General features: G+C 41.8%; 7 protein-coding genes, 2 long non-coding RNA genes, 1 other non-coding gene and 1 pseudogene across 23 annotated transcripts in view; 4 read left to right on the forward strand and 7 right to left on the reverse strand.

Annotated features, from left to right (window-relative positions):
- MYO3B (myosin IIIB) overlaps nt 1-14,598 on the reverse strand; it is a 324,047-nt gene extending 309,449 nt beyond the window's left edge. Inside the window, exons 1-2 of the mRNA XM_078394391.1 lie at nt 14,530-14,598; nt 14,280-14,322 (exon numbers count right to left, since the gene is read on the reverse strand). Coding sequence (XP_078250517.1) covers nt 14,280-14,322; nt 14,530-14,536 — 50 coding nt within the window. The 5' untranslated portion in view covers nt 14,537-14,598. The remainder of the gene's footprint in view (nt 1-14,279; nt 14,323-14,529) is intronic.
- Nucleotides 14,599-30,134: 15,536 nt separating this feature from the next.
- Nucleotides 30,135-159,450, reverse strand: UBR3 (ubiquitin protein ligase E3 component n-recognin 3). 4 transcript variants are annotated; one of them, XM_072981561.2, is made up of 40 exons: nt 158,600-159,450; nt 140,271-140,410; nt 137,832-137,990; nt 135,009-135,152; nt 133,836-133,885; nt 129,853-129,919; nt 121,104-121,234; nt 120,233-120,461; nt 118,464-118,643; nt 116,486-116,619; nt 114,636-114,722; nt 112,348-112,413; nt 112,163-112,252; nt 110,563-110,691; nt 110,415-110,467; nt 108,073-108,206; nt 105,547-105,634; nt 104,290-104,429; nt 102,404-102,500; nt 97,619-97,760; nt 96,402-96,506; nt 95,971-96,144; nt 95,800-95,832; nt 92,863-93,323; nt 88,530-88,618; nt 83,111-83,260; nt 82,469-82,602; nt 77,515-77,625; nt 75,032-75,232; nt 73,902-74,038; nt 68,159-68,244; nt 56,169-56,274; nt 48,784-48,884; nt 41,675-41,799; nt 37,378-37,485; nt 37,070-37,195; nt 36,578-36,754; nt 34,420-34,629; nt 33,838-33,977; nt 30,135-32,855 (listed from the first exon to the last, which is right to left on the reverse strand). In XM_072981561.2, the coding sequence occupies exons 1-40, from the start codon at nt 159,109-159,111 to the stop codon at nt 32,738-32,740; spliced, it is 5,664 nt and encodes a 1,887-aa protein (XP_072837662.2). In that variant the 5' UTR covers nt 159,112-159,450; the 3' UTR covers nt 30,135-32,737. The 4 variants fall into 4 exon arrangements, with proteins under 4 accessions (XP_072837662.2, XP_072837655.2, XP_072837672.2 ...); XM_072981554.2 differs by having other exon boundaries at nt 75,020-75,232; nt 158,600-159,449; XM_072981571.2 differs by lacking the exon at nt 95,800-95,832 and having other exon boundaries at nt 158,600-159,449.
- Nucleotides 63,964-64,127, reverse strand: LOC140703313 (U1 spliceosomal RNA). Its single transcript, XR_012082752.1, has one exon. It is a non-coding gene; the product is annotated as a U1 spliceosomal RNA (small nuclear RNA).
- LOC140703357 (U1 spliceosomal RNA) lies at nt 64,318-64,470 on the forward strand (annotated as a pseudogene).
- Nucleotides 159,451-161,416: 1,966 nt separating the features above from the next.
- Nucleotides 161,417-168,498, forward strand: METTL5 (methyltransferase 5, N6-adenosine). Of its 5 annotated transcripts, none has more exons than XM_020789411.3 (8): nt 161,417-161,535; nt 162,038-162,185; nt 162,882-162,996; nt 163,581-163,762; nt 165,826-165,908; nt 166,202-166,253; nt 167,001-167,050; nt 168,398-168,498. In XM_020789411.3, exons 2-8 carry the CDS (start codon nt 162,077-162,079, stop codon nt 168,461-168,463), a joined length of 657 nt encoding a protein of 218 aa, XP_020645070.3. In that variant the 5' UTR covers nt 161,417-161,535; nt 162,038-162,076; the 3' UTR covers nt 168,464-168,498. The 5 variants fall into 5 exon arrangements, with proteins under 5 accessions (XP_020645070.3, XP_078250580.1, XP_072837770.2 ...); XM_072981669.2 differs by having other exon boundaries at nt 161,435-161,604; XM_078394464.1 differs by having other exon boundaries at nt 161,454-161,917.
- Nucleotides 165,796-188,015, reverse strand: SSB (small RNA binding exonuclease protection factor La). Of its 2 annotated transcripts, none has more exons than XM_072981643.2 (12): nt 187,877-188,015; nt 179,069-179,144; nt 178,343-178,446; nt 177,550-177,724; nt 176,828-176,935; nt 176,636-176,736; nt 175,277-175,348; nt 175,152-175,194; nt 171,617-171,757; nt 170,014-170,200; nt 169,477-169,608; nt 165,796-168,614 (listed from the first exon to the last, which is right to left on the reverse strand). In XM_072981643.2, the coding sequence occupies exons 2-12, from the start codon at nt 179,132-179,134 to the stop codon at nt 168,514-168,516; spliced, it is 1,230 nt and encodes a 409-aa protein (XP_072837744.2). In that variant the 5' UTR covers nt 179,135-179,144; nt 187,877-188,015; the 3' UTR covers nt 165,796-168,513. The 2 variants fall into 2 exon arrangements, with proteins under 2 accessions (XP_072837744.2, XP_078250558.1); XM_078394432.1 differs by lacking the exon at nt 187,877-188,015 and adding an exon at nt 187,693-187,742.
- Nucleotides 188,016-188,071: 56 nt separating this feature from the next.
- Nucleotides 188,072-198,382, forward strand: LOC140702383 (uncharacterized). Of its 2 annotated transcripts, none has more exons than XR_012081517.2 (2): nt 188,072-188,228; nt 198,137-198,382. It is a non-coding gene; the product is annotated as an uncharacterized LOC140702383 (long non-coding RNA). The 2 variants fall into 2 exon arrangements; XR_012081516.2 differs by lacking the exon at nt 188,072-188,228 and adding an exon at nt 190,253-190,359.
- Nucleotides 191,244-204,978, reverse strand: KLHL23 (kelch like family member 23). Of its 2 annotated transcripts, none has more exons than XM_020789470.3 (4): nt 204,877-204,978; nt 197,503-198,717; nt 196,609-196,761; nt 191,244-194,762 (listed from the first exon to the last, which is right to left on the reverse strand). In XM_020789470.3, exons 2-4 carry the CDS (start codon nt 198,713-198,715, stop codon nt 194,452-194,454), a joined length of 1,677 nt encoding a protein of 558 aa, XP_020645129.3. In that variant the 5' UTR covers nt 198,716-198,717; nt 204,877-204,978; the 3' UTR covers nt 191,244-194,451. The 2 variants fall into 2 exon arrangements, with proteins under 2 accessions (XP_020645129.3, XP_020645128.3); XM_020789469.3 differs by lacking the exon at nt 204,877-204,978 and adding an exon at nt 201,868-202,338.
- An 825-nt stretch (nt 204,979-205,803) lies between these two features.
- Nucleotides 205,804-223,160, reverse strand: PHOSPHO2 (phosphatase, orphan 2). 4 transcript variants are annotated; one of them, XM_020789460.3, is made up of 3 exons: nt 223,037-223,160; nt 221,803-221,938; nt 205,804-208,494 (listed from the first exon to the last, which is right to left on the reverse strand). In XM_020789460.3, the coding sequence occupies exon 3, from the start codon at nt 208,471-208,473 to the stop codon at nt 207,757-207,759; it is 717 nt and encodes a 238-aa protein (XP_020645119.3). In that variant the 5' UTR covers nt 208,474-208,494; nt 221,803-221,938; nt 223,037-223,160; the 3' UTR covers nt 205,804-207,756. The 4 variants fall into 4 exon arrangements, with proteins under 4 accessions (XP_020645119.3, XP_020645116.3, XP_020645118.3 ...); XM_020789457.3 differs by lacking the exon at nt 223,037-223,160 and adding an exon at nt 222,711-223,030; XM_020789459.3 differs by lacking the exon at nt 223,037-223,160 and adding an exon at nt 222,595-223,030.
- CFAP210 (cilia and flagella associated protein 210) lies at nt 223,158-236,622 on the forward strand. The gene is made up of 9 exons (XM_072981628.2): nt 223,158-223,291; nt 225,442-225,656; nt 227,159-227,332; nt 227,424-227,617; nt 228,757-228,913; nt 231,808-231,947; nt 233,961-234,153; nt 235,284-235,448; nt 236,139-236,622. Exons 1-9 carry the CDS (start codon nt 223,207-223,209, stop codon nt 236,475-236,477), a joined length of 1,662 nt encoding a protein of 553 aa, XP_072837729.2. The 5' UTR covers nt 223,158-223,206; the 3' UTR covers nt 236,478-236,622.
- A 1,105-nt stretch (nt 236,623-237,727) lies between these two features.
- On the reverse strand, nt 237,728-241,793 carry LOC144589573 (uncharacterized). Its single transcript, XR_013545751.1, has 2 exons — nt 240,020-241,793; nt 237,728-239,980 (listed from the first exon to the last, which is right to left on the reverse strand). It is a non-coding gene; the product is annotated as an uncharacterized LOC144589573 (long non-coding RNA).
- Between the last annotated feature and the right edge of the window lie 6,305 nt (nt 241,794-248,098).

Genomic DNA, 248,098 nt, shown 5'->3' on the forward strand with positions numbered 1-248,098 from the left:
CCTAGGGTAAAGCCTTACTGTGGCCTATTATCCCATTCACGCACCATGTTCTTTTATCTACACAAGACTGAAAGAAGCTTAAAGAAGGGGATACGATGATGAAGTGAAAAAAGGACTGGAAAGCATAGGAAAGAACTGGTGTGTGTGGAGCAAGCCAGGAACTGAAAGGCTTCATTTCTGGGATGAAGTCACGGTCAGCTGAGCAGAAGACCTTCGCTAGGTTTGAAGGAAGGGAGCTGTGCGCCAGAAAGGGAATGAAAGATCTCATGTGCTGTTAATTACCACATCAGGATGGCCTGGAGGAAGCTTTAACCAAGGCGTGAGACCCCCTGAAGCTTTAATTCTTAACACAGGTGATCTCCACAATTGTCAAGGTCACAGATTCTTAGCCTAAAGGAAACTGGAAATGTCTAGATATCCTTTCCTTAACAGGAAAACTCATAGAATCGTAGAAAAGTGAAGTTGGAAGACCATCAAGTCCAACCCCCTGCTCAAAGCAGGGATACAATCAATGCACATCTGCCAGGTGATTATCTAAGTTTTTCTTGAATGCCTCCAGTGTTGGAGCACTCACTGACTCCTGAGGTAACTGTTTCCACTGTCATACTGCTCTAACAGTTAGGAAGTTTTTCCTGATATTCAACTGAAATTTAGCTTCCTTTAACTTGAACTTCTTACCTTAAGTTTCTCCCTTCAGGAAGCATAATCAGATGCTTGGGGGAAGGCAACATTACGTGCCCCCAAGTGACCTAGGGCCAGTCACTGCATGACAGAGGCCACAAGGCTAGCTGGTCACATCCCCTGTGATGACAAAGTCATACAATAAATGTGGCATGCCATCATGTCGCTTCTTACTTACGATGATGACTCTAAAAAGGTCTCTTAAGTTTGTGAGATGTTCAAGGAGTAATTTACTATTGCTGTCCTCAGTGAGTTTCCATAGCAGAGCCAGAATCTGAACCTGGGTCTCCCATTCTTAAATGCTGGCCACTACATTATGCTTGCAAACACTCAATAAAGAGCTTGATTTAAATTCTAAACTAGAGTTATGATTCCATCTCTAATTCTTTCTGTCACAAAATAAACCTTAGTTCCTCTTACAACCCCCCCTTTGACTGTACGTTATCATCTTCCCGGTATGACAATAAAGTCCCCAATACTGCAATATATACTGATATTGCAATAGTATGTCACCTTCTTACACCCCCACTCTCTCTCAATCACACACACACAGAGAGAGAGAGAGGACTTTTGTAGACTGGACTAAAATGGATAACAATTTTTAGTACTCTGCTTTACTAGTTTTATCCCTGATGTATCAAACACCGGCAAGGCAATTTTCTCCAATGAATTATTCATATTCTGTGCTATTGTGACATTTGATCTATTTTAAAATATTTAGAGAGCCATTTAATTCACTAATGATAACTGAATTGATTCTAAAAAGGATAAGCTCCCTCAGAGACCCAAATAAATAACTTGCACTCATGTCTTTGATGCATATATATCAATGTATATATATATCCAGCTGATACACACACACACACACACACACACACATACTGACAAAAGATAGGCAGGAGTTTTGCCTTGAACTGATTTTCATTAAGGAAGGAAAAAGAGCTGGAAGTATAGTATAGTACTGTATTGTTCTCCCTGAAACAGACTGAGGCCATGTGAGGTGATTTGGGATGTCATGAAAGGATACAAGTTGTTAGCTCTTTGCTTTGCTATTATTGTGTTTGTACCCCCGGGTCAGGGGAGAGGCATTTGTAAGACTTTCTACTCCTCTACAATCCCTCCGAGTTTGGGTTTCCCCAAAACAGCTGCTAAAGGGCACTGTCTTGGGGGGACCCACTTCGTGGGTGTATAACTTGGATGTCTGGAACTAATATTCACCAAACTTGGAGGAATTGTAGAGGAGGGTCAAGAGAAGCTTCTCTGTGAAGCTGTGATGCTTTGGTGTCTCTAGGTGCCTAGGAGGAACTTTCCTGGGGAGGCCCTCCTTGTGGTTGTATAACTCAGCTATCCGAAATCCAAACTTCACCAAACTTGCCGAACTTGTAGAGGAGAGTCAGGGGAAGCTTCCCTGTGAATTTGGTGTCTCTGGTTATTTGGAGGGCATTTTATAGGGTTTTAAAGTAAAAAAATGAACTGACAAATTGATTCATAGATTCATCAGCAAAAATCGTAAATCCGTAATTAATAATTAATCAAGCTTGAGGAATCATAAATCAAAACAAAATCACAATTTTCTGATGCAAGACTCTCTATACTTTCTACTCAGGCAGCAAAATACCTGGGCAGCCTTTAGGTACAATGTGGCTTAATAGGGGTTGTGGCAATTTGCTTTTCTGCCTTGAAGAGACATTGTCTTTGGCTGGCCCTGATAACTCTCCAGCAGTCAGAATGGTGTGGGGGTGTGCTTGACTCTGGGAGGGCCCAGACTTCTCAACAGTGATGTTATGATAAACTGTGATGTTCAGTTGTCATTCTACCCATCCCCATAGCCACACCTCTTAAGGGAGCTCAAAAATTTGGGCAATGGTGTTGATACATACAAAAACTCCAGTCCACCATGAGCAAATGTGTAGTTTCTGTAAAAAAATAATTCCCCTCTCCCACCCAAGCTATTTTGAGGATTGTAGCTATGGTAAGAGGGAACAGGGAAAAATTGTAAACTCTGTCTAAGATGGTATTTAACACCGTTAAAATTAAATAAGATTAATACCAATCATCCAATTGTCTGTTGGAAATGTGAGAAAGAAATTGGTACACACTTTCATATGTGGTGGGAATGTGAAAAAGTACAAAGATTTTGGAAACAAATTTTTAAAGAATTAAGCTATATATGTGGAAAAGATATAGAATTTAATGCCAAGATTGCTTTGTTATCAATATATGAGAATGTGGAATATGACAAAATGACTAAAGAATTGATAACCAATTTATTAACAGCAGCTAGACTGATTATTGCTAGGCAATGGAAATTAAAAGCTGAATTGCAGATTTAAGAATGGCACAAAGAAATATGGAATATAGCATTAAATTGTAAATTAATTTGTAATTTAAAGATTAAGAAAGGAGAGTTGAAAAAGAATAATTTTAATGAAATATGGGGTAGATTTTTGGAATATGTGTTAATAAGGAGGAAAGGGAAAGCTCCAAATCAAGAATCAATGCAGTTTTGGAGAAGAGGACAGAAGAAGAAGAAGAACAATAAGGAGGAAGAATAATATGGCAAGAGGTCCCGTACATGGTGGTGGTGAACACAGTTAAATTGTATTTGAGTTTATATATTATATGTTTTTGTTTATGTTATAGTTATAGCAAATAAAAAAAATATTTTAGAAAAAAGGGAACAGGGAGGCAGGAGGTGCGTGGCAGATGACCTACTAATGCTAAGGACCCTGGCTTCCCTACATCCTTAGTCTTTAATTTCTAATGCTAACAGACACTGCAACCTATTTTAATGCTGCCTGGTGATTAGCACGCCACAGTTTCAAATCTGGATGTGTGAAGGTTTTTAAGGAAATACCAAGGAGAGTTAAGGAAGGAAGGAAGGAAGGAAGGAAGGAAGGAAGGAAGGAAGGAAGGAAGGAAGGAAGGAAGGAAGGAAGGAAGGAAGGAAGGAAGGAAGGAAGGAAGGAAGGAAGGAAGGAAGGAAGGAAGATTGCCTTCTACAAAACAGTCCTCCTTCCCTTCTGGTTCTTCTTCTTTTTCTCAGCTGCTCCGTTGCATTCATACATAGCAACAGCCAGAAGTGCTCCTCAGCAACCCAGGTCTCCTCACGAGGATATGCAGTTAAGCTCCCTTCATCCTGCCCTCTATGTCATGCCATGATACACACCTCATGTTTTGCTCCCACGAACGTGCTGGGTCAAGGTGCCACTGATGTCAAAGCAAAGGCTCTGAACCTTAACAGCTGTGCATCGTGGGACCCATTTTCTGTAGAACAGCCAGTCTCCTGCTCACTCCAGCTCCGTGAAAAAATAGAACGGGGGCTTCGGGAGCAGGAGTTGGCTTGATTCTCAGTGGTTACGAGATCGCCAGGTGTGGGTACAACTGTGTCCTAGAATATTGTTGTTGATTTGTGCCGTCTAGTTGGAACTGACTCATAGCAACCCTAATGGGGTTTTCAAGGTAAGCAAAATACTTAAAGAGTGGTTTTACCAGTTCTACACCTTTGATGAGTTTCCATGGCTTAAGTAGGGATTTGAACCCAGGCCTTCTGAGTCCTAGTCTGTCACTCTATCCACCACACCATGCTCAGTATCTTTCCTTAGCATATATACCCATTTACTTTCTCCTCTATAAGCGAACAGTTGCAGTCCCTCCTTATGGAAATGTCATAACTGCTGATATCAAGAGTAAGCACAGTAATGTCGCAGTCATGGTGGAAAAAAAAATACATAGACCTGCTTATGCAGACACACCTCGACCTAGCCAATGTTCAGCTGGTGCTCCTATTGACAAATATTGAACGCAGCTGTTGTAAAAAAATGATTCAGCAAATCAGCAGTTTTAACCGTTTTGCATACTGATTGGCATCCTTTTAGACAAGTCCCGGCCACATGTCAGCTGCCTGAAAAGAAAATTCAAATTCAAATCCTTCAGAATTTGGCATTTAAAATGCAGCTGCCTACCGTTCAGTTGCGCTTGTCAATCTTGCCTCGAGTTAGATCCCCATGCAGCCATCGGGGAACGCCTCTCTGTTTTTATTTGGTCACGACTACACTCAGTCATATTAAGAAAGAACTAAGAACATTAGCAGAGAGGCAAGCTCGTGAGAGGTACATTGATGCCAGGCCCACAGGGTAACGTTATACAGGTCTGACTGATAAAATATTCATACCGATTTGTCATCAAGGGATAACGTGGCTTGCCAAAGGGTATTTGCTCGTGGCTTACAGTGAGCAGAAAGGGCCGCAGAAACTCTTTTGGTAGAATGGGAGATTCATCTGGGCCCAAACGAATGCAACATTTTGCATAGGTTCCCCCCAGGACCTCCGGGAAATACGGTTTTGTTGGGAGAGTTGAACGCTTTGCCTATAGAACTTATGGCCCTCTATATTTTCTAACGATAGATAAAGCTGTGGTTTTAATATGAATGTTTTTAAATGTTTGTTCAGCCACATTATACAACTATAGTTGTTATATGTTGACCTGTTATAGTTTATATCTCTGTTACATTACCTTTGATATCTATATTTATAGTTTTGGGAGTGAGCTGCACATTGAGACTTAGCAAGCCTTTTTATTTGTACATGGAAATCTTGATTGCGTCAAAGTGCTGCTCAGTGAACCTGTTCATCCTCTTCTCCTGAAAATGACAGGTTTTCAGAATAATAAATACAAATGGCACACATTCTTAATATCAATATTCTTAAAATACAAATTGAAAACAGTCTGTCAAAAATAGACTTGTTGAGAAAGAGCGCACCCACAAAAACTAGCAGGAGTCAGCGTAATGCAACACACTATCTGTAAAACCATCGACAGCATAGTTCTGTTGCAACCTGGGAACAGATTTTGGTGCCTCCTGAAAGCTTTTTCCCAAAGGCTCTAACTTTGTCTAGTAACTTGGACGCAGGCAGGGGTAAAGCAACAGGATCCCTTCCTTATATCTCAGTGCCACCATGAAAAAGACCCTCTCCCACATTGCCAATATCCAGCCAAACGTTAGACATGAACGAGGGGATATAAATGGGAATATCCTTGACCCGGGTCCATACCATTAAGGACTTTGGGCTGTAGGGCTCTCCCTGCTAAGCTGACAGTAAATCCCATTGGACTCCATGGGACGTGTACCGATGTTAACATGCATCAGATTATCTTGTCTAAAGATAAAAGTATTTTAAATTGGGGACAGGAGATATCTATCTATCTATCTATCTATCTATCTATCTATCTATCTATCTATCTATCTATCTATCTATCTATCTATCTATCTATCTATCTATCTATCTATCTATCTATCTATCTATCTATCTATCTATCTATCTATCTATCCACAATCCCTGTTACCTTTTTACTTTCTTCTGTTTGTCTATGAGTCTTCTTTCCTTTGTCTTCTCTTCCATGAAGGATGCTGGGAAAGTCCACTAATATATAATTATATCTAAAAAACAATTCCTTAAAAATACCGGTAATTATTAGAAAAAATACTAGGTGCCTCCCCCGTCAAACTCCTGTTTGCTCTCTCTATTCGCTTACTCCCCAGGGTCTGTCTCAGTTTTATCACTCTGCTTGGAGTCAGCAAACAGAAAGGACTACTCAGTGCTCCCAGGACTGCCCGGTGGCCTGCCTGGCATGGGTTTTCAGAATCCCAAGACTTTCAATTCCAGACATCACCTAGAATCCCCTAGTATACCATAGGGAGCATTGTCTCCTTATCCATTAAACTCTATAGGGAGACCTCTCCCTGAGCTCCCCTCCCCATAACGCAATAGGGCGATTCCCAGCAAGCTGTGGGACTGAAGGGGTCTTCCTTTCTTCTCCCAGGCCAATGCAAGTGAGATGAAGCAGATAATGGGAGTTGAAAGAAATCTATTTTGACTTCTTCTTTCTCCACTCTCAGTCCCAAAAGTCCACCTGGAGGATTTTAGGCAAATTCTGGAAGTCCCAGAATTCCCAGCAGGTACATGGCCAAAGATACTAATTTTATGGTATCTCAGATGTTCACTTTAAAATATAAAATAGTAAGTGTTTTATTTATCAGGAAGACCCACTTTGCACATATACTGTGTGTTAGTGATTCTCTGCTTTCAAAAGCAATAAAGTTTTATTGTTTTATTACTAAGATCCACTCTGTGTTCTGTTTTGCGACACCTAGCCAGTGAAGTTCGGCTGAAGGCTCTTTCTTCCCCAACGCTCTACACACACCTTGTAATTCCATTCCTTTGTAATGTGAAGTACCTTCCTTATCATATACAGATGATTAGAACACAGGGTTGACAGCAACAGAGAGGGATAGATGCAGAAAGAACTGAATTATGGAATACTGAGGACCACACGAGCCCAACATCACCAAAATATAACCACGGCCATCCTTCCTAGATTTGATTGCACATTCACAGTTCACTAAGAGGATAACACTGCTGAAGTCAAAATGTTTTAAGAGCAGGACGTATGATTTTCTCTGAATATCTGTTTCAAGCCTTAAACTAATCGAACAGCAACTAAACATGGCCGACCCTTCTCTCTTGTTATTTGTTTTTAAGCAAGTGTTGTATTATATGGTGTTATACGGCACTGACTGCTGGTTCATTTTTTCCAGCTACAGAAGTGGCTGGAAATCTCTCCTGCCAGTATCTTGCCTTTGGTAAATTTCATTTGTGATGCTCCTGCTGCGTTTTGCAGCATGCAGCTGATTGCTGACCTTTCTAATTTCCTAGAGATGCCCAGTTTCACCAGAGCTGAAACAATACAGACAGCTTCGGAATGGTCAGCAACTTCCATTCTCCCTCTAGCGCTGTTTCTCTCAGCCTCCCTTCTTGTGGGGTATTAAAATGCAGACTTTGGGATTCAGTAGCAATTTTGTCTCAACATCCATAAAATACACTTTTTTTAAAAAAAGTGAACTCAGCTGAGAACATTCTACCAAATTTGCTGGAATTATGTTCGTATTGCAAGGAATTATATTCCTTCACAAGCAGGCAAAGACCATTCTCTTCACGCAAGCTTTCCCCGAGCGACTGGCTGCCTGAGTGGGCTTTTGTGTTTATTGGATTGTTGTACCTTATGGCATTGATTGTGTTTTTGGTGTTGCTTATGTTTTTCAGTATGGTATTCATTTGATCCTGTTTAATATTTGTTGCTCCATTGTTGTTAGCTTGAATATTATCTTGTGGTGATGTAAGCCACCTTGGGTCCTTTTAAGGAGGAAGGTGGGGTAAACATGTTTTAAATAAAGAAATTATGCCACCAACTTAGGAAGCTGAGTGTCATATTCCCACCTGTCCCTTCATTGTTTCCCCAATCAGAGAGCACAGGCTATGTGTTGTGTCGCTGCCCCAAGTTGATTACATCAACATGGTTTATTATTAATCACAGAGCTCCAGGCAATGTGTCATTTTATAAAAAAATACAAATAGATGTTGTTTATTGTTAGAGGTGATGAAGGTACAATCAATGTCTTTAACTCTTAACAAAACATCCTTCTTCATACAGTGGGGTCTTGACTTAAGAACGGCTTGAGTTAAGAACATTTTGACTTAAGAACCACTCTCATAGGAAAATATTGACTTGACTTACATACTTAGATTTGAGTTAAGAACTGAAAAAAAACCACGTGGGAGGCAGGGAAAATGCAAAATTTGAACTTTCAGTTAACTGTTGGCCAGTGAAAAGGGTGCCTGTCTGCTTCCTCACTCCTCCCAGCGTTTAGAGAGTGGATTGGGAGTCTTCAGACTGCCTGGTACTGCCTGGACTGTATTTTCCCTGCCTTCCCTGAACCTTTCTTGACCTAAGAAAAAAAGAAACAAAATATCCCCCTGTAGTGGTCGAAGGCAGAATAGCAGCTTCCCATTAGTTTCTATGGACGGAAAAGAGCAGATACGGATCAAATGGTTTTCAATGCATTCCTATGGGAAATGCAGATTTGACCTGAGAACTTTTTGACTTGAGAACTGCCTTCCAATACGGATTAAGTTCTCAAGTCAAGACCCCACTGTACACTCTCAACTGCCAACCTTCTCTCTCTCTACTCCAAACTCTCAATTCACCCAAGCCTCCAATCTCTAAAACACCAGGCCTCTCTTCCCCTGCAGAGACTCTTATATCTCATGACTCTGCCTCTTCAGCACTCTCATTGGTCCATGCAGATAGAAAATGAATATTCATGACCTGGGTGGATGCCACACTGAGAAATAAAGAAACTAATAAAAAAATATTAGCCATATTTGGTGGCAATCTAAACATTTATTGTATGGCTCTTGTAAATGTCCATGTTCGTTGTGTGCCACTGATCTAATCCTACCTTGTGAACTTCCTATAAAACAGCTCCCCTAACAGTCTGAGCTCTAATAGTTAAGATTTCTTCAGCTGTATCACAAAGGCAATTTAAAAACTGAATTTTAGTAGGTAGGAGTTCCCAACGACCAGGGCTCAGTGATTTCCAACAGATTTTGAGAGTTCTCTTTAAATAAATGGGGACTCTCTTGTGAGATAAATCATGCAGACAACCATTGCAACAAATTTTGCAAATGTCATTCAAGTCATTTCACCTGTCATTGCAAAACTGCAGCTATTTTTCCACCCATAAGCAATAAAGATTATCTTTTAGAATATCAGTTTGAAGTGCTCAGAGTTGCACAAGTCTTTTAAAAAACATATGTTCTTTGTGATAAATATTCTTGTCTAACAAAAGAGCCTGCTTAAAAGAAACATAGATAACACAGGCGCTTTCTGGTGCTGTCTGTTTGTTTTTTAATAACTGAGCAAATTTGGTGAATATACTGTATCTTTTCAAACTCACCTTGTCTTCTTTCATAAAAGAAATAACAAAGGGGGCGGGGCGGGGGAAGCGGCACATGGATTGTTATTAAATCTCACACAGCAGGGCCATTGATACCATCCGTAGAGTGCCTTGATCTGTCATACACCAAGTGATGCTCAATGTTCACCTTTGTCTCTTTGAAGGGAAAATGAATCAGAGAAGATGTGTGTCTGACAGGGATTTACATCTACTTCCCTTGCTTGTGTAAAGGTGCAAGCGTCGCCCATGTCATGACTGTCAGAGAATCTGAGCCTAAGGCAACAACATGTGCCTTGATCAAGAATAAAAAGTGATCAATCGATGCCCATTCATTTGTCTCTTGAAACTGCTTTGAAGAGGAAAGTTTGTTCCAGTGGATGAACAAGCAAACCGTGCAACATAAACTGCTCTCTGGCACTATTTTGTCTTCCCAGCCACTATCCTGAATGGCATGACATGAAAAGACAGCAAGTCGTCATATTGTCTTGCTACATTAAAATGGTGAACTGCTTGGGGCCTCATCCATTAGTTACAGGTCATTAAAACACGAAATTAAGCACAAACTGCTGTCCACTCCTTACTGTCTTTCTTTCAAAAGGATACACACCCCGTAACTACCCATGTGAACTTCCAAAGGACTCAAAGTTTAAAAACAAAACTGTGCAATATATATTTCAGAATACAGTAAATCTAAAAGAATAAAACCACTGGATTGTCCCTCCTCATTATAGTAGAACCATCAAAATCAATGGAAGTTACATTAGTGTCAACAATATACAAATCCCATTCGTTTCAATCAGCTGGCATTTAAGTTTGAGGTTTAAATATTCGGCTACAACCCAAACCAGTTTGATTTGTATTCCTGCACTGAGCAGAGGGTTGGACTTGATGGCTTTACAGGCCCTCCAACTTTATTATTCTATGATTCTATGACATTGCAGGCACACGAAAAAAAAAAAGAATGGTCAGGTGCCTCCAGGCAACCCAAACATCTTCCTGAATAATGGAGCTACCAATTTTTCCATGGGTTTCAAGGGGAGGAATGACTTGCCCAAGTGAGCTTTCCTTGGAAATGAAACAAGACGTCTTGTTTCACCTTGAAGTCTAACTGGTTTCTATTTGTCATAAGCTTTTGTGTGTCTAAGCTCACTTCTTCAGGTGAAGAAGACTTCTTGCCATATTCAAAACAGCAAGCCACTCAGCCAAAGAAGTGTGCCTGGACACACAAAAGCTTACGAAGAACAAAAACTAGTCTTAAAGGCACTACAAGTCTTCTGGTTTCTCTTGCGCTACAACAGGACATCATGGCTACCTAGCTAGAGTACCTTGAGAAGCGAGCGTGCCACTCCAGAGAAAGCCTTGGAATTTACAGTCACGTCATATCAAACCCTTGCAAAACAGGAGGTCATGGGACTAAACTGAGTCATGTGGGGGAAACGCTGAATGGGAGATATTTAACAAAGATGACATAGGACATACCATCAGAACCAGGTAAAATCACAAACAGTGTTTTGAACTAGGACTGGTAATGAACATCCCTTTGAGAAAGTCCTTGTTTCAGCAAGCAGCAATCAACAGCAGTTCCTGGTGACTCTGTGAAGGCAACATTGCAAGCTACAGTAATGCAGTAAAGGTATTTCCCAGCAAAGGAAGGTGGTAGCAACACCAGGCAATAAAACTTAAAGCCTCCTTGGCAGACCTTGGAAATGTTAATATTTGTTTTGACTACAACTCCCAGAACCCCCTCCCCCACCCTGTATGGCCAGGGCTATACATACTGGAGCATGCTCGAAGTTGTGGTTCAGACATGTGACTCTGGAGCAGAAGAATGTCCCTCCCCCACCCTCAAATTCCACAACAATAGGATACAGAAGTAATGAATAAAGGTATGGAGAAAGATTATGGAGAAAGATTGTCTTAGTTGTTTTTGTTTAAAAGCTTTAAAATAACAATGTGCCCTTGTTGTTCAAAAAGGTAATAAGCAGCGCATAACTATTTTGCTTTTCACACATTACTCCCAACGTGTGTGCTAGGCACCGGGAAATCTGGCGTGTCTGGAATACAAGTTCCCGGCCTCGCCTTAATGAGCCTCCCCAGTAAGGAAGAAGGTAAAGGAAAGATACGGGACAAGAGCCATTCCTCTTGTTTACTTTACTACACAGCAATTTATCTTTACTGTATTGGAAACAAGAGGGATGGGCCTCTCATTAGTTAGAATGGTGCCACTGTCTCAAGTGGCACGTGGAATGGTCAGCAGTGTGGCCATTCCATCTGAGTGCCCCACCCCCACCCCCACCTCTATTCCCCTGTCCCCTCTACCCCCTGGCTTGTCCTTTGCTTTCTAAGCTAGCCTGCTGTTCCTCAAGTATGAGGAAGCTACAGTAAGACTCAAGCATCAGTAGGCTTGGCTTTTGTATGTGGAATAGAAGGGGGAAGTGTCTTATCCTTGCCTCAAGCAGCATTGTGTCTTGGTTCAGAACTGGAAAGTCATGCCAGGAGAGGCAAGGTTCCAGAAGTTTCCACAGCCACTTCCCAAAGGGTTTCCTTCTGCATACGCCGCCAGCGGCTGCCACACGCAGCGCATTTTCAGAAAGGAGGCTCCCATGCATGATGCAAACCACAGGGCAGTTGATATCGGCATTGATCTTGCAAAGAGGGCTTTGTCAAGGGCAGAGGCATCTGTTCCTGAGCAGATCTTTGACACAGATGAGCAACTTTGCCTAGCCCTGTAAAAACGCGCTAATCTAAAGTACAGTTTGCTTTGCAAGATCGAAGCTCACCTTAGCGCAACAGACCCAACTGTCATGTTTCCCTCTGCATTAATGCTGTGCCAGAGAAACTGAGCTTGTTTTGTTACTACATTTGCTAACGAATCTTCAGCCTCCCTCTGCTACCACTGCAGGCACACGGCTTTAAGAGCTTTGGAGGTCATTCTGGTGGAAACAGGAGGTGAGTCTTGGGTTCTTTTGAAGACCAGCACAGCCACCCCACAAAGCTGACTGCTTACTCCCAGGCTTATGTGTACTGAGTCTGATGCTGAAAGTAGAGAACACATGGCAGGGTTGGAAGGCACATGGGGAGCAGTGGCACCATTCCATGTCAACACAACACACACAAGAGTGAGCAATAGGGTATTGTTTTGTTTTTTGTTTTCCTTTTTGGAAGAGTTTAGACAGCTGAAAGGAACCCAGAACTGTAAAGTAAAGTGAAGCCAAAAAAAAGGGGGGGGGGTGTTTTTCACAAACATTTTGATGACCCATGAAAAGAACACACCCCTACTTTTGGTGATATTTCAAGGACAGCAGCGATGGCAAGATGCGAAAAGTGTTTGTGCATTCAGAGTGCGGTCAGGAAGTATCGCCTCCAGTCTGTGTTAACTGCATGACACTAGTGAATGAAGGGGGAAAACCTTTAATTCACACCAGCATGTAAGGCCATCAAGTAGCCAATTCAGAACAAACCAAGAAAGTATTTCCTTTACTCCGAGTTAGCTTGGTAAGAGCCTTGAGTATCTGACAAGATACCACAAATATGCTTCGTTTAGCAAGGGAGAAGCTTAAAAGGAAGCATGGATGTGAAACCAGTTCTGAAGCTAGCAGTTTCAGAAGAGGAATAAAATCCATTCCAGGAAAAGAAGATTTTGGGAACAGCAACTAAAATGAACTAGGAAAGACAACACATCGTGAACCTCCATTGTCTTTGCAATGTTTTCATGGTGAAGAATGGAATTGTAGGCTGGGATCCGGTTAGATGCCTTGACTCCTTTTGACAGTTACACCTGCAGCTCTGCCGTCCTGCCAAGGATCAGCGTATAGAAGACAAAGGAGGAGGAGGAGGGGCCACCGCCAGGTAATTTGGCTATTATCAGATTATATTGTATAGTTCTGTCTCAGCATTGCCAGGAGATCCTAACGGAAGACATCAAATATGTCGTGTGTTGTATATAAAAAAGCTGAGGAGCAGGACCATTATGGATAAGTATTATCTAAATTTGACCAAAAACTTGTTAAGATCTTTTCAAAATCTTAATTTTTTTTTTAAAAAAAGAAAAGAATCTTATTTCACAGTTAAGAGTATCTCACCAGTACTGTAGGGGCATCTTTCTGACATCTTTGTCAGTACGCAATAGGGAATTCTGGAATGTGGAAAAAAGAATGGAATTGTTCAAGGCCGGTCTTTAAGGAATGCGTGCTACCATTTTTTTCAGTCTTGGATTCTGTGAAGCACTTTCAGGTGAGTCGCCGAAGGGAACGAGAGAAGGAGAAAGGCATGAGAATGAAAACAAGGGATGTTGGATACCATCGTAGCAGATAAAATAGATGAGACAGAGAGCCCAAACCAAGAAATTATGATTTTTTTTTTCTGTACCACAGTAGGATATGAATTTTATCATCTGTTTGTTACTCTCTCGCCTCCAGCATGGCTTGCTTCTCTCAGCCAAACCCTGTGTGTGTGTTTATGCAGAAGCAGATCATATAGACTTTACTAAAGAATACTCCCATGTAAGTGTGTGCAGGATTAAAGCCTTTAGTTTGCTTCAGGGGACATTACAGAACTCATCAGCCTCCTAGCAACAGTAAGCCTCCATTGGCTCATTTGGATTCTCATTATGATTCATCAGTTGACCCAAACAAGGGATTTCTTTATCTCCCATTCTCTGTTTTCTGGAAGCACGGAGGCAAGAGTGCATGTAATACCTTTTACAGAATTCAACCATTGCTGAGCTTCTAACCTTTCCTTTCTAACCCTTTAAAAAATCATCATCATCATCATCATCATCATCATGATAAGTCCATCTTACCTGCTTTGACTTGCTTCTGGGCTCACAGCATTCTCAGATGGGGCTGCAACAAGAAAGAAAGGAAAACTCTGAAGAAAGCAAGAACACGACACCTTCAAGACATTTGAGACCCCTGGCGTTCCTCCAGCAGTACCTCCAGCTCAACAGCTGTTGAAGAATGCCCTTGCGTACCTTACACTTCTATTCTAATATACAGCCATGGTGGGAGGAAAGACGAATATTTTGGGGAAATAATGGCATCGTTTCCTACCTGCCATAGTTCACGTTGGCCATGTGCTGCACTAAGCAAGAAGTTTTGTCTCATCCAAGCCACAAACCTAGAACAGATAAAGATTTAATAATTAACAAGAACTTGAGGAGGAACTTGAGTGTGAGAGGCAGTTAAGAAATGGAGAAACCCAAAACTGGGGTGGGGGGAAATCCGGTTCTATTGTAGAGGCTATGGAAAAACTTCCTGAGATCATGAATACGTACATGGTTTGCAGATTGATCAAAGGCACATGTTGCAAGAACGGGTCACATTCTCAGATGAATGTCTGTTCCCTTTGCAGCTTTGACTTACCCTTCCGAAAGCTTTAGAAACCTGACGTTCTGTAGGATAAGTGAAGGAAATATATATGGGCCGACTTTTCATAACACTGTAGTGGTATCTACGCAGAGGCTTCTGCCTGTTGGCCAGTGACGAAACTTGACTGCGTTTCACTGCATAAATCATTTGGAAGGTTTCAATTTTTATATGCCCGTTCTCTTTCTGTTTTACAAGATTCTCTTTCACTAGTCACTCCTCTTTGCATTGATTAGCAAGTAATGTCCTTCCAGAATTACAGCTAGTGTTACTGAAGCCAAACCATTTTGTTTCCTGATTTATTGATACAGGTTTGTGAAGCTGCCCTTCTGCTAAATCAAAGTCATCTTTCCTACTGTTTGAAAGCTGCTTCTGTTGCACATTGGTTGTTGTGGTCACTTCTGTTTGTACGCAGAGGAATCCACCCACCCACAAAAGTTAAACTGGAGGAGCAGAAAGCAACTAAGAATTTCTGGAGAAACAGGAAATGATTACTTCATGTTCTTCCTGGTTTTGAAAATGGCCTCCCATTCTTAGTGATTTCTTTGAAGCATGTTGATAAAGATGATTTGCAGTGGTTGAAGGCTGTTTATTATGAAACCTTCTTTGTTCTTTACTCTCACAGTCCTCATCATGAGTTGCCCACCGTATACTTTGCCATAAACTTTCTAAGTTTGTTGATGAAGTCACTTTTTGAAGTAATGGCATCAGGGACATGCAGTAACTGAGGATGTGACTAGGTGATCAAATATTGCAGGATTTGCTATGGTGATAGCCCAGGTTGATTTGAAGTTGTTGTTGTTGTTTTCCTTTTCACATGGTGCAAAGTCTGATTCAAATCAGTCCAACCCTTTTGCTCCCAATGCAGATTTTTCTCCTTTGCAGCTGGAAGCTTTTATATTTTTTTCAAGTTGGAATGACTCAAGCACACTTTTCACCATGTGATCTGTTGACTTGTTCTTGTAAAGACTTGGGGGGGGATGCCTGTGGGTAGTATTTCAGTGATGTAGGCAGCTGTGGTGTGATTTCAGGACCGCGAGGACACCTGCTGCCATGCTCTTTCCAACAATCATCCTCATATACAGTATATACATACAGAGAGAGAGAGAAAGAATATGCGGTCATGAAGCGACTCAGACAAAATAAAAGGTGTTTCCACGACATGTCCTATTTTTTTAGATGTCAAAATATCAAGAAGGACTTTGGAATGTTGCTACATTTTCTGGAAAACTTTTTAGAAACCAAGTTGCTTGACAGCGAACTATGAAAGGATTTGCAGGCATGCGACCAGAGGAAGGAAGGAAAGAAGATTTGGACAATGTTACGTAAGATACCGTATTTTTCGCTCCATAAGACGCACCTTTCCATAAGACGCACCAAATTTTTAGGAGAAGAAAACAGGAAAAAAATTATCTGCTTTCTTCTCCTAAAACTTGGTGAGCCTTATGGAGAGGTCCATCTTATGGAACACACCCTAGGGTCCTAGGGTGTGTTCCAGGACCCTTTGGAGCCTCCCCCTGCCTCCCTCGGGGGCCAGAGGGGGTGAAATCGCCAGCTTCTGGGGCTCTTCTGAAGTTTCCCAAGCCTCAGAAGAGCCCCCAAAGGTGGCGGTTTCATCCCCTCTGGCCCCCAGGGGAGGCAGGGTCAGTCTCCAAAGAGTCCTAGGGTGTGTTCTAGGACCCTTTGGAGACTCACCCTGCCTCCCTCAGGGGCCAGAGGGGGCAAAATCGCCACCTTCTGGGGCTCTTCTGAGGCTTCCCAAGCCTCAAAAGAGCCCCAGAAGGTGGCGATTTTGCCCCTTCTGGCCCCCGGGGGAGGCAGGGTGAGTCTCCAAAGGGTCCTAGAACACACCCTAGGACCCTTTGGAGACTCACCCTGCCTCCCCCGGGCGACAGAGGGGGCAAAATAGGCAGCTTCCAGGACCTTTTCTGAGCCTTTCCAGGCTCAGAAAAGGTCCTGGAAGCTCCCGATTTTGCCCCCGCTGTCCTCGTGGGGGTGGGTGGGGGGGAGCCTGGCAAGGGTCCTGGGAGGTTCCCTTGGACCCTTGCCACGTTCCCCCACCCCCCCATGGGGCCAGGGGGGGTAAATTCGCCAGCTTCTGGGAGTGTTTTGAGGCTTGGGAAGCCTCCAAACACCCCCAGAACCTGGCGATTTTGCCAGTGCTGGCCCCGCGGGGGGTGGGGGGAGGGTGGCAAGGGTCCAAGGGAGGCTCCCTTGGACCCTTGCCACCCTCCCCCCACCCCCCACAGAGCGGGGGGGGGGGGTTAAAATCGCCAGCTTCTGAGAGTGTTTGGAGGCTTATCAAGCTTCCAAACACTCCCAGAACCTGGCGATTTTGCCAGGGCTGGCCCTGCGGGGGTGGGGGTGGGGGGAGGGTGGCAAGGGTCCTGGAAGGCTCCCTTGGACCCTTGCCACCCTCCACCCACCCCCCCATGGGACCAGGGGGGGTAAAATCGCCAGCTTCTGGGAGTGTTTTGAGGCTTGGGAAGCCTCCAAACACCCCCAGAACCTGGCGATTTTGCCAGTGCTGGCCCGTGCGTGGGTGGGAGGAGCGTCGCAAGGATCTGAGTGAGCTTCCAGGACCCTTGCGACGTTCCCCCCACCTGGAAGCTGGCGATTTCGCTGGTGCTGGCCCCGTGGGGGGGTGGGGGAGCCTCGCAAGGGTCCTGGAAGGCTCACCCGGACCCTTGCGACGCTCCCCCCCACGGGGCCAGCAGCGACGAAATTGCTGCATTCACACCATTAGACGCACTGACTTCCCCACCCACATTTTGGAGGGGGAAAGTGCGTCTTATGGTGCAAAAAATACGGTACTTATTTACCCTACCATGAAGTTTCCCCACCTCCATGTGTCCCAAATTAAGTTGCTTTTGTTGAGGTAAACATGAGCTTTATTTTCAAATCTGATTGCTCAGGCTCTGTAGCTTTGAAGGAATTAATCTCTGGAGGGACGCTTGAGTGTCATACAATGTGACCCTATGAAAGACTGAGCAATACAACAAATTACCCAGGTTGGTACTGTTAGGATTCCTGCCTTTTTTTCTACATCACTTCCTCTGATGACATGTGTTGTGGGAGGGCTCTCCTTACTGGACAAGCCACCTGTTGTGGATCCTCTCTACTTAACATTTAAACCAGACATTCTATCAGGGTCTCTTTCATGCTATGATTTTATAAATCAATGTTATGGCTATCACACTTCACTGTTCTGAGTATCAATGACTGAAATCCCGTTGCTTAGCATAGTGAGTCACAACTAGAGTAGGCCAACTGAATCAGTGCAGATTAGGTAACTTTCATTGATTCAAATGGGCCTACTCTAATTGCAACTTACTTTAGTATAGTAAGTCACAACAGCAGTAGGCCCGTTTGAATTAATGAAGCTTACAGAGGTGTTGACTCACCAAATCCCCACTGATTCAGTGAGTCTAAGCCAGTGTGCCTGACTACGCTGAACTGCAAGGTTTCAGCCAAACTGTCCAATCAAGCTAAGGAGCAGGGAATGAGCGGGCGTTGCTCGACTGAAATGCCCATCAGCCGTAGTCAGCATGGCTCATGGTGAAGGACCATGGGAACTACAAACCAATAATGATCACATTCCTCCTTCCTCATTGAGCCTTCTCCAAATCGTAAGGCATTTCTACACACAGCTTGAATGGATTTTTTCTGGCTTTTTGTTTGCCATGCAAGCAAACGTCCTGCGTGGGTGAGAAACATCCTTTGTATTCCAAAAGCATGGCCCATTTAGAACCTCTGAGCCCTAGAGACTGACTACACAGGCATTTTGCCTACTGTTTGGTCCACTGCGGGAACATTGGACAACATCCTTGTTGGAGTGAACCAGCCAACCCTCAGACTGGTCCTATCTGTATCTTTCTGAGGTCCCTATCAGGGGCTTCTACCTTGTTTTGATGTGGGTAGGATTGGGTTCAGTATGTGAGCACTGGAACCAATTGAAAGCAATCCTTCCCTTTTGAATTTGTTGATATTGTGAAGTGGCTTAATAAGCAAGCCACTTCAGGATATTGGAATATATATATAGTGTTGAGGGAGGATATATAAAAAAATAAAGAAACTTAGTGATTAGGCGGTAAAGAAACTGCACTGTATATATATAAAAAAAGAAGGCGTGGTCAATAAACTGCCAGCAGTGGAAGCCACCGCTGTGGATTTAACTGTGTGCAGTTTCTTTACTGCCCCTTTGAGAGAAGACAATATATTCTTTGTCTTCTCTTAAAGGGCCGATAAAGAAATTGACCCTAGTTAAATTCACAGCGGTGGCTTCTGCTGAGGGCAGTTTCTCAACCAAATCTTTAAGAGAAGGCAAAGAAAATATTTTTTATAATAATGGATGCAGAGCATCAGCAATAATCCATTACACAGTCTTCTTTTTTAAAAAAACACTCCTCCTGCCTCACTGCTGAGGAGCAGAGGAAGTGATTGATTTGTCAATACTGTATCCTGAAGTGGCTTGCTTATTAAGCCACCTCATTATATTGGTAGGAGCGATTTCCACGTAAACCCACCATCACAAAAAAGTGGCTTGTGGTTCCATTGCCTGTCACTTGTCTTAGGTCCTCCCCTCCTCTGTGGTCAGTTGTTCCCACTCTCCAAGAGGCTTTTCTCATCTTTTCCACCTCTTTTTATATTTATTTTATTTTTTGATACATGGAAAGATACTGTGCCGGGCTGACACATTGTTGTGTCAATTCGATGCTGTTATCACCTATCAGCTGTTATTAATGGAAGGAGCAAAGGGATAAAGGGGAGGGGAGAAAGGGTAAGGAACAGGGCAGTGTTGAGGGAGGTACTTCAGCTGGTAATCACAGCGATTTCAGGTAAAGCGTGAACTCTTGCAATGGTTCTGTCTGTGGATAATTCACAATTTCCTGTGTGAATGACAACAGTAGTTTCAGCAGCAGGAATTGTACAGGGTTTGGGAGAGATAATCCCAAATCAGCCAGCATCAACCTCCTTCTGTAGCTATACTTTAAGATGCTTGAAGGATGGCCACTTTGTCTAGCTAAACCAGAAGAGCAGGGGGAAAAGAAACCTGGGAATATTAATCTCAGTGTAAACCTAGAAAAAAAGAAGGGGAAATGCCTGCCGTGTGTGCACGCGCCCATTCTACACCTTCTCCTGCGAAATCCAGATTATTCCCTATATGTGCTGGCGCTCAGTTTCACACGTAGAAAACAGCTTGAGAGTCACTGGCGGATCTCTGAATGATTTTGCAATAGATTTCTGAGGTTCCATTAAATTGCCAGCATTAGAAAGCAAAGACTTGCAGCCTGGGAAAATGTCTTGAAGAGTGGCTTATAAAATACCTAAAATATAATACATACAGTCACATTGTACATCTTGTTTCATTTTTAAAATCTTTTATAACTATTCTCACTGTAATTGTCTATCTTTAAATCTCTGTGAAATTTTAATATTACTGTGTTGGCTTTGAAGAGCACTGTGAGCAGAGAGATATGTTGGAATTGTTCATCTTTAGCAAGCGGAGGTGTGGTGCTATATTCCAGTTTCCGCCAATACAGTTTATGGGGTGCAGTAGGTAGTTGACTCTACCCCTTGAGCCGCTGTTGTGTATGGTTCTACCACAACCACTCCATTATGCAGCTCCAGAGTTCTGTTCAGCGGCTGTTGATGTGCTGGGGGGGTGGGCGACAGAGGAGGTCCCACCAGCCTTAGGTGCAAACCAAACACTATAATTTGTCCACCATTAGGAGAAGGAAAGAAGTTCGCATTCCAGACACAAAACAATGTCTGAGGAGATGTAGCATTTAACTTGTGATGACCCACCTCAAAACCAAGGAAGTGAATTTGCAAACAATGGAAGATCAGAAAAGCTTTTGGGATGAGGGTCAGACAGCTCTGAGCACTTAAGGAATTGCCACTTCTTACAACAAAGTCACTGTAGCGTTTTTGTTTCTTTTGAATGAAGGACTACCCGCAGTTGCACCTTTAAGGCATTAAGATGGCTCAGGAAATTTCTCTGCTTACCTGCTTCTCCAGACAGGGAGACAAATCTCAAGGCAAGGCAGAAGAGAGGGCCTCTCTCTCTATGTGTGAGAGAAATGTGACTTTAAAAGTTGGGCACCCATCTTCACTCATTCCTGGCTAGCACAACAGCTTGCTGGATTATCCTGAAGATAATTGCAGATTGATGCTCCAAATGACATTATGAGATCAAGCACATTTGCCCACTGGCTCTTTTCTTACACTGGTCACTGGCTTTCTGGCACTGACATTGGGGCCTTCATCTGGTTTGGAACAAGACAGGGACTGGAGCACCAGCTGAACAACTCTTGAGTCTTCCTGTTCTGCAGGCCCTGGTGACAGTGGGTTACAGGCTGCAAAAGTCTCAGTCTGCTGGTTGTGCATGTACAGTGTCACAGACGTTTGTTCTGTCTGTGTGTGTGTGTGTGAGAGAGAGAGAGATCATCGTTGCAGAAAATTAATGCAAGAACTGGTCTAAGCATTGAAGCTGGAGTCTGAACATTAAACAACAGTGTATTCCTGTATTAACTGTTTTAATGAGTACAAGTATTGTGAATTTTCAGAAGTGTGACCTCTAAATATCTAATAGTCTATATCTGTTTCTATGGAAACAGACTTTGCTTCACCTTTAACTTCCTACACACCTCCAACAGAAACCTCCAACACACGCAGATCTGCATATTTCTATAAAGAAGATGGGGTGAGCCTGGCTGTATGGGATCTCCTCGCTGCTTATACTGGTGTGTTGGCAAAATATCCCCTTCAGATTCAAAGTTAGGCCCTGCAAATTCAGCTTTTCCTTGATTAATTAGATGGCAGAGGGAAGGAAGTTAGTTTTTCACCCTTCTCTGCTAGGACAGAAATATGCGGGGTGTGAATTGTGAGGTTGTTTGTGTGTGTTTTTTAAACCCAATGAGAATTCTAATAGATGCGATGGGTGGGTCTGAACTGGGTAAGATGAAGCGTTCCTACCACCACAGACAACAAACCACCAGTAACTATGGGGGCTTAAAATGTGCCACCTCCAAAGTAGTGTTTTTAATTTGCATAATTATGTTCACTCAGATCAAGAGAAGTGGAATGAAAGCGAAGTTTGTTTTTTTTAAAAAAAAACACATAGATTTCTTGTATCACAGAGTATTTCTGGTTGATGTCTGGAGGGTGGAAATGGTCAGAGCATGGACACCATCGCTCTTAAGGGTCTCCTTCCACAGAGAAAACCCCAGCTGCCTCCCCCCCCCCCGGTTTACTTGGGAGCTGATGGTGAAGAAGAAAATAGTTGCCTGGTTTAGGACTGTTGCGAGCACGCTGAAGCCTCTATTATCTCAGGCCTCCAGGAGGTGCTCACTCTTCTTCAGAAGTTGCTGCCACCAATATCAATTCAGTACTGATTATTTACTGAGACATGTGTTGCTTTGAAACTTAAACTTTTTTATTTGATCAGTAATTTATAATAGGTAAATCACAAGTTGCTAATCAATTTCTCTCAATCACTGAACTCACTGACACACAGAACCCTACTCTCACTCACTTTTCTTGCTCACTCTCTCACAGACTCACAGATCTCTCAAAACTCCCTCTCATACTCCATACACCCCCCTTTATATCCCAGCCCCGCCCCCTTTAGCACCACCTTCCGTTCACTCATTGGCTCCTTTTCCACTGCTCAGCTGTGACGGACAGGTGAGGGCAGGGCTGAACGCTACAAGGACTGAAGACTTTCCACAGACTACAGAAATGGAAAGAAATAAAAACTCAGCATGGGGGCAGGGCTTTGTAAAAAAAAAAATCAGAGGTGGGGAGGAACAACTGGCCAGTCTTGGACTGATTGACAGTCACCCTAGCTGAGAAAAGCCCCTCCCAGCCACACAGACCACAGACAGCATGTGAGCTTTTCAAATCTCCAACACAGATTGCATCCTTAGCCGTTGGTGAGGCATTTCGGTCTTGTAAAAATGAAAGGAATGGGAATCTGTAGAAAAGCTGGGAAACCTGCACCCATTTGGAAGAGATTTTCCTCTTTATTCCTGAACAGAAAGGACTGGGGAAATAAATTCCTTCTGTTTGCTCAAAGTGTGACAAGGATGTGAAGTGCTAGTTGGAAGCAAGATAGATTTTCAATATAAACAGGGCTTAAAGCAGCAAGAGGGGTCCAAGCTTTCTCTATAGCCGTGTGTCTTCCTCACTTTATGAGTCTGTTGGTTCTAATTATAGGGCATTTCCTTGGCTGCAGTTTTAAAGGAGAGGCTTTTATGGGACAGCCACTGACACTGAGCAGGAAGCTTGTTAACAAGTTATATATAGTTTCCCCACATCTGTAAGAAACATGAAATAAGCTTAATTGACTTCTGAAGTGGCCATTTGAATCTCTTCAGAGTTCCCCAAATCAGGAGCAGGCAGAGGGTGTAGTGAACAAAAGAGGAAAGCACTTAGAGGAAATATAGGAAGTGGGAACATTATATTTGAAAAGTCAATAGCTATTGCTACAGTTCCATGGCACAGCAAGTGACTAGTAATTGTTGTAATTTTAAATAAAAGTGTTACATCAAGGTTTTTTTTAGCCTGTGAGAACTTAAATATATAAAATCTCTGAAGTCTTTTATTAAGGTCTTCATGTTACATAGTTTGAATACCATGTCATAGATATACTATTTATCATTGTAAAAGAACATATTCCACACTCCATATTTTTTTCCAGAAAGAAACAACAATAGCTGGAGGGGGGGGGAACCTGCTTTTTATTGCCACTTTTCCTGGTTTCTTTCCAGGCCTTTCCATCTCTACTTGTGATATATTAAAAAAACAGCAACTCTTGCCTGCCATCCATCTGATTTTAATCTCAGCACTATAATAAGGAACATGTAACAAGAAGAGGCTCAGCATGAGCCAATGCTAGAGCCACGTGATGTTCCTCCTCCTTCCATTTTGCAAGGCAACTATTAAAAGAACTGGGCATTTACATTAATATATTCGCGAAGGCTTTCACTGCCGGGATCTAATGGTTGTTGTGGGTTTTTCGGGCTCTTTGGCCGTGTTCTGAAGGTTGTTCTTCCTGACGTTTTGCCAGTCTCTGTAGCCTGCATCTTCAGAGGACAGCACTCTGTGCTCTGAAGATGTGCTGTCCTCTGAAGATGCCGGCCACAGAGACTGGCGAAATGTTAGGAAGAACAACCTTCAGAACACGGCCAAAGAGCCCAAAAAACCCACAACAACCATTTACATTAATACCACAAAAGGAGTGATATCATCTATTCTTAAATTATTGCTGCAATGTAATGGAGTTGCACCAAATTGTTGGAAAATTAAATCAGTTACAAGGAACTAGATATTTGTAACAAATCACATCCTGACTCTGATGGACCATCAGCTATTTGTCTAGTTTAGAATTGAACTTCCACAGAACAATTGGCATTTAACTTTCTGTTCTTCAAACTGTTTCCTTTCAGGCTGGTTATTGTAAGGACTATATTGGTTTTAGAAATGATGCCAGAGAACACTTGTTTTCCTGTCCTAGCCTGTCTCTGCAGGCTAAAAAGGAGCCTAGATATTCCACAGTTAGTTTCAAATTTACATATAACCAGATGAAGTTTTATCTTCAGAGAAGATCATAAATTTCTGAAGAATTAAAATAATTTTAAAGGGGTTGTCTGTCTGCCTGTTAAATCTGAGCCTGTTTTACTAATCAACAGCCACTACCCTCCCAAACGTCCAAAGAGTTGTGTGCCATTTGTGTAACATAACGATGTGGGAGAAGCCGCTCATTTCTCATGTAAAAACAGTGTCGCATAAATGTTGGGAAGAACATCGATATGCAGCTTTATAGACTGACAAGGCTATGCAGTAAAGGTACATTGGGTGGTATCTCAATCGTGGAGACAGAAAGATCGAAGACAAAATTAACCAAGAGTCGATGAAAATTCTGATACTCGCCTGATTCCGAGTCCATGAAGCTGACACCAGTGCATCGTGTTTCTTACTTCTTTTCCCTTCTTGTTCTTTCATCTAATTTCTTTTCACCATTTTTGGATCTAATTATTTTCTTGCTTAAACTTCTACACTAAGACAGGGTGTAGATGTACTGATCAGTCAGGCTCTGTTGTCTCTCATCTTTAGCAGTCTCCCCTAGTGTGAGAACAGGTCTCCAGCGCAGAGGACATCCATCATCACAGTAGTTTTTAATGTGGACTGTCCAGATCTAGTGTTTCTACATTGTGTGTCACCCCTGGCAGCAGGAGACGATCTTTCTCCGCATGTGGTTTACATGTGATTGTCATCCACCCTCTCCTCTTTAATTCAGTTTTCTGTTCCCATTTGGCACTATGTCCAGGGTCCCTCGCTAGGAGCTAGCCTTCTGCCTGGTAGGAATGGTCTTCATTGTTTTTGTGTAATGAGTTTTTCTTCTACAATCTACCATCTTGGAAGACGCTCAAAACAAAAACAAAATGGACATAATTGGTTGCTGCTCTGTCTAGAACCCATTTGGCAACCATTTGTCTCCTGAAAACTGATTAACGTCATTAATGAGAACTTCAGCATCCTCACAGTCGATGGTTTTTGGCAGACAAATAAATAAATACGTGGAAAGTGTTGAACCAAACAAAATGTCTGCAGAAGGTAGGCAGACAGTAAACATTCATTATATCACTGTGGGCCAACTCCGTCTCTGCTGTGCTCTACTGCTTCTGCCATAATGGCGGGAATCCTGTTGCTTATGTAGTAAGTCATATTAGAGTAGACCCATTGGATCAGTGGGGACTTGGTGAGTCAGCTCCTCCATCAATTCCATTGATGGACTTAAAACTAGTTACAACTCACTACACTAAAAGAAGTAATGAAATCAGTGGGACATACAGGAGGAGTTGACTCTCCATAACCCATATTGATTGAATGGGTCTACTCTAATGCAACTTACTATGCTAATCAACAGGATTTCAGCTGATGTTTCAATAACTGACCATTACAGTCCTGTGTAGTCATTCTATAATTGGAAAGACATCTGTGTATACCCATCAATGGTTTCAACAACAAACATGCTCATTGCCTAGTAGGGCTGTTCAGGCCCCCAGTGATGGCTAATCTATAAAGGCAAATGATATCCTGACCCACCCACCCCCTGCTCTCTTGCCAGAGACAGAGGGACAGCTCTCTCCATCACCTCAGATCCCAGACTCTCTGGGTAAGTGTGGCAGACAGGCAGTAGAATATGATGGCAGCAGGAGTCAATCATCCTTGCCTCCCCCCCCTTCTGCTATACCAGCCCACATTTGGCATTACCCTCCACAGCTCTGAAGCGACTCATCAGGACCGCATCTCCCTGAGGCAAAGAGAAATCCCTCTGGAGCAGCTTTTAAGATCACAGCACAGGAAGGGACCAGAGCAGCCCACCGCTAACTGCTGAAAGAGAGTGGGTATTAACGACATGCTGGAGCCACCCATAGCTGCTCACTTATGCAATCGCTTCGGCATGCCATCACATTCTGTGTTTTTAGAAGTAACTTTCCAGTCCACGAGCCTGACCCGCTCTAGGGCTCTCCTGAGGTAGTGTGCTTTATCCCTAAAGCTTCACTGGCTGTTCTCTAGGCAGTATCCTCTTTTTAAATTAGAAACTTGTGGGTCTTAGCGTGCTGGCCTGTCTGCTTTCTCTTCTCATGTCACTCACACGGCTAGTCTGGGACCTTGCACTTGTGAGGGGACCGAAGACAACCAGTCCTCAGCCCTTCCAGAGGGCAACAGCCATTGTTACCACCCATGTGCTTCTGATACCTTGACAGCTTTTCAGGGATGATCTGTTGCAGCAATAAAGGGAACACATGAGCCTTCAACGATTGTCCGTAACACTCCTGCCGGCTGACCCCCATGAGTGGTTTAGCCAAGGACAAAGATGCCGTCAGCAGCCCCAGCTACAGTGATTGGAAATGACTTCCAGGGTTTGGGATAGAAGTCTTCTTCACACTTACCTGAACTTCCTTTCACAGGTAAACCTAGGGCTTTACCACCGAGGCACTGTCCATTGCCTTATGACCAAATATTTCCGTAATGGCTTTCTTCCCTAGAATCTGATTATTTCAGTAACTATTTAATTTTTCAGAAAAATTCCTCTGGAAAACAAATCCAGTACAGGAACTTAGGCTGCAGCAGCCGCAATGAAGGGAGACATGGCAATCTTTCTCAGCCAAACAGGAAACTTGTTTGAGGTGACTTTGTGAGAGCTTCGTTTCCTCCCCGCTTTCATCCGTCCCTTCCCCCCCCCCCGCTCCTCTTCTTGGGTTGTGGCCAATGTTTGCAGCTGAATCAACTTTTTCAGTAACCAATTTCTCCTTTTTGTTGTTGCAGCCTGCTGGTTAGTGATCAAGCACTTATCCTGCCTGTCACATCATTGAAGACTCAGTACTGAGTGGGCAGCATAAGCTAAGAGGTGCAGTATGACACATACAGCAGAAGAGAGATTGATCTATTTTTGTCATTCAAAAAAGAAGCACTTGTTTCATCCTCGTACTGTACAAAATAAAAAGGAGACAGATAGGTGATACCTTTTGTTGGGCTGTGAAAATAGGACAAGCTTTCCCATCCTTTCCAGTCCTTCATCATCTTGGCCTTTGCAGAACATTGGATGGGGTAAAGAGGGAGGAACATGCAAGCCCAGAGTCATGAGGGTGGGGATCATGACTAGATGTTAAAGCTAATTAAACTGAAGTTCCATGATGGAGAGCTGCAAACAGCTTGGGGTGTGGTGAGATTATGAGGGTTCAGCTCAGTGGATATAGTCAATTGGAATGACAATTCACCTTTTAAATAGATCACAATCCCCAACCATTTAACTCTTCAAATTACCCATATATGTATCTACATACATATACATTTATGAATGTTCATGTATGTACTGTATATACACACAAACAAAATCTGAATGAGTGGTGGTAAAAATATATATACTGTATTCTGGAGAACTTGTGGATCTCTGTTCTCTGTACTTCTACAGTGTAGCAAAATGAATGTTACAAGAAAGTCAAAACTCTACAACACAACTAAGTCTGATCAATAATGAAAGCACTGAAGCATGGATCCTTAGAACAACGGTGGACAGTAAGGGGAGAATGGTGGCGTCAGCCAAGAGGACCTTCCCACCGATTCCCCTTCTTCCACTGCTGGGCTGGGCTTGGGAGAGAACAGAGCTTCCACCATGGCCAAGGCTCCGTATTGGCATCTCCATCCTCTTGGGCTCACTGAGGATCGTAAGGTAGTATCTTGAATGCAAGGATGGTCCACAGCGACCATATCAGGTCTAAGGCTTTTTGTTGAGTAGTAGGTTCCGCTTCTCAAGCCACAATATTTGCCATCCTGAGATCATGATCAGCTCTGAATCATTTTCATTTTATATATATGGGGGATGTTTCCTTTCTACCCTAGCAGCAACACCTTTACCACACAACAGTCAGCATAAGAAATGCAGGGATAGCCAAGTACAGCAATGACATTTAACCCCTCTTCAGTCGGCTAGAAATCATCAAAAACAAAGTGGGCCGGGAGAGAAAAGGGACTAAGCCAGTAGCCAACTTTGTCATTGGAACACTCTTGAATCATGTTTTTAACTGGTCCCAGATATCAAGGAATCGTACATGGTGGCAGCAGTGGTGATGCTGGTGGTAGAGAGGACCCGCTTGCTTGCTTGATACAACCAATTCCAATGGCTTATTTCATGTTCGAGGCTAGCTATGTTGCCCAGAGGACTTACAAAGGTAAATCACCTAAATTGGGCCAGCCCTCTTCCATTTATTGTTGTCATGACAACCACTCTTTAGTATTCATGACTATAGCATGCTTGTTCCATTTTTGCATGCAGTAAAGAAATCATGTGTGCGCGCACACACTGGCTGCAGTAAACTGGATGATTCACCAATATGCGGAGCTAAAGGGTGACGAAGGAGCACTCAGCAAAAAGGGCATTTGCAATATATAATTAGTGCTCACATCCTCCCCCTCCAGCTACAAATAGGAATTTTCCAGCATTGATTTTAGTCACTGAATTCTGCATGTGTTTTGTCCTCTTTTCTGTGGCTTGTTCAAGAACACAAATTATTAAAAAATACTCCTTTGCATGGCTGATAGTCTTGATGGGAATAAGTGCTGTGCACACAATTATTATTATTAGTTTAAGCTAAGTATATTTTTTAGAATATTGATATTTCAACCGCATTTTGTAAGCTGCCCTAATTTTTTTCTCTTGTCACCAGAAGAGCTATAAATGCTGTAAATAAAGTAGAAGATATATTCTAATTTTAAAAAGACTTTTTGTCTAAAGTGAATGTGAAGAGACCAAAAAAACCTTCCAACCCAATGTTGTCTGGAGATTCATGCCACAATTAACCCTAAATTGAACCCACACCATTTGCTTTTAACACACTCCATGTGAATGTTCCTCAACATTACAAAAGCATGCTCCATGGTACAACTACCCTCACAACCATCACTACCATAGCCTGGAATAGTCATATTTCATCTCTTTCTCGTACAGCTGAGAAGGCCACTTTTGCATTGGCTGGGACCTATGTAAGGGTGTGTTTTCTAGGAGGTGAACATGAGTTGACATTTTGATCCCTTAAGTCTCAGATCCGTATTTATTTATTTATTTATTTATTTATTTATTTATTTATTTATTTATTTATTTATTTATTTTTGTCTAGCTTAAGTTTCTGATTAAAAAAGTGGTTTGTAGTTTTCTGGTTGAACAGAATTGTGGTGCTTCACAAACCCACAGAGACTTGGGATAGCCCAGTGATATCCCTTGAAAAAGAATTAACATTTTAAAATTTCTGTTCTAGTTGGAAATTCTGCCTGAAAGTTAACAACTGTAATAGAAACCAGTATACCAGTGATATTAAAGTATACCATCAACGTATTGGTGATTTACTAAAAAGGTTTGTTATATATATATATATATATATATATAAATATCCAGCAGAAGAAGGTGAGAATGAAGTGGTGAATCCTACATGTGGTGCTAGTTGAGGGCTGGGAAGCCCATCTGCTTCCAGCTACTGGGGGAAATATAATTTTCAAATGTATGTCCATGCAATATGATCTTATCAATTAGAAAAAAATAGCAAAAAAATAGTTCATCAAAAAGAAATATTCTTTGATCGTAGTGCTAGTTTGCAAAGCTTTTTTCTGAAACACAGTGGGGTTCTCAAGAATGGGGGTGGGCGGGAGATTTACAATTAAGTATTCAAGCTGTAATCGCTTTCTATCTAAATTTAATAAAACAAAAGCAGTCCGTAAGACACATATCACGACAGTAGACTTTTATTAACATATTTTACAATGTTGATAATTATGGGAGTTCTAATTTTGTATTTGATGTGCCAAAGACTGATTCTGTTTCTACAGTAATGTACTGTACTTAAGTAGCCATTCATAAAAGTTACCACACCAGTACATTTGGAGAAATAGCAGCAGCAGCAGCACACGTGTGCATGTACAGACACACATGTGCATGCACACACACGCATGCATGCACGCGCACACAGAGAGCCCATTCTAATTTGGACCTGTTATTTTTTCAAGGTAAGCCTATTAAAGCAAATTTCCAAAAACGTACGGGAATAATCAAATTTACAGTCCAGCAGCATGCAGGTATATTTCAAGTAGGATTTTCAAATGAGTACCTTTTATTTTTATATTTTAAATTGACCAGCGGATAATTCACTGGTACCAAAATGAACTTCATGAAATACAAAGTTAAGGCTGATAATTTTATGTCACACCCATATACAATATCCAAAAAGAATTCCATTTTAAATAACACATTTTATTCAGTTTTTATAGACATTATCTCTTTTGAAATTTTGAACCACACAGAGCAGTCAAACTGAAGAGCCCTGTCATAGTGCTATGTCAGGAGATGTCAGGAATATTTCTGCTTGTCCACTGTGCTTACAAAATGGCCTAGTACTCAAAAGTGAGCAATGCAAAAATATTATAGGTTTCACATATGATACATATTAAAAATGTAGCAATGTTCTGGAAAAAAGCATTTTTTTTATTTGTTTGAAGGAACTGCAGGATTATGGGAATAATCTAGAAGTGTATGAAGGTGTATTCACACACCATTTTATATAAAAACAGCAACCCATTTCCATTTTGCCTTCTCTTTTTGTAAAAACTTAGTAGGCTACGAGACTTATCACATAAATCTTCCCATTTCCATCATATTTTTTCCTATTCATTTTTCCACAGCCAATTTCCTATCAAGCCTCTGAACAGAGAGCAGTGTTTCGCCTAGTTTTAAGATTATAACTCTTCAAATTAATTTACAGATAAAAAGTTTGCTTTACAAGAAAAAGCTACAAGTTGAAGTACGTAAATATCAGAAGTGCCGGATAGCACTGTTTGAAATAACCAACAGACGTCGGGGCATTCTGTGAAAAGGAATGGGGGGAATCTTTGGCAGCCATGGGCTGGGTGTGACATTATCGTGTATTCTGCCTGGTTAAGTGTTTTTCCAGTGGCAACCTTTCAGCTGGATTTCAAAACCCTTATAAACCCTTGAAGCTGCTCAGGCCCACAACCACAGGGCCCCACACATTTTTTCCCCCTAAACTGCAGGGACCAAGCGGTGCAACTAGAAGTGGAACAGGCAGTTTGCCTTAATGATCCAGCAGTATCATTTGCGATTCTACATGTGGGAGGTCTGCTGTTTGAAAAAGGTGGAAAGGAGGTCTGGCCACGCCTCCCTTCTCCTTCTGACAAGCAAGCAGTCAGTAGAATTTCATCTATTAAAAACTGGCTCTGTGGGTCCAAGCCTTGGCTTCTCCATGTCAACTGGAGGAAGGCTATTCATGCGGGATTCTCCATATGAGATGCAAACTGGGAGAAGGGGATTATTCCCCTGCCCCTGGCACTTTGCAGTTTTGCTCCTCCCCAACAGCCCTATTCCCCTGATAAAGGATTCAAGCAAAAAGGGCAGTGATTTGTAAATATAATGGAAAGAAGCTGCTTCAACTCCCAGACATTCACTAACTAAGCCTCATCCACAGAGTATCTGGCAGTGATGTCCACCCCCATCGCTCTGGAATAAGACAGGGAGGTGGAAATGAGCCCATGGCATGCTTGGGGGGGGGAGAGTTATGATGTACCCCTTGGGACATTTTACAAATGTTGCATCTACACAGACAATAAAAATCGGCATGTTAGTAATTTACTTGTAAATAAAGCTAACTGAAATGTCCGACAGAATACTGCGTGTGTCTTGTATTACAGTAAGAGCAGCAAGCTATCTATTATACAGCTATCTCACTAATCTCTGGAGTATATCTATGAAATTCCTGAGAATGAATAAGGTATTCAGCAATGTCTGAAACTATTTCAATAGCTCTCTGGCAATAAGCGCAATATTCTCTAAAAAATCCTTTAGACCATTTTTCTATACAATCTCACAAATCAAAAGTGTTACAACTCTTGTATACTTACAGATACATGTCAAGCAAAATCTGAAATGGAACGCAAAGAAAGGCAACGGAAACAAGCAATGTGTTTATAGCGGGTGTACTACACATATACAGTGCTTCAGCATAAACAGCCCCCGGCAGGGAAAAATAAAAACACTCAGGAGCCACTTAGCGGCGGTTTTCCTTTTAAGTACAATTTGTGCTTGTTTATTAGTGGGTTAGAAAGCAACAACTATCAAGTGAATTTAGGTTTTGCACTCAAACGAAGACTAATTGCTTTGTTGTTTTTAACTGCTAAACCTCTATTAACACAGGGCTTCGTACGATGGCAGGGCTTCACGGTTTCCCCAGTGAAGAGAAAGTTTCCACTCACTTCAAGCCGAAGCCACTCAAGTTGCGTTCATGGTAAAGGCGATGTGATGGCGCAAAAGATGGCTATCGCTCTATAAACCATTATAATGTGGCCCCCATCTTTTGTTGATGTGATCAAAGGTATGCGACACCCACTGTTGTTCGAGCACTTTGTATCTTTCCTTACATATGTAGAGAGGTTTGCCACGCCTACAAGAAAGGAAAAGTCAACAGACATTCATAGTAAGACACAGGAGAGGCCTTCTCTGTGGCTGCTCCCAGACTCTGGAACTCCCTCCCACGGGAAGCTAGGCTGGGCTCCTCTTTGCTGTCCTTCCACAAGCAGGCAAAGACCTTTCTGTTCAGGCAAGCTTTCCTTCAGTGACTGCTAGCCTCAGAGGTTTGGGTTTTTTTAATGGATCGTTGTGCTATGTTGCTTTTAAATGTATTTTTAGTACTGATTTTATTGACTATTTAAAATACAACACTTGATTTATTTTTTTCGATATTTGAGCACTCACTGTTTTCTAGCTTTAAAATAATGTATTTTAATTGTTGTCAGCTGCCCTGGGTCCTTTTAAGGAGAAAGGTGGGGGTAAAAATATAATAAATGAATGAACGAACGAATGCCAGGGACAGCTGGCCCAAGAAAACTTTGCTATTGTAAGCATCTGGACTTAGGGACAACACTAAGCATTCCCTGCAGCACCAAAAGGATACCTTAAAAGGACCAGGAAGACCATATAGGGCCTTGTCACACTGTTACTCCAAAGGACTGCTTGGCTGACTCCTACCGTTTGCTTGACATGATGAATACTTTAAGTCAGAGGCTGGGAACTTATGATGCTCTGAACTCCCATCTGCCATTACACCACGGCCAACCGTTGAGTACGAAGGAAGTTACAGTTTAGCAACATACAGTGGGACATAGATTTTCCCAACCTTGACTTAGATTCTGTGTATATGCTCTCTTTGGGCAGAAGAATAATTTGTGAGTTTTGATCTCGGGAAGATGCTCTCAAACGTCCTTGAATCACTAGAGTTTCTCACAGCGAAGCAGCACTCTAGACAGCCAATGCTTTCCACCTATTTACCAGGACAGAACAACTGCACAGAAAGTTCTGGTGGAACATGGAGTTTGGCTACGTATAGGGACAAAGCAAATTAAACCGCGGTAAGGATGGCTGGTTACCTGAGATCTCGGTCTTCTTCACCATGTGCATCCAGGTAAACGGAGCCCCAAAGGCAAAAACGATGACCACGAATTATGATGATTACCGATGCGTTGATCAAAAGGAAGATGCCTGTTCCAGCACCACAGTTTTGGGAGTGCTATAGTTTTATTTCAAATGAGAGGAAAGAAAAAGAAAAGACGTCCTTGAGAAAGGTTCGGCAACAAATGAAAAAGCCATTGTGATCCAAGCTTCTGATTATATACTTTTAGAATTAAACAATTTTGTATTTGCCTTTTCTGTACTTCAAGCGATACAAATTATCATTTTCAGCCACAAAGGGGGCAACTGTTGTCCTCCAGACAGTAATTCTCAAAATCCCTCACCACTGCCTGTGCTGATCAGGCCTGATGGAAGCTAAAGTAGAACTTCATCTAGGGGGCCACAGTCACCCATTTCTACCTCAGCATCTATGACCCCAAAGTTATAAGCAATCTTACAGATCCAGCCTGTCATCAAACTAATCTTCACTGAACACATGCACCTCCCTTAGCCAGGCACCGCCGTTTGGCAGCTGGCGGTTGTCACTCATTCTCTCTTACCAGGACACATTCACAGTAGCTCTGTTGCTTGCAGCAAAGTCCTTTCAAACACACAAAAGTGCCACAAACGAGACAAACGGCAGGATCTTTAGGAACCTTGGAACAGACAGAGCAACTCTTTCTGTGGTAGTACTGGAAAATAGTGTTATAATTTTCAGGCAAATGGAGGAGACAGGGTAGGTCCCACTTAGGTTCCTGGATAAGTAAAATCTGAAGAAAAAGGAAAGAGAATGGGTAAAAGAGGAAGAGGAAGAGAGACCCAATGAAGGCATTTAAGACATAAGACATAAGAAATTTATTTGTCATTGCGCTCACAAGTGGGTGCAACGAAATGAGGTGCTCTTCCCCAAGGTAAAACTGGACAACACTACAAAAAAAAGTTAAAATATACACAACTTTCACCATCCAAATATAGATACCCCGTTTTCTCTCAGCAATTAAAATTCCACCAAAAACCTATGGCCCCGCATTTAAACTCAATACTGCACTTGGATAAAAACTGTTCTTGAATCTGCTTGTCCTTGCTTTCAATACCCTGAATCTCCTTCCTGATGGTAATAGTTTAAAGAGCTGATATCCCGGATGAGAGGAGTCTTTCAGTATGTTAAATATCTTCCTCTTACATCTGTTCTTATACAATTCTTCCAAAGAGGGGAGTGAACAGCCAATGATGTTTTGGGCCGTCTTGATCACCCTTTGAATTGCCTTTTTCTCTGCCACTGTGCAGCTCGTGAACCATACACAGAGACAGTAGGATAATATGCTCTCAATCGAACTCCGATAGAAGGTGATTAACAAACTCTCAGTCAATTGTTGCTTTCTAAGAATCCTTAGAAAATACAACCGTTGTTGTGCCTTTACAGGCCGCTTCATGTTCTGTTCAGTTGTTAAGTACACATTCTCACAGGTTCATATGCTTTGACTATGTCATGGGTCCAGGCAGTCTCATTATGAAGTTAAGCTTGCCTCCTTTAGCTATTCTTCCTCAGAAAAGTGAACAAAGGCCATGAAGAGAAGAGTGTAGCCTAGTCTATGCCCAAAAAAATGGACACTGTTCACAGCCTGCTATCGTTTTACTGGTAGTGTGGGATCAGACATGTCCACCCATCCCTTTGGATCAATCTGGCCTAACCTGGAGCCAGACGCATGCCTTGCTTCCTCCCAACTGTCAGGTGACGGGCCCTGCGGCGAGAGCAGGACAGGCGGCACCTGCTGGGTACATTCTCTCCTTACGTTTCCCTTTGAGTAGGTGACAGACAGTCCCAACAGGCCCTTCCTGGTACCTTCGGGGAATAAAGACCACGCCTTAAGGCCACACTCCAGAGTCCTGTGCAAAACATGAGGAATTCACAGCCCACATGCAGGGCTCCTTGGGTGACAAACATGTAGAACGGGCCTTCAGGAGGGAAGAAAGTCTAAACATCACTGTCATAAAGTCTACTGTTTAAGACAACTGGAGACACAGATGTTGGCAACAGGGCATCATAAGAAAGATCAGTGCCATTTAAATGTGCATGTTTCTGGATAAATGACTCCCCTTCTAGGACAGAACTGGCCCTGAGCCCCAGCACACAAATTTCAGCCCCAGTTTCGCAATTGGCTGATATGGTTGATTTCTTAGTTATGTAATTTGGAGGGATTAATCTGAGGCTGTAAGTAACAAAGGGATTAAAGATAATAGCCTTCTTGCTAGTCTTAGTTTTCCAGTGCTGCCCAGGCAGGATACAGCAGGCAAAGAAAAAGAGAAATTTTGAGAACTGCAACCAGAGAGATTATGGTTTCAGTGTTATCATTTTTACACACTATCAGCTCCTTGAAATCACTTCTTTTATTAGTCACAGATGCATTTATAGCACTTATTTTTCTTTCCTAAAAATCTTTATGGCTAGTCATTCTCTTTTGATTTAGTTACAGGATGTAATCCAGAGTTAAGCAACATTTTTTTTCAAACAAAAGTTTTTCCTTAAGAAAAATCTAGTATGATCATTGTCTGGAAATTAATAACTTGGCAACATAGTTAAAACAAAAAATAAGACTGTGCAATCAAGCATTTTTTAAAAAATGGAGTTAGACTAAAAGCACAAACAAAGGCCAATGGAGCTACATAACCCACTGATTCAAGTAACACTATTACGATGTATAAAAATGTTTTCCCTACCTTTACTTGTGAGGGATGCTTATCTGAAAAGGAAACCAATTCTGAGCACCACTGGGATACTATGTCAAAGACTGGCACAGGCCAATCCAGACAAGAGGCACTGGGGAACTGTGATGACTGAAAGGACGATGGTAACAAACCCAGGCAGTTGGCAAGAACAGTAAACTCTTCATCTTCCTGTTAAATACAAAAGGAAGAAAATTCAAAGTAAAAGGCAATGCTCCAGTATGATGCTTCTTCACAAGCACAATGCTGTTAGTGTGAATGTACAAATTCATGTTTGGTATTAATGTTTGTACAGGATATGCCACTGCGATATTTCACATTATGAAATCTAATCCTTGCATCTCAGTGAAATGTCTTTAAGATAGCTGCGGCAGGGTTGTGGGGTTTGTTGGTTTGTTTTTTGTTTTGTATATACATCTACTGGAGATAAGAAATGTGTACCTTACATTATTAGGACAGAGGTAGTGAATTGTATTTTTGTAATACCTGACAGCTAGGTAGCTCCCCTCCAAAGAGATGATGCTGAAGAAGGCTGGTAATCCTGAGGAAAGGCAGGCAGAACTGCTGCAAATAAATCTCTATGGAATCTGGACACCAAGGACTAGTGTTGTCCTACATTAAGGTGTTTAAAAAAAGGGGGGGGGAGGAGTCTTAATTAGTGCAACTTTACTTTTTCAGAACCAGTAATACCATCTAACAGTTGTACTGATAAATAATAATGCAAACCTTTTGGTGAGATATAATTAGCATTCAAATAACACAAAGCTGACAAACTGAAATAATTAAAACTGTACCATAGCTAGATCTTCCGTTTCCTCTGGCTCATAGATCTTCCCTTTGGAGAGTTCACTGATTACATGGCTCAATAATACTTCCCAGGTATTTTTTGCATCAGATATATTCTGTGATTAAAAAGAAATTCACCATCAAATCAGCAAAATAAGAAAATGATTGACACCAATCCAGCACCTTTTTTTTAATGCCCCTGCCCTAAAGGGAGACAGTGCTAAGCAGCCCTTTTGCACTGAGGCAAGTGTAATAATCTGGACATGGTTAGAAATCTCCTGCAGTCAGGGAAGCAATGCACACATGGACTTTTAGACCAAAATATTATGTAGAAAAGTCAAAGATAGCATACTGAAGTGAATGAAGCAAAAAGCAACTCCTTTGCAAGTTCAACTTTGTTTTAATTGGTGCTGCACTGAGTATGGAAACTGTTTAATGAATAGAGCAATATACTGGTTTTTGGATACCAGAGAGAACCTCTTTATAGAAAACTACCAAATACAGTGGTGCCTCACTTAACGAGTGATTCGTTTAACGACGAATCCGCATAGCGATTGAGTTTTTGCAATCGCAAAAGCGATCGCATAACAATGTTTTAAATAGGAAAACATGGCTTTGCGATGATCGGTAAGCTGTTTCGCTTACCGATTATCGCATAACGATGTTTTTCCAACAGCTGATTGGCGGTTCCAAAATGGCTGCCCGCTGTGTTTTCACGCCCTTTCCTCGCTTACCGGGCAGCGAAAATGGCGGCCGCATGGAGGATTTCTGCATTACGGTGAGGTTTTTGCCCATAGGAATGCATTAAACGTGTTTTAATGCGTTCCAATGGGCTTTTTTGCCCCGCATAGCGACGAATCCACATAGCAACGTTTTTTTCGGAATGGATTATCGTTGCTATGTGGGGCACCACTGTACTGCTGCAAATTTGAACTGGTCTGCTCCCAAATCTGCACTCCTCCCAAATCGCACAAGTTGGCCTGAGTGCTGTGTTATACGTGTTTACTGTGCTTTACAGCTTCTTAGAATAGCTGCCAAATGTGGCACCTTCAACTGATGTTCACAATGCTTCTGGTCATGTCCTGATGAGACAACCAAGACCACTGCATGGGAAAAAGATGGTTGCCACCAATTATAAATGGGGGCAGTGATCTTTCTTCCAGGCAACTCGACAGGAAGTCATGAGGGACGTTTCCCATGCATTTTCAGAAGCACTGGCACCCACTATTCCAAGCAGTTAGGAATCATTTCTCAAAAGAGTCTGTTATATTGGGGGGGGGGGGGAATAAAACACAGTCCATCATCTGCTTCAAAAGTACAGAATCAAAATCTTTTTTTAAAAAAAGTTTAATATTGGGCTAAATGGTGAGAGTTTAAAAGGACTCCAACCACAAAATCCATTGAGAGAGAACTTGCTGATAAACACATTTAAAACTGATACGAACTGGGTCACCGCATGCAACACAGTGTAACATTTTAAAGGGCATTCTCTCTCTCTCTTTTCAGAAAGGAGCTGTGACAATATAGCCTTTGACATATTATAGAAATGCAGCATAAATATAAGTAAAGTCACAGTGGCTGAAATCCTGCTGCTTAGCTTAGTACATCACAACTAGAGTAGGCCCACTAAATCAGTGGGGATTGGGTAGTTTTGTACCTTGCAATGATCCAATGGGCCTAGCTGCAACTTGCTATGCTGAGCAACAGGATTCTAGCCAGTGATTGCTTTGCTAGAAACACAGCATTATGTTGTCTGACCCAGCAGTTTCCAGGAATGCTAACTATGAATACAAAAAAAGTTACAACAGACAGCACTAAACTGCTGCTAAAGCTACCATGTTTCCCTGAAAATAAGACAGGATCTTATATTAATTTTTGCTCCAAAAACACATTAGGGCTTATTTTCAGGGGATGTTTTATTTTTTTCATGTACATCCATCTACATTAGTTCAAATAAAGTCATGTCATCTTCTGGTTGCTGCACAAGGGTGGAGGGCGGGGGTTTCACTTCACTGGGGCTTATTTTTGGAGTAGGGCTTACATTAGAAGCATCCCGAAAAATCATACTAGGGCTTATTTTCAGGTTAGGTCTTATTTTCAGGGAAACAGGGTACCCACCTCGCTAATCTAATTTAAAAAAAGTACCCTCTCCTAAAAAGCAGGAAAGTAGCAAGCCAGGAATCGGGTTGGGACATGATTCTGTCTTAAGTTTCCTCTTGCTGGTAAATTCTAGTTACTGAAGCTGTTCCAGTTGGGAAAGTACTTGGTCAGCATGTCTCCGAACGCTTGCTCATGAATGTGAAGCCACAGTTTTCCAGAAACCTGCAAAGATGGTTCGTACTTCATTGCAAGAGCTACTGAGAATATTATGGCCAGGATCCAAAGTATAGTGTAGCTAATGTGGTACATCATGGGGGGAAGAGGGTGTTTCAGATTAGGGTTTTTTTCCAAATCACCCATCAGCTGCCCACAGTTTTGCCCCAGAGGGGTCTCCCAGGCCTTCATTTCCATGACTGTGGAAACAGGAAAAGCTGTGCCTTGCCATCTTTTTATCCTGTTCTCACAAGACTACTTTATATTAAAGCGAAGCAATCAGCTCACAAGTGGGCCAAATGTTCTTGTCATAATACAATTTACTATAAAAAGCAGTTGGACTGCTTTTGACCTATTCTGCTTTTTAAAATCTCATCAAAGGTAGAAAACAGATTACATTTTTCAAACTGACTGTGAAAGAACAGGAAGTGACAGGACTGGCGTCTACTTCAACTTCGCTCTCTCCACACTATAACCACAGAATTGTCTATCGATTCCTATCCCACTTAGAAAAACAAACTGTGGAGGCAAAGCAGAAGTGATGGCCATGAAACTTAGATTCCATGACATTTTGACAGCATCTATAAGATAAATCCTGAAGTAATGATGTGGTAACAGCCATTGTGGCAGTAGAATGTTGAAAGCTATATATTCTGATCTTATGGCCCTTCAGAGCTATCCGGTTCCTCTCTGAGGGACAAAAGGGCAGATGCAACTCTCCTCTTTGGGTTGAACAACATTAGAGAGGCACAGTCTTTGCAGGTCCAGCTGCTATCCAACACTGGCTAACTGTTATCTGGCCCAATTGCTACCTATACAGGCAATCAAAGAAGGATCAAGTCGAGGGTACATCACGAATCCTTGTACGTACCACCAGGTTAAGAGAAATCTTATACAGAATTTAGAAGCATTCTGTTTGGGATCAGAAATCTCAGCACCCCTCATCAGACTGTTTGGCTACTTCCTACGAGGTGTCTCAGAGTCAGAACAGCTGGGGGAGGAATATGCTTATCCAAGCCTAGGCTGGGATCAAGAAGAGCAATTGAAAGGGCTAGGTGGAGTACAGCTCTTACTAAGCAAGAGTAGCTCAACACATATTGCAGCCTGACCATCATTAGGAAGATCACACCAGAAACCCCAGCACTATGCCATCTGTCTTCTCTACTCAAAGGACTGAAGATGGATACGCCAAAGCAGGAAAGAAATGAATAGGATGAAGATATAAATGCTTCCTATAAGCTGTAGTACAGTGGTTCTTAACGTGAGCGATAATGCCCCCCAGGGGGTGATTTCATTTTTCAGGGGGGCGATAGAACGAAAAGGGGCGGTGTGGGGGCGCTGGAGCAGAAGGGGGCGGTAGGGGGGCCCTGGAGCAAGCCAAACCTGTTAAGATGGCTGCAGCCTTTTTACAGTGTGCATGAATATATATTTTCCTCCAATCTTAATTTAGTTTCAGAGTTTTCATCTTGAAATTTTTAGTTCCTGCATTGTGGTTTGTTTTTATGCCCTTTTTATATTTTTTTTGCATCTTAAAATTCGATTGCAACTAAATCATTAAATGTTACTTTTTGGGGGGCATTTCATTTTCTTGGAATTTAATTTTGTTTTCAGGGGTCATTAGATTTAAGTGTCTTAAACAAACAAACAAACAAACAAATACATAAATAAGATATCATCACCGCGGGGAGGGGGGCGATAACATCCACAATGGCTCAAGGGTGCGTTTCTTTCAAAAAGGTTAAGAACCACTGCTGTAGTATATCTTGTTACGATATATACATCCCTATCTCCTTTCACGCCCCCCCCCCTTGAGAAATTGGTCGTACAGCCTGATTCTATCCTGTTACTTCCATAGAAGTATCACTTTATTCAATGGCACTTGCTCTCCAATGAACGCCCACAGTGTTATAACACCCTCCAGGCCCAAACAAAGTCACAGAGACCCAACTGCATCCTCGCAGTCTACTTGAGGTTTTTCATAAAACAACAAACCTTTTTCAGAGCACCTGAGTTCATCCATGTCACTCTGTCTTCAGCACTGCATTTAACAGAAAGTGCGACGAGAGCTTGCACATACAGTAATGTGAAGAGCACTTTTATGATACAGATAAAGTGTTCTATAAAAGGATAGAAACAGACAAGGCAATTCAGGCATTTTCAATTAGGTCTGAAATACATTTATATCAACCAACTGCACACTTTTTAAATTCACAAACATTTCCTTCTCCGGGTAGGTAACCCGAAACTGCCAATGTGCCAGCTTCTGCAAATGTGGCAAGTTAAATGTCATGTGCTAGAAGGCTAGAACTTCAGTAAAAGTCTATTAAGGAAGGAGGAAATGAAAAAGCAATGTCGACTGAAAGCAGTTAATCTGACAGTATTTTATTATATCTTTATTTACCAAAGGAAGAAAGGGAAAACATGACATCAGAATAGCTCAGAGAACTAGTATGTTTTAAAATTCTACGCTGGAAATCAAGCATTCAGGTATAACTCAACTGCTTTATGCTGTTCTGCCTGCCACTAAAACGTAATCCAGAGAAAACTGCCATTTTTATTTGGGAAGGCAGTTTTACTGTCCCATGTGGCTACTCATGAGAATAATTGACAAGGTATTTTGTTTGTTATAAACTTTGCTGCTGAAATTTCCAGGGGGCAGCCACATCAGTCTGCTGCAGAAAAACCAGCCAAGACAATTATGGCACCTTAAAGAGTGACAACTTCTGTTGTAGACTGTGAGCCATTTAAGAGAGACAGAACTTGCCTTCTAGATCATTTCTTGTCATCTTAGCTCTTCCATGAATCCTTTTAAACTTCGCAGCCTATTTCATGATCTGGGGCAATGGAATCTATATGAGGTCTGCCCTATGCTCTAGAGCAACTTTCTGCCTCTTTGAAGTTACATTCTGGTGGCATACGCTAAAATGGCATGAACTGTCCTTTCAGCAGTAAAACAGGGCAGATTAATAGTAGGGCCCTGCTGAGCATACAGAAGCTTGCCTTGTGAACACCAGTCTCTTTCACTGAAACATATTTCCTGTCATCACTTTCATTGTGATTCTGCAGGTCAGTGCACAATGAATATCCAAATGAAGAAAACCAGAATCCCTGCGCAGCTATAGAATGTGTGGTGAAAATTTCCCTTTTGCACATTAAACCTGTATTTATTCTGCCTATCTTAATGCTTTAAAAACATCGGCTCTCTTCAACACAGTGACCATCTCTTAGGCCACACAGGCAGTGTGTGCCACAGAGAGGTCATTTGTAACCTCTTGCCCTTTCAGGCCCCTATTTATAAACTGACTACAAGTGCACTGACCTCGAGAACGATGGTTTCCCTACAATCAGATTTAATTTGTGTTCTCCCTTTTGGGGTGGATTCAGATCAATTTTCCTCTCAGAAAGAAGAGAATGAACAATGTAGTAGCATTTACATTGCCTTAATCAATGTTGGGTTGAAAAGAGGTAACCAAGTCTACTCAACAGTTAATATAACAGTGAATACAATTCCCAGGGCCTTTACTGAAGGTCAGGAGATGCTATTAGGAACACTGCTTGTGAATTGTTAATTTTCTCAAGAAGTACTAAACAGGTATTCTTTAAAGCAAAAAGAATTTAATTCGAAATGACAGCCTGCCGGGCTGAGCATAAAAAAATGAAGCATAAAAATATTCTGGTAACAGCAACCTGACTCTCACAAGCCTAGAAGCAGAGCTGTCTTTTTATCTGGCCTCTTAAAAACTGCAGTGCTGAAAGGATGGTGGCAGGAATGTGCACAGGCATGCAAACACACCACACCACTATGACAGCCACACAAAAGTTCTCCTTTTCTTCACCTTTTCCCTCCACTGTTGAAACAGGGATCTAACCTCTTCAGACAAAGAGCTATCCTCGTTTATTTCATGGTACTCTATGAACTTCCACAGACAATGACTGTGAAAAAATGTTTGCTAAAAAAAGTCTCTGAAACAATGAAAGAAAATTTTGCAAAAATGCAGCAATAAAAGTTTTGCTTGCTATATGTGGTCAACTCAGCAGGCATTGTTCAAAACAGGCGTTTTACTGAATCCCTTAATTTTCCAATACTGCTGTGTCATGAAATAGTGATGTTCTATTCAACTGCCTCCTTTTGTTCACGCTTCATACTGTGCTATTCACAACACTTTATTATCCTGAGATAGTCCAGTTAAAAAGATCCAAGGAAATTTGTTTTTAAGTATTTATAACTGTTTTATAGCATCTGATATGTTTGATATTATTTTAAGATAATTTTACTGACTGTACCTTCCCTAGGCATATGTTGATTTAGGGTAGATTATAAGTACCTGAGTCTTGAAATTCAAGAATGACTGTGTGGCTGTCTCATTACAAAACATACCTTCCTCTCATCATATCTGGTCCAGAGGTTCTCCCGACATCCAACTCTTATGTGCGAGGAAGTAGACTTATATGCACAGAAGCTCACATTAAAATATAGCAGTTAGTCTTTAAGGTGCCATAAAGTTTTTATCTTCTTTGTTTTTTTGTTTTTGTTTTCCTGAGATGCAAGCACAGAGTAACATGGCCATCTCTTCTAAATTCCAACATTCTGTGTTTATTGTGGTAGCCATGATACAAAGAGGTTACTTACCTGTAACCATAGTTCTTTGAGTGGTCCTCTGTGAATTCACACATATGGGTATTGTCTGCGCCTGCGCCGACTCTCTTAGAAGATTCTAGAGCTAAAAGTAACAATTTTATGGTGTGATCCTCCACGAGGTATATGCTCCTCCCACCCACCATCTTCCCCAGTTCCTGAATTTTATCCACCGGGTATGAAGGAAAGAATTAATTAATTCGTTATATAATGAACCCGTGACGGATAGAGGGAAGGATGGGCGGGTTGTGTGAATTCACAGAGGACCACTCAAAGAACTATGGTTACAGGTAAGTAACCTCTTTTTCTTTTTCGTGGCCTCTGTGAATGCACACATATGGGTGACTAGCAAGCTGCACTTACCGGTTGGTGGGTCGTCACGGTAAGAAGGATGACAGGACAGCTTTGCCAAATGCAGCATCTTGCCATGCTCTGACGTCGAGGCGGTAGTGCTTGACAAACGTGGATGGTGTGAACCACATAGCGGCCCGACAGATGTCAGGAACCTCAGTGCCACATTGAAAGGCAGTAGAGGTGGACAGCGCCCTGGTGGAATGAGCTGTCAAATGTTCTGGAGGGGATTTCCCCGACAGGCTGTAAGCCAGGGAGATAGTCTGTACAATCCAACATGCTATGGATTGAGAGGAGGCTGGGACCCCTTTATTTGGGCCGTGAAAACAAAGAAAAAGTTTGTTGGATTTTCTAAAGGTTTTTGTCCTTTCGAGGTAGAAAGCCAGGGCACGTCTGACATCGAGATTATGGAGCATATGTTCTAGGGGCGATGAAGGAGACTTGAAGACGCAGGGTAGTATGATGAGTTGGTTGAGGTGGAAATTGGAGACCACCTTCGGGAGAAAGGAAACGTCAAAGTAAAGAGTCACTTTATCGGGGTGAAACTGGATAAAGGGGGGATCAGCTCGAAGAGCAGCGAGCTCACTAGCTCGTTTTGCTGACGTGATTGCAACTAGGAAGGCCGATTTAAGGGTCAGGAATTTGAGATCGATGGATGCCATGGGCTCGAACGGAGGCCGCATCAAAGCGTTAAGAACGAGCTGCAGTGACCACTGAGGGGTGATACGTTGTTGAGGAGGGTGAATATTGTTGAGCCCTTTAAGGAAATTCTTGACAGTTGGGTGAGAAAACAGCTTGGAGGAAAGAGAATCATCCAGCTGGTGAGCCATAATGGCTGAAAGGTAGACCTTCAACATAGACTGGGAAAAGCCGAAACCGAAGAGATGCAAGAGATAGGCCAGCAGAGGTCTTCATAGCCAGATGCTATGATGGATAAAACCCATTTGTCTGAGGTAATAGATTGCCAACAATGGAAAAATGGGGCCAGTCTGGTACAGTTCAATGGATAGAGAGGAATGTCAGACAAGGGAGGTATAGGTAGTTGTCAATATTGCTTACCCTTTCGTTGTCCTTTGCGAAAGGATTGACGCTGACGAGGCAAGGTTTGTGGCCGGTACGATGCCATCAGAGGCTGGGGAGCAGGTAAGGACCTGTCGGTTTGCTGGAGGCGATACTGTCTATGAGGTTGGAACCTTTGATTTTGATATTGTAAGAAGGCTTGCAAAGAGTAGATTCATTTCGCCATCGTGTCAACTTTTCTGCCGTCCTTATTGTCAAGGGTAGGTTTGAACTTAGTCTGGGTTCGAGCCTGACTAGACTCGACGATGATAGAGTTAGGCACTGGATGTTTATTGAGAAATTCGGCCTCGACACCATGGGTCCTATAGAGGCCATCGGTGTGGCGAGAGATCTGCATGATAGAAGGAGGTTTTCCCCAAGTATCCTTAATAAGTTGAAGGACAGACTTGTTAAAGGGGAGTTTCAGAGGAACGGGACGCTCCTGATTGATATCATCGAACACCGGGTCGGCATCAGTGGACCAGGGCTGTTCAGTGTCGAGATTTAAGGCTTGTGCCATTTGAAAAATGAGAGTCGAATAGGAGGAGAAGTCATCCGAGGAAGACGAAGCATGGCTGTCCCTCGTATCTGGGATTGGAGGGGGAAGGTCAGGCTCATGGGAGGACTCAGAGTGTTGTGCCTCTGAAGATGCAGGGGAGCCTGATGCCCCTGGGTTGGCAGGTCTTCAAAAGGGCCCTGGGATGTTACCGGGTCTTGCATCGAGGGTGCAGGACATAGTGGTAAGGCCTCCCGAACCTTGTCTCGCATTCGCTTGGATGGGACGAGGGGACGTGCGGATGGAGCCGAAACTGTCAGGGCCAAGCGGTCACACGGAGGCAATTTGAGTCCACAAAGGGAACGGCATGGGGGAGTTCCGGCGTTGTTTGGGGCCGTTTAGCCTGCTCAGGCTGGAACCTCTCGTACCAGGTTTGCCATATGAAGGGATCAAAATGGTATGGTACCATTGGAAAGGGGCATAAGTCGCCTTGTGATGGAACCAACCTCGGTGGGGAGAGGTGCTTTCATTTCTCCGATCTCTTCCTTGGAGGCGAGGGGGGAACCTGCAGATCAGATGCCGAGCTTTCAGCTGCCCGCCCTGAGTCAGGGTTGGAATGGGCTGAGGCCGGGCTGGACTGTGGCGCAGCCGCATTGAGGCCAATGCTTGGAGTTTGGGGTGGCATCATGGGGGGGGCAACATCATGGGCATCGTCTCCATCCAAGGCCAAGTCAGGGGCTTCTCTGGATGATTTCTCGAGGATAGGAGATGGCTGAGGGGGCTCCACTTGGGGAACTCTGTCCTTTCTGGGCCTCTTAGGGGCAAGTTTAGGTTTTTTCTTCGAGCTGGGGTCGTGTGCTCGAGACTTCTGAGAGGAGGGCAACTTGTGCTTACCAGACAATTTTGCTTTCTCAACAGTGTCCTTAACTGGTAGCACAGAGGTAGAGTCAGAGGTAGACTGGCCCGCTGGAAATCTATCGGCGGAAAGGGCAGGAATCTAGCCGCTTCTGAAGATGAGGTAGGAGGATTCATGGCTGTTTGCCAAAGGCAAGACCGAAGTCTTTGGAGCCTCTGTTTTAGTGCCGGCTTGGTTAAACCTTTACAAGCAGGACACGAATGGGTAGGATGTTCCTCACCCAAACAAAAAAGGCACTGGCTATGACCATCTGAAAGTGCGATTTTATTCGCACAGGTCATACACCTTTTAAAAGGAGACGGTGAGGCCATTAGCAAAGAACTGGGGGGAGGGGAAAAGGGAAGGGAATAAAAAGACCACGGGAAGCCGATTAGGCAAACAAAAGACACGGAGGATCACTAAGTAGGTAATTTAAAGTAAAGATAAACGAACAAAAGCTCAAAGGAGCCTAGAAAAATAGCCAAAGGCAGAATAGCAAAGCGCTCAATCTTTCCTAAGACCCGTTCAGCTCGGCGGAAAAAAGGAACTGGGGAAGATGGTGGGTGGGAGGAGCATATATCTCGTGGAGGATCACACCATAAAATTGTTACTTTTAGCTCTAGAATCTTCCGAGAGAGTCAGCGCAGGCGCAGACAATACCCATATGTGTGCATTCACAGAGGCCACGAAAAAGAACAGTAACTTTTGGATCATCTTCAGTTGGTTTAAATGTAAAAAAACATATGGGGCTCTGAACACCAGGCCTTTTTCATTCAAGAAGGGGGGGGAGTCATGAGCTGTTTTGACTGCCAGAGTAAGCACCTCCTTCCCTTGAACCGATTCCCAACCAACATCCAACTTTCATCTTTAAAAACTGTAATTTTCATGCATCCATAGGACAAAAGGTTACCTACATAGCTGATTATACCTTTTAATATAATACGCATTACGTCAAAATACATGATTCAAGGCAGCAGGAGATCAATTTAAGTCATAAAAGTGTTCCAAGAGGAATGTTATGCTATAAAGCCTACAGTAACCCTTTATCAAAATATATCCCTTATCACTGAAAGTGAGAAAAAAAAAAGAACTGGGTTAGCATTGCTTTAAAATCATAACGTTAAAAGCATTAAATCTGATACAGTAGGTAGCAATAAATCACTTCTGCTTCAAAAATCTCTCAGGATTCCAATAGCATGTTCAATTTTATATCATTACAGATACTGTATTATAGCAATTATCTTTGTCATCTGTGACACAATTGCCACAATTTTTGTGGTTAAATTAAAATAAATTATTCACTTTTACCCACAGGGATTTACACTTCAATGTGAAGTATTAAGCAGGCCCACTGGACCAAACAAATGAAGGTCAGATGGAGGGACTTCCCCTCTGCCTCACAACTCAAGGCGTTTAATACCTGCTCTCAGATCTTGTAGTTTTACTGTAATGTTGTCTAAAAAAGGTGAAAAGACAGGAACCATAGATAAGCCTGTCACACCGCCACAACAAAACTCTGTTCAATGCCAAGTTCTAGAGATAAAGCAAAGCCATTATCTAAGCAAACACAATGGACAAGGTTGATTTGCTGCATTTCTTAGAAGCTAATGTAGGAAAGGGCTCATTGCCCCTTGTTTATTGTTTACGCACTTGGTGCAACGTACCTTTGCGCAATGGCTGTGGCATGGTTAAAATCTGGATGAGCAAAAGAGATAATACATCTCTATAAAGTACGGGAACCTCCGGCTGCTCTTCAGTGCACCTCCTGAAAAAAATCATGTATGTCTTATGATAACCATCTTTTCCTTAAGATTTTTTTTAAAAAAACCCACATTTTGTGACTGTAAAATAATCAAAGCCCTTGATTTCATTTGAAATAGAAGTCTGTTTTGAAACCAAAGACCTGGTGTTTGGACCCTTCTCAGCCTTTATTGGGGTTTAAAAGCTTCCTCTCCTTTCTCTCTACCCTAGGTTTGTGTTTGACCCCTTTTTAGTGGCTGACCCTGTTCCTCTTTCCCTTCATGCTGTCCATAGCTCTGCACACTCTTTGTTGCCCTACACTCTCCTCCTTTCTGCACCTCTTAGGCAACGGCCTCCATCTTCTTGCCTTCTGTGCTTCTTTAGTTATCTTCACCCTTCCCTCTCTCCTGCCAATGAGGAAATCTCTCTTATCCCATCCACCTCTCCTGTGCCTCATGCCTCCTTCGTTCCTTCCCTTCTCTCTCGCATTGCCTGATGTACTTCTCTGCCCTCCATGGCTGCTCCAACTCAAGTGGCACCTCATGCAGAAGTAGGTGAGCACCAAAATATATGGGGAAACTTCTAATAAGTTGCAGTTGAATTCTTGAAGAGGCATAATATGACTCCCAAGCCACAGCCTGATGGCTACTGCTCTATATGTTCACTCAAAAGTTAAGTTCAGCTACATTTAGATGGGCAAATGTTCTCTAGTAAGTAAGCAGTTTGTATTTATACTTTCAGGGTTCATCTTCTATATACTGAATGTTAAATGGAATGGATGCTTTTGTCTGGAATGGGAAAGCGGTGAATAAGCCCTTTCTAATCCATCACTTGATTTGCACAATTAGTAAAAAATCCGCAATTTGTATTAAAAATGTGTTGTTCCAGATCACATTATTCATACTCCTGTTGCACTGAAATCTATATGGAAAGTTAACAATAATTTTCCTATTTTAACAAGACACAAGTGCAAATACAATCTGGATCAAGCCCAATGTTTTTGAGACATAAAACAGGTCCCCTCTGAAATGGTTTAAAAATTCAGTCTTTGATATAGGATTACATATCAATTACTGCTAACATGAAGCATCTAATTATCACAAGAAGTTAACAGTGAGAAGCAAGAAAGGAAAAATAACATTTAAGTGAGTCAGAAGAGCTGCTAGAAAAAGTATTTTATCAGGTTTTGTACACTTGCAGTGTTTCCAAACTTATTTTTCAGACAAATGTTTTCTCCCAAAGTGATTAAAATCAATTTAAAAAGCTGAATCCAAACATTAAGGTTTGAAACTTTTTAAAAGAAGGGCACACAAGAATGAAATAGAAAGGAGAGGAAGAGGATGAAGATGTGCTTTCTATGTTTGTTAACTATTTTTATTCTTCCATAATTTTCTGGAAATAAATAAATTAGTGGACTTGTATAGCCATATGCATTTGCACACCATATTTGCCGGCGTATAAGACGACTGTTTTGGCCCCAAAACATGCCTCCAAGTGGGGGGGGTTGTCTTATATGCCGGGTGTACTTCAGTTGGGCCAGGAAGGAGCTGGCCGGGGAGGAAGGCAGGCGGGCAGGCAAGCAGTCGATCCGGACGGAGGGAGGGAAGCAGAGCCGGCCATGCCTGAGTGGCCAGAGCCCGCCACCGGGCTGCCCGCCGCCCCGCGCCGCTGAGTCAGCTGCCCGCTTGCCTGCCCACTGCCCGAAAGCCGCTTCCCCCCCTCCTCCTCCGCTGCCGGCGCCCGCCCGGCCACTTCCCCTCTCCTCGCCCTCCTCATCGCCAGCCATAAACTTCCAAATATATTTTGAGTGGAAATGTTGGGGGGGTCGTCTTATACACCCAGTCGTCTTATACGCCGGCAAATACAGTATATCATTTGTTACATACAGTATATCACAGAAGTGAGTACACTCCCTCACATTTCATATTTTACTATATCTTTTCATGTGACAACACTGTAGAAATGACACTTTGCGACAATGTAAAGCAGTGAGGATACAGCTTGTAGGACAGTGTAAATGTGCTGTCCCCTTAAAATAACTGCTGGCAACAAAAGTGAGTACACCCCTAAGTGACAATGTCCAAATTGGGCCCAGGTAGCAGTTTTCCTTTCCTGCTGTCATGAGACTCCCATTAGTGTCACAAGTCTCAGGTGTCCAAATTGGGCTCAAAAGTGTCAATATATTGTGTGGCTACCATTATTTTCTTGCACTGCCTTAACCCTCTTGGGCACAGAGTTCACCAGAGCTTCACAGGTTGCCACTGGAGTCCTCTTCCACTCCTCCATGATGACATCACAGAGCGGGTGGATGTCAGAGACCTTGCGCACCTCCACCTTCCATTTCAGGATCCCCACAGATGCTCAATAGGGTTTAGGTCTGGAGACATGCTTAGCCAATCCATCAGCTTTACCCTCAGCTTCTTTAGCAAGGCAGTGGTCATTTGGGAGGTGTGTTTGGGATCATTATGATGTTGGAATACTCCCCTGCGGCCCAGTCTCCGAAGGGAAGGGATCATGCTCTGCTTCAGCATGTCACAGCACATGTTGGCAGTCATGGTTCCCTCAATGAACTGTAGCTCCCCAGTTCCGGCAGCACTCATGCAGCCCCAGTCCATGACACTCCCTCTAGCATGCTTGACTGTAGGCATGACACACTTGTCTTTGTACTCCCCATCTAGTTGCTGCCATACTTGCTTGACACAATCTGAACCAAATAAGTTTATCTTGGTCTCATCGGACCACAGGACTTGGTTCCAGAAATCCAAATCCTTAGTCTGCTTCTCTGCAGTAAACCGTATGCGGGCTTTCTTGTGCATCATCTTTAGAAGAGGCTTCCTTCTGGGACGACAGCCCTGGAGACCAAACCTGATGCAGTGTGCGTCATATGGTCTGAGCACTGACAGGCTGACACCCAACCCACCGCATCAACCTCTCTCTGCAGTAATACTGGCAGCACTCATATGTCTATTTCCCAAAGTCAACCTCTGGATATGATGCTGAGCACGGGCACTCAACTTCTTTGGTCGACCATGGCAAGGCCTGTTCTGAGTGGAACCTGTCCTGTTAAACTGCTGTGTGGTCTTGGCCACTGTGCTGCAGCTCAGTTTCAATCTTCTTATAACCTAGGCCAGTGATGGTGAACCTATGGCACGCGTGCCACAGGTGGCATGCGGAGACCTCTCCATGGGCATGCGAGCGGAGGGCTACCCCCCCACCCCACAGCCGAACCTCAAACTGTACGATTGTAAGCCACCTATCCCTGCTACCTTCCTTGGCTGTGGCACTTGTAAAGCAGTTCTTTTAGAGATCAGGGAGAAGGCTGCTTTATTGTTTACTGCTGTAGAACAGCCCGGGGCAGTCAATCCAGCTTGTGAATTACTATTTCTGCTGGAGGTGACTGCAAGCAGGAGGGAAAGCTCCAATTAAGGCGGGAAGGAAGGTGTGAGAGAGGGATGGGTAGATTCATTAGCTTGTTTAAATGTAATGAGAGGAAACAGGAACATACTGAACTGATGCAAATGATTGCTGAAAATTTAGGGAGGGAGGTTGTGTGTGAGAAACTGACTCTTTCATAAAAACATGAAAAAAGGAACCTTCCAAAGTGTTTGTGTGTGTGTATGCGTGTGAGAAAAAAAGAGAGACACAGAGAGACTTGACTCATAAAATCAGAATTAAAAAGGCATCAAAAGCGAATCACAATTGGTGGATTGCATTGCATTCAAAAGTATCCCGTAAAGGATTTCGGTAAGATTGTATTATGGTACACACTTGATTATCTTCTGGCCAGCCTTACAAATTGCTTTTTGTTTGACAGAGTGGGGGACGGAAGTAATTTTAAGGCATTTTCCGCATAGTTCTATTTTTAATCCAAAATATGGCCCTGCAATGTCTTTTTCTGGTAAGTAGGGAAATTAACAAAAGAAACCTAAACATGTTTGTCTTAAAACAGCCGTTGATGAAAAGGTTTTTCTGCCCTCTGTACCATTTGAAATATATCTAATATTTTATTATGTGATTATTTAATGGTTATATTTTATGATGTTTTTTATGTTGAATTTATTCTATATACTTCCAATTATGTTTTTTGTTTGATTGTGTTGTGAACCACCCAAAATAGCCTGGCTAGATAGGTAGCATATGGATGGAAGGAAGGAAGGAAGGAAGGAAGGAAGGAAGGAAGGAAGGAAGGAAGGAAGGAAGGAAGGAAGGAAGGAAGGAAGGAAGGAAGGAAGGAAGGAAGGAAGGAAGGAAGGAAGGAAGGAAGGAAGACAACATGGCAGCAATAGGTCAAGGTTTGAAAAATTATAGTACTTAAGAAACATATCAGAAATATATCATTAGAACTTCACCATATATTATGGAATGGAGCTCTGCAATCCTGTGATGTAACACTTAGAAAACGCAATGCTATTTTTATACAAGAGTAAGTCCCTTGCCTACCCTGCTTATTCCCAGGGTGTTTATACAGGAAGACAGGCTTGATAAATGATTATTCATTAATCTTTCTGGACTTTTAAAGGACGAAGTAACAGTATGAGTACTTAATCCATTCATTGGTTAAATATAACATTTAGAATGTATCTTTAATTGAATATAACATTTAGAATGTATCTTTAATTGAATTCAGTTGTGCCATTTATCAGGTTCCTTAGGTGATCTTTAAGATAGTAGTTAGATCCCAATCATCTGAGGCTTCAGCAAAGTCCCCAGACTCTGTTTTCGATTCCCAGGGTCCCCAAACTGGGAACATTGAGAATCGCTGCCATGATAGATGTCAGCAGTCACGGGATATTCTGCAAAACAAACTGGTGAAGTGCAAACAAAAGTTGCTTTTCTAAGAAAAGCATACAACAGAGATGGGGGTTGAGGTTTAGAAAACACTACTCTTTGTTTGTTTTCTGTGCATTTCCAATGCGTCTTGCATGCTTGATTGCTTCCCCCCCTCCTTTGGCCAGAAGGGATTAATCGCACTTCCAATGAGTCTTGCAGTGATTTTTTTTGTGATTTTTTTTGTGATTTTTTTTCTTTGGCCAGAAATGATTAGTTGCATTTCAATGCATTCCTATGGGAAATGGTGCTTTGACTTAAATGACCATTTTGAGTTACTTCCATCTTCTGAAACTGATTATGGTCATAAACTGAGGCACCACTGTATTATACGAGCTGTATACTCACTGCTTTACATTGTAGCCAAGTGTTATTTCTTCAGTGTTGTCACATGAAAAGATATACTAAAATATTTATGAAATGTGAGGGGGTGTACTGAAATCTGTGATATACTGTATATAGACACATTGATACTAAAGGTGTATGTAAACACAAAGACTCCCCATCCCCATCAGCGGAAAGAATTAGCTCAAGTTGATACTTAATAGTTATGTGCTTATTTACTTTTGGACTATTTATATCTACAGAAATTCTTTTTATACATTTTTATTAAAAAACAAAAGTTAACTTGAGCAATGAATTCTCAATTTTCAACTGGAGAAAGACGAGAAATGTTTAATATTTGTAGTTCAAAACTTTTCCCTCAGAGATAAAAATAACTCCATTTTAAAGGATCCAAGTGTGATGTTAATGTTTGCGTGATCCATTAAATGCCTCAGTTTACATGGCATGCTGGGATGCCTGGCAACAGTACAAAAATCTGGAAGACTTGAGGGAACAAGTTTGCCTACATCTGTTCCATTCTGTTAGAACAGATGAAGTAATAATATATAAAACGCCAAGGTTTAGATAAGCTTCCGTAGTTACGTCAAGTGCCGGAGCACACTGAGCAGTTTAAAAACTGCTCTGTCATTTATTAAAAGCCTGAATAATTTCTTCATGACATTGAAAACTACCTTTTGCAAAGCCTATTTAGAGTATTGAAATAGGCTGTTCTCCTAATCCCTTCAGTGCATATAAGAGAAGCTGATAAGTGTAGCTTCCCAAATACGGATGCAGAAACAGTTTGCAAATGTATGGAGTATCAGATTATGATTAAGCAAATATTGTAAAGTGAATCAAAATGCACCATGATGGCATATACACAGAGCAGTCTAATAACAAGAACTACCTCTTACTGTCAACTTGCCTTTTTTGCCATGGAAGCAGTCGGGGCAAAATCCATTTGGGGATATGAATACAAACAGTGGTGCCACAGGTGCCAAAGAGGCCCATTCCCTCCCCCCCAGAGCTGGCTGGTCCACTCACCGTTTGGTGTGTGGTGCTCGGCTGCACTGTCATCATCATCACACTGATCGCAGGAGCCCGCCTGGCTCTTCTCTGCCATCCCGCACAGATGACCACTCCGGCACGGAGGCAGGACAGGGAGTCTCTGCACTCAGCCGATAACTGGTCAGTTGCATGGGGAGGCAGGGAGGAATCGACTGGGCTCCTTCCAGGATTGATGTGATGATGGTTATGGCTGTGCTGAGCACCATGCACTAAACAGTGAGCAGACCAGCTGGTTTGGGAGGGAGGGAATGGACCTCCATGGCACCTGTGGTGCTACTTTTGTATTCATATCTCCAGAGATATGAACGGGAATAGCCCGTCTCTAGTTCTAAGCAGACCCACTGAATCAATGGGAATTACATAAATATTATCTTAAAACTTCAGTTGAGATTAACAATTGGATTTAATCCCCAAGTGTTCAGATACAATGCTATATGGCTAAACTATGTATGGATAGGTTGCAGAAAATTCAGGGCTAAATCCAATATTGATCCAAACAAAAATAAACACATTAACATGAATAGGACTTATCAATCATAAAAACATAGAATAGTGAAGTTGGAAGGGTCTTTTATATGGCCATCAAGTACAACCCCCTGGCTCAGTGCAAAAATACAAATTAAAGCATATCTGCCAGGTGATTATCTAAGTTTTTCTTGAATGCCTCCAGTGTTGGAGCACTCGCCAGCTCCCAAAGTAACTGGTTCCACTGTCGTACTGCTCTAACAGTTAGGAAGTTTTTCCTGATATTCAACGAAATCTGGCTTCCTTTAACTTGAGCCCATTGTTACGTTTCCTGCACTCTGGGATGATCGAAAACAGATCTTGCCCCTCCTGTGTATGACTACCTGTCAAGTATTTGAAAGGTGCTTATCATATCTCCCCTCAGTCTTCTTTTCTCAAGGCTAAACATACCCAGTTCTTTCAGATTTTCCTTATAGGGCTTGGTTTCCAAAGATAGTGTTGTATAGTAGTAAGCAACACTTTTTATACAAATCCACTGAACGAGGTATTCAAGTATATCTATCTGCTTTGTGTATCAGAAGTTTGCTTCACGGGGAAATCTCTCTAAACAATTGTATGTACTTACTGAAAATTCTCATCATTTATCAACTGTGTTAGTTTTTTCCAAGGATTATACGCAGAATCAATGCTGTAGAGACGCATGTGCATAGCCAACACATGGAACAACTGATCTGAATAAGTAAATAAAGAGAAAGAGCTGGTGAGTTCATGATTCAGTTACATGCAACTAAAATACCTCACATTTGTTTTTAACTGGTTGTTTTCTATATATTTAACATTATTCTACTTTCATCACTGGTTATCCAACACACAAAGAACCCAATCCTTTGATGCTGGCTTTGACACCACAAAGAGACAGTGCTCTGTAGTAAATAATACACTGAATTTATACAAGCAAGCACAGATTCAAATCTAGATCATCCAGGAAATGCACTGAAAAACTAGAACCAGACTCTCTCTCTCTCTCTCTCTTACCCCCACTAAAGCTACTGTGAGAATAATATGAGATAACCCTATGTACTGCATGTCAATCTGAGTGCCTTAAAGAAAGGAAGGATACAAATATATAAGTGCCTTTTTGGTGGCTGCCCCCAGCTTGTGGAACTCCCACTGGAGACCAGCCATGTGTCCTCTCTGCTGTCCTTAAGACCTTTCTTTTCAGATGGGCTTTTTAATAAGTAAATTGCCAGTATGGAAGAGGAGTTGCCTTTGTTATATTTTAAATGTGTTTTTAGATTGTTTTAATAATTCGCATGTCTAACTGTTTTTGTTTAATACTGTAATTCGTTGTATTTTTATTTGTTTTAATAGTTGTGCATTAACAATCTTTGCAAGCTACCTTGGATCTCTGTGCTGAGAGAATGGCGGAGAGGTATCGGATTAATTAATTCACAAATATACATTGTAGTTCAATAGCTCTACAGGAGGAAAGTATGGCAAAGATGGGGTGTTTGATCCCCCCGCTTTTGTAGGCTAGACGGGGATGCTTTGTAAGTGCCAAGTAACAATTTTTCTAGAATAGCATGATCATGGAGGCCACTCAGAAGATAATTCTATGTTTACAGCACCTGCAGAAGACAGAATTGAACTGAGCTGTAGATATTAAATTTATGACAGAGTCCTTACTTCCCTTAAGTGGAAGGAACTCCTGAGTTTACAATGCTAGCTTGGATTGCATATTTGGTGGCATAGGTCCGTGTCACTTCAAAGTCAGTCTCAAAGTAACATCTTTCTATACATTTTTTCTCCACAATGGAAATCCATTATTTACTACACTTTATTTTACTTATTATTCTCAGTCTCCATTCTTCTGAACCTAAAGTTGCTGCCATCTGAGCAGACTCCTGGATATGCCACATTTTAATATAAATCACAGAAATAATTAATTTATTTTCCACAAATAGACAATTATTCATAGGCACCCGGGAGGCCAAAACAGTCTGATGCTGAAGTCAGCTGATCCTAGCAGTGCTTGAGGGCTGTAATTAGCTCCTGGGGTTTGGGAAATAATTGAAGGCACAGATGACATTGGACGTGATTGTTGTCACCTGTTTTCTGAATCAGATGTGGTGAATGAGGACAAACCAAGGTCTCGTTTTTCCTGGCAAAAGATTCTAGCAAAGAATTGTGTGGTTTTACTGTGAGCTTTTTCCTACAAACACATTTATCCTCCATTTTCTAAGGAAAAATATGTGTTTTGGTCCATGTCAAAATACTTCTCATTCATTCTTTGGCTCTTATGCTTTTATGTTAGTGGTGGTACCATACAGACTTCAAAATGCAAACCAATGTAGTTACATGTATAACTATATGTAGTTTTATAAAATTGCATTCCTCCATTGTTGGATGGCTTTCAGGAAGCAGAAACTTCTATGAGTAGAAAGGATAAGAGGTAATTTCCTCCTGTTTTCCCTTTCCTCTACGCCACTTCCCATGCTCTTCCAAAGTGCTGCTCTACTCTCTGGAATAGACTGCAGGCAAGAGCACGGGGATGCATCATAAATAACCCTTTTGTCGAGACCTCTACTGGATCAGACACCATCCACCAGCAGGGAGGGTACAACTTGGCAGACCCCCGGTGCTTGTCAAGATACAATGCCAGATCATGATCTGTTAGACAGACAGAATGCCAAACCATGACGTAACATGCCAAGGGGCTGACTCAATTTTGTATGCTACAGCTTGTTTTAAATCTGGATTCTCATGAAACTTTATTTGCCTTGTCTTCCAAACCAGAAAAACCAGCATACTGTGGCTTGCCAGAAACCTGGATGCATATGCAGAAACTGCAGCATGTAAGAGGAGGGAGAAGGGCCGTGCATGCAGAGTGCAAACCTGCTCCTGCTTACAACATCACAACATACAACTTAGTGTTAAGACGGGACATAAGATATATTTTAAAACCTATTTCTGTTGCTACCACTGCTTTTCATAATAAACATATTTTTGGAGAGAAGTGAAAAAGTAAATATTTTCAGGACAATCTTTACAGCTACTCCATAAAGTTTATTTCCCTAAATAGGTGTTATAATACTACAGACTAGAGAAATCTACTTAAAATTATATGATATCTATAGAAACAAAGGCACTTAACTCCTTGCTTAGGTGTTTGCTATTGCAATAAGTACTGCAACTACCAGATAATCCAAAGAGGTTTCTCAAATTACGTAACAGATACTCTCCCCAGTTATGTGCACATTTAAACTGTGCCTGCAACCACCACGTTCCCACAGAACTTTGACTGGACCTACTTCTAAGTAAGGCAGGTATGTATAGAACGGCACTGTTACTCATTCAGATGCTAGCCAAAATAGTACTGGTGATTTACATGTGTGCTAAGTTAAATTACTAACTAACCAGGAGCTGGTTGTGTCACAAGGCCTGCACCCCAAAAAGCTAAAGGTACATGCTTAGTAATGCAGCTGGTGCCTTGTTAGTGGCAATTTGCCATAGTGAGTTCAACAACGAAATTCCACACAGCAAACATTACTCCCTTTATTCATACATTATACTAGGAAAGTGCAACTTTTTCATTTTTTAAAAAAAAATCAGGAAATAGTTAATTTGTAGATAAGCATGCTTTGGTATCTTGTGAGTTTAACAAAATCAAGAGACACTGCATTTACCAGACCTAAAGACAGTAATATACTAAGATTATTTAAATCTAGGACAAGTCTAAGATGGATCATCATTAGGCATATCAATATGCAAGGTAAAGTAGTTTGGATCAAGAGAATTCCTATCTTTTATAACTGTTTTAAAACAAAAATGAAGAATATAGTTCTGGTTTTGCCACTATACAAAAACAAACAAACAAAAAAATTGTTCCCTAATGAGTATGTAGCAGGAATTAAGAGCCGCAGCTGAGAGTATTTGAAATTTTAAGTAAACGTGTATACTCTTATCAAGTGGGAATAACTAGTAATTACAGTCTATAGGTCTCAATTCACACTCTGCAAACATTTTCACCTTATTTATTTGTAAAGGCATTCAGCATTCAATTCCACCAGCATTTATTTATACATGCACAGAGCAGAACAGAAAGCCATGGTCGACTAGAAATGTAGAAAGTATTCAGACCGTGTCCCAAGGGCAAATGGTACTTAGCAGGAAGCATAATTATAAGACACTCCACAGGCAGTCCTTGCTGCAGTGCCAAATGCTGCAGATTCTATTGTATAGTCAAATTATGTCAAAGTCAGCAATTTGGAAGGCACACAAAAAGTTGAAAGGCCTCCCAGTGCTGCTTCACAAGCTCTTGGGAAAGTTTTGGACAAGAAGATTGATTAAAATGCATCTTATAGTCTCCATTTTATTGTGTATACATATAGATGTATGGTTCATTTACAGGGCCAAACAATGTATTGTAAGCCTACAATGTCGTTAAGCCATCCTGAATCAGCCATATGATTTGTCCTGAAAATTCAAAAGAACATAAGAAGCCAGCCTACATTTGTGTGATAAACACGGCAATATACTTTACTGTACCTATTTCTGGGCTCCCAGCACAGAAGCCAGAGCAGCATTATATTAATTTTCTCCAGCTGAAGCAAAAATTCACAAATGCTTGTCAAAGCAGGGGAATTTGGAAACAGGACGTATGGGGCTGTGGAAAGCAAGATGTATGAACATGCATATTGACAATATAATCCTAAAACCATTTACAATGGACCCTCGACTTACAGACAGCTCGACTTTCAGACTTTTCGAGTTACAGACTTCTCTGGCCGCAAAATTTAGGTTCGACTTGCAGCCGGAGACTCGACCTACAGACCGGAAAAAACCCAAAATGGAACAAAAATGGAACAAATATGGCCGGTTATGGGATTAATCGGTTTTCAATGCATTGTAGGTCAATGGAGACTCGACCTGCAGACTTTTCGACCTGCAGCCACCGTTCCAATACAGATTAATTCCGTAAGTAGAGGGTCCACTGTACTGAGTGCAGTGGGGTTTCCTGCCTAATAGGTTTGCCTGGGAGCCAGGACGGTCCATTTTACATTTGCCTGTGTTTTTTTTCAAAATCATGTTCCAGTGATTTGTTCACACAAAGGTCCAGGTGTGTTGTAGAGCCTGTAAGTGCTGAGGTCCTGCCCACTCTCAGCATACCTGCAAACTATCCCGAAGTGAAACAAAGCCAGCGTAACATACTAATGCATCTACAAATATTTCTTCTCTGCTACCTTTTATCTCATTCTACTCGTACCCCTCTTCTCTGTCTTACATTTTTCTGCAGTGTTTTAATTTAGATCGCAAGACCGTCAGGGCAGATGCCTTTTGCTTTTCTGTCCCTGACAAGCATCACATGCAGCACTGGCACTATCCAACATTAAAATCATGTCAAACTTTCCCTGCTAACATTTTGTAACAACAATATACAATGTTTATTCACACTTCTTATGTATGAGGGGAAAAAACAACCAGATTAAATAGATGCTAGACTTTGTGGACATAAGGTCATTTCCCCCCATTGATATAACTGCTTTTAGGATATTATACAAGTGTTCTATAATGCTTCCTCCTGTTGAGCACGGCTGGGCAAACATCTCCTTCAGCTTCAGACAAGACGCTGGCATTGCCCCTGCAGGTCACTGCTACCACTCTCACCACATCCCTTGCGCCACTGTGCATCCAGCTACTCCACCCCTCTGCTGCCCTGGAGATGGAAGCAGGAAGCACCGTTGATATCCTGCCTTCTCCAACACTGCATATGGAGGCAGAGACAGAGAAGAAGAGTAGCCGTAAATTCCCCACTCCCTGTGCTCCACTGCTCAAGACAACAGCCTCCTTGAGTCTAATGGAACTTTGCCAAACTCTGTTTCAAGGGATTAAATACGGCCCTCTGCACAGACGGGCAGACAATCCCTACTTCTGGCATCCAGGGCCACAGTGTGCACAGAAGCCGAGACTTTAGGGCTAATCCCAGATATTATCTAAGGAAAATTACAACACAAATTGCTTTCAGGTAGCAAATGTTGCATTACCTCCATGGCACACACAGAGCCAGGTAACCCCTTAGCAGTACTTTCCGAACTGCCTAACGTTGACAAGTTATAGTTTCTCTCACTTTTAGCAAATGTTATTCTGAAAAAAAAATGGAAGTATATTGTGAACTGGAGAAAAAAATGCATGGAGAAGCATTTTTCTTACTGCACAAGTGGTATTTACAAGCTGGTCCTAGTTGTCTTCTCTGCAGTCTGCCTTGCAGAGTTCAATAGTGCTTTCTGTTTTCTTTAATTACAACTGTAGGGCATCCACTTAGAACAGTTTTGAAAAGTATGGAACTTCATTTGATATTGACATAACTTTCCATGGAAGGCACATATCTTCTGTCCCACCATTGCCTCTAGCAATATAAGTGAGACTAGACTCACCACAGAGGGGTCTCACTGTTCAGAACATGATGGGTAAGAACTAGTACTCTGTATCATGCTTGAAAACATATGGGTCAGCTGTGGAACTGCTGCAAGGCCACATTACAATAGCCATGTAATATGATAAACATATAACTGACAACTGCCCAGTTGCAGCATACTTTCTGGACCTTGCTCAAATCAGCATAGCATACGCAGGAAGTGAATAAGGCTGGTGGCATTGTTGACATATCCATTTTCTTTTTTAAGAATTCTTAACATGTTCTTAAATTCTTAGGTGTCAAATGTGTCTAAAATATAGCTGACATTTTAAGCCTCCAAAAGCAGCTTTTAAATGGCTAGATATAGTTCACTGGTCTGCCCTCATAATCTCAGCCATCAGCATGAGCAGCTACATTAATCCTAATTTTATATTCCAACACACAGCTACCCACTCAGTACAATCTTCCAGAACAGTCCTTGACCTATTTGCTCCCACATCTTTCTTGACACTTGTTGAGTGAACAAATAACTTGGATCTGTTTTAAAATGTCAGATATGTTTTAGACACATTGAACATCTAAGAGCATAATCAACAAACTTTCAATTTCTAACGCGACTAATTAAAAATGTTGTATTTCAACACAAGGGATAGAAAGGAAGGAATTAAAGATCTATGGGAGAAAAGACAAAATCTTACAGGTTTTTTGATCTATACTTGAACTGGACTATGTCATAGACAGAAATTGCAGCAAACAAAATAACTTGACACCAGTAAATAAGACAGTCTTTGATTTCGATTAAAGCATCTAGCCCCCAGTCAAAGTAGTTTAAAGATATAAAAAAAAAATCATAAAAATGAAGAGCAGAAGTCTGTAAGTTGCCAATCAATAGTTAGCACCTGGATAAAAGACTCATCAAGCACACATGTCAAAGGTGACTTTTTTGGAAATGTAAAGACTTCAATTATTCTAGATGGTGGAAAAGGCTCAAGAATATTTTTGCATTTCCCCTGTATTTTCAAATATTATTGAATATTTATACTGAAGCCTGTATGACTGGCAAGCAATAGAGTGAGTTGTATTTTCTTAGCTGCTTGTTTAACGGGTGCAACCAGACACTTAGAAAGGCACCCACGTGATCACACTGGAAAGTGTCACTTTACTGGGATCCACCTGTCCCTTAAAGTGACCCTTCCATCTGTCTGTCGAGGAATCACTCCCTAAGAGGAGCAGCCCAACAGCTGGACCCTAAAGGTCCATCTTGGGCATGGATTGGGGTCAGGCTGAAACTCATTTCCCCATATGTTGGGGAAATCGCTGGGAAACAGAACAAAATGAACCGCTCTATAAGTGGTCTGAACTGCAATCTATTTCCCCATGTGATCACAGCCTAAATCTCTGATAATAATGCTTTTATAGATGCATGATCCCTGACAAAGTTAAAAAGATATGCTTTTCAGGCAGGATAAATATATTTTTATTAATAGTTAACACTATAAATATCTGTTTAGAATTCTTCCTTAATAAGCAACATTTGGCAACAGAAGGTACAGTGGTGCCTTGCAAGATGATTGCCTCGTGGGACGACTAATCCACAAGACGATGTTTTTTGTGATCGCTGTGGTGCTTCGCAAGACGATTTTTCCTATGGACTATTTTGGCAAGACGATGTTTTGGTCTATGCTTCGCAAGAAGTTTGGGGGGTTTTTTTAGACCAATGCTTCGCAAGATGGTTCCCCCCCCCCATTGGAACACATTAATTACCATATTTTTGCTCCATAGTGTCTTATGGAGTGAATACTGTAAAAATGGTTCAAAACCTCTTCAGCCACCCCCACCCAGAAGCCTCCCACAGTTCCACCACTGTGCCAGAAGGCCTTCAAACCAGCACCAGAGGCTGCTCACTGTGGCAGCTGCATAGGACCTTGCTGCCAATGGCTGCAAATTTAAATGGCAGAGGATGGTGGAAACACCAAGGACCAAAGGTAAAGAGATTCTAAAAAGACCAGGGAAAGCACAAATGCAATCCCCCACTATCACAAATTATGCAGTTGAGTTTCCCACATTTGGGGAAATCATAGGGATCAGCATACCTGAAGTGCAATGGATGAGCCTCCCCCTGGAAAAACCACTTTTATGACCATGGTTTTTCCCCTGCAAGGTATGAGTTGGAGGAATACCTGTGCACTACAGGATTGTGGGAGGAACACCCAGGCCCTGATGGGGTCCCGCGGGGCACCTCAAAACACTGAGGAGCTCTTGTGGCCTCTGGCAGGACTGGGGCTGTGCAGCCAGGGGGTCACCATGCCTTGGGGGGGTCAGGGGACAGAAGGGGGTAGGAGGTGCAAGGGCCACTCCAACTCATACCTTGCAGGGGAAATACCATGGTCATGAAAGTGGTTTTCCCAGGGTGAGGCTCATCCATTGCACTTCAGGTGTGTTCATCCCTGTGATTTCCCAGGAGACAACTGCATAATTTGTGGCAGTGGGGATTGCATTTGTGTTTTCCCTGGTCTTTTTAGAATCCTTTTGATCTCTTTTTCACTCATCAGGACCTATTGCAAAAGTAGCAAGTCTGGGTGATGTCTTATATTACATTCTCCCTCTTTTTCTCCCCAGTGGCAAAGGATCAGGGCAAAAGGAGTCACCATGATCAGAAGCTGCTGGAAAGAGAAAGAGGGGGACGGCCATCTTAGACCCACTGAATTTCCAAAGGCAGTGCAGGTGACAGGATTGCTTCTCCCCAATACGGCAGATTTCAATACATTCCTATGGAGAACCGCGTTTCGCAAGATGATGTTTTCTATGGACAATTTTCACAAGACAGCGATTTTTTTCTCCATTGGAACGCATTAAATAGATTTCAATGCATTCCTATGGGGAACTGTGTTTTGCAAGATGATGTTTTCGCAAGACAACGATTTCCGCGGAACGAAATAAAATCGTCTTGCGAGGCACCACGGTAAAGGTAAAGGTTCCCCTTGGCAATTTTTGTCTAGTCGTGTTCGACTCTAGGGGGCGGTGCTCATCCCCGTTTCCAAGCCACAGAGCCAGCGTTTATCCAAAGACAATCTTCCGTGGTCACATGGCCAATGCGACTTAGACACGGAACGCCGTTACCTTCCCACCGAGGTAGTCCCTATTTATCTACTCGCATTTGCATGCTTTCGAACTGCTAAGTTGGCGGGAGCTGGGACAAGCGACAGGCGCTCAATCTGTTGCATGGATTTGATCTTACAGCTGAAGATCTACAGACCTTACAGCACAGAGGCTTCTGTGGTTTAACCCGCAGCGCCACCACGTCCCTTTCTGGCAACAGAAAGACATATCTAAAGATGCTTATTAACAAAAAGAACCAGAATTGCAAATATATAAAGCACAGAAGAAAAAGATATACATGTAGTGCATTTAAGGAGGAACAAGGGAAGAAAGACAACATTATGGGTCTACATTAAGAACTTTTATCCTGGCTTAAGGCAAGAACACTGCATTTTAGCATTATTTTTTAATATATTGGAACCTATTATTTGAAACATTTACGAGGCATGTTTTTAGATTTTTAGATGTGGTTTCTTGGCTCTTAAAGAATAATTATACACTCATTATGTGATTGCAATGCCTGTTACTGGAATTTGCAGTAGAATAATTTTTATACTCTTGGAATGCTTTCTCTCTTATATGTAATGTACAGGTGTGTAAGTAAATGAATCTAAGATCAGTTTCGTATCAGTTTAGCTGATTCAATTTTCTACTCAGAAATGGGAAAATAAAAAGACAAAACATCTGAAGAGAAAGTTATTTCATCATAACTTCTGCTCTAGCAGATGGCTGAAGGATTTATAGAAGAATATCCATATGACTTTTCCATTTTAAAGCGCCAGGAGATATCTGAGTTCCAGGCACATAATACAATTCTCCCACATGAAGAGGAATGTCTCATATGGGGCTTTTCCCCCGATCCCTCTGTGTCTCTATGTCAGGAGGCTGCATGCTGGTGCTAGAGGTGAGATAAAGTGGCAGACCTTGACTTGACACACCATTCACATGGTGACATGGGGAAATTCCTGTCAAAAATCTGCACACTTTGTATTGCAGATGCAGTACAAAATTTCTAGAAAACAGTAAACCTCCAGAAATAACATTCTTACATCAATGAATGGGATGGAAGGTCTACTATATTTCTTTTTAAAACTTATATTTAAGCACCCTTTACAAATTTGAAATTACTGTTTGAGAGTTGGAAGTACTCTCCCCCCCCCAATGAACATTTCATTTGCCTGAAGTCCTCAGAGAGGGGCAAAAACAGCCCCAGGGCCCCCTGAAGCTGCCAATCCCTGTTCAAATCAGTCTATATTTTCTGCACTATCAGTTGCTTCTGTTTCTTCTGATCATTCCCTTTCAACAACTGTAAGGGTTATCATCTTCACATTTCAAATTATTTATTTATTTGGTGCATTACAAGTCAACTTTTTTCACAGAAGAAACTGTGGCCAGTAAAAAGCAAGGAGAGGCTGTTATCATGCAAAGGATTTGGCACCATGGGAGAGGAGGAGGATGTCTCACAGCGCTTTCTGTAAACTGCCCAGAGTAGCACATGTTACTGAGGTAGCATAGGAGTACAAATGTTGGAAACAAAGAAACAAACCCCAGATGGTGTTCCTAGAGCAAAAAAACTCAGGATATCCTGCATTCTGCAAAATGCGAAAGTTCCTTCCAACATAGGACTTACATATGATATCACACTAATGCCTGAGCACGAACACAATGGAACTCCCCGTCCCTCCTCACCACCATAATACATGTCACCCAAAACCCCATTTCAGATGGTCTCCTATCCCTCAAAAGAAGACTGAGGGCACATGGGCACTATAATGAGACTAAAATTTGCTACCTTCCTGTTCTGCTAACAGAAGTAATTGTGCTTTTGGAACAAGCCTACTGGATCCTATTCCAGGTGCTAAACATACTTCTACATTATTTTTGTGAGTAAAGCTGGATAGCAACATACATACTGTACGATCATGTCATTCTAAAAAAATTCACTATCATTCAATAACAAAACATTTCACAAACCAAAATTCTTCACCCCTCGTGTGTGTGTGTGTGTGTGTGTGTGTGTGTGTGTGTGTGTGTGCGTGCGTGTGTGTGTGTGTGTGTGTGAGAGAGAGAGTTTGAGAAAAATAAGACCCATATTTTACCATGAGTCTCTGCATCTCTAGTTCTTAAAAAAAAAACTACAATGGCATGCACTTCTTTAAACCATCGAGTTAAGTATATTAAGCATACATGTAGCTTCCTTTCTGTGTATATACAGTAGCTGTTACAATGATGTTACCACCATCCCCACATGGCAGGACAGGGCAACCAGGAGGCCAGAAGACATGGCAGATCACAATTATCACTCTTCCCTTTCTAAAAATGTAGCTCAACAGGAAGCTGCCTTGCACTTAATCAAACCATTGACCTATTTTGTCCAATTTTGACTCCTCTGGCTGGCAGTGGGTCTCCAGGGTTTCAGACAGCATTCTTTTCTAGCCCTACTGAGCAATCCAGGAACTAAACCTGGGACCCTCTACATGCTGTACAAGTATTCCACCAATCAACTACAGCCCCACCCCCTCAGTACAGTACCCAATATTTCCAAATGGCCTCCCATTCAAATACTGTAGTAACCCAGTGATTCCCAACCTGTAGTCCCCACATGTTCTGGACTGCAACTCCCAGGAGTCCTGGCCAGTATAGCTTAATGATGAAGGCATTTTTAGTCTAAGAACATCTGGAGACCCAAAATTAGGAACCACTGCACTCACCCATCCCAATCAAGCTTAGCTTTTCAGGTCATATAAAACTGATTGTACTCAGAGCGATTCAGAGGAAAGGAATAGAAATAAAGAATTATTCCACATTTCCAACTGTTCAAGCTATTTCAAAATGGTTCCAACTGGAGAACCAGAAACCGTATGCAAGTGAAAAGGGCTCCATCTGTCTAATTCACATCTGTGTCAAAGAGTGTGTCTAAATAGCTGAATGCATGCTCTGGTAGCTTCTTGCGTTTAGGAAAACACCTTCCACCCAGTACATAGACTCTAAGTACGTTTTAGCAGTTAAATAACTGGTAAACAAATCATAAGGTAGGTCTGACCTTGTAAGTAACCCTTATTTAATTTTTGCAGGGTAACACAGAGTCATAATATACATACTCAAACATGATCTCTTCCCAGCTGTGCTGGCACCTCCCTGACACAGATTCCCTCCCCGATGAACCAGCTCAAGTTCCAAGTTTGTCCTGAATAAAAAAAAGGAAAAGTCTGCATGTTAATTACCTACACACTGTAGAGATATAAAACAATTCCTACATATTTACCATTGCCTCAGGTACATAGTTTTCAAATTACTGTAGATCATTTACTGTGGTTTACAAAGAGGGCTGCAGCTGGTATATTCATATAACAAGGTCCCCATTGGCATCATGGGCTGAAATCCAACAGTAAGTCACAATTAGAGTAGGCCCACTGAATGGGTATGGATCTGGTGAGTCAGCTACTCTGTCAGTTCTATTGCTTCAGTGGACCTACTCTAGTGGTGACTTATGACTCAATATAAGGCATGGTGACGGTATAAACTAGCAACCTCCAAAAAGTCCTCTCATTAACAGCCTCTCTCACTAAATCAAGGTTGCAGCTTCCCTTATTGAATCATTTGCATACAATTGTCCCCATGACGAGGAAGTCATATGGTGGTACAATGCTCAACAGTATTTCCAAATATGTGTGATTCACAGAGACCATGGAGAAAAAGCAATTGTGTATTAAAATGGCAGTAAACATTGTACAGCCCAGCTGATTTGTTGTTTTTTTCAGTCGGAATGGGAGCACATAACACACCTAAAAGATATATTAAAGTGATGGAATAAGTCATTAGATTATGGCATGAGATAAAATATAGCTAGTCAGAATACAATGACTTCATTCAAAATAAAATGTCTTGCAAAAATTCCAGCGGCTTCAATAAAAAGACGGCTCAGTTTGCATGGAATGTTTGTTAAAATATATTCACACATTACTAAAATAGTAAAATTTCAAAATATTAATATCCCCAAGTTTACAGCTTATGTCATCCATTTTTGAAGCAATGCTTTAATCCTCTCTTCTTTAGGAAAAAAAGCAATTTAACATTGATAATGTTCAGGCCCTGAGCTCCATCTGGTTGCTGCTGATAAGGCTAGTCATGTGACAAGGGAATTTTCCACTCTTCGGGCGATTTGCTGTACTCACTGAACTTCTAAAAATCTACCAGCAAAGAAACTGGGACATAGATTTTGCATTACTGGGCAGAATAAGAAATGCAAACCACATGTTCATTCACCACTGGAATATTAATAAGTCAAATGTTTATTTCCACAAACCTTTAGATTTTTTTTTCATTTAACACATTCATATTTGCTAGAAAGACTCTAAGAGTAGCTTACAAATCAATAAATCAAGGCAACACAAAAGAATCAATAAATAAATCAAGGCAACACAAAAGAAAAGAGAGATAAGGAGGAAAGAAACATGAAACACAGGCAGAAATTCTTAAGATTATAAAGTTCTAAAAAGGTCAAATGCAACACAGTCAGGTCTCATTGGTCTTCTTATTGCAAGCAGCTGGAAAGGAAACACCTCCAAAAGAAGAGAAACAAAGAATAGCTGAGCCAATGGAACAGCAGAACAGGCTTGACTCCAATCAGTGATGTCACAGGCATTATCCAATGAACACAACCACTGTTACAACAAGGAATTATACATGATAGCCTCACTTCTTCTGTTACTAATAGCTGTTCCTGCTAGCACTTGGGTTATAGAACACTGTAACTCTAAATGAACATTCTAGAAGATAGCAAGATTCTGGGAAAGCCTCCAGTATATCACACCTGCAGCTATAGTCCCATTGGAGGAGAAAAAACAAATATAAATTCCTATAACAATAACGTTCTTCCACAAATGATTTAGTTTATTGGTCATTACCGTATTTTTCCGTGTATAAGATGGTACATTTGTCTAAAATCTTTAGACTAAAAATTGAGGGTCATCTTATACAGAGAAGTAAGCTGAGGATAGAACCGCATGATTCCAAAACGGCCCATACCTTGGCTCTGCAAACAGGCTCCCTCCAATCACGAGGCTTAGCTTCCTACAGTCAGGAGACTTAGCTTCCTCCAATAATGAGCCTAAAGAGACTGACGCCAGCTGATGCTGAACAAACCAAACGCAACACACCTCATCAGAGGTGGAGCCTGTAGGCAGTGCTCAGACACAATGGGGTAGTACTGATATGTAAATGTTACCTAATTACTAAATAAAAATATATTCTGCTTTATGTTTAAAATATATATTTCTTAATTTTGGATTAGAAAAGTGGGGGGTTCTTATACATGGGGTGTCTTATACATGGAAAAATATAGTATTTTCAAGATAGTTTTGTGTACTAACCTAAGGATTTGCAATAAACTGGATTAGAATAAGAACTCTGTGCTGATTGTGTATTTCTACTAAAACTATAAATGAGGGCTATATGACTGTCTAGAAACTACGGTAGATAAGTGGTCCCCAACCTTGGATAACCCAGATGGACTGCAATTCCCAGAAAACCTGGCCAGCAGAGCTGGTAGTGAAGTCTTCTGGGAATTGCAGTCCAAGAATATCTGGGTTAATCAAGGTTGGGAATCACTGGTTGGGACCATTAGTGTTCTGTTCTGTCATGTTGCACACAACATACAGTGAGCTAAATAGGGTTTTCAAGGTATGTGGGATAGTTAAGGAGTGGTTTTACTACTGCCACCACCCCAGTGATTTTCATATGACCAAGCAAGGATTCAAAAGTGCCTTGCCTGAGTCCTATTCTGTCACCCTATTGACCACATCATCAAAGTAGCATCAAAACATATGCTACAGACGTTTTTATTTTTTGACAATCCTGATCCAAATGTTCACATGAACCTATATTCAAACATTGAATAACTCTGTTTCAACCATCCCCTCTTAGTGTTTTCACATTAATTTCATCTGACCTCTCAAATGCTTTCAGTAAGTCAGTCCTTCACATATACTGTACAAGCTAAATATTGCTCCCAAACACACTGTTTTGTTCTGCAGCAGTTTGCTCACATGATGAAAATACAGGGGAGGAGGATTGTCTGTGCAAGCAGGCCTATTTTTAAAAATCATATATATACATATATATATATATATATATATATATAAATTAACTTAAAGGATACATTGGAACACAACCAGGAACAGAGGGTAGATGTGAAAGTTATCCAGATAGATGTCTTACTATACAACAAATTTATGACATCACTGGATGACACAATAGAAAAGTAAGTCAATTTTTCTTATGGCAGTTTATTTTAAATGTGCCAGCTAAAAGCTAAGAGTATCAGTTATTTTTGGACTAGACTATTTCTTCCACATTTCTATGAAATCATCTAGCTGGTCAAAAAGTGTCATGAGTAGACAAGTAATGTACTTTGCTATATATATAATTCAGAGATCAGAAGAAATTAAGACATTTACCCGCAATATAAATTTTTTTTAGGCACAACTGAATTAAATTCAAAAGTCAATGCCACAAGTTGTACTGACATTAGCTGTTTTGATATAATGAGCAATGCATTCACATTATTTTTAAAAGTTATTGTAAAAGGCAGTTTAAGACATTCTGGAGACCTTTTGACAAAGGTTTTTCATATTTTATGCCCATCTTCCTTAACCAATCCATGATGAAATCCTCGTCCTTAGCGTAGTAAGTTGTGCTAGAATAAGCCTAAGTGAATCAGTGGCAATCTGATGAGTCAACTCCTCCATAGTTTCACTAATTCAAATGGGCCTACTCTAACTGTAACTTACTACAAGGAACAGCAGCAGCCACCCTTGCAAAGTGTAAAGTAGCCCAAAATACACTGCAGTTCTTTTGCTTAATACCTGCAGAAAGGTGAATCTAACCCTGTATTAGTGGGAGATTCAAAAGCAGTTTTATACAACTGTTTCAGTGAAAAACAAGAAGTGAAAAATTTCACTAGGCTAGTGCAAACCTCTGATACAAGCCATATAGCTATTTAGACCAATATGCTTTTAGTTATACCTTTAAGGTGCACACTAAAAACTGATGTCAAAGTCACTTTAGCAAAATCCCACTCTCACAGTGCTTGTGAATCTTTCTGTATAGTGTGGGCTTTTCCTCTAGGCAGAGATGGATTATATGCCCTTTAGAGTCCTGTGACCCTGCAATAAAGGGCACAGGCCAGAAACCTCTTATTTAAGAGCAGATAGGAAAGAATCTAGGAGCAGGTAACTAGTTCTGGGACAAGAGGTTTGGGGATTGCAATATGCATCCAACCAACTTCAGTTCCTAACATTTTTATAAAGGTCAAGGCACAGCCTCATCCATCAACCACAGCTCTTCTTCACAGTTTCTGTGAGTTAGTCACAACAGAATGGCTTCCTGAAGGTTCAATGAAAAGGGTGTTCAGCCTCCTGAAACATCCAGACATGACAGTAACTTCAGTACACTTTGGAAAAAGGAGGGGAGAGGACACAACACCATAGCAGTGTCTTGAGGCATTTTTGTTGAGTTCCAAAACAGCTGGCTATTTGCAGCGTCAAGGAAAAAAACTCTACACATCCAAAGAACTTGCAGAAGAATAATCACTCAATCTGTGGTCAGTGGAAGAATATGTACAATATCAACTTAAAATGCAATAAGATGTTGTTGTTTTTAACCTACAAGGGCTCAAGTTGGGAAGAGAAGCAGTCATCAAAGCCCTGATAAAGAAATCGTAACCTTTTCAAATGTTAAGGAAACCAGGAAGTCGGCCATGGCTGAAAAGAAACAGGATGTACTAACTCCCAGCACTGTTTTACGCAAAACAACAGTAAATGAAATGGAATCCCAAGGAGATCCCACCACCATCACCAACTGGTTTTCTTTCCCTTGTTCCACTTGTTCCCACTTTCCTAAATTTGTCATTTGGGAAGGAAGGAAGGGAAATTTCAGCTTAGCAGTCTTCCAAAGGCAGAGATGTTTTTGTTTCCAGGTCTTTGCCGTGACGATTTTGAAATATGCTAGACTTCTTTACTCTCAACAGGAACTCTGGAACGAATTTATTTATTTTTCCTGGCAAATTAATCAGAATCGGCATCGAAAGCCTCAAGTCTGGTCAGAGCTTTCCACTGATGAATAAGGCATGGGCTTGTGAAATGGTTCTGCATAATTCTAGAAGCTACTCCTTCTTGCCAACCTATCAAGGGGACTGTTTTACATACATGTAAAAACACATTCGTAACCTTGACTCCTAATGGCTTGAGGATTTCTACCACTGTCTTCCAGAACTGTTCCCCTTCTCTCTAACCAATAACAAAGCATGCTGTTTCAGGAGTCTGTAATTCCTTAAGCAATACATGAAGAGTTACAGGATCAAAGTACATAAACACACTCCACTCCAACCTGTTTCATTACAATTACCTCCATTCTTTGTACACATGTAGATATAACCTCAGTATTTTATATACTTTTTGGGTGACTGCTGAATAAATGGAAGACAGTTAGCTTTCCTATACTAGTTTCAAAATCAATAATTAAGGATTTACTTAAAATGGCAATAAAGTCACCTCCTTTGGGTGATATGAATGGTCTACTGAAAATAACAGAAAGGCCAGCTCAAATGAAAGACTCTTCAGACTGAAGCTCCTACAGCATTCTGGATCTACAAAGCATAGTAAAACACAAGATATGAAGAACAGCAGCTATGTCCGATACCATTAGATCACCTTTCCTCAGAATCCAGTTAATCAAGGAAATTGTGCCAAATTACACAACATGGTTATTCACTTTATTTGATTGATAAGATAACAACCAGGTGACAACCAGGAGTATGTGGATTCAAGCAGACATTTTACCCACCTGGCTACTGAATACATGAAAAGAAAGTCATTGTCTGGTGACCCAGGAGACTTGCTGTAGTCTGTGTATTTCTTTTGTGTAGTGCTTTTTATGTCCTTCATCACAGCTTCCATTTCTTTACTTAAATTGGTTTCTGACTGTGAAAAAAAATAAATACATTCACTTACCATCACCAAGAAGTGACTGCAGAACAAGAAACACTTTTATAAACCTCTTTTATAAATTACGTAAGTCATAAACAGAAGATACATATTATAAAATGTTGTACAACTGTTACAGAAATACTATTAACTTCTCTGTTTCCACATTTATTTTATTTATTTGGAAATACAATGCAGAAATTTTAAAGCACCAACCTTTTGTAAAGAAATGTATTCACTTCTAATTTTAAGGTTTCTGCTAAGGCTAGAATGCTCTAATAATAATAAGCTTAGGACTGCAGAGCTGGAAGGAACCCTATGGATCATCAAGTCCACCCACCCTGTCAAGAAGGCAGAGTGGAGAACCAATCTCCCAATCTGTGGCTCTGCAGCTCTAACACTACAATCCTATAAAGTCCTAGTTAGACACCAGTCCCATCAAGTTCAATTTGACTTATTTCCATGTAGGTGTTGACTTATAGGACTTGTAGCTGAAAGCTTACAATTACAGCTATGTAGTTTTGGACTGTGAATCTCTAGAATGCATTCTTTTATGTAAAAATCATAGTAAAATGAATAATATACATTCTTAAATATTCCTTTGGCTGCTGCATTTTAAATGGCTTCTGGATACAAATGATTAATGCTTTATGTCGTAAAGAAATTACAGGTTCCAAGTAATAGTGCAGAGTTCTATGCAAAATAAGAATGGAAAGCATGAATTTAATGACCAATAATATATATACTGAAATGTAGGAGAAAACGCTCGTATAATCATATCCTATTTTAAAGGTGTTAAAATATTAATGTAATTTAAGCTCTTTAAGTGTTTAATAGAGAAATGGAAGAGAGCATTCAAATTTTAATTTCTATAAAATGAGAATGAGCCATGGAGGATGGGGTGGAAGAGATAAAGAGAAGGAAAAAGATAGAAGGTGGCAAGATGGAGACAAATTAACAAGTATCTTTCTGCCTTACACTGATGCTTACTGGGAAAGTTCCCAGCTGTTCTTGAAGCTCTTCCACCTCCTTTATAAGATCTTGCATGGTCTTGTTACTATGACATTGCCATAGGGTTCTTTCCACATTGTTGCCAGGGTAACAAGGAAGGACGCTGTTAGCAAACTGCCTACAAAGAGGGCAAGTAAATTCTCCTTTGTCCACTGAAAAGCCCTGGAGAACCTGGTCATTCTGCAAGAAACAGAAATGCAAGTAAATTTCAGAAACAATACACAATTTGTCTTAGAATTTCAATAGAAAGCATGATCTGAAAGCAAGAAAAAGTTGACTGCTGAAATTTATAGACACTAAACAGACACTTCTTATTAATGAAGAGGTCTTCTTCTAAAGCACCAAAATATACAAAACATGCTCCTTGTGTAAATTGCACTGAATCTGCCAACCATTCAGAATGCACACAAATTACATAATCCATATGATTCAAAGATGGTCTTCTACATTTGTATTCTTTTTTTTTTCTTGTCATATACAGTAGAACCTCATTTTACAAATTTAATATGTTATCCGGAACATTATATAATGCAAAAAATTGTAAATTTTTGTTTGACATAGGAACAGGTTTGACATAGGAACGGGAGCGGCACTATAAACCTCCAGGCACAATGCATCCTGGGGAAACTTCCTTCGTAGTGCAGAAAAAAAAATCATAACCCGAGGCATTATTTTCAATGGATTTCCATTTGCAAACTGAAAATTACGTTAAACAAGGCATTTGTAAACCGAGGTACTACTGTACTCAGAGCGGTAACTAGCCTCAACCCTGTAAGATGATCACTTCCTTTCAGTGTTCATTTATTACAAAAATAATTTCTTACTATGACTAGTAGGAGGGTAATGTTACAATTCTCTGTACATTTAACAGTATCAATTCCCCAGAAACAGAAAATTGAATAACTTTCTTATCATAGGACTGTGAGATGCCCTCAATTCTCTAAGTCTTAAAGAAAAAGCAAAGACCTCTAGTATTCTACACAACAATGTACATTCTGCCCCATGCAACATTGCTCAAGACAGCTCGTGGCTAAAGCGTATTGCTGAAAGGTACAAAAGTCACAGGTCCTTCACTACACTTCCTTCCCCTTCTGTTCCACTGCTGCAGAAGTAATTAACTTTTCAAAAACTTCCCCCTGCTACTCAGTGAGCCAACAAAGACTCAGGGTATGAGACTATCTGTACAGGGTTACCATGAGAAGCACTCAGCAGCACTAAGCCTTCCTAGGCCAATTTGAGAACTGTCAATCAACTCTATATGAACTTTCTCAAAGTACTGGTCTTCCCAATCGGCATCTCATTGTCGCAAAACAAGGTACCTCAAGTTTAGGGATCAAATATGTGAATCTGTCAAATGATGCAACACTCTAATGAGCAACTCTATCACTGCTTCATCCACTTGCCTCTTCCTTGGTTCTGACTTGTCCACTGTCAACAATGGACGCTCAAAGCCAGATGCTACCCTGATCTGTAGGATATCTTATACTCCTATATGCAAAAGGTCATTCTGCAGGTCATTATTTAGTATATGTACACATCACTACAGACAATGTTTTACAGCACTGACCCAATTTTAACCATCAATCCAAAATTTGCTTGCTTGGATCCTGAGATGCCCTCCTCCCACCATATGCAGAAGTTTAGTTTAAGCTGCAATAGAAGGATTTCTGCCTTCATGTCCTACTTATAGGGTTAGGGATAGGAACAGATATGCCAGATTTTGCATTATGGGAGGAGGCCATGGACAGCTCAGTGAGTTAGATCTTTGGCTCTGAAGGCAGCTGTTGTGAGTTTGATTTCCTACTGTGCCTCCCAGAAGTAGAGCCAACTTGTGTAACCTTGGGCAAATTGCACAGTCCCAGGATATCACCAGAAGAAGGAAATGTTAAACCACTTCTGAGTATTCTCTATCTGGAAAATCCTGGAAACGGTCACCATAAATCAGTATATGATGATGATGCTAGATTAGATGTCTTAATCTTATCTTACAGGTAACATTGAACTTTCCCTCTCCCACTAATTTCCTCTTTAATTAAACTGTAAAACTATTTTTCAATACAATGTTTACCAACAGGACTCTCATTCAGTGACATCTGCCTGTGATCAGTGAAGGTCTGCAATCTTACAGCACTGAACAAAGCATTTTTTCTATATTTTCTTAGTCAAAGCCTCACCATGATTTTTTCAAGTGGGTACCATACTGCAATTATTACAAATAGTTTTAATCCTGTAATTACAGACTCTTATAGGGATTGCAGATTATACATTTATACACTAAGATATTTAAGTGTATGGAGTTGAGAAGAATGCATTTCTAATTATTTAAAACTATAGGATTTCTAACCTTGTACTGCAAAAATCCTTAACAGTACACAAATGGGATTCTACTACCTATATACTAGCAGCAGAACTTTTGGTTTAAAAAGAAAAAAATCAGCAACAAAAAATCCAGTTTGACTTACCCGTAACGACTCCATGTAAGATTTATGGCAATCTATATGCAAGGTATGCCCACAGGTTTGTACATATACACCTCCTTCCCAGCCAATTGACACTGACTGCAGGCAAGAACTCTAAAAAGGAAAAAGAGGGAGAGAAAGAATTTGAATATGTTTAAAAACGCAGGGCATTGTACTAAGCGCATCTCATTTTAGCCTGAATAAATACGGATGTCATAGGTTGTTCCTGTTAAATTTCAACATCAGTTTCTAGAATAAGTACAACTGTAGACGTGTTTCCTAAACATGTAATAAAATGTGTATGAACTGCAAGACAATAGGAGTCCCAGCTCTGTCCGGAGGTATCATTAAAATATGGTTTAGAGTTTTGTGGATGAGCCTTCTCTTTGTTATTCCCTTACTAGCCTTTCCAACTCTGCCAGAGCTGCAAGAGGTAATTCAGAAGCGTTGGTCTGTTTTAACTGCATGCTTAGCATCACTAAAAGGCTGTGGCCAAACGGCAATTATGGTTGAAGCCAACTTTCATCTTTAAGATTGCCATATTTTTCTGTGCATACGACCCCCCAATGTATAAGACAACCCCCTAATTTTGACCCTTGCTGGAGGCAGAGGAGCAGTTAACGGGCAACTGCACCTCCACCTCCATCTCATGCTGCTGCTGCCTCTGCCGCCCGATCACCTCCTCCATTGCAACTGCCGGGGCTCACCTCCAGCTCACGGCATCGTTGCCTTGTCCCCTGCCTGGAGGGAGTGCTGGAGGAAGTGATGTGGCAGAAGCAGTCAATGGGCAGCAGCAAGAGGTGCCCGAGTGCACGCGAGTGGTCCTTTGCCTCCACCTCCTTTCGTGTATAAAACGACCCTCAATTTTCCCCCTAATTATTTTAGGAAAAAGTGTCATTTTATACATGGAAAAATATGGTAATAATACTTAAAATTAACCACTGAGCTACACCTTATTGAAAATAGAAGCAAAAGTCCTGATCCTCTACCCATGGGCATACCAGGCATGAGTGGAAGGAAGAATATACCAGTGGTAGAATATACCAGATGGGCGGGATATAAATCGAACAAACAAACAAACAAACAAACAAACAAACAAACAAACAAACAAACAAACAAACAAACAAACAAACAAACAAACAAAGAAGCACAAGAGTCTGAAGACCAAGTGTCTGGTGATGAACTACTAGTTACATTACACAAAAAAACAGAACACCATGTTTAAGCCAAGTAAGAACAACATGGCCATAATGAGCCGATGAATTCTATGGGACAGGGGGGCAAAAGGGAGGTAACTGCCCATTGTCTCTTTTTATGGAGCTTGCTGTATTCCCAAGCAGCTGCTGCAGGGAAAAGCAAGAAAACGGGAAACTCCAGGGTGCTGCCTGTTGAGAGAATTCTGTTGCGGGACAAAGCAGCAATGAAGTCACCCCCCAAAAAAGTGTGCCTGCCGCTCAGCTAGAATATCTATTTAGTCAAAACCTGGATCTCTACCAATAAGTTTCTTGACACAGAGGAAAGCTTCAGATCAAGGCAGCCACTTCTGAGATCTGGAGCTAAACTGAACAACTTGTGGACCTACAGGAAAAAGTTACCAGGCTGGGCTGATCAACTAATCGTTTTCCTGCACTCTTCTGCACTGCAACCTGCACAGACATTCCTGTAGTGTGATAAATAAGTAGGACCTGTGATGCTTTTGTCTGTGGCACTATTGTCAGCCCACTGACTTCCTAGTTTCAGGAAATGGGGATTTAAAGAGTGCTGCCTCCATCCTATTGCTTTGCCCTGCAGGGGGAAAATGTCACACAATGTTTCTGAGCATAATGGACTCTTAACAGCTGCTTGGAAGAGAAAAAAATAAAAGCTGTTCCCCTTAGTTCTTTAAAGGAGAAAAGAAAGTTTCAGCAGGAGGCCACAGATAGAAAACCTAAGTCTTCTCATTGTTTTGACCTGCAGCTGTCACAGTCCCTTACCACTGGCCCTGCTAAGTGGGCGCAATGGAAGCTGTAGGCCAAGCCATAGAGAGGGACAAAGTATCTTGCACTATTAGGCCAGGGGTGGGCAATTTCGGTGGGTCCAAAGACCACTTTTTCCCTCTAGGATCTGCTACAGGCCACACAGCCCAACAACACTGAAATTCAGTAGCAATGGGGGAAAATACATAAAAGCAAGCATTTCACAAGCTTTAAATGCACTGTGGCACTTTTCCAGCAATATTAAAGTTAAATGCAGTTTTGCCCATTTGCTGGCAACACTTAGGAGTAAACTGCTAAAGCCATTTGAGGCAAGTAAAATGCTATTCAGATGTGTTTTTTCCACACACATTTTCCCCCAGTGCTTTGAGGCATAGTCTTGAGACAGCAGCCAAGCAGCCACATGAGCCTAACTTTTTTTTATGGTTACGATTCCTTGGGAAGTATTTAACCCTCCAAGATTCTTATTTTTACACTAATCTCACCCCAAAACACCTCAAAACAGCAGAAGAAAGGGGATTTCCCCCATACTGTTTCAGGCTTGCTTGCTATCTGCACAGAAAGAGTATCATATTTTTAAAAAAAAAAAAAAACTAAGGTTTTCTTTTCTGCAAAATATATGACTTCCATTTTATACCTTGCCATGTACTTTTACAACTCAGTAAAATTATTTCTTGACACCTTCTGTAATAAGTCTCATCAAAGTAAGAAAGCCTAATGTTAAGGCAGTGCTTATCAACAACAGGACTCACTGTTGGGCTCGGCTGAAAAGAGTATCTGCAGGATTAACGGAGGTTTTGCTTTTACGCCAACAGAAATTTAAGAATTACAGTAATTTCTTCCTTCTGTGAGCACTGTGGCATACTAATGACAGAGAAGGCAAAAACACCTGATATAACTAATTTTTGACTAGGCATTATCAGACTGAAATATACATGGTGTTGTGGAACTTCTGTCTGAAAGAGTGAAGTGTAAATCCACAAAAGCTGACACTGACATAAACCTGTTAGTTTCTAAAAATGACACAACTCTTATCATTATACATAGCCTGAAACAGACTACCTCTATGTAGCATTTTATAAGGCAGCAACCTAGTTTCCCAAGGATGAATAACCCTCAAGAGACTGTACTGCAGAAAGAACAAGAGGCCAGCATCCTATTTATAGCCATGGAGCACAGGTGTAGTGCTCACACTGGCTGAAGCTCCTTGCCACTCATGGAAAAAGAGAACAGGCAGAAATAGGGGAGGGCAAGGGCAGTATCTTCTTTCTCACATTGTTGCCAGCCCACCTGCAAAAACCTGGTCACTTCTTGTCCAGCTATATGAGTAATATAGGGGTGGAAGATGTTACAGCCACGCCATGACAGGAGGGGTGGATGTTGTGATGGGGGGGATGGGGGGATGGCGACGAATACCTATCATGTTAGAGCTTTAGGACAATATGACCAATGACCTCAGTTTCAACACTGGAGGCATTCAAGAGAAAGTTAGACAATAATCTGTCAGATCTGCTTGGTTTTGGATTCCTACACTGAACAGACAGCTGGACTTGATGGCCTTAGAGGCCCCTTCCAACTCCAGTGTTCTAGGATTCTGTAGTCCCCTGGCCTCAAGGGCAACCCTCAAAACCAGGCGCTATTCACCGGCTAAGACGCAGCCATGCCATGGAGGTGGGCAAGCAGCAATTTGGAAAAAAGCTCAATTGCACACGCAAATTGTTTGTCGCAAATGCAGCAAACGGTGGTTGCAAATGCAGAGTGGGGATCCTTTTACACAAAAACAGAACAATCCATTAATAAAAAGACACTATTAAAAACCAGAGTATGAACAGCAAAGTACTACAAAGAGTAACACATAAGTACTACAAGGAGCACAAAATAAGTCCCTTCACTTCATCAAATGATTGGGATTAAAGAAATACAGCCTAAGGAGTTTGTAGGGCCAAACGGTTACCAGATCTATTTTCCTGTTCTGCAGAGCAGTCAAACTGATGGCTAACCTACTGGGGAAACAGGGATGGTAAAAAGTTCCAGGATTAGGCTCATCATGCCTCAGGCTGGACAGTGTATGGGGAACAGAGTAAGCTCCCTCCTGCCGCCCTCCTCACTACCCCCTGCCCTTCAGTCACAGCAGGAAGAGGATGCCAGGCCGTCGTGGGGACACCCCTTCCCCTGCCACTGCTGGCAGATGCACCGCCAGCACCTCGGAGGGGAACAGGAAGGGGGAGCAGTCCTAGCTGCAGTTGCTCCATGAGGGCAGAAGAGGACTCGATGGGGAAAAGAGCAGCCGCTGCCCCACCCATGCCCCTCCACTTGTGAAGCTGCTGTCACAGCACAGAGCGGGCGAGGGTACAGCTGAGCTCATCCCTGCTATCTTTTTCCGCTCTGCAGCGGCAACATGTCTTTGCTGTGCTCCCGTCTCAAGCACAATACTACAGTATCTGTGTCTGCCAGAAGGAGGCCCCACTGTTTTCAACAGGACCAACCCCAAGTGGGGAGAGGACTGCAGTGCTAATCGTAACTGTAGAAGAGGCTGAAATATTCATGGTGAGGGGGTGGGGGAAGCAGCAACACAAAACAAGCAGAACTTACTTTAGAGTCATCCAATCCACTTACAGTTATTTTATTAAAAAAAAAACCAGGACTGCACAGTTTCAGAGTTACCACAAGGGAAGTATCCATGCTTTTACTGCACAACGGGTCATGCAACCACCTGTATAGGAAGCTGTTCAAGCAGCTGTGCTGGTTTGTTGCACAACGCCTGTGTAACTGCTTGTACAACTAGTTGTACAATAGTGTACTCCAGTGCAACCACATAAGTGGGGATTTTTCACGTCCTTAGTGAAAGTCTTCACAATTACCATTTGAATTTAGCAACATTATAACTGTTACTGTAGAATGCAAACATAAGAACCCATTCATAATGCAATTTGATGTAATGAAATAAATGGATTACTAGCACACATACAGCTACAAAAACATACATCTTTAAAAAACTGCTGTAAAGTTGCAAGCCGTGTTTCATAAACAGCTGCACACGTATCCCCAGGATATATCTGCTCCTTTTCTGATGTCGGCAGCTTTTTCGGTTCAGCCGTATTGCGACATTGTCCCAAAACTACAACGAGAAAGAATATCAGTGATGCAGCAGACAAGACTTCAACTTCATCCGAGGGAAAGGGAGGGAAACATTCATACACGCAGCCCAGGCTGTGAACATTAGGGGGATGATCTCCCTTCCATACTCACAGAAATCCTCCCACCCTCCCGAATGGAAACAGAATGGGAATGGGGGAAGCCCCTGGTTATCCCTGGATAAAGATCAGGGAGATCAGCAAGAATTATCTACAGCACCAGCCTCCCCCAAAGGGAAGGTTGGTGGCACGTCGCTGAATTTATGCTGTCATCTCTGATCTCTAATCACAGAACAGGAAGTCACTGCAGGAAACCCAGAGGAAGAGGGCAAGCATAGAAAAGTCTTCATTGTGACCTGAACAAAGAAGTCAATATTCATGAGAAATAACTGTAAATGGGTTATACTCCCCAAAATACATCCTCCTCTTTCTGAATCTAGAATGTCCGTGCTCTATAAACTCTACCACAATAGTCTGATTTGGAAGCCACACCTGAAGAAGCCTGAAGGAGGACAACTAATCCTGCCGGCCGCTCTTCAGTGGAAGGGCCGCTCTGTCCACAAATAACACAATCATAGATGGCTTCAGAAACATGCTGCTCGGCCGTTGCTATCTCCATAGCAATATCTGCATCTGGTGACTCTAACAGAGATGAGAAAAGAAAACAAAGAGGAACGTCTCTCATAAGGGAATTGTTTTTTAAAACATAAAAAAAGGAGACCTTTATTTGAACAATGACCAAACATGGTTTATTATTTTTTCAGCTAAAAATGCTTCACTTGCTTAATCTGATCAACACAGAGCTGAACATCAATGGGTAAATAGCCATCCTTTTAACAGTCTGTGACAACACGAACAATTATTTTTACTGTTATGATAGACAGGACCCCTGCTGCATATACCAATTTTGCAGTCAGTGTTGCTATAGCCAAGAGAGATGAAAAACACAGGGACATCAACCTTTTCTCCACCTGTCTTCAGAAGGGTTCTTAAATCCTGGAATAGTAACTGACTAAATCAGGACCTCTTACCTGACACAGTTCTCCATAAGCTACATTTTCACAAAGGTACAGCCATAGCGTATTTGCTTCTTGGTCGAGATTTCACAATGCTTTTTCTATAGCTATTCTAACTATACTTCTACTGACAGGTATTTCAAACATTACGGGATTATTTGCTCTTCCTCATCTCCTCACTTTGCATTACTGAATATTCCCCACTAAGAGCACATTCAAATCTCTTTCTTTCTTTCTTTCTTTCTTTCTTTCTTTCTTTCTTTCTTTCTTTCTTTCTTTCTTTCTTTGCTACTGATAATGATACATGGACAAAAAATGATGTAAAACATATGGGAAGGGCCCATAGAATGTTTGCCCCCTTTTTCATCTGATGCTCTTCAACACAGGATGGCAAGACTTACCTCATTTGGAAAAGCAATATGTATTTGTTTGCCCTCTAAGGTTTTAGAGTCAAGAGAGCCATCAGCTACGCTTTCTCTCCCAGCTGTGCTGCAGCCAGCTTAGTGTATCATCTTTGTGTCACAGGCACTGTGCAAAATGTAAGTAAGCCCTATCACAATCAAGGTGCCATTTTAATTCATTTACTTAATGGTAATGCCCACAAACTGGCACCTGCCAATCCTAATAAAATCAAGAAAGGGATGAGAAAATAGAAGGGAAAGAGCATGTCTTTACTGTACAAGTGTGCAACCTTATATCGCCACCTACTGTCAACCAAAAGAACAGCAGATAAAATTTAAACAAAAGTCAGACAATTATAAAAATATTTTTTCTGACTGCAAACCCCTTCATTTCTCTGCATACCGATATCCAGAAGACTAGGTACAACACAATATGCAGAGAACCAACCCCTCTACACAAAACAGTCGCCAGCTTATATACTGTACAGTGAGCACGTAAAGGAACTCTATAACAAAGCAATTATGTTATAGGTAAAGGTAAAGGTTCCCCTTGACAATTTTTGTCCAGTCGTGTTCGACTCTAGGGGGTGGTGCTCATCCCCGTTTCCAAGCCATAGAGCCGTGTTTGTCCGAAGACAATCTTCCGTGGTCACATGGCCAGTGCGACTTAGACACGGAACGCTGTTACCTTCCCACCGAGGTGGTCCCTATTAATCTACTCGCATTTGCATGCTTTCGAACTGCTAGGTTGGCAGGAGCTGGGACAAGTGACGGGAGCTCACACCATCACGTGGATTCGATCTTACGACTGCTTGGTCTTCCAACCCTGAAGCACAGGCTTCTGCGGTTTAGCCCACAGCGCCACCACGTCCCACACAATTATGTTATGCAGACCATTAAATCTAGTTAATCTGATGATCGTTTTAAATGCTGAATGCTGCCAACTTGTGGTACAAAACACACACTTCTCCCATCTTCCTTGTCATTTCCCTGCCCACAAAAACCACAAGGCGGCAGGAAGAGGCTCAGCAGAAGCCAGCGCTTGAACCATGGGAGATTCCTCCTCCAGCATTTAGTGGGGTCAATTTTCTTAACAGTAAAAGCAATTTAAAGGTTGTAGCTACACTTAAAAAACGATTGAAGTCATCCTTCATTTTATTATTATAATAATACAATGTAGCTGTAGCACTGTTACTGGGAAAATAAATTAATAACAAGTAACTAGTCATTTATATCTTGTTCCTTGCAAGTTCTGCCCTCATAATAGTTTTAGATTTTAGATAACGATATTTCATACACTTCTTAATTATGTTTCCTAAATATTTTTAAAGCCAAGATTTCAGAGCTGCAGTCGAACTGGACTTAACCTGAGTAACTCCCTTATACATGTTCTGTTCAACAATTACAAAGACCATGTAAAAGCTGAAACCAAAAATTACAAGCAGGTCTAGCTAAGCATTTCAAAGCCAAAAGCCACAACTATCTGGAATTAGTAGCTTCTATGTGCTGATTTATTATAAGTGGACATGTTTGGTTGTTCAGAAATAGACACCTACTTGCCATGATGATATACAATGGCCCATGTATCATTACTTAGCGTTCCTTCACCCTACTAAATCTATAGAAATATCACTACCAGCCATCACTGTTTTTCAGGCAGCCAACACGTTCTGAACTGTGAATGAATTTATGGGCAATAGGTATAATTGCCTATCAACAACTTAAGCAACATTTCACATATGCTTTCTCTTTTTTTAAAAAAAATTAAATCTAATCCTAGGTAACACTGCAGTACTAGATCTCACCTCAACCACTGTATCTAATCTAAGAGAGTAGCACAGAATTTAATACTAAATGATTTATGTTTCTGGGACTCCTTGAGTTAATGACTAGAAACAGCTCATATCCCCATCAGCCTGAACAGACTTTACAATCTGTAACTGGAAGCAACATTGCTCTCGCAGAACACTGTGTCTCAAGGTGGTCCCCAAGCACTGAAGCAACTGTCAAAACCTTGATATCTTTTGCCCTAACTCAGTGTGTATATTCTCAGAAGACCACTAAAACTAATTTATTTTCCTATAAAACCCAAAGGTGGAGTGCTGGGAAACCTGTGTCACCTTGTTATTAAGAACAGTACACATTTTTTCCTCACTGCTACCCCTCAAAAAAACATTTCATTCAACCTGCTTCTGAAACTCACAGTGTTAATACGAAAAGGAAAGAGCAGAAATGCCCACTTTTCAAAAGCATCTTCCATATGAATTTGCTGAGGAGCACTAAATTATTGCACATTAAATTCTTTTAAAACCTTATTTTCTAAGTTTAAAGTAATTAAAAACCTTCCCTTTCTGCCCCACAGCTCTCATGGCTTCCATACAATGAAACAGATGTTTTGTGAGTTGGACCACCCATGAAACAGAAGGAAAAGTCTTTAATTATCAAAACATTCCCTTGACTGATGATATCATCACACTTCTGCAAACATAACATACACAATGGGATTTGGGCCAGTCAGTTTAAGAGTGCAGCCAGTAGATAATAACTCAGTGAGTCTAAATCAAACAATCCTCTAAGTCAAAACAGTTCCGTAGAATAGAAATAAGGAGAACCTGATACACCAGGCCAGAACAGTAACTCTGGGTTTATGTTGCTGTTTCAAAGATTTCATTAGAAACAGAGGCCATTTCAGTACATGCAGCACATTTTCATCACTCGATGTCCTAATCCAAGGAGACATGAGAGCAAGCTCAATTACTGTTTGGATTTATTGCACTACTTGCCACAGTCCTATTACTTACACTTGCTGGTGTCAAGTCTAATGGTGTAAATCTCAGCTTCAAATTTTCATTAGTTAAAAAATGGGTGCTTACAATTTCTTGTCACACTCCAACTGTGTGACACTGTGTGCAATACAAAATACAAGCTTTGACTTCTTAACTGGAAGCAATTCACCACTGAAATGTATGTTGTTGGACTTACGCCAGTGAATGCAGGTAACAGGATTTTGAGCATTATCTATTAGTTGCACTATTACAGACCAAGTGTTTAATTCTCCAACTGTAGTTCATTAGATTATTCATCTCTACTTTGTTAGGTACAAATAGCTCTTCTATCACTAATTTTATCACTGTACTTAAGTATTAGTTTTCTGTAATTTGCATTTCAGGCTTGCGTTTTGTTCTTCCTGCACATCTTTCTTTTTCTTTTTCTTTTTTCATGTTATTTAGGGCACAATGAAACAACTAACAAACTATGCATTTATGGATTGAAAATGCTTTGTCTGCCTTTCTTCCAAGGAGGTCAAGGTGATGTACATGGGATTTCTCACACAGTTTTCCACCCAGGCATTGACAATATCTAGCCCTACATATTGAGCCTATAGTAATGACAAAACAATTTTGCTTTTTACTTAACACTTATTAAAACAATATGGAAATCTCCTGGTAAATATTCTCACTGCATTGCTAAATTCTTTCCCTAAAACACTCAAACTTTCAGACTCTGGATCTAACAACAAGGCCAACACTGGGGCTTGGGAGGTACATTCCTCTGCTGCTTATATGGATTAGTTGTATAAGTGCTGGCCACCAGTATTTGCCGGCCATGTCTGATGAAGTGGACTTGTACACGAAAGCTCACATTAAAGATATATATAAGTTAGTCTTCAAGGTGCCACCATGTTCTTGTTATTTTTAACTCTTTTTTCACCTATAACACCAATATTTGCTCATCTACTTTATTTATTTGTTTGTTTGTTTAAGTTTAAGTTTGTTTCTGAGAAGTATTTATGCCCTGCTTTTTAACAAAATTCTCAGTTAGAAGATACTACTTTTAAGATATTAATTCAACAGATGGGAGCCCATCTTGGCTAGGCATAAATGCTGGCTAGAGAAAGCAGAGACAATGCAGCAGTTGACTGAATGGTGACTGTTGAAGAAGCCATCTGATGAACTTGGTGTTCAGCTAGAACATCATCTCCCACTTCCTTCTTCCAAGCAGCAAAAAGCTGCTCTGAAGCTTTAGATACATGGGAGCAATTACTAGAAAAATGGGCATCCGCCAGTCTGTACCTAGAATGATGCTACCAGCTCTTCTGTGGAGCTCTCTGAGCACTGAAAGGAAACTGCATTCTGACAGTCTTATTAGTTCTTCCAAGTAAATTCTATATGGCGAGTCATGAATGTTAGCAAGGTCACTGAGTGACCTGCTAAGCATGCATAGGATTATTCCATAGTGGTTCTGCTCATTAAGATTGGGGAGGAACCTCATGTTGAAACTAAACCACTACTTCCCTTGCTTTAAAAAAAGTCACCAGGATGTGCAAAAACAGTCTAAAGAGAAACTGCTTCTTGATCCTTTCAATTCCAAAATTTCTCTTTTATTAAATGACACTTATTAGATAACACTTTTACTTTACTCTTTTAAGCTCTCTTCCAAATGCTTTGAGACTTGAGCTCTGCATATGAGAGACAAAACATAACAAAAACTTACCAACATCCATGGCAGTTTCCATAAAGCTCTTCTGTCTTGATGCAAATTCAGCCAACAACTTTTGTTGTCTTTCCCTGGCTTTCTGTCGCCTAGATGAAGCAGAAGAAGGTGAACAGTCATAAACGAGTAGCCTTGTTACTTATTTCTAAGATTTTTTTTAAAAAAGGTTGGTAGACCACAGAAAGCTGTCAAATCTAAGAAGTCCATGCTTCTTGTGGCTCTCTAGAGTGGGGAAAGGACTTGAAAAATATTGGGTGACTGGGAGCTTTCCAAAGTGAACATGTCTGCTAGCTATCATCTGTAATTGCTCTCCTGAATACCTTCAGGCTCCCTCTTGACTCAGACACTTTCTTAGGAATTAAACTTGAATGGGCCAAAAGGAAAGAAGGAACTGATTGCTAGGAGGGAAAATAGGTATGCCCAGACATGGCAGAGAAGGGGAAAGCAGAAGGCTGGGGTTGGGGAGTATGGTTATGAACCAACGAAGAGGAAGAAGGGATAAACAGGAGAAGCAGAGAGATGGAGTTGGGGGGGGGGCAGAATTCAGGACTGGGAAAAGGAGAATTTCAGGATGACCAAAAGTTCTGGGGAAGTTTGTTAACCTCATAGGGTGAGGGTGGGGAGGCAGATCTAGGACTAGGTTTCAGCTTAAAATGTACAGAGAACAAACTGGGGGTCTGAAGAACTGGCTGAGATTGCACACAAGAGAATCTCCTATGTGTGAAAGATAGCAAACAAATTAGACACTGCTTATAGTTTATGTATACAAGAAAATACCATTTTTATATAGTGGAGGTGCAATAAATTAGACCAAAATAAGTTCAGTAGCAAAGTGGTCAAAGAATAAGAATGGAAGCAGACTTTCAGGATGGGAAATAGGGCTCAACTCTAGGCTCACATAACGGTGTTCCGTGTCTAGTCATGCTGGCCACGTGACCACGGAAACTGTCTACGGACAAACGCTGGCTCTACAGCTTGGAAACGGGGATGAGCACTGCCCCCTAGAGTTGGACACGACTAGACTAAATGACCCTTACCTAGGCTCAAGACTCTTCTCTCCATTCTTGAATTTATATATGTTTTGTGACAGGACCTGTGACATCTTCTCGAAATCAAAACAAAACTACAAGAGTTTATTTAGATTTCCAGTCAATTGCTCCATTTCCCTGTAATGGAGTTACTTTAAAAGAAAATCGTATAACTACTGCACTCAATTCAAGAACTAATTGTCTAGATCTTCTTTAAGGATGCGAAAAAATTAGTTTCTGTAATTTTAGCATCCCCTGCAATGCATCACCACATATATGACAAACACAAATGGGTATGCAGTTAAGCACATGTTACTCTCATATATACACAAACACACATACTCTCTCACACACGCATACAGAGAGAGAGGGGAGGGAGAGAGAGCATCAAGAATAGGAGACAGCTCTCATAAGAACACTGTTTCCCCAGGGAATCTCTTTCTGAGATGCTTTTGCTAAATAGGCTAACTGTAAATAGAGACCCTTAATAAGAAGACATAAACAAACTGACAGATTCAGTACAGCTCAGTAATTTTCTGCAATGGCCCAAGGGGTTCCACAGAAAGACTGAAAAATATTGCAAAGCAGTTCTGCTCAGTTCTTCTTTAGCTCTGTGCCTTAGTTTCTATGGCAACAGCTTATGCATGTGATGCCAAGTTTGTCTTTGTAAGATGAAGAAAACAGAAAATAGGTCATCACAGAGTGCCTGTAGCCTATTTAGTCTTCATTATGGTAAAGTTGAACTTTAATTCCATTCAAACTACAGTAAGACCATGCAAAATGGCTTAATTTAAATGCATATTTACTTGGGCCTTCTGCAATGTGATGTTTGCTGAGTTTGCCACTCCCTTTTCTGTCCTCTGCTGTCAAAAATTTTGCAAGCATCATTCCTGCCCCTATTTCCAAAGTTAACACTGCAAGCACTCTTTTTTATATACTCAAAATCACCTAAACCATACACAAGCAGGAAGTATCAGCCGGTTTGCACAGGCTCCAAGCATTCCAGAAATACAAAATATATTTAGGAGGGGGGGGGGACACAAAACCCAGAGGTAGAGATTCCTACAAACAGCCTGACCATGCTCAGTGGCTATGTTATGCTGATTACTCTGCTGACGACCTAGGGGCAGACAGAAACTAGGGACAGGATTCACAGTCCAGAAATCTACTGGTGTCTGAGTAAGGTTTGCATAACTGGCTGCATAACCAGGATGTGTGCCGCTAGCTCATCGATTAGCAGGAACTATCCACAAAAATTTACGCAAAACTTACACGAATGCCAATTAGGTTCTGGCCACTGGAATTATGAACATTCCAGGCTGAAAATATTTTTTTGCAAGTCTACTTCTCCCTCATTATTTAAAAGACACACAAAGCGTTGTGTTTTTGTGACATTAGGGCTGGTATAGCACAGCTCCCTGCCACACTGAGAATGATCTTTTAGAAGCCTTGCAATAGATTGGGGAGGCGGAGGGCGCTGCTTGCTTCTTATCTCCTCTGTACTAGCACTGTCCTTCAAGGAAGCAATGCTGGCTCTCACAGGAATCCTAACCCAGTCCTTTCAATGTTGTCTCTACAGAGAAGAAAAGAACTACACAGCAACGCGTTCCATTTTGGAAAAGGACACCTGGTTGCCACCACATGGCTATCTAATGAAATGACACGGAGAATTTAAAAATCCAGCCCATGCAGGTGGAGGGTAGCTACTTCCCTGACAAAGAGTGGAATTTTTCTTCCCAATCTGAAGCCCAGAATGGGTGAGCAGTCCTAGTGGGGATGGCAGCGGGGCGGATGCTGAATGGGGTGTTGAATGACTGATGACTCACGGTGGGGAGAGATGTGCTGCTGGAGGTGGAACGTGAAACTTTCACCTCTGACTTGACTCTACCGACCCCCATTTTTGAAAGGTATCTTTAACAAAGGAACCTTGCAAGCACATCTGGCCATGATTTTGGGAATGCCTATGCATTTTCTGCACCATCCACAGACCCACAGAAGTTGGTGCCCAGCATGAAGAAGGCCTTTACAGGTCAAAAGCTGGCCTTATGTTTGTGACTGTTTTAGCCATCTAATAAAGTCACCACCCGCTGTAGCCCTCGGGTTGTAAGGAACACAGAGGGGCCCCCATCGTTATTTTTCGGATGGATTTTGGAAGATTTTTTGACAGTAAAGTCATAAAGTACATAGAATTTGAGTTCTTTCTTGGCGTAGATATATAGTTCTCCCTCATCAGAGAAATGCCTATGAAAAATATTCCTAAACACTAGAAGTGACAACAATTAATATTTCGCTGTTTGAGCAAGCCTTCCATTTCCATCTAAATTACCTTTTCTAATACAAGTCATTTGCCATAAATCACTTTTGAGGTGCTCACTTTCTAAAACTCAGTGGCTTGGTTCCAGTAGTAGTCCAAGCTGTAACCACCAAGAGACTGACCGCTTATGGCCTGACATTTAAGAAAGTTGCTCAAATGTTCTGAATTCAGCCTGCATCAATACCATTCAAACAAAATACAAATTCTTCAACTCTCAACTTATATGTGAAATATCAGAGAGTAAGTATACTAAGGAAAAACCTGATACCAAATGCACTATATGCGTGTGTAAGAGGTACTATCACACACACAAAAACATCAAAAAGATGTCAATATAGAGCAGAACAGGGCGAAGTCAGAGAGAACATTACTACACATAAGGCAAACTGTACCTCCAGAAACCTAGCAAGCCTCAAAAATAGATAAACCCCAACATCCAAAATGCATTTACAGGTTCTGACGTCCAAAGCTGCAATCAGATGCACCCAAGTTGAACCACTGACTCAAGTTACTCTACAGGTGAAATGGTATCATAAGAACAGTTATCCTTGAAAAATAAACAACGTATGTGACAAGGAAACTTAGGTATTATAGATGATTCTGTGCAGCTACTGTACTGAGCATACACACAAGCAGTATGGCTTAGGGAAGAATAATATATTCTAATAGATTGAAGATGCACATCCATGTGCACATAACCTTGTATGACTGAAGGGGGAAGTGTGAGATATTTCCTCTCAAGACACAGGCAAAGATTCTCAAGAAATCTTTTATCAAGAGGGACTCCTTTGTTTACATCCAGATTAGCTTGATGATCAGCCTACAGCCAAGCAGAACCCTTCATTCATATATGTTGCAAATGCATACAGAATTCCTTTGCAGAACAAATGTCTCTATCAGATGTAGAAGATTTTTAATGTAAGACCACAACAACCAAAAACTCTGATAGCATCAAGCAGTGAAAGAATCCCCATCCTCTCCACAACTTTACCGTTCCTCTTTATCCAAGGTTTTCTTCTCTGCTGGACTAATCTTTTTAGGTGGTACAGGCGGAGTCACTTTTCTGCATATTTCCTCAATGATATGTTTATTTAATCGGCTCTGAAGTGCAGCTTTCAATAAAATCCTTTCTATGGCTGTCATTCCATCCCCATGGAAATACTTGGGGTTTTCGTGTTGAATTAAAGTTTCCATGTCATCCAGCCAAGGAGGATAGTAAGAGTTTTGCTTTCCTGACAGTTTATGGTGAAGTTTAATTAGCAGAGACAATATGCTTTCTTTGACTTCCAAGATGGCAGTTGTTAGCTGAGGAGTTGCACCTGGTGCAGACCATTTCATTGAAGTCTTTGGCCGAACTGCCTGACTGGCTTCAGTAGCATTCCGATTAATGATTTCTTGAAATTTCTTCCGACGTTCTGCAACCAAACTGAACACTTGTGCTGTCCCTGAATTCTTAAAAAATATATAAAAATTGCATTAGGTGCAATAACAAGTAGACATTTGCAGAAAATTAAACCACAGGTAGAAAATGCCCTTCCTCATGCTGAAAATAATTCCTATTTACCTCCTGTTTAACTGCAGAGAAGAAAGTTAAGTTGCCTGTCACTAGGCAAAAGTATTTCTAAATGCACTTCATGTTCTCTGGCCAGTGCAAACAGGTTAGATGATCAGCTGCTTAATGAGGTAACAAATTAGAGCAGAACACAGGATTAAATGCTCCTCGCCAGCGCTTCTCTCACAGCACCATCACCCCATTGTGAAACATTATATGCTGTTCAGATAGCAGGTGCCTTTAAACAAAGCCACTCAGCCACAATGAGCTTTAATCATAGTTCATGAAGCAGTAGGATTCTGCTTACAGAGAATCTAAACATGGCTTGTCGTTTTGCTTCCCACCCCAATGAATACCTAGATGCTAAGCCAATACAATGATGACCCACTAGACGGTTACCCCACTTGATGACGAATCCACTGTACAATGAGTTTTTTGCAATCGCTATAGTGATCGCAAAACGATGATTCAAAGGGTGGTTTTTTTCGCTTTACGACAACTGGTTCCCTGCTTCGGGAACCGATTTTTCACTTAACGACAATTCAAAACAACTGATCGGTAGGTCACAAAATGGCTCCCCACCGTCTTCAGGATGGATTCTTCGCAAGACAGGGACCGCAAAATGGCTGCCGTATGAAGGATTTTCGCTGCACAAGCAAGTATTTCCCCCACTGGAATGCATTGACTGGTTTTCAATGCATTTCAATGGGTTTTTTTTTTTCACTTGACGACAGTTTCACTCTACAGCGATTTTGCTGGAACGGATTATCGTCGTCAAGCGGGGCACCACTGTATACTGAAGTGTTCTGCAAGAGCCTTTGCCACTGACTGGCCCAACTATCTCTCTAACTCTTGCCCAGTGCCTAGTTTGCACCAGAAAGAATTAACCCATTAAATAAGATTAAATAAGATTCCATCTTATTTAGCTCTTCCACTCTGAGCAAAGTCCTGACAAAAACACAGTCCTCACACTTCTCTTTGTTAATCCCTTCTGTCACAGCTTTTAAATGATTTGAGCTCAAGAGAGTTGATGGACTGCCTTCATCAGTATCAAACCTGTCTACAGCTTGAGGTTGCATCTGAAACGTTTTTTGTTTGTACATCTCCAAAAGAAACTAGGCTGAAAAGGGTGTTTGTCAGGACCATTCTCTGCAGGTCTTCTGGGAAGCTCAAAAGAGTCCCTTGTTTCCATTGACTCTCTCTTAGATTACAGTGTCAGTCTGAGGGATTTAGTTCCACCCATTATGTTTGTGGACTGAATTTTAGCTGTTTTATCTTGTATTCAGTATTATTGTTGTTGCTGTTGTTGTTCTTCTCTAACTACTGAATTTATAAAAACCTGCTTGGCTTTTGCTGTTTTAGTGTCATTCTGTTTCTTTTACAAAATATACCACCTTCAGAGGTTTCCACCCATAAAGTTGGCCTACAAATAACTTTAATTGTCTGGACAGAGCAAAGGTATGATTTTAACATATAGCGTTCTTTAAATGCGGGTAAAAGAACCTGTGGACTTTCCTATTTTTTTCCTTTTCTAAAACTGTCTTGGAGCTAATGCAGCTGGCCATGCCATTGTTGAGGCAAATGGGGAATGGAGCCTTCTGACACAACAGAGACAGAAGGGATGCAGAGGTCTGTAAAAGCACAGCATTGCTCCAGGAAACCCTAAACAACATAAAACATCTAGCAGTCATCCGAATACAAGAATTCCATTTTATGTACATTTTATATATGTTTCACAAATGCAACTCCTGGCCACCCTGTCTTTTAAAGCACATACAACCAAATTAGGATGTGTGCCTTTCATTTATCTTTCTTTTTTAACATAGCCTCGATGGGAATAAAATACACAAGAGTGCACAGTCAATTTAATGGAAGAAAATGAGGCATGGTTAGGCTCTTCTTCATTCCTGCACTACAGAAGGTGGCAACCCCATTATGAATTGGCTATAAATCATTTAAACAAGTTAATTATGTGTTCACAAAGATGAATCAACTAACCATTTATCATTCCATATAATTTTTTAACAAAATGGACAGGCTGAGCTTTCTGAGAATAGGATAGTTAAAGAGCAGCATTATTAAAGGTTAGCGGGAACCGCAGCAGAAATTCACACACATTCACACAAGGCAAGCCAGTATTTATACCAGTAACACGCAAGCAAAGTTAACTTTGCAGATGGCACGAGGAATTTAGAACCAAATACAATATTATTGAGTTCTAGGCCAGCACAACTTTTGAAACAAACATTAGAAAACTGCAAAAAAAAGGGAGTTTTTCAGCAATATCCTTGAAAAGCATGTGGGATTGTACTAAAGTTGGGATTAGCACAACAAAAGCCATATTGTCTGTAGAAAGAAAAGTATACACAGATCTACCTCTCTCTGAAGTCCTTTAGACCGCCTTGGATTCTGGTGAGTTGGAGGGAAAAGGAGGGTATTAAAAACCCTACCAAACATGGCATTCTCTACCATTATCTACCATAAAGGCAAAAAGCCTTAATTACCGTACTTAAAGAGATCTGGAATCATTAAAACCAAAACTTTTACCTGAGAAACTCCCGAACCATCAGAGCTTGTACTTGCAGGTGGTTCTCTCTTCACCTCTGGAGCTGTCTCTGGTACTCTTACACGCACATAGTTTATAAAGTGTCGCATGTTAGATAACAAGTTATTCCCTGGAAACCAACTATCATGGCAGCGTTCTTGACTTCCCACAGAATCCTGGTACACCAGACATTACAAAGACACAGGGAGAGAAATCAACATACTCAAGTGAGGTCACACAAATGATGCATTCAGGATACAGCTGAACTAGAAGTTAACATATTCACTTTAACACGTCAAAAATGTATAATAAAAGCATTTTTATTTTAAACATTTAATCTGAACTAATAATAAGAATTACAAAACAGTTCTTGGAATATTTACTTGAGTGCAAATCCCACTGTGTTCAAACAGCATAAAATATTAATACTTACTTCTTCATCAGCATCTTGTTCAGAGGAATTTTCCAGTCCCAATTCAATCAAATATAAAACCATGCAAAGGACATGTTCTGATAGATTTTGATGATCCATTAATATCTAAAAAGAAAGTAAACATTACTTCAAATTTTTCTCTTCTAAGTGTTTCTGTTTTAGATTTCAGGGAACAAAACAAGGAAATATATGATGTTTGCTTAAGTTATCTTAATACCATCTAGTTTTAAGTAACAAAAGATTTCTGAACAGAAAGCAACTACAGCTGCTTATCAACTACTGCTTAAAAAAATAAAGAGGCAGAAATTCTCATTCTGAATTCAATAACAAATACCTCCCCCAGCAAACCTTTCCTATTATAACAATATGTAATGTTTTACATTATACACACAAAACAATCATAACATGAAGTTTTAACCATTTCCAATTGACTTGTCCAACTGGGTCAACTGCTGACAGCTGAAAAGGGAAACTGTATAAGACGGTATAACAAAGCAGGGCTTTAATTACAGCATAAGGGCTGTATACTCTCCTAGCACCTAACCTTAAAGGGAAGACTGGGAAAATCTTGACCTAGTTTAGGTTGCATTCTTGCAGTCCCTAGGAGGGTGCCATAAGTCTACAGGATTCATCAGAACTCCTTCTCCAAGATTAATAAGACATCAGAAGAAGTTAAAGGGGGTGTTCTATGACTGTCTGGAGAGAAGCGAGCTAAGACTTTGACTCCACAAGAAATGGGTCTGAGAAGGTGGACTTCTCCATAAAAGCTCATGTTAAAATATAGCAGTTAATCTTTAAAGTGCCACAACAATTTTTTGTCTTCTTTAATTTTTCTTCTCTTTAGGTGTGACACACAATGACTGAAGCTTTCCATTCCTCCAACATGCCCTCAAACAGCAAATCTACGCTAACCATGGAGTTTGCTTTGATTAACCCCTTCCCATTGAAATAAATACAAACTTGATAGTCAAAGGAGGGAGGCTTGAAAAAGAGAGTGGAAAAAGGCAAAATTCCATTTCTTACTTCCTGCTAATATGAGAGCAACAGAGCTTTCTACACGACAGATTTTTCTCCAGCCCACCTACAGCTGGATTTCTCACAAAAATAATAACCACTGTTTTAAAAATGTTCCCAAACCAACATTCTTTACCAAGTCATGCTATGTAAATTTAGGTGAAGGAGTTGCAACATTACATTCAGAATCTGCTCAGTAGTACCTTGTACAGTAAAGTGAACAATACAATGTGCAAGGTTTTGCAGTGCAAGAGCCTCGTGAGGCCTTTATAGCTTGGATGCAAAAGTGTCCGTTTCTTATATGGAGGCCAAGGGTTCCCATGGACTTTTCCACTCTGTTTTAAACTGCAAAAAAGGAGAGAAAACCACAGATAAACACCAAATCTCACAAACAGATAAAGCTGACTATAATGATATTACTATAGTTTTTAGGTCATTGTTGTTCACTCCCTTTTCTCCATCTTCCAGGGGATATTGTACATACACATCCTTTTCCTTAAATTCAGAAGCCAGTGATTCTTAGCACCATTTTAACACACTGGTGTGTGGGCAAGTATTTTACATGTAAATATTTATACTGATTTGGACATAGTACTTTTGTAATTTCTTTTCTTTAAAAGTACCGGGGTGGGGGGGAGCAACAGGCCTGCAGTCAAGCTCTTCGTCTCCATAAAGCATGGTTATGGATCAGGCTTTAAGTCATAGAAAGTTTGGCTGAGAATGACCAACATGAACTCTCGTCAATTTCACAACTGCACCCAGGATGAACCTAATCACTTCCTTTTGCTTGTTTTGTTTGTGAGCTGCACTATTCTATCATTGCCAACAGTGAAAAATATGGACTTTTTTTAATAAAAAGAAATTGCCTACCACACAGGGCTACAAGACTGCTACCTTACAGGATTACAGACAGAATCTATGCATCTGTTCTCAGAAGCTAAGCACCACTGCTTTCAATGTAATTTACTATTTAAACAGCTAATTAAAGTCTGTGGATTGAGGAAATCTCATTTTAGGGAGCAGATAATTAAGGCTGAGAGCTGCTAGGTCAGGGTAAACGATGTGCAGCACATGAAACAGCTTTGACACTGAAAACCCTTAAGAAGCAACCAAGAACAGAGAAGTCCTCTGAACGTCATCATCGATGTTCGCTGGGTCATTTCCTTCCATGACACCTCTACAGCACCCCTACATTTTTCTGTCTTCCCTTCAAGGAGACTGCCTTTCTATTCTGGTCTTTTCCTCCTTAACATATCTTCTTCAACAGTAAGAAAAAATGATTTAAGAAGTGGGGGAAAGACGTCATAACTGGCTTAAAACATCATCTGGACCACTCATAAAACTGGATAAAGGACGAACGGCAACTGGAACTTCATCCGAAGATGTCATGACAGTGGATTCATCTGTGTCTTCGGATGACAACATACTTGATGTCAAAAACCCAAACATCTACATTACAGCCTTGCATGTAATGTAAACCTGGAAAGACTAAAAAGAACTAACATCCAAAGAAAGGTCGTTTTTGATGTCAGTCGTGATGCTACTGATGACTCTCGAGCATCAACTGACACAGGCGTCAGAAAATCAGGTTGATAGATGGCTTTTTAAATTTGCAGCAAGAGCTTCCTTTGTCTCCTTCCTCTCCAACTTAGCCAAAGTTGTCTTGAATTGCTATGCAAGCTGCATGATTTTTGGAAGCAAACTGCCCCAAGTTAAGAAATCACCATAAACATTTTTTTAACTTGGGGCAATTCGCCTTCCAAAGGCCCACCACTGATGTTACGCCAGCATAACCAAGGCAAGTGGATTTGGGCCACTCTCTCAGTTGAACTGAAAGAACACATCATTCTTACCTGACTCTTCTTAACTGAAAATAAGGAACAACAATAAATCTGAACTTGGTCTTTGCTGCCAATCATTAGTAACTCTGGAACACTTCCAAAAGATGCAAAATTAAGGGGAGGGGAAAGAATGACAGGTTACCTACCTGTAATCATATTTCTTCACGTGGACCTCTGTGATTCATACTATGGTAATCCGCGCATGTGCGGAGCCTCGTCGCAATATTCTAGAGCTTCTGCAGTAGCAAAGGAAAAATACATTAGCATATATCCCTCCCCCCGGCATATGTACCTTGGCACTAAGGCTCTCCCTCCAGTTAGGTCAACTGCCGCATAACGAAAAGGTTGTGATGGTGGGGAGGCCGGGTCGGGACGTGTGAATCACAGAGGTCCACTCGAAGAACTACAATTACAGGTAGATAACCTGTCATTCTTCTTTGTGGCCTCTGTGAATCACACTATGGGTGACTAAAAAGCTACCGTACCTGGAGGAGGGTGTCGTGCCAAAGCAGATGATAAAACAGCATGCTCAGAAGCAGCATCAGATTACTGCCGAACATCAATCTGTAGTGACTGATAAACATGGATGGCTGTGACCATGTGGAAGAGACACGGAGACGCCCCAAAGAAATGCGTCCATGGACAGGGGTCGATAATGAGGGTCTTCGACTGCTACCAACATGGAAGGTGCGTCCATGGACAGTGTTCGATATTGAGGATCATCAATATCAAAAGGATCAGTATCGAGGTGTGTCGAAATGGAGGTGGTTGTCAGTGTTGACAGAGCTGTCAAGGTGGTAAAGGTGTTGATGGACCATATTGTATTATGGTGGAATAGACAGACACCAGTGATGCAGAGCAAGATGAGCGCTCGCGGTCCTCCTAATGGAGAGGAAAATAGTAACTTGCTGGTGCTGCAACATGCCCGGAGCAGAGGAGTATTGATCGGCTTGGTTGGGGCTCTCAGGTGCCGGCAGATAAGAGGTGCCAGGTAGTCCTGGGCAATCATGGTAATAAGATCACTTTGACACCGAAGGCTCCCTAGCAGAGACATCCTGCAGGGGCAGCACCGCCGGAGCAGGAAGAGCGAATGGCCGATAGTGTTTGGCAGGCTTCTCCATTAGGTACCGATCAGGGCAAACGGCATCCCAATGATGGTGCTGAGTGTGATCTCTTTCCCCGCGAGAAGGCAAGCGGACGCTCATATAGGCTTGATGCCTTTGTTGATGTGCCGGAGGCCGAGGTGGTAGGTCTACAGGGGCAACGTAAGGCACAGTTTCTGGTTGCATTTAGTGCAATGGATGTCTGACAAGGCAATCTGTGAAGACTCACTCAGAGAGCCCGAGGATTGTCGCGGGCTATCAGGGGAAGCCATGAGTCAATCAACACGCTATTCCCATTCGGGAGACTGGAATGGTGAGGTTGGTGAGGAAGTGCCTCCTCATCTGCAAGAGAACTGACGTAGATGAGGTTTCTAGACTCTGGGGGTTGTGGAGTCAGGGAAACGGTTTTGGAAGGCTTCGATTTCAAAGACTTAGCCTTCTTCGGAGGTGATGGTTCCAGTGCCGAGGAAGCATCCATGGACGGTTTTCTCTTGGAGCCTGTTTTCCACGTTGAGTGTTTCAATGTCAAATATTTGTGCACTTGTGTGACCATCAATATCAAGGGCAGAATAGGTTATCGATGATTGGAATGACATGGAGTCACTGACAGGCGCTGTTTTGTCGCTTCGGAAACAGCTTCATCCATGGCTTTAGGGAATGCTCCAAGAGCCGAAGCTTGAGTCTAGAGAGGCCACTGCGGAGAACTCCGCGTTTAAAGTTTTTGCAGTGAGGGGACAAGGAAGTTTGACGGCCTCAATGAGGCAAAAAAGGCTTTTAGGGAGGCCATCAGAGAGTGGGATCTCGTTATCACAGGCTACGCAGCTTTTAAATGGGCCTGAAAAGGCCATGAATCGAGAACCGGTTTTGAAAAGAAAACAACGGAAGGGGGGGGAAATAAAGTTCAGTAACTTTCGTACTTTCATTTTCAGATTTCTCACGGAAGCAACGATCAAGGCTCTCAATGCGGCGGTGGAAAGAAACTGAAAGGAGACCCTTGGCGCCAAGGCACATATACCAGAGGGGAGGGGTCTATGCTAATGTATTTTCCTTTGCTACCACAGAAGCTCTAGAATACTCTGGCAAGTATCCATACATGCATGGATTACCAACAGTGTGATTCACAGAGGCCACAAAGAAGAATAGATGTAACTTAAAAGGTTGACTTCCCATTTGTTTTTACTTGGCCTCAAGGAACAAATTATTCAATTCACTAAAAATGAAAAGGTTACACGTTTGCAAAAAAAGATGGCAGGTAATACATCATTTTGACATGTCACCTTAGCAAGCCATAGCAGTTTTTAAAAAAGGATTAAAACTACATGTTTCACAGAATTTATCCTAATGAAAAGCATGAAATTGTGCATGTGAGTACTTTTGTTTTACATCTATCAATCCAAGATGAATAACAATCTTTTAGCTGCAAGTGAAATTGTTTTTCTTCACTAATTAAGGTGACACATTGACTATTCACCTTCTTTTGAGGGTTAACGCATACCAGTGATTGAAAGCTATGTCCCAGAAACAGCTGATAGGTTGCAATAGATCCTGTAGAGATACTCTGATTCAAGTTCCCCTTCTTGATCTGAATGCAGTAAAGGAAGACTTTCCTGCTATACTAAAAAGCAGGACACAGCCCACCTGCATATCTGCTCAGGACCACATCTCCAAACTCACGGCTTATGGGAGGTCCATAGAATCGTATTTAATGGGTTAATTCTTTCTGGTGCAAACTAGAAACTGGGCAACAGCTAGAAAGATAATATGGTGGTTCTTCTCCCACACAAAGACTGTGTGTGTGGTGAATACTCTTACTGCAATGCCACAAGCTTTCTGCAATGTATTGAAGTTTTTTAAACCTTTCCAAAAAAAGCAGTCAAAAGCAGATCTACATAGTACGTGTAGTATACATTTCAATACATTAAAACACTAAAACGTCACAAGACTAATAAAAGAACAGTATATAAATACAGTTATTAGTCTAAAAGACTGCCAGAACACAGTACTGTATTCACTTTTCATGATTCAGAATATATATACAACTTACAATGCTGTGTATCGGTCCATTGCTGATTGAACATCTCTACGGTAAACAGTTCGAAGAATCACCATGACTGGGTCAAATTCCTTATCCCATACTTCAGCTATCATTGAAGAGATAAAACATGTTTGTTGTTAAATTCTGAAATTTATTGCAGGTTTATCTTTACAGAAAGATTTTTATATTTTGATATTATTTGATATTACCATATTTTCCCGTCTTTTAGACAATACTTCTAAAATCTTTAGATTAAAAATTGAGTGTTGTCTTATACACAGAGGTAAGGAGGGGGGAGGGATCAAAGCATTTGATTCCTGCTTTCCCCCTCCACATTTTGCAAATAAAGTGGAGGGGGAAAGCACTTTCCTCGCAAGAAAGTGGAGGGGGGAAGCAGGAATCATCAAAGCGCTTTGATAATGCCTGCTTTCCCGCTCCACTTTCTTGCGTGGAAAGTGCTTTTCCCCTCCACTTGGTGCAATCCTTGCATTGCAATGGCATACAGACCTCAAGCAACCCTTATCTGATCCACGTTTTACAAGTGCAAGTAGTAGGATACAAGTATTACAAGTGATCCTTAAGAAAAGAGTACTCTTGCCTTAAAGGTTGAGAGTAGATATGGGGACGAATATAAAAACAAATCAGGATATTTGTTAAATATCCCTGATTCGTCAGATATTCGTTGCTTCATATTCTTGGGGTCCAGAGACCCCAACAAATTATGAAGCAACAAATATAACCCTCTTATATTCATCCCTTCGTACCCTATCTGCTTATGCCCCCACAGATCAGCTGTTCCTCAGGGAGATAAGCAGAGAGGGATTTTCCATTCAGGCTGCTTGTTAAAGCCTGCCAGAAGGGAATCCTACACCCGGGGCTTGGAGATTGCTTGGTTCCCCTTTCCTCCTCTTCCTATGCCTGCATAGCATAAAAGAGGAGGGAAAGAATCAAAAGTATCCCCCAGCTGCTGCGGGATCGCTTTGTTCCCTGCTGCCCCCCTCCTTTTGCTAAGCCCTGCGCCGGGGACAGCAGGGATCAAAGCACTGCAGGATCACTTTGATCCCTGCTTCCCCTCCTCTTGAGGGAAAGGAAAAAAGGTGAGATGAATGAGGAATTGATTTGTTGTTCCTCAGGTCACTGGGGGGTGCAATTCGATGGCGCTTTGTCCCCATCTCTAGTTGAGAACGTGCTGCAGCCTATTTCACATACCTTCACAACTATACTTCTTGTCCCTGTCTTAAAGGGCCAGTCGAGAAACCGTAACGGCAGCATATTCAGTTGTAGGTAGTTTCTTGTGTCTGAGTGTGTACATGCACATGCATATATATTGTATACACTGTATAGTGAAAATTATTTTTAACTTCCTCTGCCCCTCTGCAGGCAAAGTGTTTAATTCACCAATATCCTGAAGTGGCTCTATTAGGTCACCTCACAATAAATGGCAAATCAAAAACGGAAGGTTTTTTTGTTTGCACGCAACAATCACATATGCTAGAAAGAGACCAACAATGAGCACCCCAGCCCACACCCAAAAAGGCAGGAGGCCCTCACTGGGACCAGAGAGGTGCGGGTAGGACTGTTTTAGGGGTGGGCTGATTCACTCCAACAAAAACATTGTCTGGCTGCCATCTTTAGGAGTGGACTAGCTCATCCCGGCAACAGGCCAAAGAGCAAGCCAAATGCCTATGCAGTCAATCAGCCTCTGGGTCACACCACTCAGTGTGCAAAATGTAACATCTACAGTGATTTCTTAACCTAGGACTCTTTGCCTCCCAAAGTTATGATGTTTGTGCTATGCCACCATAACTAGGCAGGAGGATTTGGGCCGATTACTACTGTCTGGTTGACAATACACAAACACGTTGCACAAGCACATGGGTAAAAACTCAGCCTACCTTTGGGTGTATACATCCCTTGCTGCATAGAACCCCCCGGCTCGAACACGGGGGCTTTAAAATCCGCGACAGCAGACAACATGGATTCAAAGCTTAAGCTTCCGGGAAGGATGCCACTTTTAGGATTAGGGTTTTCTGGAATGTGATCTTTATGTTAAGAGGAATAGCAAAAAAGTGCTAGAAAGTTTTCATGGATAAAGAGTTCAGCGAGAGCTAATTTTGGAGTCCGTTCAGGGATTTCTGCAGCTACTCAGTTTCACCACAAGAGGTCCACATTTCAAAACGAATGCCAACCATTCAAGCTTTAACGCTGAATTGTATTTATTTGTTTGTTTGCTTTGGAAGAAGTACACAAATGACTTACTAATTTTCTAACTCTATAACCAAGATTGATCAGATATGTAACTGAATGACATGATGACATACGTACTTCATGGTACTTGTAGGCCACCGTTTTTTCAAGAGTATCATCACAAATAATGGGAGATGACTATATAATTGTAACATTCAGTGTTGCTGCTAATCTGACTTTTACCGAATTAAATCCATCCCACGTGTAAGAAGAAAATAATACCAAACAAGCCACAACTACCCTTCACCTCTGCCAAGTATGAAATAAAACTCTATTTATTTATCTCTTTGTCTGTTTTCTTAAATTCAGTTGAAATATTTTTAGCCCACCTTTATCCTTGAAAGGACCCAAGATGGCTAGTTGTAGATTTATCTCTTCTGCTAAGATCAGCAGAACAATACTATTTGCATCTTTAAATATCAATTATTTTGTATCTTTAAAGTTATATTATCACAAGGATAATACTAGAGTGCACCCTTCTGGATAACTATATATATTACAGCTCTGAAACAAATCTGGAATTAAAACGAACCGGCTAACAGAAAATGTGTTTATTGCTTTTCTGTCGTCACACACTGCCCAGTTCTTCCCCTAAGTAAAAAGACTCAGCTAGAGAAAGGCAGTTTGTCTCAATGGAAAAATAAACACCATTTCAATTTGTTCTCTCTCTATCAGAAACAGAGTATGATTGAAGAGGCCAGTTACAGGGTGCTTTTTCCACCAACCAGCATTACAAACAAAGATTATTACGAATTTACAAATTAGCAGAATCAAACATCACTAATAAGCTTCTAGGAATTCAACTGCTCTTATCGCTATCCTTACTTTTCTTGCATGAAATCCAAGTGGAATACTCCATGTAATTAATTATACATCAAAAACTCATTTATTACTTTGTTAAGGATATAAGGTCCAGGAGTGCGCTGTGAGTTCTGTCATTCATGCACAATTGAGCTACCATCTCTGCTCTCAGAATCTCATCATCGGTCATTCCTAGAGTCATGGAACAGGAAATTAAGATAAATTATATCACACTATGTTACATGAAATAAAATGTAGAACTGTTTTTCCTCAGTTTACAAATTCTCTGTGTTGAATGTGCAACAACAGAATATTTTTTTAAAAAGTTGTTTTGTAAATCAACAGAGTATTAGTAGATTGAATTTTCAACCTGAATGCCAAGTCGTTTTAAAATAAACTTAAATGATATACTACATTTTTTGACTGACACATTTTTGTAAAGAACTTACTGGAGATGCTACTAAGGAATTTCTTCCTAATTTGAAAAGTATGGTGTAAAACCAAAGTTTTCCATAGAACTGTGCAATTTAAGGACCATTCATGTATAGCCACATACTCTGATGTACCATTACTTCCAAATAAGCTGCAATTAACTCACTCTAACATCTAACGGGATGTGGTGGCGCTGCGGGCTAAACCGCAGAAGCCTGTGCTGCAGGGCCAGAAGACCAAGCAGTCATAAGATCGAATCCACGCGACGGAGTGAGCTCCCGTCGCTTGTCCCAGCTCCCGCCAACCTAGCGGTTCGAAAGCATGCAAATGCGAGTAGATAAATAGGGACCACTTCGGTGGGAAGGTAACAGCGTTCCGTGTCTAAGTCGCACTGGCCATGTGACCACGGAAAGATTGTCTTCGGACAAACGCTGGCTCTATGGCTTGGAAATGGGGATGAGCACCGCCCCCTAGAGTCGAACACGACTGGACAAAAATTGTCAAGGGGAACCTTTACCTTTACCTAACTTCTAAGTAAAATGCCTAATACAAAAACACGTGATGTAAGGCTATTTGCCCATTTGCTCTGAAACAACTTTTGGATTTGGTTATTAAAAAAGTTTGCGCCTCAGACACAAAAGACCAGATATAACCCCAAATGAAAAGCAAAGGTGGATGATTTGCTATCCCATCCTTCACGTGCTGCCCACCTGATTTCCTCACATTTCCACTTGCCTCTGCCAGACAGTGGGAGCCTTATTACTCTGAGGCAATAATATCAATAGAAGAACAAACAGTCCTCCAAAAAGCCTGGAATCAAGGAGGAGCAGGAACTAATCCCACGACTGGCAGCCTCAGCCTAAATGCCAGAGAAGATCCCCTTTCACCCCCTCTCCACTTTCAAGCTAGAAGGAGAGGCTGGCCATGTGGTGGTGAATGACAGAGGCACCCAGAAGCCCACCTGGTGTCAGAACCAGTCCGGGTTTCCCCATGACGTCAATGAATTTAGCTGCTTTAGAAAGCAAAGCTCCAAGGGCCTTGGTCAACATCCAAGGGGACCCAGTCTGAGAAGGGGCTGCTGCCCTGTCTACAGATCCAAGCTCCCAGCAGGAGGGAAGAAAAAGCTCTGTCCAAAATCCCAGAGAGAGGCTATAGGCAGGACTGAGTTAAATGGGACAACAAGTATTTGCCAATTTTTACCTCAGTTCGGATTCAAGTTGATGAGGGGGGAAATGAATTGTCTCTGACCTTCCCAAGCAAAAGATCACAGACTCTAACTATAATACTATATATATATATGTATTACAGAACAGCCAAAATCCACTTGGTCCATCTATGCTGTGCAGCTCTGATGATGTCATCAGCCACAGCCATGTCACAGCTATTTTGAGGGAATTAAAAGCTTCCTCTCTCTCCTCCCACTAGGTTCTGGGGATCCCTAAGGTTGTCATAGGAAGCCTTTGGGAGCTGTCAAATAGGGTAGGAAATGATTCAAAGCTGTGTCAGTGATTTTCCAACTTTAATTTTTTCCCTACCCTATTCTGTGGTTCCCGAGGCCTTCCTAGGACAAAGGGAATACTTAGGGATCATCAGAACCTGGTGAAGAAGGGAGATGACATTTTCAATCTCCCCAAAATGGCCACTGCATGGATGTGGCTGATGACACCATCAAAGCTGCACGGGGCAACTTGTGCAACAGGATTCTGGCCAATGAGTCCCATCAGCTAGGAAAGCTAACAGGGCTTTTTCTACTGTGGCACCAAACTGTGAATTCTATTCCTGGAGAAGTCTAGTTTCTTCTCTTATAGCTTCCAGGTACAGTATGGTAAATTTTTAAAACAATTTCACTTGGGTTGATGTTATTTCTACCCTCTTGATACTATTTTACTGGCTTCTGTTTTAATGCTCTATCTCATTGTTGTTCAATCACCACTGATATTTTTTGATGATACAATAATAAGGCCCTGAGCTTTTTATGTATACATTTTTACATAAATCAATAGAATTCTTACTTTACTATTAACAAAAGTCAAGGTTTCAGGAAACAATTCAAGAAAATTATTAGCAAGCCATTTATTTGCTGTTTAGTCACCATTCCTCCCTAAACTCATGCACCTGATACTTAAGCTATGATCAAACGTATCTAGACACAGAAACTGCTATAATTAAAAAATAAGGGTGAAAATTGCATTTATTACCTAAATGTAAACGAAGACTTAAAAGAATGACGAGGAACGTTAAGGCACCTTCCAGCATCGACCTCTCATGCTCAGAATCCAGCACTGTGTTTTGATGTTGTGAAGCCATTGTTAAGAGGTCAACTACCTTGAACCTACATGACAGGCGAGAGATCAAAATTATTACTAAGAATATGACAGATCCCACAAGTCTCCAGCTAAAGACCTGGTGCAATAGCATGATGTGACCATATAAAATTCTCTGATTACTACTATATTGGACAATTATGACTGAGGAAATGGACTTGATCCATGGAAGCTCACATTAAAATATAACAATCTTTAAGGTGCCACACCGTTTTTATCATCTCCCCCCCCCCTTTTTGTTACTGGTCGATATGCTTCCACATGGCTACCTCTTCTAAAACTAGCATACTGGAGGCACACTATATTATTAAACCTTTAAAACAGAATAAAAAGCACCTTTAATTTGGCAGAACTTTAGGGTTTGCCACCGACTCTGTGCCGTGCCTTTGTGGAACTTCTCCCAGCTTTCCACCCACTTTTCTCTTTTCTTCCACACACTTATGGACACGTTGTGCTTTGAAATGGCCCTTGTCACTCTTGGTGGGATTTCCTTCACTCTTTCTTGGATGACAGAGTGAAAGAGAAGGGCGGGAAATGTGCATGCACCTCTGGCAGTACTGTAATTATGCATCACAGGGCTCTTTAACATTTACCAGAACAGTTTTAAGCCCTGCTAGTCGCTCTCCCTCTAAACCATTAACTCCAAGGGGCTGAGGAGTGAGGAAAGAGATCCCCAGAGATCTCCATAGGGCAGAAATACATTTCAATAGCTGTCTCTTCAGAAACAGAGTACAACACGACAGTGTTACTAGTTTCTTCTCCCTTTTGGCATTCAGACAGAAGAGGTGACATATACAGAGCTCAGCTGCTACAGCCACTGAGATGAGCAGAATTCTCTTTTTAGGTCTTAAAGTACTCAAAGGACAAAGGACACTACACAAGTCCTGTCATATGGAGCTTGTTTGATCCTGAAGCCTTGGCAGCACAGTGGCAGAAATCGGAGTGCAAGCACAGTTTGGAATCTGTTTACCACCCAAGGGTCACTGATACCAAGAGAGCTGAAGTTTGCAAGGTTTTGTTTAAATATCTAAAAGTTATCTTCAGTTAATGGACCCTTTGCTTTTATAAAGTTTTATTAGAAATTAAGATAATCAAAACACATTTGTGAGTCTTTTCTTCTCCTACAATGTAGACCAAAACTTTATGTAGGCACCCACCATGTGGAATAATCTCCCAGCTGAGATCACACAAGCATCCAGTGTACAGTCGTGCCCCGCTTTATGACAAAATCGCATTATGATGACATTTTTGCGATTGCTTTTGCTTCGGGAACCGATTCTTCGCAAAATGACGATTTTCCTACAGCTGATCAGCAGTTTCAAAATGGCCGCCGGGTAAATAAAATGGCTCCCCGCTGTTTTCTGGGACGGATTCCTCGCAAGACAGACACCGAAAATGGCCGCCCTATGGAGGATCTTCGCTGGACGTTGAGTTTTTAGCCCATTGGAACACATTAAACTGGTTTTAATGCTTTTCAATGGGTTTTCTATTTTCGCATTATGATGTTTTCGTTCTACAGCGATTTTGCTGGAACGAATTAACGTCGTAATGCGAGGCACCACTGTACATTATTTCTGCTATTTACTAAAAATCTATTCATCTGTCCAGTCGTTTGCCAGATTACTTTCTGAAATGTGAGCAAGTAGCAATTCAATGGGCTTGTGTTTTCTTTTATCTTCCATTCACAAGGAATAGCAACTACAGACCTTCTTAACACTGATTTCAATCCTTTGCACCCATTCCTCTCACACCAGAACATCCACCACTGGAATTTCCCAGTGTGCTGGACATACTCCAAAACAGAAGAGAAGCCCAGCTAGAAGGATAGTAAAGATATCATGACAGAAGTGGAACTATGATATACTATTATAATAAGCTTAGAACTGCAAAGCTGGAAGGGACCCTATGGATCATCGAGTCCAGCCCATAGAAGAGACCCAGTGGGGAATAAAACTCCCAATCTTTGGCTCCACAACCAGATACCTAAACCACTCAGTTATCAAGCAGTTCACTTTAGACATTTCTCCTTTTGCCGCCAAGGAAAACTGAATAGGGGCAGAAGTAATTCAGTGCACTCACTGCCACTGTTCAACAATGGCACTATCCGTGTAGATCAAAGGGGCTGCTGTTAAAATACCAAACTGGGGGGGGGGACTCCTCACAGAGTGCTTACACAGGTTTTATTTTTTAAAAAAATTACAAACACAATCTCTTACCTTTCAAAAACAGAAGAAATAAAATAATCTGGATCAAGTCTAGAAGCACAGACCTGTTTTTCAAAGAAGCACAATATAAGTATTAGCCATCACTGTTCAGCTTTCTACTACTCTAGGACAGATGAGGTCATAGAAAGCACTGACCTACCTGCAATAGATAAATGTCAGGATCAATCATGGAATTACAGAAGTGAGACTGCACGTAAGTCATGGCTTGTCCTTTAATCTGCAGACCATTCCGCACCCACATATTACTATGAATTTCGGAGAGGCTTGCCTACCAAGAGAGCAAAAAGAAAAGCGGTTCGGGTTTTTACTTTGTGTCTTGAGGAAGTATTGAGCAACATAGGATGTGCCGCTTGGGCACACTTTTAATTCCATCTGTTTTTAAGCACAAGGAAACGAAAGAAAAACTCTTCCGTAATGAGTTGCACAGCTCTTGCAGGATACTGAAGTGGGTACTAGTATACTACACCTCACAAACACTACTTGATTTTACCTGCTGCCAACTGAAAATAAAATTACTGAATGATTTCCAAGTAGCACAAATAAACAAATGTGCTGCTCAGAGAGGGATGACATGAGTGTCTCTTCAAGCACGCTTTCCCTCAGCAACTGGCTGTCTAAGAAGGGTTTTGTTGTTGTTGTTGTTGTTGTTGTTGTTGTTGTTGTTGTTGTTTAAAATGCTTTTGTTGCTTTTAATGTGTTTTAGTACTGTTTTCTACTTCTTAAATATTATATTTATTTCTTTTTTAATATTGTAACAATTTTTTTGCTTTCAGATGTAAGCTGCCTTAGGGCCTTTTCTGGAGAAATACGGGATATAAATATTTAAATAAATAAATGACTAGGTTAACTATACACTTGCACACCACAGATTAATACATGCAGTTTAACATCACTCAAGCCTACATTTACACAGTGGGATTCTTCACAGTTAATTCCAGGGAGTTCCTGTGTGTTGTTACATCGGTCGCTGATTTGAACTGTTCTGAAGTGCCCATCCCAGTATTTGCATCCAAATGCATGACAGCAATTACTAGCAGATGTAGTGGGATGAACCAGAACATCATAACCAACATCTCTTGAAATGTTCCCCAACATTTTACTCCCAACTCTTATTACTGTCCCCCTCATTTAAACTATCTTTTCTGCCAAGTTCATCTTCCTCCCCCTGCTTCCCCTGCCCACCATCCACCCATTCACACACCGTACTCTTATTACTGTACTCTCCCAAAACCTTCCCATTTTGACTTATTTCACTGCATAATAATACTGCCATTTCATTTTTTTTCATTTTTCTGCTTTAATGGTATATAGTGTGAGACCTCTTCCCTATTAGGATATGAACATCACTGCTAATGCCACACTCTTTTCTCCAAATAATATTTTCTGGTTAAATCTTCAGGAGTCTTGGTATGACGCATGGAAAGCCTTGTGCTGCACCAGTACACATGGGAGCAATTTGAACGGCCGCCACCACCCCAAGAAACCCACACACATTTTTTAAAACACAGAAATTTGTCCCACTTTAGCACAGTTGCCTCAATTTTAGCCTTGTGTAGTGTGGACACCAGAAAAAGTTGAACAAATGCTTGGTATGGATCCATCACACATTCAAATAAAAATAAATTGTCCCTAGCAAACACTAGGGGATTTGAAAAGTCTGGTATTTTACCTATGATGGCTGATCAGCAGGTCCCAAACTTGCAATACACTTGAGAGAATAAAATCCTTGGCAAGCATACCTGAATCTGAAGTGGATGGACCATTAACTTCATCAACATCTCTTGGTCTGGGAGAAGAGAATCCAGTTCTATTTCTTGGCATTTAACAGCCTATGAGAAAAAACCAAATATATATTTGATGAGAACATAAACTACAAATCTATGTGATGAATATCCCCTATCTCCCTTCAAAAAGAAGATCCTACCTTACTCAGAAACATTGCATAGTAACGATGCAATGGCAGGTGAAAAGAGACCTGATTAGGAGTAGGCTGCAAGAGAAACAAAGGTAATGTCATTTTCAACAATGACTAGGTTAAATTCATGCACTAATGAAGTATTTTCTATTTCCATTTCTCTGGATTCTGGGAAACAAGCACTGTATCACAAGAAACAATTCTATATACAGTGGTGCCTCGCATAGCGAGGTTAATCCGTTCCGGATTAACCTTCGCTATAGCGAAACATCGCTAAACGGAATAAAAAAAGCCATAGAAACGCATTGAACTTCATTCAATGCGTTCCTATGGCTTGAAAACTCACCGTTAAGCGATGTTCCTCCATAGCGCCGCCACTTTCGCGCCCTCGGTAAGCGAGGGCAGGGCGCAAAAATGCGGCGCGGACCTTCCGGCGGCCATTTTGAAACCGCCGATCAGCTGTTCTCCCCCGCTTCGTTATGCGATATTCGCTAAGCGAATCGCTTAGCGAATATCGCAAAGCGAAAAATCGCCATAGGGGCCATCGCTGAGCGTATGCTCCAGCGATGGCCCAGAGCGCCTTGTTAAGCGATTTCATCGCTCAGCGAGGTGCTCGTTAAGCGAGGCACCACTGTATACATATGAATTTATGCTTCCACTCCAGTGCTTCTGTCAGAATATAGAAATTTTATAGGCCTGAACATGTATAAGTGTTTCATTAACGAGCTGCCATTGTGCACAGATGTGAGAATGCTGAATCACTCTGGAGATGATGCAATGACTTGAAACCAGAAGAAGACCAGGTGCAAAAGGATGAAGTCATCTGTATTCTGATTGGACTAAAAATGCCATGTATATGTATATAAGTGGACTATGTCTTTGTATCTCTCTCTTCCTCCACCACCACTTGCTGCCATGCATGCTGTCTGTTTGTATAAAGAGTTCCTGCCATGCTGTTGAGATGCCTGCCTGTATATAACTGTAAATATTTGTAAATACAACCGTCTTGCAACAAAGAAGAACTTGTAAGTGTCTTCAATAACTCTGCGTATTTCTACTGTCGCCAAAACCCTAACAGCTTCTGAGACAGACATTCCCCATTATAACCATATACAGTGGTGCCCCGCATGACGGCGACCCCGCTAAATGACAAATCCGCAGGACAATGTTTCCTATGGGGGATTTTTGTTTGACGATGATTAGGTCCGTGCTTCGCAAACCATTTGTTCGCAAGACGATTTTTCCAGCTGATCGTCGGGTTCCTAAAATGGCTGCCCTGTGTTTTCCGGACCCATGCTTCGCAGGGCAGCCATTTTAACAGATGATCGGCACTCGGAAAATGGCTTCCCTATGGGTGATCTTAGCGACGAGGTATTTCCCCATTGGAACGCATTAAATGGGCTTCAATGCATTCCAATGGGGAATTGTTTCTTGCATGATGACGATTTTGCTTAACAGCGATTTCAGGGGAACGGATTATCGTCGTCATGTGGAGCACCACTGTATACTACACATAAGCTGGAAGAGGGGCACGTTGTTTGGAGCAGCAACATAGATACTGCTTCATCTGATGCAACATGAATACTGTTTACTTATGTATCTTCAGACTGTTGCAGTGAGAAGCAACGTAAGTAAACAATATTCTGATTATCTTAATGAACGGTATTATAAATATACATTAAGTCAATAATGAGTTTGACATTCATTTTTGTGATGTCAGACAGGGATCCTCTTGCATCACCCGTGACTGAAATGGGACGCATTGTATCCTCTGAAGGGCCCATGCAGTACCAGGCTTCTCTCTATTCAGACCCAGCCAGCGTAACAAAAGGGACTAACTAGTTTATTAGTACACAGAATGTCTTGGGTAAGTTGCAGAGTTTCAGACTGCCTTATTGCATTTGGCCACTGTAAGTGCAAAGTCAGAAGGAAAATCATGTTCACCCCCTTAAGCTCATAGGAGGAAAAGCATGAAATAAAGTAGCAAATAAATAAACAAGGAGATCTTAAGAGTCAGTGGGTTTTTCAATGGTCTAATTGCTCTCAGTTTTCTGAATGCACTTTCAGTCACCAAAGGAAGGCCAGTGAGATAGTAAAGGGACAGGGGAAAGAAAATAAAGAGCAGAGAGAAAGTGAAAGATCACTAATGGAACAAAAGAGAAATATCACCTGCTCGGGGCATCAGATATTTGCAGGCTAAAAAGCAAGGCTCACTCTGACAGGAGGGACATGAGAAGACACATTTGTATATAACAGGAAACTCCACAATGCCAAGTTAAGACATAGGATGCACAAACCTCATCCACAAAGTTGATTGCATCAAACCAGTCCTGGAGTGCTTCTAGACAATATTTAACAACATTTTGTGTGTACTCTTGCGTCTCCTGAAATGGGAACAAAAATGTGGCACAAACTGAAAAAAATAAATTTTCCCCAAGCATCTAAAAACACAGCAAGACATGTCCAGAATTCCTTTTCTTCTAAAATATAATCTGAGACAGAATTATGATGTTACATTTAAACTAATCATTCTAAATAGAGAAACCACAGTAGAGTTAAGAGATTCCCTTAGTTAAAATTACCAGTCCTGATGGCATATGGCAAAACACATCAGACCATGAGAGTGTGGCTTCAACACTTGGAGGACGTGTTACTTGGCCTCTAAAACTGCAGATAAGACTGGGACCCAAGCTTATATGTTTTTTCATCACCCACTATACGTGATAATGGATAAACTAGGAAATTCCACTAATTAGAATGGAGGCTCTCATAAATAGTGTGAGTCGGAACCTGATTTCAACTAAATATACATTAAATGTATGCGGGTTTTTTAGTCATTTTTCTCTTTGGTGAAGAAATAAAAGAAGGGAGCAGACAAGCTTACAGCCTATCCCCAAACTCACCACACATACAACTTCAGAAGCCAAAACCAGGCCCCTAGCAATAGGTCACTCACTTCAAAATGAGAGGCTGGAGTTAATAGTTGAATTTTCAGATTACTGTGTAACCAAAATTACTTAAAAAAAAAAAAGAACTGATGTTGATAATCCTTTCCCCCCCACACACACACACACACACGTTATATCCATTCTGTACTGTTGGATAAAGCAAACAGGAACAACTCTGACACACAGATTACGACCACTGTCCCACGGCAGCTCTCTGCAAAACTATAGTAGGGAGCTGGGAGGCTGTAAGACTGATGGTGAGAGCAAGATTCCTCTCACGGGAGTGCCGTTTCCTCTGCAGACAGAAGGACCCCTTATACTTACAGAAAAGAAACTGTGCATCTAGCACAGAATACTTTGAAATACTCTACCCAAACGACTTCAGCAATAAAGTAATACTGCATTCAGATGAGTGTGGGATTTCCAGATTAAGCTGTTGTTTTTTCTAGACATGATATATTTGATTAGAGAAGAAACAAAAGTAGCCTGAAACCCACTCAGAACACCCACCCAGGTTGCTGGAGATCATGGCGTTTACAGTCTGAACAGGCTGCACGTACTTGCATGTGTTGCAGTTCTTTCTAGAAGATCTGAATGTTGGGACCAAACCCAATTGATAGCCTTAACTCAAGCAGACACAATGAATCCACAAAACTCACATGTTTTGACTAACCAAAATAGTAGTGATTCAATGAGTCTACTCAAGGTAGGAGTAATGGATGTAACCCTTTATTTTTGCTTTTAAACACCCCAAAGAACCTATGTTATTGGACAGCACATATATATATATATACAAGTTAAATAAATATATACATAAATACACAATTTAAAAAACTTTTAAATAATATACATGTATCAAATAATTAATAAAAATGCTGATCATTATTGAAGAAAGCTGTAGGTTTTTCCCTCATTCATGCTGCAGATAAGATGACATAAACTACAATTGTGCTACTCCTGGCCAGACGTTTCCTACTGCTTCACTTATGGACGGCTACCTGTTTCTATCCAAATCTTCCAAGCAACCTATCTGAGAATATACAATTGCTCACAAGTATTACACTGACCCAAGTGGGCCTTAGGACATGTAACAACCTGGATAATACAGGAAGGTGTGATAACTGATACAACTACGCATTGCTTTTTAAAACGGCCTGTCACTGAAAGACCCACCTAAGCCAAACAAGAGTTCAACTTACCCTGACTTTGCAGTGTGACAAGAGTCCCCACATGGGCTGCGCACAGGCCTCCAGCTCAGCAGCAAAGGCAGCATAGTAAGTCTGGGATTCAAACTCCACGTGTTCATTAAGTTCCCTCTTGTTTAAATTCATCCCTTAAAGGATTAATACAAAATTGTACATTTCAGCATTCTCTGCTTTTTTTGGGGGGGGGGGGACCATGTAAATAAAATATTAAAATGGTGAAATTCCTCCCTGCAGCCACTAGAGGGAGGCAATGAAAAAGCAACTAAGTTTTTCCAGTTAAGTGATACACAGAGAAAGAGTTTTGTTTTGGTTTTTTTAAAGAGAAGAAACACGTTTTGGGAGGTGAAAAACACTGTAACAAGTGCACTTCTCCAGCATTCAGGGTGGGCACGTGTTGCTCCTGGACATCTGGAAGTTGTCCACCTCACTATACACTATGTATTTTATACCTGGCCTACGGAGTATCTACAGTAGACATGGCCACTCTGATAGCTCTGGAGCCAACATCAAACCCAACACCTCAAACTTTCTGGGCCTGCACCCCTTGAGCACCGTGGAAATTCAGTGTGGAAGTGCTTAATGTTTACTCATACCTCCACTTAAAATAAAGCACACATAAAAATTTCAAAGAGGGTAGCAACAGGCATATCCCCTCCATGGGCCACAGATTACTCATCTTGATCTACAGGGGCAGCTCAGATAAAAATTTAGATTGGAAAGACAGCATGATTATTTCACCCAAAGGGGTATGTACAAGTGACAACAGACCCTGTCACAGCAGCCAAAGGCAGAAAGATCACAATTGTGTCTCTGAATCTGAAATACCAGTGACACATCAAATTTTTGCACATGGACATTCAGCTCCAGCAGAATACACAAATAACTGAGTGTAACTTTCTAGTGCAGTAACTTGCTAAGAAAGCAAAGTTTCACAACAGCTGCCTGTTGCACATATCTGACTAAAACACTACTTTGAGCAATACTTTCTTTGGTATTTTATGGAAAAATACGGATTTTCAGATTAAAAAAAAAAGATTCTTTTTCAGCTCGAAGGGACAGGCTCAGATGAACAGCTTTTCTACCATTCTATGATTTTCTGCCATCACGATATACTAATTCAAGAACTGTAGAATAAAGCTGTATGAAGAAGCTGAACTGATCAGCTCCAGGATTTTCAAAACTTGCCCAAAGCAGTATTCTTTGACATAACTACATAAGGCAATCTGCCAATCAAAACTGATGATGTTACATACCTCTATTAGCTCTGCTATTTCTGAGCCTAAGAGCGGAGGTAAACAATCACACATTCTCCAGCTGTTTTACAGTGATTCCCAACCTTAGCTAAGCCATGTGTTCTTGGACGACACCTCCCAGAAATCCTGGCCAGCACAGCTGGTGGAGAAAGCTTCTGGGAATTGCAGCCCATGAACACCTAGATCACCCAAGGTTGGGAGCCACTGGTGTAAAATGATGAAATGCATGGTTTCCTGAACTAATATTTTCAGTTTGTTATCACCACATTGTTTATCCGTAACTTCAGTTTTCTACATCAAGAAAATTCAGTTCTTCCTCTTTAAAGTATACATGTACATGGCTTGAAATAAGCTGGGGGGCAGGAGCCAAATGCACCCACTGGAAATACTACTGACAATTCCACTCAATGGAAGAACAATTAAAGAGAAAGTGGACCATGTAAGCAAATCATAAGACCTTAAAAGAATTAACACTATATAACGTGCAACTGTGACCCTCTGCATGTTTTTGGACCAGCCCCCATACTCTCTGACCACTGGTGGTGTAGTTTAAGGCTCAAGGAAAGTATGTACCCAGGACATCTGGAAGGCCACAGCAGCCACCCCTGCTACAAGGCAAGTTACCGGGTCACCTGCAAGGACTGTAAAAATTCCTTCAAACTGCCTTTATCGACACAAAGCTTGTTCATATACAGTAGTCAGATAACAGGATCACATACCTTGAAAAAAGGATACAAAGTTCATCCAAGTGACTAATAGTTTGTGATCTTCTAAGAATTTCTTAGCCACACTCTGGTGTGACAGAATATTAATGAAGTCACTGACAAGAGGCCAGTAGGTGTTGTTCTTTAGTAATGCTTCCCCGCAGTTCACTACCACATGTAAACTGTTTTCCTCATCTAAAAGAAAATTAAAACATTTAAGGACATAAATGAATGCCAGTACCTGCAAGGTATTCACACCCTGAGCGTATCTTGACCACCGTGCTATATACCACTTTGAAACCACTTGAATGGTCACTGTTCCATCTGAAGAAAAACCTAGGATTTTCAGTTTGGTGAGGTACTTTGAATTCTGTGTGGTAGTTCAGAGGAGTGCACTAGAGTGCCGGGAAGGAGCAATAGGCTGCATTACTCTCTAGGACAGGATTCTCACTTCCTCTCTAAACATCACATCCCAAAATTCCATAGGACATGACACACAGATCATGAGAGTTAAAGTGGCGTCAAACTGGTGTAACTGTGCAAGGTAGATTCACACAGGCATGCCCAGTAAGACAGACATATTCCCCATGTGACTTTTCCATTCTTCCAATAAGTTTTGTAGCTCTCTGCGGACCTCGATGTTCTAAATCCCAATCCAATGCCTAACTACTATGCAATACTTATGGGGAACTTACGCATGTAAAATTCAAGAGAGGGGACACTTCCAGATGCATACTTGTTACATACAATTGTATGTAATTTGTCTGAGGTGCTTTCTTTTTACCAGAAACACTTTCTGAGTCTGCAAAGATCATGGAGGAGGAGAATGAGGAGGAAGAAGGGGCTATTTTAGATCTTTCCCTTCCAGCTTTGTTTCCATCCCTCACGGGATACAAAGCAACTGAAGGATGATTGAACCAAAAAAAAAAGGAATATAATGAACACCTCTTCCCGCACAATATGTTACAAATTCACCCTTACTTGGACCCTTGGCAGTACCTCCCTAGGACGAGGTGGCATGGAAGCTTCTATTTATACATGGAATTGTTTTACCACCTTTTACTACTAATTCACCATGGTTACAGCTATTTTAAATAGTGGACATTGAATGTAAAAACTGAAGCTACAATTGAACTGGGCAAAAGAACCAGAAAGCAAAAATTCATATAATTTAAAGCTCCCTAAAAATATGGGAGAACAATAAAATTTTTGTCCAGTATCTAAACAATAATAGGTCAGGCACCAGCAACCTTCCCAAGAAAGGAAATTCCACAGGAGAAGCACGACAGCTAAAATCTCATATTTGGGGGAGAGTATCAGCAAATGGCTACAATGGGGGTGGGGGGAGAGGGAGAGAGAGAGAGAGAGGGAGAGAGAGAGAGAGAATAAAGAGGTTTAAAAATTAGCTTCCTTGCCAGGCCTCAACTGAATAAATATAGATAGATGGTAAACATGTTATGGGTTGAGTAATTTCTGTAGATTTATTTGCCAGGCTGGCTTTTATATTACTTAGAACTGCCTATCTGTTGTGCAAAAGAAAACAGAATGAAACATCAACTCTCAGTTCAATATACGGCTATGCATAATCAAATTCAATTAGCTCCAATGGAAGTGAAATATGAGTAGTTACACAAAGCAAGGGTCTAGCTTGTTTTCAGCAACATCAGAAGAGATTTTACATCTGCAAAACAGAAGACGCAAATCAAAACATTGCATACTACATTTAGCTTTGTAGGCTTAGAAGTTCTGGAGCACGTTTCAAGCAAGTTCTGAATTCAACCCACCTTGCAGCTCACTTTTAATAAGGCAACTCTCCATCATATACAGCAAGACCGTAACCATAATATCAAGCAGGTGGCATTCTTCTGTCACTTGACGTGCTAACTCCTCATTGCTGAATAGCTGGACACTTATGTGTACAATTCTGTTTGACATGGTATCAGATTCATGGCTTTTCTTCAGTGTTTTCATGATAAAAGCATAATGCTGTACAAACGTTTTAGTAAAAGCAATCTGCAAGGTATAACACAAACAAGTGAAATACAATTTGCTTCTCCTGCATCAGTTTCAATATTTAATCATTCATTGCAACTGTGAGCTAGCCACTAGGTAAAGCTCTTCACACAGTTCATAAAACAGACTGTAGGTGAATATAATAATGTAAAACCTAAAACAGATTATTAAAGACACAGAATAAAACCAAAGCAAGACCAACTGAACAGGATAACAGAAGTGCAAGTTGCAGAATCCTGTTAGGTTTTTTTTTACCAGTGCATATGTGAAAACACAGAAGTTGTAGTGGCTAACTGGATCTATCTAGCCAGCTGCCAGTCACAAGCCTGGTTGCATGCTAGTCATGCAACTGACACCCTGTTAATTAGCTTCAATCAGGTATGTCAACATCCACACTCTAGCACATAAAAAGTCAACAGAATCGTGGTCAAGGTAGTCTGCATACAACTCACTGCAATAATCCAACTCAGAGATGACAAGAGCACAAATAAATGTAGCAAGGTCTGCTGTGCAGATAGTAGGTTTTAGACTAATATAAAAGTACTGGTCCTCCCATAAGACTTTTATGATAACTTCCTCCTATATGACTGCAAACTTTATAATGGAGCACTGTGCTGGAGAAATAAGAAAATACATCAGTACCTTATAATCTTGATCAGGAAGCATGTTCAGTAAGAAAGTTACCATTTTCTGGGGAAATTCATATTTTATCATCCAAAATAATAATTCTTCTAGAAAACATTTATGCTTCAAAACATCCATGATGGACTGATCTGTGCAGAAATAAGAATTGAAATTGATGGTGACAAAGATGGAGACAGAACACCATCTAGCAATCTCACTTAAATCCAATTTGTAGTCACAACCAAAATACAAAGACTGAATCAATGGGATTTGCATATGTGCTGACTCACAATTTAGCAGCTAGTACAACAGGTATACTCTAGCTAAGACTAGAAACCAGACATAGGACTCTGATTTCACTAACAGTAAAACCCTGACACCATTTATTAAATCCTTTCCAGTGATACATAAAACCAAAAGATCTACAGCAGAGGTGGGGAATGTGTGGTCTTCCAGCTGAATCTGGACTACAAGTTTAACCAGTCCACCCAACACTACCAAAGGCTAAAGATGAAAGAAGTGATGTAAAACAGGACTTGAGGTCTCATCTCTGCTCTAGCATTTATGAATGCTATTTTGCGCTGAACAGAAAAATTAAATTAGACCAACTTAATTATTAAAAAATCCAAAGAATAATACTTCCAGAGATCTGTATAAGTAAGATTTCAGTACAAATCTTTGACTTTCTAAAGATCTTGCACAGTACAGTGGGGTCTCTACTTAAGAACGTCCCTACTTAAGAACAATTCCACTTAAGAACAGCTCCATTTGCTAAATTTTGCTTCTACTTGAGAACAAAAATCCAGATAAGAACAGGAAAAAAAAAAACTTTCCTGCTCTTTTTTTAACCTTAGGTCATCTTAGGTTAAAAAAAAGTTCTCCCCCTAGTGGTAGAGTACGTATTAACCAGCTTTGCATTAGTTCCTATGGGAACTAATGCTTCAATGTACGAACGCACCTCTACATAAAAAAACAGCCAGAATGGATTAATTGGTTTTCAGTCCATTGCTTCAAAATTAGCTTCGTCAGAAGTGCTTTTAACACTGTTCCCTGACCTAAAGGGAAAAAAAGAAAAAAACCTCCCTCTAGTGGTAGAAGGCGGAATAGCAGCTTCCCATTAGTTTCTATGGACGGAAAAGAGCAGATACGGATTAAATGGTTTTCAATGCATTCCTATGGGAAATGCAGATTCTACATAAGAACTTTTCCACTTGAGAACCACCTTCCAATACGGATTAAGTTCTTAAGTAGAGACCCCACTGTAATTACACATCCTGAACTTTGTTAAAATCAGGGGTTTTTAAACTCTTTTCTCCAAATTTAAAATATCAGTTGAAGAGTTAAACACAACTGCTGGGGAAAAAATAGCAGAAAATACACACACACACACACACACAAAATTACATGTTAATTATAAACATACACACTGTGGCCTATGAACTGCTAACTTGTTCTTTGGTTACTTCTTTGGTGCATGGAGGCTCTTATCAACATTTCAGCTTCATCTAAATCTCAAAAATTTTGTTCAAAGTCGTGATCATCCAAGCCCAAGATCTCTCTTGAAGAAGATCTCTCTGACATTTAAAGTCCCAAGTACACTAATCTCTTCTCATAAAGCAAGAGAGAGTGGATACTGTTGAAGTCCAACAGTCTTAGCCATGATGAGCAAATGTTGAAGATAATGGGGGTTAGCATACGGCATCAAGAGGGCCACAGAGTGTCCACTGCATGTAACTCTTGCACTGATTTGGAAGTAGGAACTGCATTTTCAGAAATAAAGGGCATCGTTTAGTGCCGTACTAGTAAGCAGATGGGAAAAGCTTGTGTTTAATTACTGACAAAATACTACCACATATAGATAGGGATTGCCCAGGTAACAAATGCCTTTCTCCTCAGCATCCTCTCCCACAGAGTGCAGCCAAACTCGCTTCCTGGTTTATTGGAGAGTTGGCGGGGATGAAATGAGTAGGATGGAGATCAGAGCAATGATGGCAGAGGACTCTGATTGCATCCAATCAGACAGGTAAAGAGCCTAGCCTCTTTTCTGCACAGCCACTTAGAAGGGACAGCCTGCTGCGAAGAAACTGCATGGAACTTTGTGACGTTATTCAGATGTGCTCTGACTTTGATTCTGCAGTTGATGCAGGTCCAGTGAATGTAACTATAACTCTGTCTGCCCAATGCAAACAGGTAAGTTTCAGTCTCTACAGCCTAAGGATGTAGATAAGAATTTTGGAGAGGCAAGCGATCCCCTTCCTGGCTCATAAAAGTAGCTGAGGGATATTGACCAAATGCCTAAGGACAGTGGTGAATGCTTCCTTGTAATAGAACTAGGTTTGAACATGTCCAGAAGAGACATTAGTAAGGCTACTACGTACTACTGCAGTTGAAAGAGCCTGCTTGAATCCCACCATACTAAATAACTATCAGCCAATATGGTTTCAGGACCAGCGATGAGACAAAAATAGCTTTTGGCTCTCTTGTGGACAACCAACACTGGGAAGGAGACAAAGGAGTGTGTTCTTGCTGGCTCTGCAGGACCACTTCGTGGCTTGATACCATTGACCACATTCTGTTTTCAATCCTAAGAAAGTCTGAGAGGCACTATTTTGCACCGGCTCTGGTCCCCACCAGAGGCATGAATTCAGAAAACAGTGCTGGGAAGACTCTTGTTCAAAACTACTCCACTGCTTTCCGAGCTCCCTCAGGACTCTGATCTGTCCCACATGCTATTCAGCATATACATAAAGCCTCTCAGAAAGATTATCTGGAGCTTTGGCCTTCAATGTCTCCAGTACGCGGATATCATTAAACTTTCTCTTTTCCACCCAAGATCAAGAAAAGTGTTTCATCTTGTGGCCTCTTTGGTAGAAGGTCCTCTGGGCAATGATTAAAAAGCAAAAAATAAATTTAACTTTTATAGAAAACATGAAGCTGGTTTGAACTGTCATGAGCACTGCCACAGTGCTTGAGGTAAGCAAAAAAGAAACAAATTAAAATTTTAAAATTAAGATGAATGAATTATTTCCAAACTCTATTTCTGATACAAGGCTAAGTCCATACTAAGACCAGATTCTAACAGAACTTCAAAGCATTTCAGAATATTTTGGTGACAGATATCCATGTCTCTTTATATTGAAAAAGACAGACAGTGGGAGGCCGTCATGGAACAGGATTCTAAAATATTTTTACAACGAGGGCTGATAATAATGAGTAACCTTGGAGGCGGGACTTTGTTACAGAAAGATCTTTAGAAAGAAAAGCAGAGGTTTGGGACCATTCTTACTTTCAACAGCCTATTTTCCAAGGAAGTGGTGAGAATGCTGATACTGTTTCTGAGGCTATGCAGAGTGCTCCCGAGGGAACTTTGATGAAACAGCGGCCTCTTGTGACCAAACCTGATAGCACAGCTAATTCAGCAATACAGGTATTCAGGGGTGAAGGCACTGATCAATTTAGCCCAGGACAGATATTGGAGCCTGTGTTAGCTAATCACCAAAACGTCTTCTCGAATTCACTGGGAGAAACTAATGTGGTGAAACATTTTATTACAGTCAATGATGGTTTGACTGCTGTTTCTGTTCCTATGGACCTAGAAGGGACTAAGGGCAATTTAGTGTATGGAACTGTTGAAAGTCTTATTTCACAAGGAGTGATTGAACCATGTAGAACAGCTGTGTTCAATACTATTTCAATTTGTCAAGGCGAACAGGATGCTAATCCTAAAGTGGAATTGGATTTTAGCCAGTTAAATAAGTTCACGGAGACTGAAACAATCCCTACAATCAATGTTGAGACGTTGGTAGTAATTGTTGCAAACGCTGAATACATTTCTGTGATTGGAATAAAAGGAGGGCTTTATCAGATTTTAATTAAAGAGGAACATCGCCCTTATACATCATTTACTTGCCCTCAGGGAATTTACCAACTCAGAAAACTAGCACCTGGAATGAAAAATACCTATGTTACTTTTCAGAAATTGGTTGAGGAATTGTTTGGTGATTTATATTACGTGATTGGCTATGTAGACAACCTTGTAATTTACAGCCCTGATCCAATGTTACATGTAAAACATATAAAAACGGTACTTTGCAGATTGAGGAGCGCAGGATCGAAAGTGCAAATGGATCATTGTGTTTGGTTTGAGGGGAAGGTGTCCTATTTAAAATATTTGAGAGAATATTTTAAAGAATGCAACCAGTCTTTTGAGTGTTTAAAGATGTTACTTATAACAGAACCAATCTTGCAATCAGCTAATTTTGCTAAAACCATGATCATTCAAACTGCTTTTTCAGAACGTGGTTTGAGCGCGATTTTGCTTCAACCAGATGACACTAATTTTTTACACCCCTTAGCTTATGTGGCCAGAAAGTTGAAGGAAAAAGAGAGGAAGTATAACTCCCAGGAGGGAAATGCATATTCAATTTTGTGGGCTCTTCATGTTTTCAGAATATATGGATGTACACAGAAAGTGGTTATTCAAGCAGACAAAAATGCTTTGACATTCTTAGAGAAGCAGAGACATCGAAGCCCAAGATTAATACAGTGGTATTTCAGATTGCAAAAATATAATTTTGATGTTTAACATCTACCTGGAAAGGAGGCCTTGATTGCTCACTGTTTATCTCGAATGTTTAGTGCAGATGCAAGGGGAGAAAATGGCTAGAATTGATAAAGCTCTGATGTTTAATTTTCTTGGTATTCTGTATGACAATGTTCCTGAGCATACATAGAGTGTTTTATCCATTATTACTTCATATCAGTATATTGGTTTGACAAGTTATTATGATGTTAACCCTGGTTTCACTATTTTACTGTTGGATGACTAGAGTATTATCTGAGCATATGCAGAGTGATGTATTTGATTAAGTATGCTAACATGTTTGTTCTTCTGTTTTTCAGACTAGTAGAAGTGTCTAAGGCAAATTTCTCTCATGTATGGTAAATACTGTAATTATAATAGTTCTCATGTATCAATTGTTTTGCTATTTTAGAATCATATTTGAAATGTATTACTTTATGTTCCAGTTAATATCTTTCTCTATTTTGTTACTGCTTAATTATGACATCTCATCTTATTCAGTTATCAAAATTAAAACTTAAATTGTTTGAGAATTTTGTTAATCTTCCGGGGGCTTGTGATGAGATGGGTTTTTGAGTTAAAATCTTTTAAGGCATATGGGTTTTGTAATTAAGAAATGAGCCAGAGAGGTTCCATCTTGTTTCTTTGTATAAAGTATCTTTGATATGCTGACAAGTTGTTTTCTAGGCGAGCAGAGAGAATGTTATTCTGAAAGCCTGAGAAAGGACTCGGTGTGATTAGATAGATGGGAATTGTTGTGACTCTTTGATAAACCACAGAAAACCCAAATAACATCTGGTGCGTATGGGAAGGAAGTCATGTGATGTAACAGGACTGTTTGCCTAGTAACGAACTCTGATTGGATGACATCGTGGGAAGGTGCGATGAGCCCTTGCCAGTTACTCTTGAAAAAGGAACTTTTTGCCTATGGACATTGTCTTTCCAAGACCGACCTTTCAGTCATTCGTGACCTACTCTTCAGCCATTTGGGACTCACCCTAATGTCTTTCGAGACGGACTGGTGGCCTACCTACATAGACTGGTTCCTATGCTTTGCTGGATTACTTTTGGACTTATGGGATTTTTCCTAAGGACTGTGCATGGACTATTTTCTATGGACTGTTACCTATGGAATATTCTTTATGAACTTTATGGACTCCTTTTCTTGGAATACTCCATATGGACTATGCTCTTGTAATTTTGTAAGGACTATGGTATATTTACTGGATTTTTCTTTTCTAAGGACTATGGGACATATAATGGATTTTTACTTTTGTTTAGGGGTTTTTATTCTATAGTATCACTGAGGACTATAGCCTTTTTATAACCTACTTGGATTATTTTGTTTTTACTAATGATTTCCTGGACGGGAACTGTTTTTATTCTTTTTAATGGCTTTTTGTGTTTTTATAAGGTTTTTGAACACTTTTCTATTTTTCATGTTTTCTTTGCCTGACTACATCTTTGTAACTAAACAGCACAATGCTAATTTATTTGTTTTGGTTTAATTTGGCTTTGATACTTAGTAACATGCTTTTTCTTTAATAAAATAAAGATTATAAAACTCATTTGGTTTCCTGAACAGTACACTTGCCATAGGGTCATCTGAGAGTGCTGCCTCGGCCTAGCTTACTTAGAGTCCTGTCAGTGGTGCAAGTTAAGTCTAAGGACTACAAAGCCCACTTGACCTTTTCACAATAATATCTGAGAGTACCAGGGTGTTCTTATGTGGGCAGACCTGCGAGAAGGAGTGTTGTATCAAGGCTAGCTGAGATTGGACTCACTCAGCCCATTTTAGCATGTGCAAACTCCTGATTGCTCTCTGTCCAGGCTTACACGTGTGTTTTCGAACCCGTGTTTGCCGACAAACATTCATAAGAATGAAAATATTTGGCTGAAAGAAGAAAGGCGGCAGCGGGTTTATCTTATCAGTCTGACTGAAAAGCGAAACCAAAGCTTCTTCAAGTGACTGTTTTATTCAAAAGGAAACTGATCGATGGGATCTATGGTATGAATGGCAGCAGTTACCAGACAGTGTTGGAGTAACATACAATAAAACTAAAATTAAATAAGATAAAAGCAGGAGGGTAATCAAACGGTGAAAAAGCAAAAAGTTGATTTGTATTTGTAATATGAATTAATTGGATGATGGTATATTTTATGTTCTCCTATCCCCTAAAACCTTTTTCCCTTTTCCCTATTCCCCCCTTATTTTCTGTACTCTCCATCCCTGTTCTTAAATAAATACTTAAAAAAGAAAAAAAGAAAAAAAAGAAAAAATAATGAGTAACCTTGATTTTATTTATATTCTTGATACACAGCTAGAATTCCGAGGAAAGATACAGTAAGAAGACAAGATAGGAACACAGTGGAGCGAAAAGGGGGAAATGGAAGCAGCAGAATTCAAAAAGCAACCATGTTGCAGAAATAGGATTCCTTACATTGTCTAAAACTCTTTAACTCTGCAACGTTATGTACCTCTCTACTCAGAAGTATATACCACTGAGTTCTGCTGGATATACTTTCAGGTATATATGCAGAAGATTACAGACTGATATTCCTCCTTCTCTACATCAGTGTGATGCTATCAACAAAATGACCACATATGATTAAAATTTCAGCCATGTTATTGATTCCACTTCAGATTTATTTCCTCACGCTTTTGTTCCCCAAACTGTACTGAATGGCTAAACTTTTCTCAGAATTCAAATTATCAGATTACCTTTCCTCCAAAAAAAAAACCTCCCCACTTTGCAGTTTCTTAAAACAACTGCTTCTTTCCCATCTGCCAACAATTACATCCGCACCCACTCAACAGACACACACCTAAAGCCTCATTTGAATAAGATTCTAGCCTTCCTCTCCAAACTCAACAGCACAGCAACTAAAGCAACCTGCGTTCAACATTTCACTTCAGATCTACCCTTTCTTCCCAGCCCTTACACATCCTACACTTTCATCATTATTTTCAATTCAAAATGTTCATCCGCCTTCTTGCTAGGAAATGCCAATCCTTTTCATTAAGCAACAAAAAGACCGTAATTAATGGCTGCTAATGATATAAATATGTTTTAGCAAGAATCATAAAGGAGAACAAAATACAAAATCATTCTTCTGTTTTGTTCCTATTCAAAGCACAAAAGCTTCTTTTTACCTATTAGAAGCAGTTAAAACATTTGTACTCAGTACCAAAATATCTGGATAGACAATTGCTGTAAATAACACTGCTTTATGAAATTATATGGGTCTTAGATCTGCTACAGCACACAAAAAATATGAAATGTAAAGGACAGATTTTTTCCCTTGCAGGTACCTCACTGCCTGCCCGTGGACCAGTTCCTTAATTCCTAATGGATTTCTGTTTCTCCTCATCAGTCCCTCCTGGCATATGAACATACATGTCCATTTGTCATATGAGAACATTATGGGGGACATACATATATTTTCCATAAACGGGAGCAAGCATGCCTGCACCATGCACCCGAAAGAGTGGTACAAGCTTATGCTTCTGGCCTGAATACAGAAGAAAAGTTCCACAGAGTCCTAGATAATGGAATCATGTACAGAGCTCCCATTCCTAGATATAGCTTGGGGGCCCTAGTGCCTATAACTGCACATGCACGTATGTGGAAAAGGAGATCTCTTAAGCTCTCTAGGAATCCATCCACATCCAGACACAATGCTTGCTTAGAGAAGGACAATATCCAGATCCTCAACAATCTATCTTCCTGCTTATATCAACTACATTGTAGCTACACCTATAAAATCTTACAGGTTTCAGATTTTAAGGCACCTTTTCACATATGGAATTGTATAAATTCTGAAAGTCTATTCAGTGTTTATTCAAAATTCAGCTTACACCTCAGCATATTATAAGGATACAGACACAATTACTACATGACAAGCAAGGCAGCAATTTTATTAATTTATTCACTTCGAGAAAGGATTCTGTTAGTTAATTTCTCAGTCTTGGTTATTAAAGATAGCAAAATATAATTACCAAAATCTTACTGGTGTTTGTGGAGGCACTGGATAAGTTGTTGAGGCTAACTAGTGGAGTGCCAGGCATGTACTGGTCATGGGTCTGGTCAGGCACCTCAGCAACTAGGGGCAAAAATTATGTAACCCTTCTGTGAACACCACAAAGATGTGGACCGAACTATCCAACAATGATTTGCCACATACCTTTGCTGGTGCTGCTTAGTTTCACTCTCTTGCGCTTTCCCACACCTTGACTACCATCCTGGTCCTCCTGAGAGAGGGGAAGAGTTTGAGAGTGGATAAATGTCTTAATGTCAGAGACCTCATGCCCTGTAACTCTGATTTTGAAAGAACAATAATACGGGAACTTAAAGCCCTGAAAACCTTTGATTACTGAAGTATGTTGTTATAAAGACAGTTTCAAAACTGTGACATTATGAACAATATATTCATCATTAGAAAATATTTTACTATCCCTATTCAAGTTTGCTTCTGCTTCTAAAATAATCTTTATAAGCCAATAGTTTAAACAAATGGATGTTTCTTATCCTTGAGGGGATGTGATTCTACAGAAATTGTCTTCAAAGCCCTCCTGTGGTTAACAATTAAAACAGAAAGGCATAAACTGTGAGGCTAAATCTTCTAATCAATACAAAGGCTAGATTCAAATTCTCACATTTATCTTCTCATGTTTTACATTCAGTTATCTCCAAACCAAAGATTATTTAAAACTGTTACATTTTAGATGCACTGAATTAGAATCCTCTGCATTTAGCAAGGACCATGATATCAGTTTAATTATAAAGTGACTGTAAAACATTTCCAAGTTTTAAAAAAAATCCCAAAGCATTTTCTAGCAGCTAATTTTTTATTCAGCCAAAAATTCACACAAGAACTTACTGATGTGGTTATCATAGGACATTTATATAATTCTCTCCTAGCTTCCCACGTTCCCTTTATGGAAACCATATATATATATAGTATAGCTACCCTTTACTGTCCTGGTGAATTTTAAAGTTAGAAATGAAGCTATAGTTAATCCATCAAACCTATGTCCTAAGATGGAGCTTCTTGGCAACAGTAAACTTGCCCAAGGGAGGCAACTCTGAACGGTCAACATCACAGCAGAAAGCGTGAACTGACGCGTACTTTGCAAATGGGGTCAAGGATGCTGCAACTGTCTCTTCCATAGACCAAGGCCTCTTGTTTGTTTGTTTGTTTGTTTGTTTGCATTTCCCCTCTAAGGGATGCAGGGCAGCTCACAACAATTAAAACTGTACAATAAAAAGCTTAAAATACTATACTAAACTATGTATTTTTTTTAAAAAAACAAGTAAACATTAACTAAGATTAAAAGCAAATTTACAACCATTTTAAAATACCCAAATTTCATAAATAGAACATTCTCTGCCCCCCCCCCTTTACTGCTTAAAAGCCTGCCTGAAAAGGTCGGTCTTCACCTAATGACAGACATCTCATGTGATATGCATCTTTATATATAATAGCTGCATTACAGATATACAGTGATGCAGAGGCAAATGAGGGCAAAGATAGATGAAATATATCCATATTTTAAGAAAATAAGAAGATGGCTTTGTTTCACTTTTCTACATGTGTATAAGCAGAGGCACAAGATTTTGAAACAAGGCACTGACATACGTACAAAAGGTAAACGACTGAAGAATTTACTGGTATCTCAAAGTACCAGTTGCGTTTCTTTCAGATTATTTGTCCAGAAACCTTGAGCTAGGTGTGTAAAATACTAATTCACAGCTTCTGGATAAGATTACAATTGTGTTATTTCAGACCTGAAGTCTGATCTCTAATAGCCATGTGGTTTTGGAGGACTAATAGGCTTGTATATAATACGTATATTACATCTGTTACACACGTAAGTTATTTGATCATTTATGTGCACTTAAATATTGCAAAGCCAAAATGAGATTTGGTCATTCCATCATATAAGCCACTATAAGATTCATTGCATGTACCTCTCCCTTAAGCACACATGCTTACTTCTAACGCTTTCAGCTATCTGTCTTGCACTAAAGTGAGAGTGTGCCTCTCTTTCCAAAAATCACAAATAGTAGCTCAGGTTGCCTGCAGCTGACAGTAACCCAGGCTGCCCCTACATTAAACTCCCTCCCAGAATGCCTCACTTTGTACATACTTGTCTAATGTCTCACCTTACATATAGTACACAGGACATATACAAGGCAAAGTTTAGTTGCTGAGGTATTTCTCAAGAGTGAGTAAAATATGAAAGAAATTGTACAAAGACAAGGTGTCCACTGAACATCTGTCTCATTAATTTAGAAAAATTATTTCAATAAAATTGTTTCTCTTTCTTTTTAAATACTGTGAAAAGCATTGCATCAGTACTTCAAAAAATATCAGCTTAAAAACAGCAGTGCTAAATTCTGCAGTTTAGATGACCTAACTAGTAAACTGTTGCACGCATAAACAAATATGTATTTGGTTGTTGTGGGTTTTTCGGGCTCTTTGGCCGTATTCTGAAGGTTGTTCTTCGTAACATTTCGCCGGTCTCTGTGGCCGGCATCTTCAGAAGACAGCACTCTGTGCTCAAATATGTATTTGTCCTTCTGTACTACAGGAAATGCTCTGCAGGTATTGTAATATTTGCAACTATAAATGAAAACCTCTTTGTGGAAGCTTGCAAGTTATTCATTCCCTGAAGCTGAACTAAAATCAGAGGTGTTCCCAGTGATCTGATTTATAACCCTCAAGCAGCAGTAACACTTTAAAAAGCACTCCAGTCAGGCAACATTTGCAGCCACCTAACAAGCCAATGTTTAGCTGCTGAAGTCTCTCTCCAGGGTGAGCAAAATAACAATAGAAAGCACCTGTCTACATGCTGTTCCATGTAAAAAGACGACAAGTATGGTAGGTTTGAAAAAGAAGGCAGGATGAATTATATGACAAAACATGCCCACATCATAAAAGTAAGGGAAAGGAGGCAGTAAAGTTATTGATTTACTGAGATACCCAGTGTCTTTACAATATACTGGAGCAAGATAATACAGCCTCATTCTTTGATGGACTAATATGGATTCATATGTATTTGCTTGGTTAAGATGAACTATAAACTCTTGTAGACCACTGACGCAGCAATATAATCCAGACATATTTTGAAAGATTGCTAAACACGACACATTCTTTTACAGTAACTGTCATGATTTTATTAAAATAATTTCTCTATGACATAGTCTGTTCTTTATCATAATAATCCCTTTCCTTGATAAACAGTAGGAAAATAGCACTTGGCCATATAAGTGTACCGAAAACCAGCAGACCATCTTGGTGCAATTTAAATACGTGGTGCTTTGCTGCTGATTTATATAGAAAGGGTATGAGTACATGTTCTGGTCCAGCAGCCAATAGTCCCTTTGCAGACTAGAACTAGAAGTAGCATGAAACTTTTCCCTTCCTCCCTTATTTGCTTCTCTCTCTTTTTTTTAACTAGACAGATTAACTATTTACAGGCAACAAGGTGTCAGGACAAAGTTTACCCAACAATGATCCTGCCACTGTTCTGCAAACTCTTGGGCTGAGAAAACTAAACATCTCTGAAGTGGGTCCTTTATTTTAAGCACTCTCTGCCTTTGCCCTAGGTTTTATCACATCACTGCATTGTTCAAATTTTTAAAGACAGAATTAGGCTGTGGTCCTATATTTATTTAGCTAGAAATAAGCTCTTCCAAAACTTAATGGGACCTATTTCTGAGTAAATATACTTAGGATCCCATTAGCAGTAAATATTCTTTTCTGCAAATTCTTAGTAGAGGTATGTACAGGGGAGTGTACTCATTATTGCCATAACTAGTTCAGCCATACAAGAGTAATAAACAGAGGCAAAACATTTCAGCACAATACTGTAGTAATGAACTACTGTCCTTCTAGCATGTGTTATCTACAATACAATTCCCAGAGCTACTAAAACTAATTTGATGAAAACAAAATTAGCACCAACTCTCCTACTTGGAGGAAAGTTGACAAGGACTAGCTCTGCAAGTACTGTACTGTATATGAAAAGCAACTTCAGTGTAACAAATTTCAATCTTGAAACAACTAATCTATTTGTTAGCAAAGATGAACAAGATGAGGTTTTAGAGTTGTTTGTTTTTTACACAAAAGTACATTTTATCTTAGTTCTAAAGAAGTCTCACCTCATCTGAAGAGTCACCTTGCCCTGAAGCTGGTGTAGCACCTGCAAAACCTTGTGAAATTAAAAATTAAAATATCCTTTACTATTCACACATAACTGGAGAAAGGTTTAAATTTGAGAGTTTTAGTTTTAAAAACAAAGCCCACGTATTTTCTTTCACGTAAACTCTGGGTTAATCATTCATGCAAAGACTGTGTTAAACCTAACATTGCTGGAAACAGAGATTTAGCAGGGAAATACTACATCTTTAATGTGATACGTGTGATTTTTGTACGGCACCTAGAAAATCAGAGGGAGCAGACTTCCAACTGGTGAAGTCAAATTCCATTTTTTTACTAGACTTATGAAGGTTACCAACTGGAGCCAAATGAAATTAATAGTAGGAGGCAGAGGCAGACACAACATGGTGACTGAGGACAGTGAAATCTACAACCTAAAGGATCTCATGAAAGATATACTGTACTGTCTGAAATCCAACAGCATAATGATATCAGCTGTGGTGGGGTTTTTAAAAATTAAACCCTTCTGATTCCCCTCTGAAGTTCCTGAGGTTTCTTTGGGATCCTTTGTATCGTGGCCACAGGATGGGGGCAGAGGGAAGAAGTCTTCAATTTCTGAAAATCACCAGTGCTAGTAATAGCAAGTTATGTCAGCAGCATTCTATAGCAAGGAGTTCCACAGCTGTGCAACTCAGAGTCCAAAACACATAATTTGCCCATGGATCAAATTAGTAGTTTGTTCAGGAATTTTACAACTGTAAGACAGTTAAACAACTGCAAGACAGTGTTTTTTCTGCTTTATTTCAAATAAAGCAGTAAATCTTAATCCGTGTTCCACTTAGCCCTGGCATAGAATTTTGCACAAATGATTTTTGTTTTGTTGTTGAAATGCCATCTGAGCCATACTAACCATTTGGCAATTCAAAATGTTATAAATAGCAGTAATGGGAACTAATGTTTCTACAATATATTAATTTTCTGATGCAAGAATTTAGATACTGCTCAATTTTGGAAGCTAAGTAAAGGTTGCAATACATTTTTTCCTAGTACTTGCATGGTTTCAAGTTTACAGCATAAACCCCTTCACTTTAACATATCACAAAAATTAATATTGGGAAATCCTTTAATTTTTAAGACTAGGTCTTCAGTATACAGTATTTCTTGTTTACACAAACCTTGAACTACTGAAGCACTAGCTCCAGCTGCTTGCTCCTGTGCTCCACATGCAAATTTATCTTCAGGAAATATCAGTCCAGAGCCTTTCAGAGCTACAAGATACTTTTCATGACTTTTCTTCACACATGTGTTTTCTCCACCACCTTAAATACATTTCAAAGACAGAAGTTAACTTTAAGAAACGATGACGACAGTCCCAAAAAAGTTTAAAACGTTGAGTCACACAATAATTACATTATTTACTCAGAAGATGCACGAGATCTAGATAGTCTCCTTCAAGCAATGCTTTCAACATATAAATGCTGTATCTCTCTGGCTTTCAAATGGCAGTGCTTTGCCATGAGGAACTATGAAGAGTCTTGTAATATGTCTAAAATGAAAGCATTCTACTTGGTACAGCTTTTCACAGATGCAACCCATTTCAACAGTACAGGCTGTTGCTGCAACAGACTAACAGAGTCACACCCCTGGACGTTTCTGTTATAAGAGAAAATCTGATTACTTCTAGCCAATCTACAACTGCTACAAGTCAAACCATGAACTAAGTGTGAAACTGTGGTCAGATAATAAATACCACTCACAGACAAAATAAAATATAATAAAATCCCCCTGCTTATATTACTTTTTTAAATTAACAAAACTTTATTTTAGACAATCACATTACAAACAGATAATACAATTAACTATTCACCTTATGTACTAAATATTTTAACATTCTAAACACCAGTTATCCACACCATTTAACAAAACTACACTTAATCTCGAATCCCCATTCCATCCTTGAAAGTTACCGACCAACAATCTGAGCAATCTAGGTTACTTCATAAATCATGTGACCTCTCATTTAGTTCATAGGTGTATTTTAATAAAGGTTTCCAAGTTTCAAAAACCCGACTGTGCTTCATTTCTCTTCTGTATATTCTGATCTTATTGGTCAATTCCTCCATCAAGAGCCTTTGTTATATCCTATCAAAAAATTTCTGTAATGAAAGGACTTGAGCATTTTTCCAGCTTTTAGCAATCTGACATCTTGCCATCCCTATAATATTTGCAATAAGGTCTTTATTACGTAGCTTCTCCTTTCCCTCAGTAAATGCTGAAAATAATAGTAACGTTTCATTTGATCAGTCAGTATTTTTGTCCAACTGATTCCATCATTCTAAAATGCTTCTATTTTGGAGGGGGAAATCCACATGTTCCAAAGTTCCCTTTCGTCCACATTTTCTCTAACACTTATCTGATGTATCCCTGTTGCTTTTAATGTAGCTTTGTTGGGCATAGATGTCATCTGTGAACAACTTTCAGAATCCTTTCTTTGGTTTTAGTTGTTATTGATTTACCGTATTTTTCCATTTATAAGATGACCCACCCCTTTTCTAACCCTAAATTAGAAAAAGCAGGGATCAAAGGGGCTCCCTTTTTGCTAAGCCCTGTGCGTTGGCAAAAGGCAAGGAAAGCGGCTGTCAAAGTAACTGCCACTTTTCCTCGTCTTTTGAGAAGGCACTGAGTTTAGCAAAAAGGAAGAGAGCAACGCTTCCCCTTCCTTTCTGCTAAGCCCCATGCCTTTGCAAAAGGCAGCAGTAAAGAGCTGCCTTACATATATAAAACTACCCTCAATTTTTTCTCAAATTATTTAAGGAAAATGTGTTGTTTTATACATGGAAAAATACGGTACATGACTATTTATTCCATATTCCTGTCCAAATCTCATCAGGTTTATTAATATTTAAATTCATTTCCCAGGATGCTTTGGCTCCTCTACCCCTACCATGTTCTTTCTCAATAACATATTTATGTATTACTTTGTGATTTTATTTTTAGCATGCTTTTTATTCTTAAAGATTGAACTCTCACATGGTATCACTCATAATCAGAGATTTAATCTAGATCTTGAAATGAAGAGGAGAATACCGGCAAGACTGTATTCACTTGCAGCAAATTCTCTACTATTCTGTGAATTAGGCAGGTGAAAACTTGTAAAGGCTTTACATTATAGGCAGAGATAAAAGAAGAACATCAAACCAAGGATTCAGAATAATGGAGGGTATAAGATTGAGCTAGATTTAACAATGAATATTCTGATACATCTTAAGATCAGAACAGCCCCATTACTCAAGTATCACATACGGAAAACAATCAAGATTTTTTTCTTGCAACTCTTGGTTTCATCAGAAAAGAAGATGAAACACAGTTGTATCTCCATCCTCTCCCACCTAAATGCCCAGCATCCCAAGAGTAACACTATAACCCATCTTTGTTGCTGTTCTCTCCAACCATTTAACACTGGGACTAGAAGCCACATAGCATTCCTGAACTCTTTATTTTCAAGCGCTTTTGGGAAAGAGGGAATGCCTGCACAATGGAGAGCATACTGCTTTAATGTTCTTTCTTCTGACCCTTTAAAGCCAGTACAACAGGAGTGGCGGGGGGGGGGGGAATTCTATATACACCCTCAGCTATCCCCAGGCCCCCAAGCTTCTTCTGTAAAAAAAACAAGTTCCTGGAAGCCTCCAGAATTCCTGATTCAACTTTTAAATAAGTTACGGGACTATTTGGTTTTATCATCATTATAATCACCACCTTCCAAAATTGAAAATGAACTTAACTTTTAGCCACTTCCTATTGAATTTTTGTGGTTTTGGAATTATTAGTGGTCTTGGGGCAGAAAACTGGGCCTCAGACCTGTCAGAATTGCTCCCCTGGCCTATAGAAAAGGTAATAGCAGGGGATGGGCAACCCACATTGCTGCTTCACCCCTGCTAGGAGGAAAGTGAGACTCATTTTTAAAACATAGATTTAGACAAAATAAAACGCCAGCTCACCAGAACTGAGGTCTTTATAGAACTGCTGATTTGTCAGGACCTGAGTCAGGACAGAACGCATTGCTCCTCCCATTTTTGTCAAATCTTCCAGAAATGAAATGTGGGGTTCCAGTGTCTGGAGGACTTTGTGGAGATCTTTTTCTGAAGGCATATCCAGAACTGATGGGGAAACCAAACAATCAGATTGAAGAGGATTCATCAAGTAGTTTTAATGATTTTGTAACTTCTCAATGATTATTCTTTCTTATCAAGATAACACCACTGGTCTTATTCTGCTGCCACAAGGAAAATACCATTACAATAATTAGAACATTAGCCCATACACCTTCTGATAATTACAGCACCTGTACAACGTAATTCCTGGTGATATTTTTCTAGATGGTTTTGGGAGATACAGATGATCTAGATCTTTTCCAGCCTAGGGCTCCTACCTGTCAAGACTTTGAACAAGTGTCTGCAGTTTTGTGGTGAATGAAGGCAAATGAACTGGAAGTTAATCCAGGAAAGATGGCAGCAATGTGAGAGGGAAAATCTGCAGATACTGATGGAAGTGTGTGACTTGTGCCAGCTATAGCTGCAACTTGGAAATTCTGCTAAACTCAACATAACCTACAGAAAGCTGCAAATGATATCAGTGGCTAGAAGTGCATTTTATCATGTTCGAGTGATTCACCACCTGCACTTCCAATAAAACAAGAATACATCAGTCAGTCATTTATGCCCTGAATACATCCAGACTAAACTATTATGATGCTTTTGGTGGGGAGCTGACTCATGACAGTCACACACACACTGGTAACATCTCGTATAGATTATTGCAATGCGCTCTACGTGGGGCTGCCTTTGAAGACGGTCCGACGACTGCAACTGGTCCAGAATCGAGCTGCGCGACTGGTGAGTGGTGGGGCCGCTAGAGAGCACATCAAACCGATTCTGTTTAATTTACATTGGTTACCAGTTGCTGTCCGGGCCCAATTCAAAGTGCTTGTTTTGACATATAAAGCCCTAAACGGCTTGGGCCCTGGATACTTGAAGGACCGCCTCCTTCCATATGAGCCTACCTGGCAGTTAAGATCTAGCCAGGGGGCCCTTTTGAAAGAGCCATCCCTCAAGGAGGTAAGAGGGATGGCTTGTAGACAAAGGGCCTTCTTGGCAGCTGCCCCCAGATTATGGAACGCCCTCCCAATTGAAATTTGTCTGGCGCCGACGTTGATGACATTTCGGCGCCAGGTCAAAACCTTCCAGAAGGCTTTTAATTGAAATAACATCAACTGTGGGGCCTGATGATGGCAATTTTAATTGTATTTTAATTGTATGTTAATCATTTTATTTTTATTGTATGAATTAATTATTGTAAGCCGCCCAGAAACCTCTGGGTAGAGTGGGTGGCATATAAATTTAATTAATTAATTAATTAATTAATTAATTAATTAATTAATTAATTAATTAATTAATTAATTAACAAACATTCAGAAACTTCATTTGATGCTGCTTGAGAGAGCCAATCAATTGACCATATAACTCTGATACTGTACCAGCTCCACTGATTACTTGGGTGCCTTTGGCCCCAATCTGAAGTGTTATTTCTTATATCTCATGTCTTAAACAACTTGGACCCAGGTTATTGAAAGTGTGGTGAGCCTAAGGTCACAACCTCCACATCTGATTTTAAGAGTTCCATGCATGGGACAGAAAAGAAGAGAGGGCCTTCTCAGTAGTGGCCCCATTACTAGACAACTTCTTGTCAGAGGAAATATGTTTGGTCTGTTTTGTAAGTGAAGGCTGAAAATTACTGGTTGTTTACTTCTGCTGATAATTGATAATGGTTCTGGTTTAAGTTTTGAAATCCTAATTTTATCCATCACTCCTATATCCCTGCCAATTTTAGAATGAAGTTTTTAGATAAGTCTTACTGTGTAATTTGTACTTATTCTTTAACTTGCTTCATGATTATTTGACTGTGATCTATTCAGAAAGAAAGCAAATGGGACCTTGACTAAACAGTATTAAAATATCCAAAATATCAGGATAAATAATAAATCAATAATGATTAAACTCTTCAGCCATCTGTTTCTCCTTGTATTTAAAAAGGACTCAAGGCTATTCAACTTCCCATATCACAGCGGTTTCATTCTCTTGACTTCTGACATTATAAATTCATTACCCAAGCACCTTCCACTCTTTCACACAATTGCTATCATCACCTGTACTTTAGTAGTCACCGTTAGAACTTTTTCCACTCATTTTTCCCTTCTGTTGAGAGTAACTGAAGCCACCACAACATACTCTTAAACGGGAACCTCTAGAGAATGGTAATCCACTACTTATTTGAAAATTCTACGGTCCTCAAAAACCAAAGCAAACACATCTTTTAAAAAACTATTTCTGTTGCTGATGCAAGTTATAAGGCTAGTAAAAAAACAATGATTTCACCCATACCTGGCTCATTATAACCTTCCCTTAGGTACTGAATAAGATAGAAGATGAACTGTGGAAGTACCAGTTCTGACATTATCAGCAGGTCTTTTGGGACGGATGGAACTTCTGAGCTTGATTTTATCCGATGCCTTTTGCAAAACCTGCAAAGAAAGTTACAGAAAGTTAAAGTAATTGCCAGATGCCTAACAGAAAATTTTTAATTTTCTATACCATAGAATATACTATGCATGTCTCAAATCAATCCTTAGCAAGCTATAAATTATGTTTTACTTATCAACTAGCCTGTTCGGTTTTATGTACAACTTACAAAATTAGTGAGGGTGATAGCATACCTACAACTGCAAACGCACGGCAACATATTATAGAAGAAATACTCCTATCTTTATTAAGATCTGATGTAAATGAAAAAATATATATACTAGCTTTTGCATTCTCTATAGCTCTTCATGAGACTAAATGGCAAAAAAAATGCAGAGAAAGAACGGGGGGGGGGGGGGGAAGCATGGAAGTCTGACTGTTCGGCTAGGTGTTTGAAGCCATGGAAAACTGCTGTCAAATCCAGTCCCAAGCTAGAAAGTAAAGTTGGATGAGTCACATAAGTACCACCTGACCTCTGGCAAAGTCTAGCAACCAGGAGATAACAAAGAGATTTTCTTGTTTCTGCAAACATGAAAGCAAGTACATCTGCATCCAGCTGGGGGTACAAACATACAGCTTTCTTGAGAGCGGCTAAAAGCCATGTAAAGATTTTTAGGCATTTACAATTGATTCTAATAAAGGTGTTACCGAACTGTTAATTATATACAGTATTTTGTTTTCTACCTCATACTTTTTTTGGAATTCTTATCCACAGGTTATTGGAAAGGATGTCACAAAGAACTCAACAGTCAAATGTTCTCACACATTTCTGACTGGCAGTTCTTTGTAAAGCAAAAAGAAAAAAATTTGAAGATCAAGTTTTTGTTCTTGTTTAATGTTTAGTAAAAGACTAAAGCTTAGGGGCTAGCAGAAACCTTGCTCTCTTTTTCAATTTGAATTGTCATTACAATGTCTAACATGTTCATTATCTACATCTCATTGTTTGACTTTCAACAGGCTTTGTTTTGGAACAATTATTTGCTCTTCCAGCAAATCTTCAGTGATTGTAAGGAACATAAAATTCGTCCCAATTTTACATGTTTTAAGCATGCTACTGTCATCCTCACTTAATCACAACATGTGTCTTTTGTATATTACATATTCAAGCTTCCATCTATAAAGTTTCTTAATGGTTTCAAAATTGGTTTATAAGAGGGTCAAACCCTTCCCTTCCACCAAGAAAATGCACCCACAGGATCCTCTCACTAGAAGAAGAAGAAGAAGAGAAGTAATCTCCATTAAGTTCTCCTCTCACCCTGTTATGAAAGACTGGAGGGACCCTTTAGAAAAACTTTCTAAGAAGCAAATGGGGCAGGAGTTAACTGGTTAAATAAACACTCTATCTTCCCATTCCAGCACCGAATCTACAGTGGATTTGAGTCCTTGTAACAAAAAGAAGGAAGGATTCAATTTGTGAAAGGTTAAGTGTGGCCCCAACCAAGATTAGTCACTCATCATTACACTCAACATACTACTCTCTCACAATAAATAAACAAATAAACACACACACACACACGCAAACACACACACACAGAGAGGTATGCAATTCACTTTGCACACTGTAATATGAAGCCAAGTGGCAGCACTATTACAGGTATGCTACGTGGCCAATGAAACTAAACTTGCACAGAGACCTGACATCCATATAGAAATGAACTGATTTTTTTCAAAAACCCTGTGACTGTCATTTGTACACAAGAAAGAAAACTCCAATTTTGGGCACACAAAGACCAGTGGACTTAATGGGCTTACTCCTGCTGGTCTGAAGGTCATTATAGACTGAAATGAGGGCTGTGTCTTGTCAACATTTGAAATTTTGCATTCATAAGGTATCAAAAATGATTAAAGGATGTGTAGAAAAAGTTGCCCTGAAAATTAAAATATGGTTTAAATGTTCATCCAGGAAAATTGTTCAAATTGGCTATATAGTAGGACTCTTCTATCTTCTAGATCAGTGGTGTCCAACCTTGGCCCTCCAGATGTTCTTAGACTACAGCTCCCAGAAGCCTTCACCACCACCCTGCTGGCCAGGATTTCTGGGAGTTGAAGTCCAAGAACATCTGGAGGGCCAAGGTTGGACACCACTGTTCTAGATCAACATCTGTGGATTCACTTATCCGCTGCTTGAAGATATTTTTTTTAAAAATCCCAGAAATAAATATTTATATGTATTTCTGTATTTCCATACATATAAATTTACCAGAACTAGCCACCAAAGGGAGCCAGAGACAATGCTATGTATTGCATAACTACTTTTGAGTTTTTCTGTATCCACGGGCGGGGCGGGGAGTTGGAACTAATCCCCCACAGATATCACAGTCCTACTGTAGTTGTTTTCAGCAGCTTTCCAGCTAAGCCTAAGAACAAGATCAATGATACGCTAACACTGCGTTGAATAATTTCATTCATGTCTATCAGTTTAGTGTGGAAGTCAGTTCAAGAAAGCAAAGGATGTAATGAGATGAATGGAGTTGTTCAGATGTAGAAAATAGGAAAATGGTGTTTGCCAGTCCAATAGGACACCCTACTGGTAATCATAACAGTATATTTTAACATTGATTTAGAATCCCGAGCCCTGTTGGTGTAAGAGCTTAGAACTGCAGGTTATTGGAGGTCAAGAGATAAGAAAAACCAACAGTTAAAAAAAATCAAAACCATAATAATGAAATTGCTGACCCCTAGAGCCAAAAGACTACAAGTACTACAAAGAATGTTCTATTTAAAAAAAACTTACAGGACTTTCAGGACCTGAGAACATGTAAATCCTGGAGATAAGAATGTTTACAGAAAGAGAGGATGTGAAAACAATTTAAATAGTTATAAATATGGAGTGATACAATTCATAAAAGCAGGGCATTCATTCATCATAAAGTGTCTCCACACTGCTGTAGTACAGCGGCTGTATACACACCCCAGATATCAACAACCACCATGTAGCAAAGCAGCTGGATACAGAGGCAACTCACAAACATGATGGATTTTGTTCCATAGACTTTAACTGGGTTGGCTGGGATCAGCACTTAAAACATTTTTCTGTATGTGTCTAATAATGTGCTTAGAATCTGAAAAAGTTGTGTTCTTTAATATATTTTAACTTTCAACATCTTCCTTTTTAATATGCTTTTCAAGTACTGTACAACTAAAGATAAAGTTACAATGTTTTTACTTTTCACTAATGTTTGATAGAAGTATTCTCTTTTGCTGTTTAAATGTGCTCTGAGGCAACCTGTTTTGGCGGGAAAAAGCTGAGGCAAAACTGAGTGAAATAGCAGTGATCTAGCTTGTCTGCTGAGAGGCCTAGCAGAGGGGGTGGACTCTGGCTGGCTACAGTTGCAAGTTAGTGCTGAAGAACAGCAGCAATCTATAGAAGGCTGGTTCTGAGGCAAAAGAGAAAAAAAAAGTGGTCGCTTTATTTTGAGGCTTGACTTTTGAAAGCAGCCTGTTCTGGGGGGGGATTATGCCCTTGACTCGAAGCCAAATGGCAGAAATGGGTGAAGTGAAAGACCCCCAGTTAGACCAAGGTTCTGAGGATGAATTTGGCTCAGTGCAGGGTGACAGCACGGGAGAACAGAACCCAGAACTCAGAAAAATGCTCATAGCCCAACAGCATGACCTGAGGGTGAGGGAAATAGAGGCCAGAGAAAGAGCTGAAATCAGTCAGGCAGAGGCAGATGCCAGGAAAAGGGAAATAGCCATGAGGATGAAAGAGATGGAACTGAAACACCAAATTAGAATGGTACAATTAGAAGTGGATTTCCTAAATAAGTTTATTAACAATTTATCAGTTGAAGAAATGTCAAAGAAAGAAAAGTATGAGGCTCAGGTCAGACAAAGTGAGCAAGATCTTGAAAAATATAATCAGCAAAAAGACATTAAATTAAAAGAAATCAGAGATAAGACTGAAGAAAAAGTAAAAGAGATAAAAGCTAGGGCTGAGGAAGAACTTTTACAGATCAGGGCTGAGTCTGAGGCTAAGCAAAAGGAGCTGGATTTGAGAATAAAAGAGAAGGAATTGCAGCTAGAAAAGAAACCAAAAGAAGGCACACAGGTTAAGGCACAACATCAAAACCTGAATTATTCTGAAGAAAACATGAGGGAAACATGGGACCCTAAGTACTCCAAAGGGTTAGTTCAGAGCCCGCCAAAAATGGGCGGCCATTTTGTTGATAAAACTTCTGGGCAGAGCCAGTCCAGGAACCAGATTTTGGAGGGAAAACTAAAACCAGATGAGAAAGACTCCAAGTACAGCAGAAAATGTTATTTCTGTCAGGGAAAGGGCCATCTAATCTCAGAGTGTGAGAAATGGAAGCAGATAAAGGGAAATTTGCCTCATGATTTGAGTGGAACCAAGCCAAAAGCTGTGTTCTGTGTCCAGACAGAGCAAAGCTCCTTGCCACTGAGGGAGCCTGTTGCCATGGCTACTCAATCTGGAACAGTTACATCTGCTGATCAGGCTGAGGAAAATGGTCCTCTTGTGGAGGTCAAGCGCTGCTTGCTCGTGAGAACAGATTCGCAGTTGTTTGAAACCGCAGGGGTGGACGTAGGAATCCTTGACCATCAGTATAGGGGGCTAAGGGATACTTGTTCCCAGGTGACCCTGTGCCATCCAGATATTATTCCTAGGGAGTATATAATCCCGAATGAGAGCCTAAAGGTGGCAGGGATTGAGGGACAGGTGATCTCGCTGCCAGTAGCGGAGGTACCTGTAAGTTTTCAAGGCTGGAGGGGAGTTTGGCGGCTAGCGATTTCATCGACTCTGCCAGCAGCCGTGCTCGTGGGAAATGACCTGGCTGAACATGTGAAACGGGTGCTAGTGATTACACGCTCACAAGCCACCACGGGGACAGTTCAGGGGGGTACTGATGAGCCCGAGACGGAAGCAGGGGGGGAGTGCCGAAGCTGTGGTGGAAACCTTAACCACAGACAGCAGATTTGGCCAAGAGCAAAAGGCAGACGCCACTCTCCAAAAGTGTTTTGAACAGGTGACAGACGCCCAGCTAACACCTGAAACCCCAGTGAGATTTCTAGAGAAAAAGGGGATTTTATATAGAGAGACCCTGAGGAATATCTCAAAAGGGGGAGATGGGATCAGAAGTCAGCTGGTGGTACCTGAAAAGTATCGCCCCATGATCTTACAAAGGGGGCACTCTGACATGTTTGCTGCGCACTTAGGGGTGAACAAAACACAGCAGAGAATCACACAGAATTTTTACTGGCCTGACATAGGGAAGCAGATCAGGGAGTTCTGTAAACAATGTGATGTGTGTCAAAGGCAGGGGAATAACCGTGACAGGACCAAAGCGAAGTTGTGCCCTTTGCCTGTGATTGACACTCCGTTCAAATGTATAGGGGTGGATATTGTGGGACCTTTGCCCAAGGCCACAAAGAGGGGGAACAGGTTCATTCTCACCATTGTGGACCATGCCACGAGGTACCCTGAAGCCATTCCCTTGACTAACATTGAAACTAACACAGTGGCAGATGCCTTGGTGGGGTATATGTCCAGGATGGGATTTGCCTCAGAAATAATCACAGATTTGGGCGCATCGTTTACATCGAAGCTCATGAAACGGTTATGGCAAATCTGTGGAATTAAACACAAGGAAACCACTGCCTATCACCCTGAAAGTAATGGGTTAACGGAAAAGTTCAATGGGACTCTGATGCGCATGATTAGGGCTTACTTGGCAGAGAATCCAAACAATTGGGACCAGAAGCTGCAATCCCTTTTGTTTGCTTATCGATCAGTGCCACAAGCCAGTACCGGGTTCAGTCCGTTTGAACTTTTATTTGGGAGAAGGGTGAAAGGGCCACTCGATTTGATCAAACAAAATTGGGAGCAGATCACCCAGGATGACCCACAAGATGTGGTGACATACATAGACACCTTGATGAATGACCTAAAGAGAAACCTAGAGCTAGCAGCAGAAAACCTGCAAGCTCAGAAGGTCAGACAGAAAACATGGTATGACCACAAAGCCAGGGAGAGGCACTTTAACCCAGGGGAGGAAGTGCTTTGGCCTAGGCTCTGCAAAGAGAACAAACTGCAGCTGGGTAGCCCAGAAATAAAAGACTTGGGTCACATAGTAGGGGGAGGAGTGATAAAACCCCTAGAGGCCAAGATAGAAGCAGTTCGTGATTGGCCCAGGCCCAACACCAAGAAAAAAGTCAAATCATTTCTTGGGTTGGTGGGCTACTACAGAAAGTTCATCCCGAGGTTTAGCGAGATTGCGGCTCCGCTGACCGATCTGATGAGGAAGAAGACTGATGACCACATCCCGTGGACCAGCGACTGTGAGGAGGCGTTCCAGAGGTTGAAGGAGGCCCTCATCAACTATCCAGTGCTGCGTGCTCCAGACTTCGACCGGGAGTTCATCATCTACACCGATGCGTCTAACAGCGGGGTAGGAGCAGTTCTTTGCCAGGAGGATGAAAATGGTGACCAGCATCCAGTGTCCTACCTGAGTAGGAAACTCCAGAAAGGTGAGAGACATTTGGCAACCGTGGAAAAGGAGTGCCTGGCCATAGTCTACGCGATCCAGAAGGCCAAGCCTTACATCTGGGGAAGACATTTTACTCTGTGCACTGACCATTCACCACGGCAATGGTTAAAGACGATGAAAACCCACAATAGCAAACTTATGAGGTGGGCTTTAAACCTGCAAGACTATGACTTAGAAGTGAAGGTGGTCAGAGGGTCAGTGAACTGTGTTGCTGACGCCTTGTCAAGAAGACCCGAAGAATGAAGACGGCGAAAGAAACATGGACTATGTATATATTTTGGTGATCAAAAGATTAAATGTACTTGTTTATTAAACATGCTTGGTTTGTATCAATAAAGGTAACTTGATGTATTGTAAATGGTAAATGTTTAAATGCCTAATTGATATGTTTATCCTAGAGTAAGTATGGTATTGTATGTTATTATATGACTGTTTTTGTATGTTTTGGGTCCAGGTTGTTTTTTGGTGAAAAGCACCTTAGCTTTCCCCCTACAAAACAACTTATAAAGAGGGGAGGTGTTACATACAGCACTGATGTTACCTGTCTGTCATGGGTTGGAGGGAAAGTTCCATCCTATGGGGAGTGGAAGGCGGGACATCAGGAGGAGGGGCTGTACTGTATATATATGTGAAGCCTGTGGGGAGAAGCTGGAGGAGAGCTGAGAGAAGAAGCTGGTGTGGGAGTCTGTGTGTCAGTCAGTACCAACCTGATAGGTTCAGGTGTCTGTAGGGTTAGCCAGAACTGATAGGTTCAGGGTCTGTGCTTTATTGAAAGGTGTTCTGTGTGAACCAAACTGGTGTATGTGTGATTGAGACTAAGCCACGTTACTGTATCTTATTCACTTGATCATTTTATTTTCCCTGTGTGTTCTTTAAATAAACCTTATTCCTTTGTTTGTTGAAAATCCATTCCTGGTCTGTGTGACTTCTTATAGGGAATGGTTGGTGGCAGCTTAGTGAAACTGTGGCATATCCCAGTAGGTCTGGGGTTGTCACAGTCTGTTGTTAAACAGAAGTGCTCAGCTGCATAGTTGGTTTATCATATGGCTTTATTCCAAATTTCACAATTACCAAGTTCATAATTACCAAAAACTGCCAGCAGCAGAATGCCTTTACACTGCAAACAACACTGTTTTTAGTTGTAAATGAACAAGATTAAGTGGGTAGGAATCCATAACACAGTTTAGGTAAAATATTTGGTGCCCAGATTCTTATTGTAATCTCATAACATAAACCAGTGTGACTACAGGTTGGTTCTGCCAGGGACGGTTCCGTTGACAGCGCGGGAAAAAGGACAGGAGGCTGTTCTTCTTTTCGAACAGAATCAGTTTTATTTGTAAACAAACTCAACTCAGCTGGCTCAAATGGATCCATTAAACTCAACTCGGGTAACAACTTATAACTTCGAACTCTTGTGATTGTTTCTTTATCTTTCCTTCTTACAGGGAGGCTGGACCAAATCGCTCCCTGTCGGTCATAGGAAGGATCAGAGTGGTCCGCACCACGCAAACTGTCCCACAACATGGGTGTGGCGCCCGGTCCCCCTCCCGCGGGCTCTGAAGCAAAGAGGGACTGGGACGGATCACCCGCCTCCCCCCATGCTGACTGCGTGGGTACACCACCACAGTCCATTCCAAGGGGTCTACCTCCTGACCGCGCACGACGAACTCTGGAGGTCCCGGCAACAATCCTCCATCCACTTGCAGATTCGGAAACTCTTTGAGCAGCTTCAGAAAACTTTCATGTCCCATGCTCCATTCCGTCTGAGCCAATCTATCTTTCTTATCGGCTGGCTCACTCTTCACCACTCTGAAACTTCCCGCCTTTTCGCCCTCTTTTATATCCTCCCTTACAATTAAATCAAGCTCCTCCCCTCTCTCATCAGCCAAACACACTCCTCTATGCTCCTGCACTTCCCCGTCATCTTGTTCCACCTCTACTAGCATCCCCTCCACACATCCTGTGCCTCCTTCTGCTCCCTTGACAGAGGAGGACAGCTCACTCCCTTTCTCTCCTTCACAGCCAGAAATGGTCTAATGGGTGTGTGCAATCATTCTAGCTGCCTGCCATGATCTCAGATTTACTGCTGTTACACATTCAGTTTCACACTTGGTTGTGCAGCAGTCAGAAAACTGCAAAAACTAATTGTACAATTCCCTTTACAAACATTTGTGCTTCACAATAAGATTCTGGCCGTTATCGAAAGGAACTTCTATTAATCAAATCTTTTCTTCCTGATTTAAATGATTCAAATCACCTGCCGACCCTTTAATGAAGTAATTCTGTATAGAATGCAATATTTCTGATTAACTATCCAATTATAGAAATGTAAGAGCTATTTCGGTGCTGGGTATTAAAATATTTACAAACAGATTCACAGAATCATAACAATCTTGGAACTACAGAACTGGAAAGCACTCTATGGATCATCAAGTCCAGCCCCTGTCAAGGGTGCACAGTGGGTAATCAAACTCCCAACATTTGGCTCCACAATCCAATACCTAAACCCACTAAACAATAACAGAAAAAAAGTTAACACAAGCTAAGACCTTATTTTATATATAACACCTAAATGAAGTCCATGCGTATGGCAACAACTATAAATTAAAAATTAAACTAAAAAAACTGCTTGGATTTATACTACTTAGAAGCACCAAACAGCCATTGTAAGCCTAAACAAAATTCCAGATGTGTCCAGGCAAAGAACTAAACAAAATCATTTTGAAAACTACTGATTTAAAGCTGAAATGTACTCAGATAAAAGTATCAAACATTTTAGCTTAAAAAGAGATTGTGTTTTAGTTTTAAGGAAACACAGGTTTACTGAAAACAGCTTAGTGCAACAGATGACGCAACAGGATGATATTTAAGAGACATTGCATAGGGCAGAAATCAATAATTTCAATAACATGCAAAAAAAGCAGTGTATAATGCAGCCTCCAGGAAAGTGACAGGCAGAACAACACTTGGACTTCACTACACAATACACTAGGAATTCATTCTATAGCAAAAGTTTCAAGAAACCTGATCCTTTACAGAGCTTTTAGTTTGTTTAGCTGCAGGAGAGGAAAGGACAGCTGTTTTGCTCTGATGGAAATCTTCGTCTTCAAAACAGATAAAGGATTATCTTCACTAATACAGTCTTGAGAGAACTACTGAACAATTACTCAGGCACTCACAAGGGTCAACGGTGCCAAGGAAAAAATGGAAAATGAATGAGGGTGAGGAGAAGGCGGAATGACAACAATGGTGACGTTCCTATTCAGCATATAATAATCAAACTAAGATCTTAAGCAGTCTAGAAACTAGTTTGAGGTACCAAGATTTTTTGTTGGTTTAATGTTACATAAACACTCAGATAATTTCACCTTCCTCCCACCACTTCCATGACCAAAAAAGGAAGGGTTTTATCATTTCATTTTGATGCCCTCTTGTCAGAAGGAGGGCTTCCAGTCAGTGGAGCAGAAGGATAGGCAATCTGCCAAAGTGAGGAACTTGGGAAATAATTAGAACTACAGTAAAAAGCAAAGCAAAGTGTGCTGCTTATATACCGCCCCATAGTACTTCAAGCACTCTCTGCGCGGTTTACAAGTTAATTATGCAGGCTACACATTGCCCCCCCCAGCGAGCTGGGCACTTATTTTATCAACCTCGGAAGGATAGAAGGCTGAGTCAACATTGAGCTGGCTACCGGGGATTTGAACCCCAGGTCGTGAGCACACTTTTGGCTGCAGGACAGCAGTTTAACCACTGCGCCACGAGGCTCAGTAATTAACACCTTTCCTGCATGATCAGCACTGTTTACTGTTTTAATAAAATATGCTAATTAACATACAGCTGTTAGAAATGAACATTTAGCTCTCAAGAATATCAATGGACTGGATAAACCTGCTTCTGCAAAGTGAGGGTTTACATGATTAAATTATCCTCCATACAAAACTTCCCTCAGCATAAAAAAAACTGACAGGTAGAAAGTTGTTTTTCAACCCAGAGCACCCCACCATGTGAACACCAACTTGCAATTAGAGACAGCAGAGAAACCCACTGATTCATCAGCTGTTGTTAGGATTTCATCAGTCTGGGTTCTTTTAGATCAGTGGTTCCCAACCTTAGGTAACCCAGGTGTTCCTAGACTGCAGTTCTCAAAAGCCTTCACCACCAGCTGTGCTGGCTGGGGTTTCTGGGAACTGCAGTCCAAGAACACCTGAGTTATCGAAGGTTGAGAACCACTGGTCTACATAAATTAAGGCAGTACTGCACAAGCCAGCAAACATCCCTATTGAACTCTGTCCTATTTTCTTCCAGAATGCCATACTGACTCACCAAGAGATATGATTGCTTCTATTCTAGAGGAATATACGATACACCTGAAAATGTAGCTATGAGCTGCCACCACACCACCACAAATGAAAACAATGTCCCAGAAGTTCTCCAGACCTATCTCATTGTCACTAGTGAGAGAAAATGTTGCACGCATTCAAGGAAAAGCATAACATGTAATATTCATATTATATCAATAATGTCCAAAAGGCACCTCACAACCTGGTCACAACAACTTTGCAAACAGATCAGAAATCACTGTCTTTTGTAAACTATGATAACTGTATTTGTTAAAATCTTGTTGCCTAGCATAATAAGGCACAATAAAGTAGTCCAACTGAAAGAGGGAGAATTTGGTGAGTAAACCCCTCTGTGTTCCATTGATTCAAACTGGACTATTCAAGTTGCAACAATACACTTGTTGTTATTATTTACAGTGGGGTCTCGACTTACGAACTTAATCCGTATTGGAAGGCAGTTTGTAGGTCGAATCTGCATTTCCCATAGGAATGCATTGAAAACCATTTAATCCGTATCTGCTCTTTTCCGTCCATAGAAACTAATGGGAAGCTGCTATTCTGCCTTCTACCACTAGAGGGGGATATTTTTCTTTTTTTTCCTTAGGTCAAGAAACGTTCAGGAAAGGAGGGGGGAGGCAGGGAACAGTTTGTAAAGCACTTTTGAAACCTTTTTTTTCAACAATGCCAATTTTAAAGCATGTTTTAAATCATGTTGTGCTGATTTTTTCAGGACAAAGACACACAGGCGAGTCTGGAACTCACACCTCAGCCTTTTCAGGTGCTGAGCAAGCCTCAGGAAGCCTCTTCAGAGCCAGCCGATCAGCTGCTAAGCGGGGAGAGGAGGGGGCAGGAGGAGAGAAAAGCACAAAATGGCTGCCAGGCTCCCTTCTGGGTGTCAGCTTTTATCTGTTTGCTGCTCTTTTTCCTGCAGTTCAGGGGCTACCAAGGCCTGGTAAGTGACTTTCTTTTATTTATTTTTAAGTTTCTGACCCCCTTTTCCCCTCCAGAAGCCTCTAATGGGAGGGAGGGGGCACTTTTTTCCTGTTCGTAACTCGAGGGAAGTTCGTATGTCAAGTCCTTATTTCCCTATCGAGCGGGTTCGTAAGTTGAATTGTTCACAAGTAGGGTCATTCGTAAGTTGAGACCCCACTGTAGTCATTAAGTCGTGTCCGACTCTTCGTGAGCCCATGGACCAGAGCACACCAGGCTCTCCTGTCCTCCACTGCCTCCCAGAGTTGGGTGAAATTCATGTTGGTTTTCATGGCCGGGATCTAATGGTTGTTGTGGGTTTTTCGGGTTCTTTGGCCATGTTCTGAAAGTTGTTCTTCCTAACGTTTCGCCAGTCTCTGTGCCCAGCATCTTCAGAGGACAGCACTCTGTGCTCTGGTGTAGTTTGCTTGGGAGTGGAGTATTTATGGCTGTGAGATAGGCTGTTGTCTTTTTTGGGAGATGGGTGATTAGTGTGTCTTGTTGTGGGTGTATTGTTATGATAAGGAGCAGAGATTATCTGTCACTGTAATTTATGGGTGTCTGTAGCGAACAGCCCTGCCTTCACCCGTCCGTCACAGCAGAACAGTGGAGAAGGAGCCAATGAGAGGACAGAAGGCGGAGCCAAGGGGGGAGGTGTTAGATATAAAGGCTGGTGGATGCTGTCAGAGAGAGGTTCTGGGACAGAAAGACTATGTGAAACTTAAAAGTGAACTAAGAGTGAGTTAGAGATCTGTAAGAACGAAGAATGGAATAGAGGGTTAAAAGAAGTTAAAGTTATAGCAGATGTGATTCAAGTATAAGTGATTAGCAGCCTCTGATTTACCTGTTGAAAATTAATCAAATGTTAACTTCCCTGATCGAATAAAAGACTTGAGTTTTAAAAGCACACTTATCTCTATGATTAAATGGTATTAAAGCAGCAATACCTGGTGGCAGCGAAGAAAGAAGAAGGGCGAGAACCTCGTGAAGACCTCGGGGGATAGGGGCTTCGGAGGAGATTGCCACAGTGTCATTAGCTAGTCTTTTGTGTGTACAGTACTGATCTCTGGTCCTTGTGGCTGCGTAGAGTTCGTTGACCTTTTGCATGTTCTATTCTTCAGAGCTGGGAGTCAAGTTTTGTTGAGTTTCAAATTTTCCTCTTTTTTGTTGAGGTTTTGCTGGTGCTTGTGGATTTCAATGGCTTCCCTGTGCAGTCTGATGTAATGATTGCTGGTGTTGTCCAGTATTTCAGTATTTTGAAATAGAATTTCATGTCCAGCTTGTTTTAGGGCACGTTCAGCTACTGCAGATTTTTCTGGTTGTTTTAGTCTGCAGTCTCTCTCATGTTCTTTAATTCTGGTGTGGATACTTCGTTTTGTGGTTCCAATATATACCTGTCCACAACTGCACGGTATCCGGTATTCTCCTGCAGTGGTGAGGTGGTCCCTTCTGTCCTTTGCTGACCATAACCTTTGTTGTATTTTTGTGGTGGGCTTGAATACTGTTTGTAGGCTGTGTTTTTTCAAAAGTTTCCCCATGAGCAGCGATGGCGAAACAATGGCACGGCTGGGATGCGGAGCCCTTTCTGCTGTCACGCCAGCCATAGGATGCCAGATTGCTACTCCCCACCCCCGCGTAGCCAAACCTGAGAAGGCGGGTGCAGCCGCAGTTCTGATGCTTTGGCAGGCGGATCCAGAGCAGCTGGTGCTGGCAGCGGATCCGGAGTGGGGTTTTGAGGCACATCCGTGCCGGGATTCCCCCTTCCGCTGCCGCCACTTACAGTTCTGCTGCCACCACTGCGGTGGCACACCACCCACTGTTGTTGTTGTTTTCCCCAGTTTGGGCATGCGAGGCCAAACGGTTCATCACCACTGGTATAGAGCTTCTCCTTCTTTGGCTGCAGAGAACATAATCAATCTGATTTCGGTATTGCCCATCTGGTGATGTCGATGTGTAGAGTTGCCTCTTGTGTTCTTGGACAAGAGTGCTTGTTCTCTTGACAAAACTCTATTAGCCTTTGCCCTGCTTCGTTTTGAACTCCAAGGCCAAACTTCCCTGTTGTTGCTTTTATCTCTTGACTCCCCCCTTTAGAATTCCAGTCCCCTATAATGACAAGAATATCTTTCTTTGGTGTCAGTTCTAGAAGTTGTTGTAAGTCTTCATAGAATTGATCAATTTCAGCCTCTTCAGCATCGGTGGTTGGTGCATAAACTTGGATTCCTGAGATGTTGAAAGGTCTGCTTTGGATTTGTATTGAAATCATTCTATCATTTTGAGACTGTATCCCAGTACAGCTTTTCCCACTCTTGTTGACTATGAAGGCTACTCCATTTCTTCTCACGGGATTTTTGCCCACAATAGTAGATATGATAATCGTCTGAACTGAATTCGCCCATTCCCGTCCATTTTAGTTCACTGACGCCCAGGATGTCAATGTTTATTCTTGCCATCTCCTGTTTGACCACATCCAGCTTACCAAGGTTCATAGATCTTACATTCCAGGTTCCTATGCAGTATTTTTCTTTGCAGCATCGGACTTTCCTTTCACTTCCAGGTATGTCCGCAGCTGAGTGTCCTTTCGGCTTTGGCCCAACCACTTCATTAGCTCCAGAGCTACTTGTACTTGTCCTCTGCTCTTCCTCAATAGCATGTTGGACGCCTTCCAACCTGAGGGGCTCATCTTCCAGTGTCACATCTTTTAGCCTTTTGTTTCTTTTCATTGAGTTTTCTTGGCAAAGATACTGGAATGACTTCCCAGTTCCTGCTCCAGGTGGATTGCGTTTAGTCAGAACTCTCTACTATGACCTGTCCATCTTGGGTGTCCCTGCACGGCACAGCCTGTAGCTTCTCTGAGTTACTCAAACCCCTTTGCCACGACAAGGCAGCAATCCGTAAAGGGGGACAATACACTAAGCCAGTGGTTCTTAACGTGGGCAATAATGCCCCCCAGGGGGCGATTTCATTTTTCAGGGGGGCGGCAGAACGAAAAGGGGCGGTGTGGGGGCGAAAGAACAGAAGGGGACGGTAGGGGGCGCTGGAGTGAGCCAAACCTGTGAAGGCGACTGCAGCCGCAGTGCTGGCAGTAGATCCGGTGCTGCTGCTGCTGCCAGATGATCCAGCTCTTTCTACCTGCCATGTCTCGCCTTCCTCCTTTAGGGGAGCATTGAGTGTGGATCGGGTGGAAGGAAAGGGTCTCTTGGGTCCTCATCCTCGCCCCGTGAAGCGCTGCCTCACACCCGGGTGGGGAGGGAGACTAGGTAGGTAGGTAGGTGGGTGGGTGGGTAAGATGTCATCACCTCAGGGAGGGGGGCGATGATAACTTCCTCAATGGCTCAAGGGGGTGTTTCTTTCAAAAAGTTTAAGAACCACTGCACTAAGCAACAGATATTTGGCCACTATGTTCCTTTTCCATTCAATTTATACTACAGAGCTTAATTGTAATTATAAGTTTGTCTTCTGAGATGACACAATATTCATTCATGAAAATAAACAAAACTAAGCATCTGGCATCTCTTTCCACGATTCATACTAACAATGGTCAGTGTTTATCACAGCAAGCAGACAACACTTGAGAATGCTTTACATATTGGCATACCTTTAGATTTCACACATTGACTCTTACTAAAGTCTGGGCAATGACTCCAGCTATCACATGCTTCCACTATGACAGCAAATAACGCCTGCCATCATTTGGCAGCATTTGGTGTCATGTGATCATGCCAAAAAAGTACTACCGTGGAACTGAAATTATGCTCTCCCAGCTTTGCATCTGTCCATTAGGCTAGCAGCAGCAAAGAGTCTTACTTCCAACATTTCTACAAAAACCACTACTTGTACACACACCAAAATGCACAGTCTCCACAGGGTAACAGTGTATTTTGCATCCTCTCCACTACAGTCACCTCCACTTCCTTCGCTGTCAGCCCCACTGACTATGAAGAACCTTGTAGTCAGCAACCCCACTCTTTTAATACCTTTGTCCATTCTGTTATCCTATTTTTTTCTCTTCTTTAGTAAAGATTTTCCAACTCAACCACTGTTACTCTTTCAAACCCACTCAATTTCATTTCCTACCTACTCTATACATTGTACCACAAGCAAGTTAACAATGTTTTTCTTCCACCACAAATATTCACGATCAGAAACCCATATACACTTGAAATGCTTATGACGTGCAGGTCTTCTTATTTGCATTATAGGAATGGCCTTGGTACCCAGATGAGCAGTACACAAATCAAATCAAATCAATCAAAATCAAGGAGCACAAAAAGAGCATTAATTTACATGTTCTGTTCAAATATTACTTGCCCAGGGATTTTACCTGGGGTAAGATCCAAAACTGTTGTGTACTCTGGGTCCACATTCATGCTGTTCTTTCCATATATTGCAGGTAACTAGGGAATTTAGTTCTTTGGAATGTGAGATTTAGCCTTAGCCTTGGGAAATAGCAATGGAGCTCCAAACCAGATCTGATCTTGCCTCAGCAAAAGAACAGTCGCAATAGTGTGGATGTTTTACGTACCTCTCCACAAGTGTAAGGGACCCACAACATGATTACTTTCTATCCTACTCTTCCCACTTCCAGGAAACAGGAGGCACCAACACTATGAGAAATGAATACTGTTTACTCATATCACACAACTTTGGTTTCATGAAAAGAATCTACTGTACATTGGAGAAGCTCTCCCTGCAACAAGATAATTCAGAGCGATAGCCTTAGGTGACTCCTCTCTCGCTGTCAGAAGTCTTAAAGTTTACTAGTAACCTTCTGTTCACACCGAGGGGAAAGACGGAGAGCTTCTCCCAGTCTTAGCAGCCTCTCACAATTTCTATAATCTACCCTAGGGTGTTCCCTGACTCTTCAGAACAGACTGGGGAAGGTACAAGGGCTCAACTGGAAGGTGAGGAATCTCTTTCCCTAGCAGATGCCACTCCACTTGTGAACGGACAATGCTTGATGAACCCCCCAGTTTTATCTCTATGCCTCACAAGGAACAGTAAAAAGAAATACTCGTCTATGGCAAATGATAAATGTTGTTACATGCTGTTAAGTCAAAACTGACTTATCAGTGACAGTTATAGAGTTTTCAAGGTAAGTGAGGTATTTAAGGAGTGTTTTACCAGTTCCACATTCACAGTGAGGTTTCATGGCAGAACTAAGGAATCAAATTCAGTCTCCTGAGTCCTAGTCCTTGCTCTATCCACTACACCACACCACGCTGTGTGCCTTCAAAATATAAAAACCAAGTGGTATAGACTTAGAATGTTTATTCTAATATGCGTTAAAGGTGGCTGTAGAAAACAGAATCCGATTTTATTTCCCTTAACAATAAACTGGAATGAACAGGGCAATGTGTGTGATCATATGTATCCATTCTCTAGTAACCCACTGATTTGTCTGCCTCCACTTTCACACAATTCTTTTATGCTTTTATCCGCACAACAGTCCTATTACTATAGTACAACAGTCAGTATTTTTCAACACCACCATTCTGTCCCCCTGAACACTTTCATAAACACATGTGCATGAGTATGACAACACCACAAAATCAACAACCGTGTATTGATAGTTAAACTTCAAAATTCTTCAAATTTTTTTTACTGTACAGGCAAAAGGGTGGGGCTTTATTTACTCCTCAAAATGAACAATGGAGATGATAGCTAATATAGGACTGATTCCAAGGGGCAACCCTGTTTGTCTGCTACAGCACACATAAATACCATGTGGGCACTTCATGGCCCAACAGGTTTATTCTGGCATGCGCTCCTGCCAGACAGACAGACTCCACTTCAACACTCCCCACAAAAGCCCGTCCCATCATACAGCTGTCATCCTATCCTTATTTACTGAGGACCATCATCCGTGTGTCCAGTGTTCATAAGGAAAGGTTGACAGGGTACGAGAAAGAGAGATCCCTGGGAGCTCAAGGGGATGACCTCTGAGCAAATATGTACATACTCTCAAGACAGCACATCTAGAAAGGGTCACAAGACTTGTTGGGGGGAGGCAGCTGAGAGAGAAAAGGCAGAATTCAGACGAGGCACCACAAACGCCCCCGAAGCGAGGCCAGGCGGGTTGCCTTCAGGTCAACGGCTGACGAATGCCTACGAGAGGAGGGCTGTATACACACGACCACGCTTGCGTGTTCTCTCAGACCACAGTCACACTCAATTAGTGTGACCGTCCATATCCCCAGGGCTGTGCACGCACACATACACGTGTGTGTGTGTGTGTGTGTGTGTGTGTGTGTGTGAGGGAGGGAGGGAGGGAGGGAGGCTCCTCTCCTCCTCCCCCCTCCTCCCCCCCAGCCCGGACCGGCCCCTCCCTCGGGGGGGTTCCCGCGCGCCCCCTCCCCTCCCCCTCCCCCCCTCCACTCACCCGGCCTCGCGCATGACGTTGCCGTCGCCGCAGTCGCAGGCGCCGCCGGCCTGGCTGCGGAACATGTTGTAGTCGTGGCCGGCGTGCTCGCCTTGGTGGAAGCACTCGGCGCAGAGGCTCATGCAGGGCGAGATGCCGCAGGTCCGGCAGCGGTAGGCCACGAAGTTGGCCGTCCACACCAGGCCGCAGAGAGTGGCTGGGTCGTAGGCCCGCACCGCCTGCACGAAGCTGTCCCAGGGCTCGCCGCCTGCCAGCAAGCAGCGGCACCACGACAGCGCCTCGGACACCGCCTCGCCCGGCGGCGGCTGCTGTTGCTGCTGCTGGGGGCCGGTTCCTCCGCCGCCGCCGCCCCCGCCGGGCCCCGGTCCCGGGCACAGCACCCGCTCCAGGAGCGCCTGCAGCTCCCCGGCGGCCTCGCTCTCCTCGGCAGCGCCGAGGCTGAGGGCCGCTTTCAGGCGCGCCGCCGTGGCCCGCTTCTCCTGGGCGCTCGCCCCGGCGCCAGGCGCCGCCATGGCAAACCCCCGCGGCTCCCTCTTAGCCGCTGCTCCGGGCGGCGAAAGCGACCAGAGATGCCCCTTCCTCGCTCGCTTCCTCGCTCGCTAGCTTCCCTGCCTGCCTCGCCTGCCTGCCTAGCAGGCTACCTCTCGCCTCTCTTTCCCCTCCCTTCCCCTCCCAGCGGCGCCTCTCGCGATAACCGGGAGCCCCGGCCCGGCTCAGGCCGCCTAGTTCTCGCCGGCGTCCACCTTCTGGGCGCCCCCCCCCCCAGCGGGCCGGCAAACTGACTCTCTCACACACACATACCACACACACAGTCCACAGTCTCTGTCTCTTCCCCACCCTGACGTCCCTCTTCTTTCGGTTTGTCCTCCTCTCCCTGTCCCCCCCCCCCTCTCTCTCTCTGGGGAAAGCCGCGCTTATCGAGGGTCAACATGGGCGCAAGAGAGCCGGCGTCCGGCGCGGCTCCCGTTCCTCCGGGACCCTGTCCGGAGAGATGCCAACGCTTCCCATTCACAGCACGCCGTTTCCCGGCCTCTCTGGAAATCCCCTGTGGTGGTGCCCAGGTTGTGGTCCCTTGTGGGCGTGCAATACACACACACACACACACACACACACACAGAGAGAGAGAGAGAGAGAGCGGGTTGAACATGACCCTGGCCTGAGGTCTGGGTGTTGTTGCCCCGCAGGACTGAATTTGGGACTTTCTGCATAACACGACTGCACACTTCTATTGAGGCGCCGCCTTTTCTCCTTGCAGCTGGTTAGGAGTGATTTCACAGGGAAATTCCGCACAAGGACCTGCGGTGGCCAGGAGTGAAACACCCGACCCCGACCCCAATGCAGGTCGTGGGAACTTTCTGACTCCTGGTCCCAGTTAAACGTAAAGTTGGCTGCACTCACAACACCATGCCCAGACAATTTGATGGAGGGAACGAAGAAAGATGCTCAAGGTGTGACACCACCCGACTGCATGGTCCAGAACTCCAGCAGGCAAAGAGAAGGATCTTGAGTGCACTCGGTGTGGACAAACCAGTGATGGTCACAAGGGATGAATAGGACTGGTCCTTGTTTAATGGTGTCTGAGTAACATTATAAACATACTGTGCAGTTGTGTTAGAAAAGAACACTTGTTACTTAGCATAAACACATACTGTCAGCAGGAAGACAGAAAATTGTTTTCAGCACAGTTTTACAGAGAACCATGTTTACTTAATGGCATGAGGTCTACTATGAATATGGAGTTAACAATCCTGTACCAAAATAATGACAAGATACCAAGTGAAGATCTTGGAAATGCAAAATACATAACATTGGTGAATGTGAATAAAATACTCCAAGATACCTAAAGACTTTCTGAAGTGACAACTATGAATAATAAACATTTGCTAAGGCATTAAATAAAGGAGCCAAAACCTGCTTAAACTGGATTTGTTTTTTTAAGTGAGTCAACACTGCAGTGCTATGAAGGTTCAAACCCTATTGAACCAAGACATTGCGTTTGTCAGTCTGACATTGCTAGGGAGGTTCCAAAGTTAGAAAAGCTGCCCATGCCACCTGGAACTCATGGGAACAAAGGGAGATATAAATGCTATTAATTAATAAATAACTTTAGGTGAATGAAACCATATTAGAATTGGGTGGCAGCAGTCCAAATTGAAAGCGTACGCCACCTAGTTCATCTTTATGTAGAAGTAAACGCAACTTCTGATCAATGGTACTTATTTACTTCCTTTGTAACTGTTTAGCTAAAAATGCCACAATGCTTTTGCTGCTGTGTTTCTGAGTACAGGTATGTTGTTTTGTGCTGTTTTTCTGTTGGTGTTGTTATGCATAATGAAACGGGCTAACAGGGCTGCCTTTATGAAAAAAATTCCTGAGGCCTAAAACAACATAAGTAAAATTACTGCATGTAAATAGCCTGTACATCCAAGAGCCAATGAATATTCAGTTTGTAACTGATATTTAACATTTCCTTCTGTTTCCATGTGTCTGACCAAGTGGACATGTCCATGAAAGCTCACATTAAAATAGAGCATATTTTAAGGGGCCACATGTGTTTGTCTTTTTGGTTTGGTTTCTTTGGATTTTGCTTGATAGATTTACGATAAATGTTGCAGATGACGTATTGTTACAGAACAATTTAACCTGCAAACGAGATAAAGGGGATTTGCGGTTTCCAATCCCTTTGGCGGCTTTTCCCCGTCCAGGCCTTCCTCCGAACTGCCGGCAATTGATAGGGAACCATGGCTTCCTCAGCTTCCCGCTGCCAGCAGAGGGGGCCAAAGGAGAGAGGGCGGAACTCTGCTGCGGGAGTCTGTGTTTCTCTTTGTGCGCCAGGGACCCTTTAAGGCCTGCACAAAGCGGAAGTGTGTGTTTTGGGGGGGTGGAGGGGAGGAGATGCTCGGAAAAAGTGATACGGGTGTAAGATGGCTTTTTAGGTCTGTAGAAATCCCTTGGAGGCATGGCTTTGAGCATGCTTTCAATTTGCAGATTTTATTGGCACCTTGGTGGGTATGGGAATAAAGTATTGTAAGAATAACGTTTTTAGGGACGCATTGAGACACACGTTTAACTGGGGAGCAAGGGCAGGCTACAAGCGAAATAGATCAGGCTGCAGAGGGTTAATGATGCCCTATACTAGGACTGTTGGCTTTGGGGACTCAGCAAGATCATGCCCTCCCCCTTTTATTCCCCCTCCACCCTTTTCCTGACTCTCGCCCCAAATGAAGAAGAGCCCCAAACTTTGTCACAACACGATTGCTTGGCAGGAAAGGCTTAATTTGCAGGGTGTTCATTCAGATTTGGTAAACTACCTAAATGGTAATTCTGAACTCGCCCCCAGCTGGTGGTGAACAAAGGCAAACAAGACTTTACTGTTGTGCCTTTGAGATCTAAAGTACAAATGTAAAAAGCCTGCTCATGTTTAATTTCTTTGTATAGCTTATGATGAACCTCTATCTTCAAACTTAAACGATAAGCATGAAAAAGTTGAAGCTTAAAGAACTTGAAAGTTGTCTTCAGCAAGCTGATGACTTCGAGAATCCAAAACTGCTGCTGGAACAATATCCAACGAGGCCACATATTGCAGGTAAATCTTACTACTGCATTCTTTTCAACCGATACGCAATGTGCGTCTGTCCTGCAAGCTCTCACAAGCCACTTGGAGAAGTTCTTCTCATTTTAAAAGATTATAGTTGTTGATGTATATAATATACTGATGCTGAAGCTGTATAATAAACAGAGCCACATTATTTATATAGTTTGTGATACTGTCACTTTTAAGTATTTAAAAGCTGTAGGTTGAAGATCAGGAAGTTTTCTAGGAACAGCCATGGAAGTCAAGAACTTAAGTGATTTCCCAGAAACAAGTTTACCATTGATAAAGAATATTGAATGAAGATTGGCTAATAATGTTCCATCAGTTTCCCTTCCCCAACTCCCTCTGAAAACCAGGGATCCAAGTTAGTAGAAATGCTGGAAAGTGAAACAGTACATGCTTTTCTAATACAGCTGTTTGGAGTCATAAAAGGGTTTCACACTCCTGGCATAATTCTGATTCATTTGCTTGAGCCAGATTTTTAAATGATCTTGCCCTCCGTTCCTACTAGCATAGGTGGCCTTGCTATGAAATTGATGTCATAGGAGCTGCATGTTTCTTGGGATGTACTCAGGATACTGGCAGTGAAAGGGGCGGGGGAATCAGATAACCTTTATTTCATTTCAGACCTCGAGAACAATTTTGTGTTTGCCCTGATTTGTCACCTGCATTTTTATTTATCCACAGCATGTATGCTTTATACAATTCACAATACCTTTGATGATATTGAAAACAAGATAGTTGCAGATCTTGGATGTGGTTGTGGGGTGCTGAGCATTGGAAGTTCCATGCTGGGAGCAGGGTAAGTGTCTAATACCCATATTCTCTTTGTGGTTTATATGTGCAATATGGGCCACCTTTGAGTTACGTAGTTAGCGTGATATAACTTGAATATCAGTTTCTACAAGTGCCATGACATTTTTATTTAAAACCACATTAGTTATTAATGTAATATGGCTACTTTTTCTGGAAGAAAGTCACTTAAAATAGTTGGAAATTGGTTTTATCACCTAACCAGTTTAATACAGTGCTTTTCCTTTGAAAGACATATGTAACATTGCATCACTCCTAGTATCAAGTCTTCTGTTTCATGTACACTAAGCTAAAGCCACCTTGGGTCCTTTTTAAGGAGAAAGGCGGACAAAAATGTTAAATCAGTGGTTCTTAACCTTGTGTAATCCAGGTGTTCTTGGACTGCAATTCCCAGAAGCCTTCACCACCAGCTATGCTGGTTGGGGCTTCTGGGACTTGCAGTCCAAGAACACCTGGGTTACCCAAGGTTAAGAACCACTGTGTTAAATCAATAAAAGTAGCATGTTTTTAAAAAGTAGTGCAGAGTTATATGTTACTGTGATGGCTGTTTTGTTAAATATTTTCCCCATACAGATTTTGTGTAGGATTTGACATAGATGCTGATGCCTTGGAAGTATTTAACAAGAATGTCGAAGAATTTGAGCTGACAAATATTGACATGGTTCAGTGTGACGTATGTTCTCTGCCTGACAAAAAGCCCCAAAAGTTTGATACAGTTATTATGAATCCTCCCTTTGGGACTAAACACAATAAAGGTTAGTGGTCCTTTCACATCAGAATTCTTCCCAAAGTTATGCCTCTCATAAAATGATGCGCTGTTATTTCAAATGATTAAGACAATTTATGGGGATAGTAAGGGACCTTGAAATGTTCTTAATTCCATCCATCCTGTTAAGAGCTTGAATCCATCTGAATTCACTTAGTCAATTGTTTATTCAAATTTCTCTGCTATGGCTCCTACCACCGGCACAGTTAAAGTTCATTCCAATACAGAAATGGACAATTTTTCACTCTTCAAATATTTGTGGACTGTAGCTCCCATGATCTCATTCATCATTGACTGTGCTGGTTGGAGCTGATGGAAATTACAGTACAGTATTCCCATTCTAAAAGATAGTGTATGTCACCATGGCTGTAATTGTATTATAGATGGGCAACTCTATAGTCAATTATCATCATTTTTAATTTCTAGGCTACACATTTTTGTTGCTCTAGATCAGCAGTTCCCAACTTTGGGTCCCCAAATATTCTTGGACTACAATTCCCAGAAACCTTCATCACTATCTGTATTGGCGAGGACTTCTGGGGTTCATAGTCCAAGAACATCTTATCATCCAAGGTTTGGAACCACTGCCCTAGAGTTATTACTTTCCAAAGAGAGAAATCAAGAGATAAACACAGAGGTCAGGCCAGGAGATGAAAATGGCTTATGTCTTTCACAGATTATGGTAGGTTTTTTTTTAATTGCATTATGCTGCAAATGATGAGCTCATCAACTGAAGCTACCTTAATAACAAATGCCTGACAAACATGTATTATTGGAATGGTTGACTTTAGAGATGGGCATGAACCTTGGTTTGGAGGTTCATGCCAGTGCCACACGTTCCCTTCTTGTCCCACCATGGCCAAAGCTTCACTCACCAGCCAGAGCGCAATCCTCTCCTCCTCCTCTTTGTCTGGTCAGCCACTCGTTGGCAGGAGCACAGACTTGCTTGTCCTGCCTTGTCTGAGTGAGTAATCAGCAAAGGAAGTGGGGCAGGGAAGCCCAGGCTTCTGCCAGGGACTGGCTGAATAGCCAAAGAGAAGGAGGAGAGGAGCATGTGCCGGCTGGTGAGTGGGGGAATCCAGCTGGGAAGAATGCACAGCATATGTGGTGCTGTACTTATGAACTGGCATGAACCGAGGTTTGTGCCAATCTCTAGTTGACTTTTGTTTGTCCTTACTGCAATAAAACTTTGGGGTGAGGGAACAGAGTTTAGGAAGTCCAATATCACTTACATTTCTGCTCTCTGAAAGTACTAACTGTCTTTTCCGGCTCATTATAAATTTTAAGGCAAGGGTTGTTGTGGGTTTTTCGGGCTCTTTGGCCGTGTTCTGAAGGTTGTTCTTCCTAATGTTTCACCAGTCTCTGTGGCCGGCATCTTCAGAGGACAGCACTCTGTGCTCTGGTGTAGTTGGCTTGGGAGTGCAGTATTTATGGCTGTGAGATAGGCTTTTGTCTTTTTCTGTAGATGGGTGATTAGTGTGTCTTGTTGTGGGTGTACAACAAGACCACTCCAAGACTGAACTCTTTTCCAGTCAGTTTACACCCACATCAAATAGTGAGAAAAAACATTTTATTTCCCATTTGTGGAGGATTAAGTCAGTCAACAGGATCAAAACCCTTACCAAGGTTTAAATGTATCACCTACATACTCCCGATCAATACTACTTGTCAGCTATCATACAGTGGCTAAACTGAACTGTTTAAGTAATTTACATTAGAAAAGAAGAGTTACCAAATCACAATTCAGATTACTGTCTTTGTTTGCTGGAAATGTGTTCTGTAGAAGTGGGAAATTCAAATACATTCTCTTTAATTAGAATTTAAAATGTTGAAACCATAGCAGACTGAGACTTTACTTCTAAGTAATTGTCAGAGGTTGCCAAGTTCTTCTGAACATCAGCAGGACAACATTTAAAACCAGTTTCATTATTGTGATGAAACCCCCTGCGACTATGAAGAGATATTTCCCATATGTGAATTACAGCTGTCATAATTAAGTTTACTGAATAAGTGAAAGAGACATAGAATTATAACAAATCTTTATTTTCATAGGCACGGATATGACTTTTCTCAAGACAGCACTGCAAATGGCAAGAACAGCTGTGTATTCCTTACACAAAACATCAACCCGGCAAGTGCGTCACTTAATACGCTTGTGCTTTGCACATTCACCCTAGGGAGCAAGAGTGCTCAGAATACATGAGCCCTGCTCTGGCAGTCTGAATATCGTAACTGAGATATAAGATCACGTTCAGTCATGCTGGAGTTGGCTAAAAGTTCAGGGCTACAGCCTTTGGAATATGATGAAAATGGACATATTTTAAATGTAGGAGTTGGGTAGCATCAACTATTGCTTCAGTTCAAAAGAGGTTAGTTACGCATCTACAGTATTCACAATGCCTGCTAAATACTACTTTTCTCTGCTTAGCATATTCAGAAGAAAGCAGATGAGTGGAAAGTGAAGATGGAAGTCTTAGCAGGTAAGAACTAGCCGTTAATATTTGGGCCAACTTGAAGGCACACAATAGTGTTCCCACGATAAAACTACTAACTTTGCAAAGTGACTAGATGGATGAGCTGCATGAAAATCATAAGATGCTGTGATATAATGAATTGCACTCATTAAAACTAAACAGAACATCTGTTGGTGTTTTTACTCTGAAAATATAAACTGTTTAATACTCAGATTCTTTTTAGGTTGTTGATTTTTAAACTATCAACGTGAAACTGTTTTGAAAGTCATTTTGTGAAAGCTGTGTAGATGTTAGCTTGATTACTTAGCAGTGATAAATCCTAATACGTTTATAAATGGGTGTTGAATTCCTTCAGTACAATAAAACAATGTAGGTTGCTGCTTATCCCAGAAAAACAGACAAATGCTGGCCAGAATCCTATTGGTGTTCACATAAGGTTTATAAAAGTTGCCAAGGCAGTGGGGCTGACATTAGGGTTGACTTAGCATTGAGGAACTGAGTCATTGGGTTTCCCCTAGTTGAGACTAGCGATTGGATTTCAGCCTATGTCTTCAATCCCTTATAGCCTAATATAATTGTCCTCATCTCTTAAAAGGTATTGAAGCTGTGCAAACTTGTCTTCTGATCTTCCATTTTTCTAGCTAACTTGTTTATTTCTTACAATCCTAATGCATCTGGCACTTACCCTAATAACAGAAGACTTGATACCATGAATGTGAATTATATCTTAACCTTTTCTTGGTTTCTTCCTAGAACTGAGATACGACCTACCAGCATCATATAAATTTCACAAAAAGAAATCAGTAAGTATTGATCTACCTCTCATCCAAAACAAAAACATGAATTTGCATCTTAAAAAGCTGAACAACATGCCTGTTAATATGAATTTTAATCAGATATGTACCTGTTCTGTATCATGCAGGAAATATTAAATGATGCTGGGAAGAGAACTAGGGGTTCTGCTATTCTCAAGCTTTTTTTTTAACTTTCTAAGTGAGCAGAAACTTGAAATTATGTTGAAGGGGGATAGTTTATCTTTTTCAACCTCAGGAAGCAATGTTACCATATGCACGTGTTTTTCTCCTGCCCTTCTAAGCACACAATTCCTGAACAGAATGGCAGTGGTGCAAACAAACTCGTAAGCCAGTGGCGGGTGGTTGATACTGCAGTAGATAGGGTTTAAGGATTTCAGTAGTATTTCCTCTGTTTGTGCAAGACACACCCCAGAGCAATTAATAAGTAGTGGAGAACTAGGCATGAGATTCCCTGCCAATTCATGACCTTGAAAGTGTGAGCTCAGGTCAACTGTACTCTGTTGGCTCACATACAAGTAGCGTGAACAACAAAGATTCCCGTGGTGCTTCTTTGGAGGGTGGGATATGACAGGCAGTGAGCAATATTTGAAGGCAGGGGCCTACAGGTACTGGCAGAATGGTGATACAACCTTCCCAGTTCTAGGGAGATAGTTTTGCACACACACACCTTTTAAGTTTGCTGCTATCAACACACATAGCAGAGTTGTAAATAAGCAATTTATTTTGGGTATCAAATCTAGCATTTTCAGAAGAGTGCTATTACGACAACTCCATTGTTTTGGAGTTTACTGTATCAAGAGCATGTATGCATGAATTTTCATCCTAAGAAAGCTAAGGCTGAGTAACTTCAACATTTCCGGAGAAGCAGAGTATTATGCCTCTATTTACTAACAGAAGAAAAGCCGCATGTTGTTTCTCCATAAACAGAGTGAGACGCCTTCTGTTATTATCGTACAAAGAAAAAACATAAAGACATCATTGCAGTTCAAAACCGAACTGTGAACAAGATAACTGTACACAACTGCTCTACTTCCTGCCTAGCCCATTGTTCATCCATAAAACTCACGGTGGTGATACAACAGGAGAGATTCACTGCTCCCCTTTTGTAGCTTAACACAATCGTTCATTGAGTTCTACCACCCAAGAGGCTGGAGCTTATTTGGTATATGCACTATTTCATACACTGTTTGCAGACTGCTGAGTTAAGAGTGGTTCAGTTTGCTGAGCCTTTCCTTTTAGCCCAGCTATAAAACTAATTCTCAAAAAAATGAATGTTCAAATAGGCAAGCATCCCAAGGAAATAATCTCAGAAATGTTCTTCTTTGCATTTGGCAGGTAGACATCGAAGTTGATTTTATCAGATTCTCTTGTGGAAAAAAGATGGATGGAGGAATGATTTAAAACGTCTTTGAAAGAATAAAAAATGCTTTAAAATTCTTGTAGTAGTGGTCCTACTCCTTGTCTCCATCTCCATTCTCCGTTTTCAGCTGTTTGGGGGCAGGCTCTTCTTGCTTTGCATCTTCCAGTGGCCTTTTCTTAGGACTTGCTGGCCCTGCAAGATTTGAGATCTCATTCAATACGATGGTATCGGATATATGCCAGTGGCAACAAAGAAATAGAGCTGAGGTTTTTGTCACAGTCTGCACATTACTCAGTTCCTCAGAACAGGATCAAAGGCTTGTGTTACATTTTGGGGCAGGACAGTTGTTTAGGGGTACCATTACTTTATGTATATAATGATCAGAAAAGCACACTTTGCACTTTGATCTCCAGCTAGGTAGAGCCCCCTGATTTAAAGAAAATACAAGTTTTAAGGGAAAGTTCTGCTGTAGGCCTATGTGGACTGAATGAGCTATACCAGATTTTACTGTTTCTTTAAAATCCTGCTACTGGGATGGCAACTGGAAAACTGAATAAATGGACACTTTCCGAAAAATCCAATCTGAGTGCAGAAGATAGCTTGATATGCTCCTGACTCTAGCATCTAAGGTCTTCTGCTGTTTCATACAGCATGACAACTTTGTCTACTGACTACTAAATATTTCCTTTCCTGTCCATAATAGACCATCACTTTCTTCAAGACAGAAGAGGTCAGGAAGGTCTTAACACAGTCTCCTTTCTTAGTTTCTCCCCTGAACACATTGTAAAAATCAGAATGGTTCAAGCTGTTGCCAGTAGAGCAAAGTTTAGCAATTACTAAGATTTTATGAATGCTTCAGGGTACTCAGGCCACCCCAAGTGGGGAATTAACAGGTATAGGTTTGCTCTTTACCCTAGTCTTCCCTTGGTCTGCTTCAGGAAGCAATGTTTAAAGCCAGAAAAATCTACTGAATATATTTAAAAGATGTCCTAACAGTAATTTCTCAGAACACCAGTACATGCATTAGAAAGCTTGTTCCCCTCCAAAGGCTCACCTGTTGTACCATTGTCTTCACCCTCCTCTTCATCTTCACTCTCAAATTTTGTTTTCTTGCCTTGGAATTTCACTTTTCTATCCTGCGCAGCTTGTGGCCCCTTGCCGCCTTTTCCTTTACCTTTACGGCCTCCTGTTGGATTAAGACATGTAACACCCCCAGATCACCGAGAGTCAGCTTTCACAAGTTATAAGTGCCCCAGGTCTGAAAACACAGGGAGCAATTTCATAAGCGCTGGGAAACCTATCTTTTAGAGAACTGTGCCTTCGGGCAGTACAATTCTGCTTTTTTTTCCCCCCACATAAAAATACTAGGGGCTCGATGGGTGGCTTGGGGAGGGGGAGGCACAGAAATGGCATTAAGAGTCACCTGCAGGAATTATGGTTGCCATTCTTGCACAAATGTGTACAGAAGTGAAACTGCCCAAACCAGAGCCCTAATTAGGAAAAGCAGGCCAATTTTTTTGCCCATGCTCAGTATAACACGTGGCTTTCAAAACAGCTCAAACTGATGCTTAAAACCCAAGGAGTAAGTCACCTTTTCCTTTCTTTTTGTTAAATGATTTTTGCTGCCCGTCCATTATTTTCTTCAATGCCTCTTTTGCTTCATCGCCTTCAAGCACCTCCCAGGTCACATCTTTGTCTCGCAGTTGCAGATTCCCATCATTGGCTTCCTTGGCTTTTTCCAGCACTTCTTTCGCACTGCTCTTGAACAGGATAATTCCCTTTACACAGAAATAAAATTTCAATCAATGCAAGAGTCCCCTGGATCACTTCCGCTTGCCAGCAGCTTCTTGTACATTACATACTGCCCTCCAACTCAATCAACAAAATGTTTACAAAATAATCTGCCATCTGAACAAGAAAAAAAGTACTAAAACTTGCCAGTAAGTCACATTTGATGTGGCACTTAAGACAACATTAGTTGCAATGGGTTAATCAGTTCACATCTGACTTACAGCAAACCTAATAGTGCTTTCAAGGTACGTAAGGTAGAATGGTTTACCACTGAGTTTCTATAGCCAATAACATAATCCAGATGACTCTATAAACTTTCCTCCTGTCCTACTTCGGCTTATTCCTTATTCTAGCATTCACTTGAGATCATGTCCTTCTTAAGGCAGTCCACAAGCAAGGCTTTGCTTTGCTTTCCACTCAAGGCCTATTCCTTATTACAAATAATTCAGCCCTGGATAACATTCTCCATTCCCTTGACAATAGGTACTTGGCTTCAACAAGCTAGCAAGAGGAGTCAACAAGTAGCAGATGTCCCATAAGAAAACAGCCATCCACAAGCTAGGTGGCTAAAAGGCAATGCCACCTATGGAAGAATTATATGCTACTTAAGTTTTGTGTGAAATACTGGTCATGTGGGTAAGCTGTAGTTATAAGACAGGCGAGGGCAAGCCAAAGTCACCTACCACCATCACTGCAATTGTTTTTAAAATCTTAGTTTTTTCCCCTTCCACTAAAGCCCCCTTGTGCTGTCTAAGAGACAATGATCAATTTTTGCCAAGGGCTCACCAGCACTCTTGGCTTCCCCAAATTTGAAGGGGGGGGGAAAGTCAATGGAGGATTCAAGACTTTTTTAGTATTAAAAAAAACACCTTTTGATAAATTTGAGGTGGATGTCAAGGGAACAGCTCTCCAGCCTCTAGGGATGGGTGGATGCATCTGGAAATTTCCCACCCATTTTAAGGCAGATTTGAAACAAGTAATTCTCCAGACATTGTTAGGCTACAACATCTACCTGCATTAACCAGTAATAGGTGAGGTGAGCTATAGTCCTACAATTCTGGAGGACTACATGCTTCCATCCCCGGTTTTAGAAATACTTAACATTTCACTGATTAGTTCATCAATTTATTTCTTATACAGACTAGAAGGGTGAAGCAAAACAATCTTAACGGCTTACTCTAGCATAACAGAACGGCATTTATATTATAAAAGTCACTTGGCTGGGGGTGGGGGGATAAGATTTAAAAGATCCACAATGGGTTGCTCAGCTTTCACTGTGATTTTCTGCAAGTATGTTGAATTAAAAATGCTAATTTTAAAAGACAGCCACAATATAAAGTAGTTCCTTGCCTGAATTCATCAACATTTTGCCAGTTACCAAAACTGTAGGAAAACAATCTGACCTCTTTTGCACCTCGGACAAAGTCTATCCATTTAATTTCACCATGATTGGAAAAAATAGCATGGAGGTCTTCTCGACAGGTCTGATCTTCCAGGTCTCCAGAGAATTTCAGCAACCATCCCTGCTTCTCCTCCAAAGATTTCTTTCATTTATATAAAGAGAGAGAGAGAGAGAGAGATCGAGAGAGAGAGAGAGAGAGAGAGAGAGAGAGAGAGAGGAAAGCTTCTATTAAGACAGGAAAACAGTGACGTGCTGGATGGTTATCAAGGCTTCCGGAAGGAGGATACTCTTGAAGCTCTTCCGTGCTATTGACTGTGAGAAGTAGGGGCAAGCTTTGGGAAAAGGTCTGAGCTAATTGTGAGTTGAGAAGGCTTTGTCATCCAATCTGTTTCTCCTCACAGGCAACCTCTTAAGGCCTTCCCCTCCGTGCAAGAAGAGGGGAAGAAATCAGGGCTAGATTTGCAGCTGCTGTCCTCTTGATGGGGAAAAGTTTTAAAGACAAAAGCCCCATCTAGATGCACAGCCTACACCCCTGATGTGAAACCCCAAGTTCTACATTGTGGAGAATGGGCATACGGCAGTCTTCCGTTTTGTGAACTCTTCTTCCCCCTGCCTCCCAGACCAGGGGAGGGGCAGGATCCATGAGTGTAACTCTCTTCTTTTCCTTCAAGGGATTATGCTCCTCCACTCACTACTGCATCCCCATCCACCAAGTCTGGAAGTAAATAGTTGTAATTTACTAATTATTTTTAATACATTCATTTTTCCCATAATGATGCTACATTATTATTAACTTGTAGACATCCTTCAGTTTCAAGAGACTATAGTAACATGCTCCAAATATAGGGGTCTTGGAACAGCGTCTAGTGTGGCTGAGAAGGCCAATTCGAGAGTGACAATCCCTTCCACACTGAAGACAAATCCAGTCTGTCCCTTGTCCAGCTCCCTGATTTTGCTGGTTTGGGGGCTGCCTCTTTGCCTCAGCCTGCTGAACCAGTGTCTCTTCAAAACGGGAGAGGCCATGCTGCACCGCCTGCCTCCAGGCTGAAGGCTCAGACGGCAAGGTTTCCCATCTGTTGAGGTCCATTCCTAAGGCCTTCAGATCTCGCTTGCAGAAAACCTTGTATTGCAGCTGTGGTCTCCCTCTGGGGCGATTTCCTTGCAGGAATTCTCCATACAGGAGATTTTTGGAATCCAACCATCAGCCATTGTCTCACATTATTGTAACTTAACAATATAACTTAATTCCTTTTACAATGTAACTGTAATATGGGCCATTACTTTTATAGCGGTAACACATAGAAGTATCCACATCAGTGTACTGCTGCCTTGTGCCGTGCCTTCCTGCTGCTAAGTATTGAGGTGACAGAGAGGTAAATGGGAGAGCACCCTATTCTGTACCACAGGCCAGCATCTTCCTGTATTCAGATGGCATTTTATAAGTAACTGAAAACTATTTTAGTTACTTTCAAGAAACTGGAAAGAGCTATTTCTAAAAATTAATCTGTCGCAATAGCTAACTACCTGATGGTCTAAATCCAGGACTTGTAACAGTAACTAATTACTTCTTAAAAGAAATTTTCTAAGCTTTAACTTTATTATTACCATCAGATCAGGGATGCTGGAACTTGAACATCTCCCTAAGAGCCCAACAGAACTTTTTCGACCTCTGGGGGAAAATCACAGCTGGCATTAATCCCAGTATGACCCAGGGGAATATTTGTACCTTCTACAATTCTCCCTTCTTCTGAATATCCTTTAATTTCTTTGCTTCAAACAAGACAGGCAAATTGAATGTCCAAGAAAATCTCTGCGTTTTTCTTTTTATTCAACAGACCGACCCATGCAAGCAGATAATTTTTTTTTATCTATTGAATTCTGTACTGAATATCCAAAAAACTTAATGGTAAATATAAGTAATACTGTATAGGTAACTAACAAAACTTTAAAATGCTCTCACAAAAATGAGTATGATTAATCATCATCATCATCGGTCTCAATTAAGTAAAATCTATAAAAATATCTTAACTGATTATGTAGTTAATAGACTAGAGCAGGGGTAGGCAAAATGTAGCCCTCCAGATGTTGTTGAACTGTAACTTCCATAATTCCTAGCCCATGCAGCCAGTAGTGAGGAGAGTTAGGCCCAGCCCACACGGTAAGGAATGTTGGGATTTGCAGTTCAGCAACATCTGGAGGCCGCACTTTGCCCAGATCTGGACTAGAGTGTAAGCAAGCAATTATAATATTACATCACCATAGAGTAAAAAAAGTCCCCCCACCCTCTCCAGTAGAGCTTTCTCCTCTCGAAACGTGTCCTCCTAGCATTCTTTGTTCCTTGCTCTGGCTATCTTTTCTATCCTTATTTATATACTTATCCTTCCTACGATATACAGTGGGGTCTTGACTTGAGAACTTAATCCGTATTGGAAGGCGGTTGTCAAGTCAAAAAGTCTGCAGGTCAAGTCTCCATTGACCTCCAGTGCATTGAAAACCGATTAATCCCGTAACAGGCCGTTTTTGTTCCATTTTGGTTTTTTTCTGGTCTGTAAGTCAAATCTCAGTCTGCAAGTCAAACCTAAATTTTGCGGCCAGAGAAGTCTGTAACTCAAAAAGTCTGTAAGTCAAGCCGTCTGTAAGTCAAGGGTCCACTGTATAGCAATGGTTTACAACTCCCTTGCACAGTGGTGTGACTGTAATACCACTCCACTTTTAAATAGCACGTTTCACCCTGGAAGTCTTGTAACTTTATGTCAGATGCGTGCATTTTTATTTTAAGCCTTTATGTTCCACTGGTTTGTTTTCACAGAAAATTCCAAAACATGATGTTAATTAAAATCTCAACACAATATAATGTAGTGAATTTTTAAAAACAGAGCAGTACCGTGTCTCAGTCATAGTGATCAAGGTATGTGGTTATCGATCATGAAAAAAAGCAGCCAAACCCACCTCAAACCAAACCTGGCCTCACACTGGAATGTGTCCACACACGGCAACATCACTACAAGTCTCTTGTCCATACCCTCCAGTCACATCACCTTAAATGGAGGCTGTGAGACATCTTTGTATGCAGCGACATCTGAGGGCTCTAGATCAGGATGTAGTGCCCTAACCGTTCAAAGGACTTCATTATACATCAACACAAATATTTTTGGCTCCTTGGCAATAATGTTTCAGGAACATGGTGTCATTATTCTAAATTAAGCATGGTCAAAATTGCTAAAAGCACAACAAGCAAACATGTTGCCTTTGGCCCTGTCTATTGGGCTACCTCCAGTGTCTGTAAGCTTTGCATGTAGATACTTGGGCTGACTCAGCGGAAAGAGTAGTGATCTGGGGATCTTCAGAACTGAAACGTTCCCATTTGTCTTGTTGTTCTTAGGCAGAGGAGAGCAGAGTCACGCTAGAAAAAGCTAACGACCTTCCAAGTCTTTATTTGGCCAGTGTGGTCCTTCTAATTATACAGAGGCATGGGGCAAACAGAAATGTTACCACAGCAGATAACAACACTGTCAAAGAAATTAAGGAGCAGATACCATTTCAGCATCCTCAGCTAGCTTCTGTTTCTCTTCCTTTTCCCTGTCACAAAAAGACAGCATTATCAGACGTGTAAACTATGGCAAACAAACAGATGCAAATTTCAAGCTGCAAGTTTGCTTACTGTTTGGCCCTCGCTTTCGCTTCCAATCTGTTCCGTTTCTTCTCCTCATTCTTCTTTGCAAAGTAATCATCCCTGTATGGAGTGTAATCTAATTAAACAAATCATATTTAGGACTACTATTTAACTGAAAAAAAATATGTGGTCACCCTTAAGATGTCTGGCTGCTCTTTGAAGCAGGCTAATCGTCAACAGTACCCAAGTTTGACTGTGCAATGCAGCAATTAGCAATTAGTCCTGACAGGCAGCTGGTCTTAGACCAAGAAGGGTACTCTGATTAAAACTGGCCATCTGGCTCCCCTGAAGCATGATTAGCCCCCCCGAGTAGACGTTGTCTACAGGGGCGGGGTAAAAATCAAATAAATAAATAAATAAATAAAATGATTAGCCTCTCCCTTCCACAGTGCTGAACCACCCACTCCTTGGACTGGAAATACTTGCTTCTATACAAGGATTCTTACCATGACTGGTACCAAAGGGGAGCAGACAAATAACACCAGACCAATTTTTTGTTATTTGGTGCAATGGTCTGAACAGAGGCGCATCTGAAAGACCCCCCCCCCTTTCTGCCAAGAAACACACAAGCAAAGTCCACTGCAGTCTGATGGCTCTTTTGCCAGGACAAAAGCAGTTTTTGCTTCTAAGAGTGAGTCAATAAGAAAGGGTCCATAGGATACAGAGTTAACCTTGGTCCTGCTGGTTGCAGCCAAACAGAAAAAAGCTGCACGCTGGGAATCAGGTAGAGTAAGTTCTATATATTCATGATAAGAAGGAGTCTAGGGCATCGCCTTATCCAAAAACCTCATCCAACAGACCTGTCTTCCATGGAGCAAACAACAAATGACAAGTTCTGTATTACAGATGATATATCTCTTTCTTTCCTTTATATATTGAATGTAAGCACCACATATATGGCCAGCCTGTGTCTTTCCAGACTTCCAACTCTCCTTAGAAAGCTATTTTGGAATTATCTTTTCTGTCCTTCTGCCAACATTTTCTATCCTGATCTCACTGATGGTGTTTTTATAAATTCTGCCTGTGACTTACTGCTCGGGTTCATCTACCTTACTGAAATTTTACTGATATATTCCACATAACTGATCATCTAACTGTATAACTGCAACTTTTAAAATTCATTATTAATGTAACCATGGAAACATAACCTGCCTCCCCCCTGCAAAAAGTGAAAAAGAGATGTGTGGCAAGAAAACAAAACATATGGGGGGGGAAAGCAAAGCACTTCAGTGACATACAGAAGTTTGTTGTATCAAATGACTAGAGAATTGTTTCTAGATTCAAAATCTCCCCTGAAATTCCGGTCAGGCATGACCACATGAAATATATCACTGAAGTCCCATTTACCTGAACAGCACAAGTAGTTCTGTGTCACTGTACTTTTGGTTTGGAGTCTCAACAAATGCCTTGGCCGTTTCGACACTATCAAATACTGCAAATACTGATCCCTGGGAAAAGAAAAAAGAGGCTTTTATTAGACCAGTGGATTGGTTTTATCAAAAAATTTAAAGCTGAAGACGTTTGGCTTCAAGGAGTTACCTTAAAAGTTTTCTGAAGTGTTCTCCTCATCTGAATGCTTTCTACTTTGCCTTTAGAGTCCATCCACTCTTTGATATCATCTAAGGTTGCATCTAGTGGGAACCCTTTCTGGAAAAAAACAAGAATTTAGATAATTCCCATATTTAGTTTCCTGTTTTACTCACCCAAACACACGCCCCACACCATGGCCACAAAACCTCAAGAAATCTATTGATGATTCTGGGACCTACCATGACCAACTACTGAACAACGTAAGGTAGCTGGAGTAGTTACTACCCCGTTACCAAGGATGCATCTTCAGAGTTCCTGAACAATGAATGGGTACCAAAAACTCATAAGCAAAATTAGCAAATATAGGCTAATATGCACAGTGGCAAAGTTGTGCAATTTGCATTTTTTATATATTATTCACTGTCAATTATTAAAATTTCAATTTCCAAATGACAAGATATGGCATTATGAGAATAATTTTCATTCTTTGTTCTTGAGAACACTGGGTTTCCTGAAAGCCTACTAGGGGTCTTTGATGGAAGGCAGCTTCTCTCCACAAGGAGCAACCAGGATATCCAAGATACCTGGCTTCACATGTACCAACGTATGCTATGCAGGATCACTTGCAAAATGCAAGGGGTCTTGACACATGAAACTTTCATGCAGTACAAGGCTTCCTGTAGATAAATATCTGAAACCCACCGTATTAGAATATCTTATTTTTCACTTACAATATACACAGATCTGCTTTTAACTGCATTCTTATATTGTTCAGTTATTTCAGGTAATGGTTTGCTTGGAGATCTTCGGATTTTAGTCTTGTCCTCGCTAACTTCCATAAGCTCACTCTTTGATTTTTTTAATGCCCCCACTATTACATCAAAGTCTGTTGTAAGACGATTTAACCTACAAAAGATAGGATGAAAGAGATTATTTGTTGTTTAAATCAGTTATATTACATTGCCCCCCCCAAACATAACTGATTTAAAGTACTGATAGAACGCAATACAAATATATCATGTGAAGTCGTCTCCGTTTCTTAAAGCTGAAGTCATGATCCATGAAACAATGGCTTGGATCACCAGTTAAATCAATTTAAATCAATCTGCAGAACCAAAGTGTCCTGACTCCTCCTCTTTTCTGCAGCCAACAGCCTATCCTCAATTGAGCAGATCTCCTTCCCCCCAGTAGCCCTTTGTGACCCATTCCCTCAAAAATGAGCGCCCCTGCAAAAAATAAAAATTCCAGAGGGATTTAGTCCATCACTCCACCCACTGCATCACACTGGGGAACCCTTCTATACTGGCTAGTATAGAAGGACAAAATATAGACAAACAGGTTTTAGTCAGTATAGCTACCAATAAGTATGCATGCTTGGTCAGTAAATAATTATAACCTTGAGTGAAGTCAACCTTTTTGGGGGTGCTGATTCCACACAAGTATGTTAGAACACAGATATACTGTAACACTGAACAAGCTGTCATTTCCACTCCTATGAAACTGCACAAGCATCCATAGATTTACCTGTTGAATTTGATTATTGTTTCTAAAGTTACCCATCCATCATCCAATTTGATCTTCTCCTGAAGAAACTTGTCTTGTGGTAAATTGTGATCGCCAAAATAGTACTATAACACAAGTTAGAATAACAGATATTAGAAGCAAAACGATGACTGGCAAATGCTTTATAATTTCCCTCACATACCACCGCAATCATTATAAAACTATTTATTGGAAATGTACCTGCACTGATTTGAAGTGCATCTTGTACCCCTAGTAAAAAAATCCCTAAATTTTTGTTGAACATTTTAAATGTCTAACAAAGTAATTTCCCAACACTACTTAATGATGTTCTATTAAATGTTTTCACTCTGTTTATAGAAAGATCCCTTCAGCAAGGACACATCTGCTTTCTGATTACAGAGAAGAAAAAAAACAATCCACTTTGAAAATAACCTTCAACCTTAAAAGGGGTTGAAGCAAGTGAAGCCCTTATCAGCTAGTAAATAGAATCTCACACCAATTGAAACGTGCCAGCATGAAGGAATCCCAGTTGTAAATATTAAAAAAAATGTAACCATCAGATTTATAGTCTTCCCAAAATCATTATCCTCTAGATATATTAGATTACAAATTTCATAATCCAGACAACAGGGGATTATAGTCTTAACACATCTGGAAGGCAATAAATTGGAGAAAGCTGGCCTCAGCACTGTACATTAATCCTATGCATTCCAAGAGTCGCCGTACCTCAATCTGCTGACAGATCTTCTTTTCCAAATCAGACATATTTTCACTCTCTCCATTTTCAGCCATTTTTTATCACCTGTAATCAAAGCAACATTTATCCTCACAATGAGTTTATCGAAACCATATTTTCAACCACTGGTAGCATGACTTTTTTAGAAGTACAGTACAGTACATATATTCATTTAGAAAACATGTATCTCATCCTTTCAATACATTTACGTTATCCAATTAATCCTATTTAAGAAGCACTGAAATAGGAACTGCCTCAGCAGACAACCTGTTCTAAAATTAGAGTCTAGCACACCAAAATATCTAGCCAGCACGAGAACACTAGATCGAAAAAGAAAACACAAATCAAGACAGAGTGAGAGAGGATGCCATGCCGCTCTTTCATGCTGTGTCACTGCACCATTTTACTGTAACACTGAGAAGGGTCTTCTCTCTTGCCCTGACCAATTAAACCACAGCCACAGATGGAAGACAGAACAGGTCCCTCCGAAAGGTATTAAGCAAGCAGGCACGCCAATGAAAAAGAAGGTCCTTGGAAGTATTATCCGTTTGTATGGCAAGACTACAATGTAGACCAGTGGTCCCCAACCGTGGGCCTCCAGATGTTCTTATACTACAACTCCCAGAAGCCTTCACCATAACCACTGATGGCCAGGATTTCTGGGAGTTGAAGTCCAAGAACATCTGGAGGCCCAAGTTTGAGGACCACTGATGTAGACAACGGAAAGCCAGTCCTGTGACAGCACAGCTTCTACCACCACTCTCTTTTAAAACAACGATTGGGACAGTAGTCCTCCAGAGTTTGGAGCCCGGTTTGAATCAACTCCACCAGCTAATGTCAGGGCGAGGGCAGAAGATGTAGTCCAGCAGCATCCAGACAGCCAAAGGCTTTCTCTCCTTACTCTAGAAGCTGCTCTTTTGTAACTAGGATACCCTATTTTTTTTCCTAGTCGTCTTTGAGATCGTTCTCTACCAAGTGAGCCGATTTCAATAACTCTGCCCTACACACAGATCTGTGAAAGCTCTTTCCAAACTAGGTAAAAAATCCTGGAGTCATCGGTAGCACAGTGGGCTGACTGTTTGGTTTCAGTTGTGCTGGATCTGTGAGCGTGCGCCCCACTCTTTGCTTCAGCCACCTGTTGACTCCTGAAGGGCCATGGGCTGTTGCCCTACTGGCTGAGCCACTGCCTTTCCAATGACTGGCACTGCAATTCAAAGCCTGGGGCCTTCTCCTGAAATCAAAAGGGCTGCGAGGCCTGTTGTGATGTCCTACACCCATTTTTTTCAATGTGAAAAGAGTGCTGCTTTTTAACTCGGCCTTGCTCAGTCCAAAGCACCGCTTGACTCTACAGATCCTTAAACATCCATGACTAACCGAGATAGGTAGCCTAAAAGTTGGGCTCTGTAATGACCTTTGCGGTGAAAAAAGGACCACCTTTGTGAGATTCCTTGGCACTTATTAGAGAGGACTGACTTTGTTCGACTATGAGAAGGAGAAATGGGGAATACTGAAAATCATACATAAATACCAACCATGCTTTCTTCCCAGAAAACTAGGATTCACAGTCTACCTAAATATGATCCTGTCTTTGATCCATATAAAAGGCCAGGAGAAATCAGAAGTACTAGTTTCCCTCTTTCTGTAGGACAAATAAGAGAATGAACCACCAGACCAACCCGATGCAGGTAGCTATGAATAACTTTCAGAATTAAAATACTGTATTTGTGGGTAGTAACGCGCTATTAGAATAGACTAATTTCTTTGAAGCAGGTGGGTAGAGGAAGTTTAAAACAGACCATATTATGCAAAAAGGCTTCACTTACATTTCTTTACTAGTTTTTGATTTTTACTGAATGTATTACATTTCCTATTTTTTAAAAAAACTTTATTACTTTTGATCTTGCATCGGATATCATTTCATTCTTTCTTCAATTCCCCATCTCACCACATTTTTTTTACTACTTTACAGCTTCTGTGGTCCTGTTTAGAGATAACCTCTTATTAAACACTTTATTAAATACCTTCACTTTCTCAGTTATTCCCTTTTAATCATATGCCTATGTATTTACAGGTTTTTCCTTTATGCAGTCATTTAATCCAATTTTTGTTTTCTTTATTATTTTCCTTATGTTTAATTCCTCTTACAGCCCTGTGTGTCTAGTTACTGTTTCAGTTTTACCCACTAGTGAGTTATTTTTAACCCAGACTTTTTATCTTCTCTTATTACCCTGCTATCCTACGAATGATCCCCAAACAGCCTGACCTTTGCCATGAACAGGAAGGAAAGTGGTCAGATTAACTTTAGATAATTCTTACTGAAAATTTCATGGCACTTAAGACTGGTGTCTGCCGTGAAGACATGCCCTTTGGTTATACTACACAGAACATCCCCAAGGAGAGGTGGTCTTGTCCTCTGGGGAAACATCTTCTGAAGAAGAGGAGGAAATATTAGAACTCAGAAATATCCAAGAACTACATAAGATGATTTACAACTAATTGTATAACCACTCCCCAGAAAGACGCCTGTGTGGGATTTCTGACAGCTTATAATTTTTATCCCAAATAAGCAAACTCCATGCAAAAACATGGGATACACCCAAATTTATCTATATCATGACTTGGTAGATACAGCTCTTCAGGCAGCGAAGCCTCCAATCTGTTTTTAGAAGGGAGACAGTAATTTTTCAGTTGGGATCAAAACATAATAATTAACTGCATGCTGTCCAGTCAATTGTGATTTATGGCAACCCTTTCCAGGGTTTTCTAGGCAGAGAAAACACAGAAGTAGTTCACCATTCCCTTCTAGGGCAGGCATTATTTGGGTTATAACCTTTTAGCTTTTTTAAAGTGAAAAAAAAAACTGTGATCTTGCTGGTATCACTAATGAGAAGCAAATGCAAATAAATCCTGCACACTTGAAACTTTGGTCACAAATGCAGGAAGTGAAGTGTTACTCCTATGATGGCATTCAGTTGCTATATTTTTGTAAGAGACCTTACTGTGGGCAGGGGGCGAATTCTAGCAAGGTCATCATGACCTTGCTCATCTGCCTATGTAATATATATCACAATTTCTCAGCAATATGCTTCTGCATTTTGCACAGGCAAGGGTTACCTTGGTTTTTCAAAGTTATTTGCTAATCTATATCTCAAATAACAGCTTGGCTCTTGAAGTCAGTCACCAAAGCCAGTTTCTGAACACCAGAATGGAAATCTGATAGAAAGGCTACCCTTTTTAGTGTGAGCAGGGCAATCCCTACATACTGTAAGTACAGTAATTGAACACAAATCTGATGTCAGCAATTGCAGTGTTTGAAAACTGGTGGGGAAACACTTCAGTCTCTCAGGCCAACGTCTTCCACACTTCCAGATTCCATTACAAAATCTACTGTCTACTGCCAAGCCCTTAGATATAATCACATCTGCTCGGACCCACAAGGTAAGGACTCCAAACTCAAGGATGTACAAACAGAATTTCTCAGAGCAAAATGCACATCCAATACAATTAAAGAACAAATTAACTGGGCAAGATGAACACCCAGAACCAACCTACTTCAAGACAGATCCAGAAGAGAAAATGACAGAACGCTGCTAGTTGTCACCTCCAGCCCTTAACTGAGACCACTCACGTGCATCATAAATCATCTCCAAACCATCTTTGACAAGAACACTTCACTTTTTTTATTTTTATTTTTTTTAAATTATTTTAATAAAAAAAAATACAAAATACACCTTCTACTACAGAAAAGAAAAACTATAAAATACAAAACAAAACAGTGCACCCATCACCCTCAGGACTAGCATTACACTTCATTCCATCCATTTTCCTTCCAAAATTTCATTGTTTCTTCACTCGGTGTAAACCCCCTCCCTCTCCAAAATACATGTTCTAAAAATACATTCCATATTTTCTTAAAGTCATTATTTTTCGTTTGGCCCCTACTTATTTTCATATCACATGTCAGTTTATCATTAATTGCCATGTCCCACAATTCTCTATACCATTCCTCCAGGTTAAATTGATTTTCATTTCTCCAATTCCTTGCCATAATTATCCTTGCTGCCGTAATCATTATTACTATTAAATCCTTATTTTCATTCGCCAATTGATCTTTACTCATATTCAATAAAGCTGTTGTTGGGGACATTGGAATATTCAATCCAATTATTTCAGATATTTCTTTAAATATTACTTTCCATTCTTTCTTTCTTTTTTCACATAGCCATCACATATGTAAATACGTCCCCTTCTCTTCACTTTCCTAATGTTTTTGGTGACAGTCCTATTCTTCCTTGCAGACAAACACCCTCCCCGCCCACCTTGAGGAACAACTGTGACACTGACACAGAGATGGGAACTAAATTATGTTGCAAACCCAGATGCCAGCTCTGTCCTTACATCTACTTTAGCAACACAATTACAGACCTCCAACAATGACACACACATCATTAGTTCACTTGTTCCTCTGCTAATGTGTGATCTATGCCAGTGGTTCTTAACCTTTGTTACTCGGATGTTTTTGAACTGCAACTCCCAGAAACCCCAGCCAGCACAGTTGGTGGTGAAGGCAGTTGGTGGGAGTTGCAGTCCAAAACTCCTGAGTAACCCAAGGTTAAGAACCAGTGATCTATGCCATCCTTTGCCAACAATGCCCTTCTGCACTTTGACATAGGACAAACAGGGCACTCTCTGTGCAAAAGAATCAACAGATCTAAATCTGACATCAGGAATCTCAATTAAAAAAAACACAAAACCCTGTTTCAGAACATTTTAATCTACCTGAAAACTCTTTGAATGACTTGCAAGTCACTGTTCGGGGGGGGGGGCAGAATCAAGAGAAAGGGCTGAGAAGGTATATCCTGATGCTGGAGACCTACTTAAAAGGAATGAATCTCAGTCAAGGGTTCTTAAGGCATTGCCAAGTGTGGAACACTACATTTATTCACACATTCTATCACTTTATTTATTTATTTATTTATTTACTTATTTATTTATTTAATTTATATGCCGCCCACACTACCCAAAGGTCTCTGGGCGGCTTACAGCATTTAAAATACAATAAAGTTATGTAGCAATTAAAATACAATTAAAATATATACAAAATTGCCATCGGACCCACTTGTGTCACCTATGCTATTGTTCCCTTGTAGACTGATAGTTAATATCCCAACAGCCTATTCCTTTACCAATGAACCACTGACTTTAAAAGTAGCCACTGTGAAGCAAAGGAACTTCAGAAGATTAGTGAGAGAAAGACTGCTGCGTTATTATACCTTAGGAAATTTCAGTCCTGCAGGAGAGGTGTGAATCTGACAATGGTTTCCTATAATGCTACATGTGCAGCATGTAGAGTCAGAATATCTATGTTTCAGCAACAATGCTGTGAATGGTAGGTGCTAATAATGTTGTATGCAATATCAATGCTTTCTGCAACAAAGTCCCCTATACAGTAACCTTAAGCTTACAGTCCTATTCTGGCTATGGGCTCTTTTTCCTCCCCAGAAATTCTGAAAACATTTCATGCCTCCAATAAAGTGAGGTGTAGTCTATAAAAATCCAGACCACCATGAAGTTTTCTAATCGTTTACATGGCATAGACTGCAAATGCCCGAAACAGCAGATAGCAGTGAACCCTATATATACAACATACGAGGAGGTGGGACAAAGACCACAAGGCCTGTCCCTTTGTATGTAGGGCTTTAGTAAACCGTGGACAACTGAAACTGCAGATACAGTACGGATCCTACTGTACTGTTGCGGGCTATCTTTTTTCCAATGCAAAGTATTTGGGGGCCACATACTTTTTAATGGACAATCAAGAGCTACTAACTTTACAAGAGACCTGCTTTTTATTGGTCAATAAAATGGAATGATCCAGCTGCCTGCATTTTGGACTCTACTTACACAGGTTCTAGCTGTGGGGACTGTCATGACAAGCTCCTGCATTTCCAAATTTAGCCCTCTCCCACTTGGACGCACACAGATGCTGTCCCAACTCTTCCTCCTCCTCACTGATGCTCACCACAAACATGTGCTTAACTTCTAGACGGGCACAGAGGTACCTTCTTACTCACATCCCACGGTGATTAAAGTCCTATATACCGTACTTTCAGCCTTATTCCCTGAACAGGGGTTGTGTTGAGCCCACACTTTTCTTCTAGTTCTCACCGAGAAAGTAAGCCCCCATCAAGTCTGCACAAGTCTGTTAGCTCGCGTAATAGCATGCATGCTACTCTGTAGGAGCCAAGGAGACTCCTGCACACAGTAAACTGCCACAAGCAGAGAGAAGGCTAGGAAATATGCTTCCATCTTGGTATCTAGATTCCCACATACAGTATAAGGATCTGTTTGTATGGGGAAGCATTTAATCAGGGGAAGGGGGGCTGACACACAGTCTTAAATGACACTGCCTAAATCCAGGATTACCACCTCAGTGAAGACTACACTGAAGATCCTGGCTTATACAAAGGAACCTCATGAGCCATCAAAGCTGAGCAGACACAAAGCACATGTTTGGATGAGGCTTGTGCCCACTTTGTAAGGTGTAGTCCTCCCTGAGGAAGCAAATGAACCCCGAGTACACTTAAAATTGCAGGCTAGGTACCTTCACATGATCAAATGCTCCCCATACGCATACAGACTCTTTCTGGATGTGTAGAGAAAGACATGGGACCAGGTCAACATGGCTCATGCCAATTAATCTGCTTGCCTGCTACCCCCATTCCCCCACAATCTACGAATGTTCTGAATGGGTAAAAACCTATACTTACAGAGATCATAATTATATCATCCTCCCCCAAAAAAGCTTCATGGTCCTGCTTTAGAATCAGATTCCTTGATGCTGAGGAGAGGTTTAGTAGCAACTACACATGCAAGCAAGAGGAAATAACAGCCAGAACCAAATACTTCCAACTACTGTATTAGTAAAGTGGCCAATTGATGAAAGCTCTCCTATACTATGACACTCTGAAATACATCAGAGCCTTGAGCTCACAGAAGAACAGCTAGGATATGAATGTGCCCTAAAAATACCTAAAGGACCATGTATTTCCCCACATCTTTTTTGGATTGTTCCCTCCCCCGTGATACCTGCTTGAGGAAAAGTCCATAAATAGGCAAGGGGAACATACAGACTTTTATCTGTTATATTATCTATTAGTTACATTCATATCCTGGTTTCCCTTCCCTGAGGCTCAAGAAACTGGACGTGGCTCTCATCCTCCCTGCCATGCCCCCATATTTTCTCAATAATCCTGTGTGGTAGGCCAGCCAAATGGCCCAGGGTCACCCTGGGGGAGTTTTGTGGCTCTTGAGAGTCCCCTGGACTGCAAGGGAGAACAAACCTATCCATTCTAAAGGAAATCAACCCTGAGTGCTCACTGGAAGGGCAGATCCTGAAGCTGAGGCTCCAATACTTTGGTCATCTCATGAGAAGAGAAGACTCCTTGGAAAAGAGCTTGATGTTGGGAAAGTGTGAAGGCAAGAGGAGAAGGGGGACGACAGAGGATGAGATGGTTGGAAAGTGTCATCAAAGCGACCAACATGAATCTGACCCAACCCCGGGAGGCAGTGGAAGACAGGAGGGCCTGGCCTGCTCTGGTCCATGGGGTCAGGAAGAGTCGGACACGACTAAACGACTAAACGAACGAACGAGAAGCTAGAATCTGGACCTCACAGAGCTCTTGAACCACAACACCCCCATTCACTTCCCACCAGAGGTCGCTGGACGCCATCTCTCCCCTCAGGCCTCTCAACGCAGCGAAAGGCTTGGGATCACAGTCACAGCACTGCAGTGCCGTGAAAGCAACACGCCGCCCATTTCCCGGTGGCCGGTCTCTCCCACATGCTGGTTTATGGCCGCCCCGGTGAGAAAACCCGGGCCGCTCAACCGCAGGGTGTTCGGCATTTGAACTTTTTACAAGTCCTTATGCCGCCCACCCCCACCCTGGACCGGCCATTTTAGACGCTGCTGTCACGCATAAACAGCTCTGTCCTCAGGCCGAGAAGGGGCACGGCTGCGAAACCGGACCCTGAAATCACAGAGATGAGACATAAAGTGGAACTCCCACGATTAACACCAAGCCAGGCCGCTGCCAAGTTGCAGCTCCGGGAAGCAGGACCTCCCTTTGACGGGAAGCCGGGCAGAAAAGAGGGCCAGGAGGATCCTGCCTGCTGCCCGCCATGCGGGGGATGGATGGAGACGGAAGGAGGGAAGGAAGGATCTCCACCGGGATCCCCAGCATCTACCAGCCCCTCTCGGACCGAGGCCTCTCGGCGGCCATTCACACGTTGCCTCCACGTGGTTTCGACTGCCTTTCGGGGCGCCCAGCCACGCCGCCCTCCTTCCCCTCCGCCCGCCTCCCCCCAAAGGCGAAACGGCAGCCCGCGATTTCCCCCACCCCACCCCGTTCCCACTCCAGAAAGTGTGCCGACCCCCCCCCAAAAAAAAACCCTCCCAGGAGGCCCGAATCAGCTCCCTGTCACCGGGCGTCCTCCTCCAGCACTCCCCGCTCCAGGCCTTGGGCAACCCGCCGCCCTCCTTCCTTCCTCGCCCCAAATGGATGCAGGCGGTAGAGAGCCGTCACGGCGGGTGCTGCGCGGGTTCAAGGCGTACCTTCCCTCCCCGAGGGGAGAGGAGGCCCGGCTGGGGAGCCCGAGAGCCGCCCCCAGACCGGCGCCCGCACGTGGCGGGAAAGGAGCCAGGCGCCCGCCGCGATCGCTTCCCCCCCCCCCCACCCAGGCGCGCCCCCCTCCGCAAAGGGGGGGGGGGCCGTGAGCCCGAGATCCGCGGCGCCCACCTTTCTCCCGAGCGGAACGAGGAGAGTGGCGGCTTTCTTCCCTCGGCGCTTCTCCCTCCTGCAGGCCGCTCCGGCTCGCCTCCCCTTCCGCGCCGCTTTCCGCTCGCCGGGCAGGCAGGCAGGCAGGCCCAGCAGCCAGTGCGGCGAAGGCAGGCAGGCCGGCCGGCCGGCCGCACCCCCTGCCCGCCCCGGCGCCGCCTCCCCGCGGAAGAGGCGAAGCCTCCGCCTGCAGCCTCCTTCGGGCCGGGGGCCCGCTTGCCTGCCTGCCCTCCCCGCCATCATCATCATCATCACACACCCCTCGCTCTCCCGCCATCCCGAAGCTTTGGCCCAGCTGGCGATGGATTGCGGGGTGGGTGCGCGTTGGTTTGCTGGGGGCGACCGCCCGGGCGCGGGGTGTTGCTTTGGTCCGGCGCGGCCGCTTCGGAAGGTGGGCAGGGGGCGAGAGAAGCAGGCGCCGCACCGGTGACCGGGATCGGGAGCCCGATCCCAGGGCGGGCGGGACAAGAACGGAGCCGCCGCGCTCCGGAGGGACGGCAAGTGCCCGTGTGGTGGCTCCAGGGCTGCGAAACGGAGCGGCCACCCTGACATTTAGGCGTGGTGTGGAGATCTGTCTCTAGCCCTTGAAAGTGTTCTCCTCGCATTTTTGTTGGTGATTTATTTTCACCTTGCTGGGTTTATTGCTCTGGAACCAACTATGCTTTGTTTTTAATTGGACTCATTGGTTTTTGTTCCATGTTGGCTGAAATAATCTCTAAACTGCATCCAGAGTAGGTCCATTGAACCAGTGGGGCAACTCCTCCAAGAAGTGCCATTCCTTCAGTGGGCCTGCTCTAGTTGCACCGGACTAAACCGAGCAACGGGATTTCAGCCCACGTGTACATAAAGCCGCATCCAGCCTATGGTGACCCTGATAGATATGTGGCACAGGTGCAGAGTGGTTTTAGGGTTGCGGCACATATGCCAAGTGGGGCCTGAACCCAGCTCTCCTGAATCATAGTCTGCCACTCTGGTTTAATTGGAGTTGCTCCCAGCCTTGGTCTGAATCTAGTGGCTAATCCCAGCTAGGTGTGAGGTTTCTTCAGAATCTTTCCCCCTCAGATTTTTGTAAACAAAAACAAAAACCCAGCCATAGATGACTCCATCACTTTTTCTTCAACAAAAAATAACTCTTGTTTTAACATATTTAACAGATCCCACTCACCAAGCAGTTCACATTTCTCTTCACCCATCTTCCCACCAGCACTTTCTTCTTTTCTATCTAAAGGTTCACTTTGTAAAGGGTGAGGAGCAGAACACACATCCTGGGCAGACCTCTTGCTCATCACCTTTTGCTTCAGACCTTCTACTTCTATATTCAAGAGGGATGAGGATGGTAACCTCATCCCCTAGGTGGCTCCCAAACCTCCTTGCCTGGGGCCAGCCAGTGATGGGGTTTGAAGGGACTCCATTTACAGTCTGTAAACCATTTCGTCTTCCTTGTTTGTTGGCCCATTCTTGTTAACAAATATGGGGGGGGGGGGGGAATGGCTTACAAAACAGATGTCTGTCTTCAAATAGAAATAGCTTCAAATAGCTTTATAAATCATTAAATTTATTTGCCTTGCAAGCAAAGTGATACTCAAAATATCACAACAAATATATTTTTATCATATATCAAGTGAGAAATACCAACTGCTCAGGCTTGATTTAGAAGAAGAGGTGCTAGAAATATGTTACATATGTACATTAGCTACTACTAGAACATACTAAAGAAATTCAGAAGAAACTCAGTTTGTGCTTCACAGTAAAGCATTTAATTGTATGGCTCAGTAAAAACAAGATAATTATTTAAAAATAATTTGTTGTTTCACAACATCTGGTTATCCTGATGCATAATCTGTACTTTGGACAAGAGGTTATGATTAGATCAGAAAATGAAGGGGGAAAAAATAACAGTTTCCAGTAGGGAAGGTGCGAGGACAACGATGTATCTTATCTCTGTACCAGTTCAATTTATGTACAGTACTTATCCTACAGAAAGTGGACTATAATCTGATTGGGGAATGAACACTGGAACAAAAAAAAGTACCATAATTGAAAATATGCAGATCAGACCACATTGACAGAAGACAACAGTGATCTGATATGAGTGAGAAAGGTTGAGAAGTTTAGTTTAGTTTAGTTTAGTTTAGTTGATTTATAACCCGCCTATTTGGCCCAACGGACCACTCTAGAATGAGCAGAAACAAGATTACATCTGAAGGTTAAGAAGCTAAAAATAATGACTACAGAAGAATTGCATAATTTTAGTGAGGACAGTGAAGAAATTATAATTACTGACTGACTACAAGCAAGAGATGGGAGTTTCATGCACCTGACAGCTTCAGATGAGAATCCCTCTCCCATGATGGGCTGGTCAACTGCTGGAGGAGGCAGGGACAGCTCCTGCCAGGATTGGTGCACCACCAGAGCAAAAGGACCATGGTGATGTGTGACAACAGGTAAGTGGGCCAACTTGCTTGGGGGTGTGGAAAGGTCCATGTGGTAGCTGTGGTGCCATGTTGACAGTGTTATACAAAGCTGTCAAGTGCACAAAGCGCCCATCTCTACATTTTAGTCCAAATATTAACAAGCAAACAAACAAAAAAGAGACAGCAACTCAGAAATCAAGATATAAAAATGTGGAAGACAACCATAAATGAACTAGAAAAGATAATTAGGAATAGGAGTGTTGCTGAAGACCAAAGTCAGTATAATTAGATTATTCTGAATTACTATGAATGGATGTTAAAATTGGATTATGAGGAAAGTTGAAAGGAAAACAAATTTGAAATGTTTTGAGGGCAGCTTTATGGATACCACAAAGAGAAGGTAAGTGTGTGCTAGATGAAGTAAAATCTGAACTCTCACTAGAACTCAACATATACAGCGGATATTGTATCTCAGGTATATGAGAAGACAAGACTCACTGGAAAACGCAGTAATGCCAGGACAAGATGAAGGTAGTAATGTGGCAGAAGAAGGAAGTCAGTGAAGGAAGCCATCATCCTCAGCTTCTAGGGCCTGAGCACAGACTGTTAATAAAATGCAAACTAGAGCAGACACACTCAATGGAATTTACATTAGTGTTGACTTGCCATTCAGTTATTTGATAAGACATGTATAATTATTTTTTTCACACACGGTACTTCTTTTACCACTTAAAAAAACAGCTAGTAGAAACCCATATTGCCACATCTGTCTCCTACTCTAATCATTACTCAAGCATTTTAATAAACAATCCCTATAAGTTTTAAGAGTTCTTATGTTTGGATGCTGTGTTGTTACAATATCTCATATCATTTTCAACCAGATAAAATTTTCTTGTGAGAGTCTCTCTCCCTGCTGCACTTTAACCATGGCATTTATTGCAAAAATTAAATAATAACGTAAATATGCCAAATATACATAATACATATATTAAACTCTCATTTAAGTGCAATACCTGCAGTCATGCTACAAGAACCGGACAACAGTACTTACAAATACATTTCCATTTTTATAAACAAAACAAAAGATTCAAGGTGTGCTTCTAACATTTAAATCAAACAAATCATGAATAAAACAGTGGTACTCTATGAACATTTACTGTCTTTGCGCTAGAATCATTGTGAAATTATATTGGTAAAGCTGTTAGTGACATCTTTGGTATCTTTGTATTGGTGGAACAGTCTTTAAAAAATGGGGAATAACTTGAGATTTCAGATTCTTTCACCTATTTACCTTCTTATTATATACTATAGTGCTAATGCCTTTGACTTAAAAGATAGAGTCCCCAGCCTATGAAATGATTCATAAGTTTAAATTATTTCTTGATGTCAAAATCTTGATATTTGTACAGGTCAGCTTGCATCAAATGCTACAATGAGCAGAACTTTCTAAAATACATAGCCTGTAGTACTTCTGACTATTTATTATTTATTTATTTATTTATTTATTTAATTTATATGCCGCCCACTCTACCCAAAGGTCTCTGGGCGGCTTACAACAATTAAAATTCAATGGAATAAAATAAAATGATTAAAATACAATTAAAATACAATTAAAATACAATTAAAATTGCCATCATTAAGACCCACAGTTAATGTTATTTCAATTAAAAGCCTTCTGGAACAGGAAGGTTTTGACCTGGCGCCGAAATATCATCAGTGTCGGCGCCAGGCGAATTTCAGTTGGGAGGGCGTTCCATAGTCTGGGGGCAGCTGCCGAGAAGGCCCTTTGTCTACAAGCCATCCCTCTTACCTCCTTGAGGGATGGCTCTTTCAAAAGGGCCCCCTGGCTAGATCTTAACAGCCGGGTAGGCTCATATGGAAGGAGGCGGTCCTTCAAGTATCCAGGGCCCAAGCCGTTTAGGGCTTTATATGTCAAAACAAGCACTTTGAATTGGGCCCGGACAGCAACTGGTAACCAGTGTAAATTATACAGAATCGGCTTGATGTGCTCTCTGGCGGCCCCACCACTCACCAGCCGCGCAGCTCGATTCTGAACCAGTTGCAGTCGCCGGACCGTCTTCAAAGGCAGCCCCACGTAGAGCGCATTGCAATAATCAATACGAGATGTTACCAGTGCATGTGTAACTGTCATGAGACTCCGCTCGTCCAGGTAGGGCCGTAGCTGGTATAATTTCCGCAGCTGAAGGAAGGCACCCCTGGCCACCGAGTCCACCTGAGCTTCCAAAGTTAGACTGGGGTCCAGGAGCACCCCCAGGCTGCGGACCCTGTCCCTTAGGGGGAGTGTAACCCCATTCAGGACAGGGAAGTGGCCCTCCAACCTGTCCGGCGAAGCACCCACTAACAGCACTTCCGTCTTGTCTGGATTGAGTTTCAATTTATTAACCCTCATCCAGTCCATTATCAGGTCCAGACACGAGTTCAGCACAGAAACCGCCTCACCTGGATTGGTGGAAAACGAGAGGTAGAGCTGAGTGTCGTCAGCATATTGCTGACTCCTCAGCCCAAACCTCCTGATGACCTCTCCCAGCGGTTTCATGTAGATGTTAAACAGCATGGGGGACAGTATCGAGCCCTGAGGAACCCCATGACATAAATGCCATGGGGCAGAGCAACTGTCCCCCAGCACCACCCTCTGGATACGGTCAGCTAGGAAGGAGCGGAACCACCGTAAAACAGTGCCCCCAACTCCTAACCCAGCCAGCCTATCCAGAAGGACACCATGGTCGATGGTGTCGAAAGCCGCTGAGAGGTCCAGGAGTATCAACAGGGTCACACTCCCCCTGTCTCTCTCCCGGCAAAGGTCATCATACAGGGCGACCAAGGCTGTCTCTGTACCAAAACCCGGCCTGAAACCTGACTGAAATGGATCCAGAAAATCCGTTTCATCCAGCAGCGCCTGGAGTTGCCCGGCCACAACCCGCTCCAACACCTTGCCCAAATAAGGGAGGTTCGCCACTGGTCGGTAGTTGACCACCAGCCTTGGGTCCAGGTTAGGCTTTTTAAGGAGTGGTCGAATTACCGCCTCTTTCAAGGCGGTAGGGACCACTCCCTCTCTCAGAGAGGCGTTCACGGCCTCCTGGACCCAAGTGGCACTTGTACATTAGTTATAAATAGGATTGGCCAAATGTGATTTAACAGATCCTTGAGAGTTTTTTCAATGTATTCTAGGCATTTACTCTGGTGATATTTGGATCTGAAAAACATTGGCTTTGTAACTCTTATCCACAAAAGGTAACCCTGATGTAACAGTTGTAGTCATATATTATGTTTGTAGTACTTCTCGCAAAAAAACTTAATGAATAAAGTTCATAGCTTAAATATTTTGTTATTTATTGATTTGTTTGGTTTTATACCTGAGTGGGAAATACTGCGTTGTTTTGATTTTGCAAAATATAAATAACAGATAACAATAGCTAGCTTGGAACTAAGTATCAACAAGGAACTTTATAGTGATGAAGGCAAAAGAAAGCCACTCCAGTGATGCAGATCAAAATGATATATTGGCTATCCCAGGTTCCTATACATTTAGGACAATAGATAAATGGTGATACTTATAATTCACTGTAATTTGGAAAAGCTTACAGTGCATCATAAGCACCTGGTCATCTTAAGTGGCTTAGATCAAAGGTAATTAAAGTTGTAATTATTCATTTTGAAGTGTCAATCTGGAACAGAAATGAGAATTGCAAAAATTATTTACAAATATGAAAATGCAAAGAACACAACATTTAACTACAGTGCATTTGTTGGGAAATTATCTAATAAACAGAAAACCACAAGTTCCTGGGTTACACAAAAAATCAATTAGTCTTCCCTTGAAGAAAATAAATATAACCAAGTACAGTAGTCATTCAAATATGGCTCTAGCATTAATTGGAACACAAGTTTTAAAAGGCAAAAGCAAAAATACTTTTTAGAAAAAGTGATGGTTCACATAATAAGTATAAAGAAATGTCAAATAGACATTTGTCACTTGCATTTATTGTATAGGATATATTTTCTGCTGGTGAAGTACCATAGAGGGGACAGGTATTCGTCCCACAGTTCTAGGTTTCTGTGTATTTGTCTCTTGAGGCATACAAATATTGTATTTTCCACCCATTAGATATTATACATACAGACACAGCCATGTGAACGCATTGCACTGGGAAGATTGCCCACAATTTCCCATTTATTACATTCTGGGTCATATTTCTCAATGTTCTGTAGATAAGATCCTTTGGAAGAGGAATAGCCTCCTGTGACATAGATGCATCCATTCATGACGACTGCGCCACATTCCATCCTTCTTTCTAGCATATCAGCCTTCTGCTCCCACACATTTTGCTCTGGATCATAGCAATCTGTGATCATCGTTTGTCCACCCACAAGATACAGTTTGCCTTCCAGAGCTATAGAACACAATCCATATTCTGTAGGGAAAACATAAATGCTTAAAACACTGAACATAATTAAACAGTAATTAGCACACTCATTACTTCTTTTTAACTGGCCTGTTGCTTGATAGAATAGAGGAAAACCAAAACAATGGAGGACTAAGAAAGACACAAAGCATTTAAGCTGCTTTTATCGCTACCTTTAGTAATCAGATGTTGCCATTTAGATGCTGTAGAGATGTTTCCATGTGGATTGTGGAAGACCAGCAGGAATGTAGACAAGATATCTGTAGTGATGCCCCCACCCCCGGCCAGCTCATCATTTCCTTGCCAATGTCAAAATAAAAGCTTGAAACTTTTTTTAAATGTGTTACATTACTTTTCAAAGTAGACCCTCTGCATTATTCAGCAGCCAAAATCCTGTTGTTTAGTGCAGTGGATTGCACAATTTGTCCAGTCGTGTCCAACTCTAGGGGGCGGTGCTCATCCCCGTTTCCAAGCTATAGAGCCAGTGTTTGTCCATTGACAGTTTCCATGGTCACGTGGCCAGCGTGACTAGACACGGAACGCCATTACCTTCCCACCGTGGTGGTACCTATTTATCTACTCGTATTTTACATCCTTTTAAACTGCTAGGTTGGCAGGAGCTGGGACAAGCGACGGGAGCTCACTCCGCTGCATGGATTCAAACTGCTGATCTTTCAAACTTGCTGCCCAGAGGCTTTTGCAGTTTAACCCATAGTGCCACCACTATACCACTAGAATAAGTCTATTGATTTATTGATTCTCCTCCATAGGATACATTGATTTCAATAGGTCTACTCTAACTGCAGCTTATGCTAAAGTAAGCTATAGTTGGAGTAGTAGTTTGAATTAATGGAACTTAGGGAGGAATTCATTCACTAAATCTCCATTGATTCAATGAGTGTACTTTTGTGCAATTTATTATGCTAAGCAACATGATTTTGGCCATTGCTTCAAGAATAATATGTGAGTAATGTGTTAGACATATTGTGGCTAGAATTTTATTGATGCTTGCATAAGATTTGTGTAATTTGTTCTAAGTCATTGTTGAAGTTCTGTGGCACATCTCAGTTGTATGCCTAGTCATGCACCTGGACTGCCCAGCTGAAATGCACCCCAGCACCTTACTAAATATCCAGTGTCAAATTGTACATGAACTGTACATAAACACCAATAGGATTTCATCCTACATTCCTTTATGATCATTTTGCAGAAGTATAAAATACAGAAAAACAAATTTTAAAAATGCGCAAAAATGGCTCCAAATCCACCTCCCCTCAACTTCCATCCCTCAAAACCCTTTTGGAAATAAAGATTAAAAGATTTATTTCACTTATTTTACTAAGCTAGCATCATTATGTCTTCATTACCCAAATACATCATGTGTTGCGCGGAACTTCAAAATTTGCAGTATCTTACTCCCAAGTTGTTGTCACAGCTATCTGTTTTCTTGCCTTCTCTAGAGGCAAGAATCATTAGGGGCAAGGGGTCAAAGAGAAAGAAAGACAAGAACAGACTCCCAAGAGAAGTAAAGGATGTGGGACTCCATCTTATCACTCTTTATCACTGTTTACCTGCTTAGAGCAGGCAGGTGGGTAGGCAAACAACAGTGGGGACAGGGAGGGCAAGAAGGCTGCATGAACTGGTGCATTTCCAGGCAATAGGCTCAGCAGGGATCAAGAATTACCAGTCCAAGATCTAAGGCCTGAATATGATGAACAGGCCAGTGGCCAAGTTTAGAACTGGCAACATGACATGCAGAGGCAAATCAAAAGAATACTTTTCAGATACTTCTTTTTTTTCAGGAGAAAACCAAACAGTTGTGTCCTTCTGCAATCATTCAAACTGCAAAGCTTACCTGGAAACGGACTTGTGGTGATTATGTTCCATTCATTACTAGCAGAACGATAGCTTTGGATTTTGTCATAGGTGCAGCTGCCCCGATAGCCATAATGACCTCCAGTGACATAAATGACATCATTCAGGACACAAGCAGTGGCGTTTCCAACCCCTGTTTATTGATACTAAATTTGTGAGAGGTTCTCAGAAAATGTGAGTGACATTCACCATCACTCCCAACAACAACAGGGTCAAACAATTGTAGAACAAACTCATTTCAAAAGGAAATTTGGAAAGGAAAACAACTGAATTGGTTGAGATTTATAAATTCTAATCTGAAGGCTTAGGTTTAAGCAGAGATAAGAATTGTAGCATATGGCATATATTAAGAAACTGCCTTTCACAATCACCTTGCACATTACCCCCTCCTCCAAAATATGTTTTTTTTCTTTCTTTTTTACAAAAAGTAACCAATGTCTAGAACTGCATTGGACCTGAATACCACTATAATAATGAAACAATATTTCACTATAGGTAAAAAAAATGTGGTGGCATCTTAAAGATTAACTGTTATATTTTTGTATTGCTTTAACTATAATGCTTGCACAGACTAACATGGCTATCTCTTCTACAATTGCAGTATTTCACTATGTCCTTTAATTTGTACATATATTTTTAAAGTAAATTTAATGGCTGTTGATACTTATTCATTTCAGCCATTCTATCTCATATTTTTTTTATTAGCAGAAAGTTCTAATGTTTTCAAACCACAAATCATGTACAATAGGAGGAAAAACCAGTATGTTTTCATCAGATTAGTCTAGCGACATTTTACAAGGCAAGTTCAATAAAGGAATAAAACTTACAATAAGCCCAGGCAAATCATACAATAAGCATTCATTATGTCACATACCTTTAATCATATTTGCAATAGGGATCCACTTCTTTTTTAAAGGATCATAGAATTCTGCTTCTTCAGTGGGAGCCCCTTGTCTGTAACCCCCTAAAGCGTAGATACCACCGTTCAAAGTGACTGCACAGTGGTAGTACCTTGCATTAAGCATAGGGCAGCCTTCCGTCCATTCATCTGCTTCACAATTGTATATCCACATTATATCAAGAGCTTCGATGTTGTCCGTTCTATAACCCCCCGTCACGTAAATACTGGGTCCCAAACTGGTCACTGCATAGCTTTCCCTGGCATGGTCCGGCATATCTGCTCCCTGGATCCAAGCATTAGTTGCTGGATCCCATACATGCACTTCAGATAAAGGATGCCAGTAATACCCTCCAATCACATACATAACACCTGTAGATCTTGTCAAGCCTGCTTTTGGGTTGGGACTTAGCGCACGGTGTACCAGGGACCTTATTTTCTTTTCGTTTAATCGGCATTTCTTGTGCATGCTTAGGGCTGATGTCAAATACATTTCGTCAAACTCTGTTTCAAGACAACTCAGAAGATCAGAAAGGTACTCAGCCCTTTTGTCCACATCGTGGGCTACCCATTTAATAATGGACTCCGCCGTGTCCTCTTCTCTCCCCAGGCTGATGCTCCCTCCGGAGAGAATAAACCGCAGCTTCTCTCCACTGATTTCCAGAAATTCTTCTTGCCGCCACACTTCTTGATACCTAGATAACAGTATCCGTCTGGATTCCTTTTCCAGTTCTGAACAGACATGGTATTCTGCAAAGGAGTGCATCCCCAGGCAGTTGTCAACGTCTAAGTGGCGTATTAAAAACTGCTCACAGGCTTGTTTTACCGAAGTAAACTGAAGAAGGTCTGCAGCTTGGAGGAGGGTCTGGACATTTCTTTTTGTGATTTGGATCTCCGAAGTGTATGCATAGATCACCAAGGATTCCAGTACGCTGGGAGTAATCCCAGAGAGTCTGATTTGGTTCTTTGACTTCTCTTTCATGTCAGAGGTAAACATAGCCTTGAAATAGTTGCTGCAAGCAGCTAGCACAGCCTTGTGGCAATGGAAGATCCCGCCTGATGGGCATTGCAGGGCAACGTCAGAGAAGAGGCCTTCAAGGTAGAACGTTCTGAAGGCCTCCAAGACCTCCACGGGATGGGAAAGGTTTTTATATAGATAGGTGTACTCCTCCCGCTCGGTCACTGCCATCACTGCAATCAAAGATCAACCACGGTAAGGCAAAGGGATTCAAAAAGCACACCCTAACCCCCACTCTTGTTCACTCAGAAGGGAGGAGGGCATCCGCATTAAGCAGTCAGACAGCGGCGGCTTCAGGCAGCAGACGGCAGAGGAGCTGGGAAGGGCAGGGTCTGCGTGTTGAGCCCTGGCCTGCCTGTAGCCAGCAGCCCGTTTTACATCTCCTAAATAGGTCTGCTGCCCTAAGGATGAGACAGAGAACACTGTCCTCTCGTCAATGTGAAAGTAACGTTCTTCTGTCCGTGACCTGGGGTGGGACCTCTTGTTCTTAGCTTCAGGTGGCAAAGTGTCCTAGGCCACCACGGAGTACAAGTCAGACCTACTGAGTTCAGTAGGACTTAACAACTACATAACTGGCACCACCCAGTCTTTTTTAATTGTTTGTCTTTTAATATATTTTTTTTGGCAAAGGGCAACAATTTTGAATATATAAAATGCAAGGGCCATAAAGACACCAAGCGCTTGAAAAAGGAAAGAACGCAAGTCACAGAAAAACAGCTTCCTTTTCAAGATGCAGCCCAGACACTTAACAAGAAAACTAGTGCCCCATAGCACACCTCATTGCAATTCTTCCCCTCATTGTGAGAATAAGTCATAAGGAGCCAAAGAGAGAGAGAGAGAGAGAAACAGAACAAAAGGCGATGCAATTGCCACCTCAGCACACATATGTTAATTTCAAAGACTGAATCCCTATATATAAAAGTAAGCTTCTGTCTCTCTGCTTTCTGTTCCTGAACCATCTGAAAATGGCTGGACAGATTTCCCCCAAATTTAGAGAGTATGTGGCATTAAAAAAACATTGAGGGGTGGATTTGGGAAGGTTTGACTTAAAATATGGACAACACAGAGTACGCAGCAATCGCACTGGCAGCCTTCTGGGGCACTCCAATTTATTTTATTTATATCCCGCCTATCTAGTCGGTTAAGACCACTCTAGGCGGCTTACAAGAAAACATACAGCAATTGTACTTTATTGCCTGCAGAATCATTTGGTACATCATTTTAAAGATTTGGACAAGCTGAGTTCAGACATTAACATATTTTTTAATAATGTTGTAAGGGGGAGGGGTTGGATTGGGGTCAAAATGTTCACTAATGGGAAGCCATGCTGGCTGGTGGTGGATTCTGGGAGTTAGTCTCCTTAGACTTAGCCGCCTTCCTGAATGAATACTAAAATAAAGAGGGGGACCATTGGAGTGGGGGGGGTGGAGAAGAAGGGGATGTACAGAGAAGAGAGAGGGTAATGGGGCAAGGGTGGGCTTGGTGGGATTTGAATCTAGGTAAAGCTGGGTTCATTGACTAGTGAATCATCTTAGGGTTCTTTGAACATCTCAAGAAAAGCAGTCATAAATAGGGTTAAAGTGGTTTTGCAGCTAGACTACTCCAAAGCCAGAATGTGCCAGATAAAGAGTCCAATGATGCCTAGAAAGAAAGTTCCCACACTTATTGTTGGAAAAATAGCAAGTTCCTATGACTGTGACGCCGGCTATCAGCTTACAGTAAAAATCTTTATAACATAATCAACAGATCACTGCAAATTTTAAAAGAAGTTAATACACTGCCTTAAAGCAACAATATTATCATGCCATAAGTATCAATAAAATACAATGAATTAAAATAATGCTAATATTAATACTTTAAAATGGGGCTGTAAATATGAAAATTATTTATTTAAACAATTTTAACTAGAACCTCCTAAAATTCAATAATAAAACTGAAATATGACATTTAAATTATGTTCCATGTGGCTAGCTTCATACATCTGAATCTTTATGGCAATTTACAAAGACATTTTTAAGGTCTTTTTAACCCAGCAGGATTTTCATTCAGTGAACAGTCATTAGTTCGCAGGTCCAGAAGCAATGACTCCCATCCCGCTACTTCTAGCAAGCACAGTCCTGGTCAGGTTGTTTCTCTTTTACTGCTCCAGATGAGCGACACTCATCCTTACAACCCAATAATGCCATCCTGTTCACTCCTGATGATGCTTCTCACCCCCCCACCTAGCCTTGCCCCCACATCTCTCCCCTCTTCTGCAAAGACCCATAACCTACCAAGGGTCTTTACTTGTCCAGCTCCATTGCCTCAGTCAATCAAAGGTGAAGGACTCCCTTTTTCAGTTCTCCCTTTTTCTCTCTCACCGTTCCTGCTTCCCCAAATATGGAGCCATTTCGTTTACTTACTTCATATCCATTCTCAGAGACATATTTTCCGGAACAGCAAGAAAGAATCCTGTGGCTTTTTCAACAGGAGCGAGTTTTATTGGACAGAAGCTTTCGAGGACTGCAGCTCGTTCACTTCCTCAGAAGCAAGCTGGCTGCAGTCCAGGAAAGTTCTGGCCCTATTAAACCCCCTCTTTATTGTTTTTCCAGCATCACACTTAACAGAGCTAACCCTCTGGACTTTTCTGTGAAGAGACTTCATCTCTATACCCTTTCAGAATGAGAGAGAGAGAGAGAGAGAGAGAGAGAGAGAGAGTGTACACGCGCATATATGCATAAATTAAAAACAAACTTATTCTTCCACTGTCTTCCTCTCCAAAAAGTTCTGGGTCCCACTGAACTCGCTAAGGTCTTGGGTCTTGGCTGACTCCAGACTGCAGTCTAAATCCCCTGTGATGCCCAGGGGCTGGTATGCTTAGGACCAAGCGACTCCTCACTGCAAGTACACCATCAAGGCACAGAGGCCCCCTCGCACAGCCAGGATGCAGAGCATGGGCAACTTTCACTCTTTGTGTTTCAAGTGGCCAGCAGTTCCCCCCGCCAAAAGGGCGAACCCATCTGAGGAGAACAAACGAAACGGGCCGGTGAGGGGAAAGGCGCAAGGCCAGTTCCATGAGGAGGGCAGCCTCCTGGAATCACAAAGAGGAACCTTTGCTGTAAAAAGCCCGGGATGCTTTGGGTTGAAGGCCTGCCTTTCGAGTGAAGGATAGAGGAAATCCATTGGGGGGGGGGAGCGGGCGCGGCCACTTCTCAGTACTGCTCCTGGGCACCGGGTGTGTGATCCCGAGTGTGATCCAAATATAGTTTCCAGGGGACTCCCCTCGCCTTCGCCCTCCGCCAGAAATAAATGGATAAATACATGTACCCATGCTATGGACCCACCTGCTCTCCAGACAGGTTGACAGAAGGCGGGACAGGCAAGAAGGCCGGCGCAGCAGACCTTTGCTCGACCAAGGAGGGAAGAGGGACTCCGCTCCCGAAGCATGAAAACAAAAGGGGGAAGGAGGGAGGGGGCGAGGGACCGGGGGGGGTGCGTGCGAGGAGAGCGGCCCCTTCCCCGCCGCCCCACAGAGCGTCCCAGGCGGCCTCAGGATTGGCCGTGGTGGGGCGTTGTGGGACCGCCTCTCCACGTGGGGCAGGGCTGGCAGGCCGCGGGGAGGGGCGCCTTGTGCCCCCCTTCGCCCGCGTGTGTGTGAGGCGGGTTGGAAATCCTTTCCCAGGGAATCCTTTGCGCCTGCCCCCCCCCGCGCCCCCTAACCCAGCTCTTCCCTCGAAAGTCCCCGGGAGGGAGAGCTCAGGAGGGTCGGCCGCAGAAGCGGAGAGCCGCGCGCAAGACCCTACGGGCGTCCTTCTTCCCGGTCGAAGGCCGAGCCTCCCCCCCCCCCACCCCGCAGCGACCTCGTCCCTCCGCCCCCGCCTCCCGGGGCAGCCGCCGCCGCCGTGACCATCTTGGGAAGAGGCGCTGCTCCGCAGCGGCTGCAGCGGCTTTACTCGCGTGCGCCTCCCAGGGCACCTGCGGCGGCGGCGAGGGCGGCGGCGCCTTCCCTTTACGCGTTCCCCGCCCGGCCTGGCCCCTCGCCTCCCAACGAGGGCACCCTCCCACCGTCCCCGCCTCCCGGGGTCGCGGTCGAGGTCCGGGTGGCCTTGGCGAGCCAGGGGCTTCTCTCTCACGAAGGGAAAGGCGCCCGCGCCCAGACGCCGCTCTCAACCTCCGGGCAAGGCTGCCCTCGGAAAGGACCTCTTCGATGGCTGGCCAGGCATTTCTGCTCTGACTGGATTTCTCCTGCCACTTGTGTCTCCCGTTTCTCACGGTGGCCTTGGTTTTTCTTTTTTTAACTGTACCCATACTATTCTTAGCGTTAATAGTGCCTTTTAATTACATAACATGCCTCTTCCTACTACATTCGCCTTCGGTTTAAGTCTGGTCTTTTAATGAGGCGAACCACCCTTGCCTACTCGTTTGCTTTCAGCTTGAAATGTTGCCTTTCACGGTTGTAAGCCGCCTTTGGGCCCTTGTCAGGGAGAAAGGCGGGGTCAACATGTTTGAAAGAAGTCGATAAATGCCGGCGGAATCCTTTTCTCGGGCTCACTCCAGAGGTCCAACAAGGCAGAGGCACATGTTTGAAATCTCCGGTCCAGGTCCCCTCATGGGACAAGATTGTGCCCAAAGCAGATCGGTGGAGTAGAGAGGAAATGGGGATGAGAGCTGAAGGAAGACCAGCTGGACATTTAAATCATAACCTCAGCATATTTGGTATTTGTTAAAAGTAATTGTTAGTTGGTTTTCCACCACCAGGGCTCTCAGAATCACCTATAAAGGCAGATGAAAAACCATTTTTAAAAGCCAGGTTTGAAAACCAGGGCTTTACGAGAATTATAGCAGTTTTGGCCATCCACTGGACTGGAGCTGAGAGAGTTCCACAATGGAGGGGCTGCTCCAGAGAAAACTATTTTGCACCAGGAAGTTGCTAAGAGGAAATGTGGCAGGGGAGTTTGCAGACCTTGGAAGTTGTATCTCTTCTCCCCAGATGCACCGGGAATCCATGCAAAAACATAGCTGCTGATGCACAATCAGATAGGAAGTCAACCAGCTGGCCATGGAATTGCTAGTCCATGTTTGTTTGGTGTGTTGAATAGCCAAGATCCAAGCCTGCCTGGAGGTCTGTCAGAAATCCCTCTCTCTAATCTCCAGATGCATTAAATATCAGGTTAGAAGGATTCAGTAAAGGAGCAACCTCTGATTGCTTTCATTTGCCAGGACTGTTCCAATGAGCCTGCAAATCAGGCTTCTCCAAACCACCGCCTATGAGATGTTTGGATTTAATCCACCAACGTTGCTCCCTATCAGCTGTACTGTCTGCAGCTGATGGGAAAGGAAGCTAAAACACCTAGCAAAGCACAAGGATGGGGAAACTTGCTGTAGAGTAAACTGAGCAGTAACTTTTCAGACCACTTTAGTTTCAGAAAGAAAAACAAAGTATTGTGGCACCTTAAAAAACAACAACGAATGGCTAAATAATAACAACTATGTGCTGCCAAGTCACCTTCAGACTGACGGCCACCCTTGCCAAGGGTTTCTAGTGCAGTGGTGCCTCGCTAGACAGTTACCACGCATGGCAGTTTTTTTCGCTAGACATTGACTTTTTTTAATCGCTATAGTGATTCGCAAAACAGTGATTCCTATGGGGGAATTTCGCTGGACAATGTTTGGTCCCTGCTTCACAAACCAATTTTCGCTAGACGATTTTGACAGCTCCCTCTGCGCTCGCAAAACAGGTGTTATCAGGACCTAAGCTTTGCAAGACAGCGATTTAAACAGCTGATCGGCGGTTCGCAAAGCGGCTTTCCTATGGCCGATCTTCGCTAGATAACGACGATTCTTCCCCACTGGAACACATTAAACAGGTTTCAATGCATTCCAATGGGGAAATGTTTTTCGCTAGACAATGATTTCGCTAAACAGCAATTTCAGTGGAATGGATTATCATTGTCTAGCAAGGCACCACTGTATAATGTACTCAGAAGTGATTTTCCTCACCCGCCTTTTGATAATGATGAGCTGCCTGTGTGGTGTCATGGATGGACTGACTCAGTGGTGGTGGTGGCAGCACAGGTAAAATCATTGGCTAAATATCTCACATACTTTGAAAACTCTATTAGGGTCACCATAAGACAAATGCAAGTTGACAGTACCTATCTATTTAAGTTAATTTTGTACAACTAATTGTGTAACTGAAAGGATACTGCATAGGCACATTTGGTTTGCAAATTCAATACATATACATTGGTGGAGCAGGAGGTTCTTGTTGAAAATATCAGCAGTGCAAGAAAGTTCATTCTGTTCCCAGGTAAAGCTAGAGAACACACCTACACAGATAGCTTTCTTCTCACCTTTTCACCTGGATTGTAGATAAATGTTGAAAGGAAATCATACAGCAGAAAGGGAAGAAAGCTTCTGGTCTGAAGTTTCTCCTGGGCACATGTCTCTTGCACCCACCAGCATTTATAACTTTACAAGGGACACTTGACCTTTCTGAAGAAAATAAACCAAGGCTGTTGGATAGATGTGTTTGTGATGCCCTATCACTGGAATGTTCTCCCCAGGTTTCTCAGGTTTTTACAGTATCAGTTGAGCTGAGTAACAGTTTCATTTGTCTTAACTGTTTCACTTGTGTTTTTGTTTTCTGTGGTTTTAGCATGGCTTAATTTGTTGTGAACTTATTTTATATATTTATACATTGTTCTTTGGCAACTTACACTGAAGACACTGGTTTGAATTCTGAAATAAACTACTGTAATTCAATCAACTATCTAGAAACATAGAATTACTTAAAAGATTTAATAAGGTCCTTTGAAATCCATTGCCCATGAAAGTGGAATGCCTCCTCATTGAGCTTCCTATAATTCTCTAAATAATGTTCTAGGGTTTTCTAAGCTTCCAGGCAATGTTTTTAGGGTGCACAGGTGGTTGCAGGAGGAAAGAGAGTTTGCCAGTTCTGGTAGAAGGTGCGGATCCCCAGAGGTACACCATTGGCTATGACTGTTTCATGCCAAAACTCAACTGTTGAACAAATTATCTTAAACAGTATACATTTCCCTTTTATGTTTACAGATATTATCCGAGGTACAGTTTTCTTAGACCGAGCAGATGGTACATGCCACATGGTACTTAGTGTTCTTTCACAACTATTAAATGTAAAATTATCTAAAGACATTCTTGGAACAATGTCTGTGTACATCAGAGACCTTCTATATTCTTGTTTCTGTTGATTTTATATTGCAAGTGTATTTTACAATGAAACCAAATCAAATTAAAAATGTGGTTATTTACTAAAATATTTATTTACCATTTATATAAACTTGAATCTTTAAATACAAAACTACAAACAGGATAATTTAAATTTATATCTTTGTTATTTTAAACAATATACAGACTCCAAAAACTGCAGTAGGCACATTATATGAAATGAAAAGAAGGGCAGGTCTGCTGCTCCCTTATACCAGATCCTTCAGCTCCAATATTTGATTTTCAGCAAGTAGCTAAATACACTCTTCAGGAGGAGAACTGCCATGAAATGACTAGAATCAGGAAGCCACCTAACAACTCTAATAGTTTTTGCTCTCTCTCCACACTTTCAAAACATACATTTGCTTTCAAAAATTGAGAGGGAAATAATTTTCTAAGTATGCATTTCCACATATTAAGCAAAACATTTAAACACAGTCATTTGCACAACAGGGGAAAGTATCCATAATACTAATCATCAATATAAACAATTTTTAACACCTTCATGTAAGACATCACCATCCTAACACTTAACACAATGCCATAAAATGGATTAAATTCCTAGATAAATCTTTTCCAACGTCTGCAAAGATGCACAAATATGGTACCTCAGTAGCACAGAAGATTACAAGAAAAGACAATGACCAAACTCAAGTTGGTAGTTTATGAGTAACTAAGTGAAAATGTGGAGGTTGTGGTAGCTGAAGCTGATGAGGCACTGGTCATTTAACTGGCCATATAACCAGCACCATGCTAATGCTAGCCAGACTTTTCATTTCTAGTTCTGTTAGGCATCACAATGATAATTTTAACAAAATCCTAAAATCAGGTTCAACATTTTGCAAGGGTTAAATTCAATTTAATGAACACTTTCATGACAATGGGTCTCACTGAACCTCCAAGTAAATGTGCATAAGGTTAGGCTCCATAAAGTATATCACTAGCTGTAACAAGGTATAATCTCATTGCATCTTCCCTTCTAAACACCAGACAGCACAGTTGTACTGCATGGACATTATACCAGAACATATGAAACATTCAGGTGTTGCGCACATCCGTATCTTGCTGATGCTACCTGTGCGCTATACTGCTTTTCATTTTGGGACTAATCAGAGATTGATACTGAAAATGCTGTCTATTGACTAAATAATACATGAAAGAGCACCCATTAAATGGGAAGGGCACTTGCCATTTTACAATGAAATGGGCAAGAAACCTCATGTCACCAAATTAGTCTTCATCACTAGACTAATGTACACATGAAACTCCCCTCAGTTAATTATAGTACAGGGCTGTATAGACATTCCTTTTTTCTCTCACACATGGAAGCTTTAGACTTGCAAGCAGTAGCTGAGGTATAAAAGGAGCAAATAGCGTTTGGGCTCCTGTGGGGAAGGGATGTTAACATGAATTAAACCCAAAGCAACAAGTCAATCATGTGAACAATAAATTTATCCATTGGATCACTTGGCAAAAATATTTTCTTAGAAGATTGCTACAACTGCCAGAAGTGAAATGCTATGGTATTATCTTGGCTTCAGGTGTAACACTTCTATCTATCATCAGTAGTTTTTACCCCTTTGCAAGGGCTAGGAATATTTTTTTTAACTCTGGAAAAAGACATTTTATTCTTCTAGAAAGTAGTTACCTTTATCTTGTATATTATTAAAAAGAAACTGATTTCCAATATAATAAAAACACTCTTTTGATACCTTTCCTGACATGAAGTACATATTAAACAACAACCATATTTGATAATGACTTTGGCATCTACTATCTTGAAATATATAATTCTCCCTACTCTTAGGTGCACTGCCTGTCCATTTAATCTCCCCTTATCCACTGACTTTGCACAAGGGAAGACAACGACTTAACATAATGTAAACAAAATGTTATTTCCCCCCTCCCCAACATTCATAAATGATCATACCATGAGAAGATCAAGATAGCACCAATTGCCTGTTGTTTATCAACATTAATTTGATCTATCCTTTTATAAGTAATTCTAAATATTCCAGTATGTCAATACCGGATGACCATAGGACAACTGATGCCTGCACAGGAACGTTTTCAGATAATATCATGTTCTCTAATGTATATCCTTGTCTTGGCATAACAACATCATCCTTTTTCAAACACATGACTGGGCACAGGTCATTCCCACCATCACCTATATATATAATTTGTGAGTACTTCACCCTTGGCGTCACATGATGGTCTAAGAACTCTTCTAAGACTTTCTTTTTGCAGAGGTTAACGGGGCACTTGACGCAATCATGGACATGGCAGTTTTGTACAGTAAGATATCCACAGCCATCAAAACTTGCAGGATTTGTAAACACTTCATCAAATAGCTCAGAAATACTAGCAGCTTTTAAAATCCAATCAATAAATATTGCATTAGAATCTGATATAATTATACAGTCAAAAAAGTCTTTGTGTTTACGTATAAAGTCTAGGAGTTCTTTCATTCCTGCAGTGAATGGGATTGTTGTCATAGTCCTTTTCATCTCCTCTTCTCTTACTCCATTGTCTCCCAGATACCTGAAGACTCTGCCCATGTATTCTGTCCAATGTCCTTTTTTATAAGAATTTTTAATTTCATCAGGAAGCTTTGCAGCAGGTGCACATTTCACAATCCAAGTATCACTATTTTCATCAACGATTGTATGGTCAAAATCAAAAACCAGCAGAAACTTCATTGTTGCTGGGTAAATGCAACCCTACGAATTAAAGAGAACTTTGTTAAAATGCTTTATTACTATGTACAACTGATTATATTGCAGACTGGTGATAGACCTGGAAAGAAAATTTTGTTAGACTGCATATAAACAGTGGTCCTGTACTTTGACCGTGACCCTTTTCTGTCAGTTCTATGAGAAAAATAATGTAGTATCTTGCTCAAAAATCAAACTGCACATCACAGTGTTTCACTATGTACCCGAAAGAACAGAATATTCACTACAATAATACCCCAAAATATGGTTAGAATATTGGATTAGGACCACAACCTTTGCTTGCCTATGAAAATCACCTTCTACCTAATAATGTATACCTCACAGGGTTGTTATAATCAAATGTGGAGCTCATTGGGATTAAAATGGAATGCAAATGTTGGGAAGTAATAAACCATACCATACCAAGTAAGTTTAAAGTCCAGATCTAAAGACAATTAGGATCACATTTTGTTCTAGGCTTAAATTTAAAATGTATAAGATACACATGCATTGAACAGAAGTGGCTGAGTAATATTTAGATATGATAAAAGCTAAAGAAAATATTAGTGTTTAAGTGTTACAGGATTCTTACTTCTGTTTCTGCTGCAACTAACACAGTTATGTATTCTCGAAGGCTTTCATGGCCTTTTAATGGAAAAAGAAATGGTGGACTACACAGCCAGACAAAAAAAGAAATTCAACAAATGCCAAACAAGTCAACCGAAGCCTACACTAGACACCTCACACATATCATCAACCTATCTGAACGTCAATTCTCCCCAGAAGACCGAGCACAGCAGATGGAACACTGGGTACAGCACTACTCTGAGCTATATTCCAGAGAGAATGTAGTAACCGAAGAAGCATTAAATAACATTGAGTGCCTGCCTGTCTTGGAAGAGCTGGACAACGAACCAACTTTAGCAGAAATAAAAGCGGCCTTGGACTTCCTCGCCTCCGGCAAGGCACCTGGAAAGGATAACATCCCTGCTGAAGTGCTGAAATGCGGTAAGGAGATCATCACCACCGAACTGTATGAAGTCTCTTGTCTCTGCTGGAGGGAAGGTGGAGTACCACAGGACATGAAGGATGCAAACATCGTCACATTGTACAAGAACAAAGGAGACAGGGGTGACTGCAATAACTACCGTGGCATCTCTCTTCTTAGTGTGGTAGGGAAGCTGCTTGCCCGTGTTGTGCTGAAGAGGCTCCAGGTGCTTGCAGATAGAGTCTATCCAGAATCACAGTGCGGATTTCGAGCTAATAGATCCACCACTGACATGGTATTCTCCCTCCGACAGCTGCAGGAGAAATGTAGGGAACAACAACAGCCACTCTTAGTGGCCTTCATAGACCTTACAAAAGCATTTGATCTGGTTAGCAGGGATGGCCTTTTTAAAATACTTCCCAAGATTGGATGTCCACCTCGTCTCCTTAACATCATCAGATCTTTCCATGAGGGAATGAAAGGCACTGTAGTTTTTGACGGCTCAACATCAGACCCCTTTGACATCCAAAGCGGAGTGAAACAGGGCTGTGTCCTCGCACCAACACTTTTGGGGATCTTTTTTGCTGTCATGCTGAAGCATGCCTTTGGAGCTGCAACCAAGGGCGTCTATCTCCGGACTAGATCAGATGGAAAGCTCTTTAATCTCTCTAGATTGAGAGCGAAGACCAAAGTCCAACTGAAATGCATGCGGGACTTCCTCTTCGCAGATGATGCAGCCATTGTTGCCCACTCTGCTGAAGACCTCCAACAACTCATGAATCATTTCAGCAAGGCCTGCCAAGACTTTGGACTAACAATCAGCCTGAAGAAAACACAAGTCATGGGCCAGGGCGTGGACTCACCTCCCTCTATTACCATCTCCACACAAGAATTGGAGGTTGTTCATGACTTTGTGTACATCGGCTCAACCATCTCTGACACCCTCTCTCTAGATGTCGAGCTGGATAAACGCATTGGCAAAGCAGCCACCATGTTCTCTAGACTCACAAAGAGAGGATGGCTCAATAAGAAGCTGATGACACATATGAAGATCCAGGTTTATAGAGCCTGTGTTCTAAGCACACTCCTGTACTGCAGTGAGTCCTGGACCCTTTGTGCACGGCAGGAGAGGAAGCTGAACACCTTCCATATGCGTTGCCTCCGACGGATTTTTGGCATCACCTGGCAGGACAAAGTTCCAAACAGAGCAGTCCTAGAACGAGCTGGAATTTTCAGCATGAATACATTACTGAAACAGCGACGTCTACGTTGGCTTGGGCACATCGTGAGAATGGCTGATGGTCGGATTCCAAAGGATCTCCTCTACGGAGAATTAGTGCAGGGGAAGCGCCCCAGAGGGAGACCACAACTGCGATACAAGGACATCTGCAAGCGAGATCTGAAGGCCTTAGGAATAGACCTCAACAGATGGGAAACCCTGACATCTGACTGTTCAGCCTGGAGGCAGGCAGTGCATCACGGCCTCTCCCAATTTGAAGAGACCCTTGCCCAGCAGGCCGAGGCAAAGAGGAAGTCACATAAGCAGCAAAACCAGGGAGCCGGACAGGGGACAGACTGGGTTTGTCTTCAGTGTGGAAGGGACTGTCACTCTCGAATTGGCCTTCTCAGCCACACTAGGCGCTGTTCCAAGCCCTCCATACAGAGCACGCTACCATAGTCTTTCGAGACTGAAGGATGCCTAACAGGGTTGTTATAATCAAATGTGGAGCTCATTGGGATTAAAATGGAATGCAAATGTTGGGAAGTAATAAACCATACCATACCAAGTAAGTTTAAAGTCCAGATCTAAAGACAATTAGGATCACATTTTGTTCTAGGCTTAAATTTAAAATGTATAAGATACACATGCATTGAACAGAAGTGGCTGAGTAATATTTAGATATGATAAAAGCTAAAGAAAATATTAGTGTTTAAGTGTTACAGGATTCTTACTTCTGTTTCTGCTGCAACTAACACAGTTATGTATTCTCGAAGGCTTTCATGGCCTTTTAATGGAAAAAGAAATGGTGGACTACACAGCCAGACAAAAAAAGAAATTCAACAAATGCCAAACAAGTCAACCGAAGCCTACACTAGACACCTCACACATATCATCAACCTATCTGAACGTCAACTCTCCCCAGAAGAAACCTTGGTCTAAGCCAAAGGAGGAAACTTCACAGTCATATCCAGTAAAATTCCAGTAGAAGGCATCATTGCCAATGTGGAATCAGCCATATACCATCTTTCCAGAAATTAAAACAGAAGAAACAAGAGGTGAAGTGAAAAGGATCCTACAAAAAGCAAAAACCCCAAACAGCAACATAACAAGAACGAGAGAAATGCTATTAAGCCCCTAAAATCAGATCCTGATATCATCATCCTGCCAGCTGACAAAGGCAACACCAAAGTAATGATGCAAACAGAAGAATACAAAAACAAAATCAGGGAAGTTCTAGACCCCACCACCTACAGAAAATTGAAACGGGACCCAACCAACAAAATCACAAAACAAACAAACATGCTGATCAGGAGTTCCTCCCTGCATCCCAACGTCCTTCAATGAATCTGCAAGACAGAAGTTCTCTCACCAAGACTGTACGGACTCCCCAAAATCCACAAAGACTCAATCCCACTCAGGCCCATTGTACATTCCATTGGCTCCCAACATATGAATTAGCAAAATACCAAGCCACAATCCTATTGACCCACATTAGACAAACCTCATCCTATATCAAAGACTCAAGACATTTCATAAACAAAATCAGCACTCTAAAATTCAACCCCAGGGACAGACTGATCATCTTTGATGTACTATCCCTATTCACCAAGGTACTGAGATAAAGGACACTCTGACACTTATCCAGCAGATCTTTCCAGAAGACATCAGGCCCTTTTCCAACACTGCCTAATGACCAGCTACTTTCAGTGGGATAATGATTTCTATAAAAAGACAGATGGGGTGGCCATGGGGAGCCCCCTCAGCCCAGCTATAGCAAACTTCTACATGGAACATTTAAAAGAACAGACCCTGGCTTCGGCACCCTTTGCACCCACAATCTGGTTCCAATACATGGATGACACCTTCGCAATTTGGAGCCACGGTGAAAAAAAACTGGAAGAATTTCTAAACCATGTCAATAGCATCCACGCAAATATATAATTCACCAAGGAAACAGAAATAGAGGGCCAACTCCCTTACTTAAGATGTCATGGTCATACGTAAACCTGACCTCCTATTGGGAGACAAGATCTGCAGAAAACCCACTAACACAGACCAGTATCTACACAAAAACTCCAACCACCACCCATGACAAAAAAAGAAGCACAATCAAAACACTGGTAGACCGTGGGAATTGTAACCATGATGCTCAATTTCTCAGCACCGAATTCAATCATCTGAATTGGGCCCTACAGGCAAATGTCTATTCCAAGAATGAAATCACAAGAGCCATCAAACTGAGAAAACAACACCAAACTGAATAAGAAAAACAGCCAACCACAAATAAAGCATTTCTGCAATACATCAAAGGGGTCACAGACCGCACGAAAAAACACAACCTACAAACAGTATTCAGGCCCACCACAAAACTACAACAAATGTTACGGTCAGCGAAGGCCAAAAGGAACCCCCTCACCACTGCAGGAGTATACCGGATACCTTGCAGTTGTGGCCAAGTACATATTGGGACCACAAAATGCAGCATCCATACCAGAATCAAAGAACATGAAAGATACTGCATACTAAAACAACCGGAAAAATCGGCAGTAGCTGAACATGCCCTGAAACAAGCTGGATATGAAATCCTATTGCAAAATACAGAAGTACTGGACAGCACCAGCAATCACTGTTAGACCACACAGGAAAGCCATTGGAAAAAAAAAACACCAGCACAGCTTCAACAAAAAAGAAGAAACTCTAAAAATGAACAAAGCCTGGCTCCCAGCACTGAAAAATACAGCCTGCAAAAAGGTCAATGAACTCTACCCAGCCACAAGGACCAGTGATCACTGCACACAAAACACCAGCTAACGACACCCATCAACCACAGTGACAGATCATCTCCCCACCTTATCACAACAATAGACCCATAACAAAAAAAGAGAGGTTACCTACTTGTAACCATAGTTCTTCTAGTGGTCCTCTGTGAATCCACACAATTGGGTTGTTCTGCACCTACACTGAACACCTCGGAAGTTTCTAGAGCTTAAAGACACATGATTAGTGGCACGTTCCCCCATGGAGCACATGTTCCACCCATCCTAAGTCCCCTCAGTTCCTGATAAGTGTCCGCCATGTAAAAGAACTATTTAAGATAAAATGTGACAGACAGAGGGGAGGACAGGTGGGATGTGTGGATTCACAGAGGACCACTAGATCATGATTACAGGTAGGTAACCTCTTTTTCTTCTTCGTGGCCTCTGTGAATGCACACAACTGGGTGACAAGCAAGCCCACTTACTGGATGGTAGGACGTCACGGTAGAAAGGATGCCAGGACAGCTCTGTTAAAACCAGCGTCACTCTGTGTTCTGACATCCAAACGGTAGTGCCCGATAAAGGTCAATGGAGTAGACCATGTGGCCACACAGCAGATGTGAGGGAGTTCAATCTCACGCTGGAAGGGAGTGGACGTTGACAGCACTCTGGTGGAATGTGCCGTAAAGTGTGCAGGAGGTGATTTGTCTGATAACTTGTACGCCAATGATATAGTTTGGACAATCCATCTAGAAATAGATTGTGGAGAAGCTGGTGCTCCTTTGTGAGGACTGTGAAAACATAGAAAAAGTCTATGTGATTTCCTGAAAGGCTTGGTCCTGTCAATGTAGATGGCAAGAGAGTGTCATATGTCAAGTGAATGGAGCATACGCTCGAGAGGTGTTGATGGCGACTGAAAGAGTGTTGGTAGGATGATTGGTTGATTAAGGTGAAATTCAGATACAACTTTGGGTAAGAAGTAAACATCAAAATGCAATGTGACTTTATCCAGATGGAACTGGAGGAAGCGTGGATCGGACCGGAGGGCCGCGAGTTCAGTAGCTCATTTAGCTGATGTTATTGCTACAAGAAAGGAAGTTTTCAATGATAATATGTAATTTGAGATTGCATGTAGCCATAGGTTCAAAGGGTGGACACATAAGTATATCAAAGACAAGCTGTAAAGACCATTGAGGGATAATACATTGGCGTGGAGGACGAATATTGTTAAGTCCTTTGAGAAACCTTTTCACAGTTGGGTGAGAAAAGAGTTTAGCTGATTTAGAATTGGGAGGTTGATGAGCTACAATAGCTGAGATGTAGACTCAAAGTGGAGTAGGATAATCCAAAATTGAATAGATGAAGGAGAAAGGTAAGTAAAGTTTCAAAGGAGACTGGTGTTGCAGGTAAGTTGTTAGAATCAGTGAAGGAGAGGAATGCATTCCATTTATTTTCATGTAGCAGCTGGGTCGAGGGCTTTCAAGCTCAATCAAGCACATCCTTTATGGCGGGAGTATCCTCCAGGTTGTCAGATTCAGAGATGGTATGTCTGGGTGGTAGATCATTCCATTTTCCTGTGTGAGAAGACTAAGGACCAGAGGGAGCCTGAGTTGGTTGACATCGACCTGAGATGGGTGAACCACGGTTGCATCGGCCACCATGGGGTGAGAAGGATTGCATTGGACTGGAACTGTTGGGAGTCGAATGACAGTCCTTTGTATGAGTGTTATGGGAGGAAACAGATAAAGTAGGTCCTTGTCCCAATCTATCATGAATGTGTCTCCGATGAAGTTCTTGTCGACACTGGCTCAGGATCAGTAATGTTGGCATTTGGCATTTGCTCGTGAAGCAAAAATGTCAATGGTAGGAGTGCCCCAATGATCGCACAAGAGATTGAAGATGGAATCGTTTAGAGACCATTCGTGTGTCCTCGATGTCAGGCAACTGACATAGTCTGCGAGGGAGCTTTCTTCTGTGGCTATGTGGACTGCTATTGGGAAGTTGTGATGGAGGTAACACCATTCCCAGAGCTCGATGGTGAGGTACAGAAGGAATAAAGAATGTGTGCCTCCTTGTTTGTTTATCTAGTAAAAGGCAGTAGTGTTGTCTGTGATGAGTTGGACTGCGCGTTCCGTGAGAAGTGGTAGGAAACTGTGGAAAGCTCTGATAATTGCTAAAAGTTTGAGATGACTGATGTGCAATGATTTTTCCTGATTTGTCCATAAACCATGAATCTTGTGATGCAGACAGTGTGCTCCCCAGCCCGATTGGCTGGCATTGGTGGTAATTTGTATCATCGGTTGAAGAGGGGAAAAGGGTCATCCGATGAGTAGATTCAGGAGAAATATCCACCAAGTGAGTTGACGTGCCAATTCGGGTGTTACCATTAGACGCACAGATGGGTGGTCTGTCACAGGATTGAATAGGGATAGATACCATGATTGAAGTGACATCATTTTGAGTCGAGCGTGTTGTATGACTGAGGTTGTCGAGGCCATAAGTCCGAGAAGATGTTGGACATGATGGGCTGATACGGAGGCTAGAAGTCGGAAGGGTTGAATAGGCTTTTTTAATTTGAAGATTCTGTCTTGTGGAAGGAAGGCTCTGGCCCTGAAGTGGGCCCCGATGTAGGTGGCATTTTGAGAAAGTTCGAGATATGGTTTTGTGAGATTCACCTTGAGTCCGAGATCTCGAAGTGTGTTGAGAATAAGATGTGTGGCTTTGATGGCATCGTGGTAAGACGTTGGGACTACCAGCCAGTTGTCTATGTAAGGAAATATGTTGATACCTTGAAGTCGAAGGTAGGCAGCGACTGGTGCCACGCATTTTGTAAAGGTTCTTGGGTGCTGTGGAAAGCCCGAAATGAAGAGAGCAAAACTGGTATGTAGTGTTGTCGAATTGGAAGTGAAGAAATTTGTGGTAATGTGGATGAATAGAGACATGGAAATATGTGTCTTGGAGATCGATGACGATGAACCAATCTCCCTGCGAAGAGAGAGGAATGATAATCTAATGTCAACATTATGAAGCGTCGAGGTCGAATACATTTGTTGAGATTTCTGAGATAGAGGATGGGACGGAGTCCTCCATCCTTTGTGGGTACTGTAAAGTATCTGGAGTAGAAGCCATCATGCAAGTCAGATGAAGGGACTGTGGTTATGGCTTGTTTTCGAAGAAGAGAAACTTATTGAAGAATTGTAGAATAGGGGGTATTTTAGATTTTTCCAATTAGTGGAGCTTTAAATTCAATAAAGCAACCATATTTGATGATAGAAAGGACCCATTGATCACTAGTTATAGACTGCCATGCACGAAAGAATGGTCTTAGTCTGGTTTGAAACGGAATTTGAGAACAGAAAAAATGTAATGGGAGTTTATGGGTATTGCTTACCCTTCTTTTGAGGCCGGTGAAAGGGCTGGTGGTGCTGTTGTTGCTGGTTCCAAAAGGGCGGAGGTGCAGAGGTTGAAGGTCCCTGAAAGGGTTTTTCGGATGATTGGGGTTTATATTGGCGATATGGGTGAAATTGTTGGTATGGTTGTTGGTAGAATGACTGTCGTCGGTATTGTGGCCGTTGATATTTGTAGGTCTGTTGGGTTGAGTAGGACCAGGCTGTTTTACATACTTTATGAAGATTTTCCATTACTTCATTAGTTTTTTTGGTTGAATAGTCCAGCTCCATCAAATGGCAGATCTATTCTAGATCTGGTATCATCTGAAAGTCCAGCAGATCGAAGCCATGCATGCCGCCTTAAGGCAATAGAGGTGGCCATGGATTTAGATGCAGCATCTACAGTGTGGCGAGACACAATTCTTTGTTGCTTAGAAAGCATAGAAGCTTCAGTATGGATGTTGATGGCTTCTGTTTTAACTGAGTCAGGAGGTGATTCGAGTATAGGTAGAATTTTGTTCCATAGTTGTCTATGGTAAGCTCCCATTGCCACTTGATAGTTTGCCACTCGCAGTATGAACGAAGTAAGGGAATAGAGTCGTTGGCCAAGTATATCCAGTTTTCTTCCTTCTCTGTTTGTGGGAGCAATGGAAGATTTGTTACAGGCTCTGGATTGGTTGGATTTGACTATTATTGAGTTTGGAGTATGGTGTTTGGTGAGAAAACCGGTGTTGGGCCCGTGTGTCTTGTAATGGTTTTTAGTGCATCTGGAAATCTGTAAGGATGAGGGAGGTTTGTCCCAAGATTCTTTGATTAGATCAAGCATGGCCGGAATGAATGTGAGACTGAGAGGAGGTGTTTATCTGGATTGATATTATCAAAGACCAAGTCTTGTTTAGGTGGTGGCGATTCCTCGATTTCAAGTTGTAAATATTTGGCCATTCTCATAACAAGTTGGGAGTACAAGGTAAAGTATTTGCGAAGGCTTTCACGACCAGGATCTAATGGTTCTTGTGGGTTTTTCGGGCTCTTTGGCCGTGTTCTGAAGGCTGTTCTTCCTAACGTTTTGCCAGTCTCTGTGGACAGCATCTTCAGAGGACAGCACAGTGCTGTCCTCTGAAGATGCCGGCTACAGAGACTGGTGAAACATTAGGAAGAACAGCCTTCAGAACACAGCCAAAGAGCCCGAAAAACCCACAACAACCACAATGAGGTAAAGTGTTCTGACGGAGACGGTGGGTGGTTCTCAATGACATCGGAAGTTGATGTTGGTAAGTTTGATGGTGACTCCTGTGATGTGTCCGAGCCTAGGTCTTGAATTGATGAAGATGAGGAGGAGGGAGATAGGTCTCTAGGTCAATGATTGTGCAGAAGGAGGCTGGACTGTAGGAGGGCATGTGGAATGCCTCTCTGTATTGGTAGGTGGAGGAAGGGGACCTTTATAAGTAGTGGTGACTTGTAGTAACGTTTGAGGAAGACTGTTTGGAGCCTTTGGACTGAGAGTATTGTACTGTTGGTAGAGAACATTTTAAAGTTGGTTTGGCTGGGAGAGTAGAATGGGCTGGTACATAATGTTGAGATCTGTGTCAATGTCGAGGGGGAGATGGAGAAAGTGATGGTGAATATCAAGGTGGATATAGTACGGTATACCAAACCCGTTTGGGTTCCTCATAATATAGTTGTTCTAGAGTATCTTCAATGATATAAGGGTCGTATTGGTAATCTCTCTCTCTTGTCATCTCGAAACTGGTATCATGATGATTGTGGGTAAAAGTAGTACTCCCTATGTGGAGGGTCGTACTGAGGGGGCGAAAGATGCTTTTGTTTCTCTCGGTGTTTTCTCAGAGAGTGATGAGGTGAATCAGAGCCAGAAAGCTTGATTGAAATTGCCCACCCTGATGATGCAGGGCTTGAATGGGCTGAGGCCTGGCTGGAATGCACATCAGCCCGAGACAGGCCAACACTCGGCGACAGGCTACCAGTAGAGACTAGAGCTTGGGCTGGAGGTAGAGATGGGTCATCTCTGTCAGATGTAGAGCCTGGAGCATCTCTGGATGATTCTTTCATAATGGGAGATGGAAGGGTCGGTTGTGGTGGATCAAGATGAGCTGATTTTGAGGTATTTTTTGGCTTTTTAATATCATTTTGTATTTCTTCTTTTTTGAAGAGTCTAGGGATCTAGTCGAGGTCTTCGATGTCGATGACTTCGATTTTGATGTGAACTTCAACTTCTCTTTGGAATGGGGAGAAGGAGTCACGGAGCTGGAAGCAGGCATGGACGGGTTTTGCCACTCTATTTGAGGGTCTGGAGACCGTGTAGACTCCCAACCTGTGGGGTTGAGAGATTTCTCCCAAAGTTAAGACCTCAGTTTTTGGAGGCAAAGTTTAAGGGGTGGTTTCGTTAACCTCTTTCATGCAGAACAGGAATGTGTAGGATGTTCTTCTCCAAGGCAGAAGAGACAGTGTGCCTGTCAGTTAGCGAAATTTTGTTTGAACAGGTAACACACTGCTTCAAAGGCCTGTCCCCCCCCCATAAAGAGTGGGAAGGATAGGAGGGAAAAACGGTCACGGGGTGGGGGGAGACAAAACATGGGTAAATAAAAACTGGAAAGAACTCACAGGGAAAACGTTGAATAAAGAAAACGATTGTAAAAATGATGATAATCCAGAATGCGATTGATTAGAATGCTCTATTTCTCCAAAACAGGTCTGATCAACATGGCAGAAAAAAGGAACTGAGGGGACTTAGGATGAGTGGAGCATGCGTTCCATGGGGGAACATCCCACTAATCATGTATTTTTAAGCTCTAGAAACTTCCGAGATGTTCAGCACAGACACAGAACAAGCCAACTGTGTGCATTCACAGAGGCCACGAGGAAGAACACCTGATCACAATAATCACCCAATCTCCTGAAAAGAACAAAAAGCTAATCCCACAGCTACAAATACTGTACTCAACCATCCCACACACTACCCCAGAACACAGAGTTCTAACTCCTGTCCTCTGAAGATGCCAGCCACAGAGACTGCTGAAAAGCTAGGAATAAAAACCTCCAGAACATGGCCAAACAGCCCGAAAAATGCAAGTTAAATTGAGAAGTATAGTACAGTGGTGCCCCGCATAGCAATGTTAATCCATTCTAGGATTAATGTCACTATCCGGAAACATGGCTAAACGGAAAGAAAAACCCCATAGGAACACATTAAACTCCGTTTAATGCGTTCCTATGGGGCCCAAACTCACTGGTAAGCGAAGATTCCCCATCTGGCCGCCATTTTCGCCGCCTTGGTAAGTGGGGGCAGGGCGCAAAAACGCTGTGGGCGGCCATTTTCTGCACCTGGTGGCCATTTTGGAACGGCCGATCAGCTGTTTTTAGAACATCGCAATGTGAAGATCGGCACCGCAAAGCGATGTTTTGCCACCTAAAACATTGCAATGCAATCGCATTAGCGATCGCAAAAAAAGTGTCGCTATGCGGATTCGTTGTTAAACGGTGCGCTCGTTATGCGAGGCACCTCTGTATATGGAGTACTATTTGTTGAAATAAAGTTATAGAGGCTGAAATCCTACTGATTCGTTACACATACAGAAGGAAACAGTGTAATATTTAGTCACTTCCATCTGGCAATTAATGAGTCTCCCTGGGAATCTCAAGTGAATGCTAAGATTCCCTGAGATGAGTCCTTACATTCTGTATAGAAGCAGCTGAATGATACACCTTTTGTCTTTCATATGCAGAACAAAGCAACAGGATCTCATCCAGAAGCTATTTGGTTATGCTCAAAATATAAGAATCACCTTGTGAAATAGTGTTTTTGGCACCATGTCAGCAGAGCAGATTTTTTAAATTGAAGAGCCTCAAAGGAAAATAACTCAGCAGATGAAATCCTGTATTTGTAACTATGCCTACGGAAGTGTGATGATGTCACCAGCAGGGAGCTATTTTCAGTAATTAAAATTTCCTACTTTTGTTCCCTTCTAATTCCTTTCATCCTGTGGAAGCTTTGGGAACTGCAGAATGAAAGCAGGATGCCTACCCTGTCATCATCATATGTCTAATGTTACCCCAACACAAAGTTATCTGAGAAGCTGAGAATACATATATACAATCACACAACCGTGAAGATAGAAGCAAAGTACAACAACAGGTATTTCAAATATTTTTGTTTTGCACTTTAAATGATGATCTGCACATGCTATTTCTTTCTTAGGACTTATCAACACAGGCTAATTGGAGTAGGCTAAATAGGGTTGCCATAGGTCACAGAGAGATCTAGTATGCCATTTGGTGTGATCATTGCACCCAAATGGCGCATACACCTCAAGCAACCCAATTTGGTCCAGCTTCTTCTGCTGTCTATTTCCCATGTTGTGAAGTGGCTTAGTATCGCAAGCCCTTCATGATACTGGCAAATAAACTTCCTCTGCTCTAATACAGTCTAAATATTTTTGTAACTCCCTCTGTCCCTACAAGAAGCAGAAATGTTTAATGTGCCAATATTCTGAAGTAGCTATCTTTTAAAGGCACTTCACAATATAGGAAATTCAAAGACGAAGGCTCTCAGCACTTTTTCAGCACTGGAAACAAACCAAGATTCTACCCACACCAAAAAAAGTAGAAGCCCCTGATAGTAAGGTGCAGATAGAAACACTCTTGAGATGGGCTGGCTTTCTCCAGCAATTAAATTGTGTGGTCGATATCAAAAGGAATGAATCAGCTTGTCCCCACTGGGGACAAAACAGCGAGTTCAACACCTGTCTATTTCATTCCTGGTCTCCCAGTGGAAAGTAAGGCTACCATCCTCACCCCACATTGTCTGTACCTGCAGAATACAAAAAGCAGGTCACAGTCCACCAAGTCACTATCTAGATGTTATCCTGGCTTCCCAAGTTCCTCATTATCTAGGGAAATTGCACTGAATGAAAATCATACAGCTCTGCAGCAACTGTCACTTACATCTTGGGTTAAATGCTTCCCTACACAAGTGGGGAGTGGCGAGTTTGTGGCAAGCAGGGCTCCTCTTGTAGAGGCTTTCCTGTCCTTCCTAAGAGGCGGCAGCAAGAAGTTTGAACAGCCTTCTTCTTTACTCCATCTGTTGAAAGAAGAGAAGATGGGAGAGGCTGGTGAGGGAGCTGTCCAACACTTTCCCTGCTTCCCATCAAGGCCACCTCAGGTCTCTTCAGCCACCACTACCCTGACCTGAGAGGGAAGGCAGAAGAACCTGCCAGGTTAAGGCAAAAACAGCATCTTTCTCTATAGCCAAGGTCGTATTATTCATAAGGCGGACTAGGCTGAAGCCTAGGGTCTAGGAGGCCTGTCAATTTTTATTTTTATATTTATTTGCTAAGGCACCTGAGGGTTCCAATGGTTAAAGGCACTTTGTACTCTGCACTGTAGCAATCCTGCATATACATATTTATCCATACACTGTCTATACTCTGATATAGACACTATCTATCTAATTATTTCTATACACTATTTTAATCCTCGCACAATAAAAATGTAAAAGAAATTCTGAATAGAACTTTTCGGGAGACTGTCAAAACGGATCTAGGGCTATGGTACCAGCCCTACCGGAGTCGGGCTGTCAGCTGTGGTGAGGTGAAAGACTGAAGTGCCAGAAGGTCTTAGGGGCCCTGTCTCTAACCCGCCAGACCCTCCCCCCCCCCCAGGGAGCAGGCCGGTCCCGAGGGCCCTTTTTATATTCTTAGCAGGAAGGAAATTCATGAAGACCCGACGAGGTCCCACCGGAACGCGCGAGGTCTCCGAGGTGGGTCGCGAAGGCACAGCACCACCAGAGAGGATCGGGGCGCGTCTGAAGCTTCCCTCACGTGTCTGTCGAGCGCCCGGTCTCTCGTCCATACCGGCAGACAGGAAAGGGCAGGAACGGCTAGGCTCCGGCGGGGCCCTTTCGGTCGCCAGAGGGCGAGTCGGTGGTTGCCAAGAGCAAGACCCTTCCGGGACTCGCGGGAAAGGGAGCCGGCGGGCCTGAGCCCTCCTGGAAGCAGCCAGCCAGCCAGCCGGCGCCCCCGGGAAAGGGGGAGGCCCGGCGGCCTCGAAAGCTTCGGTTGGAGAAGATGGCCTTCCGGTGCCCCTAAAGCCGATCAGGGGGCGCGGGGCGGGGAGCAGGCCGGCCACACACCCCCCCCCCCACAACCCCTTTCCCTTCCGGCCACTCGGCCAGACTCACCTGCAACGTCTTCTCCCGGCCGGGTCACGTGGGCACCTCCCCAACTCTCGCGCGCTCCCCGTCGCGTGGCTTCCCCCTCCTCCTCCTCCTCCCCGTGCCGCCGCTCGCCCGTTGCTTGGCAACCGGCAAACGCCGCCGCTGGCTCCGGGCGCCGCTTCGCCCTCGCCGCTATGCCCTCGTCCCAGGCCCGGCCCGTCGGGCGGATGGGGAGGCGCCGAGAGCCCCCCCGCCTGCGCCGCCGCCGAGAGGCTCCCCGTGAGTGTGTCCCCAGAGCGGTGGGGTCGGGTGGCGAACTTGGGGCGGGGGGGGGAGTCACTCGGGAAAGGCATCCTTCAGCCGTCGGGTTAGAGAGGACCCCGAAGGCAGGCTCGACAACACGCCGGACACTCCGCGTTTCCCAAAAGGAGGGGGCAGGCTTTTTTCTTAGCTTGAAGCGCCTGGAGCAACCGCTCGCTTATTTATGTACTCTATTTAAAATATTTTTTTAGCCCACCTTTCTCCTTAAAAACGACCCAGGGCGGATTACACCATTAAAAAGACAATATGTAGAAGGTAAAAACAGTAGGTATCCAAGTATTTAAAAAGAATTCAACAACAACAACAAAAAAGATTAAAAACGGTAATAAAATCAATAATAAAACACCTTTAAAACAACAGAGCACAACCATTCATTTAAACAACCCTCTCAGCCCACCAGTTATTAAGGGAGATCCTGCCCGAAGAGAAAGGTCTTTGCCCGCTTGGAGAAGGACTGCAAAGGGAGGTGCACCTGTGGGAGGGGGTGTCAGAGTCTGGGAGCAGCCACAGAGAAGGTTCTCTGTCTTGTCCCCACCAAGCACACTTTTGAGGGTGATGGGATGGAGAGAAAGGCCTCCCCTGATGATCTTAAAGCCCAGGCAGGGTAATAGAGAGAGACGCGGTCATTTACATAGATTGGGCCCAAGCAGTTTAATATTGTATACAGTCCCCTGACAGTCCACACAACGTATGCTGGAATCCCTCCCTTGGTTACGGTTTGAGACACCACGGTTGTCTGTTACATTTTTCCCTGTATACTGTGAGTGTTGAAGTGGGAAGGCACAAACCAGGAGTCTCAAACTCAATTTACCTGGGGGCCGCTGGAGGCAGAATCTGGGTGAGGCTGGGCCGCATCAGATTTTCTGCCAAGCGGAGCAAGAGCCCGAGGAAGCCACCCAGGAGTTTCCTTAGCCCAGCTGGGGCTCCGAGGAGGAAGGGCGTGCGAGCTCTCGTCGCCGGCCACGGCCCCCTCCAGTTCCTTCTTCACTGCCACTACCAGCAGCAGGATGAAGAAGTGGAGAAGGGAGGGAGTGCCGGTGACCACCTAGCCATAGGGAGGAGGGCACAACATAAAAAAACCCTCACAGAATTCGCCTTGCCAAAGGAGAAAAGCCCCCACCAGTATCTGTGAAATTAAACAGAGGGGGCGGGGGGGGCCCACAGGTGCGCACGCATGCAAGCACACAAACACTCATACACGGAGGTCTGGCAATCTTCCTCTGAGGGCCCTCCTCAAAAAAGGCGCACTCAGCAGCAGCAGCTACCCCTACCACGACAGAGGAGCATACGTTGCAAGGCGAGCCTAGGCAGCCTCCACAGCCGAGGCGGCTGAAGCAGGAGGAAGAGGAGGAAGCACCACCGGGTGCTGAGGCTGCCACTGACCGGGCTGGTGCTGGGAGTGCCGAGAGAGAAAGAGAGCTATTTCCCTGGAATAGGCGGCGGCGGCAGCTGCTGTTGGTGGCTTGGAGGCACTCTTCGAGGACGGGCCAGGAGCGAACTCCGCTCTCAGGCATTGCCCAATGGTGGCTCAGGCACTCAGGGAAGAGGGCCAGCAGCGTGCCTGGCTCGCCAGTTTTCCCACAAGACAGTGCCTCTTGCACCCTCCATCCGGAACTGCAGCCTGCCAGACAGAAGACAGATGGGCTGGCTGGCAAGCTGCAGTTCCAGATGGAGGGTGCAAGAGGCGCTGTCTTGGAAGACAGCTGGCGAGCGAGGCTTTTTTTTTTACTCTTGACAGCTGAGGATGTGTGGGCGCTTTGGGGGGGCAGGCAAGGCGAGGGCCACAAACTATCATTCGGGGGGCCGCAAATGGCCCCCGGACCGCATGTTTGAAATCCCTGGCACAAACAGAGCACCAGCTGCTCAAGAGAATAAGGCAGAGTGTTCTTTCAAGGCTTGGAAGAGAGGTGTAAAAGTCATAAGTAGACCAAGACCTTAAATCTAGTACATTAGGCTCATGGAAACAATCTTCTTTGAATTCAGAGGGACAGCCTTTTGTGTGAACAGCAGGAGATTTGTGTTGTAACCTCTGTACCTGTGTTACAAGCAGAACTGAAATCTCAGTTGAGACTTTCTGGCCAAGAAATGAACATGTTTTCCTTTCATAGCAAATAATGAAGATGAAGTAGAGGGGCTATTTCTTCCTGTGGGAGTAGATCTTCAGCAGATAACTATACTGCCCAAAGCAGAATGGCAAAGGATTCAAGACAGCCTCACGGCCACAGCCAGAGAAGCAGCACGGATTCGTGCAGAAAGGAAAGCGCAGAAAGATCTGCACTTGAAGTCTCAAGCGCTGGTGAAGAATTGGACCAACACTATTGCAGTAAGAGACAGGTTTCAGTGCTTGTGGTTCTTTCTCAAATGTCTGGATGTATTTGTTGCCTTTTTCTTATTACAGAGCAAGCCAAGAAACGTAGCCATCAAAGAGTTTTAGCCTAAACAGAACCTATGTTGTTAGTAGAGATGAGACTGAAGTAGATTATTCGCTCCCATTCTCTTATCTGTGTGAATGTTTCAAGTGGAACTCACCAAAGTGGCAGAGCAACAAATAATAAAAGGATGTTAGTGGAAAATAGAAGACACTCTGGGGCCATTCACACTGAGTGGAGTTCATCTCCTCTTGTACCTATGATGTTGGTACTGCAACCAGGGAAGAAACAACAAAGTGGGACCAAAAAAAGAGACAACCATCTTGTTGTCTGGGTTTTTATTCTGCGTGTTTGCTCCAGTGCAGCATCTGCTCATAGGGATGCTAGCAATCCTGGTGAGTGGGTTCCATTTAATGATTTTCCTATGGGTATTTTTGTCAGTCAGTCTCCACCTCTCCATGCCTTGTGGATAGATAAAACCAGGAGGAGAGAGAAGTAGGCAGGGAAAGGGCAGAGACAGTAGACAGAAAAGGGAGGGCAGCTTGTATTGGGAGTGAGGCATCAGGGAGCAATTCCAGATGTGTTTGGCCATATTGGGATATCCCTGTACATCCAACACAAAATACCCTCCCTGTCTGTGGATGCTAGTAGTGGGATGAAGTTTTCAAATCTGTCATAAAAAAGACCACATTTACCCAGAGTAACCTCAGAAGAACCAGACAGAACACCATTGTGTGGTCAAACCTTAAATTTCCTCTGATTTGTTGTCCTTGTGTTCTTCCTAATCTGTTGTAAGTTATTGTCAGTGCACTCCTAGATGTGTCTACTTGAAAGTAAATCTCACTGAATGCAGTGGAATTGCTTCTTAGTAAGTGTCTGTATATTTGCCACAGACCACAATCTTATACATACTTACTTGTGAGTAACTCCCTTTGAAATTTGTAGGACTTAAACCTATGTTGATACAGTTGCAAAAATTTGCTAGGCTAGTTGTAAATTTGCTAGTTGTAAATGTTGGCATGAAAAAAGCTACACATAGGCGAAACAAACACATGGCTATTAGTTACCCTGTTGGCAGAATTTGTGGCCATAATGAGTGTTGTGCAAGTGGTTCCAATATGACAGGAGCTGCATCAGTTTATGTCCAGTGAAAAGTTAAACAGCAAATATCTCCATACATTTACCTTCTGTTCTGTGCACATACAGTTAGTGTGTGTGAATGCAAATAAGATATTTGCCATTGTCTTTGGAGCTGGTGGCAAAACTTTCATAATATGCAACAGTGAGAATTTATGCTTTTCAATAATCTTTTCTCTTGAGATGGAGTATTTAGTGGCACTTCAAAGGAATGTTGATCTGGTTTGTTTGTTTGTTTGCATGACTTTAAAGGTTCCAGCTTTGACCAATGTGCTTCTAATAACATCCCTGGTCGGAATGAGATTTATTTGCATTGCAGGGAATGTCACAAGCAAAACTGAAAGGGAAAAAAGTGCGACAAGAGAGAGGAGAAGAAGAAAAAAGAAAGGTTGACCTTGAAGAAGCAAAATACCAAGCACAGAAGCGAAAAGAGCAAATAGAACAAGCTAAAATCCAACAGTACTATCAAAATGAAAGAGTTAAAAGATTCAATGTAATGTAGATCCGGCTCCTCACTCCTGTTTTAATTTCTTATCTATGTTCATATATAGCATCCCACTAAATTTTCAAATTTTGTTTTGTAGAGAGCCCTCTTACTTACTGAAGTCTTGAAAGAAAGAGATGCTCAGATTGAATTTAAAAAGAACAGCAAACATCTATACCGCAAGAAAGAAGAAGAAATAGAGCGTGAGCATCAAAAAGCTATACAGATAGAGGAGGAAAAAGCAAAAGAGCGTCATATGAAGAGACTGCAGCTTAGCAAAGATCAACTAGAACAGTAAATATATTTACTATATCACTTAAAAAATTAAACATGACATTTGTTAGGCAGAAATATATAACAAACTATATACAACTTGATCTTTTCTAATACTTAGGAAGGAAAAGAAGCTAAATGCACTTATGGATGTTCTTGTAAAGATACAGGAATTTTTTTACTACAGCATTTGGTTAACAGCTGCTTCTCTGTTAGTGCCAGATATTAAAATCTTTGAGAGCTAACATGATATATTTTGTGGGGCCATATTCTGAACGAGCTTAACACCCTCTGCCTCTTGAAGGAAGTCTGCTAAAATAAGCAATTGCCCTGGCACTGGACTTCAAAAGAGAGAGGAACGACTTCTTAGTCTGCCATCAGCTGGAGCAAAAGTAGGCAAATGTTTGCTCCCATGAGCTCACGGGTCCCTCCTAACAGTCTATTTTGCAGCACCCACAACTGTTCCTCATCCCCAGTTTTTTAAGAAAACAAATGCTGTTCTCAAGCCACATCATACCTTTTGGTGGCGTGGATGGCACTTTTGCCAGGGGTTTGGCTCATCATGGCCCAGGGAGGGGATTTTTAACAAAATGAGAACTGACATGTGGTTTTGAAAAAGGCCCATTTGTGGTCTAGAACAGTGGTCCTCAACCTTGGGCCTACAGATGTTCTTGGACTTTAACTCCCAGAAACCTTGGCCAGCAGAGGTGGTGGTGAAGGTTTCTGGGAGTTGTAGTCCAAGAACATCTGGAGTCCCAAGGTGGGGGACCACTGGTCTAGAATAGCTCAAACAGAGGCGGGCCACATGTTTTCAGGTGCAAGAGTGGGTGGGTGTAGTCCGTGGATTTCTGGAAATTATGGAGCCCTCACTAGACAGAGAAGGGTGCTGTACGGAGTTGGGAGTTTTAAAAATCATTTTAATACATTGTGAGCCACCTGTAAGATAAGTTTTGTTGAACAGCAGATTATACATCTTTGAAAGAGTTTGCCAATGTGTGATATAAAGAAACATTGTTTCTCTTGGACAAGTGACTTGAGTGTGTGAGTTAAGGTCAGACTCACTTTCCATCTCTAGTTCAGAATTTATTTTATCTGTAGAGAGACTTTAGACACTGGAGATACATCTTATTTACCATATGATTTCCTTTTTTTTTTTTAAGGATAAAAGAGCATGAACATTTAGCAGAACTGAGCAGGCTAGAAGAGAAAAAAGAAAGGGAAAACATTCAGGCATTGGCTAAGTTACACCAAATGGAAATGTTGAAAAAGGAGCAAGAGGAATATGAACAGAAATTTAAGCGTAAGCGGGAACATCAGGTACCATGCCAGTAGTCAAACAGCTAAAGGTTGGGCTCTAAGGAATGCTTTTTTATTGTTACAACATTATACGAACATTTAGAAATGCTGGGTTCCATAAATATTCTGCCAGAGACATAGTTAACAGATTTGTTGGTAACAAATAGAGGGCTAGTTGATTTCTGATGCTTTCCCAAGAGCCTGCAACAAGCTGACAGATTTTGTGGAGGAGCTTTTGATGTGTGTGATGGAGAAAAAGACAGCTTGAGGGCATGTGTGTTTTAGTATGTTTGTTAAACAGAAGCTAATTCAGCACCAGGAAGCCACACGTGGATTGTAATTAAATCTATGCAAAGAACAGATTGATTTTGGGCAGAATTGCAAAAGTTTTCCTTTTTGGAGATGAATTATTTCAAGTGAAAAAAATCTCCAAAGACATTATCTGTTGCGCTGTGAGTCACGAAGTTCTTCTTTTTGTAGGGGTGGGTTCACTGACAGCCTGACTGAGCTTCAGCCTTTCTCACATCCTCCTTTGGGGGGAATCTCCTGTATGTCTTCCTCTGCATGCTGTCTGCCAGACTCTTCTTCAGGAATCCTGAAAGTGGTTTCACTGGTCAAGAGGGTCTTCTCTTTCTTCTGCTCCTGTGAATCCTTTCCATGTGCTCCCACCATTATGTTTGTTCTCTCCTTAGCATTCTCCTCCTCTGCTGTGACGTTCTGTTCTTCCACCTCCAGTGCGCCTCTTGACTACTGCTGCTTGAGAGTTCTGTTGCTTGAGAGTTCTGTCCATGTACTCTTCATCTTCTCTTATAGCCTTAAGTGTGGCCACTTCTTGCTCCAATTCTTTCACTTCTTCCAACACTGCTGTATGTGTATGCTGTTTTCTTCTCAGGCAGAAAGACAAACACAGTTTGCAGGTCAGCGCCACTGAATTGTCTCTTCCCTCCATAATCCCTGTTGCCTTTTTACTTTCTTCTGTTTGTCTATGAGTGCCCCTTTGTCTTGTCTGCCTTGAAGGTCCACTAGTATATTATATCTGGAACCTCGATTTTTTTTTTGTTAGAGGTCTTCTGTCAAATTCCTGTTTGCTCTTTCTGTCTGCTCACTTCTTGAGGTCTGTCTCAGTTTTATTCTTCTGCTGTGCTGTTAGGAGTTATCAAACAATGACTCTCCCGATGTTCACAGCTGCTGCTTATTACTTTCAGCAGTTATCAGGACATAACCTCCTAGGTTGTGAGCATATGGTGCTTCTGAATGAGGAATTTAATGTGGGTTATTCCAGGCCACTTCCTGGTATTAATCTAAATTACTCAGCTCTCTTCCTTTGTCACCTTGGTCTCCACTTTTTTCTTTTGTCTCTTCCTCCAGTAGACCCTTTCCTTACTACCTCCCCACTGACAAACTTCTGTTTGCTCCCCCTGTTTGCTTGCTCCCTGGGGTCTCAGTTTTATTCCTCTGTTGTGCTTCGTTAGGAGTCAGCCGACAGAATATTGGTCCAGTAAAAGCCACAGGTTGCATGTTTTCAGAGAGGAGATGTCCAGGAGATAGTCAGCCACAGCTCTGGTAGCTGTACTGTTGGTAGCTGTACTGGTAGATGCATGAGGTTACATCAATATGCACTCTGATGTTTGTAGGACCACTGCTATATTAGATTTGGCTGAAGAAGCACAGAAGCTTAGGTTCCCCAGGGTGTGCGCAAGCTGCACTAATGTGTAACATCCTTCATGTAACATCCAGATAATGGTACCACAAAACTTTACTCACAGACCTTACACAAGTGTGATATTAAGGACTGGATCTGTGTGATGATCCTGATAGTACTATAACCCAATCAGAGAGAAAGTAAACATGTTTGACCAAGATGGTGAACTGGAACCTAGTATCCACTGGAGAAATAAAAGGGAACATTGCAAGTATTTTCCTAGCAAAGTATGTATGTTATTGTTGAATATTAGCAGTGCTTATATTATGTACCTCATTCTCATTTTTAATTCCTGGTAATCAAGAAAGCCCTTCTCATAACTCTTTAAGCACGATAAGGAATTCTTCAAAGCTATTTTGTTTTTTAAAATGTCAGTTTCCAAAATCTTTTCTATTCTTTTTTAACTGTTATTAATACTTCTTACCTTTCTCGTATTGTTAAGAGGAATTTAGAAACTATTACAAAGCAACTGGATGTAGATGGTTTGTCTTTTACCTCGCTATGTTCAGACATCAAAGACTGGTATGAGTTTCTACCCATGTCTGCTTATTACTTCATAAGACCACAAAACATCTTATCAGTCAAGATCAGTGTAAATCCCTGGTTACAAAGAGCAGCATACAGACACAGCCTAGTTCACTAGACTGTAAAAAATGCACCTTTCACCCTAGCCAAAGCAGCCAAATTGGTTTGCTGCCAGCAGGGAATGGAATGAAATAAACAAACTTGCCAATTTTCCTGTTTTTTAGCTGTAAACAGCTGTGACATAGATATCAGCTTGATGCATCTGCCCAGCTCTTTTCAGAAAAGCCCCCTACGACCTCACATTCTATCTGTAATCATTCTTCTCACAAGTTCCCTCACTGGTCCTGTTTGTCTAGGCCCCTATCTTCCATTACGTGGCCCTACTAAGAGCAAGTGACGTTGAAGACTCAAATCAGCTGCCTAGGAACCTTCCTGTCCCTTACGTCCCACTTCATAGGAAAGGCACGGGGGCTAGAGAAGCCAGCTGCACTGGGAGCCGCCATGTCAGGCCATCTTCTATGCCATGAAGCAGCAATTCCTAACGGAGGAGCTTGTTGGGGAACACTGCTTAGCTTTCCCCCAACCTGCTGAGTGGCATATATGTGTGGGGAAATAATGGGGAGTGATTTTCAATGTATATTTCAGTAAGCAAAATTAACTTTCTTACTTTTGTTTTGTTATTTTAAAGGCACATGTTGCTGATCAGGTAATTCTTAGAGCTATAGAAAAACAAAAACAAGAAGAAGAGGATGATAAAATCCGAGCACATTATAAAGCAAAACAAGCTATGATTAAATTGAGAAAAGCAAAAGAAGAAGAAATGCTTAGGTAGGCAGAATGAGTGATAGGTTTTATTGAAATAAAGTAAGATGCAGTTTTCTTGTATCATTAAATTTTCCAGCAGAGACACATCTCAGACACTGGGATGTTACTATTAGTCTAAATCATTATTTCAGTATTTGCCATTTGCTATATTTAAATATGTTGAATTTTTCCAATATTTTATGAGTCTAAGGTCTATGAATGTAGTTAGCTTGTTGCACTATGTATAGTAAGATAGAATTAATATTTTTTTAAAAAATCAGTTGTGGCACTTTAAAGACTAACAGATTTAAGTATGCACTGGAATAAATCCTTTAGCCTTTAAGGTGCTGCAATACGTCAGCATTTTTTGTTTGCTTGTTGTACATTATTATAGTTATTTATAAAGTTCCTTCTCACAGTGCTAACATGCATACAAAGATCTGAAACCTAATTAACACTCACTCAGGAAGTGTTTCCTCAGTGAAGCTGCCCTCACAGAACACTTTGATCAGCAAAAGTGGGAGAACCAATGCTTACAGAACTTCCCCCAGTCCCTGCTTTCTTGCTGCACATGGGGACACATGTGGGACCCTGTGGAACAGTGTGTGGAGTTGTGCAGGAAAGAAAACCAGCTCTCCCCTCCTGTTCTTGCAGCAGAAGCCTCACTGCATGGGTGTCCTTTTTGCAGATAGAAGGATCTCTTATAGAAAAGAGCTTAGAGCTCAAGCTGATGGCGAATGTGTTGTGATTGCCCCTTATGGGAGCCCAGTTCATGCAGTTCTTATTCTGCCACAGAGGAGGAGAGACAGTACAATTACTATTTAAGCCACTGGACAGCCATCTGAAGTGCCTGAATCATATATACAGTAACAAAACATTATCTACAGGATGGTAGTCTTCCATGTGAAGATTTTACTGATGTAGTAAATGTCTGAACTAAAATTGTTGTTTTGCTGACATCATTTGTGATGATGAAGAATAAATAATTTGAGCAAAGTTTATGAATGCCTGCTATTTCTTTCTAATAGATTCTAATAATATTCTTCCCAGGAAATACAATTTTTTTCATGTGTTGTCTATATATATATATATATATATATATATATATATATATATATATATATATATATATATATATATATATATATATATATATTTATCTGTTTGTTTGTTTGTTTGTTTGTTTGTTTATACCCCGCCTATCTGGCCCACCGGACCACTCTAGGCGGCTATAGTAATTAACTCTTTCTATGACTTTTGAAGTCATAGACTTTTCTGTGACTTTGGGGTCATAGTTTATTTCTGGATTAAAGCTGGAAACATGCTTTGTTCCTGTGCTCATAAAGACATTTTATCTCAGCATAATGGGCAGGGAATGGCAGTATTTCATGGATATCCCTGTACAGTGGTACCTTGACTTATGAACTTAATCTGTATTGGAACAGCATTTGTACATCGAAAAGTTCATAAATCAAGGCAAAATTTCCCATAGGAATGCATTGAAAACCATTTAATCTGTTCCGGCTGTTTTTCATTCGTATGTCGAGGAGCTGTTTGCAAGTAGAGGCATTAGTTCCCATAGAAACTAATGCAAAGCCGGTTAATCCGTACTCTACCACTAGGGGGAAATTTTTTTAAAATTATTTTTCTTCTTCTGACCTAAGATGAACTTAGGTCAAAAAAGGGCAGGAAAGGGTTTTTTTGGTTCATAGGTCGAGGCTGCATTCACAAGTCGAAGCAACATTTTGTGAGCGGAGCCATTCGTGACTCGAAATGTTCATAAGTAGAGATGTTTGTAAGTCGAGGTACCACTGTTATCAGTCAGCTATACTGAGACTTGCAAAGAATTATCTTGTCTATTTGTCAGGACAGTGTCACCACTCATACACTTGATGGCAGAGATGGGGCATGAGTGCTGAATCGGAACCTTCTGTGATTTACATGGATAGTGCAAGTAACCAGCAGTCATGACATACCTCACACCCTTTTGCAGAACACAGTTAAGGAATTACTGAACTCATTGATGGACTGTTGCAGGTTAATGGAGGAACAGAGAGAGAATATTAGCAATCGTCTGCTTAAATACATGAAAAAGAAAGTGGATGATGAAGACGAGCGCATTGCCAGAGAAGTTGCAGAGACAGAAGAAGAGCTTGAGAAAGAACGCAAAGCAAAAGAAGAAAAGAATAAAGCTGATTTAGAATCCATCAGAGACCACAGAATTGGTGTGGTAAGAAAGATCCACGCCCTCTTGCTATTCTTTTTTAGCTAGTCTTTGAAAAGAAGCTCCAGTGTAATGACATGGTCATTCTGAGCAAATTGCAGAAAAGCAAGCTCCGTTAAAATTAGCAGGATGTGCTTTAGAATAGAAGTCTGTAATGATCAGTACGTTTGGCAGGTCTTCCTTCTTCACTCTGTCCTCTTACCTGGTACAGAATAGCATGGTACAAGTGGTTTTAAATTTACTGTGTTATTCCTTTGTTTCCCATCGTCATAGGGCACTGCATTAGTTGCCTAATGGTTCAGGGGCATATTGTAAAACCCTTGTTTGGACATTTAAAGCCCTACAATTTCCTTGCCCTAATTGTTTAGTAGAGCCAGTGGCCTGGCACATTCCTCTTAAGAGGACACATCGCAGATGCCAGACTTTTGTTGGTTCCTTTGGCAAAGGTGGCAAATTTCAAGCTTTGGGCATTTTCTCACTTGGCTCCAACTCTGGAATTCTCTTTTCCAGTACCTTCATATGAAACCATAGTTGGACAAATTTAGGCGAGGTTTGAAAATCTGTATGTTCAATCTGGAACCATAGGTATCAGGTGTAAGGAGGGGTGAATGACCAGTGTATTTTTACTAGAACATTTTAACTAGTTTGTGCTAGTTTAATTCTTTTTGGATCACTGCCTATTACAAGGAATTTTATGTTGATGTACAAACTCACACATTTATTAGTGTTGTTAAAGGTTGTGTTTGTGTGTTTAGTGTTTTTACTGGAATGTGCTCTGGTGTAGTGTGCAATATAAATATTATTATTTGAAAGTACAAAACACTGTTCTTGACTGGCATCAAATAACAGATAAAAGTTTTAACCAAAAACCTGTCAGTTAAATATTGGTATAATAATATTGAATATAATATTTAATAATATAATAATAATTGTTGTTATGATTAAATTCAAAACACTCTTTGACTGGTATTATATAACAGATACTGTACAAGTTTTAACCAAAAACCTATATATGAGCTAAATATTGGTATAATATGTATGTTGCTCCTAATATTGCCAATTCTATCATCATCATTCTATTAGCAGGATATCAGATTTTATTTCTGTTAGATATGAATTGGATTGTGTTCTTCTAGATAAAAATGAAGGAAGAGAAAGAGAAAGAGAGGAAACTTGAAGCTCAGCAAATACTTCGTGGACAGTTGGAAGCAGACAGGATCTATCAAGAGATGGAGAAAGATAAGAAACATAGAAATCATTGTGCAAACTTAAAATTGCAAGAAGTCCATGTCATGCAAATAGTAAGTATGGGAATTATTGCTGCTATAGGAATTAATCTGTTACTTGTTAAAATCACTTCAAAATTAGTGTTCCATTATGAGACCCTTTGCAAATGATCATACTTGTATATTAGCTCTCTCTCATCACTACTGTAAGCTTCCCAGCTCACAGCTTGTTAAGAAAGAGGGCTGTGGGATTTTATGTTTTTTTTAAACTCCAAGGCACAGATGTTATTAGAACTAACAGTAACTTGTAGTCTTGTTAGCAAAGCAATCAACTCTGAATGGTCCATGTGTTTCATATCAGGTTCTTTTGCTGCTAAATGGGCCAGGAGCTAAACAAAAAAAAAAAAGTTTGATTTTGTATCCTGTTCAGAAACATCAGGTGGGAAGTAGCAGCTTAGTAACAGTGTTGTCATAAAACAGTATTTCATTTCAGCTGGGTTTATGCAGGAGCACTGCTCAGTAATGGCCTCTAATCTAATTTCAAGCCGTTAAAATGAAGGCACATTTAGTTATTGACCTCATTGCACCATAGTGTTCCTTATCCCGTGTTTATTATTTATCCCAACTAGTTTTATAACTATGCTAGATTTATTACACATTGATAGCAACAGAGTTGGGAATCAGGATTTCTTGAAGTTGACAGTTGAAGTTTAAATGTATTATACAGTTATTTGCTGGGAACACTTTTCTTCCTGTCCAATGTAGGCTGAAAAGTTTGAAAGACAAAAGCGTGAGAAGCAAGAGGACTTGGAATATGCTAGACAAAAAGAACATATTGCATTGTGGAAGGAGCAGGAATTCCAGGAGTATGCAAAGAAAGTGATTGACGATACATCCAAGACCACTCGGAATCTTTACCCTCTTATTAGAGCAGCAAATGAAGGCAGTCTTGGTAGTACTGGACTAGTTCAAAGAGAGAGGCTTCAGTCCTGTGACAAGCATGACACTAAGCTACCCTATATAGGTGACACAGCTCAAGAGATGAAACTCTTGAATGAACATGGATATAATCATACTAAGGCACGATTAGGTTTTACATGGTAAAAAAAGGATTCTGAATCTTTAAAAGAATGCATTATGGAAGAATAAGAAATTAGCAAATTGTTGATACTATAGTGAAGATTGTGTCTAAATATGTTTGTACAAAAATTTCAAGAACTGTTTATTAAATGATGTGTAGTATTTTCAAGCAGTGTAAATCTTTACTTTCCCTAATTACCAGGTTTGAAAAATAGAAAAAGATCTGTAGTGATATTTTGAAAAACCAGTTTAGAAATTATGAATTTCTGCTGCTGTATTTACACCTAATTCTACTCTTCACCATCATCTTAGAACTGCAGAGCTGGAAGGGGCCCTATGGATCACTGAGTCCAGCTCCTGTCAAGGAGGCTCAGATTTGAATGCCAGTAAGAATTTACACTTGTGATGAAACTACTTGCTCTTCATTTTCCATATATGATTTTAGATTGAAAACAGCCATTTAGTCCCAAATCTGAGATTTCCGATCATCTATTCACCTCTACCATGCAAAATGGGGAGCCACAGGCAGGGGAAAATACTAGGTGGCAACATCCTCCACTTGACTGGCAAACCAGATGTGCGAGAGTGAGATTTGGGGCTGCAGAGGAGATCCAACCAGAGGAAGGAGGTTCAGACCTCTTTCCTCCTATCCTCCGTTTTTCCCTTGCATCTGCTGTTCTTCTCTGCTTTATAGGTCAGGCAAACCTAGAACTGAAAATTGTTGATTGAACATAAAAAGAACAAGTGTCTGGTTATCTATGCAAAATAAAAAGGTTGGGCAAACTATTGTGGATTGCAAATTTAAAATAAATGCTGTCCTCAAAATTGAGTCATTTTTATGATAAGACTTTTTAAAAGTGCCCCATTTGCTCCTAAAATGTCATACAATCTTCAGTAACATGCATTCCCTGTGCAATTTCTTAACAGAGAGAATGTACCACTCCCTCCTCAATTTTAACTGTTTTTAGTTAACTAAAAATGGAGCTGGCACCTAAAAGTCTTTTATGTACAAATCTACAATTACCCCTTGTATTCTTCATTTTAACTTAAATGAAGGAGAAAATGAGTTCTTTCTGTCACTGCTATTGTGAAACCACAGAGAGAAACTCTTTGAAAGTCTACTTCAAATCACCCAGAAATCCTTTTGTACATGTTCCTGGGGCTCTGTCCATAGCCCATTATAGATAAAACATTCCTGGTTAGCCAACGATGTGTCCCAGCAATTATCGTAAATAATAGAATCTATAGTGATACAAGAGAGTGTCAAAATGGCATTTAGTTTCTCAAAATATTTTTAATAGGTAAGTTGCATGTTCCATAGCATATTCCAAGCATGTTCATCTGCTCATCTCAGCCAAGCTTTACAGACTACAAAATTATCTCAAAATAACAGATTTCCACACTCTTCAGGTAACACAGAGAACTATTTTGTTATCCAGAATACTCATATCTTCCAAGAGATCTGTGAGTACGCACCCAGTCACTACAGTGTAATGGTTCAGGTACAGTCTATAACCATTTTTTTTTACAGAAAACACACCAAAGTTAACACAGATATATTTTTCTGTACAGCTTTACAGAGGTATATGCTAAAGGGACTCTTAAACACAACCTAAAAATCATTTCAACTTGTTATAAACAAACATGTTATAAACATGCTCTGCATGTTCCTTTTTTTAAAAAAAGATCAATTGTTGCAATATAGTGCAAAGTTTTAGGCTGGTATGTTCCCTATCCTCAGAACCATGATGAATGCAAACATTCCGTCTTTTAATATTTAGACTTGCATACAAAGAGCAAGTACAAAGATCCAGTGCTGCAAATTGACTGCTGTGGCAAACATCACTTTGAATACATGGACTGAAGACTAATTTAATAGGTCTGCTTACTGTAGTAGTAACAGCCACTTGCGGCCAAGTCAGTTTTGACTTATGGCAACTTGTCCCAAGGTTTTCTAAATATATAGTACTCAAAAGTCAGGGCACACTGGGACCATGTAGCTTGCCCAAGGCCACACAGGGAAGCTTTTTGGATAATCTATGGAAACTCGGTGGGAAGCAGCACTCATATAACCTTTAAAATTTCACAAACCTTGAAAGTCCTATTAAGATTCCATAAGTTGAATGCAATTTGGCAGAACATAACTCATACACACAATCTGCACATATCTTGTTACATTTCATGCTTCATTTGAAGTCAGGAAGTATTCTATTTTTTTAATAATGAACACCAAATGGCATACTTGTTTTTCACTGGATCGCTCAATATTTAAATAAGCTGTCATTAAACTAGATACTTTTTGGCTCCATTCAGGCATATCTTGGCTCAGTAAGTTAAAATCTGTAAAATAAGCCTTGTGCCCTTATACTGTCCTTTCCTTGCTTCTCTATGTACTAAAACTGAAGACCTTTGGGTTAATGAATCATAGCATCTTGTTATGCTTGAAGTGAGGAGAAACTTGCAACTGTGGTTTGTAGAATGATCTTCAAAACAGACACGTTAGTTCCATTTCTGTGCAAAACAATATTCAGGAGATTTTAGAGTTGGGTGAAATGGATTTCATGAAGCACACACAAAGAGGTGCACACACCTCCTGCTCAGTTCCTCACAGACAAGTGCAGCAGCTCTGTGAGGAAATATGATAGACCAGTGGTTCTTAACGTGGGCGATAATGCCCCCCAGGGGGCGATTTCATTTTTCAGGGGGGCGGTAGAACGAAAAGGGGCGGCGTGGGGGCGCTGGAGCAGAAGGGGGCGGTAGGGGGGCACTGGAGCAAGCCAAACCTGTGAAGATGGCTGCAGCCTTTTTACAATGTGCATGAATATATATTTTCCTCCAATCTTAATTTAGTTTCAGAGTTTTTGTCTTGAAATTTTTAGTTCCTGCACTGCGGTTTGTTTTTATGCCCTTTTTATATTTCTTTTTGAGTCTTAAAATTCGCTTGCAACTAAATCATTAAATGTTACTTTTTGGGGGCATTTCATTTTCTTGGAATTGAATTTTGTTTTCAGGAGTCATTGGATTTAAGTGTCTTAAATAAATAAACAAATAAACAAATAAACAAACAAATAAATAAGATATCACCGCGGGGAGGGGGGCGATGATAACTTCCTCAATGCCTCAAGGGGGTGTTTCTTTCAAAAAGGTTAAGAATCACTGTGATAGACTGATTCAGCCAATGGAACCTGCAGCTGGGAAGTATGATGATCCTATATATAGGATAATACCAAGCTGAGTTACTTACCCAGAGGCAGTGTAGATGGCATCGGACAATGATAGGGCTCTAATGCAGTTCATCTGAAGAGGTATGCCTGAATTCAAACATCTGGAACATTTCTAGACAGAGGGTTCCTTACTCTAGCAGTAAGAAGATACAGTATTACACAGCTATTCTCATCAGATTTTCTTGTGTAAGGAAAAAGGTGGAAGTAGTGGAAAAACAAACGTGGCTAGTGGAGGACAACATCGCCTTAAACGCCAGAGGATGAGGTTAGTGATAGCATGATAAAAGCCTCACTGAAATCACTCTTAACACCTAATGTGAAAACAAATGACTAAACTATGACCCTACATTGGATCCAAAAGGTTGAGAGGGGGGAATAGAAGTTTTTAATGCAGGGGAGGGGGAATACCCTGTCTTAGGCTGAGGGAGGGGTCTTCATATGTATGCTTTGGGAAAATAATTTAATGGAGAGAGGTCATGGAGAATGTAACGGCACATGGACCTTAGTTAACACCAGAAGCCAAAACAATGCATAAGACAGCTTGATAGGAGGCACAAAAAGCGCAGAGTAGATACTGACAGACCTTTCTCGTGACCCTTATAATAGATGAAAAGGTCATACCATAAAGTATGGAAATGCCATCTTAAGATTGAGAACAAACAAGCTAGAATAAATGACCAAGACAACACCCTGGTTTTAATAGAAAGTTGAGCAGAAAATAAGTCTGATTTGAATACTGCCTTGTCACAGTGAAGGGTTAAGTACAGCATATCTGAACAAAGGGCATAAGGTACACTAGATTGCTTCATAAGATACAAATACGGAAAGCTAAAAATTACTGGAAAGTAATTTTGAACATTAACAACGCCAGGTCACATCTTTAATATATACATTTACAGTATTAGGAAGCAGTGACTTGGGGAAGTGACTGCCAACCTTGGGTAACCCAGAAGACTTCACCACCAGCTGTGCTGGCCAGAGTTTCTGGGAGCTGTAGTCCAAGAGCACCTGGGTTACTCAAGGTTGGGAACCAATGGCTTAAGGGATCTTGCATTCAGTTGCATGAGAATCATCAACAGGCTGGTGAGCTCAAAACAGTGATTCACCATCTTGAGTCATGGCAACTGGACTTTATGGTAGAAACATTTTGCTACTCATCCAAGTAGCTTCTTCAGTCTGAGAAGAGTTGATAGGAGGCCTCTAGTATATCGTCCAGGTTGGTTTCACTTCCCCCTGGTCTGAATAGGCTCCTTAGAAGGGCAAAGGACTGGGGGTGAGGGATAATCCCACTTCTGCAGTGTTTCTCAATTCATTGTCATGGGTCGTTAACAGTTGTTAACAGTCGTCTTTCTGGTGTGTGTGGTTCTGATCTTTCTGGAGAAGGATGAAAGGGCAGCATGCTAAATAGGAGACAGATTGTATCTAAGGCCTTCACCCCTCTTGAGTCAGGGATTTTCTGTATGCACATGTATGGCTTCCCTGACCCTTCTCTCAAACCACCTGTCTTCTTGGTCCAAAATGAGTACATCTTGGTCATCAAATGAGTGTCCTTTGTCCTTCAAATGAAGGAACACTGCTGACTGTGATCCTGAGCCGTTGCCCCTCCTGTGTTCAACCATTCTCCTGTTTAGTGGCTGTTTGAGTTCTCCAGTGTAGAGCTCAGAACACTCCTCTTTGCATTGGACTGCACATACTATATTGCTCCTATTGTGTTTTGGTGTCCAGTCTTTTGGGTGGGCGAGTCTCTGCCTTAATGTGTTCATAAGTTTGAAGTGCACAGGAATTTTGGTGTGTTTTCAGACACACCCGCCATGTAAGGAAAGACCAGGTTCTTACATCGGCTCTGGGTCTCAGACTGTTCCATTCTCCTTGTTAAAGGCCCATTTTAGATATCCACAGCCTTTAAGGGCTGTCTTCAGATATCCATCTTCCTTCTTTATGGCTTTTGTGGAGGTGGGGTTGTTTCTTGCTCTGTGGTTTAGTTCTGATGACCTCTAGTTTGTGTTGCAATAGGTGATGAGGGTTAAACTGCATGTATTGATCAGTGTCGGTAGGTTTTCTGTAGATTTCTATTCCTAAGCCTGCAGAGTCCATGAAAGCCAGCTGGTTATCTATGGTGTCTGTGACAAACCCAGACCTACTGGGGTCTATCACACAGTTACTAAGCTGCCACCAACCATTCCCTATAATAAGTCACACAGACCAGGGATGGATTTTTAAACAATAAAAGAATAAGGTTTATTTTAAATACAAACAGGGTAAATAAAACAATCAGGTGAATAAAATAAAGTAACGTGGCTTATTCTCACACACACAAGCATACAGTTTGGTTCACCTAGAACCTTTAACTTAAAGCACAGACCCTGAACCCATCAGTTCTGGCTAACCAACAGACCCCTGAACCTTTCAGGCTGGTACTCTGACACACAGTAGTACCCTGTCAGACACCCAGACTCCCACAACAGCTTCTTCTTCCCCAGCTGCTGCTTCGTCCCAACCCAGTGTCTCACAGTCTGTCTCAGCATCTCCCTTCACCACACAGGCATCACATATTTATACAGTACAGCCCCTCCTCCTGATGTCCCGCCTTCCACTCCCCATAGGATGGAACTTTCCCTCCAAACCCATGACAGACAGGTAACATCAGTGCTGTTATGTAACACCTCCCCTCTTTATAAGTTGTTTTGTAGGGGGAAAGCTAACGTGCTTTTCACCAAAAAAACAACCTGTATAAAACACACAACACCAATTATACCTACCATATTATACTTACTTACATTCTAAGTTAAACATTTCAAATAGGCATTTAAACATTTACCATATACATTACATCAATTTACCTTTATTAATACCAACCAAATTCAAAACCAGGTACATTTTAACTTTTTGTTTTCATTATATACATATAGTCCATGTTCTTTCGCCGTCTTCAGTCTTCAGGTCTTCTTGATAAGGCGTCAGCAACACAGTTCACTGACCCTCTGACCACCTTCACTTCAAAGTCATAGTCCTGTAGGTTTAAAGCCCACCTCATAAGTTTGCTATTGTGGGTTTTCATTGTCTTTAACCATTGCAATGGTGAATGGTCAGTACACAGAACAAAATGTCTTCCCCAGATGTAAGGCTTGGCCTTCTGGATCGCGTAGACTATGGCCAAACACTCCTTCTCCACGGTTGCCAAATGTCTCTCACCTTTTTGAAGTTTCCTACTCAGGTAGGACACTGGATGCTGGTCACCATTCTCATCCTCCTGGCACAGAACTGCTCCTACCCCGCTGTTAGACGCATCGGTGTAGATGATAAACTCCCGGTCGAAGTCTGGAGCGTGCAGGACAGGATAGTTGATTAACGCCTCCTTCAACCTCTGGAACGCCGCCTCACAGTCGCTGGTCCACGGGATGCGGTCATCAGCCTTCTTCCTCGTCAGATCGGTCAGCGGAGTCGCAATCTCGCTAAACCTCGGGATGAACTTTCTGTAGTAGCCCACCAACCCAAGAAATGATTTGACTTTTCTCTTGGTGGTGGGTCTAGGCCAATCTCGAACAGCTTCTATTTTGGCCTCCAGGGGTTTTATCATTCCTCCCCCTACCATGTGACCTAAGTATTTTATTTCTGGGCTACCCAGCTGACACTTGCTGGCCTTTACTGTTAGCCCTGCTGCACTTAACCTCTGCAGCACTAACTCCAGGTGTATCAGGTGATCTTCCCAGGTATTACTGAAGATCCCTATGTCATCAATGTAGGCCACTGTAAAGTCACTGAGCCCTGCCAAGGTCTGGTCCATCAGCCTTTGGAATGTGGCTGGTGCATTTCTGAGACCAAAGCTCAGGACTCGAAACTCATAGAGACCAAAAGGGCTGCAAAAGGCAGTTTTTTCTTGATCCCTGGGATCAATTCTTAATTGCCAATATCCCTTTACCAGGTCCAATGATGAGATGAACCGACAACCCCCTATGGTTTCAATCAGGTTGTCTAGCCTGGGCATTGGGTAGGCATCAGGAGTGGTTACACGGTTTAATTTCCTGTAATCAACACAAAACCTAATGCTCCCATCAGGCTTGTCCACAAGGACTATCGGAGAGGACCAAGGACTAGAAGAGGGGACGATTATGTTCTCCCTCAGCATTTCGTCCAGCTCCTTCCGCACCTTGTCCCTATAGGGTCCCGTTACTCGGTATGGGGATACTGCCTGCGGGGGTGCATCCCCTGTGTGGATCCGATGCATCACTCCCTTCACTATCCCCGGCTTGTTGGAAAACACCTGTTGATATTTCCTAAGCAGCATTTTTAATTCTTGCTGCTGGTCTTGGGTGAGTGCAGGACTGATCTTTACCTCCTCTGGGTTGTATTTTACTTCCCCTCTACCCTCCCAGAAGGGTAATTCAGCTTCCTCACTCTCAGCTGCTTTTATAGCAAATAGAACCCTCTGTTCCCCTCTGTAGTAGGGTTTTAGGGCATTCACATGAACCACCCTCCTTGCTTGGTTCTCCTCCTGCTCTATTAGGTAGTTCAGATCTGACATCTTGGAAATGACCCTATATGGTCCTGCCCATTTGAGCTGCAGCTTATTCTCTCTGCAGGGCCTAAGCCAAAGCACTTCCTCCCCTGGGTCAAAGTGCCTCTCTCTAGCTTTGCGGTCATACCATGTTTTCTGTTTGACCTTCTGCGCTTGCAGGTTTTCTGCTGCCAGCTCTAGATTTCGCTTTAGGTCATTCATCAAGGTGTCTATGTAAGTCACAACGTCTTGTGGGTCATCCTGGGTGATCTGCTCCCAATTTTGTTTTATCAAATCAAGGGGCCCTTTCACCCGTCTCCCAAATAGAAGTTCAAATGGACTAAACCCGGTACTGGCTTGTGGCACTGACCGATAAGCAAACAAAAGGGATTGCAGCTTCTGGTCCCAATTGTTTGGATTCTCTGCCAAGTAAGCCCTAATCATGCGCATTAGAGTCCCATTGAACTTCTCAGTTAACCCATTGCTTTCAGGATGATAAGCAGTGGTTTCCTTGTGCTTAATTCCACAGATCTGCCATAAGCGTTTCATGAGCTTTGATGTGAACGATGCGCCCAAATCTGTGATTATCTCTGAGGCAAATCCCATCCTGGACATATACCCCACCAAAGCATCGGCCACTGTGTTAGTTTCAATGTTAGTCAGGGGTATGGCTTCAGGATACCTTGTGGCATGGTCCACAATTGTTAGGATGAACCTGTTCCCCCTCTTTGTGGCCTTGGGCAAAGGTCCCACAATATCCACCCCTATGCATTTAAACGGAGTGTCAATCACAGGCAAAGGGCACAACTTTGCTTTGGTCCTATCGCGGTTATTCCCCTGCCTTTGACACACATCACATTGTTTACAGAACTCCCTGATCTGCTTCCCTATGTCAGGCCAGTAGAAATTCTGTGTGATTCTCTGCTGTGTCTTGTTGACCCCTAAGTGTGCAGCAAACATGTCAGAGTGCCCCCTTTGTAAGATCATGGGGCGATACTTTTCAGGTACCACCAGCTGACTTCTGATCCCATCTCCCCCTTTTGAGATATTCCTCAGGGTTTCTCTATATAAAATCCCCTTTTTCTCCAGAAATCTCACTGGGGTCTCAGGTGTTAGCTGGGCGTCAGTCACCTGTTCAAAACACTTTTGGAGAGTGGCGTCTGCCTTTTGCTCCTGTCCAAATCTGCTGTCTGTGGTTAAGGTTTCCACCACAGCTTCTGAACTTCCCCCACCTGCTTCCGTCTCTGGCTCATCATTACCCCCCTGAACTGTCCCTGTGGTGGCTTGTGAGCGTGTAATCACTAGCACCCGTTTCACATGTTCAGCCAGGTCATTTCCCACGAGCACGGCTGCTGGCAGAGTCGATGAAATCGCTATCCGCCAATCTCCCCTCCAGCCTTGAAAGTTGACAGGTACCTCTGCTACTGGCAGAGAGATTATCTGCCCCTCAATCCCTGCCACCTTCATGCTCTCATTTGGGATTATAAACTCCCTAGGAATAATATCTGGATGGCACAGGGTTACCTGGGAACACGTGTCCCGCAGCCCCCTATACTGACGGTCAAGTATTCCTACGTCCACCCCGGCTGTCTCAAACAACTGAGAATCTGTTTTTACCAGCAAGCAGCGCTTTACCTCCCCAAGAGGACCATTTTCCTCAGCCTGATCAGCATAGGTAGCTGTTCCAGACTGAGTAGTCATGGCAACAGGCTCCCTCTGTGACAATGAGCTTTGCTCTTTCTGGACACAGAACACAGCTTTTGGCTTGGTCCCACTAGCATTCTGAGGCACCATTCCTTTTAGCTGCTTTAATTTTTCACACTCTGAGATTAGATGACCCTTTCCCTGACAGAAATAACATTTTCTAGTGTATTTGGATTCTCTCTCCTCTTGTTTCGGTTTTCCCTCCAAATTCTGAGGGCTTGGTTTCATGCCTGAGGGCTTCCCTTCACCATGGGCCCCTCCCCCTTGCTGGCTTTTCCCTGGTCCCTGAGAGTACTTGCTGTAGGTTTCTTTGGGTTTACCTACAGATTTCCCCTCACCCAAGGGCTTTCTTATTTGGGAGATAAAATCCGCGATTTCTGCGGCTGCTGCCACAGATTTCGGTTTCCTTTCCCTCACCTGGAATTTCAATTCCCCCTGCAGGACTGAATAGAACTGTTCCAGGGCTATCAAGTCTTTAAGCTGCTCATAGGTCTCTATTCCCTCCTGCGATAGCCATTTCTCAAGCAGCCTCACCAATTGGGCCCCCACTTGGGTAAAAGTTTGTTCTGGTTTTTTAGTGAGGGACCTGAATCTTTGTCTCAGCTGCTCTGCATTTATCCCATGTCTTGCAAACACCAGTTTTTTAAACTCTGCAAAATCTTTCATCAATTCCTCAGGCATCTCGGCATAAACCTCAGCCAGGCTACCACTGATTAAAGACCGCATGATGGTCATCTTCTCAGTTTCCCTTACTGAGAAGTCCACAAACGCTCTTTCCACTAAGGAAAAGAACACCTCAGGACAATCTCCCTTGTGGTACACAGGGAATTTCTTCAGGTCAGCCTTAGACAGTTGGCCTCCCTCAGAATCCCTATTATTATTATTGTTCTGGTTCATCATTTCCAGTTTTCTTAATTCAAACGCCATTCTTTCTTTTTCCAGAGCAATTTTCTCTCTCTCTAATCTTTCTTCTTTTTCCAATTGCCTCATCCTCAGTTCATGCTGTTGGGCTATGAGCAATTTTCTGAGTTCTGGGTCCTGCTCTCCTGTGCTGTCACCTTGCACTGAGCCAAATTCATCCTCAGAACCTTGGTCAATCTGGGGGTCTTTCACTTCACTCATGTCTGCTACTTGGCTTCGAGTCAAGGGCATACCCCCCCCCTCAGAACAGGCTGCTTTAAAAAGTCAAGCCTCAGAATAAAACGACCACTTTTTTTCCTTCTTGCCTCAGAACCAGCTCTCCCTAGAGATTGCTGCTGTTCTTCAGCACTAAATTTGCAACAGTATCGAGTCAGAGCCTACCCCCCTCTGCTGGGCCTCTCAGCTGGCAAGCTAGCTCACTGTTGCTACGCAGTTTTGCCTCAGCGTTTTCCCGCCAAAATCAGGCTGCCTCAGAGCACCTTAATCTAAGTCTCCCCAGTTGGCACGTTCTTCTACTAGTGCACCTCCCCGTGAGGTACACCTAGAAGATTACCTACGCGCCTCAGACTGTCCCTGACTAGACCCCCCTTGCTCTGGGCACACTTGCCAAGGCTTTGCTGGACCGCTGGACAACTGGACCAGTCGTATCCCACACGCTGGACACCAATCAATGTGACAAACCCAGACCTACTGGGATATGTCACACAGTTACACTAAGCTGCCACCAACCATTCCCTATAATAAGTCACACAGACCAGGGATGGATTTTTAAACAATAAAAGAATAAGGTTTATTTTAAATACAAACAGGGTAAATAAAACAATCAGGTGAATAAAATAAAGTAACGTGGCTTATTCTCACACACACAAGCATACAGTTTGGTTCACCTAGAACCTTTAACTTAAAGCACAGACCCTGAACCCATCAGTTCTGGCTAACCAACAGACCCCTGAACCTTTCAGGCTGGTACTCTGACACACAGTAGTACCCTGTCAGACACCCAGACTCCCACAACAGCTTCTTCTTCCCCAGCTGCTGCTTCGTCCCAACCCAGTGTCTCACAGTCTGTCTCAGCATCTCCCTTCACCACACAGGCATCACATATTTATACAGTACAGCCCCTCCTCCTGATGTCCCGCCTTCCACTCCCCATAGGATGGAACTTTCCCTCCAAACCCATGACAGACAGGTAACATCAGTGCTGTTATGTAACAGTGTCTTCCCTGGTGAACTTAATATTTGGGTCCACTGTGTTTATGTGGTCTGCGAAGGCCTGTATTTCCTGAAACTTGATTTTCACC

This window comes from Pogona vitticeps, chromosome 1 (genome assembly GCF_051106095.1).
Source record: "Pogona vitticeps strain Pit_001003342236 chromosome 1, PviZW2.1, whole genome shotgun sequence".
Lineage (NCBI taxonomy): Eukaryota > Metazoa > Chordata > Lepidosauria > Squamata > Agamidae > Pogona > Pogona vitticeps.

Bases quoted from the DNA above. Each gene is read 5' to 3' on its own strand.
- UBR3 (XM_072981554.2), bottom strand. From the start codon at position 159,111: ATGGCGGCGCCTGGCGCCGGGGCGAGCGCCCAGGAGAAGCGGGCCACG. The intron at 120,462-121,103 runs GTACTGATGTAT...TATACCTTGCAG, and splicing joins TTCCTGATCAAGATTATAAG to ATTGCTTTTACTAAAACGTT. The intron at 83,261-88,529 runs GTAAGTTTTTGT...CATCTCTGTTAG, and splicing joins GGAAACTGCCATGGATGTTG to AGTCACCAGATGCAGATATT.
- METTL5 (XM_078394454.1), top strand. From the start codon at position 162,077: ATGAAAAAGTTGAAGCTTAAAGAACTTGAAAGTTGTCTTCAGCAAGCT. The intron at 162,997-163,580 runs GTAAGTGTCTAA...TTCCCCATACAG, and splicing joins AGTTCCATGCTGGGAGCAGG to ATTTTGTGTAGGATTTGACA. The intron at 163,763-165,825 runs GTTAGTGGTCCT...TTATTTTCATAG, and splicing joins TGGGACTAAACACAATAAAG to GCACGGATATGACTTTTCTC.
- SSB (XM_072981643.2), bottom strand. From the start codon at position 179,134: ATGGCTGAAAATGGAGAGAGTGAAAATATGTCTGATTTGGAAAAGAAG. The intron at 176,737-176,827 runs GTAACTCCTTGA...TTCTTTTCCCAG, and splicing joins CACTTCAGAAAACTTTTAAG to GGATCAGTATTTGCAGTATT. The intron at 175,195-175,276 runs GTAAGCAAACTT...TTTTTGTGACAG, and splicing joins GCGAAAGCGAGGGCCAAACA to GGAAAAGGAAGAGAAACAGA.
- KLHL23 (XM_020789469.3), bottom strand. From the start codon at position 201,970: ATGCTTCGGGAGCGGAGTCCCTCTTCCCTCCTTGGTCGAGCAAAGGTC. The intron at 196,762-197,502 runs GTATGTGACATA...ATCAATAAACAG, and splicing joins TATTGCAAATATGATTAAAG to GGGTTGGAAACGCCACTGCT. The intron at 194,763-196,608 runs GTAAGCTTTGCA...TTTTCCCTACAG, and splicing joins CACCACAAGTCCGTTTCCAG to AATATGGATTGTGTTCTATA.
- PHOSPHO2 (XM_020789460.3), bottom strand. From the start codon at position 208,473: ATGAAGTTTCTGCTGGTTTTTGATTTTGACCATACAATCGTTGATGAA.
- CFAP210 (XM_072981628.2), top strand. From the start codon at position 223,207: ATGCCCTCGTCCCAGGCCCGGCCCGTCGGGCGGATGGGGAGGCGCCGA. The intron at 228,914-231,807 runs GTACCATGCCAG...GTTATTTTAAAG, and splicing joins AGCGTAAGCGGGAACATCAG to GCACATGTTGCTGATCAGGT. The intron at 234,154-235,283 runs GTAAGAAAGATC...GTGTTCTTCTAG, and splicing joins GAGACCACAGAATTGGTGTG to ATAAAAATGAAGGAAGAGAA.